General features: G+C 42.8%; 2 protein-coding genes across 3 annotated transcripts; one reads left to right on the top strand and one right to left on the bottom strand.

Moving 5' to 3' along the window:
- Window positions 1-3,286: 3,286 nt before the first annotated feature.
- golph3 (golgi phosphoprotein 3) lies at window positions 3,287-48,920 on the bottom strand. 2 transcript variants are annotated; one of them, XM_034169743.1, is made up of 4 exons: window positions 48,476-48,919; window positions 45,641-45,772; window positions 13,841-13,955; window positions 3,287-4,077 (listed from the first exon to the last, which is right to left on the bottom strand). In XM_034169743.1, the coding sequence occupies exons 1-4, from the start codon at window positions 48,677-48,679 to the stop codon at window positions 3,653-3,655; spliced, it is 876 nt and encodes a 291-aa protein (XP_034025634.1). In that variant the 5' UTR covers window positions 48,680-48,919; the 3' UTR covers window positions 3,287-3,652. The 2 variants fall into 2 exon arrangements, with proteins under 2 accessions (XP_034025634.1, XP_034025635.1); XM_034169744.1 differs by lacking the exon at window positions 45,641-45,772 and having other exon boundaries at window positions 48,476-48,920.
- Window positions 48,921-144,590: 95,670 nt separating this feature from the next.
- pdzd2 (PDZ domain containing 2) lies at window positions 144,591-281,734 on the top strand. The gene is made up of 24 exons (XM_034169533.1): window positions 144,591-144,739; window positions 152,811-153,283; window positions 166,182-166,713; window positions 168,241-168,386; window positions 177,417-177,549; window positions 182,329-182,472; window positions 182,578-182,677; window positions 184,876-185,024; window positions 185,556-185,675; window positions 196,101-196,215; window positions 196,316-196,389; window positions 205,897-206,119; window positions 208,642-208,759; window positions 210,870-211,002; window positions 213,852-213,939; window positions 214,081-214,184; window positions 236,437-236,602; window positions 236,820-237,661; window positions 240,914-241,058; window positions 256,326-256,331; window positions 271,451-273,998; window positions 280,873-280,990; window positions 281,091-281,192; window positions 281,342-281,734. The coding sequence occupies exons 1-24, from the start codon at window positions 144,620-144,622 to the stop codon at window positions 281,669-281,671; spliced, it is 7,029 nt and encodes a 2,342-aa protein (XP_034025424.1). The 5' UTR covers window positions 144,591-144,619; the 3' UTR covers window positions 281,672-281,734.
- Window positions 281,735-282,260: the final 526 nt, after the last annotated feature.

Raw genomic sequence — 282,260 nt, 5'->3', positions numbered from 1 at the left:
GAGGTGCAACACGTATTCAATCCAGACTTAAGGGTCTCTTTCATGTCACCCACGAACCACACATACAACAAATGATCAACGGCACAGATCAAAGTCTGTCGTGCGAGTTTCACTATCCTTTCTTTGTTCACGCAAACAGAGCAGTTCCTGCTTCATTGTGTCCCAACTTGTATAAATGCTGCATATCTGGAAAACAGAGTTCTTTTCTCTCCTAAGCTCACTCAGTGTGTGCACTCATTTTTTTCTCATGCTCGTCTTCAACACTTGAGATATGTAGAGGTCTTCTTGCGCAACAGCACGATAGCTCCTAGTGACGTTATTCTAAGAAAAATCTTCCCTTCAGTTTTCTCTTGGTAAAATGAAAGTTGTCTGCAAAGCACCTTAGGTCTTAAGAGAGCTCCTAAGGTGCCAAACTGATAGGAGGGAGGAGGAGGACTTTTAATAAACCTTCTTAAACAGAGACAGCAGAAAAGACAGGCGAGATATTATTCATATGTAGGATGACAGTGAGTCAGTAGCACACTACCCGCTTGATCTACCTAATGATTTTATGTTTACTGTCTTAATATATTTATAAATTTAGGTTCTTGTTACCATATACAGACTGTTAATATTATCATTTTTACTATCGGTATTATTAATATTTTATTATTACATCTATTTTGTTATTTGATTTTAAATGGACCACAATGGAAATAAGTCAATCAATCAATCAATTTTTTTTATATAGCGCCAAATCACAACAAACAGTTGCCCCAAGGCGCTTTATATTGTAAGGCAAGGCCATACAATAATTATGTAAAACCCCAATGGTCAAAACGAGCAAGCACTTGGCTACAGTGGGAAGGAAAAACTCCCTTTTAACAGGAAGAAACCTCCAGCAGAACCAGGCTCAGGGAGGGGCAGTCTTCTGCTGGGACTGGTTGGGGCTGAGGGAGAGAACCAGGAAAAAGACATGCTGTGGAGGGGAGCAGAGATCGATCACTAATGATTAAATGCAGAGTGGTGCATACAGAGCAAAAAGAGAAAGAAACAGTGCATCATGGGAACCCCCCAGCAGTCTACGTCTATAGCAGCATAACTAAGGGATGGTTCAGGGTCACCTGATCCAGCCCTAACTATAAGCTTTAGCAAAAAGGAAAGTTTTCACTTTCTTGTGTCACACATGTATTTTTAACGTATTTACAATTATATAATGTACTCACAATGAACATACTAAATAAACGTGCATGCATGTACGCACACATGCACGCTTTTAATATATAGATATTCGGCATGTGAATGACGTTCGTTCAAACATTTTCCAAGCTGTGTAACAATTCATTTAATTTTGCTGGGTTTCACCATCATGACATCAAGTTATCCTCACGATTATGTCTTAATGCAGTTCAGGTTATATGATTGGTTGATTTCAATGTCCATTCGTTACTAGGAGGGCAGAGCATATGTTTTTCATTTGTCCTCCCCTTTCCTTGACAACCAATCACAGCTCTTAGAGGACAGTCACACCTAACAAAGGGGTCAACCCCGCCTCCTCACAAAAATAGGAGTTTCTGTCCCTTCTTGCTCAGACATCTGCTGGCTCTCTCTTAGGCTAAGATTTCTTACCAGGAAGTTTTAGGATATGTTAGGAGCTCTTTTAGACTTTGAGTTGCTTTGCGGATATGGGCCCAAGAGCCTAGTTCCAAACTGTCAACCCAAACTCCACACTGGTGACCCACAACTTCCACATCAGTGCTCCACGACCTGAAACGTGAACCTCCACCCCGGCGACGCTCAACCACTACAACCTATCCTCCTGGTAAATCTGGAATTGCGTTAGGAGGAGCCTCCAGTGTAAAACGTCCATAGTGGACCTACTGTGGGCACCCAGCGCAAACGGGAGCATCCAAAACTGTGTAGCTTTTGCAGCTGTCACTGAAAGTACAATGGGCCCCATTCACCAGTATCTTCTTCTAGATTACTTAATGCTACGACAGATTCGTCAGCATGTTTTTAAACTGCAGAATTGTTCGCAGCAGTATTCTTAACTTGATGAATCCCATCTCCTCGTAAACTGAAAGTGCGTGCCTGCTGAGCCTAATTAATATATGATAGTAACGGCCCACCAACGTCCATAACAGGACACGAGACTGCACAGCCGTGAGCAGACACAGATTTCATAAAGAGAAAACAAAATGGGGAAAGCAAAAAGCAAATCAATTTCAGCACAGCAGGCAGAGGGTGGAGGAAAAAAATAACTTTGGCGGTACTTTTGCAGTAAATCAGCCACAGGAAGAAAATTCTCTTCAGTGGGCTCAGTGCAGGTTACACTGTAAAAACTGACATCCACCAGCTGCCTTGCACTGACGATCAGTTAACTCATCTTAAACATAAGATTCATTTCTCACAATTAGTGAAGACAATGGATAGTTTTAAGTTCTGATTTTGAAAATAAACTTGAATCAAATATCGTAAACTTGCCATTACAAGTGGAGTAAATGAAAAGAAAAAATTAACTTAATGGGGTTATCATTTTTTACAGTGTATATTTAATTTATTTTAAAATAAAAAAAATAAACTACCCAACATTAACATATAATAATGGACAGATATCACAGACATATCATTAATGACCTTCACATAAGCAAGCAACGCATCCAATGTGACATGTCAGCACTGAAATGTGTGTAAGAGTACTCCTGAGTGTTTGTCCGATTTCTTACCTAAGAACAAATCCTGGATAGGAAACATTCATGAGTGCCACAATCTTTGTAAAAACTTCGTAAATACGACTTCAGAGCAAACGGTTGGTGAATGAGGCCCAATGATTTTATTGTGAAGCACGTTCAGATAAGAGTTAAGAGCAGATGGAGACTGCTGACCATCCTGCCAAGTTCTACGGAAGAGTGGACAGAAATTAAAAAATGTGCACCCCGACTTGTAAGTTTAAGAACAGTGTACACGCAAAGGAAAAAAAAAAAAACACGACAACAAAGACAAAAAAAAAATTTCATCCAATCCTATTCAGTACTTTAATGTGTTGCTACATGATGGACCAACAGATTGATGTCAACAACCCGCTAAAATAACCAGTTTGTGGATCTTGTGGCAGGGATAGAAATTACTTATCATAGAGAGTAATAAATAGCTGTAAACAAAAACATACTTTGTGTTACGGCTCACCTCTGACGTTGCAGAAAAATAGAAATAGAAAAATCTGTTGAATTTCATTAAACAAAAGGACATCAATTTTGACCAACAATTAAAAACAAAACAAACAAAAAACCAAACAATTAGTTTGGAAAAAAATTGTTTGGGAAGCCCCCCAAATAATTTTTATTTTACCAGGAATGCATTCTGAGCTGCACAAGATACCTACTTTGAGTAAACTATTCATACCTTCAGGAAACAGGGTTTAAAAGAAAAACCACAGAAAGGAAACAGTTATGATTTGTCAGGACTCTGGTTCACTCAAGTACAACTTTCATTCTTTACAGTTAAAAAATAATAATTGGTATATGGAAGAAAAGGAACCACAAAGTATGAAAAACATCACCTACAGGACAAAATAGAGAGGAATTAAAAAGTAGAAGGATATTCCAGGCAGAGCTGAACCATGGTGAGGTCTCGACTCAAATGCCACTCAAATGCAGTTTTGGCTCAGCGAGCCTCATTTGGTGAAAGCAGCAACCACGGCCCACAGCAGCTCGTTGGCGTTGGCCTTCATGCTTTCGCCCTCAGGCTCCAGTTCTAGCAGCTGCCGGACTCGCTTCATGGCCAGGTCGTACTGATCATCTAACAGCGGGGCAAAGGCATTTTCCAGGACATCAGAGGAATGGGCTAAGAAGATGAGTGCAAGTAAACGCTTGTCCATTCGATGAGGGTCATTGACCCACTTATCCAGCACAGCCTCCTGCACTTTCTTGATGAGGCGCTGCTTGATGGTGTTGTTGGTGAGAGGGTGCGTGGTCATGTCAAACAGCAGGAAATTCTGCTTCTCTGTCGTAAGAACGCCTTTCTCCACCAGGTTCTTTGCGAGCCGCTCACGAACGTTGCGAAGTTGATAATGAAGCTTCAACGGGTTCCATGTCTCACCTACAGATGAACATGAGACAGTCACAAAAGGTTGTCTGCTGCCCTTCTGTATCTCTCGCCAAGTGGTTTGGCAATAAACACAAAGGTCACCGTGCAGAATCGTCCTTAAAGAACAACGGAATCGGTAGCGAGGCAGATAATGTGAAATGATTGTGTTTTATGACAAACACACCGGACAGCAGAGGACCGAGCTGAGCCATGTATGCACAACATTTAGGAGAGGGTAACTCAACTGTCCTTGACTAGTATGACCCCAATAAAACTTGGGATATTTGCCAAAATCTCTATCTGGTCTAACAGGATATCTTCCCCCCACCCCTGACAGGCAACATTCCTACAGGGCAGCACTGATTAACCCAAATGTTGATAAGGCCCAATCCGGATGGGGCAAACTTAAACTCTATATTTCATGGATGTTTTATGGTCCCAGATGAAGCAGTTTGATTGATGGTCAATATTGATATTCTTTCTGTATGTATCTATAGCTATCTACAATAGTAATATTTCCTATTCTGAAGTATCTTTAAATCCCCCTTCTAAATATACTCTACAAATATATGGACCTGAGAGACAACATGAAATATGTGATGCGATGGAAAATACTCCAATTTAGTTTTTCATAAAATATCCTACACACACACACACATATATATATATACACACAGTAGTGTTCAGAATAATAGTAGTGCTATGTGACTAAAGAGATTAATCCAGGTTTTGAGTATATTTCTTATTGTTACATGGGAAACAAACTGTTACATCGGGACAAACTGCCCAAAACCATTTTTGTTTTGGGCAGTTACTTATTTTAGCCATTTTCTCTTAAGAGAAAATGGCTAAAATAAGCAGGTCAACTTATTACTGTACATCGAAAGAAAACAAGCATTTGCCAAACATGAGGAAATTTTATTTTCAGTCATACTGTTATCAATGGAATATTGATTTAAAGTGAAAAATACAAAACTTGTTTCTTTAGCAGACAGCAGCATCTAGAGATCTCAAGTGTTTTAAACAGGGAAATTTCCCAACAGCCAATAGCCCAAAAACGTTACTAAATATGTGGCGATTCCAGATTGTATGTAGGTCATCTGACCTAATGTTTTCTCTTAAAATACCAAAATTAAAAATTTTACACTCTATGTCCCTTCTAAACATGTAGTGGTCATTCTGAACATACTGAATACCTTGGGAAATCTGTAGCTGCTGCAGTTTAGAAAACAGAGCCGTATTTGAAGTAACACTTGGGACTAAAAAGGGTGTGGTCATTTTTGGACTGTTCGAGGCTTTGGCACGTATCCCAAGTTCTTCACTGGGGTCATATTAGTTTAGAAGAGCTGAATTTTCCTCTCCTAAATGATGTGCATACATGTCTCAGGTCCTAGACTAAGCTGCTGCAGAGACATTAGGAAAATTTCTGTTACTCTCCAAACTGCACAATTTTAAGTTGTGAATTTAACATGCACTTAATGTAAACAAGGTATTCAGAAAAATGCTCAAGTATGTTTTATGCTGGCATGACGTGGTTTTTCTGGCAATTTGAAAAAGTCTCATTTCAAAACACTGCAATGGAAACATGACATTCTAAAATATATGGCGCCGTACGTGGCAAGGCAGTTAGAGGCAGAGAGCTCGGTGAATGTGAGAGATGTTACAGCCGGCCCACCTAACCAATGTGCTGCTGATACTTTGTAATTACAGTTTTTGCAAGAGCCTCACAAGAACTGACACTTACTGTAAAATGAAAGATTGTGATTGAAATGGACTGTGTGTAAGAAAACAGAAAATGAATTTGTATGACGTGTAAAAGAGGGAACTTTTTGAAGATTTCTGAAACAGCATAGCAGCCAGTGCCGCTGTTTATTATTCGCTAAAGCGCTAAATCCATTACAACCACAATTACACCGATTTCAAAAAGAAAGCTTTTTTTTTAAATTAGAAATTAAATACCATCTGTGCAAAATTTGGTGCTCTTACCATAAGACATATAATTGTTATATTTTACACATATCTACCCAGCTACAATGCTATTATATCTCCAAACTGCAGACACATCGGCACACAGGTCGCTGTTAGAATTTCCATTTTGCCTCCAAACTTTCCATTTTCAGAGGCCCAGATTTACACCACCTCAATAGAGAATCTGACACAAAAATTGACATCTACAGGTTCTACAGAAGACGAGCTCTCAAAACCTGGTATGAACTGTTGTCCCTCAGGGACTGAACCACCAGGGAATCTACTTTGTCCTGCTATATTACACACTTTTGCTAACTAAGAAAGTTGATTTTGAAGTTTAGAAGCTTTATAAGAAGAAAAACACCATGTCCAAGTACCATAATCTGTCTACAGATGAGCATTGTGCCCTTGAACTGATGATAAATGATGATCAATTGGTGCTCAAAAAGCCAGAGAAAGGAGGAACAGTTGTAGGCTGGGGAAAGGAAAAATATATAGAAGCTAATAGACAACTCAACAATCCAGAATATTATGAAGTGCTGACATGTAATCCTACTGAATCATTGAAAATGGAATTGAAAACAATATTACCTGAGGCAAGAGTCAACACCTGGATTTCTGATGAGCGTAAATTTCAAATCCAAAATCACTTCTTTCTGGGTACTCCTCAAGATACACAAAAATCTGGAGACTGAGTGGACCAGTTATTTCAGGAATCGATAGTCTCACAGAACCTGCCCCCAAATACAGACTACTTTCATAAACACATCTTGTCTTCTCATCCACAGTAAGTCAAGGTGCCAACAGGTTATAATAGAAAAAGATGGAATGGCCCAAAGGGTCATGATACCACCAACAGCAGCATGCAGGGAAGGTGCAGAGGGAGCTGCCTAATTTTATAAAATAGTAAGTTCTAGGAGCAAATCTGGGCATATCTGAGACTCAACTACAACCCCTGGCAAAAATTATGGAATTACCGGCCTCGGAAGATGTTCATTCAGTTGTTTAATTTTGTAGAAAAAAAGCAGGTCACAGATATGACACAAAACTAAAGTCATTTCAAATGGCAACTTTCTGGCTTTAAGAAACACTATAAGAAATCAGGAAAAAGGTTACTTTTCTAGACCAAGCAGAGCGAAAAAAATATGGAATCACTCAATTCTGAGGAAAAAATTATGGAATCATGAAAAACAAAAGAACGCTCCAACACATCACTAGTATTTTGTTGCACCACCTCTGGCTTTTATAACAGCTTGCAGTCTCTGAGGCATGAACTTAATGAATGACAAACAGTACTCTTCAATCTGGCTCCAACTTTCTCTGATTGCTGTTGCCAGATCAGCTGAGGTTGGAGCCTTGTCATGGACCATTTTCTTCAACTTCTACCAAAGATTTTCACTTGGATTAAGATCCGGGCTATTTGCAGGCCATGACATTGACCCTATGTGTCTTTTTGCAAGGAATGTTTTCACAGTTTTTGCTCTATGGCAAGATGCATTATCATCTTGAGAAATGATTTCATCATCGCCAAACATCCTTTCAATTGATGGGATAAGAAAAGTGTCCAAAATATTAACGTAAACTAGTGCATTTATTGATGATGTAATGACAGCCATCTCCCCAGTGCCTTTACCTGACATGCAGCCCCATATCATCAATGACTGTGGAAATTTACATGTTCTCTTCAGGCAGTCATCTTCATAAATCTCATTGGAACGGCACCAAACAAAAGTTCCAGCATCATCACCTTGCCCAATGCAGATTCGAGATTCATCACTGAATATGACTTTTCATCCAGTCATCCACAGTCCTTAGCCCACTGTAACCTTGTTTTTTTTTTCTGTTTAGGTGTTAATGATGGCTTTCGCTTAGCTTTTCTGCATGTAAATCCCATTTCCTTTAGGCGGTTTCTTACAGTTCGGTCACAGACTTTGACTCCAGTTTCCTCCCATTCGTTCCTCATTTGTTTGTTGTGCATTTTCGATTTTTTGAGACATATTGCTTTAAGTTTACTGTCTTGATGCTTTGATGCCTTCCTTGGTCTACCAGTATGTTTGCCTTTAACAACATTCCCATGTTTGTATTTGGTTCAGAGTTTAGACACAGCTGACTGTGAACAACCAACCTCTTTTGCAACATTGCGTGATGATTTACCCTATTTTAAGAGTTTGATAATCCTCTCCTTTGTTTCAATTGACATCTCTCGTGTTGGAGCCATGATTCATGTCAGTCCACTTGGTGCAACAGCTCTCCAAGGTGTGATCACTCCTTTTTAGATGCAGACTAATGAGCAATCTGATTTGATGCAGGTGTTAGTTTTGGGGATGAAAATTTACAGGGTGATTCCATAATTTATTCCTCAGAATTGAGTGAGTCCATATTTTTTCCCTCTGCTTGGTCTAAAAAAGTAACCTTTACTGACTGCCACAATTTTTTTTCCTGATTTCTTATAGCCAGAAAGTTGCCATTTGAAATGACTATAGTTTTGTGTCATGTCTGTGATCTGCTTTTTTCCTACAAAATTAAACAACTGAATGAACATCCTCCGAGGCTGGTGATTCCATAATTTTTGCCAGCTCCTATTTTGATGACACACCGGGGCGAATTTTCGCAGCGAAAGTCCACCCAAGCAGAGCAACACACCGGGTGAAGGAGGCACGTCCGTCGCCTGGTGACCCACACAAATTTGTAGCGTCTGATTGCGCCCGGTGTGAACGCGGTGTAAGAGTAACAGCATGTATTATACATCTTTTTCCCAGAATTTAATGCAGATCAGAATGACATCCAGAAAAGAGCAATTACTATCCTAAGATAAGAGAAATTAATTTACTCACACTAATCCCTCACATTTTCAGTGTGTGAAAAAACACATTACATCGTAGTAAAAAAAAAAACCACAACTCCTAATCCTACAATTTTCATGATATATTCACCAAACTCAAACTTGAGCTCATATATGGGTTACAACAAGTTTATATTATTTAGGCATAACATTTGATCACAGAAGAGATGCAGGGTTTTTTTTTTTTTTTTTTTTTACAACAAAATAGTTGCATTTTAACATTTCTGTAAGGCAATGCACGTATCATTCACGTTTAGTTCCTGTCAGCTGAATAAAGCAGCTGAAGCTGGAGGAATAGGTTTTAACTGCATTTCTGGTCAAATTAAAGTGCTAACCACTAAGTCACTGTGCTGCCCTGATAAGGAACATATTTTCTAAATAGAATGTACTTTATTTTTGACTCAAGACACATTCATGAAAGTGCCCATATCACGATGGCTTAAGCCCCGGTCCCACCAAATAATAAACAGTGAATAATGAGCCATGCAACATGTTTTTTTTGGTACGAGACCAGTTAATTTAACAATCGTGGGAGAATAGAGGCTCTTAGAGTCAGAATATTCGGCTAAAGAAACTCATCTCCAAGCGTGGTGCTAATTTCAAGAAGTTCAAAATTTAGCAACAACAACGTGGGGCAGTTTGCGTACGAGGTACCACGAAGACAAATGAGGATTTTAGAGGCATGTGTGTGGCGAGGACGAGGCTGTTAAAAGCCCATTATCCAAGCACTGGCGGCTATGAGGACAGGATGGACGATTTTGGACATGCTATTTTGGCCCAGCCCTCTTGCGCACTACAATTCCACCTGCTTAGTGTAATTATTATAATTATTTTGTAGCAGATTACTCATTTTCTGTCAGAGCTTGGATGTTGAAAACACCTCTAATTGCACAGAGGACTGTTTCATCTGGTCCCTTTTTATCCTCCTCTCCTGCTCCATGAGGAACGTATTTGGAACAGCTTAAAAGGTAAGTATTTATAATGTTTTAATAGCCTGGTAAAACAGTTGCACGTTCATTCATTAGTAGCTGTAAAAGCATGGTTATGATAGATTTAACATCTTGTTATAATGGATCAGATGACCTCCGCTGTGTGCGCGCACGAACGTAATGACTGGCACTTAAGACAAGCATTTACGCAAAACGTCAGCTCGCAAAAGAGTGATTTTGCAGTCAATAACGGATGAACACAAAGTTAAAAGTTGGATCACAGTGTCAAAAGTGCTGTGTGTTTAAAGCCGAGGAAGAAATAAAGCCAACGAAGCCGCAGATGGAAAGGAAGCCAGCAAGGATGAGGCGACTGTCCAGGAATGCAGAAAGAGAGTGCGCAAAAGAGCGATTTTGCAGACATTACCGGACAAACACAAAGTTAAAAGTTGGATCACGGTGACTGTAAAATCACGGAAGAAATAAAGCCAGCGAGAAGAAGCACAGAGGCAACTAACAGCACAGGAACCCTACCATCGACATTAACGCTTGTCCGACTGTCCGGGACAAGTGTAAAATGTGATCGGAAAAGTAATAGCTCTAAATCGTTGTCCGACCGGACAAGTGGCTTTTTTTTTCTTTTTTTTGGTTTAAAACGTTCAAATTCGTTTTTTTCATCGCTCGAAACCAAAATGACTGCCGCCTTTTTCTTATTTACATCACGTCTTGTCTAGCATCTCACGAGAAAGCATCTTCGGTTTTTACCGCCAATCTCCACGCAGCGGACAATCTGAAAATATGCTATCACAGGGCTCTCCCAGACAGTGGAACAACGGCGCCGCGCCACAGTGTTCCGACATCGCCGTCACACTCTGCTCTGCTATCAGGTACTTTTCTAAAATCCAGCCAGGTTGTTTGTGCTGAACTGCCCACTCCCCCCTCCGCCGGCAGAGAGCCGAGCAGTGCTGCAGCTCGGGGACAGAGGGATATATATATATATATATATAGATAGATAGATATATAGATATATATATATAGAGAGAGAGAGAAGGGGGGAAGGAGGAGGAAAAAGTGTTATTAGATGTAAAAAAGCAGCGAAACAATTTTAATAAACAATCATCTTCACCACACACCCTAGGTGAAACAGTAAAGTGTGAAAAACTGATTCAGAAAGTTTTTCATCCAGGATTCATCTTTAAAAAAGCAGATTTACTCCTTACTTCTTCCAGAATTATTTTTTTCATTTTCTTTTTATTATTGTTGTTTAAGCACCAATGACACCAGATCAAATTACTTGTATGTGAGAACTTACTTGGCAATAAATTTGATTCTGATTTGACAATCAAATCAGTCCAGATTTAGCTCTTGTTCAAACAAGACAATTAGGGTTTTTATTGTATACATACACACACATATATACATATATATATATACACACACACATACATACACACACACGAGGTGTATTAGATAAGAAACCGACACTTATTTTTGTTTTTAACTATATGGATTGAATGAGGTGCGATTACACCAATCATGCTTGAACCCTCGTGCGCATGCGTGAGTTTTTTCACGCGTGTCGGTGACGTCATTTCCCTGTGGGCAGGCCTTGAGTGAGATGTGGTCCAGCCCTCTCAGCTGAATTCCTTTGTTTCACACGCTGCTCGAGGCGGCGCGCATTGCTTTATCAAAATTTTTTCTGGACCTGTGAGGAATATCCGAGTGGACACTATTCGAGAAATTTAGCTGGTTTTCGGTGAAAAGTTTAACGGCTGATGAGAGATTATGGGGTGTTTCTGTTGGTGTAAGGACTTCCCACGGAGCGCGACGTCGCGCAGCGCTTCCAGGCGCCGTTGTCGGCCTGTTTCGACCTGAAAACATCCTAATTTAAGGCTTAATTCACCCAGGACGTCGTGAGAGAACAGAGAAGATTCAGAAGAGGCCGGCATGAGGACTTTATGCGGACATTCCACTGTTTAAGGACATTTTTTTAATGAAAGACGTGCGCGCAAATTCGCCGAGTCGTTTCCGTGACAACTCGGCGAATCTGTGTGCGCCGCGACAGGAAAAACACCTCCGTGTTGAAAACCATTTGTAAAATTCCGGCGGCTTTTGATGGCTTTCAACAAGTGAGTAACTGAGAAATTGTTTAACAGTTGGGCATGTTCCAACTTGCTCGTTAAGGTTTCCAACGGAGGTGTTTTTCCTGTCGCGACCCCCCGCGGTTGGGTCCGGCCCGACATGCGACTCTGCCCGCACGTTCTTTCATTACAAGATGTCCGTTAACAATGGAATGTCCGAATAAACTCCTCATTCCGACTTCTTCTGAAAGTTCTCTGACGACTTCCTGGGTCAACAGAGCCTGAAATGTGGAAGTTTTCAACTTGAAACGGCGAGACGCTGCCGCCTCGAAGCGCAGATCGCCGTCAGGCACCGTGCCGTCCTTAAAGCGACACTACCAGACCAAAATCTCTCATAAGTCGTTAAAATTTTTACCGAAAACCAGCTGAATTTATCAAATGGTGTCCACTCAGTTGTACCTTACAGTTTTTAATAAATTTTGATCAAACAAAGCAGCAGTCTCTGAGCCATTCCTAAACAATGAAAAAAATCGACGAGAGGGTGGGCCACTCCTCACTCAAAGACTGCCCACAGGCGAATGTCAAAACTTGACAGTTTCCGTATCACTTCGTAATAACGCGTGACAGTTTGGGTTCCAAGAACCATCACAGGAACCACTACAAATGTTGTCACGTTCTATTAAGGATCACTACTCATCAAGACGGATCAATACGCTCAGTTGCGACTTCCATGACGTGAGACGAAATGAGGGTGGTGTGTGACATTCGTGGAAGATTTGCAAAAACATGTTCCACGAATGTCAAGAATATCACGCACCAACACGCACTATTAAGAAACCTATTCAGATGCGTTAAGTTACGTTAAGAATGTCAGGAATGTGTCATGAATGACAGAAAAATGACATTCATAACGCATCTTGCTCATGTGTAAATGCACCAGAAGACACGTAGGTACTGGATTTGACATTTGGACAGACGAAGGAAGACAAGCAGAGATGGTGGTGGAATGAAGAATTACAAGACGGTAGGATGAGTTAGAAAGATGGCAAAAATAATTAGAATAGTCACAAAGATAAAGTAGGAGCGTAAAGAAACAGCATAAAGTGAAAACAGGTAGAAAACCCTACAGAGGAGTAGTATCATGAGCTGTACACGAAGTTAAACACTAAATAATAATAAAAGGACTTGGTCAACAGGATAACTGTGCTGGAACAAATATCTAGCAGTTATTTGTGTTAAATGATGTATATGTAAACATGTTAGCAAGTGACCCCATTGAGAAGGTGGAGGGGAAAATTTGAGAAGCAAATGAGCAGAAACAAAGAGAGGGAGGTTAGAAGATGTAGAGGAAGTTAATCAAGAAGTATGACATTAGTACAGATGAAGTGAGAACATGACACTTCCTGTGGCACTCAGACTATTCAGTGTTTACAAGTTTATATCAGTTTTTTTGTTTGTGTTTTTTTTTGGGGGGGGGGGGGGGTGCTTTCTTGACCATGTAATTCAGTTATTTTTGGTTGAACCATTTCATATTGACACACCAAGCTTTCTAACAACATCTGGTTTTCTGTCACCAAGGCCATGAGCTAGATTATGGGTTACTAGGTTTAGTCTGCTGCAGCTTTTAACATTCCAGCTTCATTGATGCACAGCAATTTCCTAGTACCTGCTGATGCTAAATTTGGCTAACTTAGTGTCGAAGTATTAGCAGATAAGGTGACTCTGCTACAGAGTCTTGTCCAGAAGGTAGAGGATCTTGTTGCCATAATCACACAGTTACAGGTTACAGGCTGTAGCCTAGCATGCCTGTTAGCATTAGCTTGGTCTTATCAGCAGTAATGGCAATGTGTATTCTTGACGAACAATTTAAAAATGCACATGACAAAGTTGTTGCCGAGTTCACAGTCCCATCTCTCAACCACAAATGGGTTTTCAGGTAATGAATAAATTAAGCTCACCACTGAGAAGCTCAATCCAGCTTTGTACAGTCTCCTGTGGTTGTGTATCTTTGATGTGTTTCAGGGCTTCATCCAAAAGAACATCACCAGTTGGAGCATCAGATTTACAAATCACCTGGAGATTAAATCAGACAGCAGCCGTTTACAATGTATAAATATCAGAGGACACAGTCTTACAAGAAGATACTGCCATGAAGAGGCAGTGTTTCTCCAAGGCCTTAAAGTAGACCCGCATTGAAATAAATGCAGTCAGATCTTTGGACCAAAAAAATGACATATTTACACATAAGATCCTTCTGAATGTAGTAAAGTAAATCTGCAAGCCCAGATCTGTCATTCAACGGAGAAATCTTCATTTAAAAATGACAAGTTTACAGCTAAAATTTAGCCCTCCGCAAAACTGTCATCACATCCGGGACGCTGCCGAGACGTCAGGGAAAAGACCCTATCCCAGCATGCTTTGCGCGTGCCAACTGTAATTTGTGGATTTACGTCAGTTTGCATCTGCACCTTTTTCTTGTCTTATACGGAACGATCTACTTTTTTTAAAACTTCATACTGTCTTGCAGCACATTTGGTGAATACACATTTTTTTTATTTGTGCTTGAAAATTATTTTGGGGGACTTTTTCATACGCCCGTTTGATTGAGTGGTGTCGCATTGAAAATCTACTGCTTTTCGCCTCCGGTGTTACCGTTGCGGGGTACGGAGGAGAGACCCGCAAAGAATCCAAGTCATTAAAAAGATATAAGCCTCTCTCAGTGGCCACGGAGCTCTGCGGCTCCGATTACCAAGACGTGCGGCGCTGCGGAATGTCTGTCCTTGCAGCAACAGGTGTTACCGGCCGCTCCGCATCAAAACAGCGAGGGTAGTCTCTGGACTTTTGCCAAGTTGGCTGCACTTCCATTCAGTAGACAGGAACGTGGTGCCGGCTGCACAGCAGACACGGGGACATGCGAGTGGCCCGCTTCATGCGTTTACCAACCACGCAGACTCAGTAAGCGCAGCGGAGTCAGAGAGCGAGGCGTCGGGGAAGAACGTTGCCCGCTGTCGATGTCGCCGCTGATCTGAGTATGCAGAGCTGTATCTCACATTCATTGCAGCTTACTTTTGGATGCTGAAACCAGGACGTGTATAACAGTAACATTACTAACAGATAAAATTGATTTCAATGCGGGATCGGACTGAAGGCGGGAGCGCTCCGTCTGCTGGACGTCACTGCAATGACCCGGATGTACAAACAGTTTTCGCTGAGGGCCGAATTTTAGCTGCAAATTTGTCATTTTTAAATGAAGATTTCGCCGCTGAATTACAAATTTGGGCTTGCAGATTTACTTTACAGCATTCATAAGGGTCTTACAAATACATATCAGCTATTTCTTTCTGAGATCTGACCACATTTATTTCAATGCAGGTGTACTTTAACAAGAGTCCTCAGGAGATGATATATCCACCCCCGACAAATCAGTAATCCAAAGTGTCAGGGGGAATCACCCAAGTACACCTTTATGCTAAATATGAATGAAATTAGTCAAGTGGTTCTTGAAATATTGCGCCAACAAGTGAAAACTGGTGGACAGACATGCTGATTGCTATACCACCCCATATTTCATATTGGGGATAAGAATGACCATCCTTTCAGAGAGTCATTTAGCAGTGAATATTAAATGATGCACTGTCTTACTTTGTAGCAGGGAATCATTTTGATTCTGAAGTTTGGACATATGAAACTACATGTAATGTGGTATTGCATCAGGAAGGGCGTCCGGTGAAAACTTGTGCCAAATCGACATGCAAATCCACCTCGGATCAGCGACTCAGAATGCAAACAAGGGAGCAGCTGAAGGGACTTACTTACAGTCAAGTCTGAGAGCATGCGCTGGTGCTGGGCTTCGCTGCATCCACAGCACCACCTTGACTCCTGGATAGTAGCCACCCAGGCACACAACCAGTCCATTCCCACATCTTTAACATAACCATCAATCTGCCACAGCAAGGTAAAACGTGGGCATTCCCTTGGCCTTCTCCAGCTACTGGGGTCCTTGACACTTAGGCACTTGCGTGCTGGACCATGCACACAGAACAGGCCACATGGTCAAACTGTTGAAGTTGAGACTCCTCATCTTGGTCTCTCAGACATCCAGTCATCACCTTAGGTCACTGGTTGTTATAGTATAGTGGATGGGGCAAAATGCCACATGCGCTCACATCCACAACTGCGTGATAGTGGCTGGGAATACTCATAGCCATCCATAGTGGAGTCTGTCGGGATGTTCCTGGATAAAAATGCCTATGACTCATTATTAAAACAATGGGCCTTTCCTGCAATATATGGGTCAACAATCCATGCGTGGACAGCCTCGATGCAGGTTGTAAATAACAGTGTTGGGAATCAGACCTGTAGTTTTCACTCGAGTGCTCGGCTGTTTAAGAGCCATAGTCTGTAACTGTGAAATGATTCATAGAAGGGGGTGATACATCATGTTTCAGTAGGCCACTGAAGTTTTTTTTTTTTTTTTTTTAGGGGAAGATATAATTACATTTTTTATCCAAAGATCCCTTCGGGCGGGAAATTACGTCCCTTTTTAGGGTAGGCGTTAAAAGGGGCCAAAACAGTGACATAGTCAAAATGTGGATTTTGACCTTTGAATATCTTTGTGTGCCCTCAGTAAGCCTCACTGATCTTATGGTACATGAATGTATGGATGGAGTTCTCCCATTTAGCGTTATATTTTTCAAGGCTAACTGAGGGCGCCGCCTATAGGAGGCACTTCAAGTCACAACTTTTCGCATTTGGGGCTACATTTGGGACCCTCCCAGGGCCTGCGCCCTGAATAAGCCTTGCTCATTTATGCATATCTGGATACACTGAGACAAGTTCTTTCCAAATTTGCATAAATGGCATTTTGCCTCATTAACCCACAAGGCTAATGAGGCAAAAAGCCTTCCTGATATCTTTATCCTGAATAGCAGAGATACAGAGGAACATAATAAAACAAGTTTCACTGAAATCCATAGGGGGTGCACCGAGATATGGCCAAATGAAAATCGCCAAATATCTTGTTCTTAACATAAAGTGCGCCACCTATGCAAAAGCACCCCAACTAAGCCACCACCGTAGAGCACTAGACACAGAAAGTACGCAGTTTTTAAGCAAGTCTACACAACACTACTGTACACCAAGCCTCCGCAATTCCACACAATCCTACACCAGGGCAAAAAAGGTCCACGTCACCTCCTCACGGACGACTCGCACTCGCCATCACAGCTGCAGCTTTCTTTCACCTCCAAGTTCTCTCAAGATTGTGGCTAAATAAATAAAGTCCATTAACTCCTGCTCACGGACTGATTGCCAGCAAGAGGACATGTCCATGTCCACTTTTCATGGACAGATCACCAGCGAGGGACATGTCCACATCCAGTATAACTCCTCACAAATGGATGACCAGCAAGAGGACATGTCCACTGTCCACTTCTCATGTAAACAACACTCACTCTGCTGGCTGCCACTCACTTTCACCTTCTTAAGTTCTCTCTTGATTGTGGCAAGTTAAGTCCTTTAAGTCCTAGAAATAGTGTATTCTGACTTTTTCCAATGTATCAAATCCATCTGCGTGTCTAGGCAAATCTGTAACGTCATGGAGCCAAGCTTCTCCCCTCTGTGTGCAAGGTTTTTTTTTCTTTCTACGCACAACTACGCAGCTGTGGTGAGGCAGCAGCTTGTATCCCACTGTTTGTCTGGAAACGTGAGTGCCATTTCCTTTCATGTACCATTTTGAGAATGGAGCGCATTTCCACAATGCCAAAAAAAGTTGGCAGCAGTGGACTGTGCGAGGCAGAAAAATAGCAGCGAGGGCTCCATACGTGGCATTAAGCAACCATATACAACTGTAAGCAAGACCAGGAAAGCAACCATGCACCCTAGTACCAGCCTACACAGAGACTATACCAAATCTGCACAATTTTCCAGGGTACTCCATACGCATCACAACGCAACTGTATGCAAGCCTGGTGTGAAACAAGCTTTAGTGACGCTGAAACTGACTGAGCTTGGTCTTTGGGTGTTCTTTAATTTGAAAGATTCTTTAATCAAAGTGAGATTAACGGCCAAATATAACGCATTTTTTGTTGTTGGCATTTAAAAAAAAAAAAATCACATGCGGCTGTGTTGATCCAGTAAGGCAGTCTTACTTCCTGTTAAACTGCTGCAGCAGTCACTTCTGTAGTTCCTAGCACCTCAGTCTTGGAGACAAACAATACAATTCTGAAAGGTGCATTTCACATTAAAGAACTCCCAGGTGGCTCACTTGAATTAAAAGTAGTATGCCCATTGTGTAAAACGGAATTAAAACCTCATTGAAGCACGTCGCGCTTGAGCGACCACCTACGAGCTAAGTACAGAAATGCAGCTAATGAAACTGATACTCACGGGCTCAGGCAAAGCAGTATTTTGGACAGTGACAATCACCAGTGGATGAAGCTACATTTAACAAGCTTCAGGGTCCGTATTCACGAAGCAGCCTAGGGCTAAAAATAGCTCCTAGTGACATTATTCTAAGAAATCTTAGAATTCCTTGAATTCTGAGACATTTCTTAGAATTTTCCCTTGGACAGATGAAAGTTGTCCACAAAGCACCTTAGGCCTTAAGAGAGCTCTTAAGGCACCAAACTGGTAAGAGTCAAGAGGAGAACTTAAGAGTGTCCTAAGCAGAGAATATGGCAGAAAAGACAGAGCAAGCAGAGATATTCTCCATATGTAGGATGACAATTATTTTCTGTTAATTTACTGTCTTAATGTATTTATAAAATGTTTAGGTTCTTGTTATCATATACACACTGAATATTATTATTATAATTATTATCATTATTATTGGTATTATTAATATGTTATTTTATTATTGACTGGTGGTTGGCTCTCACTGCGGTATTGCATCACTTCCTGTTCCGGAGCACAGCGGTGTTTTTCTGTATCTGTTAGCTGTTTAATCTGCGCAGTTAGATTGATCTAGTTATCTAGATTACGATTTGTTTCCCAGTGTAATCTTTACGTGCCTTAACTAAAGCACTCATTCTGCTGAATCACCTCTAAATTATTTACACATTATCACTTTGCGTGTTTTTAGGAATCCGCTAGCTTAGCGTAGCTACTAGCTCTTAGCCGATTTAGCATGGCGGCTTCTCCTGTCTCTCCCGCACTTTTCTGCTCTGGGTGTGAAATGTTTAGTTATTCCTCGGCCTCCTTTAGCAGTAATGGTACTTGTAATAAGTGTAGCTTATTCGTAGCTTTGGAGGCCAGGCTGGGCGAATTGGAGACTCGGCTCCGCACCGTGGAAAATTCTACAGCTAGCCAGGCCCCTGTAGTCGGTGCAGACCAAGGTAGCTTAGCCGCCGTTAGTTCCCCCCTGGCAGATCCCGAGCAGCCGGGAAAGCAGGCTGACTGGGTGACTGTGAGGAGGAAGCGTAGCCCTAAACAGAAGCCCCGTGTACACCGCCAACCCGTTCACATCTCTAACCGTTTTTCCCCACTCGACGACACACCCGCCGAGGATCAAACTCTGGTTATTGGCGACTCTGTTTTGAGAAATGTGAAGTTAGCGACACCAGCAACCATAGTCAATTGTCTTCCGGGGGCCAGAGCAGGCGACATTGAAGGAAATTTGAAACTGCTGGTTAAGGCTAAGCGTAAATTTGGTAAGATTGTAATTCACGTCGGCAGTAATGACACCCGGTTACGCCAATCGGAGGTCACTAAAATTAACATTAAATCGGTGTGTAACTTTGCAAAAACAATGTCGGACTCTGTAGTTTTCTCTGGGCCCCTCCCCAATCAGACCGGGAGTGACATGTTTAGCCGCATGTTCTCCTTGAATTGCTGGCTGTCTGAGTGGTGTCCAAAAAATGAGGTGGGCTTCATAGATAATTGGCAAAGCTTCTGGGGAAAACCTGGTCTTGTTAGGAGAGACGGCATCCATCCCACTTTGGATGGAGCAGCTCTCATTTCTAGAAATCTGGCTAATTTTCTTAAATCCTCCAAACCGTGACTATCCAGGGTTGGGACCAGGAAGCAGAGTTGTAGTCTTACACACCTCTCTGCAGCTTCTCTCCCCCTGCCATCCCCTCATTACCCCATCCCCGTAGAGACGGTGCCTGCTCCCAGACTACCAATAACCAGCAAAAATCTATTTAAGCATAAAAATTCAAAAAGAAAAAATAATATAGCACCTTCAACTGCACCACAGACTAAAACAGTTAAATGTGGTCTATTAAACATTAGGTCTCTCTCTTCTAAGTCCCTGTTGGTAAATGATATAATAATGATCAACATATTGATTTATTCTGCCTAACAGAAACCTGTTACAGCAGGATGAATATGTTAGTTTAAATGAGTCAACACCCCCGAGTCACACTAACTGTCAGAATGCTCGTAGCACGGCCGGGGCGGTGGATTAGCAGCAATCTTCCATTCCAGCTTATTAATTAATCAAAAACCCAGACAGAGCTTTAATTCATTTGAAAGCTTGTCTCTTAGTCTTGTCCATCCAAATTGGAAGTCCCAAAAACCAGTTTTATTTGTTATTATCTATCGTCCACCTGGTCGTTACTGTGAGTTTCTCTGTGAATTTTCAGACCTTTTGTCTGACTTAGTGCTTAGCTCAGATAAGATAATTATAGTGGGCGATTTTAACATCCACACAGATGCTGAGAATGACAGCCTCAACACTGCATTTAATCTATTATTAGACTCTATTGGCTTTGCTCAAAAAGTAAATGAGTCCACCCCCACTTTAATCATATCTTAGATCTTGTTCTGACTTATGGTATGGAAATAGAAGACTTACAGTATTCCCTGAAAACTCCCTTCTGTCTGATCATTTTTTAATAACATTACATTTACTCTGATGGACTACCCAGCAGTAGGGAATAAGTTCATTACACTAGAAGTCTTTCAGAAAGCGCTGTAACTAGGTTTAAGGATATGATTCCTTCTTTATGTTCTCTAATGCCATATAACAACACAGTGCAGAGTAGCTACCTAAACTCTGTAAGGGAGATAGAGTATCTCGTCAATAGTTTTACATCCTCATTGAAGACAACTTTGGATGCTGTAGCTCCTCTGAAAAAGAGAGCTTAAATCAGAAGTGTCTGACTCCATGGTATAACTCTCAAACTCGTAGCTTAAAGCAGATAACCCGTAAGTTGGAGAGGAAATGGCGTCTCACTAATTAGAAGATCTTCACTTAGCTGGAAAAAGAGTCTGTTGCTCTATAAAAAAGCCCTCCGTAAAGCTAGGACATCTTTCTACTCATCACTAATTGAAGAAAATAAGAACAACCCCAGGTTTCTTTTCAGCACTGTAGCCAGGCTGACAAAGAGTCAGAGCTCTATTGAGCTGAGTATTCCATTATCTTTAACTAGTAATGAGTTCATGACTTTCTTTGCTAACAAATTTTAACTATTAGAGAAAAAATTACTCATAACCATCCCAAAGACGTATCGTTATCTTTGGCTGCTTTCAGTGATGCCGGTATTTGGTTAGACTCTTTCTCTCCGATTGTTCTGTCTGAGTTATTTTCATTAGTTACTTCATCCAAACCATCAACATGTTTATTAGACCCCATTCCTACCAGGCTGCTCAAGGAAGCCCTACCATTATTTAATGCTTCGATCTTAAATATGATCAATCTATCTTTGTTAGTTGGCTATGTACCACAGGCTTTTAAGGTGGCAGTAATTAAACCATTACTTAAAAGCCATCACTTGACCCAGCTATCTTAGCTAATTATAGGCCAATCTCCAACCTTCCTTTTTCTCTCAAAAATTCTTGAAAGGGTAGTTGTAAAACAGCTACTGATCATCTGCAGAGGAATGGTCTATTTGAAGAGTTTCAGTCAGGTTTTAGAATTCCATCATAGTACAGAAACAGCATTAGTGAAGGTTACAAATGATCTTCTATGGCCTCGGACAGTGGACTCATCTCTGTGCTTGTTCTGTTAGACCTCAGTGCTGCTTTTGATACTGTTGACCATAAAATTTTATTACAGAGATTAGAGCATGCCATAGGTATTAAAGGCACTGCGCTGCGGTGGTTTGAATCATATTTGTCTAATAGATTACAATTTGTTCATGTAAATGGGGAATCTTCTTCACAGACTAAAGTTAATTATGGAGTTCCACAAGGTTCTGTGCTAGGACCAATTTTATTCACTTTATATATGCTTCCCTTAGGCAGTATTATTAGACGGTATTGCTTAAATTTTCATTGTTACGCAGATGATACCCAGCTTTATCTATCCATGAAGCCAGAGGACACACACCAATTAGCTAAACTGCAGGATTGTCTTACAGACATAAAGACATGGATGACCTCTAATTTCCTGCTTTTAAACTCAGATAAAACTGAAGTTATTGTACTTGGCCCACAATCTTAGAAACATGGTGTCTAACCAGATCCCTTACTCTGGATGGCATTACCCTGACCTCTAGTAATACTGTGAGAAATCTTGGAGTCATTTTGATCAGGATATGTCATTCAATGTGCATATTAAACAATATGTAGGACTGCTTTTTTGCATTTACGCAATATCTCTAAAATCAGAAAGGTCTTGTCTCAGAGTGATGCTGAAAAACTAATTCATGCATTTATTTCCTCTAGGCTGGACTATTGTAATTCATTATTATCAGGTTGTCCTAAAAGTTCCCTAAAAAGCCTTCAGTTAATTCAAAATGCTGCAGCTAGAGTGCTGACGGGGACTAGAAGGAGAGAGCATATCTCACCCATATTGGCCTCTCTTCATTGGCTTCCTGTTAATTCTAGAATAGAATTTAAAATTCTTCTTCTTACTTATAAGGTTTTGAATAATCAGGTCCCATCTTATCTTAGGGACCTCGTAGTACCATATCACCCCAATAGAGCGCTTCGCTCTCAGACTGCAGGCTTACTTGTAGTTCCTAGGGTTTGTAAGAGTAGAATGGGAGGCAGAGCCTTCAGCTTTCAGGCTCCTCTCCTGTGGAACCAGCTCCCAATTCAGATCAGGGAGACAGACACCCTCTCTACTTTTAAGATTAGGCTTAAAACTTTCCTTTTTGCTAAAGCTTATAGTTAGGGCTGGATCAGGTGACCCTGAACCATCCCTTAGTTATGCTGCTATAGACGTAGACTGCTGGGGGGTTCCCATGATGCACTGTTTCTTTCTCTTTTTGCTCTGTATGCACCACTCTGCATTTAATCATTAGTGATCGATCTCTGCTCCCCTCCACAGCATATCTTTTTCCTGGTTCTCTCCCTCAGCCCCAACCAGTCCCAGCAGAAGACTGCCCCTCCCTGAGCCTGGTTCTGCTGGAGGTTTCTTCCTGTTAAAAGGGAGTTTTTCCTTCCCACTGTAGCCAAGTGCTTGCTCACAGGGGGTCGTTTTGACCGTTGGGGTTTTACATCATTATTGTATGGCCTTGCCTTACAATATAAGGCGCCTTGGGGCAACTGTTTGTTGTGATTTGGCGCTATATAAAAAAAAAATTGATTGATTGAATTGATTATTACATCTATTTTCTCATATGATTTTTAAATGTGCCGCAATGGAAATAAGCATTTTTCACTTTCTTCTGTCATGCATGTATTTTTAATGCATGTACAATTATATTATGTACTTACAATGACTTTACTAAAACTCACACATGCACGCACGCTTTTAATATATAGATGTTTGGCATGTGAATGAGGTACGTTCAAACATTTTCAAGCTGTGGAACAATTCATTTAATTTTGCTGAGTTTATCATCATAAAGCTATCCTCACGATTACACGTCTTAATGCAGTTCAGGTTATATGATTGGTTGATTTCACTGTCCATTCATGACTAGGAGTGTGGGGCGCATTTGTTTTTTTTTAAATTCTCACCCCCTTTCACTGACAACCAATCACAGCTCTTAGAGGACTGTGTCATACGTAGCAATGGGGTCAACCACGCCTCCTCACAAAGATAGGAGTTTCTGTCCCCTCCTTGCTGTCAGACACCTGCTGGCTCATTCTTAGGATAAGATTCCTTGTCAGGAAATTTTAGGCCAAGTTAGAAGGTCTGAGAGGGCTTGGGTTGCCTTGCGGACACAGGCCCAGGCATGCACTCAGAGCTAAATCTAATCTCCATCAGCCCAGAAGCACCACAGCCTTTCTGACCCATGCAGAAGCTTCAGACAGCATGTATGTGTAAGTTTTCAACTGAACTCTACAGTTAATGGAGAAATGGTGCATTTCAGTTTCTTATGCACTTTTATAATATGGAGTACATTTTGTGCATGTCCTTCTATTGTAGCATTTCTTTAACTTAAAGGCAAGCTATATTTATCAAGTTGACATTACCTCATACTCACTGCACTTATTTTGATTTACAATAATTAAATCATAAGGAGTTAAGCTCCCTGTGACCCTTAGTTGGAGTAAGCAGTTCAATATGAGTGAGTGAGTTAAGTTCATTAAATAACTTTCTTTGCATTCATTTGATTCCCAGCCAGAATACACTGGTAAGAATTCATTTATCTTCTTAATATGAGCTTTAAGAGTTGTGAAATGCAAAATAATACAAACTGAATTGTGTGATTAAAAACATGCAAATAACTATTAAAATTCAGCAATTAATCTCAATTAAGAATAAATAAATTTTTGCCAGGCCCAGTAGTGAAAAGTAGTTTGTTTTTAAGTATCAATGAGCAAGCTTTGCAGGACTGTAGTAGGATCACATAAACAATAGGCACATCACTTAGCTATAATAATAATAATAATAATAATAATAACAACTAGCATATTGCCGGAGGTAATAAATTATGCAAAGCTTGTAGGCCTATATAGAGTTGGAATGGTGTGTGATTCCAGAATGTTTTTAGGACTGTAGCTTCTTGTTATCATATACCCACTATTATTTTAAATTTTATTTTGTCATTTGATTTTTCAGTAATGAAAGTGGACCATGGAGAAAAAAAAAAAAAAAAAAAAAAAAACTAAAAATTTTAGGGAAAGGTCAAAGGCCTGAAACCCCTGGTGGAGGGTCTGGTGGTTTTTCCCCCAGAAAAAAAAATTAGAGATCTCAGATGCATTCTGGTGCATTTTCAAGTCTATTTACCCACCAAAAAATGTAATTTTTTGTTGAGTCAGTCAATTTTTCCACCCCAGTCTTCTCACACAATTTGTATCATGCTACCAGCCTATAATCCAAAAAAACATACATTGCGGTTCAGAAACGTACACTGTAAAACAAATGACAACTCAAAGAACATAAAAATAATAATTCTCAGTATCAATTCAAAAGGAACAATAGCAGTATTTATGGCACATTAATGCATCAACTTGTTCAATCGTCACTTCTCAGTTTTCCGAGTCTTTGAGCTATTGATACAAATCAGTTTCCAAATTCTTGGCCACCTTAAAATCCTGACAAATGCGTTATTACTTCAAAATGTACAGTAATCAGAAATTAATCTTGCAGTTAAAAAGCTTTTCTTACATTAGAAAACCTGTAATTAAAACAGATTTAATAAAAAAAAAAATCTTTAGACATCTTTGATGTTCATCTGTATATTAAAACCATAACCTATCTGCTGCTGCTGAAATAATTTCTTGATTATTATAAAATACCTTTGGCATTTATTTTTAGACAAATAAAATAGCATGAGAATTAATGTGTACATGTAGTAATGGTAGATTAATTCATTCGTTCAGTAAATGGTTAAATTTTTCTGATGTGGGACAAGAAATATTTTTCTTAAAATAAAGAAATATGAAACAGCACTGTGCTATTTTCTTTGATCACTTGATAGTTAAAAAGATTAAATAAAAAAAATCTTAAGTTCTTTAAACTTGAGACTTTTCTTGTAGTTATGGAAGTAACTTAAAAACCATGTAGCTTTATTTGGTAAAAAAAAAAAAAAAAAAAAAAAAAGTAGGTCGAACACTCAGCTCGACAGTGACTGATTCAATATCCTGCAGCTAAAAGCTAATTTAGCTGATAAACTTCAGCAGCGCACTAATGTCACGTATTATTTTCCACTAACTCACCTCTCACAAAATTTTTGTCCGTTGCTTAAGCTCAATCTTGTGACTCGCAGACTAAGAGTTAAACTCTCATATGAATGCTAACGGTGTCAGCATTTTTAGCAGTTGGGAGATTCACCCGTTAGCGCCACTTAATGTATGATTACTGGAGGAAACACGCAGCTCATAGCTTTTAACATCAACAAGTAAACCGGTTGGGAGAACCACTGCGCAGTTCCCAAAAATATGACTTAATAAACTCCCAAGCCCAAAATAAAATAACCCTTCTTCAATGGAAATTACTGGCAGCTTGCAAACAACACAGTGGATTACCGCCACCAACTGTTTGGGCATGTAACTGAATGAATAGATTCTGACATATGTTGTCAAAAATAACCCAAAAACGTTCACCACGAGTAAAAACCCAGATTTCCAGTAATGTCCGGAAAACTGTCATCACTGACTTAAGTGGACCACAATGGAAATAAGTGTTTTCACTTTGTGTCATCCATGCATTTTTAATGTATTTATTATGTATTATATGCACTTACATTGAACTTAATAAATAAAATCTGTTATAAAAGTTAATGTTGTTAATGCTCTGTCAAATATCTTTACCATTATAATTGTCTTAGTAATTGATTGAACAATGCCATGGAAGAGGAAGTATACAAAGAGCACAGATGAGATTGATGAGGAAATTGATTGATAAGGGTGTAACGATACATGTATCTGTATTGAAATGTTTTGGTACGGGATGTTCGGTTTGGAACAGAGCTGTGCACGAGTGAGTTCGCGTTGCATGTGTTTACATTCAGTGTTGCCAACTTGGCGACTTTCTTGCTAAATCTGGCGACTTTCTAAACCCTCGACTTATTTTCTCAAAAGTGACTAGCGACAAATCTAGCTACTTTTCCTGGCGTTCCTGGAGACTTTTCTGATGTTTGGCGACTGAAAGTGAAAGTCTCTGTTGTCATCAAGTGGCAGCGGGTCTCCCCCTATATCTACAATCCTCCTCACTCGGGCTCTCTCAGCCTACTGACCTCGTTTGCTGCACTGTAATTAAATAGGTCCCAAACTTTGAGAAGCCCTGACCTTGAGAAGTTATTTTATTTTAATAAGTGATGGCCAATTTTAATGGCAAAATAAATAAACAAACCAAGAATCAAGTTTATTTGTGGTTCTAAATATTTTTAAGGTGGTTTACCCACTTTTTTGCCTCTCCCACAATGGTTTTGTTTTCAAAACTTTAAAAAGATATATTAAACATTAAACAAATAGTTAACAGAAAGAGATAGAAAATAAAATAAACTGTACAACAGCAAAGAGATTTTTTTTTAAATACATTTTAAAAACTCCTTACCATTGCTACACTTTACTTGTGGAAAGGTTTTGTTACAAGCCGTTTAGTAGGAATTTATTTTTTTTATAATATTTCATACATTTGTTGTTAATTTGAGAACATTTTATTTAGCTCATTACCAGGCAGCACTATGCAATTATTTGATTTTCCTGTTTGTATAATGTTACAATAAATTGTTGGTTTAAACAACAAGCAAATTTAGGTTTTGCATTTTTTTTCCCCATACTGTACCGAAAATGAACTGAACTGATTTTTGTGTATCATTACACCCTATTGATTGAACAATGCCAGGGAAGAGGAAGAGCACACATAGGAATGATGAGCCGAGACATTGTTTCATCAGTGCAAGATTGAGACTGGGATAGACTCTGAGATTGACTGTCTTATACTATCACATGATTTCACTGAATGGATTTTGGAACACATTTGGACTGTATATAAGGGGCATAAAAACTTAATGTACTTGTATTTGTCTTCAGACCTACACTCTGTATGACATCTACCTTTAACCCGTTTTGTATCACTGTGATTTTCTACTCACAAAAAAAAAAAAAAAAAAAATTTCAAAAGGTACTAATTCAACTTTTTTATAGAGGTGACTTAACGCCCTCTGCTGGAATAGTGGGCGACTCCATAATGCAGTGATTTTCAACCTTTTTGAGCCGCGACACCCTTTTTATATTTACAAAATCCTGCGGCACACCACCAACCAAAATAATATTATAATGCTATTACCTCTGGTTTTGCGCAAAACCCAAATATCATTATTATTATTATTAATAGAAAATCGATACAGAAAACACCGCATTTTGAAAATCCTCAAGCATTTTGCGCTCTGATCTCAAGTAGGGCTGTCACGATTAGGAATTTCTGGAGACGATTAATTATTGTCAGACAAATAACTGCGATTGACGAATATATTGTCTATTTTTTTCTTTTTTTTTCCCCTTCTTTATATTCTACTATTGTAGTATAATTTCACAACTCTGGAAGAACGTTTGGCTTCTATAAGTGGAGAAACTGGGAATGGTGCAACATTTTTATTTTTATCTTCATTTTACATACAGTCCCAACTTTTTCTGATTTGTGGTTGTTTCTGTTGCATTTCTGAAATTGTTTCTCCTCATCAGTCACATTTTGTGCTTAAACACTGCATTAAGCTCAAGATTGAACAAATAAATACCTTTGGAAAGTAACAGCTGTTAAAGTTCAGAGTTTTCTTTTTTTTGTTTGTTTTTTGTGGCTCAGTTCATTCATATATTCTCATTTTTTTAAATATGTTTTTAAAGATATTTGACCGTTTATTTCATCTCATGATCTCATAAATTCAGCATACGAAGCGCACATGGTGTGAACAGGACGGTAACGGCAGAATCACACCTTTAGAGAGAAGTAAAGGCAGCTTCACTTTTCCGTTTTGTTAACGTTCACTCGGGTTACAATCCTCTTTCTGCTCCGCGCTCGCTGCGCACTGAACGTGTCGCGCCTGCATTCAGGAATCTCCCTCACCCACCCCCTCCCTCGCTGTCTGCAGCCTGTTAACTCCACGTGCGCGCACACAGGCACAGACACACACACCGACAGCTCCGCATTTTAGACAGCTTTTGAAGACGGCAATGTTTTAATCGGCCGTCAGCCTCCTTGTTATTGTCCCGCCTTAAGACGAGAGCGAGGCTGCAGCACATTTGACGTCAGATTCTGAGTCGTTTTATGCTTTGTGGATAAAATATTTAATTCACAGTAATCGCGAATATGAAAAATAATCGAATATGAAAAATACCCACGGCACCCCTGACGATCGGTCACGGCACCCCGGTTGAGAATCACTGCCATAATGTAATTAGTAATGTCCATTGTTCAGTGAAGACCCTGCTGTCCTGTGCACCAACAGCATTTCCTGTTCTGTAATTTATGTCTGTAGCATGGCCCAAGCAGAGGGTCGCCCCTTTGAGTCTGGTCTGCTTGAGGTTTCTTCCTCAGAGGGAGTTTTTCCTTACCACTGCTGCTCTGGGGGTTAGGTAAGGTTAGACCTTACTTGTGTGAAGCACCTTGAGGTGATTTGGCGCTATATAAATGAAAATAAATTGAAAATTTGAAAAAAAAAATTCTGTTTTTAGATAATATCCATAGCTTCTCCAGAAATATCAGCCCTATCAACATTACATTTTGGTAGCATTCATCCTTGACTCAAAATACATAAGCATAGCAAATGGCAAATGTCAGCTGTCCAAAGTTTCTCCATGATCAAAGTTACATCTTTTTTTGCAGTCTGCTGCAAGCAGGTGCTTCTAATTTCAGAAAAGCAGAAACAGCGGAAGACCTCAAAAAGACTACAGTTTTCACTCATGGTAGCGGCAACATTTAACTTCACTCACTCATGGTAACGGGAACATGAGAGTTAAACTGACAAAACCAATTCACCTACAAAAACACAATAAATCAATAATATCAACAATGCTGTTAAACTAACATGAACCACAATAACATTTAAAACCCCAAAACCCCCCAATTCCAATGTCCATTGTGCTGCAATGGACATGGCAGCACAATGTCCCTTGTTGTTAAATATTATCCCAAATTTCTCCAGAAATATTAGTCCTAGGGCAGCACGGTGGTTTAGTGGTTAGCACTGTTGCCTCACAGTGAGAAGGTCGTGGGTTCAATTCCCGTGGCCTTTCTGTGTGGAGTTTGCATGTTCTCACCGTGTTTGCATGGGTTTCCTCCGGGTGCTCCGGTTTCCTCCCACATCCAAAGACATGCGGGTTAGGTGGATTGGACTCTTTAAATTGTCCATAGTGTGTGTGTGTGTGTCTGTGTTTGTTTGTCTGTTTGTGGCCCTGTGATGGATGGGCGTCCCGTCCTGGGTGTACCCCGCCTCACGCCCTATGACTGCTGGGATAGGCTCCAGCCCCCCGTGACCCATAACTGGATTAAGCGGTAGAAGATGAATGAATATTAGTCCTATCAACTTTCTGTTTTCGCAGCATTGAGCCTTGATGCAAAATACATAAGCATACAAACAGCAAATGCCAGCTCTTCCCGGTTTTTGCGTGATGAAAGCCATACACATGCACACAGAGGCTACTTAGCTATCATAATATAGATAAAAGAAGAAGAAATGTATTTTTAACAAGTATTTTAGAATTCTCCTTTCAAGTTGGTGCACTCGGAATCACAATAAGGCAAGATACTTTATTTCAGACACCAGGTCCATATTGAGAAAAAGCACTAAATAACTACAACATAAAGAACAAATATTAGATAACAGTCAGAATAATTAGCCTAATCACTACCAATAATGTTTATAGCTATTACTGATTTCAAGTTAAGATGCGATTGTTCAAATATTTCTCAAAGATAAAGGACCATCTGCCATCATGCATGTGACTGAATGTGGAGAATTCCTTTTTGACTGAGCCTAAAGGGCCTTTCACATTGAACACGTAAGGCCAATCCATCAATGCTTCCCAATCCGTCAGATACATTTTCAACGCATTGCGACGTCAGAGACTTCGCTTCGTACGCGGCAAGGAGCCGGAGTTTTCTACGTCACACTCTGGCTGTTACCACAACCTGAAAAAAGTTTAGCAATCGCCATCTTGAATCTGCATCGCCTGAACCACAAAAAAGCTTTAAAAAACAGCAGAAGAACAATTCTCCCATCACCCTGCTGGGAGAAGCTTTTTTTCAGCTACTTTTCGGAGTGACGCCGACCGAGGAAGGACTGACGACTTGGTGGGATATCGAGCGAACTGCGACAGCGGGCCAACCAGCACGGAGAAGCCGGCCTTCAGGCATCATCCACGGCCAGACCGAGGCAGGCAGCCGGGGGGATAGAGCAAACCCACTCAGTCCGAAATCACCCACTTTTTTGATATATGCGAAGTCCCAGTTTGCCCAACGGAGTTTAATTCTGCAGCTTTATCGAGGTGAGAATATTAAAATAAAATGTGACGTTTCTGTACTGCTGTGAAGGTTTAATGATCGGCTAATGTTAGCTTAGCCTTTTAGCACAGTTGATCTGAGTGAATGCTTTAATTTGGAAATGGTTCAGTCTTTTATTTTTACCAAATAAAGCTACAGCTTTGTTCAGAGACTACAAAAGCTCAACTTTAAATAACCTTTTTTTCGGGCTTTTTTTTTCTTTTTTTTTCCATCGGTTTTTTTTTTTCCTTTTTTTTAATAAACTGTTTAGTGTTTCTTTATGTTTAAAGTAGACCTGCATTGAAATAAATGTGGTCAGATTTCAGAAAGAAATAGCTGATATGTATTTATAAGACCCTTGTGAATACAGTAAAGTAAGCAGCTAAAATTTAGCCCTCTGTGAAAACAGTTTGTACAGCCGTATTATTTCCATGACGTCAGGGACAAGACGACACGCTCCCGCCTTCAGGCCGATCCCGCATTGAAATTGATTTTATCTGTTAGTAATGTTACTTATACACGTCCTGGTTTCAACATCCAAAAGTAAGCTGCAATGAATGTGAGATACAGATCTGTGTGCTCAGATCAGCAACGACATCGACAATGGGCGCCGTTCTTCCTCTCCCGCTCTCTGCCTCTGCTGCACTTAAGTCTACGGGCTCGTTAACGAGCTCGTTAACCGCCGAGGCGGGCCACTCACACCGCCCGTGGCTGCTTTGCAGCCAGTGTTGTGCCAGATTCAGCGCACAACACCGGCATCACCTCTCTGTCTACTGAATGGAGCTGCAGCACACTTGGCACAAGTCCTGAGATTACGCTCACTGTTTTAATGCGAAGCGGCCGGTACACCTGTTGCTGTAAGGACAGACTTCTTGCAGCAAAATCCACAGCACCGCACATCTCGGCAATCGGAGCCCCAGAGCTCCGTGGACGCTGAGAGAGGTTTATATATTTTTAATGACTGGGATTCTTTGCGGGTCTCGCCTCCATATCCCGCGATGGTACCGGAGGCGAAAGACAGTAGATTTTCATTGCAACACCACTCAATCAAACGGGCGTATGAAAAAGTCCCCCAAAAAAATTTTCAAGCACAAATAAAAGAAATGTGTACTCAAACATGCCGCAAGACAATATGAAGTTTTAAAAAAAAGTAGATACTTCCGTATAAGACAAGAAAAAGGTGCAGATGCAAACTGATGTAAATCCACAAATTACAATTGACGCAATGCATGCTGGGAGAGAGTCTTGTCCGTGACGTCTCGGCAGCGTCCATGATGAGAGGGACAATTTGCGGAGGGCTAAATGATACAGTAAATTTGTCATTTTCAAATGAAGATTTCTCCATTGAATGACAGATCTGGGCTTGCAGATTTACTTTACTACATTCAGAAGGATCTCATGTGTAAATGTAAGTCATTTTTTGTTCAAAAAATCTGACTGCATTTTTTTCCAATGCAAGTCTCCTTTAAAGAAATATTTTTATTTGTCCCAATCAGGAACATTTGCTGTGTAGACAACCAAACGTCCATTGATGAGCTGAACATCACAAAGTCCAGTCGAAAGAAAACATCTCTGCTCTTCAACACAGGAAAAAAGTGTCTTTTGCAACACCACCAGAGTTCAAAGCTGCAGAAGAGACCTTCATCTGGTCCCGAGAATTCAGCATAACCATCACCTGCTTCTAAATAAAAGGCTCTTTCAACAGCAACTATTTTATAATTTTTTAAAAAGCCGTTTCATTTTATATTTTAACAATAAATGAATGGATCATTAAAAATGTCCACAAATCAAAGTCAAAAGACATTTGCACAAGTAGAAGCTCTCCACTTATTGCGCTCACATTCATATTTTAGAAATGACTCTGTCCTGATAACATTAAACAACATTGGCCTCTACTGGTGGTTGGCTCTCACTGCGGTATTGTATCACTTCCTGTTCCGGAGCACAGCGGTGTTTTTCTGTATCTGTTAGCTGTTTAATCTGCGCAGTTAGATTGATCTAGTTATCTAGATTACGATTTGTTTCCCAGTGTAATATTTACGTGCCTTAACTAAAGCACTCCCTCTGCTGAATCACCTCTAAATTATTTACACATTATTCACTTTGCGTGTTTTTAGGAATCCGCTAGCTTAGCGTAGCTACTAGCTCTTAGCCGATTTAGCATGGCGGCTTCTCCTGTCTCTCCCGCACTTTTCTGCTCTGGGTGTGAAATGTTTAGTTATTCCTCGGCCTCCTTTAGCAGTAACGGTACTTGTAATAAGTGTAGCTTATTCGTAGCTTTGGAGGCCAGGCTGGGCGAATTGGAGACTCGGCTCCGCACCGTGGAAAATTCTACAGGTAGCCAGGCCCCTGTAGTCGGTGCGGACCAAGGTAGCTTAGCCGCCGTTAGTTACCCCCTGGCAGATCCCGAGCAGCCGGGAAAGCAGGCCGACTGGGTGACTGTGAGGAGGAAGCGTAGCCCTAAACAGAAGCCCCGTGTACACCGCCAACCCGTTCACATCTCTAACCGTTTTTTCCCCACTCGACGACACACCCGCCGAGGATCAAACTCTGGTTATTGGCGACTCTGTTTTGCGAAATGTGAAGTTAGCGACACCAGCAACCATAGTCAATTGTCTTCCGGGGGCCAGAGCAGGCGACATTGAAGGAAATTTGAAACTGCTGGCTAAGGCTAAGCGTAAATTTGGTAAGACTGTAATTCACGTCGGCAGTAATGACACCCGGTTACGCCAATCGGAGGTCACTAAAATTAACATTAAATCGGTGTGTAACTTTGCAAAAACAATGTCGGACTCTGTAGTTTTCTCTGGGCCCCTCCCCAATCAGACCGGGAGTGACATGTTAGCCGCATGTTCTCCTTGAATTGCTGGCTGTCTGAGTGGTGTCCAAAAAATGAGGTGGGCTTCATAGATAATTGGCAAAGCTTCTGGGGAAAACCTGGTCTTGTTAGGAGAGACGGCATCCATCCCACTTTGGATGGAGCAGCTCTCATTTCTAGAAATCTGGCCAATTTTCTTAAATCCTCCAAACCGTGACTATCCAGGGTTGGGACCAGGAAGCAGAGTTGCAGTCTTACACACCTCTCTGCAGCTTCTCTCCCCCTGCCATCCACTCATTACCCCATCCCCGTAGAGACGGTGCCTGCTCCCAGACTACCAATAACCAGCAAAAATCTATTTAAGCATAAAAATTCAAAAAGAAAAAATAATATAGCACCTTCAACTGCACCACAGACTAAAACAGTTAAATGTGGTCTATTAAACATTAGGTCTCTCTCTTCTAAGTCCCTGTTGGTAAATGATATAATAATTGATCAACATATTGATTTATTCTGCCTTACAGAAACCTGGTTACAGCAGGATGAATATGTTAGTTTAAATGAGTCAACACCCCCGAGTCACACTAACTGTCAGAATGCTCGTAGCACGGGCCGGCGCGGAGGATTAGCAGCAATCTTCCATTCCAGCTTATTAATTAATCAAAAACCCAGACAGAGCTTTAATTCATTTGAAAGCTTGACTCTTAGTCTTGTCCATCCAAATTGGAAGTCCCAAAAACCAGTTTTATTTGTTATTATCTATCGTCCACCTGGTCATTACTGTGAGTTTCTCTGTGAATTTTCAGACCTTTTGTCTGACTTAGTGCTTAGCTCAGATGAGATAATTATAGTGGGCGATTTTAACATCCACACAGATGCTGAGAATGACAGCCTCAACACTGCATTTAATCTATTATTAGACTCTATTGGCTTTGCTCAAAAAGTAAATGAGTCCACCCACCACTTTAATCATATCTTAGATCTTGTTCTGACTTATGGTATGGAAATAGAAGACTTAACAGTATTCCCTGAAAACTCCCTTCTGTCTGATCATTTCTTAATAACATTTACATTTACTCTGATGGACTACCCAGCAGTGGGGAATACATTTCATTACACTAGAAGTCTTTCAGAAAGCGCTGTAACTAGGTTTAAGGATATGATTCCTTCTTTATGTTCTCTAATGCCATATACCAACACAGTGCAGAGTAGCTACCTAAACTCTGTAAGTGAGATAGAGTATCTCGTCAATAGTTTTACATCCTCATTGAAGACAACTTTGGATGCTGTAGCTCCTCTAAAAAAGAGAGCTTTAAATCAGAAGTGCCTGACTCCGTGGTATAACTCACAAACTCGTAGCTTAAAGCAGATAACCCGTAAGTTGGAGAGGAAATGGCGTCTCACTAATTTAGAAGATCTTCACTTAGCCTGGAAAAAGAGTCTGTTGCTCTATAAAAAAGCCCTCCGTAAAGCTAGGACATCTTTCTACTCATCACTAATTGAAGAAAATAAGAACAACCCCAGGTTTCTTTTCAGCACTGTAGCCAGGCTGACAAAGAGTCAGAGCTCTATTGAGCTGAGTATTCCATTAACTTTAACTAGTAATGACTTCATGACTTTCTTTGCTAACAAAATTTTAACTATTAGAGAAAAAATTACTCATAACCATCCCAAAGACGTATCGTTATCTTTGGCTGCTTTCAGTGATGCCGGTATTTGGTTAGACTCTTTCTCTCCGATTGTTCTGTCTGAGTTATTTTCATTAGTTACTTCATCCAAACCATCAACATGTTTATTAGACCCCATTCCTACCAGACTGCTCAAGGAAGCCCTACCATTATTTAATGCTTCGATCTTAAATATGATCAATCTATCTTTGTTAGTTGGCTATGTACCACAGGCTTTTAAGGTGGCAGTAATTAAACCATTACTTAAAAAGCCATCACTTGACCCAGCTATCTTAGCTAATTATAGGCCAATCTCCAACCTTCCTTTTCTCTCAAAAATTCTTGAAAGGGTAGTTGTAAAACAGCTAACTGATCATCTGCAGAGGAATGGTCTATTTGAAGAGTTTCAGTCAAGTTTTAGAATTCATCATAGTACAGAAACAGCATTAGTGAAGGCTACAAATGATCTTCTTATGGCCTCGGACAGTGGACTCATCTCTGTGCTTGTTCTGTTAGACCTCAGTGCTGCTTTTGATACTGTTGACCATAAAATTTTATTACAGAGATTAGAGCATGCCATAGGTATTAAGGCACTGCGCTGCGGTGGTTTGAATCATATTTGTCTAATAGATTACAATTTGTTCATGTAAATGGGGAATCTTCTTCACAGACTAAAGTTAATTATGGAGTTCCACAAGGTTCTGTGCTAGGACCAATTTTATTCACTTTATACATGCTTCCCTTAGGTAGTATTATTAGACGGTATTGCTTAAATTTTCATTGTTACGCAGATGATACCCAGCTTTATCTATCCATGAAGCCAGAGGACACACACCAATTAGCTAAACTGCAGGATTGTCTTACAGACATAAAGACATGGATGACCTCTAATTTCCTGCTTTTAAACTCAGATAAAACTGAAGTTATTGTACTTGGCCCCACAAATCTTAGAAACATGGTGTCTAACCAGATCCTTACTCTGGATGGCATTACCCTGACCTCTAGTAATACTGTGAGAAATCTTGGAGTCATTTTTGATCAGGATATGTCATTCAAAGCGCATATTAAACAAATATGTAGGACTGCTTTTTTGCATTTACGCAATATCTCTAAAATCAGAAAGGTCTTGTCTCAGAGTGATGCTGAAAAACTAATTCATGCATTTATTTCCTCTAGGCTGGACTATTGTAATTCATTATTATCAGGTTGTCCTAAAAGTTCCCTAAAAAGCCTTCAGTTAATTCAAAATGCTGCAGCTAGAGTACTGACGGGGACTAGAAGGAGAGAGCATATCTCACCCATATTGGCCTCTCTTCATTGGCTTCCTGTTAATTCTAGAATAGAATTTAAAATTCTTCTTCTTACTTATAAGGTTTTGAATAATCAGGTCCCATCTTATCTTAGGGACCTCATAGTACCATATCACCCCAATAGAGCGCTTCGCTCTCAGACTGCAGGCTTACTTGTAGTTCCTAGGGTTTGTAAGAGTAGAATGGGAGGCAGAGCCTTCAGCTTTCAGGCTCCTCTCCTGTGGAACCAGCTCCCAATTCAGATCAGGGAGACAGACACCCTCTCTACTTTTAAGATTAGGCTTAAAACTTTCCTTTTTGCTAAAGCTTATAGTTAGGGCTGGATCAGGTGACCCTGAACCATCCCTTAGTTATGCTGCTATAGACGTAGACTGCTGGGGGGTTCCCATGATGCACTGTTTCCCAGCAGAAGACTGCCCCTCCCTGAGCCTGGTTCTGCTGGAGGTTTCTTCCTGTTGAAAGGGAGTTTTTCCTTCCCACTGTAGTGCTTGCTCACAGGGGGTCGTTTTGACCGTTGGGGTTTTACATAATTATTGTATGGCCTTGCCTTACAATATAAAGCGCCTTGGGGCAACTGTTTGTTGTGATTTGGCGCTATATAAAAAAATTGATTGATTGATTGATTAAAGGCAATTACATATTTTGACGAAATTACAAGTTGAAATGACAATATAAAAAAACTCATGAGGTTTATGTCACAGAAATCCTACTTTACAATCACACTGCAGTCACTGTTAAATTATTTCCTGTTGCATTTATAATAAACATTTGTATTTATTTACAGTGTGTTTTTCTGGTTGAAATGAGAAATAATCTACCAGATTTAAAAAAAATGTACAAATTTCCATGTTATTTTGTCTAAAAATAAATGTCCGAGGTTCCTTATGTTAAACAAGAAATTATCGAATCTGACATAACAGGTGGTTGTAATTTACAGATGAAAGGTTTCTAAAGAACCATTTGTTGATTTATTTAGCTATTTTAATTACAAGTGTTCTAAACTTTTAACAGTAATCAGAAATTTTGAGGTAACAAACAACAACAACAAAAAAAAACATTTCCAAGGATTTTTCTTCAGAAAACTGCTCTATAAATGAGCAGTCCTGTCACAAGTTTCTGTTTTGTACAGATCAGCGGTTTCTGCGCCGTTGTACAGATCAGCGGTTTCTGCACCGATCCGTTTTGTACAAATCAGCGGTTTCTGCCACTAGTCTTCCGTGTTTTGGCCCGACGTGTCGTTCCTATTGGACAGCGCGAAGGTACCTCAGAGCTCACAGCGTCGAAAGTTGGATTGGGTTGAACTTTGACCGCGTCAGCCTGCCGACAAGCGGCAATGCGCGCTCCCGTCAGAAGCATTGGTTTAGCTCGGCTTTTGACGCGACGCTTCTGACGCATCTAAAAAGCAACGCGTCTCATTGAAAATAATGCTTTTTTAGACCGATTTTTGACGCATTTGATGCTTCTGACGTGTTCAGTGTGAAAGGCCCATTACAGTTATTTTTAAAATACCTAGAAAAATGTAATGCACCTAGCAAGGGTACAAGCTTGGCCACTGAGATTCAATTCAATTTATTTCATTTATATAGCACCAAAACACAACAAAGCTGCCTCAAGGTGCTTCACACAAGTAAGGTCTAACCTTACCAACCAACCCCATCACCACCTCAGCCAATGGTGTATACACAGGTAAATCCTATTAACTAGCATATGCCTAACTCGCATTAAGGCTTTACTCAGGGTCAATTTGTGGACCCCAAAAAATTTAGACTACTGTATAAAGACTATTGTCTGTTTTTGGTCAACCTCATTAATAATAGGCCCAAAGAACAGACTTTAGTCTGCAGTGAAAATCCTCCTAAAGTTTAGCATATGACCAACCTCCACCCTTTGTTACAGAAATGAGCTGAGTCCCTGTGTGGTTTGTATAGCCTGCATATGTAATAACATGGAGGCCGACACAGGTTTCAGCAGAGAAAAGCAGCCTATTGTTTCTTTGGAATGTGCCAATTAACACTTGAAGGCAGTTTCAGTTCGACACCAACATCCTCCCTTTGAACTCTCACTGCGCTGAGAGTCCAACCATAAATAGGGGATGCATTTCACACAGATGTCACAACCGATGCAACAGAGTTTGCAAAACACAAAATCACGACTCGCCTTCAAAGCTTCCTGTGTTTGGTGGATATCAGCATGTTCTTGACCATCAGAGACTGCGCAGTCCAGGAGGGCCATAGAACAAATCCCAGCTGGCAGATGAGAGTCTATGAGCTGATTGCATTCCTTACAATCCTTTTCCAAAAGGCTGCCGAGGGCTACGTTGGTGCCATGCAATTCATGTGGGCCAATAGATTTGGCAACCCAGATATCAAAGCCATAATGCCCCGTAACCGCTTTCTTGAAATATAGCGGTACCTTCGTTTCGACAACAAGGACATCCGCAAGGAACACTTACAAAGGGACAAATTTGCAGCAATTTCTGACATCTGGCAGGTGTTTGTTCAGAAGTGTGTGTCGTCCTACAGTCCAGGGCAGCATGTTACCGTGGATCAGCAATTATTTCCATGAAAGGTTCGTTGTCCAATTTCAGCAATACATTGCATCCAAGCCTGACAAGTCTGGAATCAAGTTTTGGATTGCAGCAGATCTGGACACGAAATACACTCAACAAAATTATAAACGCAACACTTTTGGTTTTGATCCCATTTTGTATGAGATCAACTCAAAGATCTAAAACTTTTTCCACATACACAATATCACCATTTCCCTCAAATATTGTTCACAAACCAGTCTAAATCTGTGACAGTGAACACTTCTCCTTTGCTGAGATAATCCATCCCACCTCACAGGTGTGCCATATCAAGATGCTGATTAGACACCATGATTAGTGCACAAGTGCCTTAGACTGCCCACAATAAAAGGCCACTCTGAAAGGTGCAGTTTTATCACACAGCACAATGCCACAGATGTCGCAAGATTTGAGGGAGCATGCAATTGGCATGCTGACAGCGGGAATGTCAACCAGAGCTGTTGCTCGTGTATTGAATGTTCATTTCTCTACCATAAGCCGTCTCCAAAGGCATTTCAGAGAATTTGGCAGTACATCCAACCAGCCTCACAACCGCAGACCACGTGTAACCACACCAGTCCAGAACCTCCACATCCAGCATGTTCACCTCCAAGATTGCCTGAGACCAGCCACTCGGACAGCTGCTAAAACAATCGGTTTGCATAACCAAAGAATTTCTGCACAAACTGTCAGAAACTGTCTCAGGGAAGCTCATCTGCATGCTCGTCGTCCTCATCGGGGTCTCGACCTGACTCCAGTTTGTCGTCGTAACCGACTTGAGTGGGCAAATGCTCACATTCGCTGGCGTTTGGCACATTGGAGAGGTGTTCTCTTCACGGATGAATCCCAGTTCACACTGTTCAGGGCAGATGGCAGACAGCATGTGTGGCGTCGTGTGGGTGAGCGGTTTTCTGATGTCAACGTTGTGGATCGAATAGCCCATGGTGGCGGTGGGGTTATGGTATGGGTAAGCGTCTGTTATGGACGAAGAACACAGGTGCATTTTATTGATGGCATTTTGAATGCACAGAGAGAAGAACATCACCTCATGTTGCAGCAGGATAATGCACGGCCCCATGTTGCAAGGATCTGTACACAATTCTTGGAAGCTGAAAATGTCCCAGTTCTTGCATGGCCGGCATACTCACCAGACATGTCACCCATTGAGCATGTTTGGGATGCTCTGGACCGGCGTATACGACAGCGTGTACCAGTTCCTGCCAATATCCAGCAACTTCGCACAGCCATTGAAGAGGAGTGGACCAACATTCCACAGGCCACAATTGACAACCTGATCAACTCTATGCGAAGGAGATGTGTTGCACTGCATGAGGCAAATGATGGTCACACTAGATACTGACTGGTATCCCCCCCAATAAAACAAAACTGCACCTTTCAGAGTGGCCTTTTATTGTGGACAGTCTAAGGCACACATGTGCACTAATCATGGTGTCTAATCAGCATCTTGATATGGCACACCTGTGAGGTGGGATGGATTATCTCAGCAAAGGAGAAGTGCTCACTATCACAGATTTAGACTGGTTTGTGAACAATATTTGAGGGAAATGGTGATATTGTGTATGTGGAAAAAGTTTTAGCTCTTTGAGTTCATCTCATACAAAATGGGAGCAAAACCAAAAGTGTTGCGTTTATATTTTTGGTGAGTGTACATTTGTAATGCCATCCCTTACTTGGGAAAAGATCCGACTCGTCCGGCGGGAGAGAGGCTGTCAGAGAATGTTGTTTTGAAGTTGATGGACCCATTTATGGACCAGGGAAGGACTGTAACTATGGACAATGTCTTCACCTCTCTGTCTTTGGCTAACAGGCTTCTTCAACGAAAAAACTCTGCTTGGTACCATCAACAAAAATCGTCGGGAGCTACAAGCAACTGCCAAGGAAACCTCAGGCCGCCAGTTGTACTCAACACAGGTGTTCACATCTGGAAGTGCCTTGCTGATGGTGTATATACACATACACATACACACACACACACACACACACACACACACACACACAAACAAAAAGAAATCTGTCTGTCTTCTGAGCACCATGAATGAGAAAGTGGAAACTGTGGACACCCGAAAACAAAAACTGAACACTGTTCATTACAACCATTTCAAATGGGTTGTTTATATCATGACCAGAATGCAACTACTCCATGTGTGCAGGAACATGGAGATGGCCCATGGCTGTGTTTTACAACCTGTTGGACATGGCTGCCACAAATACACGTTTTATACACAGCATGTACAGGATCAAAAGAAAAGACACAGTGCCAGGTGCACATACTCTGCAATAGTAACAGAAGCAGTGAACATTGTGTACACTGCTGAAAATACACCTGTGGCAAATGTAGGAAAGACACACCTTGGGAATGTGGAAACTGCTAGTTATGACAACTGTATGCTACATTTGTGTGCTTTGTATAGTAACAAGCCTTTGCTTTGGGAGAAATTAAATTTTGTTAACTTCCTGATGTTGTGGGGGGGGGGGGGGGTGCTAATCTCAGTTCTATGACAGTGTGATCTTAGTACAGTACATTGTCATTGTAATTGGTGTTTAGCCTACAACCAAATTACCATTCATGAAGGATTTTCATCAGAAATACTTCTGCCCTTCTTAAAATGACATTACAATAAGTGTTTTTATGACAAACACAAAATGTATTGTGGATCAAATGATTAAAAATAAGGTAAAACTGTTGTTTGTTTGCTAAATACGAGGTATCTTATAAAAGTAACAGGCAGTTTTATAAAAAAAAAAAAAAAAAAAACTATATGGATTTGATTGACATGCGATTACACCAATCATGCTTGAACCCTCGTGCGCATGCGTGAGTTTTTTCACGCGTGTCGGTGACGTCATTTCCCTGTGGGCAGGCCTTGAGTGAGATGTGGTCCCGCCCTCTCGGCTGAATTCCTTTGTTTCACACGCTGTTCCAGACAGCGCGCGTTGCTTTATCAAAATTTTTTCTGGATCTGTGAGGAATATCCGAGTGGATAGTATTCGAGAAATTAAGCTGGTTTTCGGTGAATAGTTTAACGGCTGATGAGAGATTATGGGGTGTTTCTGTCGGTGTAAGGACTTCCCACGGACCGGGACGTCCTGCAGCGCTTCCAGGCGCCGTCGTCGGCCTGTTTCGACCTGAAAACATCCTAATTTAAGGCTTAATTCACCCAGGACGTCGTGAGAGAACAGAAGATTCAGAAGAGGCCGGCATGAGGACTTTATGTGGACATTCCACTGTTTAAGGACATTTTTTAATGAAAGACGTGCGCGCAAATTCGCCGAGTCGTTTCCGTGATGACTCGGTGAATCTGTGTGCACCGCGACAGGAAAAACACCTCCGTGTTGAAAACCATTTGTAAAATTCAGGCGGCTTTTGATGGCTTTCAACAAGTGAGTAACTGAGAAATTGTTTAACAGCTTGGGCATGTTCCAACTTGCCCGTTAAGGTTTCCAACGTAGGTGTTTTTCCTGTTGCGACCCCCCGCAGTCGGGTCCAGCCCGACATGCGACTCTGCCTGCACGTTCTTTCATTACAAAATGTCCGTTAACAATGGAATGTCCGAATAAACTCCTCATGCCGACTTCTTCTGAAACTTCTCTGTTCTCTGACGACTTCCTGGGTTAACAGAGCCTGAAATGTGGAAGTTTTTAACTTGAAACGGCGAGACGCTGCCGCCTCGAAGCGCAGATCGCCGTCAGGCGCCGTGGGCCGTCCTTAAAGCGACAGTTACAGACCAAAATCTCTCATCAGCCGTTAAATGTTTTACCGAAAACCAGCTGAATTTATCGAATGGTGTCCACTCAGTTGTGCCTTACAGTTTTGAAAAAAATTTGATCAAACAAAGCAGCAGTCTGAGCCACTGAAAAAAAAAAAATCGACGAGAGGGTGGGTGACTCCTCACTTAAAGACTGCCCACAGGCGAATGACGTAACCGACAGGTGTGAAAAAACTCTCACATGCCCATGAGGGTTCAAGCATGTCTGATGTAATCACACGTGATTCAAATCCATATGGTTTTTGAAAAAAATAAGGTCAGATACTTTTCTAATAGACCTCGTAAAATATAAAATGAAAAATGGTTACTCTTAGTACATGAAATAAGATATGACCTCAATGAAATTGACTGCAAAATGAATAATGGCAGACTCCAGCTGAAATAATACTTTTGCACTCAGGTTCAATCAGACGCAACAGCGGAATGTGGCCTATTGTTTCTTTGGAATGTGCCCAGACAGGTTCACTTGAGCTGCATGTTATTTCCTGTCCAAATGTTAGCATATGGAGAGGAATTAAAATGTTTTGCAAAGAGGAGGGGGCAGGCAGCAGAAACAAAAATCTTGGAGCCTGCCAATGTTAACTCATGGTTTCAGATAATTCACGATTCGATTTTGTGGACCCCAACCTGCGCAAGTTAACGGGATTCACCTGTATACAAGGTCTTTTAGAAAAGTATCGGACTTATTTTATGCAAAAACCTGATGGATTTGAATTGTGTGCTTGCATGAGCAAACCTTGAACCTTTGTGCGCATGCGTGAACTTTTTCACGCCTGTCGATTGCATCATTTTCTGGTAAGCAGCCTTTGTGTGAGGACGTGTAGTGTGCTCGGCGAATTTTCATTTCAAGGAAAAAGACGGAATGACTGGAGCAGTGCCGCATCAAATTTTGCCAGAAACTGGGCGACAGCCAGGTGGAAACCATTCGGAAGATTCAGACGGCTTTCGGTGACGATCCTATGGGCATCACAGATTAAGGAGCAGTACAACCGGTTTAAAGACGTCCGTACAACGGTGGAGAGCGAGCCACACTCTGGTCGGCCATCAACATGCTGAAATGACCAGATCATTCCAAAGTGAACGCTGTGGTGATGCGGGATCGTCGTGTGACTGTCCGAGAAATTGCGGAAGAGGTGGACATCAGCACTTTTTCGGTACATTCCAGTGTGACAGAAGATTTGGCCATGAAAAGAGTGGCGGTGAAATTCACGCTGCTGCTGATGGCGCAGCAAAAGCGCCTCCAAGTTGAAGTCTCACAGGACATGCTGTGACATGCCCACCTCTTCCACAATTTCTCGGCTAGTCACACGACTGAAAAGTCACAGAAAGCCGTCTGAATCATCCGAATGGTTTCCACCTGGCTGTCGCCCAGTTTCTGGCAAAATTTGATGTGGCGCTGCTCCAGTTGTTCCGTCTTTTTCCTTGAAATGAAAATCCGCCGAGCGCACTACACGTCCTCACACAAAGGCTGCTTACCAGAAAATGATGCAATCGACAGGCGTGAAAATGTTCACGCATGTGCACGAAGATTCAAGGTTTGCTCATGCAAGCACACGTGATTCAAATCCATCAGGTTTTTGCAAAAAATAATAAGGTTCGATATTTTTCTAACAGACCTTGTACACAAAAAATGAAGATCAAATACAACTTCTTGTGGTAAAATTAAAGCTGCACCTTTGAAATTTCACAAAACAGACAAATAAATAAACCATCGCTTCAAATGCTTCCCTTCAGGGGGAGAATCCCCGCCACCACCCCACCACCCCCAGACAGTGCAAATTTTGATCATATTGGCAATATATCACAAATCCCTTATTTAAATACTAAGGAATTAAATTATAATGTGCCAAAAAAAAAATCTTTTTATGACTAAATCTTAAACCCAGAGCGGTACACCTTTAATGGTCGAAACTTGTCACAATATTTGGCACTCATTCCATTGTAAATGAAACTGACCCATTACATTTTCACAAAATGGGGACATTGCCTAATTGGCTTCTTTGCCCTTTCCAATCACCGAGTTACATGAGTTTTTTGGTTGTTGTATTTTAAACCCTTTTCCTTTTTCACTTTGCTTGTTAAGAGCAGAAAGAAGCCAGGCTTAATTATTTTCTTTACTGACTGAGCATGCAATAAAAAGAGGATTCCCTGAGCTACTAAACTCTGCATATGTACAGAGAACGCGTACATGTTTGAAAATTATTAATAATTCAATTATTAATAATAAATAAGAAAATTAATATTATCACACACCATTCCAGCAAGGAGGTTGGAAGTCATCTTTATATTAATAATATTATGAACCGTTAAACCACTGATGTTCCTGGACAGCAGACATGTTCTACCTTCCTGGACAGCAGACCTCTTCTCCTCATTCCACAGGTCTCCAGCTGCAGGCGTCCTCGCAGGGCCAGCTCGATCAACATGCACCCTCGCAACCCAGAAGAAATGCAATCATTCCAGAAAGACGTGTAGCCCTACAACATTAGAAAACCAATATCAAAAAAGGGAATATGAGTGAAGACTTACAAGATTTGGGGCAGCTTGGTGGCTTAGTGGTTAGAGCTGTTGCCTCACAGTGAGAAGGTCCCATATAAGCCAGTTTTGAGTTTAAGCACCGCAGGGGCTGCTGGGTAAGTTCAAAGGTCAAGCCATACAAACCGCACATTCCCAAGATCACAAACACAAAGCAAACCCACAAAAAATATCTAAATAAAAAAAAAAAAACCCCAAACACGGTCATCATCTTTGTCAAAAGCAGTAAATCGTCACAGTTTCTCTCTATATTATATTCATAAACCTTAACGGAGCTAACGGCTCACTCACTCACAAACACCAAACAAACGCACAAAAAATTAACAGAAAATACAATTCCAAACACGGTCATCATCTTTATCAAAAGCAGTAAATTGCAGTATTAATAGTCACAGTTTTTCTCTGTATTATATTTATGAACTGTTACAGGAACAGCTCGCTCGTGTTGCATTCGTAAACATTACATAAACCAAAACAAATGCACAAACAATAAATAAACAAAGAATAAAATCCCAAACACGGTCATATATTGTGTTCACAAACAACAAACAAATGCACAAAAAAAATATATTAATAATAATAATAAAAATACTGACTTTTGAACTGTTTACTTACCGTTTTTGCCCACGGTGTAACTTATTTCGGCTCTTTAAGCCATTGTGTTACTTCAAAAACATCGTCTTCTTACCAGTGTCAGCAATTTGACTCTATGCATTGACCTGTGAACCGGAAGTGTTAGCTAGCTATCAGTGCATGCGCACTGATAAACTCGAAACTGGCCTGCTTCCAACATGGTCCTTTGTGTGCGAGTTTGAATGTTCTTCCCCTATTTGCGCGGGTTCCCTCAGGGTGCGCTGGCTTCGTCCCACTTCCAAAGACCTATATAGATGGATTGGTGATGAAAGTGACCATAGGTCTGTGTGCGAATGCGAACGTGTCTGTCTCTCTATAGAGGGTTTTCAATCACGTGACCGATTTTCTCCCGTCTCCATCGTGGATTACTATACGGCTGGCACGTGAAAGAAAATAGAGAGAATGAAAGCTTATTACGTGGGTTTAAACCCTCGAGATAAAGCTGTCTATTGTGATAAAGTTGTAGCAGTTGGTTCAGTGGATCCACATGTTATACCGGATAATGAATTTAATGACAATGTAACAAAGTGGTCGGCAGTTTCACAGTGTAAGCTTAATATGGCCAGAACCAAGCAGACTGCCCGTAAATCCACCTGAGGAAAAGCTCAGAGGAAGCAGCTCGCTACCAAAGCTTCCCGGAGGAGCGCTCCGGCTCCATCGGCGTGAAGAAGCCTCACCGTGGTGCTGATAGAGATCCGCCGCTACCAGAAATCCATCGAGCTGCTGATTCGCAAGTTGCCGACCAGGTCAGCCTCAATGGCCTCCTGCAGAGCATCACAGTGGAGCTCTGAAAGCGGAGGTCAGTCTTGAAGTCCTGAGCAATTTCTCTCACCAGGCGCTGGAAGGGCAGCTAGTGGATCAGCAACTCGGTGGATTTTGGGTATCGGGGGATCTTTCTCAGCGCCACGGGCCTGTAACGGTGAGGCTTCTTCATACTGATGGTAGCCGGAGTGCTCTTCCGGGTGGCTTTGTATTTGGATTTACAAGCGGTCTGCTTGGTTCTGGCCATATTAAAGCTTCCTTCAGATCTGCTCTGCTTCTGCTGAGCCAGGTCTCTCTGTGTCGCTTAGAAAGCTCGTAACATTCCACTGCTTGATGCACAATAACTGCTGGTAGCCTGTAAAATAAGCAACCTGCCTCATTTTTAATCACCGACAACAGCACAGAAGTTAACCATTGTTGACGCTTCTGCAATTTTTCACCAAATGCATGTAGAGGATCACAGCGGCCACCACGCTGTAATTCACAATGGCCACGGGACACAAAATCACGTGACCGATACGACACATGAAAACCCTCTATATGCATTGGTCCCATGATCAAATGGAGGCCTGTCCAGGGTGCATCCTGCCTCTAGCCCAATGGATAGGCTCCAGCGCCCCAAACTTTAACTACAACAAGCAGGTTCAGAAAATAAAAGAATTAATAAATGAATGGAAGTATTGGACTGAAGTACATGTGTGTGGGGGGTGAACCCTCCACTTGATTGGAACATATCTCAATTATATTAAACATTTTGTCTTCAAGTAATAATAAAAGAATACAAGAGCATAAGTGTAATGTTTAAGTTTCGGGACTGAAAACGTCCTTCTGGACCAGATGGTGGGCAAACTGCGGCCCTTTGCATGTCCCTGTCCGGCCCTCATGAGGTCTATGATTATTATTACATATATTAAAACTGTCACGCTTGTGTGTTGCAAATCATTAGAGATTTATTTAGGTATATTTAAATATTTACATATTACAATAATAAAAATTACCTATAAAAGCTATTAAATAGGTAATTTTTTTGTAAAATTTGTAATGGGAGACTGCCGAGTTATCGATGGTGTGGCCCTTGGACATAATTCAGGTTCCCTATGTGGCCCCTTGTAAAAATTAATTGCCCACCCCTGTTCTGGACGAACTTTACCAAACAAGCGTCAAAGAGATTCAGTGTGACGTGCGAACCGCGTCACTACAGATAGGCTCGGTTTGATGTGTGGAGCTGTCGCGGTCTGTCGGTAACTAACCTCCCGGTCCTTCAAACCCAGCAGCAGCACTTCCTCCATCAGGGTGAGGCGCGTCTCCTTGGAGTCTCCGGCCTCCTCCTGCTGCTCTCCTCGCCGGGACTCCTGCTCCTCGCGCGCGCACACACCGTCTTTATCGGCGGCGGTGCGCGAGGCTTCGGTTCTCCTCTGCACGAGGCCCGAGCTCCGCTGAACCAACGAAGTCATGACGACAAAAACAGCCCCAGCGCCTCGGACTGCTCGGCTCGAGCTCCTACAGGGAGGGACCTACCTACACCCGACCATCCAGCAGCAGCACCACGTCTCTGAACTGGTTTTTAATACCTACTTTATCTTTTAGCACCGACGCTGTAACATGGATCTGAACGTGCCCAATGTTGACTTTAGCGACGTTAAACCAATCACAGAGCTTCCTCTTATTCTTCTTCTTCCTTTTCAGGGTTCTTTGTGGCTGTTAGCAGATGACACATTTGTGCAGTACCGCCCCCAAGTGGACTGGAATATAAGGAGTACATTAGCCAAAAAGAAATAAGACAAATGGCCACGTTAAGAGACCCCGAAGTCGTTTGAACAAAGAAGGTTTACTTTTGACCAAATATGGGGAAAGTGGTATAAAGTAAGTCAGTTGTATGCATTAGATTGAAACTGTTGACCCCTCGGAGGGGGGGGGGCAGACAGACATAGATTGAATCAGGAAGTCCAATGTACCATCCCTTACGAAAAGAAAATATATTTACCAATATATTTTTTTAATATATTGAAATCTATTTCAATACATTATTACCTCCAATACATTATATATTGTAAATACATGTTAATCCATGTATTTACAATATATAATGTATATTGTTGATACATATATTACACACCATATTATATATTCACAAAATATATTGCAATATATTGTAAAATATACAAATGATTGCCGCTTTCCATATATTACAATATATTTAGCATGAATATATAATATGTGTTTATATATCCCAAAATATATGTAATTTTATGTTTATAAATATCAGCCATCATGTATTGCAATTTATATGGGCAAATGTATTGGTATTTTATGTAAAAATATATTGTCACATATATGTTCAATATATGGTAAATGTATTATACATGTGTGGAAAATTATATGGAAACATACATTAAATATATGTTAATATATATACACAATATATGGTGGAATATATTGTAAATATATGTAACATTATATGGAAACACATGAAATATATGTACATTTATAATGTTTAATATATGGTACAATACATTTTAAATATATGTTAAATAATATGGAGAACACCCTGCACTTCTTGTATGAATACAAACATGTATACGATAATCAACACAAACTAATGGGTATCCATCAAATTCACCTTTATTTTCTTTTGAGGCACAAATCCTCAGGATGTTGAGGTAGATTTTGCCAGTGCAAACTTTGAACATGTTCAGAGACTCAGTTGAAACAAACTTCCACAGTGCAACATACTGGTATTCAATATTTAAATGAAAGCAACTTAAAACGTTCAGCAACACTTTTATGAAATTGAACAATATATATATATACAACCTTTCACCGTGCAACACATACTGGTATAAAAATAAACTTTCAGCAACAGTTTATATATATACAACCGCTGGCAAAAATTATGGAATCACCGGCCTCAGAGGATGTTCATTCAGTTGTTTAATTTAGTAGAAAAAAAGCAGATCACAGACATGACACAAAACTAAAGTCATTTCAAATGGCAACTTTCTGGCCTTAAGAAACACTATAAGAAATCAAGAAAAAAAGATTGTGGCAGTCAGTAACGGTTACTTTTTTAGACCAAGCAGAGGAAAAAAATATGGAATCACTCAATTCTGAGGAAAAAATTATGGAATCACCCTGTAAATTTTCATCCCCAAAACTAACACCTGCATCATATCAGATCTGCTCGTTAGTCTGCATCTAAAAAGGAGTGAACACACCTTGGAGAGCTGTTGCACCAAGTGGACTGACATGAATCATGGCTCCAACACGAGAGATGTCAATTGAAACAAAGGAGAGGATTATCAAACTCTTAAAAGAGAGTAAATCATCACGCAATGTTGCAAAAGATGTTGGTTGTTCACAGTCAGCTGTGTCTAAACTCTGGACCAAATACAAACAACATGGGAAGGTTGTTAAAGGCAAACATACTGGTAGACCAAGGAAGACATCAAAGCGTCAAGACAGAAAACTTAAAGCAATATGTCTCAAAAATCGAAAAATGTACAACAAAACAAATGAGGAACGAATGGGAGGAAACTGGAGTCAACGTCTGTGACCGAACTGTAAGAAACCACCTAAAGGAAATGGGATTTACATACAGAAAAGCTAAAGGAAAGAAAACAGCAAAAAACAAGGTTACAATGGGCTAAGGAAAAGCAATTGTGGACTGTGGATGACTGGATGAATTCATATTCAGTGATGAATCTCGAATCTGCATTGGGCAAGGTGATGATGCTGGAACTTTTGTTTGGTGCCTTTCCAATGAGATTTATAAAGATGACTGCCTGAAGAGAACATGTAAATTTCCACAGTCATTGATGACATGGGGCTGCATGTCAGGTAAAGGCACTGGGGAGATGGCTGTCATTACATCATCAATAAATGCACAAGTTTATGTTGATATTTTGGACAATTGAAAGGATGTTTGGGGATGATGAAATCATTTTTCAAGATGATAATGCATCTTGCCATAGAGCAAAAACTGCAAAAACATTCCTTGCAAAAAGACACATAGGGTCAATGTCATGGCATAGGGTCAATGTCAATGAGCAGATCTGATTTGATGCAGGTGTTAATTTGGGGGGTGAAAATTTATAGGGTGATTCCATAATTTTTTCCTCAGAATTGAGTGATTCCATATTTTTTTCCTCTGCTTGGTCTAAAACAGTAACCGTTACTGACTGCCACAATCTTTTTTTCTTGATTTCTTATAGTGTTTCTTAAAGCCAGAAAGTTGCCATTTGAAATGCCTTTAGTTTTGTGTCATGTCTGTGATCTGCTTTTTTTTCTACAAAATTAAACAACTGAATGAACATCCTCTGAGGCTGGTGATTCCATAATTTTTGCCAGGGGTTGTATATATATATATATATACGAGGTCTGTCCATAAAGTATGGGTCCTTTTTATTTTTTTCAAAAACTATATGGATTTCATTCATATGTTTTTACATCAGACATGCTTGAACCCTCGTGCGCATGCGTGAGTTTTTCCACGCCTGTCGGTGACATCATTCGCCTGTGAGCACTCCTTGTGGGAGGAGTCGTCCAGCCCCTCGTCGGAATTCCTTTGTCTGAGAAGTTGCTGAGAGACTGGCGCTTTGTTTGATCAAAATTTTTTCTAAACCTGTGAGACACATCGAAGTGGACACGGTTCGAAAAATTAAGCTGGTTTTCGGTGAAAATTTTAACGGCTGATGAGAGATTTTGAGGTTATACTGTCGCTTTAAGGACTTCCCACGGAGCGGGACGTCGCGCAGCGCTCCCAGGCGCCGTCGTCAGCCTGTTTCAAGCTGAAAACCTCAACATTTCAGGCTCTATTGATCCAGGACGTCGTGAGAGAACAGAGAAGTTTCAGAAGAAGTCGGTTTCAGCATTTTATCCGGATATTCCACTGTTAAAGGAGATTTTTTTAATGAAAGACGTGCGGACGGGTTGGGATGCAGCCGGCGTGGTGCGGCGGCACAGGAAAAACACCTCCGTGTTGATAACCATTTGTAAAATCCAGGCGGCTTTTGATGGCTTTCAGTGGAGTGAGTATATGAGAAATTGTTTAACAGCTGGACATGTTCCAACTTGTCCTTAAGGCTTCCCACGGAGGTGTTTTTCCTGTGGCGGAGCGTCGCAGTGGCTGCGAGCCGAGGCTGCAATCCATCCGCACGTCTTGCATTAAAAAATCTCCTTTAACAGTGGAATATCCGGATAAAATGCTGAAACCGACTTCTTCTGAAACTTATATATATATATATATATATGTTGGGAAAGTGTAGGGACACAGACCCACAACAGGGGGTGTAAATGAACCGGACAATGGATGAGCCAAAGAATAACAATTTACTGTTGTAAATGTGCACAACGGAATACAGACAGAAACAGAATTTAGATTACAGTCAATTACACAAAGGTGGCGTGTGGGCAGGCTCGAGGATAGGAGAGCACCGTCCAGAGAAGAGCCGGGCCCCATACGATTTCCACTGCCACTGGATCTGGAAACACACAGGAGACGCCAAGTCCTGATCTCCACAGGTGGCCACCGTCTCCAGCTGTCGGATCTGGTACTGCTGGCAGGAAACAAAACAGAAAAAAGGTGAGTGGAAACACGCAGTAACTCCTCGGAATAGTCCAGTTCATGCAGGTGGGAAACAACACCTCCACCTCCGCAATAATGAACACAGTCTGTCCACTAAACCCGACCAGTTACTTGTCTTACGAGTCGTGAAGGGTGAAATCCGTCACCCAGCCGTCAACGACTGGTTCAGCCTCCAGCTGACACAAGTAATTAGGTTCTTCTGTAATGGATAAACAAACTGTTAAGTGCAATAAGGCACAGTATATAGCTGAGGAATATTACCTCGATTTACAGGCGATATCTCGGCAGTGAGGTGGAGATGCTGCCCGGCTTTTGTGGTGATGGCTGATGAGTGACAGCTGGCAGGGGTGATGAGTGACAGCTGTCACTCCCGGTTGGTTCTGCAATGCGGCAGCGCCCTCTCGTGCCCGAAGCCCGCACTTCGGGCAGGGCGCCCTCTGGAGGTGGTGGGCCAGCAGTACCTCCTCTTCAGCGGCCCACACAACAATATATATATATATATATATACTACGCATATATTGCAATATATTCAAAAATATAAATGCAGAATCTCTGTTGGGAAAGTGTAGTGACACGGACCCACAACAGGGGGCGCAAATGAACGGTCAATAGATGAGCCAAAAAGTAACAATTTAATGTTGTGAATGTGCACAACGAACATACAGACAATCACAGAATATCATTACAGTCAATACACAGAGGTGACGTGTGGGCAGGCTCGAGGATAGAAGACGTCTGTCCTGAGAAGAGCCGGAACCACACGATTTCCGCCGCCCCAGAACCTGGTGAATACTGGAGGCGCCAAGTCCCGAATTCCCAGGTGATCACCGTCCCCGACTGTCGGATCTGGTACTGCTGGCGAAGAACAAAGACAACAACGGTGGGAATGCCACCTCCACCTCTCACTCAATACTTGCAGCGCGTCCTCAGAGGAAAAAGAGTGCCGTATTGCACAGCCTCCACAAAAGGACCGGAACTCCTGCAAACACTCACAATAAACAGATTCTCAATATTTCCACAAAGGCTGAGGATATTACCTCCTATGAAGTATGATATCTCGGCAACGAGGTGGAGATGACGTCTGGTCTTTATGGAGTGAGATGATGTTGAGTAGATGGGTGACAGCTGTCAAGAGGTAATGAGCGACAGCTGTCACCCCCGGCTATGTCCATGGCGGCAGCGCCCTCTCGTTCCTGAAGCCCGCACTTCAGGCAGGGCGCCCTCTGGTGGTGGGCCAGCAGTACCTCCTCTTCTGGCGGCCCACACAACAATCTCATATATGGAAATATATTGATAAATGTATTGCATGATATTCTCTATACTGCAATATATTTTTGTTTCATAAGGGATGATCAGACAACCACAATGTCTTTACCAAATCATAGGAAAAAAAAAATCTTTGTACAAATTTTCATCAATTTTGCCCTTACCAATTTACCAACTTTATGCAGACAGTTTCCCAAGATTATTTGTTGAGAATTTCAGAAGAACTTATACAAACAAATTTTCTGCAATAAACTGAACATGTGGCCTTTTCCTCCCCCCCTTTTTCATTTTGTCCTTAGGGAGGCCCTTACAATGATTCAAGGACAATGATTTTTTTTTTCTGTCTGCAGGCACCTTCTCAAAGAATCTTTATGCAAAATTACAGAAAAGTTATTGAACAGTTTTGTTTTGTTTTTCTTTTGTTTTGGTTGTTTGTTTGTCTGTTTGGTTTTTGTCAATTAAAGTATAAGTAAGGGATTTTTATTTTATTTCATTTATTTATTTATTTGTTTGTTTGTTTTCACTTCTGGGAGGCCCTAGGGGCCATAGGGAGATTCAATTCAAATGTCCCCATAAAATTTCAGGAGGTTTCATTGAACAGTTTTTGAGAAAATGTGCAGATGGTGCACCATGCCCCGCACAAGGCGCACCGGGTATGAATCTTAATGTCATTTGACTGGACTTCTCATCTGGCACACCAAATGTTTTTCCAGTGGGCGAACACACTTTGATGCCGATCTAATGTAACACACATACACTGCAGATGACAATGCCCTCATGACAGATACTTCTGCTGTACTGTCCTGCTGGGCGAGCTACTTCAAACATTTGTATAAGGCTCTCCTGCTGGGCTTTTAGACATTTCCAGTATAAGGGTTCTGATGAACCACCAAATAACAGAGAAAGGCAGTGAAAAACCTGAGGGTACTAGAGCTGGTCACCTTCAAGCAAATAGAGAAGCTGTTCTCCTGGCATTGCAAACATTCCTTGCTTCAATATGGGAGACATGTATCAGAAGAAGCCCCCTTCTTGTCATTTTACATACAACAGAATTTGTCCTCTGCATTAAACCAATCCCAGTTGCAGTTAGACACTCTAACCACTGAGAGTAGTGAGCAGCTACAGTCTGCTGTCTGGGAACCAACCCCAGATGTAGACACAGTGCCTTGGTCAAGGACAGAGAAAGAAACAGACCAAAATGTGGATGTGGTGGGAGAAAACCTACACAGACATGAGGATGAACATGCAAACTCCACACAAATGAACTGAGCATGGGTGGAATCGAACCCCAAGCCCTTCTTACTGTAATGCAAATGTGCGAACAACTGAGCCACCATGGTGCCCTTATCATTCCTACAGACGAGAAAGGACTTGTCACCCCATTCTGGAAAGGAATGAGTGATTACCTGGATTGCAAAAACCAGAAGGGTATTGGAATGCTCTCTGCGCTGGGAAAGTCACTTGTAAAGATTATTTTTAACAGTCCTAGTTACATGTCACTCAGTGAGTGGAGAGGTCTGGCTTCACATTCAAGAAGTCAACCAGTGACCACATGCTAGCTCTGCCAGTACACACTGAACAAGTGTGAAGATTGTCAGAACTTTTTGGGGGTTATGTTGATTTTCACAAAGTGTTTGATTTGCTTTATTGGACTGTTTTCTCGGACATCCTGGTAATTTGCAGGATCACCAAACAAGTTATTGGATATCACAGCCACCCTATACACAGGTACTGTGTGTGGTGTGCTGAGCAGGGACAGAATCTTTGACTTTTTTCCCAGTAAATACTGGCATCAGGGATGTGTTCTTAGTGGAGCAGGTAACTATAACAATCTTCACTTCTGAAAACAAGCACCAAAATTGGCACACATACTCCTCGACATTACTGTTTTGAAAAAAAAAAAGAAACAACTGGCTACTTGAATTTTAACCCCTTAACGCCTGAATTTATATAGCTGTATATAAAAAAATGTTTTGTGTGTGTTTTTGCCTTTAAGTAGATGGTAAATAATGTTGAGATGATTAATTTCACTTTTGCACAAAAACTAAATAGTAATTCTGGTATTTTGGTAATGACTTTATGTTATAATGTTATAATAATAATAATGGCATGTTGCAAATTTGCGACAACAGGCATACTGGTCAATTTGGTTTGTTGTATATTTGAGTCAAATATTGTAGCATATATGCGACGATAGGCGTTAAGGGATTAAATAGGTAACCAGGCTGGGGACAACTGAAGAAAATTACACAGGAGTCAAAATTCAAAAACAATCCAATCATATTGAAAACGATACCACATTATTTGTCTAATCATAAAGATTTTTTGGACTACCTATGACAGAATGTTATGGAGTTATGGGGTAAAAACAGCAAGAATGGTGACAAAGGTCAATTTCTGTTTGTACAGGGGTCAAACATTAAGTTGCTCCAATTTTTATTAAAAGTGGTGCAAATTATTGACTGAGCTAATAAACAAATGGAAAAGTTTTGACTGTGTTGAATGTTTGGTCCAACCCCTATCAAGGAGAGTTCAGTTTGGTCAGTTCAGGGTCTCATCACTGCTTTTTGCAGATGATGTGGTCCTGTTGGTTTAATTGTTCTGTCACCTCCAACACTCACTGGATCGGTTCACAGCCGAGTGTGAAGTGGCTGGGATAAAGATCAGCACCTCTAAATCTGAGGCCATGGTTCTCAGCAGGAAACCGATAGATTGCCTGCTCTGGCTAGGGAATGAGGTCTTGGCCAAAGTGAAGAGTTCAAGTACCTGAGGGTCTTGTTCATGAGTGAAGGGACAATGGTGCATGAGATTGGCTGGAGAATTGGCACAGCAGGGACGGTGTTGCATTTGCTGTACTGTACTGGTGTGGTGAAAAGGGAGCTGAGCCAAAAGGCAAAGCTCTCGATCTACGGGTCAATCTTTGTTCCTACTCTCATCTATGGTCATGAGGGTTGAGTCTTGACCAAAAGAACTAAATCAAGGGTACAAGCAGCTGAAATGGGGTTCCTCAGGAGGGTAGCTGGTGTCTCCTTTAGAGATAAGATAAGCTTGGTCATACATGAGAAACTCAGAGTAGAGCCGCTGCTCCTTCACGTTGAAAGGAGCCAGCTGAGGTGGTTCAACCATCTGCTAAGGATGCCCCCTGGGCGCCTCCCTAGGGAGGTGTTCCAGGCATGTCCAGCTCGGAGGAGACTCCAGGGAAGACCCAGGACGAGGTGGAGAGATTATATCGCCACACTGACCTGGGAACGCCTCGGTATCCCACAGGCAGAGGTGGTTAATGTGGCCCAGGAAAGAGAAGTTTGGGGTCCCCTGCTAGAGCTGTTGCTCCTGTATGGCTTGTATGGACAATGCTAATTTAGCAAAATATGCAGTGATTTCCAGATGAGTGTTTGACGATGAGTGAGTGAGAGTGAATGTTTGGTCTCCAAAGTAAAGGTCAAACAATGTTAGCATCCATTGGATTCTATAACATATGTTACCACATAATGTGATATAAGCATGACACATTGTGCAAACTATGCCTTTTCAACACCCTATTAAGTCAACTAACAATCTGCACCACGTTTTATCAAAATTAGAGCAACTTTAACTTTTAACTCCTGTACAAACAGAAATTGACCTTTGTCACCATTCTTGCTGTTTTTACCCCATAACTCCATAACATTCAGTCATAGATAGACCAAACTATACCATTTTGGAATCTTTATGATCAGACAAATAATGTGGTGTAGTTTTCGATATGATTGGAACTTTTTAAAATTTTGACCCCTGTGCAATTCTTCAATTGAGACCTACCTGGCTGCCTATTGAAAACTCCAGTAGCCAGTTGGTTTTATGGAAAGAGTAATGTCTAAGGAGTATTTGTGGTGAATTTGGTGCTTTGTCACCAATTGAAAGTGTTAAAACTTCCTGGTTCTTACTGTAGTGCTGTCCCCTACAAAAAACAAAATCGATATATTCCTCAGTTTGAATTTATTGAAAGTCATATTGAATAACACATTTTCCCAAACATCAGGCACATGCAGCAGGTGGAACACCTGCAGGAGCGCGCTGAGGAGTACTGAAATTTGACTTTTAGCTGACTTGGTGTCAGCAATCAAACTGAATGCGGTACAGCAGGGTTTAATTGTGCACGCGCTTCTCCCTCCGCCGGACTGGAGGAGGTGCAGAGATGTCTGGCAGCACGTGAGTCTCCTCTCGCTCCTCTGGTTGCTCAGACTCATTCTCCCGCTCATCGGTTACAACAGCAGGTGGAACACCTGCAGGAGCGTCCTGAGGATCTTCAGCAGGAACTGTGGACCGACATTTGGAGCCGAGTTTAATTGTGCGCATGTGACAGAAAACTGATTCGTCGTGGCGCGCAGTGAAATGTGACGCCGCGTTACAAGTCGTGTCAAAACTTGACAGTTTCCGTGTCACTTCGTAATAACGTGTGACAGTTTGGTCTCCAAGAACCATCACAGGAACCACTACGAACGTTGTCACGTTCTGTTACGGATCAATACTCATCAAGACGGATCAATACGCTCAGTTGCGACCTCCACGATGTGAGACGAAATGAGGGTGGTGTGTGACATTCGTGGAAGATTTTTTGACAGGCAAAAACATGCTCCACGAATATCAAGAATATCACGCACCAACACGCACTATTAAGAAACCTATTCAGATGCGTTAAGTCACATTAAGAATGTCAGGAATGTGTCACGAATGACAGAAAAATGACATTCGTAACGTGTCTTGGTTATGTGTAAACGCACCTTAACCTCCGCTAACAACAGAGGACAGTTGCCAGTTATGGCTTCTGAAACAAGGGAGAAACAGCACTGTTCAGCTGAAGCATTAGTGGACGTAAAATATTCTGTCTGTTAAGAGCTTCACCTCTTGTTCCACGTGTGTATTTCCCACCGGTGTCACGTACGTCCACTAATGCTTCAGCTGAACTGTGCTTTCTTTTTTTTTTTTCAGGGTGTATGGTTTTCTTCAGGGTGTATAAAGCCATATTCATTGGTGAACAACTTGATAACTGATAATATTTACAGAACAGCCTCAGAATTGAGATTCAAATCAGTGATTTTGATTATAAAAGTAAGAGAACTATTTGCAGAACAAGTTTTTTTATGAACTCAGAACATGAATATTCTTCAGTGTATGAATGAATATTTACAGAACAGCCTCAGAATTGAGATTCATTGTTTTTGATCACGGTAGTAAAGGAACTATTTTACAGAACAAGTTTTTTTTATAAACTCAGAACATGAATATTCTTAAGTGTATGAGTAACAGAACAGCCTCAGAATTGAAATTCAATGTAGTAGGAAATTATGAACTACTAAGTATGTATGAACTAGAGTTGTCATACTCAACACAACTTTCTTTTTTATTATTATTGTTTTTTTTAAATTTTATGATCAAACTGATATTTTTTCAATTATTTATTTATTTTTACTTCCTAACATTCTTGACATTTTTTTTTCCACACAAAGTTAAACAATGCTGATTACAGTGTCTGTGTGCATGTGTGTGTAACTGAGTGAGAGGGAGAGAGAGAGGTTGTTCTAAGACTATTTTTTAGTGATCTGTGTGAACTTGGTAATTTAGGCAAACATCCAGTGATGGCAAACAGGGAAATAATATGTCAGCCTTGTTCACTGTATTCTTCTCAAAAGCACAGCGTTCAGTACGAGCAAAGTTTTCTAACTGACTTTATATCACCAGCCAAACTAAGAGCAAACAAACGGTTAAAAAAAACCCTGACTGGAGTGGAGGCAGTGACCGACACAACACAACCCATTTTCAGCTCTGTCATGTCAAATACACCGCGTACGTTATGAAACAAGTTCACCAAGTAACTTTAAATATCATACAAACCAAAATAGAGGCGAATTGAAGAAAACCTAAGGAGTACTGAGAGAGTAACATGAGGTAGAGTCAAGCCAAGCACAGAGAGAGAGATCAGTTCCTGTCTGTGTGTGCGAGAGTGAGGTCTGGGTGCAGAGACGTGTCTGTGTAGGGAGGGGCGGGCGCTGTGTGTGACTGGCCAATCACAGAGTGTGAAGACAGTCAATTACCCAATCAGGATTTTCCTTCAGCACAGCACAGATATTGATGAGTTTTACTGGTATCATGCTTGTGCTTGTCAACAATGTTTTAACTGTACCGGATACTCATCTGAAACGAGTATCCAGCTCAACCCTAGTTGACACATTCCTTCAAGACAGGCTCAGGATACTGCAGGTCCCTAATTTCACCACTAGAGGGTGGGCCACTCTCCATACTGCAGGGACTCCCCAGTGCCTGCAGTATGCAGTAGAGCAGTTTTCATTTATTTATTATAAATAAATCTCTTTTCCTTTTGTTCTCCTCTCCGTGTCCAGCTCCCTGCATTTCAGTTCATTGTCTGAAATGGTTCTGTTCCACCAGAACCCCTAACCATAACAGTTTTGCTCTAATAAAGTCCTAAAAGAATGATTTGGACCCCTGCGGGACACTCAGTTAACGATGAACTTTGTTCAACTACAAACTTTGTAACTGCAGCAACTTTAAGATACGCTATTGGAGCTGGAATTGCCGCAAAATACTGATAATCAGAGAGAAATTACTTGGATTTAAATCGCTCTGCTCACACCTGTGTTTCGGTCAGATAACCTCTCACCTCTCCCACAATGCAGTGCATCACCTGAGAGTGTTAGTGTGCGTTAATTGAGAGAGTGGTGACGTGACAAGCTGAAAAAAAATGGTCACATGACTCCTGGTGCCATCTTGGGTTCAAAACAGCATTCGCTGTTAATCTGTCTGCATGGAAATGCAGCTATTTGATTTATTTATTTGCTGAAAATGCTGGATTGTTGTGCATTTGGATGCACAAATAGACACAACAAGGGCTTCAAGATGTACAGATTCCTGTCAGATCAGAAGAAAAATTTAGGAAAATAAAGTCAGCTGTGTCGTCAAAGTTTTGAGAGGTAAATATATTGTTCAGTCCCATGTACAGTAAAACTCACCTAAATCTTCATCGTATAAACCAGATATTCACAGCCATCTGACAAAAAAATTCCCAAATTTCTGTATTGTTTTCCATGTAATAAACACCGTGTATAAGGGATTTTGTACAACGGCTTTTCACTTACATTGGATAAAATATACCGTCTGATGTATTTCCATTAAAAACCCCGAGCAGTCTTGACATGCACAGTAACAGAGGTACAAATTAAAGTTCAGTGCTGACACTTGCCGATTTGAGGAAAGTGGGACCAGAGTCATTTCTGTGAATAAAAGTCCAACCATTTACTTTTTTCATACCGTGCTCAGATCAGACACGCAGCCTGGACGTGCACCTGTTAAATCAGACAAAAAGGGCTGTGATTTGACACTTTTCTGCTTTTACTCCTTCGTCTGCCATCATATTATAATAGTTTTTACAGTGCACGCTGATTACAAATGGATCAGAAAAGTCCGTACATTTACAGCACGAAGTCGGTAAAAAGAGGAAAATGTACAGCTTACCTTTGATTTGGAGGTGATAATTATAGAAGAAAAAGCTTGTTGAGGGTCAGATTAGTCCAGAATAAAGCATATGTTGTCCAGAGATGGACAACTTTAAAACTGTCACACGTCACTGTGCAGCTGCATAAATTAAGCTTTAAATTAATTAAATAAATCATCATAAATTGTAAATCTTTGTAAATTTTACAGATTAACTACTTGTATATTTATTTTGATAGCACCTGTACCTGGATGTGTTGCTGTATGTGGTTAAATGATTAAAAAAAAATGTTGAAAACATTAAAGGTTCATTCAGTAGTTCAGCGCAGTTGGAACCAAAATGGCGCCATGTTGATGCCACTCTCTCAATTAATGGACTTGTGAGAGTGTGAGCCACACTCACACTCTCATGAGCGCCACTAGCTTAGTTTATGGCAAGCTAAAAGCGAACACTCTCGTTATGGCCGAACAACAACTGTCCAGTTTCTGGGTATTCTGTGTTAGCACGTGTGCCCGCGGCCGACGTGCTTGATGAATTCCTGTGCAAAAAGTAGTTCATACCTTCAGAATCATACCTTCAGCATGGTGAATAGATACCCGTGGGTATTTGGACCATCTGAGGTTAAGGTAGGACAGCTTGATGTAGATTTCTGTTGCTTGTATATTGTGTATGGTATTGTGTGGTCCAAAAAAAATTAGAAGGGGTAGTTGTAGTAAATATCTTGATTTCTGAGTTCAGCGTGTCATCTTGACTTGAAGGTGTTGATGTTTTCAGCTGTTACTGTGTGGCAAGATAGCTTGTTCCAGATGGGGATGACTTGGGTGGCAAAGAAGTGCTTTTGTGGACTGGTTGTACCTGTAACTTGTAGGGGTGACCTCGTGTTGTTGTTGCCAGGCTGGTTTCGAAAAGTTCCTGTTACCAGTAATAAAATTATAGAGATAACTTAAGTTTTAAGAGTGGCCGTAATAAATATTTAAGAAATTTAAAGTTCATGAGCACCTTTACCTGTTATTGCTCAAGCACATTGTGAACATTGACATGATGGAGTTTGATGCAGAAGAGTTCAGAAAGATACGAACTGAAAGGTTTGATTACCATTTACAGTTGGCGATGAAAGACTTGGGTGTTAACTTTGTGTTAAAGTCAGAACAAGAAGCTGCACTGAAAGAGATCAATCTGGGAAGATTCAATCTGTGCTGTTGCGCACACTGAGCAGGGTGAGCGTGAGTTGCATAGGGTGAGATGGCTTATTAAAACATAGTCTGAGCTCAAGAGAGACAGGTCCTTGAGTTTACCAAGCATTGACTGCTATCCGTTTGTTAAGTGTGATGTAATGCATCACGTGATTTTCAAGTTCCGGGTGCAAACAAAAAGGCACGCTGTCATTAACACTGAGAACTGCACTGAGACGCTGCACTTTAACTGTTGTACACGGACAACAGCATTAACATCGCAACATAAAACACTTTGTATATTGTGCCTAAAACTCTCCTGGATATATTAACTGGGTTTTTAGACATTGTTATTGCATTTGTTTTAGGTAAAATGCCAGACGCTCAGGTCGTTTCTCTGTTATTTTCAATGGGAGTTGCTGTGAACTGCGATCGCTTCCTGTTCATGTCGTTCGGGGGAAAGTGAAGTTTGCACTTTAACGTCCTGTTTATTGTAATAATTTTTTTTTTTATTAACAAACAGACATGTATATTTTACCTGTGCATAATAAAATATATAAAGTAAAAGAAAAAAGTTTTATTAAGTGTTCTTACTTTAGAAACAGACGAATGCGGTTAACGGAGGTGGAGGCGGAGAAGGGAGGGACGGAGGTTTGCGCACACTGTAAACACAAACTAAACTGTAGATCCTTAAAAGGATCGTACAGACGTAACTTTAATTGTAAACTTGCAGGTCTTTGGACATTATTATATTTTCAAGTTTTGACAACGGTGGCAATAAGCGAAAAGAATGACGTCATGTTTGCGAACCGATATTTTAATATATGCATGACGTCATGTTCGTGCGCCTACCTCTGATTGGACAAGAGTCTACCATGCTAGTGTATAGTTCAGTGGCCTGAAACGATCAGGAAAAATAAATTTGCGGCCCGCTCTCCGCTTCGCTGTTTTCTGCGGAGTGACCTCTCTTGCTCAGCGTTCGTATCTTTGGCTGAGACAGAGACTGTTTTTTTTTTTTTTTTTTGTCGCCACAGTCTGACCGTTTGGATCTGATTTCTGTCTGCAGTGGCTATGCTGAATGAAAAATAACACTTTTCTTTTTTAAACTCGTCTGCACGGATTTAACGTCTGTCAGTGTGCACGAGAGCTGCCAAGTCAGCCCTTTTTTTTTTTTAAGTTTTTTTTTTCTCCCCCAGTCAGTCTGAGGAGTTGCCCGAAGACACGGATTATTCATGTATAACTACTGCAATGTTTTGGACGGGATTTATCCTGAAGGTACGGCGTTTTAAAACTGTTATCCATGCGTTTTGGTTCAGAATGGCCACGGTGTGTGTGTACTTTATATCAGTCGAGACAAAGTTAGCTAAACTGACGTGATAACTGCTTCAACACTTACCACGGATTTGCTTTGGTTAGAACCTTTTATTCAACACTTCGTACAGAAAGTGGATTCATTCAAAACAACAAAAAAGTTGGCACCGTCAGACTTTTTCTTTAAAAAAACAATCCTATTTTTTTTAAGAGTATGTGTGACTACACATACTCACGCGCTCGTAAAATAAACGAGTTCTGTCGAAAGTAAAGGGGATAACGAATACATTGGCGCAAAATCATCTCTGATCCGTCACAAAGTCTGTGTTGCGTTCAGGGTCTCTGTAAAATTAAGCGTCTCTTTGTTTGTAAAAATGGGTTATGTGCACATCTGTCAGTCTGATTCAGTCTTTGTTATCTGATTAAAGAGATGAAGTGGATTTAGTTTGTTTCCTCTTGTTTAGTTTATTTTACACTTTCTCAAACCTTAAGTCACTGTTAAAAAGATTTTCCTATTTTGGCAGCACCATGACTTCAAATGAAAATGACAGCAGCAGTTTTTCCCATTTTATTGTTGCTGATGTCTTTGTCGCTCTTATGATGAAATACAAGTTATTTTTCTTACAACTAGACCAGTGGACCAGTAACCTACAAGATTCACTCGACTTTGACCCCAAAGTCACATGAAAAGTTTGTGCACCTTTGAGCTTTTACACGTTTTTTTTCATGACATAATAAATCAGACTTGTTTAATATTAAAAATTTGAAAATGATGCCCCTTAAACTCAGTCAATCAATCAACTTTTTTCTTATATAGCGCCAAATCACAACAAACAGCTGCCCCAAGGCGCTCCACATTGCAAGGCAAGGCCATACAATAATTATGAAAAACCCCAACGGTCAAAACGACCCCCTATGAGCAAGCACTTGGCCACAGTGGGAAGGAAAAACTCCCTTTTAACAGGAAGAAACCTCCAGCAGAACCAGGCTCAGGGAGGGGCAGTCTTCTGCTGAGACTGGTTGGGGCTGAGGGAAAGAACCAGGAAAAAGAGATCGATCACTAATGATTAAATGCAGAGTGATGCATACGGAGCAAAAAGAGAAAGAAACAGTGCATCATGGGAACCCCCCCACAGTCTACGTCTAAAGCAACATAACCAAGGGATGGTCCAGGGTCACCCGATCCAGCCCTAACTATAAGCCTTAGCGAAAAGGAAAGTTTTAAGCCTAATCTTAAAAGTAGAGAGGGTATCTGTCTCCCTGATCTGAATTGGGAGCTGGTTCCACAGGAGAGGAGCCTGAAAGCTGAAGGCTCTGCCTCCCATTCTACTCTTACAAACCCTAGGAACTACAAGTAAGCCCGCAGTCTGAGAGCGAAGCGCTCTAATGGGGTAATATGGTACTACTGACAGTAAACTGACAGTGAAAACTAATATAATGACAACATAGCATAAATGAAATAAAAACATGAAAGCCAAAACATTGGATTGCATATATTTTCACACATTTAAATATAATGCAACTCAGGCATCACTTTTACCACCATTTTTCTTGAGACACATCGGGAAATGGATACATAAACATTTCCAAGTCACTGACTAGATGTTGGACTTCAATCATTAATAAACTCCATGGTAAAAGAAGTTCTTTCAGCTTCCCTTTTTCGCTCAGGGTCACCAAAGAACAACCAGTGTAGATCTGCTTGTTGATTTCACACAAGTTTTACACTGGATGCCCTTCCTTACACAACTTCACATTCCATGGAGAATAGGTATAGGTGGTCTTAAAACAGGAAGCTTCTGTAGTGGAAGCAAGTACATTGACCATTTTCACACCAGGGCCAACATAGAGTTGCGTATTGCGGAGTACTGTCTATACCGAGTTAAGCATCTCTCTTCGCTGAGTTTTTGCTCGCTGCGCAGCAGAATGCTGAGGGCAATGCGAGGAAGATGCAAGAAATTAAGCAAGTTTAATTTTTTCGGTGTACAGCACTGGACGCAAAAAGTATGCAGTTTTTAAGCAAGTCTACACAACACACTGCTCATGGATGGATCGTGCGTGCGACCGCCAGATGCAGCTCTGCTTTGCATTCACCTCCTCCTCAGTTCTCTCAAGATTGTGACAAATTAAATAAAGTCCATTGACTCCTGCTCATGGACCGATCGCTAGTGGGATGACATTTCCACATCCAGGTTAACTCCTAATCAAACTGGCGTGCATGCGTGTGACTGCATGATCCACACAGCCCATATCGTCTGTGCCTGCTTACAGCAGGTGATCGAACTGGCGAACGTGTGCATGCTCAGAACAGGTAATCTAACATGCGCGCGAGTGTGCGGTGAAATGATCTGTGCCGGCACCGCCTGTGCGTGCTTAAAACAGACGATCGAACTGGCTGAATGAGCCACTGCATGTGCATGAGCCAGTCTACGGCAAGGATGCATCAATTTATGCACTTAAGTAATCTGGTAATCAGAAAACATGGCTACATTCTTTCAGTTCATAAATTGGATTTCTTTCGACTGTTCTTTCCTGAAAAAAGAACAGTCTCTGTCTCTCTGTCTCTTTCGCTCTCTGTTTGTCTTTCTGTCTGTCTCTCTCTTGCTCTCTCACATGCTGAAACAAGAAGTGTGATTTTAAGTATGCGAGTTTAAATGGTAATATTTTCTTTCTTTTTTTTTTGCGGGACACACATCGGGCTCTGAACTTTGTGATCTGATGTTACGAGCCCTGACGAGACAGCATTGTGTCCCACTGTACGTGTGGAAATGTGAGTGCCGATTGCTTTCATGAACCGTTTTGAGAATGGAGCGCACTTCCACAGAGGCAGAAAATAGCAGCGAGGACTACATATGTGACAGTAATCATACAGTAAGCAACCATATGCAACTGTAAGCAAGACTAGAAACACAAACACACGCAATCACACACCAGCCTACACAGGGACTACACCAAATGTGAACAATTTTCCAGCGTACTCCATATGCATCACAACGCAACTGTATGTAGAGCTGCCACAAATGACTATTTTGATAGTCGACTAGTCAATGATTATTTTCGCTATTAGTCGACTAGTCGGATCATACGTAAATTGCAGCTTATTGCATTTTATCAATATTGATGCCATTATCAATTCCTCTTATCAATCCGATTCCTTATCGATTCCCTTATTGATACCTCCTGTTAATTTTCTGTGTGCTGCAAGTAGGCTTTACAGGTTTTCCTTGTAAACAACATTTTATTGAGTCTTAAAGTAAATAAATATGAAATTGGTCACTGGATCCTTGATCTCTGGACATAAATAAACTCTACATGGTGGATCCTTGATCTGTGAACATAAACAGAAAAAAATCTGTAGTTTTTGTCAAAAGCATTTCCTTTAAGACATTAACAGCGTGGATGTCTCTCAATACGTACTGTATGAGCTGAGCTCTGCTGGCTGCTGGAGTCTGCAGGTCTGCAGCCATACAGTCTTGGGCTGCTGCATGTCAGCCAGGACGTCTCATTTTGGGAGTAAAAAAAACAAACATATTAATCGATTGCAGTTTATTTTTTTGTATCACAACATTTGGAAAGAGGTGTCATTTGATTTAAATGACGATTCGCTTTGAAGCTATTAATTCCCAGTGGACTCTATCTTGACTCGGTGGAGCAGCATTTGGAGCAACGGAACGGAGGACGATAAATGTTCCTTTCTCACAACAAGAGAAGCGTCCCAGTTAGTCACTTTAATCTGCACAAAAGTTGATTGACATATTTTAATGGCTTTGAGAGGGGATAAGAAGCAGAGTTGCCGCTTCTGAAGAGGAATGAAGCAAAGATCCAAAGAAGCAGTGGATCGAAGCACTGCTTCATTGAGTCAAGGTTCACATCAAATGACTCGTCAACTACTAAATTAGTTGTCGACTGTTTCAATAGTCAACGCAGTCGTGACTAGTCGACTAGTCGTGGTAACACTAACTGTATGTAAATCTACACAACACTGTGCTACTGTACACCAAGCCTCCACAATTCTACACGCCAGGGCGAAAAATCCTTTTATCAGTACATACCTGGATTGATAGATTTTATTCATCCCGCTGGACTTTGCTGGCAGTGAAGCTTCAAAACCACTGAAGAAGAAGAGACGAACCAAGCTTCCATGTTCAAAGGACATGTCCACGTTCACTGCTCATGAACGGAGCGTGCGCGCCGTCTCTGCCTGCTTACAACAGGTGATCAAACTGGCGGACGTGCATGTGGACTCAGAACAGGTAATCTAACCTGCGCGGGAGTGTGTGGTGAAATGATCCGTGCCTGTGTGCTTAAAACAGAGGATCAAACTGGCTGAATGAGCCATTGTGTGTGCATGAGCCGGTCTATGGCAAGGATGCATCAGTTTATGCACTTAAGTAATACGATTCCAGTGAGATACTACCTTAAGCGTGTCAGAAAGAGATCAGTGAGGGAAGCCACCAAGACACGCAGACAACTCTGAAGGAGTTACAGGCTTTGACTCACCCACCGAGGCTCCCACCTCACAGGTGTGCCATATCAAGATGCTGATTAGACACCATGATTAGTGCACAGGTGTGCCTTAGACTGTCCACAATAAAAGGCCACTCTAAAAGGTGCAGTTTTATTGGGGGGGATACCAGTCAGTATCTGGTGTGACCACCATTTGCCTCATGCAGTGCAACACATCTCCTTCGCATAGGGTTGATCAGGTTGTCAGTTGTGGCCTGTGGAATGTTGGTCCACTCCTCTTCAATGGCTGTGCGAAGTTGCTGGATATTGGCAGGAACTGGTACACGCTGTCGTATACGCTGGTCCAGAGCATCCCAAACATGCTCAATGGGTGACATGTCCGGTGAGTATGCCGGCCATGCAAGAACTAGGACATTTTCAGCTTTCAAGAATTGTGTACAGATCCTTGCAACATGGGGCCGTGCATTATCCTGCTGCAACATGAGGTGATGTTCTTGGATGGCACAACAATGGGCCTCAGGATCTCGTCACGGTATCTCTGTGCATTCAAAATGCCATCAATAAAATGCACCTGTGTTCTTCATCCATAACAGACGCCTGCCCATACCATAACCCCACCGCCACCATGGGCCACTCGATCCACAACATTGACATCAGAAACCGCTCACCCACACGACGCCACACACGCTGTCTGCCATCTGCCCTGAACAGTGTGAACTGGGATTCATCCGTGAAGAGAACACCTCTCCAATGTGCCAAACGCCAGCGAATGTGAGCATTTGTCTACTCAAGTCGGTTACGACGACGAACTGGAGTCAGGTCGAGACCCCGATGAGGACGATGAGCATGCAGATGAGCTTCCCTGAGATGGTTTCTGACAGTTTGTGCAGAAATTCTTTGGTTATGCAAACCGATTGTTTTAGCAGCTGTCCCAGTGGCTGGTCTCAGACGATCTTGGAGGTGAACATGCTGGATGTGGAGGTCCTGGGCTGGTGTGGTTACACGTGGTCTGTGGTTGTGAGGCTGGTTGGATGTACTGCCAAATTCTCTGAAACGCCTTTGGAGACGGCTTATGGTAAAGAAATGAACATTCAATACAAGGAGTAACAGCTCTGGTTGACATTCCTGCTGTCAGCATGCCAATTGCACGCTCCCTCAAATCTTGTGACATCTGTGGCATTGTGCTGTGTAATAAAACTGCACCTTTCAGAGTGGCCTTTTATTGTGGGCAGTCTAAGGCACACCTGTGCACTAATCATGGTGTCTAATCAGCATCTCACCGACACCAGCGACACCAGCAACCATTGTCAATTGTCTTCCGGGGGCCAGAGCAGGCGACATTGAAGGAAATTTGAAATTGCTGGCTAAGGCTAAGCGTAAATTTGGTAAGATTGTAATTCACGTCGGCAGTAATGACACTCGGTTACGCCAATCGGAGGTCACTAAAATTAACATTAAATCGGTGTGTAACTTTGCAAAAACAATGTCGGACTCTGTTGTTTTCTCTGGGCCCCTCCCCAATCAGACCGGGAGTGACATGTTTAGCCGCATGTTCTCCTTGAATTGCTGGCTGTCTGAGTGGTGTCCAAAAAATGAGGTGGGCTTCATTGATAATTGGCAAAGCTTCTGGGGAAAACCTGGTCTTGTTAGGAGAGACGGCATCCATCCCACTTTAGATGGAGCAGCTCTCATTTCTAGAAATCTGGCCAATTTTCTTGGATCCTCCAAACTGTGACTGTCTAGCGTTGGGACCAGGAGGCAGAGCTGTGGTCTTATACACCTCTCTGCAGCTTCTCTCCCCCTGCCATCCCCTCATTACCCCATCCCCGTAGAGACGGTGCCTGCTTCCAGACCACCAATAACCAGCAAAAATCTATTTAAGCAAAAAAATTCAAAAAGAAAAAATAATATAGCACCTTCAACTGCACCACAGACTAAAACAGTTAAATGTGGTCTATTAAACATTAGGTCTCTCTCTTCTAAGTCCCTGTTGGTAAATGATATAATAATTGATCAACGTATTGATTTATTCTGCCTAACAGAAACCTGGTTACAGCAGGATGAATATGTTAGTTTAAATGAGTCAACACCCCCGAGTCACACTAACTGTCAGAATGCTCGTAGTACGGGCCGGGGCGGAGGATTAGCAGCAATCTTCCATTCCAGCTTATTAATTAATCAAAAACCTAGACAGAGCTTTAATTCATTTGAAAGCTTGTCTCTTAGTCTTTTCCATCCAAATTGGAAGTCCCAAAAACCAGTTTTATTTGTTATTATCTATCGTCCACCTGGTCGTTACTGTGAGTTTCTCTGTGAATTTTCAGACCTTCTGTCTGACTTAGTGCTTAGCTCAGATAAGATACTTATAGTGGGCGATTTTAACATCCACACAGATGCTGAGAATGACAGCCTCAACACTGCATTTAATCTATTATTAGACTCTATTGGCTTTGCTCAAAAAGTAAATGAGTCCACCCACCACTTTAATCATATCTTAGATCTTGTTTTGACTTATGGTATGGAAATAGAAGACTTAACAGTATTCCCTGAAAACTCCCTTCTGTCTGATCATTTTTTAATAACATTTACATTTACCCTGATGGACTACCCTGCAGTGGGGAATAAGTTTCATTACACTAGAAGTCTTTCAGAAAGCGCTGTAACTAGGTTTAAGGATATGATTCCTTCTTTATGTTCTCTATTGTCATATACCAACAGAGCAGAGTAGCTACCTAAACTCTGTAAGGGAGTTAGAGTATCTCGTCAATAGTTTTACATCCTCATTGAAGACAACTTTGGATGCTGTAGCTCCTCTGAAAAAGAGAGCTTTAAATCAGAAGTGTCTGACTCCGTGGTATAACTCACAAACTCGTAGCTTAAAGCAGATAACCCGTAAGTTGGAGAGGAAATGGCGTCTCACTAATTTAGAAGATCTTCACTTAGCCTGGAAAAAGAGTTTGTTGCTCTATAAAAAAGCCCTCCGTAAAGCTAGGACATCTTTCTATCAATCAATCAATCAACTTTTTTCTTGTATAGCGCCAAATCACAACAAACAGTTGCCCCAAGGCGCTCCACATTGCAAGGCAAGGCCATACAATAATTATGAAACACAGTCTACGTCTAAAGCAACATAACCAAGGGATGGTCCAGGGTCACCCGATCCAGCCCTAACTATAAGCCTTAGCGAAAAGGAAAGTTTTAAGCCTAATCTTAAAAGTAGAGAGGGTATCTGTCTCCCTGATCTGAATTGGGAGCTGGTTCCACAGGAGAGGAGCCTGAAAGCTGAAGGCTCTGCCTCCCATTCTACTCTTACAAACCCTAGGAACTACAAGTAAGCCCACAGTCTGAGAGCGAAGCGCTCTAATGGGGTAATATGGTACTATGAGGTCCCTAAGATAAGATGGGACCTGATTATTCAAAACCTTATAAGTAAGAAGAAGAATTTTAAATTCTATTCTAGCATTAACAGGAAGCCAATGAAGGGAGGCCAACACGGGTGAGATATGCTCTCTCCTGCTAGTCCCCGTCAGTACTCTAGCTGCAGCATTCTGAACCAACTGAAGGCTTTTTAGGGAACTTTTAGGACAACCTGATAATAATGAATTACAATAGTCCAGCCTAGAGGAAACAAATGCATGAATTAGTTTTTCAGCATCACTCTGAGACAAGACCTTTCTGATTTTAGAGATATTGCGTAAATGCAAAAAGGCAGTCCTACATATTTGTTTAATATGCGCTTTGAATGACATATCCTGATCAAAAATAACTCCAAGATTTCTCACAGTATTACTAGAGATCAGGGAAATGCCATCCAGAGTAACGATCTGGTTAGACACCATGCTTCTAAGATTTGTGGGGCCAAGTACAATAACTTCAGTTTTATCTGAGTTTAAAAGCAGGAAATTAGAGGTCATCCATGTCTTTATGTCTGTAAGACAATCCTGCAGTTTAGCTAATTGGTGCGTATCCTCTGGCTTCATGGATAGATAAAGCTGGGTATCATCTGCGTAACAATGAAAATTTAAGCAATACCGTCTAATAATACTGCCCAAGGGAAGCATGTATAAAGTGAATAAAATTGGTCCTAGCACAGAACCTTGTGGAACTCCATAATTAACTTTAGTCTGTGAAGAAGATTCCCCATTTACATGAACAAACTGTAATCTATTAGACAAATATGATTCAAACCACCGCAGCGCAATGCCTTTAATACCTATGACATGCTCTAATCTCTGTAATAAAATTTTATGGTCAACAGTATCAAAAGCAGCACTGAGGTCCAACAGAACAAGCACAGAGATAAGTCCACTGTCCGAAGCCATAAGAAGATCATTTGTAACCTTCACTAATGCTGTTTCTGTACTATGATGAATTCTAAAACCTGACTGAAACTCTTCAAATAGACCATTCCTCTGCAGGTGATCAGTTAGCTGTTTTACAACTACCCTCTCAAGAATCTTTGAGAGAAAAGGAAGGTTGGAGATTGGCCTATAATTAGCTAAGATAGCTGGGTCAAGTGATGGCTTTTTAAGTAATGGTTTAATTACTGCCACCTTAAAGGCCTGTGGTACATAACCAACTAACAAAGATAGATTGATCATATTTAAGATTGAAGCATTAAATAATGGTAGGACTTCCTTGAGCAGCCTGGCAGGAATGGGGTCTAATAAGCATGTTGATGGTTTGGATGAAGTAACTAATGAAAATAACTCAGACAGAACAATCGGAGAGAAAGAGTCTAACCAAATACCGGCATCACTGAAAGCAGCCAAAGATAACGATACATCTTTGGGATGGTTATGAGTATTTTTTTCTCTAATAGTCAAAATTTTGTTAGCAAAGAAAGTCATGAAGTCATTACTAGTTCTACTCATCACTAATTGAAGAAAATAAGAACAACCCCAGGTTTCTTTTCAGCACTGTAGCCAGGCTGACAAAGAGTCAGAGCTCTATTGAGCTGAGTATTCCATTAACTTTAACTAGTAATGACTTCATGACTTTCTTTGCTAACAAAATTTTGACTATTAGAGAAAAAATTACTCATAACCATCCCAAAGATGTATCGTTATCTTTGGCTGCTTTCAGTGATGCCGGTATTTGGTTAGACTGTTTCTCTCCGATTGGTCTGTCTGAGTTATTTTCATTAGTTACTTCATCCAAACCATCAACATGTTTATTAGACCCCATTCCTGCCAGGCTGCTCAAGGAAGTCCTACCATTATTTAATGCTTCAATCTTAAATATGATCAACTTATCTTTGTTAGTTGGCTATGTACCACAGGCTTTTAAGGTGGCAGTAATTAAACCATTACTTAAAAAGCCATCACTTGACCCAGCTATTTTAGCTAATTATAGGCCAATCTCCAACCTTCCTTTTCTCTCAAAGATTCTTGAGAGGGTAGTTGTAAAACAGCTAACTGATCACCTGCAGAGGAATGGTCTATTTGAAGAGGTTCAGTCAGGTTTTAGAATTCATCATAGTACAGAAACAGCATTAGTGAAGGTTACAAATGATCTTCTTATGGCTTCGGACAGTGGACTTATCTCTGTGCTTGTTCTGTTGGACCTCAGTGCTGCTTTTGATACTGTTGACCATAAAATTTTATTACAGAGATTAGAGCATGTCATAGGTATTAAAGGCACTGCGCTGCGGTGGTTTGAATCATATTTGTCTAATAGATTACAGTTTGTTCATGTAAATGGGGAATCTTCTTCACAGACTAAAGTTAATTATGGAGTTCCACAAGGTTCTGTGCTAGGACCAATTTTATTCACTTTATACATGCTTCCCTTAGGCAGTATTATTAGACGGTATTGCTTAAATTTTCATTGTTACGCAGATGATACCCAGCTTTATCTATCCATGAAGCCAGAGGACACACACCAATTAGCTAAACTGCAGGATTGTCTTACAGACATAAAGACATGGATGACCTCTAATTTCCTGCTTTTAAACTCAGATAAAACTGAAGTTATTGTACTTGGCCCCACAAATCTTAGAAGCATGGTGTCTAACCAGATCTTTACTCTGGATGGCATTTCCCTGACCTCTAGTAATACTGTGAGAAATCTTGGAGTCATTTTTGATCAGGATATGTCATTCAAAGCGCATATTAAACAAATATGTAGGACTGCCTTTTTGCATTTACGCAATATCTCTAAAATCAGAAAGGTCTTGTCTCAGAGTGATGCTGAAAAACTAATTCATGCATTTATTTCCTCTAGGCTGGACTATTGTAATTCTTTATTATCAGGTTGTCCTAAAAGTTCCCTAAAAAGCCTTCAGTTAATTCAAAATGCTGCAGCTAGAGTACTGACGGGGACTAGCAGGAGAGAGCATATCTCACCCGTGTTGGCCTCTCTTCATTGGCTTCCTGTTAATTCTAGAATAGAATTTAAAATTCTTCTTCTTACTTATAAGGTTTTGAATAATCAGGTCCCATCTTATCTCAGGGACCTCGTAGTACCATATCACCCTAATAGAGCGCTTCGCTCTCAGACTGCAGGCTTACTTGTAGTTCCTAGGGTTTGTAAGAGTAGAATGGGAGGCAGAGCCTTCAGCTTTCAGGCTCCTCTCCTGTGGAACCAGCTCCCAATTCAGATCAGGGAGACAGATACCCTCTCTACTTTTAAGATTAGGCTTAAAACTTTCCTTTTCGCTAAGGCTTATAGTTAGGGCTGGATCGGGTGACCCTGGACTATCCCTTGGTTATGCTGCTTTAGACGTAGACTGTGGGGGGGTTCCCATGATGCACTGTTTCTTTCTCTTTTTGCTCTGTATGCATCACTCCGCATTTAATCATTAGTGATCGATCTCTGCCCCCCTCCACAGCATGTCTTTTTCCTGGTTCTTTCCCTCAGCCCCAACCAGTCTCAGCAGAAGACTGCCCCTCCCTGAGCCTGGTTCTGCTGGAGGTTTCTTCCTGTTAAGAGGGAGTTTTTCCTTCCCACTGTTGCCAAGTGCTTGCTCACAGGGGGTCGTTTTGACCGTTGGGGTTTTTCATGATTGTTGTATGGCCTTGCCTTACAATATAAAGCGCCTTGGGGCAACTGTTTGTTGTGATTTGGCGCTATATAAAAAAAAAGTTGATTGATTGAAGTTGATCTCGATATGGCACACCCGTGAGGTGGGATGGATTATCTTAGCAAAGGAGAAGTGCTCACTATCACAGATTTAGACTGGTTTGTGAACAATATTTGAGGGAAATGGTGATATTGTGTATGTTTGAGTTCATCTCAAACATACACAAGTGATCATACACAAGTGAGTGATCTTTGAGTTCATCTCATACAAAATGGGAGCAAAACCAAAAGTGTTGCGTTTATAGTTTTTGTTGAGTGTGTGTGTGTGTGTGTGTGTATATATATATATATGTATATATATATATATATATATATATATATATATATATATATATATATATATATATATATATATATATATATATAAGATACCTAAAATTAGATTTGGGTTTGTGCAGTTCCACTTGAGTTGAAGGTAGCAGACACGGAATATTTGACATTGCAGAAACAGCCAGTGGTGCACTCTCAATTTTACTGTTATACAGTGTAGTAAATGGAACTAAATTTGCAAAACATGTAGGGCTGCAGCTATCAATTATTTTAGTAATTGAGTATTCTATCAATTATTCTGGCGATTAATTGAGTAATCGGATTTGCCCGGGGACACAAAGCCATGTCAAAATGTTTATTCGCCCGGTCGTCGGCTGAATAATGCACAAATAGTCTATTTGCCTGACCATGATTAGGCCAAAGTCTTGACATTTTGCTGAAATGGCGATGGGATGTGGCTTTCTGTCCCCCCCCCCCCCCCCCCCCCAATTCTAAAATTTAATCTTTTTAAAGTTTTTTTGGTTTTGTTTTGTTTTTTAAGGTTGGTGGACTAGGTCCCTGCATGAATTATTATTTTTTTATCCCTCTTTTTCTGTAATTCAGCAGATGCATTTCAGCTGGAGGTTGAACATGCAAGCCTCGAAGTCACTGTTTTTTTTTTTTTTTTTTTTTTAATTTAAGTTACCGTGTTTGTGAAGCATTGTGTGTTGCCCAAAAAAGCGAAAATTTAAAATCAAAACACTCAGTGTGAGTCTGAGCAAAACATAGAAGAAATAGTGGACTTCTGCTGAGAGGATCTTCTTTCAGAAACTCTTTGTTAGTGTGGCCGGGGACGGAGCTGTGACTCACCTGGTGTGAGGGGAGTGCAGAGCCTCTAAAAAAAAATAGACACACACACACACACTGCTTTGCTTTAAACGCACAGTAAGCTATTTCAGACGATCAGCGTGAAACGTCTTTCTCTTAAAAGGCTTTATTTTACTCTGTGTGTCACGTTGGAAAGCTGTAGCTTTTGGTGCTACATTGATTAGCTCTTACACAGCTTATGGGCATGCTCTAGTCTTCTTCTATTTTTTTCTGTGGGCATTACAGCACCACACACACAGGCCTGGCATATGTACTACAACATTAAAGGGAGCTTTGAGGCACAGAATTTGCCTCAAACATTTTTTGTAATCGAATTATTGGACTTAATCGACTAATCGTTTCAGCCCTAAAAGCATGTCCCTCGACGCTCTTTATGGGTACATCTGCAGAAACACGCCATCGTCTCAACTTGACACATAAACTACACTATCACCATAGTGCATTTCCTGCACTAATTTCCCCACTAGCCTAATGGATTCCGCAGCCACATTAATTGTAGACCCTGCAGGTTCTCTAATCACCTGCTCTGTGCCCTGCTGTAGAGTCTTAATGTTACCCTCCCGGTAGAACTCTATCTATGTTTGCAGATAAGATGGCGGCGCTTTCCCCAGCAGGGTGAAGGATGTCCAGCATCACTAAGCCCATGCGACCCCAGAAAGAAGGCCAGTTCATTTGTTTGACCCCAGAAAGAGAGCTGGTTCTCAGTGCTCTCAGGAGGGCAGCACGGCAGGGGGTGGAGCCCGTGGGAGACTGCAGGCAACCCCGGTGACCGTCGCACGTCGACCGCTTAATCCACGACGCGGCGAGTCTTCGCACAGAGGTCTTAGCCGAGTGATATCAAGTGTGTGAAAACAAGCTGTAAAAGTGTAAAAACCATAAAAGCACAATGTTTATTTTAACAGCCCAAATGTAGTACCAATGATAAAGACCAGATTGGGACTTGGGGGGGGGGGGGGCGCTGAGTGACATCACACGTCAAAAAATGTATTTTTGAATTACTCAAACACTTTAACAGCACAAACAAAAATTTTTACGGCACAAACGAACCACAGTGCTATTTTGATATTTTGAATGGGGGTGGGGGGGGGCAGCTTCACACAGGTGAGTGATCCTGGTGGAATATTGTGGTTTCAAGGAGTAATGTTGATCATGGTAGATGAGTTTAAACACTTGAGTTCAACTATTCAAAGTAATGGATATCGTGGTAGAACGGTGAAGAAGAGAGTGCAGGCAGGGTGGAGTGAGTGAAGAAAGGTGGTAGCAGAGTGCTGAGAGCCGCTCACATCGGGTAGAGAGCGACAGCAGCCGTCCGCCGGGTGAGTCACTGCCCACGTAAACCGGACCATGTGTTTTTTTTAAATAGATAAACACACTGCTTCGCTTTAAATGTGCAGTCAGTCTATTACAGATGTTCAGTGTGGACCTTTACACGGTTTATTTTTTGTAATCGAATTATTCGAGTTACTCGACTAATCGTTTCAGCCCTAGATACAAACCCCAGAGGAAAACAAAACAGGAGGACAAGTGACCGGCAGACAAGACTGGAAAGTGAGTGAGAAAGGCAAGACAGACAAGACCAGGAAATACACAAAAACAAAGGGCGAGGTCTAACCAAGACAGGACGACAACACGAAGCGCTCTCTGTGAGGCACAGCCCCGCCCACGAGTGTATATGTGTGCCAGAAATAAACGCAAGGAGACTGCAGTTCAAAGCTACATTAATGGGAAAAGGTGACATACAGAGGAGACAGAGAGACTGAAATGACAGGTAAGTGTTGGAGGAGCACCCGAGAACTGACACACTTTCACACACACCCAGCTCATTCATAATACAGTATGCCCACAAACACACAGACACTCCAGACAGGACAGGTGAGCAGAGACCAAAGACACAAAGAACGAATAACTCAAACCCCAAAAACCACCCGACTGAACCCTAACAAAAAGGGAGCACAGCGCCTCGGTTACCTGACTTAGAAAAAAAAACACGTTTGCCACTGTGGCAATTCACAAAACAAACCAGACTAACCACATAGTGTATTTATGCACCATGTGCAACAAGGTGAAGGCCAGAAAGCTCCATGGGGTGCAGTGGGGGGTTGGGGGCTATGGATTACCACCAAACACTGAGAAGGCTTAGACAAAAAGGGTCAGACCAGGAGCAAAGTCTGGGCAAAGTCTGCTCCTGAGATACTAACATGCACCTTTAAAACACCACAAGAAGAAGCACGGTTTATGAGTTTTCATCACAACGGGGCCCCAAAAACAACAAGAGCATCATGTTCTCAACATGATGCCATTTGGAGCATAAAGGACAAACAAGACCGAATGGATTGTGCATCTACAAACACGACGCTGTGTGGACAGCGGTGATGACGAAGAGGAACCCGTCCCCAAATCTGCAGCAGTGTTTTGTTTCTAACTCGCATCCCTGAGTGCTGAAGCAAAGTCCACCTTCAGTGAAGCTCACACAATCAGCCAGCTCCAAAACAAGCAACTTGAACCGCCACATAATCCATTATCAAACTGCCACTGCAAGCTTTAATACTCATAACCCCAAATGTGACGACCCTCATAATGACCGAAATCCTTCTGAGGGCTGCAGACCTCCCACTTCAGCAGATAATCTGTGTTAGTGGAGCAGTGGCAACAAAGCAACAATACACATCCTAAATAATTGGGATTAATCAGCATTTATTGTCCAGGCTCGTTTCAGAGGATTCTCTCAGCTTATTGTTATCTGACTGACAACGGTGTCACTGTTTCTATATTCGTTTGTTGCAGAAAAAAAGAGGAAATATTTTATTTCTCAGCTTTAGTCTGTGCACTCAGAACCACAAATTATGTTCTGTGCTGCAAACTGCAATAGTAGATTTCTGTTTTGTGAGATTTGTTGACATTTGTTCCATCATGTACCTTCATCTTCTTCTTCCTCCAGCTGCTCCTGTTAGGGGTCACTGTCCTCTGCATCTTCCTGTCACCTGCATGTCCAAACTAGGGCCAAAACGATTCGTCGAGCAACTCGAATAATTCAATTATAAAAAATGTTTGAGGCAATTTCTGTGCCTCGAAGCTTTGTTTAACGTTGTAGTACATATGCCAGGCCTATGTGTGGCGCTGTAACATCCCCAGAAAAAAAAAACAGAAGAAGACTAGAGCATGCATTTAAGCTGTGTAAACACTAATCAATTTAGCACAAAAGCTACCGCTTTCCAGTGTGGCACACAGTAAAATAAAGCCTTTTAGGAAAGAGACGGTCCACGCTGATCATCTGAAATAGCTTACTGCTCATTTAAAGTGAAGCAGTGTTTTTTTTTAAAAAACACTGTTTTGTCTGCTGCCTGCTCTTCGCTCTACATGGGGAGTGACTATTCACCCGGCGGTTGGCTGCTGTCTCTCTCTGCCCGGTGTGAGCGGCTCTCAGCACTCCGCTCACACCGGGCGAGTCACAGCTCCATCCCCGACCACACTGACAAACCGTTTCTGAAAGAAGATCCTCTCAGCAAAAGTCCACTCTTTTTTCTGTGTTTTGCTCAGACTCGCACTGAGTGTTTCATTTTTTAATTTAGCTTTTATTGGGCAACATACAACGCAACACAAACACGGCAACTTAAATAAAATAATAATAATAAACAGTGACTGCGAGGCTTGCATGTTCAACCTCCAGCTGAAATGCATCCACTGAATCGCAAAGAAAGAGGGATAAAAAATTCACACAGGGACCCAGTCCACCAACCTTAAACAAACAAACAAAAAAAAACTTAAAAATGGTTAAACTTTACAAGTTGGGGAAAATAAAAAATCAGAAAGCCACATCCCATCACCATTTCAGCAAAATTTCAAGACTTTGACCCGACTTTGCCTGAGCTCCTGACACCGGGAAAGATCCAAAACTTGTAAAGATGTGAATGAATGAATGAATGAATGAATGAATGAATTTATTTGGTAAACAGACTTAACAATAACAAAAAACTGATACACAAGACAATTCCACAGTGATATGTGTGACCAAAAAGGGGTGAACAGAAGCAAAGCTTATAAATGCCCACCCCTTATATACATACATACATACACTCGACAAAAATATAAACGCAACACTTTTGGTTTTGCTCCCATTTTGTATGAGATGAACTCAAAGATCTAAAACTTTTTCCACATACACAATATCACCATTTCCCTCAAATATTGTTCACAAACCAGTCTAAATCTGTGATAGTGAGCACTTCTCCTTTGCTGAGATAATCCATCCCACCTCACAGGTGTGCCATATCAAGATGCTGATTAGACACCATGATTAGTGCACAGATGTGCCTTAGACTGCCCACAATAAAAGGCCACTCAGAAAGGTGCAGTTTTGTTTTATTGGGGGGGGATACCAGTCAGTATCTGGTGTGACCACCATTTGCCTCATGCAGTGCAACACATCTTCTTCGCATAGAGTTGATCAAGTTGTCAATTGTGGCCTGTGGAATGTTGGTCCACTCCTCTTCAGTGGCTGTGCGAAGTTGCTGGATATTGGCAGGAACTGGTACACGCTGTCGTATACGCCGGTCCAGAGCATCCCAAACATGCTCAATGGGTGACATGTCCGGTGAGTATGCTGGCCATGCAAGAACTGGGACATTTTCAGCTTCCAAGAATTGTGTACAGATCCTTGCAACATAGGGCCGTGCATTATCCTGCTGCAACATGAGGTGATGTTCTTGGATTGGCACAACAATGGGCCTCAGGATCTCGTCACGGTATCTCTGTGCATTCAAAATGCCATCAATAAAATGCACCTGTGTTCTTCGTCCATAACAGACGTCTGCCCATACCATAACCCCACCGCCACCATGGGCTACTCGATCCACAACATTGACATCAGAAAACCGCTCACTCACACGACGCCACACACGCTGTCTGCCATCTGCCCTGGACAGTGTGAACCGGGATTCATCCGTGAAGAGAACACCTCTCCAACGTGCCAAACACCAGCGAATGTGAGCATTTGCCCACTCAAGTCGGTTACGACGACGAACTGGAGTCAGGTCGAGACCCCGATGAGGACGACGAGCATGCAGATGAGCTTCCCTGAGACGGTTTCTGACAGTTTGTGCAGAAATTCTTTGGTTATGCAAACCGATTGTTTCAGCAGCTGTCCCAGTGGCTGGTCTCAGACGATGTTGGAGGTGAACATGCTGGATGTGGAGGTCCTGGGCTGATGTGGTTACACGTGGTCTGCGGTTGTGAGGCTGGTTGGATGTACTGCCAAATTCTCTGAAACGCCTTTGGAGACGGCTTATGGTAGAGAAATGAACATTCAATACACGAGCAACAGCTTTGGTTGACATTCCTGCTGTCAGCATGGCAACTGCACGCTCCCTCAAATCTTGCGACATCTGTGGCATTGTGCTGTGTGATAAAACTGCACCTTTCAGAGTGGCCTTTTATTGTGGGCAGTCTACGGCACACCTGTGCCCTAATCATGGTGTCTAATCAGCATCTTGATATGGCACACCTGTGAGGTGGGATGGATTATCTCAGCAAAGAAGTGCTCACTATCACAGATTTAGACTGGTTTGTGAACAATATTTGAGGGAAATGGTGAAATTGTGTATGTGGAAAAAGTTTTAGATCTTTGAGTTCATCTCATACAAAATGGGAGCAAAACCAAAAGTGTTGCGTTTATATTTTTGTTGAGTGTATATAGTCATTACCAACCCCCAGAGCAAGCACACAGGCGACAGTGGTAAGGAAAAACTCCCTATTGAGGAAGAAACCTCAAGCAGACCAGACTCCAAGGGGTGACATTCTGCTTGGGCCATGCTACAAACACATATAACATGACACAAACTCAAATCCCATCATCATAAACATATCTTGTGAACACCATATCTTTATATAAATATTTAAATTGTATATAACTGTATAATTGTATATAAATATTTACTGTTTATTTTGAACATGTGACACAAGGTTAGTGAAGAGTGAAAAAGACACGACATACCCAATATAATTAGACAAATAAAAACAGAAGACAAATAAATAAATAATTAACACTATGTGAAAAAATAAATAATTACCCAGGAAAACAGAAAGGGATACACTAAATTTGACAATCTGTGTGATGGTGCAGCGACATTGTGCCATTGCTTAGGAACAGCCCTGGATGGCTGATGTTGTTTACAAATGCAAAAGTACTTTTTATTCGATTACTTGATTAATCACCAGAATAATCGATAGAATACTCTATTACTAAAATAATCAATAGCTGCAGCCCTATTTGTATCTGGGTCCTATTTCTATATCCTAAGTTTATTACGAGGTCTATTATCCGACCTTATTATTTTTTTCAAAAACCCATATGGATTTGAATCACGTGTGATTACATCAGACATGCTTGAACCCTCGTGGGCATGCGAGAGTTTTTTCACGCCTGTCGGTTACGTCTTTCGCCTGTGGGCAGTCTTTGAGTGAGGAGTCGCCCACCCTCTCGTCGATTTTTTTCATTGTTTAGGAATGGCTCAGAGACTGCTGCTTTGTTTGATCAAATTTTTTTCAAAACTGTAAGGCACAACTGAGTGGACACCATTCGATAAATTCAGCTGGTTTTCGGTAAAAATTTTAACGGCTGATGAGAGATTTTGGTCTGGTAGTGTCGCCGTAAGGATGGCCCACGGCGCCTGACAGTGATCTGCGCTTCGAGGCGGCAGCGTCTCGCCATTTCAAGTTGAAAACTTCCACATTTCAGGCTCTGTTGACCCAGGAAGAGAACTTTCAGAAGAAGTCGGAATGAGGAGTTTATTCGGACATTCCATTGTTAACGGACATTTTGTAATGAAAGAACGTGCGGGCAGAGTCGCATGTCGGGCCAGACCCGACCGCGGGGGGTCGCGACAGGAAAAACACCTCCGTTGGAAACCTTAACGGGCAAGTTGGAACATGCCCAAGCTGTTAAACAATTTCTCAGTTACTCACTTGTTGAAAGCCATCAAAAGCCGCCTGAATTTTACAAATGGTTTTCAACACGGAGGTGTTTTTCCTGTCGCGGCGCACACAGATTTGAGGAGTTGTCACGGAAACGACTCGGCGAATTTGCGCGCACGTCTTTCATTACAAAATGTCCTTAAACAGTGGAATGTCCGCATAAAGTCCTCATGCCGGCCTCTTCTGAATCTTCTCTGTTCTCTCACGACGTCCTGGGTGAATTAAGCCTTAAATTAGGATGTTTTCAGGTCGAAACAGGCCGACGACGGCGCCTGGAAGCGCTGCACAACGTCCCGCTGCGTGGGAAGTCCTTACACCGACAGAAACACCCCATAATCTCTCATCAGCCGTTAAACTTTTCACCGAAAACCATCTTAATTTCTCAAATAGTGTCCACTCGGATGTTCCTCACAGGTCCAGAAAAATTTTTGTTAAAGCAACGCGCGCCGTCTCGAGCAGCGTGTGAAACAAAGGAATTCAGCCGAGAGGGCGGGACCACATCTCACTCAAGGCCTGCCCACAGGGAAATGACGTCACCGACACGCGTGAAAAAACTCACGCATGCTCACGAGGGTTAAAGCATGATTGGTGTAATCGCATGTCATTCAAATCCATATAGTTAAAAAAAAAATAAAAGGGTCGGTTTATTATCTAATAGACCTCGTAGTGTCGCATTCGTGTCACGTTAATGTATGTTCTGTTTCTCTGATGCCCCCTGGTGTTACAGGTTAATCATCGCATCCCTGTGTCAATCCTCCACGTCCATGTACCGTAATTTTTGGACTGTAAGCCGCTACTTTTTTCACACACTTTAACACTGCAACTTTTACAATGATGTGGCTAATTTATGGATTTTTACAGGCCTTTTCATAAGTCAAAATACGTCAATTGATGCTGTCAATTGATTTCCTGAAAGGTGTGCACCTCATGCAGTGTAAACTCATACACAGTGTAAAGATAAGGTCTTACCTGTTCGTTTTAGTCAAGAAAAGTCCCTCTCTGGCACTTGGCACCACAGTTGCACCGTCAGGTCAGCAGAGCGGAGCCTTCTCTCCCCACCCTTCCACACCAGTTCTCTGTCTTGGTGCAACAAGTCGAAAGTCACAGCACCTCATTAACATCTCGTTTACCACAAACTCCATCCGATCCTGGCTGCACATGATGAAATCTCAAGAAAAACGCCTTGTGGCAAAAAACAGAACTACAGGCAGATGGATTCTGCTCTAAAGCGGTTCTCTTTGTGAAACTTATCATCTTCTAGAGCAAAAACAAGCAGCATTTTCTTAATTATCGCCATTTTGTTGTCATTCCAACAGGCTTCTGTTCAGGTAAAATACTTGTGAAGTTTGTCTGGTTTCCTCATTTGCGGTGCTTTTGTTGCATAATGTCGCTGAGTCTGTAGAATTGAGATATTCTTCTAGATGGTTATGATGATGACGACAACTTAAACAAAAAATAAAATAAATTGCATATTGTGTGGTTAAAGCAGCAGCAGGCGGGCAGACGTCACTGTGATCTCCATTCGGTCCGTCGCAGCCCTGACGTGGACTGAGTGGACAGCTCACAAACTCAGCTCACAGCTCTGTGCCTCCTAATGGTGGTGTGATCTTCTCCATGAAGGAGTTTCTCACTGCAAACCCCACACCGTGTTGATGAGGCTGATCTGTGGGTCTGCCTTTCCAAAGGAAAGTGTGGTTCTCTTCCCTTATAGACCCAAATGAGGTGGGCTTCATAGATAATTGGCAAAGCTTCTGGGGAAAACCTAGTCTTGTTAGGAGAGACGGCATCCATCCCACTTTGGATGGAGCAGCTCTCATTTCTAGAAATCTGGCCAATTTTCTTAAATCCTCCAAACTGTGACTATCCAGGGTTGGGACCAGGAAGCAGAGTTGTAGTCTTACACACCTCTCTGCAGCTTCTCTCCCCCTGCCATCCCCTCATTACCCCATCCCTGTAGAGACGGTGCCTGCTCCCAGACCACCAATAACCAGCAAAAATCTATTTAAGCATAAAAATTCAAAAAGAAAAAATAATATAGCACCTTCAACTGCACCACAGACTAAAACAGTTAAATGTGGTCTATTAAACATTAGGTCTCTCTCTTCTAAGTCCCTGTTGGTAAATGATATAATAATTGATCAACATATTGATTTATTCTGCCTAACAGAAACCTGGTTACAGCAGGATGAATATGTTAGTTTAAATGAGTCAACACCCCCGAGTCACACTAACTGTCAGAATGCTCGTAGCACGGGCCGGGGCGGAGGATTAGCAGCAATCTTCCATTCCAGCTTATTAATTCATCAAAAACCCAGACAGAGCTTTAATTCATTTGAAACCTTGTCTCTTAGTCTTGTCCATCCAAATTGGAAGTCCCAAAAACCAGTTTTATTTGTTATTATCTATCGTCCACCTGGTCGTTACTGTGAGTTTCTCTGTGAATTTTCAGACCTTTTGTCTGACTTGGTGCTTAGCTCAGATAAGATAATTATAGTGGGCGATTTTAACATCCACACAGATGCTGAGAATGACAGCCTCAACACTGCATTTAATCTATTATTAGACTCTATTGGCTTTGCTCAAAAAGTAAATGAGTCCACCCACCACTTTAATCATATCTTAGATCTTGTTCTGACTTATGGTATGGAAATAGAAGACTTAACAGTATTCCCTGAAAACTCCCTTCTGTCTGATCATTTCTTAATAACATTTACATTTACTCTGATGGACTACCCAGCAGTGGGGAATAAGTTTCATTACACTAGAAGTCTTTCAGAAAGCGCTGTAACTAGGTTTAAGGATATGATTCCTTCTTTATGTTCTCTAATGCCATATACCAACACAGTGCAGAGTAGCTACCTAAACTCTGTAAGGGAGATAGAGTATCTCGTCAATAGTTTTACATCCTCATTGAAGACAACTTTGGATGCTGTAGCTCCTCTGAAAAAGAGAGCTTTAAATCAGAAGTGTCTGACTCCGTGGTATAACTCACAAACTCGTAGCTTAAAGCAGATAACCCGTAAGTTGGAGAGGAAATGGCGTCTCACTAATTTAGAAGATCTTCACTTAGCCTGGAAAAGAGTCTGTTGCTCTATAAAAAAAGCCCTCCGTAAAGCTAGGACATCTTTCTACTCATCACTAATTGAAGAAAATAAGAACAACCCCAGGTTTCTTTTCAGCACTGTAGCCAGGCTGACAAAGAGTCAGAGCTCTATTGAGCTGAGTATTCCATTAACTTTAACTAGTAATGACTTCATGACTTTCTTTGCTAACAAAATTTTAACTATTAGAGAAAAAATTACTCATAACCATCCCAAAGACGTATCGTTATCTTTGGCTGCTTTCAGTGATGCCGGTATTTGGTTAGACTCTTTCTCTCCGATTGTTCTGTCTGAGTTATTTTCATTAGTTACTTCATCCAAACCATCAACATGTTTATTAGACCCCATTCCTACCAGGCTGCTCAAGAAAGCCCTACCATTATTTAATGCTTCGATCTTAAATGTGATCAATCTGTCTTTGTTGGTTGGCTATGTACCGCAGGCTTTTAGGGTGGCAGTAATTAAACCATTACTTAAAAAGCCATCACTTGACCCAGCTATCTTAGCTAATTATAGGCCAATCTCCAACCTTCCTTTTCTCTCAAAAATTCTTGAAAGGGTAGTTGTAAAACAGCTAACTGATCATCTGCAGAGGAATGGTCTATTTGAAGAGTTTCAGTCAGGTTTTAGAATTCATCATAGTACAGAAACAGCATTAGTGAAGGTTACAAATGATCTTCTTATGGCCTCGGACAGTGGACTCATCTCTGTGCTTGTTCTGTTAGACCTCAGTGCTGCTTTTGATACTGTTGACCATAAAATTTTATTACAGAGATTAGAGCATGCCATAGGTATTAAAGGCACTGCGCTGCGGTGGTTTGAATCATATTTGTCTAATAGATTACAATTTGTTCATGTAAATGGGGAATCTTCTTCACAGACTAAGGTTAATTATGGAGTTCCACAAGGTTCTGTGCTAGGACCAATTTTATTCACTTTATACATGCTTCCCTTAGGCAGTATTATTAGACGGTATTGCTTAAATTTTCATTGTTACGCAGATGATACCCAGCTTTATCTATCCATGAAGCCAGAGGACACACACCAATTAGCTAAACTGCAGGATTGTCTTACAGACATAAAGACATGGATGACCTCTAATTTCCTGCTTTTAAACTCAGATAAAACTGAAGTTATTGTACTTGGCCCCACAAATCTTAGAAACATGGTGTCTAACCAGATCCTTACTCTGGATGGCATTACCCTGAGCTCTAGTAATACTGTGAGAAATCTTGGAGTCATTTTTGATCTGGATATGTCATTCAAAGCGCATATTAAACAAATATGTAGGACTGCTTTTTTGCATTTACGCAATATCTCTAAAATCAGAAAGGTCTTGTCTCAGAGTGATGCTGAAAAACTAATTCATGCATTTATTTCCTCTAGGCTGGACTATTGTAATTCATTATTATCAGGTTGTCCTAAAAGTTCCCTAAAAAGCCTTCAGTTAATTGAAAATGCTGCAGCTGGAGTACTGACGGGGACTAGAAGGAGAGAGCATATCTCACCCATATTGGCCTCTCTTCATTGGCTTCCTGTTAATTCTAGAATAGAATTTAAAATTCTTCTTCTTACTTATAAGGTTTTGAATAATCAGGTCCCATCTTATCTTAGGGACCTCGTAGTACCATATCACCCCAATAGAGTGCTTCGCTCTCAGACTGCAGGCTTACTTGTAGTTCCTAGGGTTTGTAAGAGTAGAATGGGAGGCAGAGCCTTCAGCTTTCAGGCTCCTCTCCTGTGGAACCAGCTCCCAATTCAGATCAGGGAGACAGACACCCTCTCTACTTTTAAGATTAGGCTTAAAACTTTCCTTTTTGCTAAAGCTTATAGTTAGGGCTGGATCAGGTGACCCTAAACCATCCCTTAGTTATGCTGCTATAGATGTAGACTGCTGGGGGGCTCCCATGATGCACTGTTTCTTTCTCCTTTTGCTCTGTATGCACCACTCTGCATTTAATCATTAGTGATCGATCTCTGCTCCCCTCCACAGCATGTCTTTTTCCTGGTTCTCTCCCTCAGCCCCAACCAGTCCCAGCAGAAGACTGCCCCTCCCTGAGCCTGGTTCTGCTGGAGGTTTCTTCCTGTTAAAAGGGAGTTTTTCCTTCCCACTGTAGCCAAGTGCTTGCTCACAGGGGGTCGTTTTGACCGTTGGGGTTTTACATAATTATTGTATGGCCTTGCCTTACAATATAAAGCGCCTTGGGGCAACTGTTTGTTGTGATTTGGCGCTATATAAAAAAAATTGATTGATTGATTGATTGATAAGCAGACGAGTCTCCTGTAGGGCAGCTATATTTATGCCTAGTCTGTTTAGCTCTCTGTCCACAACTGCAGTTTTTTCTGGCATCATCCAATCTCTCCAAATCTTGAGATCGGCCTGGTTGCAGGGTTCTCACATTCCAGCTTGCTAATCGAAGAGCTGGTGTCTTCTTCAGTTTCTTCTTTTGTGCAGGTGCTGGGTTTAATGGCCAGCTTGTTGAGGTGTTAACCTCCTAAGCTGCATATACCCATGGGAGCAGGCTGGCCATGGCGGGACATCACCTTACTGGCTGAAGGCTGACCAGTTTTAGGCAGGCGATACCTGTCCAGTGGGTCTAGTTAGACCCTCCTACCTTTAGAGACGGCCCCTGGTGCTCTACTCTACGCCAATCAAGTTTGAGCTTATAACGGGTGACTGTCGTCTCCTGTGTTGTACCCACATACTAGAAAGAATATGGCTGGAGTGTCCTCTCCAGTGCACAGCCCGGGCAGTGTGTATGGAAATCCTGGGTTGCCCATTTTCCAGGATCCCCTCTCTGCAGTGTTGGTGTGATCCAATGGAGAGGAATAACGAATACATATTGGGCACTAGATATGCTGCAGAAGTTGCCGGGGGAAGTTTAGGTACATCTGCCGCCTGCGGGGTTCCACTCTGGATTTTCTGTCGGCGTTTTCTCGAATAGCCTTTACTCTAAGAGTGCCCACAAGGCAGTGAGGCTATTTGACCCATAGCTGGGGGTCTGGTTAATGGACATCAGGGCATATCCACATGTTTGGGAGCTAGACCCCCTCCGAGTCCTCTGCAGTTTACCCTGGGGCCGTAAGGTGCCCAGTTACCATGTCGCCACGACGAGGCACTGCATGAGGCTTGTTGGTGGAAAGGCTATGTACTGGCACAGGAAGACTTACGTACTCTGCTTCCTGGTTTGCAGGAGCTGCTAGCCAGCGGTAATAGCTGAAAGCAAGAGAAGTAAGCAAGCTACTTTACAGGCTTCGCTAACACACTTGGCGCATCACAACCATGAGACACACAAATAATAATAAAACAATGATGTTATGTAAAACAGGTGATGTTAACACGTGATTGTAATCATGATTTGGTACCAAGTCAGTATCTACAAAAACCTGAGTTGTTTTTGTTTTGTTTTGTTTTTTTTGCAATTATTCTTATTGATGTTATCACATTTTTATAACAAGCGGCTCAGTAAAACACCTGGTCTATATCAAACAAAAAACAAAAGGATATAGTCTTGTCCAAAATTGACCAAACAGTACACAGCAAGACAGGATAAATGAGGGAGGTAGGAGGCAGGGTGTCAACCTTAAAGTTTGTTAAATCTCAGCCACATGGGGTTTGCAGCCAGTACACTCTTGAGTGCCGGACCCAAGCCCGGATAAATAAGGAGAGTTGCATCAGGAAGGGCATCTAGTGTAAAAAAAAAAAAAAAAAAAAAAAAAAAGTAAAATAAAGATGCAGAGTACAAATTGAATTTCCATACCGGATCGTCAAGGCTGATTCACAACAACCAGCACCAGTGCCGTTGCCCAACAGGGTGCCCACAAAATTGGGCTATTGCTGAAGGAAAAAGAAGAGGAGGAGAACGTGTCCACAGACAGCAGGAGAAGAGGAAAACTAGAAGGGTGGAAGTGAGAGTCGGAATGTTGGCAGTATGGCTGGTAAAGAGAGAGAACTGGCTGATATAGTGGAGAGGAGAAAGGTAGACATATTGTGTGTGTGTGTGTGTGTGTGTGTGTGTGTGCGCAGGAGTAGGGATGGGTATTGAGAACCGGTTCCTTTTGGATATCGTTAAGAAATGATTCGATCCACCGACTTCAATAAGCTTTTTGCTTAACGATTCCCTTATCGGTCCTTCAGAGTGGCTGTTGTTTTGGGGGGTGTTTGTCAGTAAAATGATCATTTCTCTACATCGATTACAGACCCTGCGGCGGGTCTGTAATCAACTTTTCTGTAGCGCGGCTGTGCTTTGAACCTTGAACCAATCGAAGCAATGATTTGCAGATTGAAACAGTGCTTTGATCTACTGCTTCGTTGATTCATTGTTTTATTTTGCTTTATCTTAATTTTCCCCCGCTAAAACCCTAAAGAGCATATGTCTGTGAGTAAAATTTACGTTTTTTTATGTTAAACCGACTGGTTATGGTCTTCTGAAACAGTTGATAGATGTATTTTATAACTTAAAAAGGGGACCGAAGCTAACGCCTTAGCATGTCTATGGCATTTTCAATGTTACAGTTAGCATTAAGCTGTTCGCATTTCACCACGTTTGTTTGCATTTGTTTTCTGTATAATAATTAATGGCTCAGAGGTCGTTATCGTAAAAGAGTCACATTGTAATTTTTACCGATTTATTTTGTTAATATATTATTAATAATAATAGCAACAGCAACAATAATAGTAATAATAACTCATAATAACTAATAATTCGACAACACAGTTTTAGAGAAAGAGACAAAAAGAACCTGATGAAACAAAACAGAAAAGATAGTGACTCTTACACCTCCATTTCATCCCTGTTTTATTTAAGTTTAATGACAATTTGTTTTGGTCAAACCATATTTTCAATTTGTTAATTTCTTCAGTGATTTCCTCCAGAACTATCTGCCAAGCTAGAAAACTGCTGCATCCTAGTAAGACCAGAATAATACTGGAATGAATTTGAATAAGGAAAGTTTTTTTTTTTTTTTTTTTTTCCTCTCACCAAAATGGATGCTGCACTCACACCAGTTTATTGTCTGGAATAGTCCCAGATTGCATTTCAGAGCTTCTAGAGTACAAAATTTTTTGTGCGGATGGTGTGTGTGGGTGTGTGTGTTGGGGGGGGGTAACTTGGGTTAAAGCTTTTTTTGTTTTCACCACTTTCATCCCTGAATATGTCAATCGTGAGTCACTTTTGTGCAGATTAAAGTCACTAACTGGGACTCCTGTCTTGTTACGAGAAAAAAAATGAGAATGGTCCCCGGTTCTGTTTACACAGCTCCACACGCTGTGCAGCTCTCTGCCAAGTCAAGTTAGAATGATAGAGTCTAGTCGGAATGAATGAATTCAAAGCGAAACGGCGTTTAAATCAAATGACACCGCTTTCCAAACGTTGTAATACAAATTGCAGTTGAACAAAACGTTTTTTCCTCCCAAAATGAGACGTCCTGCGCTGACATGCAGCAGCCGGCTGAGCTCAGCTCAGAGGTAATGGAGAGGCATTCATGCCAGAATGTCTGAAAGGAAATCCTTTTGACAAAAACTACAGATTTTATTTATTTTTATTTATGTCCAGAGATCAAGGATACAGTGACCAATTTAAAAAGTTGTTGACATAGAAAACCTGTAAAGCCTCCTTTTAGTACACAGAAAATTCATAAGCGGTATCGATAAAGGAATCGATAAGGAATTGGATCGATAAGCGGAATCGATAATGGCATCGATATCTATAAAATCTTATTAACACCCATTCCTATGCAGGGGACCAAGTGGAAGGGAAGTAAGAGCGGGAGCATAGGCAGGGGGTTCAAGTTGTTGTCTCATAAATGGACTGTATTTATATAGCGCTTTTCCATCTGCATCAGACGCTCAAAGCGCTTTACATATAATGCCTCACATTCACCCCGATGTGAGGGTGCTGCCATACAAGGTACTCGCTACACACTGGGAGCAATAGGGGATTAAAGACCTTGCCCAAGGGCCCTTAGTGATTTTTCCAGTCAGGCTGGGATTTGAACTGAGGATCTTCTGGTGTCAAGTCCAACAACTTAACCACTAGACCATCACCAGGGTGAGGGTAGTGGAGAGACATGGGGGAGAGTAATAGGGATGGAGGGAGGGAGACATGCGTCGTGTGCAGATGAGGTCAGTTTCTGTCCGTGTGTGTGTAAAGTCTGAGTCATTTGTTGACAGACTGGAGATCCTCTGCCCGTTTATTTGCCTGCTTGCTTCATTCCTCAAAGTTATATGAATTTGGATTCCATATCATCGTTTTACGAAGTCTTTAGTCACTTCATACTTATATTTCATCATTGAATGAAAATCTTTGCTGCTTGTTCACAAAAAGGTCACTGCTGGTTTCACCTTCTGCTCCTTCTTTTGGCTGCTCCTGTTAGGGGTCACCACAGTAGATCAATCATTTCAGTCTCACCCTGTCCTCTGTAACTTCCTCTGTCACACTGATATTTGAGAAGTGAAATGAAGTTTATAGTATTTACAGAAAGTGTGCAATAATTATTTAAACAAAATTAGGCAGGTACATAAATTTGGGCACACTTATCATTGTAATGGTTTGAATACATTTAGCACTGATTATTGGAACACAAAATTGGTTTGGTAAGCTCATTGACCTTTGACCTCCTTACACAGGTGAATCCAATCATGAAAAAGGGCATTTAAGGTGGCCATTTGCAAATGTTTTCCCTCTTTGCATCTCTTCTAATGAGTGGCAACATGGAGCCTCTAAACAACTCTCAAATGATCTGAAAACAGATTGTTCAACATCATGGTTTAGGGGAAGGATACAAAAAGCTATCTCAGAGATTTCAGCTGTCAGTTTCCACTGTGAGGAACATAGTGAGGAAATGGAAGACCACAAGCACAGTACTAGTTTAATGCCCAAAGCTGCAGGTCAAGAAAAATCTCAGATAAGCTGAAGCGAAGGATGGTGAGAACAGTCATAGTCAACCCACAGACCTGCTCCAAAGACCTACAACATGATCTTGCTGCAGATAGTGTCTCTGTGCATTATTCAACTATACAGCACACTTTGCACAAAGAGATGGCTGTATGATGCTGTAATGCAGAGGAAGCCTTTTCTGAGTACACGCCACAGAGTCGCTTGATGTATGCTAAAGCACATTTGGACAAGCCAGCTTCATTTTGGAATAAGGTGCTATGGACTGATGAAACTAAAATTGAGTAATTTGGACATAACAAGGGGCGGTATGCACAGCATTCCAAGATAAACACTTGCTACCTATAATAAAATTTGGAGGTGGTTCCATCATGCTGTGTGGCCAGTGCAGGTACTGGGAATCTTGTTAAAGTTGAGGGTCACATGGATTCCAGTCAGTATCAGCAGATTTTTGAGAACAATGTTCATGAATCTGTGACAAAGTTAAAGTTGCGCTGGGGCTGGATCTTTCAACAAGACAATGATCCTAAACACTGCTCAAAATCTATTAAGGCATTCATGCAGAGGAACAAGTACAATGTTATGGAATGGCCATCTAATTCCCCAGACCTGAATATTATTGAAAATCTGTGGTGTGATTTTAAGTGGGCTGTCCATGCTCGGAAACCAACAAACCTTAGATTTTTTGTAAAGAAGACTAGTCTAAAACACCTTCAACCAAAATCCAGACTCTCATTGGAAGCTATAGGAAGTGTTTAGAGGCTAAAGCAGGATCTACCAAATACTGATATATTTTCTTTCTGTTGGAGTGCTCAAATTTATGCACCTGCCTAATTTTGTTTAAATAATTATTGCACACTTTCTGTAAATCCTATAAACCTCATTTCACTTCTCAAATATCGCTGTTTGTCTGCTATATTATATATTTAACTGAAACTGCTGATCCAAACAACCAATGATTTATAAAGGAAAATCATGGAAATCATCGGGTGCCCAGAGTTTTACATACAACTGTAAATGAACTTGTTTCTTTCTTTAAAGAAGCGGCTGCCAATGCACTTATGCCACCAAAGTCTGACAGTAAAAATGTTAATTTTAAGAGGAGTTGAATTGGTTGTTCATTAAACTCTGTCAGATATTACTGTTAAATCAAGCTTAAGTAATTTTTGATCCGATTATTCGATTAATCACCAGAATAATTGATAGAATACTCGATTATTGAAATATTTGATAGCTGCAACCCTAACTTAAATATGGAACTAATCCTTTTGCTCTGTCCGTCAGTGTGACTCTGCCCATTGTGTTTTGTGCTGGCGTGGGGATCCCAATTCTCCCCTTTCCTTCCATCTGTTTGCTGGGGCCCTGGTCATCACAGCTGGATGGACAGGGTGTTCTTTGTTACACCTGTGTTGGAAACCCAGGGGTCATGGGCTGGTGACATAGGTGTGAACTGTACAGATATCAGTGACTCCTGTTTTCAGGCAGCCTGATTGTCTGGCAGGAGGACAAGTAAGTTTTCAAGATAGATCAATCACTGGTGAGATATTTGGCATGGGGGGCTTCTTTTGTGCTGTGGGTGAGCATACTGTGTCTGAGTGATTAAAGTTAGACTTGTTCTGTGGCAGGTGCACATGCCCCATGTCCTGGTTGGGTACTGCCTCTAGTTGCATTTGGTCTGGTTGCTCTTGCTTCTTGGTGGGAAATGGATGTGTGATTGATGCCCACCCCCCCTACCAGTTGGCTTATCTAGAATGATGTTTGTTTACATAGGGCGTGACTGGTGCCTCATGTCTGGACATGTGTTTTCTTCCCATTCTGTGTCCTGTGGCTGCTTGTGCCTCGTCTGTCTTTGCATGGTTTGGCAGTGGCAGGGTAGGGACGTTGGTATGTGCCGTGGGTCATATACTTGCCATGTGGTCACAGGTGGGTGGTCTGTGGGTGCATATGGATGTTACTATTTGGATCTGGGGCTTTGTCTGTTGGACCTTCATTCATCTTTTGCCCTTTGGCTGTTTGCTTGGGTGTGGTGATCCCAGGGGGTTGCGGGGCCCCTCACACCTCTTGGATGTATTTTGTCATTATGAGCTCAGTGGCACAAACTACAACACTCACATTGGTAACCCGGTTATTGGTCAACACACTGCATGTGACTTTTCACTTTCTCATATATTTTCAGAATCTTAACTGTGTCCTTTTTTTTTTTTGCTTATTCTATTGTCTTTCTGTGTGTCAGTATAGTTTCAGTGTTTTTGTGCTTCATCCCCCAGTCAGGCAGTGATTATATCACTGCTAAATCCAGCACTGTAGTCTTAGCCTACCCCCCCCCCCCCCCTTCCATGGACAGGCAGTGATTATCACTGTTAAATCCAACATTGTGGCCTAAAGCCCCTTTCACACCGGGGCTGCTCCTGGTTGCTCCCAGTTGCGCCGTGCGTCATTATGACGACGCAGCGTGGAAGCAACTCAGTGCCGAAACGATGCAGCTCAGTGCCACAACAGCCCGAGGGCGCAAAGGAGGATGCAAGTCGGGCGCCGAAAAATTAAACCTGTTTAATTTTTTTGGCGTCCTGTGTTCGGCGCAGAAAGGAAGTGGTTCCAGCGCAAGTCGGGGCAAAGAGGCGTAACTCGGGGCAAAGAGGCGTTACCTAGCGTGACTCGGAGCCAATTTATTATTCCTGCTGTGTTCTGTTGTTCCCGCAGTATAAATCACGCAGGATTGTTGTTATACCATGTACTCAATGCAGTAAAAACTACACGCTGAAGAAAAAAAATGCAGACTGATTGCCAGAAATATCCAGTAAAAGGTCCGGACATCTCCAGTCCACTCATGGACGTTCGTTCACGCGCGCACATGTGAACAATTAAAAGAAAAAAAAAAAGTCTGGCTGCAGGCATTAGTTCCTTGTTCACAGCTCAAACTCTCATATCACAGTTAAAAAAGGACATAAGTCCTGAGACAGGACATGTCAACATCAAGTAGAACTCCAGACATCGCATTTTTGCTTGACGGTTCGCGTGCGCGCATCTCGCGGTCAAAGGAGGAAAAAAGAAAAAACATTTGTCTGCAGGCAGGTAGTCTCTTTCTCTCCTCAAACTCTCTCATCACAGTTAAAAAAGGACATAAGTCCATGACATGTCAACATCAAGTAGAACTCCAGACATCACATTTGCTTAAACAACAGTTCGTGCGCGCGCGCATCTCGCGATCAAGGGCGGAATGATAAACTATAACAGAACTCAGAGCGCAGCCCTGCAGCTCAGCACAAGAACAAATAGAAGAGAAGTCAGAGTGCACAGTCTGTCTGCAGCCAAACTGTGCACTCTGACTTCTCTGTGCAGAGAACCTGCAGGCTGCGTTCTCACCTCCTCTCTGCCCCCTGCTGCACGCACCTGACGCAGAAATTCCTGTGTCGTCATGACGCCACAGGGAGCAACTGGGAGCAGCCCCGGTGTGAAAGGGGCTGAAGATCTCTTTTTTTTTTTTTTTTTTTCCCCACTCTCTCTGTAGGAGTCACTTTTATATAGAAGAGTGGCTCACTTTATGAATGGGGACGGAGGAACGTTGATTGAATCAGCAGATTTATTATTGTCTCTGGAGAACGGTGCTGTGCTGAGAGGTGGTCCACTGCATGGCAGCATCCTTACCTAAGGGCCCCTTCACACATAATGCAATTGAAACAGACTGGTGCACGAAGGAGGAATTGCATGCCACTCGTGAAAAATCGGGTCTGCCTCAAAAGCATTGTACATCTGTCGCAACCACCATTCGCGCACACAAGCAGCCGAAAGACAGTGAATGCCTTGCGAGTGCCCGTTCAATCCTCTCTCGGCAGGTGTCGGCCAAATTCCAGGTGCCACACATGTAACATCTAACACAGCTCGCCGGGCGCTTAGAAAAGGCGGGGCTATTCATGCTCCTGGCATGATAGTAGAAAGCAGGCGACCACATTCGACCTGTCTGTGAATAGCATGCTATGCTGAGAATCACCGCGGATTTCCCCACATTGTAATAATTAAAACAAATATCACATTTGCAGGGTTCTAGCTAGCACAAACTTGCGTTATGACCCGTTACGCTATAATTTTGGATTGTTAGGCTTATCTTCAATACAGCGTCTGCAATGCTTCAATTCAGTGGTTCGTGGCTCTGATTCGCTGCTCTTCATAAGCGGTAAGTCCACTTCTTAACCCCTCTGAAAGCCATTAAAATATCATGAGTCACTTTTGTGTGGATTAACGTCACTAACTGGAACTCTTGTCTTGTTGCAGTTGAGAAACGAGAATCGTCCTCCGTTCCGTTGGCACAGCTTCAAACGCTGCGCGGCTCTGTGCTGAGACAGAGTCCGCTCGGAATGAATAACTTCAAAATGAATTGCCGCTTTAAATAAAATGACACCTCTTACAAACGTTGCAATACAGACAATAAACTACAATCGATTAAAATGTTTTTTCCTCCCAAAATGAGACGTCCTGCATTCTTTATAAACCTGACCTGCAGCACAGCTGCAAGAGCTCAGCTCATAGGTATGGAAAGACATTCATGCCAATAATAATGTCTGAAAGGAAATGCTTTTGACAAAAACTAACATTTTATTTCTGTTTATGTCCAGAGATCAAGGATCCACCATGTAGAGTTTATTATGTCCAGAGTTTAAGGACCCAGTAACCAATTTCATATTTATTTACTTTAAGACTCAATAAAATGTTGTTCAATTTCAATTTAATCAGCTTATAAAGCGTCAAATTACAACAAAAGCCGTCTCAAGGTGCCTCACACAGAACAGTTGAACATAAAAACAACAGAACAGTAATCCACATTTCATTACTTTCTGGTGTATGTCTAGGCGGAGGCTAACTCCGCTGCTTAACAGGAATTAAGTATTGTGATGTTTTATTAATTTTTTGCTCCACTGCTGTGTGCGCAACTTTCCAGGTGCTCACACTGTGTTTGTGCGCATGAACAAGAGCATGCACGAAACCATTGCCACAGTATTGTTCACACCCTTCTGACCGTGTGTCCCTCCCGACAGCATATGGAATGTTTCATGTTTCTCATTTCGTTTCTTCCTTTTGTGTGAAGGGGCCCTAACCTGGGCACTTGGTACATCCTGTATCTCAGCAATGATAATCATCTTGCACTGCTGTCTAGGCCGCGTAGAATGCAGTGGCAACACTCTCTGATCTCCACACACTTGTAAACATCGCTAACATAACATGAACACGTGTATAATCACACTTGCCTTCGTAACACTATGTGTATTATACGGGCGAAGCATTGCGCAGCGTCGCGAAGCTCGCTCATGGGACAGGGAGTCCTAAACAGGAAGTGCCAAATTTTGAATCCACAGGAAATGTTCAAATATCAAACACTTCCTGGATTGACAGACTAGACCCCCTGGAATCTCGCAGGAACTCGGTGGCAAGCTCACACTCAAACAAGAAGTGCCAAATTTTCAGTCACAGTGAAACAGGAAATGTCAAATGTTGAACACTTCCTGGCATGGGTGGAGCTAGAGCAGAGGCCGGGGTTTCACTGGACTCCCCTGACATCTGATTGGACACAGATGATTGACACGTCACAGCACCACACGTCTGGTTGAAAGAGCTGCATTTTCAAATTAGCGAGTCACATGACTGCTAGGTTCCTCATGTCCAGTAGTTGGTGCTGTCTACCACAAAAGTTATAATCCAACTTAATAGAAGAACAAAAATGTTTGCCTCAGATTTGAACTGAACACATCGTTTGAACTATGGACTTCTAATCACACCAACCTTATACTGGTGAGTAAACAACCATATTTATGCCAGAAATGAGGTCCAGGTTGTTAAAAGCAGCATTTCTCCTTTAATTCGGGTTGCCTTATATGTACATGTTTAAGCTAACGGACAGCAGCTGGTTCATGCTCTGTTGGCTTATTAGTGCAGCAGATAACTGAAGCAATCCTTCAAATGGTGACACAAGCATCAAATTACAGCTTAGACACTATACTACGACTGGCCACTTGAATTTTCAATAGGTGACCAGATAGGGGTGAATTGAAGAATTACACAGGGGTCAAAATTTAAAAATGCTACAGTCAAATTGAAAACTACATCACGTTACTTGTCTGATTATAAAGATTTCAAAAAAGGTATAGTTTGGGCTATCTGTGGCTAAATATTATGGAGTTTTGGGGTAAAAATGACAGTGGTGACAAAGGTCAATTTCAGTTTGTACAGGTGTCAAAAGGTAAAGAGTTGTTCTAATTTTGGTAAAAAAGTGATGCAAATTATTGGTTAAGTTAATAGGATTAATACATGGAATAATTTTGACAGTGCTGAATGCTTGGTCTCCAAAGAAATGGTCAATGTCCATTGGATTCTATGACATGTGAAATATGTTGCCCTGTAACATGAACTAAGCATGACACATGATGTAAACTGTTAAAACCTGATTAACTCAACAAATAATTTGCATCATTTTTACCAAAATTGGAGCAACTTTAACTTTTGACCCTGTACAACCTGAAACTGACCTTTGTCACCATTCCTACTGCTTTTACCTCATAACTCCATAACATTCAGTCACAGATAGTCCAAACTATACCTTTTTGGAATCTTTATGATCAGGCTAATAATAATACAATAACATGCTATTGTAGGGTGGTAAGCATTTTCAGAGGCCCGACGTTCACGCCCAGTCGCCCAAAATGACAGCTATTCGCCTGAGTTAGACGAGGGCAAATAGCTGTCATTTTGGGTGACTGGCAGTGAACGGAGGGACACAGAAAATGCATGCCGCACGACAAAAGCATGTTATTTGCATTATTATCACTTTTTACTGAGATACACAACACGTAATGCGTACATAAAAAGTTGGCTCACTTAACTTCTGCCGCCTGGCACGCGCGCTGCTGTTGAAATTCAGCAGTGCATCCTCATCAAGCTGACTGCTGCTGTTCATTGTCAACCTATCCATGAGAAAATCATCCGGAATATCCATATTGGGACCAAAACACACTTCTCGCCTTTTAATCTTTTCCTCTGCGGACAGTTTTTTTTTTTTTTTTTTTTTCCTCCCCCTCTGCGGACAGTTCTTGGGCTGTGCGCGCTGTGCGCGCGTTATGACGTCATTTGTTTATGCACAGCGGGCGGATATAGCCAGATACCGTTGATGTAAATCTACGATACCGGCCTAGCAATGCCCCGGTAAAGTGATATTAATGTGGTGTAGTTTTCTATATGATTGGAGCATCTTTCATCTTCAATTGACCCCTACCTGGCTGCCTATTGAAAGTTCAAGTGGCCAATCAGGTTTTTTTAAAGCGTTAACGTCTATGGATAATTTGTGCCGAATTTGATGCTTGTATCACCATTTGCAGGATTCCACTCTAAATATTCTCATCTCCTGCACTATAAATGAGATGTAAGATGCTGCTCCTCAGTGTTTCCCAGTTGCCCTCAAAAGTATTGGAACACTTGGTATTTCACGCATTTTAATTTGTTTATTCCATTTCAAATACATTTTTTTTCTAAAATTACCTTTCTTGGGGAGGTGATGGTCTAGTGGTTAAGGTGTTGGGCTTGAGACCAGAAGATCCTCAGTTCAACTCCCCGCCTGACTGGAAAATCACTTGAGCAAGGTCCTTAATCCCCTAGTTGCTCCCGGTGTGTAGTGAGCGCCTTGTATGGCAGCATCCTGACATCGGGGTGAATGTTAGGCATTATTGTAAAGCGCTTTGAGCATCTGATGCAGATGGACAAGCGCTATATAAATGTAGTCCATTTACCATTTTACCATTCTTAACTCAAACTGAAAGCAAATCTCTACAACTTGATATAAATTAATAAAAAATATAAAATCCAGCTTCCTGATGAAGTGGTGCAGAGGAGGATTTTCTTAAAAAGACGACCTGAAAGTTCAGCTACAATTTGACAGAAAGTACATTTGAGATGAAAACCTAGATTTGATGTTTTGGTGAAATAATCTTTTGTATTTCTTCATAATTGATGTAAATAAAGTCCAAGACATATTCAGTGACTTGGAAATGTTCATGTTTCCATCCCCTGACTTGTCTGAAGAAAACTTGCAGTAAAACTGATGATTATTTACAGGTTTTATCAAGTTTTAGAGATTTGCTTTCAGTTTGAGTTTGAATAAAGATAATTTTAGAAATTGAAATTTTTATTTTTCATTTTTTGTTTTTCTTGTATTTAAAATGACATAAACAAATTAAAATGTGTGAAATTCCAAGTGTTCCAATACTTCTGGAGGGCACAGTATCCTAACCTTATGATGAGTGTAAAATGAGTGTGGTATTATTACTGTTTTGTTTAAGAATGTTTAATTTTAACTGTTGCTGCACTTTGTGTCAAAATCATAGTCATATCATATTGATATGACAATATTGAGATTCAATAATTTGGCCATATTGTACAGCCCTACTGTCAACTACCTGAAAACTTTGAATATTAATTTACATCTACATTAAAAAAAATGCCTAAAGGCACCACAGAAAAACACCTCCGTGTTGATAACCATTTGTAAGATTCAGGCGGTTTTCGATGGCTTTCAGTCGAGTGAGTATCCGAGAAATTGTTTAACAGCTGGGCATGTTCAAACTTGTCCTGTGAGACTTCCAACGGAGGTGTTTTGCTGTGGCGCCGTGCCATGAGCAGCTGGGTGCCGATGCGCGAATCCATCCGCACGTCTTTCATTACAAAATCTCCTTTAACAGTGGAATGTCCGGATAAACTGCTGATCCCGACCTCTTCTGAAACTTCTCTGCTCTCTCACGACGTCCTGGGTCAACAGAGGATTAAATTTGGAAGTTTTCAGCTCGAAACAGGCTGACGACGGCGGCTCGGGCGCGGCGCGCCGTCCGGCGCCGTGGGCTGTCCTTAAAGTGATAGTAACACTCCTTAATCTCTCATCAGCCGTTAAAATTTTCACCGAAAACCATCTGAATTTCTCGAACGGTGTCCACTTGGATGTGCCTTACAGTTTCTGAAAAAAGTTTGATCAAGCAACGTGCCAGTCTCTCAGGAAGTTCTCAGACAAAGGAATTTCGACGGGAGGGGTGGACCAGTGCTCACTCAAAGCCTGCCCACAGGCGAATGACGCAACCGACAGGCGTGAAAAAACTCACGCATGCGCACGAGGGTTCAAGCTTGTCTGCTGTAATTACACGTGATTCAAATCCATATAGTTTTTGAAAAAAATAAAAAGGTCAGTTTCTTTTCTAATAGACCTCGTGTGTATATATATATATGTATATATATATATATGTATATATATATATATATGTATATATATATGTATATATATATATGTATATATATATATATGTATATATATATATATGTATATATATTTTTTTTTTTTTTTAAATAAAGAAAAAGCTTTACACAGCAGTGGTGGCTGTGTTCATGACTACTGTGAAATATCATGACTTATCCTATCACCCACTAAGCAGGGGTGGTGGCCAAGTGGTTAATGTGCTTGGTTTCAGTGCCACATTTCTCTATGTAATGTGGAGTTGCATCAGGAAGGGCATCCGGTGTAAAACCTGTGCCAATTCAACATGCAGATCCACCTTGGATTTGCTGTGGCGACCCAGAGTGCAAAACAAGGGAGGATCCAAAGGGACTTACTATCCTATCACCCAATACCGTTTGGCTGACATTTTAAACTGCTCACTGTGATACAGCTTTGAGGTCTCTGTCAGATCACCACACGTGGTCAAAATGCTATAGCTGATGTTTCCTCACAATGCAAGTGAGACTCCTCATAGTCTTGGACCTAGCTTAGTCATGTATGCACATCATTTAGGAGAAGAAAACTAAGCTGTTCGAGACTAATATGACCTTATAGAACAACTTGGGATATGTGCAAAAATCTCTATCTGGGATGAACAGCTCAAAAATGACCACGTCCTTTTTGTCCCAAGTGTTACTATTTGGTTAAGTGTCACATAATGCATCATGTAATTTTCAACTTCCGGGTCCAAACAAAAAAAAAAAGTGCGCTTTATCAGCTGTTTGAGGTCGTTGGTCATCTGCATCAGCTGAGCGTCTTTCAGAGTAAAACATCGTAAATATGCCACAGTGTTGTGTGCCAGAATGTGTCAGTTGACTTGATCGCAGCCACGTTACTGCCAGTTTACTTCCGCGCTGGTGTGAAACTCAGCGGCTGTCGGCGCATTTTACCGTAGAGATGCATTGTGTATGTGGGAGTGGTATTTAGTCTTCAGTTCCAGATTTAAGTAATTATTTGTTTGAATTTCTTATATTTCTGTTGTTGAGACAGTGTGGCCTTCAACTATTCAGAGGGTTTGGATAATTTTACCGGGGAGCGATATAAAAACCAAGCAGCAGCAGGACTGGCATCTCGTTGGTACCAAAAAAACAAAATGATGCCACACAATGGCCAGATGTTCATTGAATATCCTGAAATTTATTCCTACCTCATAGACACACCAGGTATTTTTGTGTTTTATATCATTTATGTCATGTATGTATTGTGAATTGCTGGTCTGCGCCAGTAGGGGAGCCAGGTGCTGATTATTTCCCTCAAAGAAATGCATGATTGATGTGACACAAAATCCTCTTGGTGTTTCATGACAGATTTTAATATTCTTTCTCGCTTTGTTGGTAAAACCCACTGCCTTGCATTGCTGAGGCATTAAAAAAAACAAAAAAACAAAACGGTGGTGAAGATGAAAAAACTCGCATCAATTTACATTGTCCACTGTGGATCATTTACACACCAGCCGGGGTTGTTTTTTTTTGTTGCCTGGGACCCAGGCTTAAGACCTCACAGGTAGAGTTCCCGGATGTGTGACCGAGTCAGTAGGCCGGAAACATCACCGGAGCTGTCGTTTTATAGATTCCCAGTTGATGACAAACAGAAACATAAGTGGCAACAACTGATCAGGTAGGCCCCCGACCCTGTCCTTTTTGCTTTGATTGCTGACGCTGTAGTGGCTGTACCGACCATTTATGAAATGAATCTTGTCACTTTACATAACCATAAGTGTTTTGTTTGGACCCGGAAACATATTTATCACGTGATGCATTAATTACATCAGAGCTTAACAAGCGGATACACCTGTATTTTGTAAACTGCAGCAGCTACAGATTTTCCAGGGTACGCAAAATGTTTAGAAGGGTCATAGAAGAGTGTAGGGCTGAAACGATTAATCGAGTAATTCCAATAATTCGATTACAAAAAGTGTTCGCCCCGAGGCTTCGTTTAATGCTGTAGTACATACACCAAGCCTGTATGGGGCGCTGTAACTCTCCCACAAAAAATGGAGAGGACTATATAGCACACGCATAAATAATGTAAGAGCTAATCAATGTAGCAAGCAATGCTACAAGTTTACAAAGCCACACGCTGAGTAAAATAAAGCTTTTTAAGAGAGAGGGTCTGCGCTGATCGTCTGAAACAGACTTAAGCCCTGTTTACACATAGACGGTAAGAGCTCCCGGAAGCGTCCTGGAAGAGTTTTTGGCTCCTCCGGGCTGTCTTAGGGATCAAACGCCGTTGTTAACGCCGGCGCTAGGGGGCGTGGCTTAGTTCCGGCTTCACCGGGAATCGTCGGAAAAATTATTCAACATGTCGAATAATTCCGGGAGTGCTCCCGGAGAATTCGCGTGACGACAGAGACAACGCGAACAACGGCGTTTGATACTTTTTAATCGCCGTTTCATCCTGTCCCTTCCTGTAGTACCGCAGTTTACACCGCCGTTATTCGGCGGCCGGCGTTGTATCCCTAATCAATGGCGTGTAAAACGGCAATAGAGCCCTCAACGGCGTTTTAACCGGCGACAGAGGCAGACAAAACGGCCGCGCTAGCAGACAGTACGCCGTTCTAAATGCCACCTCCCGGTTAAAATGGCATTCCAAACGGCCGATAGGCGGCGGTCAGTATAAAAATGCTAACACGCTGCATGCAGGCCTCTCACTCGCAGCCAGCTCCAGATATTTTTGCAGAGAAGCTCCAGTATGCCTCCTAAAAGAAAGTTGGCAGCAGCAAGGACTTAAAGAAGAAGGAAACCAAGAGGTCTGGTTCAGAAGCAGAGGGGAGGCCTGTGGTGGAGACGGAGCAACACATTGAGGAGGGGGAAAGGACGGAGAAGAAAAGGCTGAGGATGATCTCCCTCCCCCTGCAGTGACAGAGGCATGTATTCTTGCTGCTTCAGCCTATTATACTCTGGGGGCGGTGCCTATATGCAAATGATCCTGGAGTAATGCAGGATTTGCCTGCATACGAGGTCTGTTAGAAAAGTATCCGACCTTATTATTTTTTTTTAAAAACCATATGGATTTGAATCACGTGTGATTGCGTCATTCGCCTGTGAGCAGGCTTTGAGTGAGGTGTGGTCCACCCCTCTCGTTTATTTTTATTGCAAATAAATGTCTGAATGATTTGGAGCTTTGCTGCATCAATTTTTTTCCAGAAACTGTGAGAGACCTCCAGGTGGACACTGTTCGAAAAATTAATATGGCTTTCAGGGATGATTTTATGGGGATTAAACAGATTACGGGGTGTTACTGCCGCTTTAAGGACGGCCCACAACTGCTAAGAGCGCGGCGCGCTCCCAGCCCCCATCGACAGGCTGACACCCCGCTGGAACAACCAGATCATTTCCAACGTGAAAGCTTTATTGATCCGGGACCTCGTCTGACTTTCACAAAAAGATGTGGACATCAGCACTTTTTCCGGCACATTACACCGTTACAGGAGTTTTTTTCATAGAAAGAAGAGCGGAGGGACGCGCCACGGCTCCGTTCATTACGCGGGACAAAACCACCTCAGTGTTGGTCTCTCAGGAAAGCTTTCAGGTGGATTTCAGACAGATTCCGGTTGCTTTCCAGTTGTGTGAATATCCGATTGTGATTGTGCATGAGCTGGACATGCCAGAACATGTCCCGTGAGGCTTCATCACGCCGTTGGTTTGCGCCGAGCGGCTGCACCGCGACGCGCGGTGGGGCAGCTTCTCTTTCCATGACAAAAACTCCTGTAACAGTGAAATGTGCCGTTCATTTTTAAACTGGACGCTGTCTTGATCCGGTATGTCATCTGACTAGCACAGGAATTGTGAAAAGACGTGGACATCAGCACTTTTTCCGGCACATTCCACCGTTACAGGAGTTTTTTTCATGGAAAGAAAAGCGGAGGGACGCGCCATGGAGCCGTTCATTACGCGGGACAAAACCACATCGGTGTTGGTCTCTCAGGACAGCTTTCAGGTGGATTTCAGACGGATTCCGGTTGCTTTCCAGTCGTGTGAATATCCGATTGTGATTGTGCATGAGCTGGACATGCCAGAATATGTCCCGTGAGGCTTCATCATGGCGTTGCTTTGCGCCGAGCGGCTGCACCGCGACGCGCGGATCTCCTCCGCACGTCTGTCTTAATGTGCCGGAAAAGTGTTGATGTCCACGTCTTTTCACTATTCCTGTGCTAGTCAGATGACATACCGGATCAAGACAGCGTCCAGTTTAAAAATGAACGGCACATTTCACTGTTACAGGAGTTTTTGTCATGGAAAGAGAAGCTGCTCCACCGCGATCCTGAGCAATTTCTCTCACCAGGCGCTGGAAGGGCAGCCTCTGGATCATTAACTCGTGGATTTCTGGTAGCGGCGGATCTCTGTCAGCGCCGGGCCTGTAACGGTGAGGCTTCTTCACACCGACGGTAGCCGGAGCGCTCTTCCAGGCGGCTTTGGATTTGGATTTACCGGCGGTCTGCTTGGTTCTGGCCATATTAAAACTTCGTTCAGATCTACTCTGCCTGTTTTGCTGAGCCAGGTCTCTGTGCCGCTTAGAAAGCTCGTAACACTCCACTGTTGATGCACAATAACTGCTGGTAGCCTGTAAAATGAGTGACTGACTCATTTTTATCACCTGTTTGAACAACCGACGACAGCACAAAAGTTGACTATTGTTGAAGCTTCTGCAGTTGTTCGCCAAATACACGTAGTGTATCACAGTGACCACCGCATTGTAATCAACAATGGCCGCGGGGCGCAAAATGACATGACCGATACATCACATGAAAACCCTCTATTGCGCATTTAAAGTGAAGCAGTTTGTTTGTATGTTTTTTTTTTTTTTTTTTTTAAACATCGTTTGGTCCACTGGCTGCTCTCCACCTCCACAGATGAAGCGAAAGGATACTCACTTTAAGTGAATCATGTTTAACTATTTAAAAAAATAATTCCTTTATTCAGATTTGATAAGTTTTTTCAACAGGCTGTACAATGGATTTATCAGTGCAGCTTTTGTGGTTACGCTGCACTCCACAGCTGTTTTTCAAAGGCTTTGTTTCTCGCCAAGTATCCACAGAAAACAAGGAATTTGATTTCGGTTTGAGCTTCACTCTGTAGGCCATGTATACACTCAACACTGAATAAATCACATTAATAAAAAGTGCAAATGATATGTGCAATAAGAAGAAAAAAATGTCCTGTCTGCAGACTGAAGATTTCACAGACCTCTTGGGCTTATGGTTTGGCAAAGCTCCAAAACTCTTAATGTGAAAAAATAAATAATTACAGAGAAAAACAGAGAAAAAGAGGGAATGCCCTGAACTTAAAAATCTGCATGATGGCACAGCAACATCATGCCATTGCTTAGGGAGACCCTGCCACTACTGATATTGTTTAAAAACACAAAAGTACTTTTTATCTCATTAATCAATAGAATACTCCATTCCAAACTACAACCACAATTCCAATGAAGTTGGGACGTTGTGTGAAATGTAAATAAAAACAGAATACAATGACTTGCAAATCATCTTCAACCTATATTCAATTGAATGCACCACAAAGACAAGATATTTAATGTTCAAACTGATAAACTTTGTTTTTGTGCAAATATTTGCTCATTTTGAAATGGATGCCTGCAACACGTTTCAAAAAAGCTGGGACAGTGGTATGTTTACCACTGTGTTACATCACCTTTCCTTCTAACAACACTCAATAAGTATTTGGGAACTGAGGACACCAATTGTGAGTGTCAAGATTGGGTATAAAAGGAACATCCCCAAAAGGCTCAGCCGTTCACAAGCAAAGATGGGGCGAGGATCACCACTTTATGAACAACTGCGTGAAAAAATAGTCCAACAGTTTAAGAACAATGTTTCTCAACGTTCAATTGCAAGGAATTTAGGGATTCCATCATCTACAGTCCATAATATAATCAGAAGAGTCAGAGAATCTGGAGAACTTTCTGCACGTAAGCGGCAAGGCCGAAAACCAAATGCCCATGACCTTCGATCCCTCAGGCGGCACTGCATAAAAAAACGACATCATTGTGTAAAGGATCTTACCGCATGGGCTCAGGAACACCTCGAAAACCATTGTCAGTTTATACAGTTCATTGCTACAAGTGCAAGTTAAAACTCTGCCATGCAAAGCGAAAGCCATACATCAACAACATGCAGAAATGCCGCCGCCTTCTTTGGGCACGAGTTCATTTGAAATGGACAGACGCAAAGTAGAAAAGTGTGCTGTGGTCTGAGGCCACATTTCAAATCATGGACGTCGTGTCCTCCAGACAAAAGAGGAAAAAGACCATCCAGATTGTTACCAGTGCAAAGTTCAAAAGCCAGCATCTGTGATGGTATGGGGGTGTGTTAGTGCCCATGGCATGGACAACTTACACATCTGTGATGGCACCATCAATGCTGAAAGGTACATCCAGGTTTTGGAGCAACACGTGCTTCCATACAAGCAACGTCAAGCCACATTCTGCACGTGTTACAACAGCGTGGCTTCGTAGTTAAAGAGTGCGTGTACTAGACTGGCCTGCCTGCAGTCCAGACCTGTCGCCCATTGAAAATGAGTGGCACATTATGAAGCATAAAATAAGACAGCGGAGACCCCGGACTGTTGAACATCTGAAGTCGTACATTAACCAAGAATGGGAAAGAATTCCATCTGCAAAGCTTCAACAATTAGTGTCCTCAGTTCCCAAATGCTTATTGAGTGTTGTTAGAAGGAAAGGTGATGTAACACAGTGGTAAACATAACACTATCCCAGCTTTTTTGAAACATGTTGCAGGCATCCATTTCAAAATGAGCAAATATTTGCACAAAAGCAATAAAGTTTATCAATTTGAACATTTAATATCTTATCATTTAATATCTTGTCTTTGTGGTGTATTCACTTGAATATAGGTTAAAGAGGATTTGCAAATCATTGTATTCTGTTTTTATTTACATTTTACACAACGTCCCAAAATAATTGGAATTAGGATTGTATTCGATAGCTGCAGCCTTTTGGAGACTGGCCCCCCAAGACCCTTGACCTCGTCCGCCAGTCACTGCGCATCCGTTGATCCCAGGGAAGTTGGAAACGAAGTCATGAGACAAAAGAGTCTGTTGAGATTGCACTCTGCCTGATTTACTGTTCAGAACAGAGTTTTATTTAAAACAGTGAGTAGTAAAATCAGTCAGCATGTAAAACATAAGTGTTACACAGAGCTCTCTGGATCCGGCTCTTACCCCTGACATATCTCCTGCTGAGAGCTAAAGCTAAGAGTGCAAAATGCTATCTGTGATCCACCTAAATAGCCTGATCTAACAATGATTCATCTGTGCTTAGGTGTTGTCTCGTTCCCTCCTCTCATTGGTCCAAAAAGTTGGTGAGAATTGTCTGCTTCTGGGAATTCTCCTCCCCTTGCGTTGTGTGGCCGGACGACTAATGTGGAAGGAGAGGTTGCTAGCACATCACTTCCCTCGAGTGTCTTTACCACACTCGTCCCTGACTTGCCGTGACCACATTCTTCAGGTGTCCTTCCTTGTTCCCATGAGAATCTACAAAAACAACTCTATATATGGGCATCAGTACACTGCACGAGATTATCTTTAGCCATAGCATATGTTAGCCATAACATATGTCTTACATGTCAGCAGGCTGGCGTGCACACACATGCCTGCGGTCCATCACTTAGTTTCCACTGATACTAAAAAGGCCGCATAAGCAGTTTCAGTACTCCCACGATTCGTCAAAAACAGAATAAGAACAAAAATGACACGAACATTATCTTCAGTACGTAATGTGTTCCTACAAAGAAGTCCTAACTCTAATGCAGTGAATGTTTTAGTAATATGAGTCTAAACATGTTCAACTAGACAGCGCAAGCAGACATGTACACGGTACAATCAGGAAACAGTAGTTTTAAGATTATGGAAACATCACGCCATTACTCAAACATCAACTTAACAGAATCGGGTTGAAAACATGCATTCTAATCACACAGACCAGATGATTGACTCTGGTTATTTCTGAAATTTCTGAAAGATAAGAACAAAAATTAGTAGGAGAAAGTACCATTTTATTCTTCAAGCCCTAGAAGAGTGTAAAATTTGTCATTTTTATATTTTAAGAGAAAACCACTTGGAAACATTAGGTCAAGCGATCTCAATTTTGTTGTGTTTATGTGTTTGAAAAAGAAACAGTAATGTGGTGTTTTAAGTTGTATTTGTAGTATTATGTGGCTGCGATGCTAGATAATCTTTAAAACATTTAAGATCTCTAGATGCTGCTGTCTGCTAAAGAAACAAGTTTTGTTTTGTATTTTTCGCTTTAAATCAATATTCCATTGACAACAGTATGACTGAAAATAAAATTTCATTATATTCATTGACCTACTTATTTTAGCCATTTTCTCTTAAAATATCAAAATAGAAATTTAACATGTTTCTTTGACCCTTCCAAACATGTATTAGTCATTCTGAACGTTTTGAATACCTTGGAAAATCTGTAGCTGCTGCAGTTTAGAAAATACAGCTGTATTTGAAGTAACACTCTGGCATGGTCATTTTCCATTTGTTTGTCCCAGATAGAGATTTTGGCAGTTGAAATGATGTTGTGCATACACGTCTCAGCTAGGTCCTCTACTATCATGTGAGCCTCTCTAAGTAAGCATTTGTTTGACACGGAGTAGTTCCAGTGGTACCCAGGGATACTCTGTAATTTCTTCACTGGAATCAATCAGCCTGTCCATCTGTGTGTCTTTCCATTGGTTTTGCAAGTGCAACTTCTCCAAAACCATTTGGTCAATTTCAGTGAAACTTCACACAATAGTAGCACACCATGTTGAGATGTGCATGTCTGAAAATAATTCTGGGCTGTCTGTGTCTTCCGTAGGAGTTAATTGCATATGTAGCCAAATGTTTTGGGATATTCAGCCCTCAGTCTCGCTCCTAGTCTCACCGAGTGACTGCAACATTGCATTTTCAGTGTTTACACAATCTCTGGCTACAGCCCCTTGAAATGTTCATACTATCTCAAGTCCACAATTTTGTTGTAACCTTACACTTCCCATTCTTAACCATGGTTCAGTTTGGGTAACTCCAAGGCGGAGCCTGTTTTCCCTTAAGTTAAAATGTACAGAAATAATAGATGCAGATGTCACCACAAAGCTCAGCAGTTATTTCTAGTCCAAGCTTTGCAGTGTAATTAAAGTTTGGGTTTATGGCAGCGTGGTTTTTCTTCTTTATCCACTTCAGTTTGAGCTGCAGTGAGCTGATTCAGTCTGTAGGTGCTGATCTGTCTAGATTCTTCATTTCAGATCAAAAACAAGCCAATGCATCACAGTCTGTGTATTGTTGTCAGGCATGAAGAACAGATGTCTCCAGGCATTAAGGGTTTGTGCCCTTGGGGGAGGGAGAACTTTGAATCGAGATTAGAAGGCCTTCATGTTGAAATTCTGAATCAGAATCAAATTTATTTCCAAGTATGTTCTCACATACGGGGAATTTGATCTGGTGGTGTTGGTGCATAAACATCAATAAAAAAGAAAGAAAGGGAAAAAACACTTTTGTAAGAAGTAAACAAGTCAAATATTCCAAACTGTGTTCACTGTACAGGGTTCTCAACAGCATTTTTTTCTCATCATAATGGGATGGAAAAATCACCTTAATTAGCCAGGGATTCAAGGACTGCTTAGCCTTCGACCCCGCTGAAGCTTTTGCTTTCTGGGCTTATAAAGGGCCTTCTTTTGTTTTTGTTTTTTTTGTTTGTTTGTTTGTTTTTACTTCAAAATGTATAGCACAGTGGTCCCTTGTTTATCGCGGGATTTACGATCTAAAATAGCCCGCAATAGGCGAAATCCGTGAAGTAGTCAAAGTTATTTTTTACAATTATTATAGACGTTTTAAGGCTGTAAAACCCTTCACTACACACTTTATACACTTTTCTCAAACAGGCATTAACATTTTCTCACTTTTCTCTCGTGTGTAAACACTCTCAAAGTTCAAACCTTAGTAGAAAAATAAGACCAACCTGTTTTCAGGCCCAAACTGATGGCTTTTAGAACTAACGAATTTAATTTTAACGATCAACCTACAAGGTTGGACACATAAGAAATTATTAATAGTGACTGACCAGTATTTCACAGTTCCTTTGATCGCACCTCTTCGTCATGGTGCCGCTCCGCTGTCACGTCTTTTTCCACTGAGTCACACCTCGGTGCAGGTGTCTTTTTCCGAGTGAAGAACACAGTTATGGGTAGTTGTTGGCGCTCTTTTTTCTTCTGGGCGAGAAGATTCTTATAAACAGACACGCATAACACAATGCGCGTGCTGTCCCTTCGCGGTGCCGCGACCGGCCTGCTTGATGAGGACGCAGAACACAATGCGCTGTAAAAAAAAAAAAAAAAAAAAAGCACGTAAAATTGGACTAAAAAATCTGCAAAACTGCGAGGCTGCGAAAGGTGAACCGCATTATAGTGAGGGACCACTGTGTTCAGAAATTAATATTGAAGCTGTCTGCTGGGGAATGACAAAAAGTTTTTGTCCTGGGTGAAAGGGATTGGCCACAATCTTCCTTACACGCCCAGAGCCCTGGATGTGTTTAGGTCCTGTAGGGATGGCAGACTGCAGTCAATCACCTTCTCTGCTGTGTGGATGATACACTGCAATTTACTCCTGTCCTTAGTGGCAGCAGCATAGCAGACGGTGATAGAGGAGGAGATGATGGACTCAATGATGGCAGTGTACATTTTGTATATTTATTTGTTTTGTGTGAAGCACCTTGAGGCGACTGGTGTGATTTGGTGCTATATAAAATGAATAAATTGATTTGAATAAATTGAAGCAAAGCATGTATGGAATGAAATGGTGTATGAGTTCAGAATGTTTTTAGGACCTTACACCTCAACAACTTGAACTCATCCCTGTTATTTCCTGTTAATAATGGAATTTTTTAATGTTAATTTACTGTCTTAATGTATTTATAAATTGTTTAGGCTCTTGTTATCATATCCACTGTTATTAATGTTGTTATTATTATTTTAATTTTACTTCTATTTTGTCATTTGATTTTTAAATAGACCGCAATGGGGGAAAAAAAGCATTTTCACTTTCTTGTCATCCATGTATTTTTAACATATTTACAATTATATTATGTACTTACATTGAACGTACTGAATAAAATTACTCACCGCACTCGTGCTTTTAATATTAAAGGATTATATTTGGTATCTCCCGAATATGCTGCAGATGGTGTAGGGCTTGTTTGCTTTCTTCACCTCCACTAGCTTAAAGGCCCCTTCACACATAACACAAAAGACGCGGAAACCGGAAGAAAATCTGCAAAGCAAAAACGAAATGGGGAACCGCGAAACATTCCACCTGCTGTCGGGAGAGACACACGGTTGGACAGGCGTGCACAATACCATGGCGACGGTTTTGTGCACGCTCATGTTTGCGTGCACAGACAGTGAGACCACATGGAAAGTCCTGTACACAGTAGCGGAGGAAAAAATTAAACACAATTCTTAATACTTAATTCCTGTTATACAGAACGGATTTAGCCTCCGCCTAGACATACACCAGGAACTAATGAAGTGACATGGTTTATTGTCCTCCCTTTTATGTTTTACATGAATTACCTGGTGCGCTCATCTCATGAAGAGCCTGGCACTTGCGTTGTGAACACATCAGCCGGCATGATGTGTCCAGCGCGCAGTGATCCACTTCAAATGTGATATGTGTTTTAATTATTACAATATGGGGAAATCCCGCAGTGATACGAGCCTCACGGGGGCGTCCCGTGGGGTGATTGCCTGCATTTTATGATATTCACCAGTGTGGCACTGCGGCCAGCTGAAGCAATAGGTGTTCTAATTTATTTCCACACAAGGACAGCATGCTGATGTGCACGCTTCACGTTGTAGTTATGCGATTTCATATCCTACAACCCAGTACAGGTGTTCCCCAGCTGGGACTTGCAAGCACAGATATCTGAGCAGCTGCACGTCACAGGGGGGCACGCCTGTATCAGTGGGAATTGTTGTCCACACTGACTGTTTTGTGTGTTGCACCAGTGACTGAGCCAGAGAAGTCATGCGTCTTATAGCTCCAGTTATGAATTAAATAAAACTATAGCCCTGTTGGGCTAGAAAGATATATTCTGTAGTCCGTTTTAGTTAATAAGAGGCAGAAAATAACATGGTGGCAGCCGTGGGATTCGAACCCACGCCAGCCCATAGCTTTTGCAAGCAGAGCACTCACACAGACAGAAAGGGGCTATGCCCAAATAGAGAAAGAATTCTTAGCGATGATTTTTAGTTTAGAGAAGTTCCACCAGTACACTTATGGCCGTAAAGTTACTGTACAGAGTGATCACAAACCCTTAGAAAACACTGTGAGGAAGCCTTTACTAAGTGCTCCCAAACGACTGCAGCGAATGATGATGCACATTCAGAAGTATGATGTGGATGTAGTGTACTTACCAGGAAGAGATATGGTGTTGGCAGACACCTTGAGCCGAGCTTACCTTCCACAATGTTCGTCCTATAGCTCAGTGGAAGCTAAAATAGAGACTATAAATATGTTACAGCATGTGCCCATATCTGCAGACAACCTTAGTTCAATTCATTCTGCCACAAAGGAGGATGCAACACTACAGATTCTCATTGAAACCATACAGAAAGGCTGGCCAAATGACAAAGCAAAGACAGCTAGTGACATTTGGCCATACTTCTCTTTTCAAGATGAATTGAGCCATCAAGATGGAATAGTGTTCAGAGGCGAACATGTCGTCATCCCCTATGCACTGAGGAGAGACATTACGTGCCGTTTACACTCCTCTCATCTGGGCGTAGAAGGATGCCTACAGAGGGCCAGAGAGTGCGTATACTGGCCAGGGATTAATGACCAAATCAAAACATATGTAAGCAAGTGTGACATCTGCAGGTCAGTGGATTACAAGCAGCAAAAAGAAACACTGATCTCACATGAAATGCCAAACCGTCCATGGGCTAAAGTGGGCACTGATCTGTTTACTTTTGACAACAAGGACTATCTAGTCACAGCCCACTTTGCCAGACAAGGAATCCCTGATGTTGTCATTTCAGATAATGGACCACAATACTCCTCGCAAGAATTCAAAAGATTCAGCGAACGATGGGAATTCCTGCACAAGACTCATCGCCTGGGCACCCTCAAAGCAGTGGCAAAGCTGAATCGGCGGTCAAAACAGCCAAGAGACTGTTGCTCAAAGCGAAAATGGCTGGACAAGATCCTTATCTCGTGCTGTTGGATCACCGCAACACACCATTACAAGGCCTAGACAGCAGTCCAGCACAAAGACTTCTCAGCCGCCGCACCAGAACACTGCTGCCCACTAAAGCGAGCCTTCTGCAGCCAAAAGTGCAACAAGTGGAGCAGAGCCTGAAAAGGAAACAAGAACGCCAGTGTGCCTACTACAATCGATCAGCCAGAGATCTGGACACACTGAAACCAGGTGACTGTGTGCGAGTACAACCATTCAAGCCGCACACATTGTGGAGACTAGGCAAGGTACTGAGGATCGTGGATGCAAGATCATACGACATCCAACTGCAGTCTGGTGGTGTTCTTAGGAGGAACTGCAAACACCTCCGGTGTGCCGACGCTTAGGCTTTCAGTGAGCCTTTGGACATGGACACTGATGTACCATCACCAGCTGTTCCTGACACACACACCACAATGTCTGACCAGGACAGTGCTGGTCAGAGTGACCTACCTGTGACCACTAGATCTGGTCGCATAGTGGTGAAACCACAAAGATTCAAAGACTTTGTGAGTCACTAGTGGTGAACCACTTATGGCCTTTGGGGGAGAAGGGAATAGAAAGAAAAAAAGAAAAATGTGTTGTAAATGTGAAAAAAGAAAAAAAAATCCATTGTTATTACAAACATGTCTGTGTACGGAATGTGTTAAGCTGGTAATGAATTGATAAGGACAATCATCTATAACTTGAATTTATTTAAAGTAAGAATATTAGAATGGATTTCAGTCTGAACCATCATTTAATTTTAATGATAACTACAACTATTTTTAAGTTCATCTTGCCTAGGATGTGATTAATATCTGAACAGTTGTGATTTATACTTTACAGATTAGATTTCCAGTAACAGTTATGAGTTATACCTTGTGGACAAGATTTTCAGTAACACTTGACCTCTTGACGGAATTTTGAATGTGTACATTGTTTACAAGTTAAGAGTGTAATCAGAAAAAAAAAAAAAAAGAGAAAGGATGTATCAGTGGGAATTGTTGTCCACACGGACTGTTTTGTGTGTTGCACCATTGACTGAGCCAGAGAAGTCACGCTTCTTATAGCTCCAGTTATGAGTTAAATAAAACTATAGCCCCGTTGGGCTAGAAAGATATACGAGGTCTATTAGAAAAGTATCCGACCTTTTTATGTTTTTCAAAAACTATATGGATTTGAACCACATGAGATTACATCAGCCAACCTTGAACCCTCGTGCACATGCGTGAGTTTTTTCATGCCTGTCGGTTGCCTCATTCGCCTGTGGGCAGGCTTTGAGTGAGGAGTGGTCCACCCCTCTCGGCGGATTTCTTTTGTCTGGGAACTTCCTGAGAGACTGGCGCTTTGCTTGATCAAAATTTTTTCAGAACCTGTGAGGCACTTCGAAGTGGACACCATTTGAGAAATTCAGCTGGTTTTCGGTGAAAATTTTAATGGCTGATGAGAGATTATGGAGTGTTACTGTCGCTTTAAGGAGGGGGGGGGGCGGAGGCTCTGTCGCGACTTGAAACAAACATTCGGCACAGTCACACCCGTGTGTGTTGCTTGGTTATGCCACACACAGCAATTTTCACAGACAGGTCGAATGTGGTCATTGCTGTCTACTCTCGTGCTGGGAGCGCAAATGGCCCTGCCTTTTCGAAGTGTCCAGCGAGCAGCGTTAGATGTTCATGTGCAACACCTGGTATTTGGCTGACACCTGCCGAGAGAGGAGTCGAGTGGGCACTCGCTGTCTTTTGGTCGCTGGAGTGTGCGAATGGTTGTCGTGACAGCTGTACAAGGCTTTTGAGGCAGCTCTGTTTTTTTGCGAGTGGCTTTTGACTCCTCCTTCATGCGCCATTCTGCCTCAATCGTGTTGTGTGAAGGGGCGTAACAGATGGTCCCGTTGTTAGCTGATAAGCTTTCAATCTGTTTTTTTTTTTTTTCTCCCGATGCCATTTAGAGATTTATGTTGTACGTTCATGTCCAACTTGGTTTTTCGATTTGTGTTTCTGGTTTGTAATGAAAATTGTCACGGTAACCGGTCTGATATGGGAAAATATCCGACCAGTAAGCATCGCAGCCATATAATAAATGACTTACTGCACCCTGCTGGAATGGTGTGTTAGTCCATAATATAATTAGCAACATCCATAGCTCAGTGTTGTTAGCTAATATCTGTAGCTTCTTAAAAAAATACTTGTACTTTCAAAATTTCATTTTAGCAGTGTTCATCCTTGACTCAAAATACATAAGTATACCAAACGGCATGTCAGCTCTCCACAGTTTCTCTGTGATTGGTTACATGCACGCATGCACACAGCAGGTGCTTTTAATTTGACAAAAAAGATAGTGGCTGAAGACATTAAAATCTCTACAACAACAACATAACACTTAGCTAAACTGACTAAACCAATAGAACTATAAAAACACAATAAATCTACAACACTGTTAAACTAACATGAACCACAATAACATTTAAAACCTCAAAATCCCAAACTCCCATGGTGCATTACAGCACAATGTCCATTGTTTACTGGTTAGCTAAAATTTCTAATTTTTCCAAAAATATTTCTCCTGTCAGCTTTCTGTTTTTGCAGTATTCCTCCTTGACCCAAAATACATAAGCATACCAAACGGCAAATATCAGCTCTCCCAGCTTTTTTGCGTGATCGAAGCCATACACATATGCCACTTGGCTATTTTATATATATAATACACACACACCTGTCTGTCTGTCTGTCTATCTATATCCAGCAAGTATTCATAGCACTTCACTTTTTCCACATTTTTTTTTATGTTACAACCTTATTCAAAAATAATTTCAATTTTCTTTCCTCAACATTGTACACATAATACCCCATAATGACCATGTGAAAAATGTTTTGAGAGTTTTTGCTAATTAAAAATTTAAAAAACTAAGAAATCACATGCACATAAGTATTCACAGCCTTTGCCATGATGCTCAAAATTGAGCTCAGGTGCATCCTGTTATCACTGATCATCCTTGAGATGTTTCTACAGCTTAGTTGGAGTCCACCTGGGGTAGGTTCAGTTGATTGGACATGATTTGGAAAGGCACACACCTGTCTACATAAAAGGTGTCACAGTTGACAGTGCATGTCAGAGCACAAACCAAGCATGAAGTCAAAGGAATTATCTGTAGACCTCTGGAGAAGGGTACAGAAACATTTCTGGTGCTTTGAAGTTCCCAATGAGCACAGTGGCCTCCGTCATCACTAAATGGAAGACGTTTGGATCCACTAGGACTCTTCCTCGAGCTGGCTACCCATCTAAACTGAGCAGTCAGTGGTGAAGGACCTTAGTCAGGGCGGTGACCAAGAATCTGATGGTTACTCTGACAGACCTCCAGAATTCTTCTGTGGTGAGAGGAGAAACTTCCAGAAGGAGAACTATCTCTGTAGCAATTCATCAATCAGGCCTTGCACATGGCAGCCCTCGTGGAGTTTGCCAAAAGGCAGCTGAAAAACTCTCAGACCATGAGAAACAAAATTCTCTGGTCTGATGAGACAAAGATTGAACTTGGTGGGATTGCCAGCCATCATGTTTGGAGGAAACCAGGCAGCATCCCTACAGTGAAGCATGGTAGTGGCAGCATCATGCTGTGGAGATGTTTTTTAGCAGCAGGAACTGGGAGACTAGTCAGGATTGAGGGAAAGGTGAATGTAGCAATGTACAGAGACATCCTGGATGAAAACCTGCTCCAGAGCCAAGATATCAAAGGAGTGGCTTCAGGACAACTCTGTGAATGTCCTTGAGTGGCCCAGCCAGAGCCTAGACCTGAATCTCATTGCACATCTCTGGAGAGATGTGACAATGGCTGTGCAACGACGCTCGTACTTACTTTTGGGTATTCGTCGATACCGAGTACTGATATGTATACTAAATGATACCATTACAGTTTTATGATGGCTTTGGAAATGTTTTATTCATCAGTTCCTAACTTTTTTACTATAACTCCTACCAATATCATTAGCTTTGTTTTTATTTACAGTTGTTTCATTTAAATCATGTAACTTCTCTTTTTGACTACAACAAATTGCCCTTTAACATTAACCGTGTCTTTTTTAACAAACATGACACGGCCAGACATGTCACCTAAATGTAACCTGTTGACCTCAGCACTACAAAATCTGCCACACCAATAACTGAACTGAAACTGTCCATCAGTAACTTTACTTATGTCTGTGAGCACGTGTTGCCACAAGTTACTTTGAAAAAGTAATCCAATTACTGATTACTCCTTGAAAAAGTAACTTAGTTACTTTTAAAATTGAGTAATCAGTAAAGTAACTAAGTTAATTATAAGTTACTTTATTGGTTACTTTCAGCAACTGCTGACAACACCCCCCCCCCCCCCCCCCCCCCACCTCAACATGAAAATAACCTGTTTTGCCATTACTCACTTTATAGTCACCCTTTCTTGACTTCAATGAACATAAATATTTGTTTTATAAAAATAAGACATCTTTCTTGACCTCATATTTAAATGTTGACAGCACTGTAACAGTAAAACTTACAATTTATAATGTACGAGGTCTGTTAGAAAAGTAGCCGATCTTTTTAATTTTTTCAAAAACTATATGGATTTGAATCATGTGCACTTGCATCAGACAAGCTTGAACCTTCGTGCGCTGCGTGAGTTTTTTCACGCCTGTCGGTTGCGTCATTTGCCTGTGGGCAGGCTTTGAGTGAGCACTGGTCCACCCCCCTCGTCGGATTTTTATTGTTTAGGAATGGCGGAGCGACTGCCACTTTGTTCCATGAAAATTTTTCAGAAACTCTGCCAGACAGCCAGATGGAAACCATTTGGAAGATTCAGATGGCTTTCGGTGAAGATTCTATCGGTATCACATGGATTAAGGACCATTAAAACTGCATTAAAAACGGCCCATGGCAGCAGAGGGCGCACCGCGCCCCGAGCGGCCATCGACAGGCTGGAACGAGCAGATCACTTCCAGATTTAAGGCTCTGTTGATGCAGGACGTCGTGTGACTAGCAGAGACGTTTCAGAAGAGGTCGGGATCAGCACTTTATCGGCACATTCCACTGTTAAAGGAGATTTTGTAATGAAAGACGTGAGGACAGGATTTGCGCGTCGCGACGCAGCCGCTCATGGCAGGGGACAAACAACACCTCCGTGTTGGAAGTCTCACAGGACAAGTTGGAACATGCCCAGCTGTTAAACAATTTCTCGGATACTCACTCAACTGAAAAGCCACCGAAAGCTGTCTGAATCTTATGAATGGTTTCCAACAAAAAAATAAAAAGGTTGGATAGTTTTCTCACAGACCTCGTACATTGTTTATACGAGGTCTGTCTAAAAAGTAATGGACCTTTTTATTTTTTCAAAAACTATATGGATTTGAATCACGTGTGATTTCATCAGCCAAGCTTGAACCTTCGTGCGCATGCATGAGTTTTTTCACGCCTGTCGGTTGCGTCATTCGCCTGTGAGCAGGCTTTGTGTGAGCAGTGGTCCAGCCCTCTCGTCAGATTTTTATTGCGAATAAAATGTCTGAACGATTTGGAGCTTTGCTGCATCAAATTTTTCCAGAAACTGTGAGAGACCTCCAGGTGGACACCATTCGGAAAATTCAGATGGCTTTCAGGGACGATTTTATGGGGATTACACAGATTAAGGAGTGCTCCAGCCGGTTTAAAGACCGCCCACAGCGTCTGAGAGCGCGGCGCACTCCGAGCGGCGATCGACAGGCTGAAACCCCGCTGAAACAACCAGATAATTTCCAAACTGAAGGCTTTGTTGATCCGGGACGTCGTCTGACTACCACAGAACTAGGAAGAAGACGTGGACATCAGCACTTTTTCGGCACATTCCACTGTTACAGGAGTTTTTGTCATGGAAAGAGAAGCAGAGGAATGCGCCACAGAGCCGCGAATGGCGCGGACAAAAGCACCTCCGTGTTGGTCTCACAGGATGGCTTTCAGACGGCTTTCGGTGGCTTTTCAGTCAGGTGACTATCTGAGAAATTGTGGATGAGCTGGATATGCCAGAACATGTCCTGTGAGGCTTCATCACGGCGTTGCTTTGCACCATGCGGCTCCGTGCCGATGCGCGAATCCCTCCGCTGCTCTTTCCATGACAAAAACTCCTGTAACAGTGGAATGTGCCGAAAAAGTGCTGATGTCCACATCTTCTTCCTAGTTCTGTGGTAGTCAGACGACGTCCCGGATCAACAAAGCCTTCACTTTGGAAATGATGTGGTTGTTTCAGCGGGGTTTCAGCCTGTCGATCACCGCTTGTAATGTGCCGCGCTCTCAGACGCTGTGGGCGGTCTTTAAACCGGCTGGAGCACTCCTTAATCTGTGTAATCCCCATAAAATCATCCCTGAAAGCCATCTGAATTTTCCAAATGGTGTCCACCTGGAGGTCTCTCACAGTTTCTGGAAAAATTTGATGCAGCAAAGCTCCAAATCGTTCAGACATTTTATTTGCAATAAAAATCAGACGAGAGGGGTGGACCACTGCTCACTCAAAGCCTGCGCACAGGTGAATGACGCAACCGACAGGCGTGAAAAAACTCACGCATGCGCACAAAGGTTCAAGCTTGGCTGATGCAATCACACGTGATTCAAATCCATATAGTTTTTGAAAAAATAAAAAGGTCCGTTACTTTTTGGACAGACCTCGTAAATGTAACTATTAAATTCTTTCTAACATTTAAATTCTTTGTAACATTTTAATTGTTAAAATTATTATTATAGTATTAGTAGTATGAAAAATTGTCGTCAAAAGTGGACCTTTAATCTAAGGGTGTGGAGGGGAAGCATGCCCCCCACCCCCACTCGATTCGGCGCTGGATGGCCGTCTGTGCAGGACGAATTCACAAAGTATTTATGGAAAGAGCACAACCAGATTGAGAGGTAGGGATTTTTTTTTTACATTTTTCATCATTTTTTTTTTTTTTTTTACTTCGTGTCATCCTCAGAAAGAGATTTTAGACGGATTTGGGTGGAAAAAATAAGCGTTAGCATTTGGTAATGCTGTTTTTAACGAAGACCCACACGGAGCAGCACAGAGCTTTAAAAGAAAAAAGCGTAAACAAGTTTTTGTAAAGCTCAGTGCAGGTGTGCTGCCATCACCGTGCTTTCAGAGACAACTGTTCTCAACTCTGAGCTGCGCTGCAGAAAACAGATGAAAAGTTCTCAGCATCAAACGCTTCGTGGGCGAAGTGGGCAGTTCCGTCGAACCGCAGCCCCCGCCTGCCCACGGGCTGCCGCGATCGACCCACAATACAAACAATTGAGTGGTTGACATCACACTGCTGTAAAGGGGTATCAGGTGTCTCATATCAGAGCAGTTTTATGATCACAAGTAAATGCATACGGGATTGGGCCGATACACGATACTGGTATCGGCATCAGTGCATCTCTAGTGCAAAGAATATATTTGGGTATAAGCAAAATTTAATGGGCATAAGTATTATCACTTTACCGAGGCGTTGCTAGGCCGGTATCGTAGATTTACGTCGACGCTACTTGGCTATACTCGCCCGCTGTGCGTAAACAAATGACGTCATAGCGCGCACAGCCCAAGAACTGTCCGCAGAGGGAGAAGAAAAAAATGTCCGCAGAGGAAAAGATAAAAGGCAAGAAGTGTGTGTTGGTCCCAATATGGATATTCCAGATGATTTTCTCAGGATAGTACAACAATGAACAGCAGCTAAAGCAGCCAGCTTGATGAGGACGCACTGCCGAATTTAGAGAGCAGCGCGTGCCAGCCAACACGACAAAAGTTAAGTGAGCCGGCTTTTTATGTACGCTTTACATGTTGCAGACATGGAGCCAAATACAAAAGTATTTGTATTTGAAAATACTTAAATACATTTTTTGGAGTATTTGTATGTGTATTTTCTGATTTTGAATTCAAAGTATTTGTATTTGTATTTCAAATACATCGCCGATCCCAAGTATTTCCAAATACTTTTACAAATACTTTTTCAAATACTTTTCAAACTTGGGAATCTCTGTGACACTGTGTTGAATATAGATTGTGATAGTTTGATTATTGCCTGTGATATTATAATGGTGAATTTGTGATAAAACATTCAATCCTTTACTTATCAATAGTATTTGGTCATGCTATTTTCACAATAAATTGTCACCGGTTTATCAGTTTGTGTTGATTTTTTGTTTATAGTTCATAGTAAGTATTTGTATTTGAAATACTCAAAATAGAAAGTATTTGTATTTGAAAAAGTACAAAGTATTTGTATTTGGAATTCGAAAATCTAAAGTATTTGTATTTTAATACAAAAAAGCATGTTATTGTATTATTATTGTCAGAATCCCACCATTTATCACTGATGGATTTCACATACACAGTGTAGTGACATGTGCAAGTCCAACGCGTTGGTCGTGATGGGCACCCACCTTTTAACTTCAGACATGCTAGTAAAGCATGCCCACACAAAGGAGACTGAGGCTCAAACCCCAGTCACACAGCACTAATGAAGGACACCGAAGCCAAAACAAGAAATCTGGACTTTCGTTGACTTTCGGAGACATCGTTTAACCGTCGTCCAGCTTTGTTCCTGTAGTTGGTGTGTCGTCAGAATTTTCAAACTGTTGAAAAATGTGAATGAATCCTGACAACAACCTCAATTCGTCTGTAATCTGTTTTGCTTTCTGTCTTAACGTTTCTTAATCATTTGCATAGTTCCCGTACCGTCAGCGTTCCATTTGATTGTCCAACTTCATCAAACTTCCCAAGTCTGATGTCTTGCACTAACATTGACGATATCTGAACGGATCAATAACTAAAGATCCCACAAGCTGAACATGACTCCTCCATGTGTGGGATGAAAAGCAAGATTTACATACAGAAACAGCAGCAAGAACATTTGATCAACTACTTTTTATGCACGTTGCAGCATGTGCACGCACATGAAAGGCAGACTTTCTGTCACTCTGACCATCAAACTTTTTTTGATGACGTTGGCTTTATGAGTGCTGATTCCGGTTTGAAAGGAATTACTGGGAGTTTTTAACAGTGCAAATGATGATGGTGTTTCATGGGGAAAAGTGCCATACACACGCAGAGATGGAGGTAAAGTCCTCTGAGTATGTCCAGCTTTTATTATTATTGTTGTTGTTGTTATTCATTCATTCATTTTCAATACCTGCTTACTCCAGTCAAGGGTCATGGGGGTGCTGGGTCCTGTGCTGGCAGTTATAGGGTGAGAGGTAGGGCACACCCTGGAGACAACTCCAGTCTCTCTTAGGGCCACATATAGACAGACAAAAACATTCACACTCACACCTACAGCCAATTCAAAGTTTCCAATTCACCACATGTTTTGGAAGTAGTAGGAAGCTGGAGCAGCCACGTGAGGGAACCCCTGTGAACCCAGAGAGAAAATGCAAACACTATACAGAAAGGTCCAGGAGAGAAGCGACCCCAGGACCTTCTTGCTGTAAAGCAGCAGTGCTTACCACAAATCCACCATGCTGCCCTCTTAGTAATTATTTTTTTCCTTTTCTTCTTCTTATTTACAAGTCCAAATTTGTGTTGTCAGTCTCAGAATCTAATGTCCAGGACATTCCACGCAGCTGTTTAACCCAGTGCAGTGCCTCACTAATTTTCTCTTTTTATCCCTTTAGCAGCTCTGTGGTCTTTATGTTGACTTATAATTTTTAACAATACCTACAGTTTTCACAGATGAAGCCCATGGCTAAAACCAAGAGTAGCGAGCTATTTCATAAAATAAATGTATTAATAATAATTTTTACAGGTCAAACCTGGACCACAAGACCTACAGTTTTCACAGATGAAGCCCAAGGCTAAAACCAAGAGTAGCGAGCTATTTCATAAAATAAATGTATTAATAATAATTTTTACAGGTCAAACCTGGGCCACAAGAAGCAGCCATAACTGTTCCAATATATTTGCTCGCCTATTAAGTGGACAGTCTGATACAAAAGGCGCTTTGTTCTTTGTCATGTAAAATCATGTTTTCAGATTTACACACCAGGACCTATCTTGATGATCTATAGTGCACGATCTATTGGGCATAGCATAGATGCATTTGGGGTGTGTCCCCAACACCACATTATAATTTGTTTGTGTAATTTGAGTGTAGAATAAATTGCACAGTGGAAAGGGGTTGGATGTATCCTCTTAATTTGTCATGGGTGTGTTTGGGCATAAGAAGAGCAGCCTGCTGGTTTGAATGGAGACTTAAGTGAGAGGTTAATGGATGTTCACCAACACATTAAAGATCAGAAATTATGCAAGGTGCATGTGAATTTCATGTACACTCAACAAAAATATAAACGCAACACTTTTGGTTTTGCTCCCATTTTGTATGAGATGAACTCAAAGATCTAAAAACTTTTTCCACATACACAATATCACCATTTCCCTCAAATATTGTTCACAAACCAGTCTAAATCTGTGATAGTGAGCACTTCTCCTTTGCTGAGATAATCCATCCCACCTCACAGGTGTGCCATATCAAGATGCTGATTAGACACCATGATTAGTGCACAGGTGTGCCTTAGACTGCCCACAATAAAAGGCCACTCTGAAAGGTGCAGTTTTATCACACAGCACAATGCCACAGATGTCGCAAGATTTGAGGGAGCGTGCAATTGGCATGCTGACAGCAGGAAAGTCAACCAGAGCTGTTGCGCGTGTATTGAATTGTTCATTTCTCTACCATAAGCCGTCTCCAAAGGCGTTTCAGAGAATTTGGCAGTACATCCAACCAGCCTCACAACCGCAGACCACGTGTAACCACACCAGCCCAGGACCTCCACATCCAGCACGTTCACCTCCAAGATCGTCTGAGACCAGCCACTCCGACAGCTGCCGAAACAATTGGTTTGCATAACCAAAGAATTTCTGTACAAACTGTCAGAAACCGTCTCAGGGAAGCTCATCTGCATGCTTGTCGTCCTAATCGGGGTCTCGACCTGACTCCAGTTCATTGTCGTAACCGACTTGAGTGGGCAAATGCTCACATTCGCTGGCGTTTGGCACGTTGGAGAGGTGTTCTCTTCATGGATGAATCCCGGTTCACACTGTTCAGGGCAGATGGCAGACAGCGTGTGGCGTCGTGTGGGTGAGCGGTTTTCTGATGTCAATGTTGTGGATCGAGTGGCCCATGGTGGCGGTGGGGTTATGGTATGGGCAGGCGTCTGTTATGGACGAAGAACACAGGTGCATTTTATTGATGGCATTTTGAATGCACAGAGATACCGTGACAAGATCCTGAGGCCCATTGTTGTGCCAATCCAAGAACATCACCTCATGTTGCGCAGGATAATGCACGGCCCCATGTTGCAAGGATCTGTACACAATTCTGGGAATCTGAAAATGTCCCAGTTCTTGCATGGGCCGCATACTCACCGGACATGTCACCCATTGAGCATGTTGGGATGCTCTGGGACCGGGCGTATACGACAGGCGTGGTACCAGTTCCTGCCAAAATCCAGCAACTTTGCACAGCCATTGAAGAGGAGGGAGTGGACCAAACATTCACAGGCCACAATTGACAACCTGATCAACTCTATGCGAAGGAGATGTGTTACACTGCATGAGGCAATATAGTCACACCAGATACTGACTGGTATCCCCCCCCAATAAAACTAAACTGCACCTTTCAAGAGTGGCCTTTAAAACCAAAAGTGTTGCGTTATATTTTTGTTGAGTGTAGTGTGTTTAGTTTTGTTTCACCTTATATTTTTTAGTGATTTATTTTTGCTGGTCTGTGGGACAGTCATTTTCTGCCTTCTCCGCCTGCACTGGACATGACCACACTTAATTTTTATGCCAACAAACAAATGTATCTTTCAGTGAGCACAATTGTACACGATGTGGGCGGTGGCGTTGGTTGTACACTAGTAAGGGCTCTTTAGCGGTGCCGAGTGCTGCTTTACGCCGGGTGAATGATGGGGCTCCAACTTGGATTTAAGATGTGCTCAAACCCAAAAGCATTCAACAAACTGGTCTTGTTCCAATACTCTTGGAGGGGTCTATAGATGTAGAGTTTAAAATTGTATTTGCATTTTAAAATGCACTTGCATTATCACTATAACATATTTTATTAAAATTGTTCAGCCATATATGGAGTAAAAAATAGACTGATTTTCCTAATTTTGTAAGAATGCTTGTTAAATTCACAATGTATAATCTGTATATAGTGTACAACCCCAATTCCAATTAAGTTGGGACGTTGTGTGAAATGTAAATAAAAACAGAATACAATGATTTGCAAATCCTTTTCAACCTAAATTCAATTGAATACACCACAAAGACAAGATATTTAATGTTAAAACTGATGGACGTTTTTGTTTTTATGCAAAGATTTGCTCATTTTGAAATGGATGTGTTGGGAAGGTGTCGTAGCACGGACCCACAACAGGGGGCGCAAAAGAACGGACAATGAATAAGCCAAGAAGTAACAATTTAATGTTGTGACAACACACAACTAAACACACAAAATTTGTAAAGTCAAATTAACACCAGTGACGTGTGGGCAGGCTCGAAGATAGAAGACCCCCGACGAGAGAGGAGCCGCGTCCCACACGGCTTCCACCACCAACGGTCTGAAGAACACCGGAGCCGCCAAGTCCCGAGTCCCCAGGTGGCCTCTGTCTTCGGCTGTCGACCCTGGTACTGCTGGCAGAAAGCAGAGACAAGATGAATGAGTGTGAATCCGCACACTCAGTAATCCACAGTCTGCACTCAGTTAGGAGGGAGCACCTCCACCTCCAATCACACACTCGTGCAGCTCCTGTTTAAACCACTTATCTGGTTTGGGGTGTGAGGCGAAGCCGTCGCTGTCACACCAAACACCAATCCCACAGATAAGGACAAACACCACAGGATAACGGCTGCAAAAGAAGTTCAGATTATCACTCAACGGTTTGAGTCAGCAGAGAAATTACTTCTTCGGTAGTTGATTTCTCGGCGAGGAGGTGGAGTTGCAGTCCAGCCTTTATGGTGATGGTGATGATGAAGAATGAGTGACAGCTGGAGCTGAGGATGTGTGACAGCTGTCACTTCTTCTGGGTCTGGCGCCCTCTCGTGCTTGGAGCCCACACTCCAAGCAGGGCACCCTCTGGTGGTGGTGGGCCAGCAGTACCTCCTCTTCAGCGGCCCACATAACAGGATGCCTGCAACACATTTAAAAAAAGCTGGGACAGTGGCAAAAAAAAGACTGGGAAAGTTGATGAATGCTCAAAGAACACCTGTTTGGAACATTCCCCAGGTGAACAGGTTAATTGGAAACAGGTTAATGTCATGATTGGGTATAAAAGGAGCATCCCCAAAAGGCTCAGCCATTCATAAGCAAAGATGGAGGAGGATCACCACTTTGTGAACAACTGCATGGAAAAATAGTCCAACAGTTTAAGAAAAAATGTTTCTCAAGGTTCAATTGAAAGGAATTTAGGGATTCCATCTACTTTTCATAATATAATCAGAAGATTCAGAGATCCATAGAACTTTCTACACATAAGCGGCAAGGCGGAAAACCAACATTGAATGCCCGTGACCTTAGGTGGCACTGCATTAAAAACCACCATCATTGTGTAAAGGATCTTAACCGTGTGGGCTCAGGAACACTTCAGAAAACTATTGTCAGTTAACACAGTTCGTCGCTACATTTACAAGTGCAAGTTAAAATTCTACCATGCAGAGCGAAAGCCATACATCAACAACATCCAGAAACGCTGCTGCCTTCTCTGGGCCCGAGCTCATTTGAAATGGACAGATGCAAAGTGGAAAAGTGTGCTGTGGTCTGAGTCCACATTTCAAATTTTTTTGGAAATCATGGACATCGTGTCCTCTGGACAAAAGAGGAAAAGTCAGCAGAGCAATTACTACTTCGGTAGTTGATTTCTCGGCGAGGAGGTGGAGTTGCAGTCCGGCCTTTATGGTGATGGTGATGATGAGGAATGAGTGACAGCTGGAGCTGAGGATGAGTGACAGCTGTCACTTCTTCTGGGTCTGGCGCCCTCTCGTGCTTGGAGCCCCGCACTCCAAGCAGGGCGCCACTCTGGTGGTGGTGGGCCAGCAGTACCCTCCTCTCAGCGGCCCCACATAACCAGGACCCCCCCCCCATCAACGGGCGCCTCCTGGCGTCCCGACCAGGCTTGTCCGGGTGTCTCTTGTAAAACTCGGCCAGGAGGGCCGGGTCCCAGGATGAAGCTCCTCTTCACCCAGGAGCGTTCTTCAGGTCCATTTACCCCTCCCAGTCCACCAGATATTGGAACCCCAGGCCCCTTAACGACGGACGTCCAGGAGCCTACGGACCTGTCCAAGCAGGCTCCCCATCAATGAGCCGGGAAGGAGGCGGCGTAGGTCCCGGAGCACAGAGGGGCGAGGTGTGGTGTGGTTTGAGGCGGGACACGTGGAACACAGGGTGATCCGCAGTGAAGCTGGGAGTTGGAACTTCACTGCGGCCGGGTTGATTGATTTTGAGGATCTTGAAGGGTCCAATGAATCGGTCCTTTAATTTTGGGGAGTCCACACAGAGAGGGATGTCCTTCGTCGAGAGCCACACCTCCTGCCCGGGCTGGTATGTGGGGGCCGGGGAACGCCGGCGGTCCGCATGGGTCTTGGCCCTCGTCCGGGCCTTTAACAGGGCAGAGCGGGCGGTCCGCCACACCCTGCGGCACCTCCTGAGGTGGGCCTGGACCGAGGGCACACCGACCTCTCCCTCCACCAGCGGGGAACAATGGGGGCTGGTACCCCAAACATGCCTCAAAAGGGGAGAGGCCGGTAGCAGACGAGACTTGGCTGTTATGGGCATACTCGATCCAGGCCCGATGGTGACTCCCAGGCCGCCGGGTGCGCGGACGGTGACGCAGCGAAGGGCCTGTTCCAACTCCTGGTTAGCCCGCTCTGCCTGGCCGTTTGTCTGGGGGTGGTACCCGGACGAGCGACTCACGGTGGCCCCCAGCTCCTTACAGAAACTCTTCCAAACCTGCGGAAGAGAACTGGGACCACAATCTGATACAATGTCCGATGGTAATCCCATGCAGCCGCCTGACGTTGTGGCCAGGAGGTCTGCCGTCTCCTGGGCCGTGGGAGCTTCGGGAGGGCCACGAAGTGGGCCGCCCTTGGAGAACCGGTCCACTATCGTGAGAATGATGGTGTTGCCCTGGGACGGCGGGAGGCCCGTGTGATGAAGTCCAGGCCGATGTGAGACCAGGGGCGGTGAGGCACCGGCAGGGGTTGGAGGAGTCCCGAGGTCCTCCGATGGTCTGCCTTGCCCCTGGCGCAGATGGTACAGGCCTGGGACGTAGTCCCAAACGTCGGTTTTCCAGGGACGCCCACCAGAAGCGCTGCTGGACCACTGCCACGGTCCTACACACTCCGGGATGACAGGAGAGCTTGGATCAGTGACAGAAGTCCAGTACGGCAGCTCTGGCCTCTGGTGCGGACGTACAGTCTGTTCTTGGGGCCGGGTCCCCGGGTCCGGGATCCTTGCCAGGGCCTCCCGGACGGTCTTCTCTACGTCCCAGGTAAGGGAGGCCACGACAGTGGACTCGGGGATGATGGTCTCGGTGGGGTCGACAGCCCCACCTTGGCTTCCTCTTCGTGCACCCGGGACAACGCATCCGATTTTTGGTTCTTGGTCCCGGGGCGGTACGTGATCGGAAGTTAAAGTGCCCGAAGAACAGAGACCAGCGGGCTTGCCTGGGGTTCAGCCGCTTTGGCGGTCCGGATGTACTCCAGGTTCCGATGGTCCGTGGAAAACCGTGAAAGGCAACGACGCCCCCTCCAGTAGGTGTCTCCACTCTTCAAGAGCCTCCTTCACCGCGAGGAGCTCCCGATTGCCGACGTCATAGTTCCGTTCAGCTGGGGTCAACCTGCGGGAAAATAGGCACAAGGATGGAGAACCTTATCAGCCTCCACGCTCTGGGACAGCACGGCTCCTATCCCTGAGTCAGAGGCGTCCACTTCCACTATGTACTGGCGATCAGGATCAGGCTGCACCAAAACTGGTGCAGTCGAGAACCGGCGTTTCAACTCCTTGAACGCGACTTCGCACCGCTCCGACCAGGTGAAGGGGACCTTGGTGGAGGTCAGGGCAGTCAGGGGGCTAACTACCTGACTGTAGCCTTTAATGAACCTCCTGTAGAAATTTGCAAAGCCGAGGAACTGCTGCAGTTTCCTGCGGCTTGTTGGTTGGGGCCAATCTCTCACCGCCGCAACCTTGGCCGGATCAGGGGCGACGGAGTTGGAGGAGATGATGAACCCCAAGAAGGACAAAGAAGTGCGGTGGAACTCGCACTTCTCGCCCTTCACAAACAGCCGGTTCTCCAACAACCGCTGTCGGACTGACGTACATGCTGGACATGGGTCTCAGGGTCCGGGGGGAAAAAGATGAGTATATCGTCCAGATATACGAAGACGAACCGATTGCAGGAAGTCCCGCAAGACGTCATTTACCAAAGCTTGGAAAGCCTTGGAACGTCGCGGGGGCGTAGTGAGGCCGAACGGCATGACCAGGTACTCAAAGTGACCTAGCGGGGTGTTAATGCCGTCTTCCATTTGTCTCCCTTCCGGATCCGAACCAGGTGGTACGCGTTTCTAAGATCCAATTTCGTAAAGATTTGGGCTCCATGCAGGGGCGTGAACACTGAATCCAACAGAGGTAACGGGTATCGGTTGCGAACCGTGATCTCGTTCAGCCCTCTGTAATCAATGCATGGACGGAGTCCGCCGTCCTTTTTGCCCACAAAAACGAAATAGCACCATCGGGGAGGTGGAGTTCCGGATCAGCCCGGCAGCTAAAGAGTCCCGGATGTAGGTCTCCATTGATTCGCGTTCCGGACGTGAGAGGTTGTACAACCTACTGGACGGGTACTCAGCGCCCAGGACCAAATCGATGGCACAATCGTACGGTCGGTGTGGGGAAGAGTGAGCGCCAGATCTTTGCTGAAGACGTCAGCAAGATCGTGGTACTCCTTTGGCACCGCCGATAGATTGGGGGGGACTTTAACCTCCTCATTAGCCGTCGTTCCGGGAGGAACCGAGGATCCTAAACACTCCCGGTGGCAGGTTTCGCTCCACTGCGTCACAACCCTGGACGGCCAATCTATCCGGGGATTGTGCTTCACCATCCATGGAAATCCCAGAATCACTCGGGAGGTAGAAGGTGTTACATGGAACACTATCTCCTCCCTGTGATTTCCAGACACAACCAAGGTCACTGGCTGTGTCTGATGTGTGATTAATGGAAGCAGGGTGCTATCTAGTGCTCGCACCTGCAATGGTGCCGGCAGAGCCACCAGGGGGAGCCCTACTTCCCTTGCCCATCTGCTATCCAGCAGATTCCCTTCCGACCCCGTGTCTACCAGTGCTGGGACGTGAAGGGTTAGATCCCCACAAAGGATCATTACTGGGATTCGTGCAGATTTGCGGGATTTCCCCGCGTGCGTGTTATGGCCCACCCTTAGCCCAGTCTCTAAGGACGGGCGTTGTAGTTTGACCGTTTTGGGGCAGTCCTTCTGCATATGCTCACAAGAGCCGCAGACAAAACACTCCCCGCGGGCCAGCCTCCTTTGTCTGACGTTTGTTTTTACTTTGGCCCTGCTCGTGTCCATAGCCTCCTCAGCAGGGGGAGCTGTAGCCACACGGAGCTCTCTGGCAGTGAAGCGTGGAGACGATGTCACCTTTTCGGAACCAGAAGGGGGAGGGACGGTTCGTGCCCGGTCACACCCCCCGGCCTGCTCCCGACGATGCTCATTTAAACGTCTAAGCGTATAACCAAATCGACAAGCCCGTCAAAATCCCGCGGTTCCTCCTTAGCCAGCAGGTGCTCCTTCAGGACCGGAGACAGTCCATTACGAAGGCGGCGCGGAGCGCAGCGTTATTCCAGCCGGACCTCGCTGCCGCGATGCGGAAGTCAACTGCATACTCGGCTGCGCTGCGAACGCCCCGTCTCATTGACCAGCAGCACGCTCGAAGCGGTTCTCGCCTCTGTTGGGATGGTCAAAAAACTTGTTTGAACTCCCGTACAAACTCAGCAATAAGACGTTCGGAGCCGTGAATTCTGCTCCCAAATCGCCGTAGCCCAGGCGCGTGCCTCTCCTCAAACCAGATTAATAACATAAGCCACCCGGCTGGCGTCTGACGCGTACATGACAGGACGCTGTGAAAAGAGGAGCGAACACTGCATGAGGAAGTCTGCGCACGTCTCAACACAGCCTCCGTACGGTTCCGGAGGGCTTATGTATGCTTCAGGGGACGGTGGGGGGGGTCGTTGAACGACCAGTGGAACGTCTGTTACGGGCCCAGGACCAGCAAGAGGAGTGGCTGCAGCAGCGCGCTGATCGCGCGCTTCCACCCTGGCGGTGAGAGCCTCCACCCTCCGGTTAAGGAGAACATTCTGCTCGGTCACTAAATCCAGCCGAGCCGTGAAGGCGGTTAAGATCTGCTGCAGCTCACTCAACATGCCTCCCGCTGACGCCTGCGCTCCTGGCTCTTCCATTGGCCGTTCAAGCTCGGGTTGACGCCCCTCGGAATCCATGACGAATGGCCGAGAAATCCTGTTGGGAAGGTGTCGTAGCACGGACCCACAACAGGGGGCGCAAAAGAACGGACAATGAATAAGCCAAGAAGTAACAATTTAATGTTGTGACAACACACAACTAAACACACAAAATTTGTAAAGTCAATTAACACCAGGTGACGTGTGGGCAGGCTCGAAGATAGAAGACCCCCGACGAGAGAGGAGCCGCGTCCCACACGGCTTCCACCACCAACGGTCTGAAGAACACCGGAGCCGCCAAGTCCCGAGTCCCCAGGTGGCCTCTGTCTTCGGCTGTCGACCCTGGTACTGCTGGCAGAAAGCAGAGACAAGATGAATGAGTGTGAATCCGCACACTCAGTTAGGAGGGAGCACCTCCACCTCCAATCACACACTCGTGCAGCTCCTGTTTAAACCACTTATCTGGTTTGGGGTGTGATGTAACACAGTGATGTAATACAGTGGTAACCATACCACTGTTCCAGCTTTTTTGAAACGTGTTGCAGGCATCCATTTCACAATGAGCAAATATTTGAACAAAAACAATAAAGTTTATCAGTTTGAATGTCCATGATTTTCCAAAAATAATCTGAAATGTGGACTCATCAGACCACAACACACTTTTCCACTTTGCGTCTGTCCATTTCAAATGCGCTTGGGCCCAGAGAAGGCGGCAGCGTTTCTGGATGTTGTTGATGTATGGCTCTCGCTTTGCATGGTAGAATTTTAACTTGCACTTGTAGATGTAGCAATGAACTGTGTTAACTGACAGTGGTTTTCTGAAATGTTCCTGAGCCCACACGGTAAGATCCTTTACACAATGATGTTGGTTTTTAATGCAGTGCCGCCTGAGTGATCAAAGGTCACGGGCATTCAATGTTGGTTTTCGGCCTTGCCGATTACGTGTAGAAAGTTCTCCAGATTCTTTGAATCTTCTGATTATATTATGGACTGTAGATGATGGAATCCCTAAATTCCTTGCAACTGAACATTGAGAAAGGAAGGAAAGGTGATGTAACACAGTGGTAAACATACCACTGTCCCAGGTTTTTTGAAATCTGTTGCAGTCATCCATTTAAAAAAGCAAATATTTGCACAAAAACAATAAAGTTTATCAGTTTGAACATCAAATGTCTTGTCTTTATGGTGTATTCAATTGAATATAGGTTGAAGATTTGCAAATCACTGCATTCTATTTTTATTTACATTTCACACCATGTTCCAACTTCATTGGAATTGTGGTTGTAGTATGAGGAGGAGAGAGAGGGGGAGATGAAGGGAGAGACAACACTGTTTTTCTCTTTATGCTTTTCTTTTCAAGAGCTGCCCTTTCTCTTTTCTGCACTTCCAATTTATGAAATGAAATAATGTAAACCAGGACCCGCATCCGCGAAGCAGTCTAAGGCTAAAAATGGCTCCAAGTGACGCTATTCTAAGAAAAATCTTAGAATTTCTTGAATTCTTAGGCATGTCTTAGAATTTTCCTTTGGTAAAGCCTGGGTCCCACTGAATAATAAGCCATGAATAATGAGCCATGCATGGGTGTGTCAGCGATTATTCGAAGAATGACCCACGTTTTCATCTGTCACGTATCTGCTATGAAGGTGCCTCTATGTGCCTCTCTGTACCCCGCATGTGCCACATGGTAGCCTTTAGTGAGCCACGACCGACCTCTCATTAGAGCCTCGAATGGCTCGCATCAACCACACTAAGCCACTTAGTGCCGTGATGGCGCCATTATAATGCGATGTTGGCACACATTTAGGCATGAGTTTGGTCCAAACTTCCAGCCCTCCCACACTTGGTCTCTTTAAAGTGTTGGTTTTCAATTCACAGCAGCATTTTAAGTTGTCACATATTTTAAATGCAGTCCAAAAATAGACGCTCCAGTACAAACCTGCGGTTGTGCGCTGTGCGCCAGGCTGCTGTCCACCTGTAATGCACCAGACCAGCTAGAACTGAACCAAGGGTTCTTGGACAGCCGCCTCTGTGCTCCTCACTGGCTCCGCGGCTTGCTGGCTTTATTTTTTCTGTGGCTTTAAACACACACACCATGATCCCACTTTTAACTTTAAGTTTGTCCATTTATTTCTGCAAAATTGCTGTTTTGTGCGCGCTGCTGTTCTCTATTCATGGAGAGCCGCCTCTGTGCTCCTTCTCACTGGCTTCCTTTCTATCCGTGGTTTGCTGGCTTTATTTTTTCCCTGGCTTTAAACACAGTCATTTTCACACCGTGATCCCACTTTTAACTTTGTGTTCATCCGTTTATTTCTGCAAAATCGCACTTTTGTGCGCGATGCCGTTCTGCATACAGAATGAGGTGGCCGCTTTAATTATATACACCTGTGGATCACTTTCAAAAATATTCGAGGTCTGTTAGAAAAGTATCGCCCGAAAGCCGCCTGAATAATCTGAATGGTTTCCACCTGGCTGTCGCCCAGTTTCTGGCAAAATTTGATGCAGTCACGCTGCTCCAGTTGTTCCGCCATTTTCCTCGCAAAGAAAATCCGATGAGAGACTACACCTGTCCTCACACAAAGGCTGCTTACAAGCAAATGACGCAATCGACAGGCGTGAAAAAATTCACGCATGCGCACGAAGGTTCAAGGTTGGCTCATGCAAGCACACGTGATTCAAATCCATCAGGTTTTTGCAAAAAATAAAAAGGTTGGATACTTTTCTAACAGACCTTGTGTATATATATATGTATATTTCTTCCGCAGCTTACAAGTCACCATGATATAACTTTTAACTTTTTGTTATGTCTACAAAATTGGTCTTTTGTGCGCTTTCCTTTTGTGTTGCTGCACAGCTCTGTGCTGCTTTTAGCAGCTTCACTGGAGTTATTTCTTCCGTGGCTTTAAGCACACATCCACTTTCACGCAGTCATCCAAATTTTAACTTTGTGTTCGTCCAATCAATCAATCAATCAATTTTTTTATATAGCGCCAAATCACAACAAACAGTTGCCCCAAGGCGCTTTATATTGTAAGGCAAGGCCATACAATAATTATGTAAAACCCCAACGGTCAAAACGACCCCCTGTGAGCAAGCACTTGGCTACAGTGGGAAGGAAAAACTCCCTTTTAACAGGAAGAAACCTCCAGCAGACCAGGCTCAGGGAGGGGCAGTCTTCTGCTGGGACTGGTTGGGGCTGAGGGAGAGAACCAGGAAAAAGACATGCTGTGGAGGGGAGCAGAGATCGATCACTAATGATTAAATGCAGAGTGGTGCATACAGAGCAAAAAGAGAAAGAAACAGTGCATCATGGGAACCCCCCAGCAGTCTACGTCTATAGCAGCATAACTAAGGGATGGTTCAGGGTCACCTGATCCAGCCCTAACTATAAGCTTTAGCAAAAAGGAAAGTTTTAAGCCTAATCTTAAAAGTAGTAAATATTGACTGAAAAAACATTCTTTTGCAAGCTGGAGTTCTGCCTAAATGCTCCTTTGGAGTGTGATGAGTCAACACACAGCGGAGCTCATGTGATCCATTAAATCAACTATAGACATACTTTTACAGCTAGGAACTGTTTAATCAAGCTATAAAAACATAAAAAATAGTTACCTTAAGCTGTTCAAAATACATTCCACATGGAGCAAGAGAGAGGAAAAAAGCATTCAGATGAAACAGTCCTCTGTGATTCCAGAAGTGATTAGAGGTGTTTTCAGCATCCAAGGTTTGGCAGAAAATTATTATTCCGCTACAAAATAAATATTTTATATACAGCGCACAGAGCAGGTGGAATTGTGTGTACAAGAGGGCAGCTGCTCCAAAAATAGGCTCTCAGGTCCTGCGTCGCTGCCAGGCGCACGGAAAATGGGCTTTTAGCAGCCTTGTAAGCACCACGCAAATGCCTCTAAGCTGTCGCAGTAACTCGTACACAAACTGCCCCACGCTGTTGTTGCTAAATTTTGAACATCTTGAAATTAGCGCCATGCTCAGAGAGGAGCCTCGTTAACTGAAGATAATGCCTCTCAGCCACTATTCTCCCACGATAGTTGATGAAACCCCCTCATAGCAAAGAAAACATGCTGCGTGGCTCATTATTCATCCTTCATTATTTGGTGGGACCCAGGCTTAAGATGAAAGTTGTGCACAAAGCACCTTCGGCCTTAAGAGAGCTCCTAAGGTGCTAAACTAGTAAGAGTAGGGAGGAGGAATTTTAAGAAACCTAAGAGTGTCTTAAAAAGAGAAGATGGCAGAAAAGATAGAGGAAAGAGAGATATTCTCCATATGTAGGATAACAGTGAGTCAGTTAACACACTACCGGTTTGATCTAAGTAATTATGTTGTTAATTTACTGCCTTAATGTATTTATAAATTGTTTAGGTTCTTGTTATTATATACACACTGTTAATATATCATTATTTTTATTATCTGTATAATATGGTTTTCTTTTTATTATTACATCTATTTTGTCATTTGATTTTTAAATGGACCGCAATGGAAATAAGTGTTTTCACTTTCTTGTGTCATGCATGTATTTTTTTTTTACATATTTACAATTACATTATGTACTCACAATGAACATACTAAATTAACTCACACATGCACGCTTTTAATATATAGATATTCGGCATGTGAATGAGTTACTTTCAAACATTTTCAAGCTGTGTAACAATTCATTTAATTTTGCTCAGTTTCATCATGACAAAGTTATCCTCACAATTACAACCACTGGTAATAATTATGGAATCACCGACCTCGGAGGATGTTCATTCAGTTGTTTAATTTTGTAGAAAAAAGCAGATCACAGACATGATACAAAACTAAAGTCATTTCAAATGGCAACTTTCTGGCTTTAAGCAACACTATAAGAAATCAGGAAAAATAATTGTGGCAGTCAGTAACAGTTACTTTTTTAGACCAAGCAGAGGGAAAAAAATGTGGACTCACTCAACTCTGAGGAATAAATTATGGAATCACCCTGTAAATTTTCATCCCCAAAACTAACACCTGCATCATATCAGATCTGCTCGTTAGTCTGCATCTAAAAAGGAGTGATCACACCTTGGAGAGCTGTTGCACCAAGTGGACTGACATGAATCATGGTTCCAACACGAGAGATGTCAATTGAAACAAAGTAGAGGATTATCAGACTCTTAAAAGAGGGTAAATCATCACGCAATGTTGCAAAAGATGTTGGTTGTTCACAGTCAGCTGTGTCTAAACTCTGGACCAAATACAAACAACATGGGAAGGTTGTTAAAGGCAAACATACTGGTAGACCAAGGAAGACATCAAAGCGTCAAGACAGAAAACTTAAAGCAATATGTTGAGGAGGTAGGTTGAGGAGCGGACCTGCGTCTGACGGAACCCAGGGCTAAAACAACCAGAAAGCGGTTCCAATAACAAAACAATTTTATTTTTCCCCCTTCTGTGCAATACAAAGTGTACAAACGTAAACTGCGTCAGTCTGGCGGAGTGAAGGACGGCACACTCTCCTGCGCCCAAAAGGATCGAAGCCCGGCGCTTCTGGACCCACGTTCACCGCCAAACACCCCCCAGGTGGACACGACAAACCGACTCTGCGAAGGATAGTAAAGGTGAGGTAAGTCAGCAGCTACAACTAATATCCTTCAACGGCACACACTATCAGCAACACATTCAGGTCTGAATTTAAGCTTTATGTCAATGAGCAGCTTCTCACAACAGGTGGAGGATCATCAGTCCGCACGCCACGGCAGTGAGAAGCGAGCTGCACAATTCTCATCAATGTTCAAATATACTGCGTAACAAAATACCAAGTTACTGTTAACGATTATTCAGACAATCAATCACCTCTGATGTGTGCTGACAGCATGTGTCCCTCACCCGTCCTCCTTCACAGGCACGATGTGTCAAACCCAGGCGCGGTCCTCAGCGTCTCACAAACGAACGTCACAAGGTCGAGTTCCCGGCAATTCTGCTTGAATCACACATGGCTTAAATGCAGTATGCCATCTCATTATCTGCTTCAGCTGAAAGTCTTTAAGGTTGCACGTGAGCACCATCCACAGGTGCTGCACATTACGTTGATAAGGGTGAAGGACTCTTCTGCCAGCACCTTCTCCACAGACAATAAATCAGTTTGCATACCACCTGGAGAGCAAAGAAAAGAAAAGAACACCAAAACGTCCAGCCACACCCCCCCCAACACACAACAGCAATATGTCTCAAAAATCGAAAATGCACAACAAAACATGAGGAACGAATGGGAGGAACCTGGAGTCAACGTCTGTGACCAAACTGTAAGAAACCGCCTAAAGGAAATGGGATTTACATACAGAAAAGCTAAACGAAAGCCATCATTAACACCTAAACAGAAAAAAACAAGGTTACAGTGGGCTAAGGAAAAGCAATCATGGACTGTGGATGACTGGATGAAAGTCATATTCAGTGATGAATCTCGAATCTGCATTGGGCAAGGTGATAATGCTGGAACTTTTGTTTGGTGCCGTTTCAATGAGATTTATAAAGATGACTGCCTGAAGAGAACATGTACATTTCCACAGTCATTGATGATATGGGGCTGCATGTCAGGTAAAGGCACTGGGGAGATGGCTGTCATTACATCATCATTAAATGCACAAGTTTACGTTGATATTTTGGACACTTTTCTTATCCCGTCAATTGAAAGGATGTTTGCGGATGATGAAATCATTTTTCAAGATGATAATGCATCTTGCCATAGAGCAAAAACTGTGAAAACATTCCTTGCAAAAAGACACATAGGGTCAATGTCATGGCCTGCAAATAGTGCAGATCTCAATCCAATTGAAAATCTTTGATGGAAGTTGAAGAAAATGGTCCATGACAAGGCTCCAACCTGCAAAGCTGATCTGGCAACAGCAATCAGAGAAAGTTGGAGCCAGATTGATGAGGAGTACTGTTTGTCACTCATTAAGTCCATGCCTCAGAGACTGCAAGCTGTTATAAAAGCCAGAGGTGGTGCAACAAAATACTAGTGATGTGTTGGAGCGTTCTTTTGTTTTTCATGATTCCATAATTTTTTCCTCAGAATTGAGTGATTCCATATTTTTTTTTTTCCCTCTGCTTGGTCTAAAAAAGTAACCGTTACTGACTGCCACAATTATTTTTCCTGATTTCTTAGTGTTTCTTAAAGCCAGAAAGTTGCCATTTGAAATGACTTTAGTTTTGTGTCATGTCTGTGATCTGCTTTTTTTCTACAAAATTAAACAACTGAATGAACATCCTCCGAGGCCGGTGATTCCATAATTTTTGCCAGGGGCTGTACACATCTTAATGCAGTTCAGGTTATATAATTGGTTGATTTCACTGTCCATTCGTGACTAGGAGGGTGGAGCACATTTTTTTTTTAATTTCTCCTCCCCTTTCCATGACAACAAATCACAGCTCTGAGAAGACTGAGTCATATCAAGCAACGGAGTCAACCCCACCTCCTCACAGATAGGAGTTTCTGTCTCCTCCTTGCTCAGACTTGCTCTCAAACATCTGCTGGTTTACTCTTAGGCTAAGATTACTTGCCAGGAAATTTCAGGCTACGTTACGAGCTCTTTGAGAGGATTTTGAGTTGCTTTGCAGATATGGGCCCTGGTTTTTCTGATTATTGTATTACTGAAGTGCATATAAAGGCGATGGATCAGATTCTTACAGTTATCAATCAATCAATCAACTTTTTTCTTGTATAGCGCCAAATCACAACAAACAGTTGCCCCAAGGCGCTCCACATTGCAAGGCAAGGCCATACAATAATTATGAAACACAGTCTACGTCTAAAGCAACATAACCATGGGATGGTCCAGGGTCACCCGATCCAGCCCTAACTATAAGCCTTAGCGAAAAGGAAAGTTTTAAGCCTAATCTTAAAAGTAGAGAGGGTATCTGTCTCCCTGATCTGAATTGGGAGCTGGTTCCACAGGAGAGGAGCCTGAAAGCTGAAGGCTCTGCCTCCCATTCTACTCTTACAAACCCTAGGAACTACAAGTAAGCCCGCAGTCTGAGAGCGAAGCGCTCTAATGGGGTAATATGGTACTACGAGGTCCCTAAGATAAGATGGGACCTGATTATTCAAACCTTATAAGTAAGAAGAAGAATTTTAAATTCTATTCTAGCATTAACAGGAAGCCAATGAAGGGAGGCCAACACGGGTGAGATATGCTCTCTCCTGCTAGTCCCCGTCAGTACTCTAGCTGCAGCATTCTGAACCAACTGAAGGCTTTTTAGGGAACTTTTAGGACAACCTGATAATAATGAATTACAATAGTCCAGCCTAGAGGAAATAAATGCATGAATTAGTTTTTCAGCATCACTCTGAGACAAGACCTTTCTGATTTTAGAGATATTGCGTAAATGCAAAAAGGCAGTCCTACATATTTGTTTAATATGCGCTTTGAATGACATATCCTGATCAAAAATAACTCCAAGATTTCTCACAGTATTACTAGAGATCAGGTAAATGCCATCCAGAGTAACGATCTGGTTAGACACCATGCTTCTAAGATTTGTGGGGCCAAGTACAATAACTTCAGTTTTATCTGAGTTTAAAAGCAGGAAATTAGAGGTCATCCATGTCTTTATGTCTGTAAGACAATCCTGCAGTTTAGCTAATTGGTGCGTATCCTCTGGCTTCATGGATAGATAAAGCTGGGTATCATCTGCGTAACAATGAAAATTTAAGCAATACCGTCTAATAATACTGCCCAAGGGAAGCATGTATAGTGAATAAAATTGGTCCTAGCACAGAACCTTGTGGAACTCCATAATTAACTTTAGTCTGTGAAGAAGATTCCCCATTTACATGAACAAACTGTAATCTATTAGACAAATATGATTCAAACCACCGCAGCGCAATGCCTTTAATACCTATGACATGCTCTAATCTCTGTAATAAAATTTTATGGTCAACAGTATCAAAAGCAGCACTGAGGTCCAACAGAACAAGCACAGAGATAAGTCCACTGTCCGAAGCCATAAGAAGATCATTTGTAACCTTCACTAATGCTGTTTCTGTACTATGATGAATTCTAAAACCTGACTGAAACTCTTCAAATAGACCATTCCTCTGCAGGTGATCAGTTAGCTGTTTTACAACTACCCTCTCAAGAATCTTTGAGAGAAAAGGAAGGTTGGAGATTGGCCTATAATTAGCTAAGATAGCTGGGTCAAGTGATGGCTTTTTAAGTAATGGTTTAATTACTGCCACCTTAAAGGCCTGTGGTACATAACCAACTAACAAAGATAGATTGATCATATTTAAGATTGAAGCATTAAATAATGGTAGGACTTCCTTGAGCAGCCTGGCAGGAATGGGGTCTAATAAGCATGTTGATGGTTTGGATGAAGTAACTAATGAAAATAACTCAGACAGAACAATCGGAGAGAAAGAGTCTAACCAAATACCGGCATCACTGAAAGCAGCCAAAGATAACGATACATCTTTGGGATGGTTATGAGTAATTTTTTCTCTAATAGTCAAAATTTTGTTAGCAAAGAAAGTCAAACAGTTATCAGATTATTATGGTCATGTAAACGTGTTCACTGATGTTCTGTTTTGAATTTTTCATGTCTTTAATTTCATACAACACAAATGAAATTCCCAACAAACGTATATTATCTGGAAATGGTGAGATGTATTCATGGATTCTTATTTTCCTTATCATAGTCACTGTCTTGCAGTTGTTTCATTGATTGATTTTATGTTAATTGTTTTACTTGCCATCTCTTTTTGTTTCCCTTTAGGTAGAGTCCTGATACTGGATTGGCATGTAGAATTTATTTTCTTTGCCTTGGCCTCCTGTGGGAATCTGACCAGTGAGTCCAGTGTGTGCACAGTTTACACACAGACACACTGGTTGTAACATTTGGCAGCGTTGGTGGGACGTCCCTCGGGTCCAGGATGCCAGAATGCCCATCACTCAGGACAATGCCCGTAGCCTCCTCACACTGTTGGAGGACTGGCTCAGGGCTCATGCCACACCACTACACCAAGACCACACCCACGGTCCTGACACTTGTGCCTGCAAGGTAATTCTGACCTCTTAATCAAATAATTCAGACTTACTCGTATACGACAGCACAATTGGCAGTTTTTGTGCAGGTTTATGGTGATCAGCTGATGTTACTGACGTGCACTGTAGTACAGCAGCAAAACTCAAACACTGTCAAACTAACACAAACCACAATAACTAGGGATGTCCTGATCAGGTTTTTTTTGGCCCCGATCCGATTCTGAGTCATCTGATTTTGAGTATCTGCCGATACCGAGTCCCGATCCAATACTTTAAAAGACTGAATGAACAATGAACAAATGCTAAATATATAATAAATTCATTTTAATCGCCTTATTTTATTATTTATAACTAAAACAGTGCACTTCTCCTTGAGGTAGCTTGAACAATCAAGTAATAATCTACCAGACTTAAAAAATGTACAAATTTCCATGTTATTTTATTTGTCTAAAAATAAATGTCCAAGGTTCCTTATGTTAAACAAGAAATGATCTAATCTGAAATAACAGTTGGTTTTAATTTATAGATGAAAGGGTTCTAAAGAACCATTTATTGATTTAGCTATTTTAATTACAAGTGTTTAAAACTTTTTTAAACAGTAATCAGAAATTTTGAGGTAAACAACAACAACAAAAAACATTTCCAAGGATTTTTCTTCGGACACGTGGTTTCTGCACTGATCTGTGGTTCAAATCCCTGCCTGACTGGAAAATCACTAAGGGCCCTTGGGCAAGGTCTTTAATCCCCTATTGCTCCCGGTGTGTAGTGAGTGCCTTGTATGGCAGCACCCTGACATCGAGGTGAATGTGAGGCATAATTGTAAAGTGCTTGAGTGTCTGATGCAGATGGAAAAGCACTATATAAATGCAGTCCATTTACCATTTGTTCAGATCAGTGGTTTCTGCCACTAGGCTTCCGTGTTTTGGCCCCACGCGTCCTTCCTATTGGACAGCGCGAAGCTACGTCACAGCTCAGAGCATCCAAAGTTCAAAAGTCAACTTGAAAAGTAAAAGGAAAAAAAAAAAACATTTGTGTCCTGACAGTCCTCAGTGTACCCCTCTGATGCTTTATCAATGTTCAACAAGTTCAGAGCAAAGCAGCGCAGTGAACGTGAATGAAGACGGAAGCTCTTTAAGACATGCTCCTAAATGTGATGAGTGTGCACGTCGCTCGTGTGCACACCATCTCTCACTCCGTTTTGCAGACAAACGATCACAGGACAGTTTGTTTTTTTTTCTTTTTGTTAATCAGATGACAGATCGTCGTCCTGAGGACTTGGTCAGCACCAGGTCCTGCTGCGCACGGAAGGATGACTGAGCAAGAGTTTTGGTGGGAAAGTGTCCATCATCCTCTTGTCATTCCATCGAGGCATCAGGCTGAGCGCGTAAACACACAAACAGCAGTTCTGCGAAAGAAACTTTGCGCGCATACAGGGCTTGATAATAAGGCAATTTATGCACTGGCCCACAGGGCCACAGGGAAATATGAACTTCACTGGCCCGTGGTGGCCCGGAATGTGTAAAAAAGGCTGCCGGGCCATCGGACCAGTGCTATTGTCGAGCCCAGGCGTAACTCCCCCCACCCCTGTCCGGGTTGCAATTCCATCTCTTCGTCCCAAATTCACTGCGCAACTCTTGTTCCCTTTTCTCCTCTGGAATCGGTTTCAGCCGCACGCGTGTGTGAGAATGTCCAGTTGAACTTATGTTTTTTTCTTTTGTTCAATTTAAAAAGAAAATTGGGTTGAACTTTGACCGCGTCAGCCTGCCAACAAGCGGCAATGCGCGCTCCCGTCAGAAGTGTCACGTCCGACGCTTCTGACGTGTGAAAGTCCCATTAATCTGCAATAATGAGCTTGAAATAGCGCTGATCAAAATAATGAGGATAAAATCTATATCGGATTCCTGATCGGGATGCAACGTCCAATTTCGATCAAGTCTGAAACCACGTGTTCGGGCCCGATTTCCGATCACGTGATTGGATCGGGACATCCCTAACAGTAACATTTAAAACCTCAAACCCCAAACTCCCATGGTGCATTGCAGCACTGCCTCCATTGTGTAGAGGTTAGCTAAAAAATGAAGAGAACACCTCTCCACGTGCCAAACACCAGCGAATGTGAGCATTTGCCCACTCAAGTCAGTTACGACGACGAACTGGAGTCAGGTCGAGACCCCGATGAGGACGACGAGCATGCAGATGAGCTTCCCTGAGACGGTTTCTGACAGTTTGTGCAGAAATTCTTTGGTTATGCAAGCCAATTGTTTCAGCAGCTGTCCGAGTGGCTGGTCTCAGACGATCTTGGAGGTGAACATGCTGGATGTGGAGGTCCTGGGCTGGTGTGGTTACACGTGGTCTGCAGTTGTGAGGCTGGTTGGATGTACTGCCAAATTCTCTGAAACGCCTTTGGAGACGGCTTATGGTAGAGAAATTAACATTCAATACACGAGCAACAGCTCTGGTTGACATTCCTGCTGTCAGCATGCCAATTGCACGCTCCCTCAAATCTTGCGACATCTGTGGCATTGTGCTGTGTGATAAAACTGCACCTTTCAGAGTGGCCTTTTATTGTGGGCAGTCTAAGGCACACCTGTGCACTAATCATGGTGTCTAATCAGCATCTTGATATAGCACACCTGTGAGGTGGGATGGATTATCTCAGCAAAGGAGAAGTGCTCACTATCACAGATTTAGACTGGTTTGTGAACAATATTTGAGGGAAATGGTGATATTGTGTATGTGGAAAAAGTTTTAGATCTTTGAGTTCATCTCATACAAAATGGGAGCAAAACCAAAAGTGTTGTGTTTATTATAATATAGATAATACAAATATTAAATAATCAATTGCAGAACATTACACTGCAGCAAATTATTAACTTTATTGATTACTCCAATGATTTCTGAATGTCACCCTAAATCATGCTGCCATTGAGAACTATGCTGGAGGCAAAGCTACTACTTGTCAATAAAAAAAGGAAGACTGAGGTCCACTGTAAGGGTGTTTTCACATTTGGTCCCATTCGGCATTTATGAGATCTCAATCAAATTGGTCAGCAGTTTTGCACATATCTGCAAAAGCCCCTTTCACATTGGCGTATTCGTAGAGCTGCTCATTGTGGCATATTGTCTACGCCGAGTTGAGCAGCTCTACGCCCACTTTTAGCAGCTCTGCGTTAAGTTTTTTTCCTGGAGCAGCAGTATGTTGAGGGCTACGCGCGTAGGACGGAAGAAATTAAACATGTTTCATTTTCTTCGGCCTAGAGCGCTGGACACAGTTTTAAGCAGGTCTGCGCAGCACAGTGTTACTGCATGCAAGTCTGTGCAACACTTCGCTCCCGTAGACAACCAAAAACTGAGTGCGTGCATCCAGCTGGAGAACATGATCACACAGCCCACAGCGCCTGTGTGCTCAGAACAGGGAATCGAACCTCAACTAAGAAATCCAGAAACACAACAGAAACAGCAGGTCGGTCGGTCGCTCTCTCGCATGCGCGCTCTACCTCACTCTCACTCTGTCTCTCTCTCTCCCTCTGTCACTGTCTCTCTCTCTCTCTCTGTGTGTCTGCTCCAACCTGTGACTTTAAAATAAAAGCGCACTCGCTGCATGTCGGTGTGCTCATCAAACGCTCTGATCGAACCTGTGACTTTAAAATAAAAGCGCACTCGCTGCATGTCGGTGTGCTCATCAAACTCTCTGATTGAACCTGTGACTTTAAAATAAAAGCGCACTCGCTGCATGTCGGTGTGCTCATCAAACGCTCTGATCGAACCTGTGACTTTAAAATAAAAGCGCACTCGCTGCATGTTGGTGCGCTCATCAAACACCCTGATCGTGGCAGTAATGCAACTCTAAAAACTTCATGATACAGTCCACTGTTTTCCAAGTGCAGTGATGTGTTCTGCACAGCCCGCAGGAGTGAACTGGGTTTAATAGTGGCAACACGCGACTGACTGTGTGCACACATTAAAAAAGCAAACACACGCAGCTGCAAGTATGAAACGAACACGGAAAAAGGCTGAGTACATGCGCATTTTGGGCGTATTTAAATGAAACACAATGCTGCAATACGCAGTTCTACGAATACGCCAATGTGAAAGGGGCATAACTCCAAAACTTTTCAGTCCCCGACCAAAGACCAAGTGTGAAAGTAAACTAAAGCCCATTTCACACCGGGATTGCATACAGCTGCGTTGTGATGCGCATGGAGTACACTGGAAAATTGCACACATTTGGTGTAGTCCCTGTGTGTAATGAGGCGTAGTTGTGTTCCTTTTCTTGCTTACAGTTGCATATGGTTGCTTATTTTATGCTTACTGTCATGTTTGTAGTTCTCACCGCTATTTTTCTTCCTCTCACAGTCCACTCCTGCCTACAATTTTTATTTTTTTTTTTTGTATTGTGGAAAAACCGGGACGGCAATAACTCAGTTGGTAGAGCGAGCCCTCTTGTGACCGAAGGGCCAGCGGTTCAAATCCAGCTCCCAACCAGTTAAAAATCTGCATGTTGCGTTGTGTCCTTGGGCAAGACACTTAATCCATCTTGCTTGTGTATGAATGAGGTGGTGGTCGGAGGCAGTCACGCTTCCGTCAGGGCAGCTGTGGCTAGACTAGTAGCTTACCACCACCAATGTGTGAATGTGTGAGTGAATGAATAATGAATCTTGTAAAGCGCTTTGGGTGTCTTGAAAAGCGCTCTATAAATCTAAGCCATTATAAAACGGTACATGAAAAGCAAACGGCACTCACGTTTCCACACGTACCGTGGGACACACTGCTGTCTTGTCAGGGCTCGTAACATCAGATCACAAAAGAGAGCGAGCTGTCTCCAGACAGCGGCGTCTCTGTTCTTTTTTTCCTGCTGCTTCTGTTCTCTGGATATTGAAAGAAATCCAGTTTATGAATTGAAAGAATGTAACCATGTTTTCTGATTATCGGATTACTGAAGCGCATAAACGGATACATCCCTGCCGTGGACCGGCTCATGCACACTCAATGGCTCGTTCAACCAGTTCGAGCAGCTGTTTTAAACACGCACAGGTGCTGTCGGCTGAGTTTCATCGCACACTCGGACACCCGTTCGATCGTGTGTTTTTAGCATGCACAGGCTGAGTGGATAAAGTTAGTTTACATTTTCTGAGCACGCACACATCCACCAGTTCAGTCACCAGTTGTAAGCAGGCACAGGCGATGTGGGCTGTGTGGATCATGCAGTCGCACGTGCGCTGGTTCGATTACCTGTTCTGAGCACACACATCCACCAGTTTGATCACCTGTTGCAAACACACATATGAGCTACACTTGTTCGCCTCCAGCTGATTCACTCTGGATGCACGCACCCAGTTTTTGGATGTGTACAGTAGCACAGTGTTGCACAGACTTGCTTAAAAACTGCTTTCTGCGTCCAGTGTGCTCGACTCAGAAAAAATTAAACCTGTTTAATTTCTTGCGTCTGCCTCATGTAGCCCTTATCATACTGCCGCATAGGGGAGCAAAAACTCAATGTAGAGCTGCATAACTTGGTGCAGTCGGTACGCTGCAATACGCAACTCTACGTTGGCCCCACTGTGGAAGGGGCTTAACAGATGGTAGGGATGTGAATTGTACAACAACTCACGATTCAATTCGATTCCGATTCTTGGGGTGATGATTCAATTCAGAATCGATTTTCGATTCAAAGAGCTCTGAGAAATAGTTATATTACTTAAAAAATGTTTATGTTTAAGAAAATGCTGCTTTACAAGGTTAATCAAGTGATTCTAGATGTAAATTTACTTATCTGCTTTGCTCGTTCGGAGTTGGCTCGCAGTTTAGCGAAACGCTGGTCAGTAGTCGGCAGAGACCGCTGCTCCCCTCTTTTAGCTCCGGTTGATGACGTAGCATGTGGGCTTGCAGATTTGAAGTGTTTCCGAAGTACTTGACTTTCATTTTGCAGATTTTGCACACTGCATAAGTCATGTCAAGCTCCTTCTTACGCAGCAAATAATAAAATCCAAAATGCGCCCAAACATTTGCCTTCAGCAAAGACGGTGCTGGCTGAATTAGCTCTTCATCCACCAGGCTAAGCTACAGCCACTGAACTCTGCAGCTCACGAGTGTTTGATGCAGGCCGGACCCCCCCCCCCTCGCAGGGACGCTGTAGTACGGAAGCTGTTGCACGACAAACAGTACACGCAGCGAGTAATCAAGAAAATGTTTTAAAAAATGCTTTTTAAAACTCGATTCTTGGACATTTTGGATCGATTCAGAATCGTAATAAATAAGAATCGTGATTGGGACGTGAATCGATTTTTTTTTTTTTTTTTTTTTCCGACACCCCTAACAGATCGTTTGTATTTCATGTGGATGTTGAAAACACCTGAATGAGTTTATTATCTGGGACTGGAGCAAGTCACTGTGGAAATATGCACATGAGGCCTGACTAGGGATGGGTATCGAGAACCGGTTCCTTTCGGGTATCGTTAAGAAATGATTCGATCCGCCGACATCAATAAGCTGTGTGCTTAACGATTCTGTTATCGGTCCTTTAGAGTGGCTGTTGTTTTGGCGGGTGTTTGTTAGGAAAATGATAATTTCTCTACATTGATTACAGACCCTGCAGCGGCTCCTTAATCAACTTTTCTGCGGCGTGGCTTTGCTTTGAATCTTGAACCAATCAAAGCAGTGGTTCGCAGATTGAAGCAGTGCTTCAATCGATTGCTTCGTTTATTTATTTCTTTCGCTTAATTTTCCCCCGCTAAAACCCTAAAGAGCATACGTCTGTGAGTATTATTTACCTTTTCTATGTTAAACCGACCTGTTATGGTCTTCTGAAACAGTTGATAGATGTATTTTATAACTTAAAAACGGGAGCGATGCTAATGCGTTAGCATGTCTATGGCATTTTCAATGTTAAAAGTTAGCATTTAGCAATTGCAGCCGTCATCACGTTCTGGTGCATTTGTTTTCAAATTGTAATATTCCTTAAATTTATTTTTGCTTATATATTAATAATCTAATGATTATTATATACAATTTTAGAGAAAGAGACAAAAAGAACCTGAATAGAAACACAACAGAAAATATATAATAGCAACTAACAATGAACATAAATAAATACATACATAAATGTTTCCTGTGAACACCTAGTGACTCTCACACCTCCATTTCATCCCTGTCTTATTTAAGTTTAATGACAGTTTGTTTCGGTCAAACCATATTTTCAATGTGTTAATTTCTACAGTGATTTCCTCCAGAACTATCTGCCAAACTAGAAAACTTCTGCATCCTAGTAAGAGCAGAATACTACTGGAATGAATCTGAACAAGGAAAGTTTTATTTATTTATTTATTTTTTCTCACCTAAATGGATGCTGCACTCATTGCAGTTTATTGTCTAGAATAGTCCCAGATTGCATTTCAGAGCTTCTAGAATTGAAACATTTTCGTGCAGGTGGTGTTGGGGGGGGTAATTTTGGGTTTCAGCTTTTTTTGTTTTTCACCACTTTCATCCCTGAATATGAGTTGTGATTCACTTTTGTGTGGATTAAAGTTACTAACTGGGACTCCTGTCTCACACAGCTCCAAACGTTGCGTGGCTCTCTGACAAGTCAAGTTAGAACGATAGAATCCAGTCTGAATTAATAACTTCAAAGCGAAACACCGTTTTGTTTATTTTTATTTATGTCCAGAGATCAAGGATACAGTGACTAATTTCATATTTATTTACTTTAAGACTCAAGGAAATACATAGAAAACCTGTAAAGCCTACTTTTAGTACAAAATTCACGAGGTATCGATAAGGGAATCGATAAGGAATCGGATCGATAAGCAGAATCGATAATGGCATCGATATCAATAATATATCCCTAGGCCTGACACACAAGAGCACTGGAAAATGATGTGAGTCATGTGGTGGAGTCTTTTTACCGATCTGGTGAAATATTTTAAGGTACTTTTTGTTGAAAAACCATTTAGTATTTGGAAATGTTACATCATATGATCAGCATAAGAACAGTGATTGACATCAGAGATTGATTACTGACTGCATGATAGTTTGTGCCAGTTAGTTATCATCCACCTCCTTACACTGATTGTTTCCTCTCCTTCTTTCAGCCTGTGGACTCCGACCAGAACCAGGAAAGTAACAGCGTCATTAAAAGTAACCGTGATCATGATGTCAACATGGATAATATGTCACTGTGTATGGCTTCTATCCATAAACTGGTACAGTATATTAAATTCAATTTCTTTGAGAGTGACACTGCCCCACTAGCCAGCCCTACGTTCTCCATGGAGGTGCTAGACTTGGAGATCCACGCTGTTTGCCTCAGTAAAAGTGTGGGGGATGCCACAGAGTTTGGACTCAGCTTTGGAAATATCCCTATTTTTGGGGATCCTGGGAGAAAGAAGAAAAGAGGCCCAAGGAGGAGAAGAGATCAAAGTCCCATCATGGATGTTGGTTGTATCTGGGTGACAGAAGTGAGGAAAAATAGTCCAGCCGCCTACTGTGGGAGAATCAAACTCCGAGATGAGCTTCTGTCACTCAACGGGCAGCTGATGGTTGGAGTGGATGTCAGTGGTGCAAGGTAGGACTGGTTTCTAAACTGTCTGGGTTCAGAGTAAGAACTGTTAATAGACATACAGTATCTCTCTCTCACTCACAGTGTATTTTCTAGCCTATACATTGCAGGGTTGGTTGTTGTTTTTTTACTAGTTTGGGAGGTCCAATGACTTGTACTCCAGTGGGAATTGTGTATTGAAAAATTGTTTTTTATTATTATTATTATTTATATAGTCCTTTCCCGGGAATCAATAGACTAAACAAAAGAAACTCCAATAATACAACCCTGGCAATAATTATGGAATCACCGTCCATGGAGGATGTTCATTCAATTGTTTAATTTTGTAGAAAAAAAGCAGATCACAGACATGACACAAAACTAAAGTCATTTCAAAACGCAACTTTCTGGCTTTAAGAAACACTATAAGAAATCAGGAAAAATAATTGTGGCAGTCAGTAACGGTTACTTTTTTAGACCAAGCAGAGGGAAAAAAAAATATGGACTCACTCAATTCTGAGGAATAAATTATGGAATCACCCTGTAAAGTTTCATCCCCAAAACTAACACCTGCATCAAATCAGATCTGCTCGTTAGTCTGCATCTAAAAAGGAGTGATCACACCTTGGAGAGCTGTTGCACCAAGTGGACTGACATGAATCATGGCTCCAACACGAGAGATGTCAGTTGAAACAAAGGAGAGGATTATCAAACTCTTAAAAGAGGGTAAATCATCACGCAATGTTGCAAAAGATGTTGGTTGTTCACAGTCAGCTGTGTCTAAACTCTGGACCAAATACAAACAACATGGGAAGGTTGTTAAAGGCAAACATACTGGCAGACCAAGGAAGACATCAAAGCGTCAAGACAGAAAACTTAAAGCAATATGTCTCAATAATCGAAAATGCACAACAAAACAAATGAGGAACGAATGGGAGGAAACTGGAGTCAACGTCTGTGACCGAACTGTAAGAAACCGCCTAAAGGAAATGGGATTTACATACAGAAAAGCTAAACGAAAGCCATCATTAACACCTAAAGAGAAAAAAAACAAAGTTATAGTGGGCTAAGGAAAAGCAATTGTGGACTGTGGGTGACTGGATGAAAGTCATATTCAGTGATGAATCTCGAATCTGCATTGGGCAAGGTGATGATGCTGGAACTTTTGTTTGGTGCTGTTCCAATGAGATTTATAAAGATGACTGCCTGAAGAGAACATGTAAATTTCCCCAGTCATTGATGATATGGGGCTGCATGTCAGGTAAAGGCACTGGGGAGATGGCTGTCATTACATCATCAATAAATGCACAAGTTTGCATTGATATTTTGGACACTTTTCTTATCCCATCAATTGAAAGGATGTTTGCGGATGATGAAATCATTTTTCAAGATGATAATGCATCTTGCCGTAGAGCAAAAACTGTGAAAACATTCCTTGTAAAAAGACACATAGGGTCAATGTCATGGCCTGCAAATAGTCCGGATCTTAATCCAATTGAAAATCTTTGGTGGAAGTTGAAGAAAATGGTCCATGACAAGGCTGCAACCTGCAAAGCTGATCTGGCAACAGCAATCAGAGAAAGTTGGAGCCAGATTGATGAAGAGTACTGTTTGTCATAAGTCCATGCCTCAGAGACTGCAAGCTGTTATAAAAGCCAGAGGTGGTGCAACAAAATACTAGTGATGTGTTGGAGCGTTCTTTTGTTTTTCATGATTCCATAATTTTTTCCTCAGAATTGAGTGATTCCACATTTTTTTTCCCTCTGCTTGGTCTAAAAAAGTAACCGTTACTGACGCCACAATTTTTTTTTCCTGATTTCTTATAGTGTTTCTTAAAGGCAGAAAGTTGCCATTTGAAATGACTTTAGTTTTGTGTCATGTCTGTGATCTGCTTTTTTTCTACAAAATTAAACAACTGAATGAACATCCTCCGAGGCCAGTGATTCCATAATTTTTGCCAGGGGTTGTAAAAGGACACTACAACAATGCATAAAAATCCCCAGTTAAAGAGCCGATGAGAAAATGAAATGGACTCACATTGTAGTGTTTCCAACACTGTGGGTCAGCAATCCATGTTCATAGACATCAAAAAATGTTCTAAACTGTTTTTATGTATTTTATTTTTTAAACTTGTATATTTATTTTGTATGTGTAAAGTGACATGATTGTGCAACTGGAACTATAGGTGGTCCTCCAGTCCACAGTTAATCCTTTTGGATTAGGGTTAGGTTGGTGCTTGGTGGTGGGATTAACACTGCAGCTACCATTTAAAAAAAAAAAAAAAAAAAAATCTTGTGCAGCTTCAAGACAAAAAAGGACTCTTGTTTCCACTCTCCATGGGAGTAACTCTGCCACTGCCTTCCAACGGGGATGGGGAACAGCCAGAGCCGGCCCAAGGCATTCGCCAACTACGCGGTCGCTTAGGGCCTCCACGCCACCAGGGGGCCCCGAGAGCACTGAGACGTTGTGATAAAAAAGTAAATATATACATGAAATTAAAATAATATTGAATAATTTAAACGAAATTGTATTACCCCCGAAAAAAATAAATGAATTTTGACAAAATACCAATACTGGGTTGATTGATGCCTCCTGTTGGCTGCTGCCACCGTTGGGCAAATTTAGATGCACCGCTTGGGTCAGGTGGTCAATGACTAATCGTGAGGAATGAAGTGAGTGCAAGTCGTGTCTCAGAAATTATCCCTCTGGAGCGGAGAAAAGAAAAAAGTTGGAAGATGAGAAAAAACAACAAGACAAAGGTAGGTTTGCTGTCCAATATTACAATTTTTGTCATTATTTGCGAAATGCCCCGTTCGTTTAGTGTAAAGTGCTTAGGTGTCTGCAGACTGCAAGTGATCAAAAAATAAGTGATCAAATATATACTGTTGTGTGTACATATCATTGACTAAATATGCGCTACAACGCACTCAACTTTTGTTCAGAATCAGCTTCTTATCACTGGTAACGACGCGGCTTTCCTCTCACTCAAACCCGCAGCTTCACAGACGCTGTGCGTCCACGCTGAGCGTCCAAGCATGCAGCAAAACGAGACGAGTCATTGGATAAATGCTGGGCTTTGTCCCGCCCATCGGACACTCAGCGTCTCTGGGGGCCTATGGGGCAGTGGGCTGGCCTCGGTTGACAATGTCAATGACAATGATTTATTCTCTAGAAAGGCACCCCTGGTGGGGTATGAGAGAACTACTTAAGGTACACAATGCTGTACATACATATAAAATAACAAATAGAAGCATGCAATCACAGACAGTACAGGCGATTCAGACACACAATAATAAAATAAAATAGAAAAGAAAAAAGAAAAGTAAAAGGAATGAAAAAAAAAAAAGAAATAGTAATAATAAAAAAATAGTAATAAAAAGTATAAATAAAATAAATATAAATAGTAAATAAAATAATAATAATAATAGTAGTAGTAGTAAATAATAATAATAATAATATTCAGTTTATAATAGGTCAGAGAATTAGTGTTTTTATGGGCTTTAGCCACATAATCAGGGTTCAAGAGATGGCACGACCAGAAATAACTAGCAACACTCTAGCCAAAGTATTTACAGAGAGCTAAGCATATATATTAACAGAAACAAAAACTATGTACAGAAAAAAAAAGGAGTCATTTGCTTGACTAGTGTCATATTTGGTTGTGGGATTATACAAAACCAACAACTGAGATTACTGCCTCTAGAGAGGTGATAGGACTAGTTTAGGGCAACATTAAATTTGTTAATAATAATAATGGAACAGAACTTAGCAAGGCTTGAACGCTCTGAGGTGCGATTTGAGTTAAATAATTCTTCCATTTTCAAGGTATTGGGTCTCTTAAGGAAATATCAAGAAATTTTTTACGTTCCGTTTCGAAGAAAGGACATTCAAAAATATAATGGAATTCATCACCAATTTGACGCCTGACACAAAGTGGACACATCCTTTCATGTCTAGGAATACTGGTGTAATATTGTAATATATATATTTCCTGGTTCTCTCCCTCAGCCCCAACCAGTCTCAGCAGAAGATTGCCCCTCCCTGAGCCTGGTTCTGCTGGAGGTTTCTTCCTGTTAAAGGGGAGTTTTTCCTTCCCACTGTAGCCAAGTGCTTGCTCACAGGGGGTCGTTTTGACCGTTGGGGTTTTTCATAATTATTGTATGGCCTTGCCTTACAATATAGAGCGCCTTGGGGCAACTGTCTGTTGTGATCTGGCGCTATATAAAAAAAAGTTGATTGATTGATTGATTGATTGATTGGTGCTGGCCTGGACGCTCAGCTTCTGCATGATGATTGGATGATCTGTCTGATGCTGAATCCCTTTTTGATTGACAGCGAAATGAGCAAATCAGCGATCTTTTGGTGTAAACATCCATGGGAGCATTTTCTTTCTGTTCTGAGTTGAACCTGAGACTTTCCTAATTCTCTTAGCGGCATTTTCTTTGTTAAAAATGACTAGTGACAAATCGAGCTTCTATTTCTGGTGTTTTTTTTATTTATTTATTTTTTTTGTAGCTGCTTGTGTTTGGAGACTGACTTCTATCGCAGTTTCTGTCCCTACTGAGCAGCGGGTGCTGCTGAGCTCCTCCACCGTCACAAAGCACTCACAGGCGGACACACTTCACACTAGCCTCGCGCCAGTCCCAGCTAGTGAGCTAGCTAGGTAGCAAGCTGCACATAATGGCAGACAATTTGAATGATGTGGACTGGATTTTGGTGAAGCCATTTGATAGTCTTCCTTACGAAGAAAAACTTAGAGTTAAACAGCAGGACAGATCAACTCCTCAGATTAATTTGGTGCAAAAGGTGGTGAAAAGTAGCTCAGCTGTCAATGGTTTGCAGGCCAAAGTTAAAGCAATAGCCCCCAGTGCAATGTTTATGCATTGCTATGCACACACATTGCTGTTATGGAGGGGATTTCTATGTTCATTTTGGAGATTATTTAAGTATTGTATTTATTACTTAAGTATTTAATTTTGATTACAACTTTATTTTTCTGTAAGATAATGTGAATGTCATTTGATTCTATTTTGTATTTGGATATTGAACATTTTGCACACCATTGCACATCTGAAAGAAATTAAACTATTTAACATGTTTACTATAGAGGGTTTTCAATCACGTGACCAATTTGCTGCAGGAAGGGTGCCGACTCCATTTTAGATTACAAGGAGGCTGGCGCGTGATAGAAAAATGGAGAGAATGTATGGTTATTACGAGGCTTTAAATCCTCAAGATAAAGCTATTTATCATGATAGATGTGTAGCAGTTGGTTCAGTGGACCCGTATCTTATACCAGATAGTGAATTTAGTGGTGATGTAACGAACTGGCCGACAGTGTCACACTACGATATTGTGAACTAGGAAGCTGCCGACCAGGTCAGCCTCGCCGGCCTCCTGCAGAGCATCACGGCGGAGCTCTGAAAGCGGAGGTCGGTCTTGAAGTCCTGAGCGATTTCTCTCACCAGGCGCTGAAAGGGCAGCTTGCGGATCAGCAGCTCGGTGCTGGAGGACCACAATGTAAATAAGCATCCATATTGGAAGCATTCTTGTGTTATCCTCGGCAGTATTTTTATGTATTCTTATATCATTCTATTGCCGAATAAAATAAAATAAAATTCTGGTAGCAGTGGATTTCTATTAGCGGCGGATGTCTCTCAGCGCCAAGGTGCCGTGAGGCTTCTTCACACCGACGTTGAAGCTTCTGCAATTGTTCGCCAAATGCACGTAGCATATCACAGCGGCCACCGCGTCATAATCCAGAATGGCTGCGGGACACAAAATGACGTGACCGATACGTCACATGAAAACCCTCTATAAATGCAGTCTCCTGCCTGCTGATGTTACTTTCAAATAGATAAATTAATGAGCCATACTTACACATCACTCTGTATGTAGAAGTTAATTAAAACATATTTATGAGTTTGCTACCCCTTTAAGGTTAAAAACAAGAATGACACCTGTATGATGTAAGATAATTACAAATAATGCTAATGATTGTGGGTACATTACACACATAACAGTGTAGCCTATGGAATAATGAGGCATCTGGTGCTGAGGTGATGGTAGGGGGGCCCCCAAATGAAATTCTGCTTAAGGCCCCATAAAGGCTTGGGCCGGCCCTGGGAACAGCCACCTGGAGCCTCATCTCTTGATTAGAAGAAGCCATAGGAGCATGTGATGAGTCGTCCACTGCACGGTTGCATCCAGGTCCAAACCTAAGACTGCTCATGTGAGTCGACACCTGGAACATCTGTTCACTCAACAAGGATGACCATATTTCATGAGGTGAAAGATGGAATGTTCCATTTTTCACTGAATTAAATACAACCCCTGGCAAAAATTATGGAATCACTTTTTAGACCAAGCAGAGGAAAAAAATATGGAATCACTCAATTCTGAGGAAAAAATTATGGAATCACCCTGTAAATTTTCATCCCCAAAACTAACACCTGCATCATATCAGATCTGCTCGTTAGTCTGCATCTAAAAAGGAGTGATCACACCTTGGAGAGCTGTTGCACCAAGTGGACTGACATGAATCATGGCTCCAACACGAGAGATGTCAATTGAAACAAAGGAGAGGATTATCAAACTCTTAAAAGAGAGTAAATCATCACGCAATGTTGCAAAAGATGTTGGTTGTTCACAGTCAGCTGTGTCTAAACTCTGGACCAAATACAAACAACACGGGAAGGTTGTTAAAGGCAAACATACTGGTAGACCAAGGAAGACATCAAAGCGTCAAGACAGAAAACTTAAAGCAATATGTCTCAAAAATCGAAAAATGTACAACAAAACAAATGAGGAACGAATGGGAGGAAACTGGAGTCAACGTCTGTGACCGAACTGTAAGAAACCGCCTAAAGGAAATGGGATTTACATACAGAAAAGCTAAACGAAAGGCATCATTAACACCTAAACAGAAAAAAACAAGGTTACAATGGGCTAAGGAAAAGCAATTGTGAACTGTGGGTGACTGGATGAAAGTCATATTCAGTGATGAATCTCGAATCTGCATTGGGCAAGGTGATGATGCTGGAACTTTTGTTTGGTGCCTTTCCAATGAGATTTATAAAGATGACTGCCTGAAGAGAACATGTAAATTTCCACAGTCATTGATGATATGGGGCTGCATGTCAGGTAAAGGCACTGGGGAGATGGCTGTCATTACATCATCAATAAATGCACAAGTTTATGTTGATATTTTGGACAATTGAAAGGATGTTTGGGGATGATGAAATCATTTTTCAAGATGATAATGCATCTTGCCATAGAGCAAAAACTGCAAAAACATTCCTTGCAAAAAGACACATAGGGTCAATGTCATGGCATAGGGTCAATGTCATGGCATAGGGTCAATGTCATGGCATAGGGTCAATGTCATGGCATAGGGTCAATGTCAATGAGCAGATCTGATTTGATGCAGGTGTTAATTTGGGGGATGAAAATTTACAGGGTGATTCCATAATTTTTTCCTCAGAATTGACTGATTCCATATTTTTTTCCTCTGCTTGGTCTAAAAAAGTAACCATTACTGACTGCCACAATCTTTTTTTCTTGATTTATTATAGTGTTTCTTAAAGCCAGAAAGTTGCCATTTGAAATGACTTTAGTTTTGTGTCATGTCTGTGATCTGCTTTTTTTCTAAAAATTAAACAACTGAACATCCTCTGAGGCCGGTGATTCCATCATTTTTGCCAGGTGTTGTATTTGTACCATTGAAAGAATGTTGAAACATTCATTATTTGTTTTATATAACAGCTAAAATACTCATAGACTCTTGTCAACTGATATTATATTAATTTAGAAACAACATAAAAGGGACTTACATTTTGGTGTTTCTCACTGGTCTTTTGGCATCAACAGTCCAACACAAACTTTAAATAGAAGTCCAAAATTATTCTCAGTCAACTTGGGAAAACAGTCAGGTAGTTAAAAATAATTGTGACTGTGCAGTCCATGATACTTCCAAAAAGAAAAAAAAACCCTACTTCGTGTACTTCCTCAGTCCAAAGAAAAATCATGTTAGAAATTTCTCAAGGTTTTCATCCTAACAGCTCTTCATGCCTCAAGATGGTTTACAGCGTACTGGATTTTTGTGTGTGTGTTAGAAGAATTACCACCGTCCATTAGCTCATTCAAATCGTCATCCATCAGCAACAAACTCTGCCATGTTTCGCTAAACACCATCCCCACTAGTGTGTGCATGGGCGGGGTTCGAAGCGTGTAATAGTACAAAATGTATGGAACCAAATTTGCACAGTAAGTGGAACGAATAATCCATGTCATGTGACATACAAAGCACCAATCAAATGACAAGGATCCACTCAACCGTTATATAAAAAGCACTTAGTCGACTCATCTATTGACATTAGTCATTGCACAAAATGCTTAGTTAGTTAAAGTTTCGCGTTATCCGGCAAAAGCTTTTAGCCTGGTACAGAGGTCGTCGTAGTCTTATTTTTAGTCACAAAACTTCAGTGTCTTACCTCCAAAACGGTGGCTATCATGTACCACCACTTGATGGGGGATGGAGGAAGGAGAGACTTGCGGTGGGAGCAGGTGTTCTGGGACCGTAATAATCAGTTGGAGATGTTTACGGATGCCAAAGTCAGGAACGCTTTTCTTCTGCTGTGACGGACTCTAGTGTTTGTAGCAGATGAACCAACCCAGAAGTAAACAAAACTGTTGCACATTGGAAACGTTTCTTGACAACGGCACTTGCGAGGCTGTTATGACTGTGAAAATTGTTGATTAACGTAAAATGGCTAATCTACAATCTTAGCTGTCGATGTGAAACGAATATTAGATGGATAATGTTGGCCGACTAACTTTAGTCGACTAAGGAAGTTTAGTAGATAAGAGGCTCGACCGCTTTATGAAACTGGGCCCTGGTAAATGACACAGTGCTCCTTGACTTTGTTAAAAGCCCGGGACTGTGAGTTGAGGGATCCCCTTTTTAGTGTCCAGATGTACACTAGAAAACGAAGCCCAATGTTTGCTATCTACAGTATAAACATACAGTGCCACGCTCCCTCCAGATTTAAATCAACATTTATATACTGCAGCTGGTTCTGACCTCTGATGACAACTACAGAGAGGAAGCAGCTTTATTTAGCTTCATTGTTTAATGTGGGAAATGACAGTTCTTATTTAATCAGTGGACTTGCTCCAGGATCCAACTAGTTCTTGTGCTTTTCAGCCAATGAATTTGCTGCGTTTTATCACAGATGTGACACAAGCTGTTTTAGAGGATGCCATGATTCAGAACAACACTCCATCAAAACGTGCCAGTGACGTTTGAGACTGCTTACCCTGCTGTCATTACACCAATCACTGCAATCCACACATGGTGGTCTGACTGTGCAGCTGTCACTGCTTTGGTGTTAAAGTAGACCTGCATTGAAATAAATGTGGTCAGATTTCAGAAAGAAATAGCTGATATGTATTTATAAGACCCTTGTGAATGCAGTAAAGTAAATCTGTAAGCTCAAATTTGTAATTCAGCAGAGAAATCTTCGTTTAAAAATGACAAATTTGCAGCTAAAATTTAGCCCTCTGTGAAAACAGTTTGTACAGCCGTATCATTTCCATGATGTCAGGGACAAGACGACGCGCTCCCACCTTCAGTCCGATCCCGCATTGAAATTGATTTTATCTGTTAGTAATGTTACTTATACATGTCCTGGTTTCAACATCCAAAAGTAAGCTGCAATGAATGTGAGATACAGATCTGTGTGCTCAGATCAGCAACGACATCGACAGCGGGCGCCGTTCTTCCTCTCCCGCTCTCTGCCTCCACTACGCTCGCTGTTTTAATGCGAAGCGGCCGGTACACCTGTTGCTGTAAGGACAGACTTCTTGCAGCAAAATCCACAGCACCGCACGTCTCGGCAATTGGAGCCCCAGAGCTCCGTGGACGCTGAGAGAGGTTTATATATTTTTAATGACTGGGATTCTTTGCGGGTCTCGCCTCCATATCCCGCGATGGTACCGGAGGCGAAAGACAGTAGATTTTCATTGCGACACCACTCAATCAAACAGGCGTATGAAAAAGTCCCCCAAAATAATTTTCAAGCACAAATAAAATAAATGTGTACTCACCAAACGTGCCGCAAGACAATATGAAGTTTTAAAAAAGTAGATCCTTCCGTATAAGACAAGAAAAAGGTGCAGATGCAAACTGACGTAAATCCACAAATTACAATTGGCGCAATGCATGCTGGGAGAGGGTCTTGTCCGTGACATCTCGGCAGCGTCCATGATGAGAGGGACAGTTTGCGGAGGGCTAAATGTTCGCTGTAAATTTGTCATTTTCAAATGAAGATTTCTCCGTTGAATGACAGATCTGGGCTTGCAGATTTACTTTACTACATTCAGAACGATCTCATGTGTAAATGTAAGTCATTTTTTGTTCAAAAAAATCTGACTGCATTTTTTTCAATGCAGGTCTCCTTTAAATGCTTTTGAGTGTGAAACACCATCAGGAAAATACTTTATGAGTGGTAGCTTTGCACAGCTGGCTGCAGCAGGAAAACAGGAAGTGACAGAGCTGTTCACAGCACCTCTCTTTGCACCACGTTCACAGCATTTGTCAGTTTGGATGCAACTGCTTTTTGTACTTGCGGTGTCAAATCTACACATATACATGAAATATGTGGTAGCTGTATTTTTATTTGATTTATTTAACCAGGTTAGTCCCATTGAGATTGAGACCTCTTTTGCAAGGGAGACCTGCACAGTTATAAAGTTTCCAATTCACCTAACCTGCATGTCATTAAATATGGTTAGGAAACCGGAACACCCTGAGGAAACCCACGCAAACACAGGGACAACATGCAAACTCCTCATAGAAAGGCCACAGGTGGGACTCGAAATCATGACCTTCTTGCTGCGAGGTAACAGTGCTAACCACTAATCCACCATGCTGCACAAATAGCTGTAATATTATAAACAAATCAAACTGTTGTAACAGTACTCCCAAAATAAAATAAAACTTTCACAGATATGCAGCCCGTGCATGGTTGTCCACACCTCCGTAAACTTGGAGGGTATCTGTGTTGACTTGGGATATTCCAACCTGATCTCACTCCAAGTTCATGATGGTGTCACAAAAAGTGATGTAATCTATTAGTTTGTGATGGTATCACAAAAGTTCTGGTGGGGGTAGGGGTATATGGTTAGTTTTAGGATTAGGGTTACGATCAAAATAGTGAACTAAACTTGACTGTCACACATTTCATGAAGGTATCACAGAAAAACCCCATGAGACTGGGCTGGATATGTGTTCTTGTTTTAACTGTGCCTAGATTTTGAAGATATTTTATCTGTCACAAACGTGGGTAATAAATCATGTTTCTTTGCTATATTACTGGGAGGTTTTCTGGAAGCTCCAAAGTGGTACTAAAGTTAAACCGCTGGCGTGCTGTGGCTCGTTTCGCACAATATGGTACAAGAACCAGTGCTTTACGTCATCAAACCACACACTTGATCAAATTTGTGGGTGATCGTGATCTTCACACACCACTTTGTCACAGTGCCTATGACCCTCTGGGATGCATGTCCATGTGAGAACTGGGCTTTACATTGCATTGCTTCAATAAGTACCTCAATGTGGAATTCCTTTAAAGTAAAAATAAATAGGAAATGTTTCACCTTTATCTTCTTATATAGGACTCTGGCAGTAGTGGATTCAACCACATTGCTCGGTCCAGTCAATCTCCAGTTGGACTGTCCACCTCATACATTTACATATTTGGGTGATTCTTAGACTACGGGCAATTTGATCATATTGTATGAAAAACGGAAAAACTGGGAAATTTCACACTTTTATAGTCATCTTTACAATGAAAGTGTGTTAAGAAATTTGTTCTAGTAGTCTATAATGACTTTTTCACCTTTTTTCAGCATCATTATATGCAAATAGTGCCGTTTTGTGCTTGTCCCACACCCAGACTTTTGATCTTCAATGATAAAAATGAATGGTAAAGAAACGTTTTTTCTAATGTTTTAAAATATCTCTGAATGAAATATCAGTAAAATAATCAAAACATAATTGGGGTATTCAATGTCATACAACTGTTGTAATTTTTTTAAACAAAATGTAGTTGTCCCACACTATTGCCGTAATTTCCACCACAACACTAATGTCCCTTTAAACAGTTTGTATGAAAGATTGTTTGGGTAGTTTCTATGGAGATAAACAGTGACATCAGAGCACATGTATATAGCGCCAAATCACAACAAACAGTTGCCCCAAGGCGCTTTATATTGTAAGGCAATGGTGTGGTGGAAACTACATTTACAAGGCCAGTAGTGCCCATAGTTCAAGAATCACCCATTTATCCAATTATTCATCTTTTGGGAGATCAAATATGAATTAAGACTAAATAAAAGATTAAATGTATAAATACATGTATAAAACTCTGAATAAATGGATAGAAGTTTAAATACGAGTAAAAAGTATAACTAAATGTCTGAAGGTATAAATACATGTAATAAAGTATAAATAAAATAAAAAATAAATAATTTATGCATGTTTCTGTTTATTTAATCTTAATTTATGTTTGGTCATCCATAATTGTCAATAGCACATATGACTGGCATATTTAAAGAGTTAACGGTTTACATTGTACTTGTTTCAGTAGGAATGAAAGTCATCAGTTGTCTATCATACGCCACCGTGTACACACCACAGTATAAACGTATGAGTAAATACACATCCTGTTAACATTAATAAAATCATTAAACACAATTAAAACATACAAAAAGAAACTAACTATGCTGACTACTCACGCATAGTAAAAACACAAAATCCACAGAAAAATGAGGGTCAAACTGCATCATGGAGTGTGATTAATCATCTTTTGGACTTAATTTTGTAAGCGTTTGAAGTAACAGTATTCTTTTTGTATTTTTATAGTTACCTGGCAGACCAGTGTTGGAACGGAGGATGCATCTACCTAATAATGTTGCGCCGTGTCAAACGAAAGGCTCCCCTCCCTCCGTGTAATGCTAATGGAAATGTGAGTCTTTGGCACAGTGAGTCTGATGGCTACCAGGGACAGTTCCACGTCCGTGCTGCTTCACGGGCTCCTGCCAACTCGGACAGTGCCAAACTGATACGCAAGTTTGGCATCATATCCCGGTCATCCTTCACTAAAGGCAAGAAGTGCAGGACTAGAAGTGGAGACTCTGAACCTCAGAGCTGTTCCAGTGAGTCTGAGGAATGCATGTCTCCTGACGGAGGATGTATTTGTCCAGACGAGGACATGAGCTGCACATTTTCCAGGGGAGTGTCTGCAGAGGAAAGAACAGCAGGAGACACATTTCATCACAAGGCAAATGTTTCCCATCATCAGCACAGTGGAAGCACGGCCACTTTGCCTGAAAGGTGTCGCAGTCAGCTGTCAGAAGACCAGGTGGATTCTCTCAGCACAGAATCCTGGTGCCAGGTAAGACACAGTACTGACATTCGGAGACAAATCAGCACACATGATAAATGAGGTTCTCTCAAACTTTAAATAGCAGTTTTTAAGCAGCCGTAAGTCTTCTCACAGACAAGCTAACATGGGTCAGCTGACATTTAGTGCTCTTCTAAACATCTTTGGTGAAAATGAGGCATTCTGGAGTCCGTGAGGTTTTAACATGAGCGCAAACTTGCCCAGTAGGCGTATTTCACAGATTAGGCAGTGTTATGTATGACACAAAAGTCTCAAAGGGACATTGTTTTTATGCCTAATCATTTCTAGCAGTCCAGTTTCTGTACAGTCAGAATTGTAGGATTTGGAGGATGTTTAACATAAAACATTGATTTTAAAAGGTGATTATAGACATCTGTAATATTAACGACTAGCAGTGTGAGATGATGGAGATATTTGTGATAGATCATCAATGGATCTTTGTGGTACATCATGCCCCAGCCTCTGTCTGTCAAATATTAAGCCCACCCAGAAATGGAAAAGTTGCAGTTCCTTGACTGGCCGCTTGAGGCTCGCTCCAAAAGTGAGCATGTTGCCATCGAAGCTGCAAAAAATTGTTTTTGGGCTCTATGACTAGTTTCCCCTTCCATGACAACTGTACAGACTGATTTTTTTTAAAAATAACTCTTAAGTTGAAGACTTTTTAAGCCATAAAGTTATGCATAATTAGGCGCATGGTCACTTTAACAGGTATCATGGGCCATCATCTGACTCCAAACTGCTCTGCTTGCAGAGACCACTAGGAGTGGCTGTGGACTGATCATGTCTGTCTTTTCTAAGCATTTCATTCCAACTATCTGCAATATTATGAGTGGCTGAGCAGTTAATTCCACTAATGGATCATCTAAGAAGTATGTGCTCCAGGATTTCTGTCAAGGAAAATTTTTGTGTTCTTTAATTTGTTGGAAGAAGAAATGTGAATATTCTGTTAAATGTGCAATAAAACATATTTTAGATATGCCTGTATTGAACCCAGCAACCCAAGCCAACAGCACACCAAATTTAGTGTAGATAGGATCAAAACTCGCTTTTTATAAGCATTTCACGCACGCATTCATGCACACACACACATTCGTCTTTATATATAGAGAGATTCTCATTTTCAGACCAGCTCCATGAAAGATAAAACCTGGCAGAAAAGCTCATTTAATAGTTTCAGTCAAAACTTTTAAATCATTTGTCACATATTTGAAATAGGTAACAATCAAAATGAATTTTGTGTTAATAGTAATAATTTTCATTATTATTACTATTATTATTTCTATTTTTTTGGTATATAAGTAAAGTCGTGAAACCTCCCAAACTAGGGCCTAATATTTGTGTGTGTGTGTGTGTGTGTGTGTGTGTGTGTGTGTGTGTGTGTGTGTGTGTGTGTGTGTGTGTGTGTGTGTGTGTGTGTGTGTGTGTGTGTGTGTGTGTGTGTGTGTGTGTGTGTGTGTGTGTGTGTGTGTGTGTGTGTGTGTGTGTGTGTGTGTGTGTGTTGTATCCAATCATTTGCAGTGTCGAGAAGGCAGCCATATCTGGAAAATGCACATGGTGAAGGGTGAAGACGGTCTTGGCATACAGATAACAGGAGGCCGCGGCTCCAAACGCTCTCCTCATGGCATCATCATTTCCCATATTGAAGATGGTGGTGCAATTCAGAGGTATGGGTAGTTGATTTTGACCTTTCTATTGTCAAACTAAAAAGGCAGACTGGTAGCAGCTCTCAACATTGCAGTCTGCACACCAGTAAAACTCTTTATTTACCAGCCAAGTACGTGACCTCTAAACAAATGGATCAAGGTACGATTTAATTTAGATTTTAAAAAAATTGACACGTTATTGGTGCTGTGATTAATTAATTTAAATTAACGCATTATTTTGACAGCCATCATATACCATATAAAGTATCTGGTGATACAAAGTCTCAGATACTCCTAATTTCCTAGATATTGTACAGAACACATTGCAAACACATTAAAATCAATCCTCTGTGACAAGTTAACAGCTCGGCTATACATTAAGAAAAAAAAAACATCTTCAGTAAAAGCTGCCTCTTTGTGTTTTATTTATTTTTTTAAGTAAACAGATATTTTATATTGCGCTTCAATTCCACTTATTGATATATATATATATATAATATATATATATATATAATATATATATACTCGCACACTCATCTTCAACTGTTTAGTCCAACTAAGGGTCGCAGGGGGCTGGAGCCTATCCCAGCAGTCACAGGGCATGAGGCGGGGTACACCCTGGACAGGACGTCAGTGTGTCGCACGGCCACATATAGACAAACAAACACATTCACACCCGCACGCACATCTATGGACAATTTAAAGTTTCCAGTCCACCTAACCTGCCTGTTTTTTGGATGTGGGAGGAAGCCGGAGCACCCGGAAAGAACCCACGCACACACGGGGGAGAACATGCAAACTCCACACAGAAAGGCCACAGGTGGGAATCGAACCCATCACCTTCTCGCTGTGAGGCAACAGTGCTAACCACTAAGCACCGTGCTGCCCATTGAAGTACATTATTAGTCATACATTTTCCATACTCGCTTCTTACAATTCAGGGTCACGGGGGAGATCGACCCTATCCCAGTCAAATTTTGTATAATTATGTCCTCCCTGTGGCTTGATTTCTGTCGTTATTGGAATGAAAATGAGTACATTTTTTTTCCCCTGCTGCCACAACCCTCAGTCTGTGTAAATGTATAAAATGCAAAAAATTTTGTGAGCAAATAGGGACTTTCTTTATTCTATTCATCCAAAAATTGTGCTTAATTGCACCATTTGCTACCTCATTTTCAAAAAAATATCACGGGGAAACTCCTCCTGTACCCTCCCTTGTTGGCATTCGCGGTCCAACAGTTTCAGAGTTTTTGATCTCACGCGACTTGCGTGTATGTGATGTTGCCTTAGAAAAGAGAAGTAATGGTAAGTGAAATATAATCTTGTTCAGCAGGAAAACAGTTAGCTGTTTTCTTACGTCTCCACCTTGTTTTACCTTAAATCCTAGGACGCAATTGCGAAAGGGTTTCTATAAAAACGTAGATGGTGAACAGCTTGTGATTTGGCTGTTAAAAAAAATTTCAATCAGAAGATTTTTATTTTTGCTTTAATCTCTGTTGTTAGTAAGTAGTACATAGTAGTATGAGTAGTATGTGCAAAAATGTCTTTAAAATGTGGATCATTCAGTTGGGGGGGGGGGGGGGGGGCATTGCCATCTCTCGCCCTGCTGCCTGTCTCCATGTCACGAAGAAAACCCACACACAAACGTGTCTTCATATGTGTAAAGTGCTCCGGTGGGACGTTTCTATCACTTGTACCTAGTGGTGGGCACAGTTCCAATAATCCGATAACTGATAATTATCGAAGATAAAGTTTTCATTATCAGATTATCTTTTTAGATAACTTTGAAAACCATTATTGGACTAATTATCTTCCCATAAGTTTTTTTTGTCCAATTTTTAACCCCATACTGATACATGGCCAATATCACCCAAGTCATCCAGAGGCATACATTTTTAACTTATGGTTCAAATTTTAACCAAATTTATTTCGGACTAGTTATTTAAATTAACGTCACTTCTGAAGTTTTAGAAAGTGAAAATATCAGGTTTATGTTTTAGTTTTAAAGTAATGCACAAATTTTGAAGGTTTTAGTGTGGGGCATGCTGTGTCCTGGTGCATTATGGGATAGGGTAATCTCAGTACATTCACGACAGAAATGTATTTCAGACACTCTGATCAGGACAACAGCATTAAACTCTAGTGCCTAAAACGCACGTGAATATATTCTCTGGGTTTATAGACATTGTTATTGTGTTTGTTTGCTTTTATTAAATTCCACGTATCTTAAACATAGTAAGTAGCAACACAGATTATCTGGAATTTTGTGTTTACAAGTTTTCAAGGTCGCTACTGCCATCTACTGCCCAGTAGTGTTCATGGCAGTATTCAAACTGAAGATGGTCTGATATTTTTAAACCACATGTCGGACTTGTGTTTCCAGAAGCAAAACGTAAACAAAAACTTTTTTTTTCAAAACTTAATTTACAAAAACTGCACTTTAACTGCTGCACATGGACAACACCATTAACATCTCAACATAAAACTATTTTTATATTGTGCCTAAAACTCTCATGAATATATTCTCTGGGTTTATAGACATTGTTATTGTGTTTGTTTGCTTTTATTAAATTCCACGCATCTTAAACATAGCAAGTAGCAACATAGATTATCTGGAATTTTGTGTTTACAAGTTTTCAAGGTCGCTACTGCCATCTACTGTCCAGTAGTGTTCATGGCAGTATTCAAACTGAAGATGGTCTGATATTTTTAAACCACATGTTGGACTTGTGTTTCCAGAAGCAAAACGTAAACAAAATCTTTTTTTCCAAAGCTGCACTTTAAGCGCTGCACATGGACAACACCATTAACATTGCATCATAAAACTATTTTTATATTGTGCCTAAAACTCTCATGAATATATTCTCTGGGTTTATAGACATTGTTATTGCGTTTGTTTTATGTAAACATGCGAGAATCACAGGCTGTCTCTCCGTTATTTTCAATGGGAGCTGCTGTGAGCTACACTCGCTTCCTGATCATGTCGTTCTGGGGGAACGACATCATCACGTCTTGATTATTGTTCTTTACAACACTGTTTGTCCTCTTTGTTCCAGACTAATATACGAGGTCTGTCTAAAAAGTATCAGACCTTTTTATTTTTTTCAAAAACCTTATGGATTTGAATCACTTGTGCTTACATGAGCTAACTTTGAACCTTCGTGTGCATGCGTGAGATTTTTCACGCCTGTCGGTTGCGTCATTCCCCTGTGAGTAGGCTTTGAGTGAACACTGGTCCTCCCCCCTTGTTGGATTTTCATTGCGAGGAAAATGTCTGAACGATTGGAGCAGCGCTGAATCAAATTTTTCCAGAAACTGTGAGAGACAGCCAGGTGGAAACCATTCGGAAGATTCAAACGGCTTTCGGTGGCTTTTCAGTCGAGTGAGTATCCGAGGAATTGTGTAAGAGCTGGACATGTCACAACATGTCCTGTGAGACTTCCAACTTCCGCACATCTTTCATTACAAAATCTCCTGTAACAGTGCAATGTGCCGAAAAAGTGCTGATGTCCACCTCTTCTGCAATTTCTCTGGTAGTCAGACGACGTCCCGGATCAACACAGCGTTCACTTTGGAAATGATCTGGTCGTTTCAGCCTGTCGATGGCCGCTCGGAGCGCGGCGCACCCTCCGCCATTGTGCGCCGTCTTTAAACCAGTTGTAACACTCCTTAATCTGTGTGATGCCCATAGGATCGTCACCGAAAGCCGTCTGAATCTTCCGAATGGTTTCCACCTGGCTGTCTCTCACAGTTTCTGGAAAAATTTGCTGCAGCAAAGCTTCAAATCGTTCCACCTCACAATGAAAATCCAACGAGAGGGGAGGACCAGTGCTCACACAAAGCCTGCTCACAGGCGAATGATCAATCAATCAATCAATCAATTTTTTTATATAGCGCCAAATCACAACAAACAGTTGCCCCAAGGCGCTTTATATTGTAAGGCAAGGCCATACAATAATTATGTAAAACCCCAACGGTCAAAACGACCCCCTGTGAGCAAGCACTTGGCTACAGTGGGAAGGAAAAACTCCCTTTTAACAGGAAGAAACCTCCAGCAGAACCAGGCTCAGGGAGGGGCAGTCTTCTGCTGGGACTGGTTGGGGCTGAGGGAGAGAACCAGGAAAAAGACATGCTGTGGAGGGGAGCAGAGATCGATCACTAATGATTAAATGCAGAGTGGTGCATACAGAGCAAAAAGAGAAAGAAACAGTGCATCATGGGAACCCCCCAGCAGTCTACGTCTATAGCAGCATAACTAAGGGATGGTTCAGGGTCACCTGATCCAGCCCTAACTATAAGCTTTAGCAAAAAGGAAAGTTTTAAGCCTAATCTTAAAAGTAGAGAGGGTGTCTGTCTCAACCGACGGGCATGAAAAAAATCACGCATGCGCATGAAGGTTCAAGGTTGACTCATGCAAGCACACATGATTCAAATCCACATGGTTTTTGAAAAAAATAAAAAGGTCTGATACTTTTTGGACAGACCTCGTATATAAGATGTCTGAAATTTGATTTGCGTTTATTAAATTCCACGCAGATTAAATGTAACAGACACAGATTATTTGTTATAATTGTTTTAGCAAGTTTTCAGGGTATCATGCATGCAGTTTCTTATTAACGTGATGAAAACCATAAAAAATACATTTTTTTAGTATAATATTAATTTACAATTGTCATTATGTGGATTCTCTATATGTTGTTTGACTGCAGCGACTCTGTGGCGCACAAGGGATTATGGGATACGTCAATAGGGCGAATGGCAGTGTTCTATTTAACACTGGTTATATCAGACGGTTATCTAATTACAACTTTTTTTTTTTGAAAATGTCTCTTTTTTTTTTTACAAATAAAAATGTCTTATTTTACAGAAGCACATTTATCTGTAAACACCACCATACGACACACCTCACATTAATGTGTTGGTTTATATAGAATGAATCATCCAATCAGTGTGAGCAGAGGCACATTTTACCCAGAATGCCATCTGTTTGTGTTTGTTACAGAACTTCAGAATTAGTGCATTATTCAACATTAAAAGATATACCGGTATGTTAATTCTTATATAAAGCATTCAGTGTCTGTGAGCTATCTGTTAATTTTGCATCTGCACCTTGCTGTCAGACAGTGAGTGCACTGTTGATAATGTGTGTGATTAAAATAGAGGTGTTGTGTATTTAATGTGAATCAGTCTGTTCATGTACTTTAAAAAAAATTCAGTGTGGCTTATAGGACCTTTGAGCACGTATTACGGTGCTTTGGGATTACTTTTCATTGCTATGCTGATGACACCCAGTTGTATATGCGATAACTGCTGGTAATCTCATACACGTAAAGTCTTTAGAGGATTGTCTTGTGTCAGTGAAAAGCTGAATGTCCAGCAATTTCTTACTTTTAAACTCGGACAAGACCGAAATGATGGTCCAGTAAGAACACTGAGACATCGGCATCAGTTTGACCAGCTAACGCTTAACGTAGGCTTGTGTACATCACACTGACAAAGTGAGGAACCTTGGAGTGAATTTTGATCCCATGCTGTCCTTTGACCTACACATTAGAGATATTATGAGGACTGCTTTCTTCCACCTTTGAAACATAACGAAGATTCATCCCTTCCTGTCTGTGGCTGATGCAAAGATCCCGATTCATGCATTTGTCTCTTCTAGACTGGACTACTGCAATGTTCTATTTTCTTGTTTATTGCAGTCCAGCATCTGCAATTGGTTCAAAATGCTGCTGCCAGACTTATGACGGGAAGCAGAAATTTCAAACAAATTACACCCAGTTTGGCATCCCTTCACTGGCTTCCTGTCTCTGAGGATTTTAAGGTTCTGCTATTAACTTGTAAAATTCTTCACAGACTAGCACCTCCCTACTTAGGTGACCTAATTAAACCCTACGTACTGGCCCGGGCTCTGCGTTCCCATGGTGTAGGACTATTTTGTGTCCCTAAGGTGAATAAACAAAAAAGTCTGCAGGTCATAGAGCCTTCCCTTATCATGTCCCTGTTTTGTGGAATGATCTCCCTATGGAGAAAAACAGCCAGATTCTGTAGAGACATTCAAGTCCAGATTTGAGACGCATCTGTTCTCCCGTTCCTATGGCTAGCATACTGGCATAGTATGGAACTATGGTTCTTATCCTTTTAATTCATCTTATTAGCAACGGAACAGGTGTTGGCCTTAACGTCATCTATATTGTGGGTCTGTTAGTGAAACTCATGGCTAACGGCCGGCGATCACCTTAGTACTTCCTCTGTTTCCTTGTGATTAACTGGTAGTGAACAAATACCTCAGGTGTAGTTTGTCCAGCCAACTGATTCTTGTTATGGATAAGATGCGGATTGAGGAGCGGTCCAGTATCTGACTGAACCCAGCATGAAATAATCAGAAGCAGTTCCAAAAAGAAAACATTTATTTTTCTCCCTTTGTGCTATACATGAAATACTAAATAATTAAGTTCTGGTGAGGTGAAAAGGCGGCGCGCTCTCTCAGCGTCTCAACAGTCGGAGTCCGAACGTTCAGGACTCAGGAGTTCCGCCAACACCCCCCCCCCCCCAGGTGACTTTCCCAGACTGTACTCTGCGAAGGAGGAACAGAGATGAGATTATTCAACACTTATTACTACGAAATATTGTTTAGAGGCAAACTTATCAGCTACACGTTTAGGTCTGGTTTCAAACTTAGTTCAAAGAGGTTGCTGCTCACAGCTAGTGGAGGATCATTAATCCGCACGCCACTGCTGTGAAGAGCACGCCAAACAATTTCCACCAATAATTACTTATAGCTGCGTATAAACGCCAATTTACATTCACGAATAAACTTTTCAGAATATTCACCTCTGTCGTGTGCCTCTCACCCTCGTCCTCCTTCACAGGCACGATGTCAGACTCTGAAACGGCCCTCAGCGTCCCCACACGGTCGTCACAAGGTCGTATTCTCCGGCAATCTTATCCAACTCACTGCTGGTTTAAATGTAGTTCTTCATCACTACATTGGTACCAGCTGGAAGTCCTCAGATCTGCACGTGAACATCACAGGTGTCGTGGATTGTCCTGATAGAGAGCCGCACGAGAATGCAACAGGTGCAGCCAATCATCGTAACAGAGGAGAGAGACTCTTCTGCAACACATTTTCTTCAGAGAACAGCCCCAAATCACCTGGGAAGGAAAATAAACACAAAACAACCCAACCTTGTCCAGCCAAACACCCCCCCCCAACACACAACAGTACCCCAACCCCCCCCACCCCCCGTCAACGGGAAGCCTCCCGGCGACCGCACAAACCAGACCCAAACCAGACAACCCCACACATCAAAGGCCAAAGCAGAAGGAGGGCAGAGATCACAGCAGGCAGCAGAGCCGGGAGATGCGGTAGAAAGGCTGGCCGGCATCAAAACAAAAAAAACATCCCGAAACAACCCCAAACACAAAAACAAAACAAAAAAAAGGCCCCCAGCATCCCCCCCAGAGAGTACCACAAACATACCCCAGGGAAGCACACCGGGGTAAACACAAAAGAAAAACACAATACCCAACCCAACACCCCCCCCAGAGGACCGTCCCATCAAACCCTGGGGAGGAACAAAAAACACACAAACCCAAAAACCCCAACAAAAACCCCCCAACACACTAGAACACAGGTCAAAGGAACAGCCCCAAATCACCTGGGAAGGAAAATAAACACAAAACAACCCAACCTTGTCCAGCCAAACCCCCCCCAACACACAACAATTCTGCTCTTTTTTTCCTCTGAGTACTAATGATGTTGCACAAGACTGCCAGCTGCACACCACAGGGCCCTGGACTGACCACAAGATGCCTGAAGCTGACGTAGCACACTGCAGTCTGCGTTCAGAATCATGTTTGCCACAGTGACAGACCCACTGACGGCGTGACGGAGGAATGCATGCCCTGCACCTCAGAGTGCAGGGCATGCACTTTGTTTTTGGTGTTGCTTTGATTTCCTGTTTCTTCAGCTTTGTAAAAACCCTGTAACTGTTAGAATGGCCTAAGCAGAGGGTCACCCCTCTGAGTCTAGTCTGCTTGAGGTTTCTTCCTTAGTGTCATCAGAGGGAGTTTTTCTCACCACTGTCACCTGTGTGCTTGTTCTAGGGGTTGGTGAGGTTAGACCTTACTGGTGTGTCGTGATTTGGCGTTATATAAAAGAAATAAGTTGAAACTGACTTTATCAGTATTCAAGAACTCTAATAATAAAAGAATAAATGCGCAACTTATGTACAGTATGGGTTTTGTCCTCTTATAGAAGCATTTTTAAACAAGTGTGACTTATACTACGGACTTTGTGGTGCTTTTATCTGCTTAAATATTTCCAATCTTTATAGTGGTCTGCTTGTGCACCTAGAATCTGTTAAAATGTCTGCTCATCAAAGTAAGTCATTTTAATTAGTTATTTGGTAATTGTACTTAAGGCTTTACCTTTTAATGTCACTCCTTCCTTCATAGGTTACTTTAAACCCTTCAACCCACAGGCAGGTTTGAAATGGATATTTTCAAAACAAAACAAAAAAACCTGCTAAGTCGCCACAGCCACACATTTTTAAAGAAATTATCTTCGGATTTTCAAAATTCACAGTGGTCATTGAGCTAATAATTTGCCCTAAAAGCTTTCATCTGTGTAAAAAACCAAATTGAAGTTGGAAAATACTGTATTTCATCAACTTCACTTTTTCTTGCAGACTTGGACAAGAAGAAAACCTCATGAAACAGAAAACCTATGTAGGAATGGCATAGTGAATCCAGTCAATTTTCAAGATGAGTGGAGCCTATGGATCATATTTCACTTAATTAATATAATAATAATAATAATAATAATAATATCAATGGTAAACAAGATTAAAACATCAAAAGAAAAAATATTTTAAACACACAATCTATTTACCCATGTTAGAAGCACAAAATCCACAGAAAAATGTCTAATTCATTTTGTCTTTCTGCATCAGTCACAGCTCCATGCTTGTGTGGATCACGTCACGTGAGTGAGTCTTTTGTGCATGACAGGTAGTTTTGAATGACTTCTGTACACGTGTGTTTTAGGGATGGTCGTTTACGTGCTGGTGATGAGTTGCTGATGATTAATGGACAGTCTCTAGTGGGTCTGACTCACCAGGAGGCCGTTGCCATCTTCCGCTCTACGACAGGTCTGATTCAGCTGGTGGTGGCGAGCAGGGTAGGTGTGCCAACACTGAGCTCATATACTTTACTTGAATCCACAAACATTTAATATTCACAAATTTTACATCTGGATTTGTACATTTCTCTTTTGGGCATCATATGCTCAAAGAGGCCTTCCCAAAGGATTGAGATGGGAGAAATAAAGCTCTGTTGTCTTACCTAAGCTTGTTCAAGAACATTTCAGGTGTCCTCTGTCCTCTAACATCAACATAAACATGACTCAAGTTTACAGCTGAACAACGGGGAAACACCAAGCCTTTTTTAATCTTGAGCTTGTATTAATGGCTTCCTCTATATCATGAACACCTCTGTCCAGTAACCTCATGATTCCATAAGCCCTTCCCAAGCATTTATTTTTTTCCACAAGTGATGGACCCAGAAACATGAATGTCACTGCTGAGATATGTGAAGGTTGCTACGGGTTTAACACGTTCACTTCATACAGATACATTTCTGATAGGTGAGTAAATGAAGCTATTGAAATCCTGGATCATAAGGTGCCTTGAGACTTTGCATGCATTGCATGCATCTGTATTGACACCCAATTCGTCATGCCAATGCCACCCGCTGTGTTCCCCGCTGGACGCTGCGCTTTGTGCTCCTGGATGCTGCATTATATACAATAATTATTTCATAGTGGATTATTCATTTGCTCTGAGTTTGGCTGCTGAAAACATCTCTAATCGCTTCCGGAATCAGATTTGGCTGCTGAAAACATCTTTAATCGCTTCCGGAATCAGATTTTCTACAGCTGCACCTGCTGCACCTCTCTCTCTCTCTCTCTCTCTCTCTCTCTCTCTCTCTCTCTCTCTCTCTCTCTCTCTCTCTCTCTCTCTCTCTCTCTCATGTGCTTCATGACATGGAGAACACATTTGAAATAGTCTCAAAGGTAATTATTTGTAATATTTATATTGTAATGGCTTGGTAAAACAGTTGTATTTTCATTTGTTCTTTTGAGTGTCTGTAAAATTATGTTTATGATAGATTTAAGATTCTCTGGCGAGGGCAGTCGCATCTCCTCCTCTCTCCTCTATCTCTGCTCCAGTCCGTACTTTACCGGACTGTGAATTCTTCAAACTATATTTGGATTAACCATGGAATTGATCAGCTGGTCTCTGAACGCTATTGACACCATTTTTTTCAACAAGAAAATCAGGGCTGGGGACCCTGTGTGCCCAGATGGAACCTACCTTGCGGGCTATGTTCTCACTGCCTGGGAGAAGTGGCTCGTTGTGTGCTTGGTACCACTCTCTGTGGAGGATGTCAAACACTTATTTATATTTGGTTTTATTGTGGGAGGGCTGGTGCTTATTGGTTTTTGTGTTGCCCTGACCTAACTGAGAATTGGCAAGATGGCTGCTACCAGAACCACGACCCCTCACCTGTCCGAAGTAATTGAGTTGGGCAAGGCGATACAGTCTCAGACTGCGTTAACCTTTGAACTCGGATGTAAGTTGGAAAACATCTTGGAGCAAATGTACGCCTTGCAAAGGAAGATGTCTGAGACCAGGGAATACTCATAAATTGGATTTGGTCGGTCAGAGGAGCTGTAAATGTGTTTCTCTACTTAACCCTGAACATGGCTGTTTATCAGCCTCCGAAGGTCAGAACACCCCGCTGTTTTCCTCCAGAAGAATGTCTACGGCCTTGGTTAACCATTCGGCTGCCCCTCTTTACCTTTCTGCCCTCCCCTTCAGTCTGATGTTGTCAAGGCAACTCCAGACATTATGCACACACTGACAGAAACTGATAAGAACTCATCTCATCTGCACACATGACTCACGCCCCTGCCCCGCCCAGCCACTCCTTCCCCCATCCGGCTTCAGCTGCAGCGGCCTTCACCTCCCCCATGCTGGCGGCGCGGCACGCTGCTGCGGCCACCTATACCCTCATTGCTTCAATTCGGACGACGGACTGTTTCAAAGTTTAGCGTACATAAACAATCAAATATATATGTGTGGTTGTTTTAATTTTGATGTGTGCCATTATTACATTCAACTAGTAATAATTGTGGATTAAGTGCTGTATTTTTGTCTGAGGTAATCGGGTGTGAAGAATGAATTGCCCTTTTAGGGATCAATAAAGTTGTTTGAATGTTAAGATCTCATTATAATCGTTCAGATGAGCTGCACTATGATGCACTGACGCAATGACTCGCACTCACACTTAGTGTTTTTTAATTGTTTGTGCAATGTTCACGTGAAGTTCACGTAATTAATGCGTGACAGAGATTTTGAACATTTCAAAATTTTCTTTGCACACTTGCACAAAGCCACGCACAGTTTACAACCGTTTACAACAAGTTTATTGTCTGGCACGGCTTACCAGTGCACGGATCTAATTTGTGCAAGTGTCAAGGCACCTTTAGGCTACCCATTGATTATGCAAAGATTGCAGCACTGTCTACAAGGTCAAGATCAAAAAGTTAAAAAGTCTCAACAGAGACTCTTCTTACTCAGAAAGTTGAGGAATGCCCAGCTATCCCAAGGACTGATGCTCAACTTCTATCAGAGTACCATCAAGAGCATCCTCACAAACTGCATTGCGGTGTGGTTCGTGAGCTGTACTGCTGCTGAGAGGAGGACCCTGCATGTTGTGGTGAAGGCAGCCCAACGCATCATTGGGATGGAGCTTCCTCACCTTGACACGCTCTATGCTAGCAAATTGAGGAAGAAGGCCAGAGACACTGCAATAGACACAGCACACCCTGGGAACTTCCTGTTTGAACCGCAACCATCTGGGAAGCAGTTCAGGACAATAAAGTCCAGTACAAACTGTCAGAGACACAGTTCTTACCACAGAACTGTGGCCTCCATCACACCCCATCCCCCTGCTCAGATACATAACACACACAGCCTACACACTGCGGGTGGAACCACACAGGCTAAAGACTAAACTAAACACTACACCTACCGACCTCACCTGCAACTTTGCACTGTGAACTGTTGCACAACTGCACTAGATATTTACATTTAGCATTGTGCACACCTTTTTTATTGCATATTATATTTTATATTTCTATAAGGAGGAATCTAGCGCAATTTTATTCTACATTGTATGACAATAAAGTGATTCTGATTCTGAAGGTCAGTAAACCTTTCCTTGCCAATAAATGTGCGTAAAGCACTGCTTGCCATAACCACACCCAAAATCTCGTCCATGCAAGTATTGAACAGCGTAGGACTCAGATGCGATCACTGATGGACACCAGTACTCACTGGAAAAATTTTGAGATTCTGTCGCGGCCCACACAGTACTCGCAGTACCTGTTTCAGGTGGCTATGATGTCCAGCAGTGTCTTTGGGTTCCCAGATATTGTCAGCCCAGTCAGACAAATCAAATGCTCTGGAAAAAATTGACACAGACGGCCAGAGTGAAGCCGTGAATAAAGTTTCCCTCATCGAGACATCAGTCACTGTGGTTGGAACATCAGCTGAGTCAACAGACAAAATATCCAGTGAATGCTTATGTCTGAGCCTCAAGGTGCACTTAAACGAGCATGCCTGAGACTCACGCAATAGCACGAACGTTGTGATGATCCCGCCCGCTGTGTTCACAACTGGACGCTGTTCTTTGTTCTACCGGCTGACACGTGCTGTGCACTGGATGCTGCGTATATAAAATAATTTCATGGCAGATTAATTCACTTTTTTTTTTTTTTTTTGCAAATTGGCTGTTGAAAACTGCTCTAATCACTTCCTGAATCACAGAGGAGGCTGCAGCCAGAGCAGTTCACACATGCGCATGTGCCTAACTACCTGCAGAAAGCATTTTGAGCCGTCAAAAAGGTAATTATTTGTCTTGTTTACATTGTCATGGCTTGGTAAAACAGTTGTGTGTTCTTTCCTTCTTGTCTGCAGCTGTTAAAGTATGTTTATAACAAATTTGACTTCTTGTTATAATCCTTCAGACGAGCTGTGCGCTGATGCGATCCGCTGACGTCACCACTTTACTCCACTTGATGAGCTGCACGTGGGTTGGAGATTAGATCGCGTCACATAGCACGCACTGGCGCCCCTCTCGCATCCTGTCTGCACTATTTAAAGACAAGTTTACTCTCCAGCACGACACATCAAGACACAGGTCGTGCTATTGCGTGAATCAAAGGCATGCTTGTGTCAGTGGGCCTTCATACTGCCTTCACTGACAGGTGTAACACCTGACACCACTGGAAGGAGACGGTTTGTTACAGCAGCTGCCACTCCCCAGTACACCAGCCATTGGTGTGAACAGACTAAAAGTAGGTGTGTCCTCCTACTTAGGTCTGGTCACTTCCAGATCTTCACACATCAGACAGTACAGCCACTGCAATGTGGAGTTTCCCAAGCTCCCTGATGCGCAGAGGAGGATGGTCGTCTTTTCTCAGTGAAAAGGTGATCATCATTTCCCACCAACTTGAGTTGCCTCAGGTTTGGACCTGGGTGCTGTCGTGCAGTGGATGATCCATCTGCACTGGACCTGCCACCACCCTCCAAACACAAGACCCAATGGAAGACAGCTCCCACACAGTCACACTTTCTCTACAAAGAATTGTTTACTCTTTTAGAGTAATGATGCATAGACAGAATGTGAACAGACCTTTAGGAGATGGAATTGATCCCCAGCTGGCTCTGGCCCAGTACATAATGTGGGCATATGCACATGTTGTAGCGCACGTCAGTGGTACATTTACTGTCGAGATAGACACATGAGGTTGTAACTGGTTTGGCAGGGTAAGTAACTTTGCACACATTGCATTATCTCATTGCTACCAACTGTTTTTCCATCTGTCCAGGAAGAGTCAGAGGTGGGTTTCCAGGGCTTCCTGTCTACCAGTATGCCAGACCTGGTCAGTACTGGCAGCTCGTCTTCATCTCTCTGTGAGACCTGTCGCTCAGTGCACCTTGCCAACAGCAGCACCATGGCTGACCACTGCCTGGTACATACACACACACACACATACACACTGACCAGGAAACATTGACATTTTCTATTTCTTCCGTGTTCTTTGGGCCCTAAAAGTCACTCATTTCCTTCCTGCTAGATGACTAAACTGGAGAAACTAGAAGACCAAAGTAAAGATGTGCCAGTTAAAATATTGACTCATAGCTCCACACCTGTGAGGATTGGCAGCCAATCTCAAGGTATCAAATGTAAATGTTTGAACCAAATGGCTTGTAAAATGTGAATTTAGTGATGCATCAAAGTGTTGGTTAGAGCCGTACTGCTGATCTGGGTAGCTGGTTCGAGTCCTTAAAGTAGACCTGCATTGAAATAAATGCAGTCAGATCTTTGGACCAAAAAATGACATATTTACACATAAGATCCTTTTGAATATAGTAAAGTAAATCTGCAAGCCCAGATCTGTCATTCAACAGAGAAATCTTCATTTAAAAATGATAAATTTACAGCTAAAATTTAGCCCTCCGCAAAACTGTCCTCTCATCTGGGACATTGCCGAGACGTCAAAGACAAGACCCTATCCCAGCATGCATTGCGTGCGCCAACTGTAATTTGTGGATTTCCGTCAGTTTGCATCTCTTACAAATGCACCTTTTTATTGTCTTATACAGAAGGATCTACTTTTTTTAAAACTTCATATTGTCTTATTTTTTATTATTGTGTTATTTGTCTTTATTTTTGCTTGAAAATTATTTTTGGGGACTTTTTCATACGCCCATTTGATTGAGTGGTGTCACACTGAAAATCTACTGTCTTAAGGGCCCTGTCCCACTGGAGTTTAGGAGCATTTGCGTATGGATTGCGCACAGAATTGGCCCATATTCGCCAAACATCCGCAGTATCCGTGTAACATGCCTGTATGAGTCGGCCATCATCCGAACACGCCCGTGATCATCCGCAGAGGCACGCATGTCCGCAGCCAGGATTTTTGAGCTGTTCAAAAATCTGAAAGCGGATAACATCCGCCTCACATACTCCAAATATACTCAAGTCATACACAATACATACTTACTCTGTGCGCTGTATATCTGCCGTTAACCGCTGATATCCGCAACTGACGGGGATTTGCGGCTTGGCAGCGGACCGGGACAGTGTGTAAAACAGATATACATCGTGCCCATCATGTCCACATCACAAACTAAAATATGTTGTAGCGACTGCATACAGATTGGCCACGAATAAAGCGTTTTTATTACATCTGCTTTGCAGCTGATTTGCGGACATTCTGTGAATGCATAACAAAGACGTCACGTAAACCCAAAGTACTATATTTGGCAGAAAGCGACATCCCTGCCAGTCAGTGCCGGTCCAGCTGTGTAAATCCACAAAGACGTAATAGCTGCTGCAATCCAGGACTTTTATTTAACACCAACAAAAGGAAGAGTTGCTGTTTAGCCACAACTTACGCTGAAGTCTGTTTTCTGTGAGGCTTTCAAAAAAAACAACAAAAAAAATACCGTCTCACCCCTCCCTGAGCGTCTTCCCCCCTCCGGCTCACCAATCTCATGAACAGTTAACCCTCGCATGACAACAAGAACATTAACTCTGTGATCAACTTGTCCAAGTCCAGCAAATGCTCCAGAGGCTGTATTGTTGGTGTGAATAGTGATGCTGACAGCCCAAGTGTGCTTCTTTTATGACTGCATTGCAGATGCCGTGCACGCGCAACACGTGTGCGATGCATTCATAATACACCCGTAACGCTGCCGTGATAATCTCAGTGTGTTGGATCAGTTTCCTCACTACATGCGTTATATAACCATGATTGTTCATCATATATTCGCTATATATTATTAATATCTCCGTGATTCATACTGGGACATTTGTCATTTTTGGCCATTTTTGTTGCGGACGACAACGAACACCCGCAATTTGTATACTCAATTCATGCGCAATTGATCCTCTCCCCAGTGGGACAGGGCCCTTAGCCTCCAGATGCGGGACCTGCAAAGAATTCAAGTCATTAAAAACATACAAACCTCTCTCAGTGGCCACGGAGCTCTGCGGCTGCGATTACCGAGACCATGCGGCGCTGCGGATTTTTCCGCAAGAAGTCTATCCTTGCGGGCTGCCGGAGCGCATCGCATCAAAACAGCGAGCGTAGTCTCTGGACTTGTTGCCAAGTTGGCCGCCCCTCCATTCAGTAGACAGGGAGATGGTGCAAACAGTTTTCGCGGAGGGCCAAATTTTAGCTGCAAATTTTTCATTTTTAAACGAAGATTTCTCCACTGAATTACAAATTTGGGCTTGCAGATTTACTTTACTGCATTCATAAAGGTCTTATAAATAGATATCAGCTATTTCTTTCTGAGATCTGACCACATTTATTTCAATGCAGGTCTACTTTAAACCTTGATCAAGTGTCTCCCTTGTGGTTTAGGGGGTCTGAGCCGCCTCGCGTCAGTTGGTGAGGATGACGAGCTGTTTGTGGACAGTTACATGACTGATAGTGACGTGGTAGAGAAGCTGCCACCTGGACAACGTAAGCACTCCTTACCACAACAACTAGATGGCGCTGCAGTGCAACAGGTCAGAGAAACTCATGAATCCTTATTGAGTTGAAATTGAAAATTCACAAATGTTTGATTTTACTCATCATGTTGTCAAAGAACCTCAATTACCAAGAGATAACTGACTTTGTCTTTTCATACTTTCATGTATTTTTATCCTGACTGCTGGCGAAGCAGCAGCGTATTTGTAATCTTTCATGTGTGTCTGTGTACTAACTGGTCAGCGAGTAAGCACATCTTCACCAAGCTTCAAAGCAATTTTCCCTGAAGAGTGTCTACAGATGATGACTTTTTCTGAGCAAATGAGTTAAAGATTAAGCTCAACAAAAATATAATCTGAAAAACATTTTTTTCCAGTGAAAGTTGCTAAAAACACAACCTTGCCTGAGAAGAATTTTGATTTTACGCTCTACGGTCCCTGTGAATTGGGTTTTTATCAAGTACCACTGGGCCTGAAAAAAAAAAAAATCTTGGAAAAATGCTGCAGACCTTTGTGTTTCTGTTGCAAGATGAATGCAGCTGACACTTCCCCTTGCTCTCGTTTTTTTAGGAGCATCACTCAATTAAGAAATCGGCGCGGTCCCTCAGTACCACTCAAGTGGAGTCTCCATGGCGACTGGCACATCCATCCATTATCTCCAGTATCGTGCTGATGAAAGGCCAGGGCAAGGTGAGTGCACTTCACTGACATGTCAGCCTGAATCTGCTTTGTTTTCCTTCAGGTGTTTGTTGAAATAACAGAAATATTTCTCATTTACTCTGGAAGTGTGTCAGTAGTGTGTTTGTCATGCTTTGCTTAGAGAATTATGCTGCTGCATCCTCATAGTCAAAGTCAACTTTAAAATGTCCACAGGACGCAGACGTGATGACTGACTGTTGTCTCTCAGAGACAAATCCAGAGACCAGGTACATAGAGAGGTATTCAGGCCCAGCAGGTTGAGTTTCTCTATCAGCTGTGGAGGGGTGGTCGTGTTAAATGCTGAACTCTAATTATGAACAGCATTTTCACCTGTGAGTCCAGAGTCCAGCCCAAAATGCAGGCTGAAGAGGGTTCAGGGTGAGAGGAAGAATGATTTTAAGTCTTCCGTGACTACCTTGTCAGAGCTAGTCATGATCATGGGGGTCATTATTAACTAGTTTGTTGTCATTTTGTTTTTCTGATGGTACTAGACAAATTGTCTCTGGCTGCTCTCAGTTAAGATGTGTCACTTGGGTCTGAAGACAGCTCCCACGTCTTTAGCAATCTGTGAACCTCTCGCAGAAAATTCCATCAGCAGGTCAGTTGGCTCGTACTTGATGATAATAATAAACTCCATCAGAAGTTTGTGGAGACCATCAGCTCTGAGACACGCATGCATGCACACACAGTCTCTGCTGATCTTACTTGTTGTACCCCAGGCTCTGTCAGCCCTGTAGCATATTAGCCATGTTTCTGTGACAATGAGAATACAACAGTCATGTCATAGTGAGTGCCTCTGACAAGGTGTATATTGTCCATATTGTTGTCCACAGAACAAATTTTGGTGAGTAAGGCAGATGGCATTGTTATCTGAGTGGGTTAGCTGCTATCCTAGCAGATATACCTCAGTGATGACCTTTCTTCTGCTTCCTTTCGCAACATCTGCGGTGCCTCCTCTCCTGGTAGGAAAAGTCAATCGGGGTTGGCAATATGTGCGATCCAGTGGAACAGTCTGAGGCTTTGAAGTTGCTGCTCTTGTGTTGTTGGCAACTTTGTTTTCTGTTGTTCTGTCAATGTTCAACAGAAACTGGTGACTGTACTTGTCCTGGTCATTTTACCATGCCTTCAGTAATTTCTCTTTTAAGGTATTTGTATATTGGTTAATGACCACGTGTTCCACATCAGAATGTTCAGAACAATGTCAACTTTTCAAATGTGAGACATATATTTGTATAGAACATTGTGTAAAGATTTGTCTCTAAAGCTGAGAATATGAAATATAAAATCTTAAAAAAAAATGCATCTTTGTTTATGTTGATGAACTATTTTGGTTTCAGAGATGGGTTTGCCAAAATCTTTAGGTCACAAAAGTAGTGTAATATACGAAAAACATTTCCAAACACTGTATATTTTCACTGAAGTGGAAATATGTGTTGTGCAATGCATCAGCACCACCCACTGGGAGCTGCGTAGCTGGGAGCTGGTACATTGCCAAAAAACATATTTGTAAAATAAAATCACTTAGCAGTGTCAGATAGATGTCTTCTCTTTTCAGATAAATCCATATTGCACAAATAAAATGTCTGTCACTAAAACGCTGACGTTCACGTTGCTGAAATCCGTAATTGCTTTCGAGTTGAAAAAGGACACATTCCTCCATGCATGTTCTTCCACCATAATTTTCTTTGTATGAAGGAATAAATAAAAATTGAAGTGTTTTTGGAGCATTTTTTCCTTTTTTCTGTGTGTTTCACTGACAATCCCAGACACAGTACCATGTGAATCTCTCCGGCTTCTTGGATTGGCTATGAGGGACTGATCATCTTGAGGGAAGATGGAAACTTCTTCTAAGAAGTTGTAGTTTCTGGAAGTAGTCCAACAAAGTCTTTGTGACATTCTGTTGTTGATTTATTAACAGAAATATAGTGAAAACTTGATGTTGACAGTCTGCCTAGTGATGCATTTAAGTTTTGTAATTGAGAAAATAGCTTTCCAACACAGATTTTTATTGGAAATGAATATAATAAGACATCTGCACGAAAGTATGATTTTCATGGACTTCAAGTTAAACAACTGTTTTGGGTCAGTCCATCTCAAGTCACCCGGCAGCTCCCAGGTCACCCTCTCAGATTCTTATGAAAAAATTCACAGGTGGTCCTATACCAGAGATATGTAAAACCCCAAAATATTAGGTCTGTATCTCAAATAGTGTTGAAGGCACAGCCCCTGGAAATTTTAGTTAATTATTTGAATTTTACCAAACGAGGCTCTCTGTGCACTTTCCAACATGAGTATCTCCAATTAAATGGCATGCACAACTTTGAAAGTAAGTGTCTAGTGCTAACTTTTCCTGTAGAATTCAAAAATCTTGTCAGATTTTGTATATCTTGTATCCCTTTTCCTTCACAAGGCTCTGACAATGGTTGAAAATCAAAAATGCAAAACATTCTACTACCTTTAAGTGCTTATTACTCAAAAAGTATGCTAGATAAAGCAATTTTTTTTCTCCTATTAGTTTGATATATTAGACTACATCCATAAGAAAACCAAAGTTATTGCTAGTTCAGGAATGACAGAACAATTTTTATTAATATGCTCGTTTTTTTTTTTTATTGCCTGTTTTCACATCCTCATTTGGCCATGTGGCCATTTGAATAACAGTTTCATCTTTTCACAATGAGTTCTTACATATCTGAATATGGTATAATCCAAAATTTGTGTTGTTGCTGGCCTTCCTGTTGGAGTTATGATTTTTTCCATATAAGGTACTCGTAAATGTTAATGCAAGTGAAATTATTAAGTAAAATTATTTTTTAAAGTTAAATGCAAGTTTCACAACTACCAAATAGACTTTTCACAGCAATTTCCAAGTTTTATCTTAGATGCAAGCAATGAAAAAGCAACAACCTTTTTACCATGACATTGACCCTATGTGTCTTTTTGCAAGGAATGTTTTCACAGTTTTTGCTCTATGGCATTCCACGTCCTAACAGCCAGGGGCTGTAAGCATGGACCGGGCCGCCGGGCCACCCGCCCTCAACCGCCACCCAATCCTCTCTGCACCTGACCCCCATGGCCCCCTCTGCATGTGGTGAACCCACAGGAGGGCGGGCCCACATCACTCTTTCGGGCTGAGCCCGGCCGGGCCCCATGGGCTAAGGCCCGACCACCAGGTGCTCGCGCGCGAGCCCCAACCCCAGGCCTAGCTCCAGGGTGGGACCCGGCTCCGCCATACCGTGCGACGTCTCGGTCCTTGATCTTTTACTGGTCTTGTTCACGAGTGAGGGACGGATGGAGCGTGAGATCAATAAACGGATCGGTGCAGCATCTGCAGTGATGCGGTCGCTGTATCGGACCGTCGTGGTGAAGAGAGAGCTGAGTAGGGGGGCATAGCTCTCGATTTACCGATCGATCTACGTTCCGATCCTCACCTATGGTCATGAGATTTGGCTCATGACCAAAAGAACGAGATCGCGAGTACAAGCGGCCGAGATGAGTTTCCTCCGCAGGGTGGCTGGACGCTCCCTTAGAGATAGGGTGAGGAGCTCGGAGTCGAGCCACTGCTCCTCCACGTTGAAAGGGGGCATCCTTTCCGGATGCCCCCTAGACGCCTCGTTGGAGAGGTGTTCCGGGCACGTCCCACTGGGAGGAGGCCCCGGGGAAGACCCAGGACACACTGGAGGGACTACATCTCTCGGCTGGCTTGGGAACGCCTTGGGGTTCCCCCGGAGGAGCTGGGGGAGGTGTGTGTGGATCGGGAGGTCTGGGCGGCTTTGCTTGAGCTGCTGCCCCCGCGACCCGACTCCGGATAAAGCGGAAGAAAATGAATGGATGGATGGATGCTCAATGGCAAGATGCATTATCATCTTGAAAAATGATTTCATCATCCCCAAACATCCTTTCAATTGATGGGATAAGAAAAGTGTCCCAAATATCAACGTAAACTTGTGCATTTATTGATGATGTAATGACAGCCATCTCCCCAGTGCCTTTACCTGACATGCAGCCCCATATCATCAATGACTGTGGAAATTTACATGTTCTCTTCAGGCAGTCATCTTTATAAATCTCATTGGAACGGCACCAAAGAAAAGTTCCAGCATCATCACCTTGCCCAATGCAGATTTGAGATTCATCACTGAATATGACTTTCATCCAGTCATCCACAGTCCACGATTGCTTTTTCTTAGCCCATTGTAACCTTGTTTTCTTCTGTTTAGGTGTTAATGATGGCTTTCGTTTAGCTTTTCTGTATGTAAATCCCATTTCCTTTAGGAGGTTTCTTACAGTTCAGTCACAGACGTTGACTCCAGTTTCCTCCCATTCGTTCCTCATTTGTTTTGTTGTGCATTTTCGATTTTTGAGACATATTGCTTTAAGTTTTCTGTCTTGACGCTTTGATGTCTTCCTTGGTCTACCAGTATGTTTGCCTTTAAAAACCTTCTCATGTTGTTTGTATTTGGTCCAGAGTTTAGACACAGCTGACTGTGAACAACCAGCATCTTTTGCAACATTGCGTGATGATTTACTCTCTTTTAAGAGTTTGATAATCCTCTCCTTTGCTTCAATTGACATCTCTCGTGTTGGAGCCATGATTCATGTCAGTCCACTTGGTGCAACAGCTCTCCAAGGTGTGAGCACTCCTTTTTAGATGCAGACTAACAAGCAGATCTGATTTGATGCAGGTTTTAGTTTTGGGGATGAAAATTTACAGGGTGATTCCATAATTTATTCCTCAGAATTAAGTGAGTCCATATTTTTTTCCTCTGTTTGGTCTAAAAAAGTAACCGTTACTGACTGCCACAATCTTTTTTCTTGATTTCTTATAGTGTTTCTTAAAGCCAGAAAGTTGCCATTTGAAATGACTTTAGTTTTGTGTCATGTCTGTGATCTGCTTTTTTTCTACAAAATTAAACAACTGAATGAACATTCAGTTGTTTAACTGAACAACTGCTCCTCCACGTCGAAAGGAGTCAGTTGAGGTGGCTCGGGCATCTTTTCCGGATGCCCCCTGGACGCCTCGCTGGAAAGGTGTTCCGGGCACGTCCCACTGGGAGGAGGCCCCGGGGAAGACCCAGGACACGCTGGAGGGACTACATCTCTCGGCTGGCTTGGGAATACCTTGGGGTTCCCCCGGAGGAGCTGGAGGAGGTGTGTGTGGATCGGGAGGTCTGGGCTTTCCTTGAGCTGCTGCCCCCGCGACCCGACTCCGGATAAAGCGGAAGAAAATGGATGGATGGATGGATGGATGAACATCCTCAGAGGCCGGTGATTCCATAATTATTGCCAGTGGTTGTAGTCGGAGTGATTATGATCATACCAGATTAGCTGGTTTATATAGGGGGCACAACTTATGCAATACTTTGGACATGTACAGACACGAGTGGATTACTTCATTAATTATGGTTTCATACATACTTAAGATCACAAAATTGGTGCTACTTCCTTCCTGACCAGACAAGACAAGATGGCGCCTGTGTGTGTTCCGGCTGCTGCTTGCCTGTTACCATGTCGTTTTTCTGTTATTTTCCTGATTGTGTGTGCTGTCATATCAACTTTGACGGATAGCGATTGCGTGAGTGCAAAACAGATTTATGATCGCGACTCTCTTTTTAAAATTAAAGAGACAATGGAATGCCTCTTTCATGACTGGGATAGTTACAAGCAAACTTTCCCGCCTCCGTTTGTGTGTTCCCCCTCCTCCCGGGAATACCTGATGTGGCGACGTCCAGGTAGTCCGAAAAAGAGGAGAAGAGGCTGCAGAGCGGGTGTCCAGGTTTGGATCAGACGAGGAGTGTGGCATGCAGCTCGTGGATACCGAAGCTACAGGTGGCTTCGTCCAGTTCCACTCTTGCAGGGCCATACGGCTGGCGGTGCGGCCCTGTTCATGCATCCCACCACTCCTCTGTGTTGCAGGACTCAGCCTGGACATCACTGGGTCCCCGATGGACGAGTCGCTTGGGTCTCGGGTCCGTCCCTGTTTTCCATGTTTACATCTCGGGAGCAGCGTGGGTTTTGCCAGTACAGTGGTGCCTCACGTGATTGTGGGAGATGTCTGCAGCCTATCCCGCTGTGTTCAGCGGACTCGACTACCGCCTCATTGTTGAGTCGGATTGGATTATTGAATGCGCGCTCTATTTCAAATAAAGCGTTCTCCATTAATGAGCTTTTTGTCAGGAAAAACTTGACTTTCTTTTCCTCACAGAAACGTGGCAGAGGGAAAATGAATGCATCCATTTAAATGAGCTCTATCCTGCGGGTTGCTTAGCAGTGGGTAAGCCCCGCCCCTGTCGTGCGGGGGGAGGACTGGCTGCTGTGCACCGGGACCGGTACACATGCAGACTGTCGGATACGAGCCATGCCCCCTCTTTTGAGGCGCTCATGATGGAAGTTGGTTCCTCACATAAATTTTATAGTATTTTGATCTATCGACCTCCTGGCCCTGCTGGGACTTTTCTTAAGGCTTTTACTGACTTTTTATCGTCTATAATTAGATTGAAAAAGGTCTTAATTTTGGGTCATTTTAATTTCCAGATTGATGTTGATTCTTCTACTTCAGCAAGAGAGCTTATAACTATGACAGAGGCTTTTAATTTTAAACAGTATGTGTCAGGTCCCACTCACAACAAGGGTCACACGTTGGATCTGGTTTTTGCACTGGGCCTGGAAATTACCAATGTATGTGTGGAGGATGTTCTTCTGAGTGATCATTGTTGTGTTTTCTTTGATTTGATGGTGCCATCTGAGCCTCGACCTGTTTCTACTAAGGCAGAAAGGAGAATTATCACAGAGACAACAGCTACGCTTTTCTGTGATAAATTCAACCCTTTACTTTTTAGTAATCTCACTGAAACTCATTGTTTTATGAATAGCTTTAATAGCCACTGTGCCACTATCTGGCACCACTTAAGGCTAATAAAGCTCCTCGTGAAAGTTTCTGTCCTTGGATAAATGATGGGATTATGACTCTAAGGAGAACATGTCACCAGATTGAACGCCTATGGAAGTCAACAAAACTGGAGGTTCACAGGCTACATTTAAGAGACTTAATATCTTCCTTAAATAAGACGATAGAGGAGGCCAGGACGAGTTATTTTAATCGCCTGATTGCCTCCAATAAAAGAAATCCTAAAGTGCTTTTTGACACAATCAGCTCTCTTGTGTCACCTGCTGCCGTCACTCCTGTTATCTCTAAAACTAGTTGAGGAGTTCCTGGATTTCTTTATTGATAAGGTTAGAGTTATAAAGTACAACCTGCCTCCATGCCATGGTCCCCAGCACTGGGAACCTCCCACTCAGTGCTGGGCCTCATTTGAGCCTGTTACTGTAGAAGACATCTCAACCATCATGAATAAAGTGAAGCCATCCTCTGGTATTTTGGATGTTCTTCCGTTTAAACTGTTTATGAATGTATTTGACTCCATCGGGCCCTACATTGCTAAAATGTTTAATATATCTTTGTCGAGTGGTGTGTTTCCCTGTTATTTTAAACATGCCATTGTGGAACCACAGTTAAAGAAAGATGGATTGGATTCTACAGAGCTCAAGAACTTTAGGCCAATATCTAAAACCCCTTTCTTGGCCAAAGTCTTGGAAAAGGTAGTCTGTGCTCAATTGAGATCGTTCTTGCAGGCTAACAACATCCATGACACTTTTCAATCTGGGTACCGTGAGTTTCATTCTACTGAAACAGCCCTGTTGAAGGTGTCTAGTGACATGATGACGGCAGCTGACACTGGCAAATGTTCTGTGCTGGTTCTGTTTGATCTGTCTTCGGCGTTTGATACCGTTGACCATGGCATTCTGATAAACAGATTGCGGGATTTGGTTGGAATGTCAGGTTGTGTTTTAGAGTGGTTTACCTCTTACCTGACTGGTAGAACTTTTAGTGTGATGGTGGGCAATGCAGTGTCGGAATCTGCAGATCTTCTGTGGGGTGTGCCACAGGGATCGGTCTTGGGACCTGTTTTGTTCTCGTTGTATCTCCTTCCTCTCAGCAAGCTGATCCAGCAGTTCAGTGATGTGTCCTATCATTTGTATGCCGATGATCTGCAGCTGTACTGCTCTTTTAAGACAACTGAGCCACAGAAACTCTGCTCTCTCACAAATTGTTTGGCCAAAATTAAGGAATGGCTCACTGAGAATAGTCTGCAGTTAAATTCCAATAAGACTGAGACTCTGATTGTAGCACCAGAGAGTGCTGTACCTGGAATTAAGCAGCATCTCGGTAGCCTAAGCTGTACGGTCAAAAGCAGTCTGCGTAACCTGGGTGTCATTTTGGATGGAGGAATGTCTTTGGAGCAGCACACAAATTACCTGGTTAAGAACTGTTTTTTCCAAATTCGGAACATCTCTAAGCTCCGTAAGATGGTGACTTTAAAAGAGCTTGAGATGATTGTTCATGCGTTCGTCTCATCGCGTTTGGATTATTGTAACAGTCTCTTCACCTGTCTGAATAAGAAGGAGTTGGCCCGCCTGCAGGTTGTGCAAAATTCTGCTGCGCGCCTGCTTACCCGCACCCACAGGAGGGACCATATTACTCCTATTCTTAATACTTTGCATTGGCTGCCTGTCTCCTACAGGATTCATTACAAAATCCTGGTATTGACTTTTAGAGCTCTACATGGACAGGCACCGGAGTACATCAGGGACCTGATCCAGCCTTATGCTTCCTCCAGGAGCCTCAGGTCGTCCAATCAAAACCTGTTGATGGTTCCTCGGACCCGTTTTAAAACTCACGGGGACAGATCTTTTAAAGCGGTGGCGCCTATCCTCTGGAATGAGCTTCCCTGTGCCCTTCATTCTCTGAATTGTATAGATACTTTTAGAAGGCAACTAAAGACGCATTTCTTTGTTAGCTTTTTAGCCTAATATTGTATTTTATTGTTTTCGTATGTTATTTTTAGATTATTTTTGTATGCCATGTGCAGCGCTTTGTGACCCTGGTCTGTGAAAGGCGCTTTATAAATAAAGCTTACTTACTTACTTACTTACTTACTAGGCTCAAAAAATATTTCTCTAAACCTGCAGTGGATCACAGGAAATCTGTGATGTTATTGTAAACAGTCAGTTGAGACTGTGTGTGAAAGAGGTCCTACAGAAAGCCCAGAGAGAAGCGAATTCTGGGCTTTCAGTCCAAAGTAAAGACGTCATTGTAAAGAACTGAAGATGGATTTGAGTAGATGGTTGTGTTTTGCTATTCGGCCTTATAGTCAACCATCTCTTCAATAGTGGTGCAACTAGGCTCCTTGAAATATGGCAGACATATGTAGCCTTCTTTTCCTCCAGAAATGAAGAATAATACAGGCGTATTCTTTGCATCCCAAATCATCCCAGGATTCATTGTGCGATTTTTATTTTCAAGACAAAATGGTTTGTAAATATGAAACCACCAAAAAACAATTTTGGCCTCTACATGTACAGTAAGTCCCTTCGGCTGCTCCCTTGTTTGCACTCGGGGTCGCCACAGCAAATCCAAGTTGGATCTGCATGTTGAATTGGCACAGGTTTTACGCCGGATGCCCTTCCTGACACAACTCCACATTACATGGAGAAATGTGGCAGGGGTGGGATTTGAACCCAGAGCCTTCTGAACTGAAACCAAGCGCATTAACCATTTGGCCACCACCCCTGTCCAGTTATTAATAAGTAATGTTTTTATAAGTAAAGTATAAATAAGTATTGAAAAATGATGACTAAACTATGAATTATGTCTACTACACTAGATTGCCAAATGCAAGTGTCAAGGTTGCTTGGCGACAGGCGTTAGGACCTGGATAAGCTAATAACACAATTGCAAATGCTCAGTGGGCTAGACCGTCTCATTTCAGAAGTTGGTTCTGCCTGTGCAGTCTCAGAAGGCCAGATCTAGGATTTATCCAGTTCTGAACAATTTCTTCTTTGTCATTAAAAAATGTCCCTTAGCTATTGTTTGTTTCAGATGGCTTGGGTGGTGTTGCAGTAGAGGGGAGTATGGGTTTCCTATGAAGTATGGGTGCTGCTGCCTGAAACACCAGGGCAAAAGTATCCATACTACAAAAGGATTCATAGCTGCCACACTAAAAGGCTTTTGTGGACGTGGAGTCAAAATGCTAAGTGAGATAAACATTGGATTAAAATGAAAGTTGTTTTATGGCATCAAACATGAGTTTGTTTCTTCACTGCGTAGACGGACACACAATAGGAAACATCTACCAAGGTTTAGAAAAGTGACAAGAATTCCTAGAGCTGCCTGTGGCTCCAGATGTACAGAAATATGCACTGTGTTCATATGTGGCATTTGCCCAACCCCCTCCCATGTTTGAAAACTGGTTGATGTAGTATTTTTTTAGAAAAGAACCACTACATGTGGTTATAACGTGACCTCCTTGTCAGAGTTGGTGTGACGTCTACATATTCATGGCATTCTGTTTTTAGGGCCTTGGATTCAGTATAGTTGGCGGGCAGGATTCAGTGCGTGGCCAAATGGGGATTTTTGTCAAAACCATTTTTCCTCACGGAGCTGCAGCTGCTGATGGACGACTGAAGGAGGGTAACTGATACTTTTCATTCAGTCGTACTGACTGACTGACTACATGGAGAAATATTCATCAAAACAGAGTCAGTTAATGTTTGCCTTTGTCCCTGTGTAGGTGATGAGATCCTGGAGGTGAATGGAGAGTCTCTGCAAGGTCTCACACACCAACAGGCCATTCAGACGTTCAAGGTGAAACATATTTTAAGAAGGCTTTCACATCAGGCTTTTGTTGATGTTGTTGTTTTCTTTTGTTTTCTACATAAACAAATATGTAGGACTGCTTTTTTGCATTTACGCAATATCTCTAAAATCAGAAAGGTCTTGTCTCAGAGTGATGCTGAAAAACTAATTCATGCATTTATTTCCTCTAGGCTGGACTATTGTAATTCATTATTATCAGGTTGTCCTAAAAGTTCCCTAAAAAGCCTTCAGTTAATTCAAAATGCTGCAGCTAGAGTACTAACGGGGACTAGAAGGAGAGAGCATATCTCACCCATATTGGCCTCTCTTCATTGGCTTCCTGTTAATTCTAGAATAGAATTTAAAATTCTTCTTCTTACTTATAAGGTTTTGAATAATCAGGTCCCATCTTGTCTTAGGGACCTTGTAGTACCATATCACCCCAATAGAGTGCTTCGCTCTCAGACTGCAGGCTTACTTGTAGTTCCTAGGGTTTGTAAGAGTAGAATGGGAGGCAGAGCCTTCAGCTTTCAGGCTCCTCTCCTGTGGAACCAGCTCCCAATTCAGATCAGGGAGACAGACACCCTCTCTACTTTTAAGATTAGGCTTAAAACTTTCCTTTTTGCTAAAGCTTATAGTTAGGGCTGGATCAGGTGACCCTGAACCATCCCTTAGTTATGCTGCTATAGACGTAGACTGCTGGGGGTTCCCATGATGCACTGTTTCTTTCTCTTTTTGCTCTGTATGCACCACTCTGCATTTAATCATTAGTGATCGATCTCTGCTCCCCTCCACAGCATGTCTTTTTCCTGGTTCTCTCCCTCAGCCCCAACCAGTCCCAGCAGAAGACTGCCCTCCCTGAGCCTGGTTCTGCTGGAGGTTTCTTCCTGTTAAAAGGGAGTTTTTCCTTCCCACTGTACCCAAGTGCTTGCTCACAGGGGGTCGTTTTGACCGTTGGGGTTTTACATAATTATTGTATGGCCTTGCCTTACAATATAAAGCGCCTTGGGGCAACTGTTTGTTGTGATTTGGCGCTATATAAAAAAAATTGATTGATTGAATTGATTGATTGTATCCCTAATGTGTTTTTCTTCAGAGTGAAACAAGCTTTTACCCTATGGTCGCATTAACTACAAGCGACAAGCTGCCATTAATTTTCAGAGTTGGCGTTGGCAGCGACAGGAGACAACGGTCGCTATGCTGCCAGCTAGGTGGGGCCAAAATAGACAAGAATTATATTTTATGTGACACGACATGGTGACTGCTACACTGAGTCTCTTCTCCTGGTTGACATAGGTTGACCACGTCTCACTCCTATTAGAGCAGTGTGCTGAGAACACATGCCTTGTACACTACCATCTTGGTCTTGATGTTCTCTTACATCATTTTGAACATGCTAGCAAATGCTATGTCTATCCAATATTGTGTTTTTTTTAACCTCTTAAATGTTATTTATTACATATACATGACATGCAATGTATCATCCATCCACCCATTTTCTGTACCTGCTTACTCTAATTAAGGGTCACAGATGGGCTCGACCCTATCCCAGCAGTCATAGGGCGTGAGGCTGGGTGCATCCTGGACAGGACGAAATGTAACATATGAAAAGGAAATATGAAATTTGCATCATTTAACTTTGTCTTAAATTGGTTCAAGTTTTGGATTTTCCAAATGAAAAAAACACGAAGAAACTTGACTGGTTTATTTTAATCTGCTTTGCATTGGCCCACTGATGCCTGAGAAGAATCCATCATATGCAGGGCCATTAATTCAAGCACGGGGGGGGGGGGGGGGGGGGATTAGGTCATATCACCCTTTTGAAATATGAATCACTGATTTAAGATATATTTTTTTCACTTTTCATTTCCAGTGTTGACTATTATTTAGAATTAAAATTTCATTGCTCTTTAAAAGGATATACTTGCATTTTTATGCCAATTACCATTATATAAAATCATTTTAAAACAATGACAATAATAATATTTATCATCATGTTTTCTGAGGTAAAATATTGTCCACCAAAATTTATTATTGAGACATGCCCATACACAGACACAGTATAAAACCTAACGCCAGTCTTTGGTAATGTAACTGAAATGAGGGTGGGTCTTGGAACCTCTCACACAGTCTGTGTCCATATGCCTGAATGCTTTACTCTGGCTCAGAGCTCATGCCATTGAAGTAAGAACCCATTCTTCTGTGAAAAGTATTTTAAGCAGTTGGTCCAGATGACATTCCAGTGGAGGCATGGAAATGTCTAGGAGAGATGGCATTGGAGTTTCTAACCAGGTTGTTTAATAAAACCTTGGAAAGTGAGAAGATACCTGAGGAGTGGAGACGAAGTGTGCTGGTTCCTATTTCATTGGTTAAAGTTCTCCATCACCATGACTGATTTCCGTCATTTGGAAAATGTAACCACACATGCGCTTGCACACGTTGTGTCTTGCATGTTTTGGAGCCAAAGTATGATACTCTCACTGTCAAAGCAACATCCCATTCTGCGCTAATCAAAGTAGCAGCAATGTCAGCGAGGATGGCGCCACACCGCGGAGGAAGGGACTGTGTGAATTTTCACTCCCCTCTGCTCTGTTTACTGCTTGCCATGAGCCACGGTCCTTCTCCTCCCTGTCTTCATGGGAACATTGGCAGACCTTCCCCAAGTAAAGCAGGTGACCCTTTTTACTTTTGTGTTTTGGAGATGGTCAATCTGATTAAAACTAATCCACTAAGTCGGCGTGATGTCAATGTTTTCTAATTGCCATGGCACGGACATTCGGAACCGAGCCGAAAGAACAGCAGGAGCGAGTCCATCGGGGAGAGAGAGGTTTTTATCAGTCGGATCTGCGGCCCGGAGTACTGATGCCCAGACGGTGGCAGCAACAGAGAACGAGTCACTTGGAAGAAAAGGGCTTAATCAGTGAAGTTCCTCAAAAACCATAAATGAAGGACATTTTTTTCTTTCCTTTTTACATGAGGGGCCATAACTTCAGTTTGTCGGTGAGCCCACGTGACACCGGTAACACCGTGCGCATTTGAAGGAACAAGTCACGTCTTGCATAACGGAGGACATTATTTTTAACTTCAGTTGATGAGCTGGCACAGTGGCAGATATTAATGATCCAGTCCAGGTCTGAGAGTTGGCTGCCCATCGGAAAAGCCACATTCATGAGGAATGAATAAAAACTCCGGTGGGACATGGCGGGCCTGGTTAGTGACTTTAATCCACAAAAAGTGTTGTGTGTTGGGGGGCGTGGCTGGTTGTGTTGGTGTTCTTTTCTTTTCTTTGCTCTCCAGGTGGCATGAGGGCTGATTTGTCTGTGGAGAAAGTGCTGGCTGAAGAGTCCTCACCCTTATTAGTGTCATGTGGAACACCTGTGGCAGGGGCTCACGTGCGGCCTTGAAGACTTGCAGCTGGAGCAGATAATTGGATGGCGTTCTGCATATAAGTCATGTGTGATTTGAGCAGAACTGCCGGGAACTCGACCTTGTGACGTTCGTTTGTGAGACGCTGAGGACCGTGCCTGGTTTGACATATCGAGCCCGTGAAGCAGGGAAGGGTGAGGACACATGCTGTCAGCACACGCTAAAGATATTTAAGTGATTAAGTAATTGTTGATAGTATCTTGGTGTTTTGTTACACAGTAAACTGAGACTGTGAAGAGAATTGTGCAGCTTGCTTCTCACTGCGGTGGCGTGCAGGATAAGTGATCCTCCACTGGTTGTGAGAGGCTGCTCACGTGCATAAAGTTAAAAAGAAACATTGACCTAAGTGTGTTGCTGATAGCGTGTGTTATGCGAAAGATAGAGTTGTATCTGCTGACTCACCTCACCTTCTCTTTACTCCACAGAGAATCGGTTCGTCGTGTCCACCTGGGGGGTGTTTGGCGGTGGTAGTGAGTCCAGGAGCGTCGGGTTTTATCCTTACGGGCACTGGAGAACGTGCCACTTATCACTCCACCAGAGGGACGTTTTTTTATGTTTTACATTTGTAAGCACAGGTGAAAAATAAATTGTTTCTGTTGGGAACCGCCTTCTGGTTATTTGTAGCGCTGGGTTCTGTCAGACGCAGGTCCGCTCCTCAACCCGCGTCGACGCATAACAGTAGTTCCCGGCCATTTCATAATGGACCCAGCGGCAGAGGCGGGTCCTTTTGCCGAAAAGGTGCAAGAACACTTGGAGAAAATATGGGTGCAATTACAGCATCTCGCAAATCGACTTGAACAAACAGACGCCCGTGTTACGGAGCTTGCAGCGCAAGCCGTTCCGCTTCCTGCAGCTCCAGCTGTGGCATCATCGATACCGGGGCAGATAACTCCGTCACCCAGGGATACGGTGTTTGAACCGGTTATTTGTCACCCGGAGCCTTATGCGGGAGACGCCGAAGCTTGTGCATCGTTTCTGATGCAATGTTCTTTGGTTTTTACTCAGCGACCGGCTTCCTTCTCTTCCGATGGAAGTCGTGTTTCCTATGTAATAAATCTGCTCCGAGGCGACGCCTTAGCTTGGGTCACTGCGTTGTGGAGTAACAACTCGCCATTGTTAGGGTCCTTTAAGGATTTTTCCCGGGAGTTCCGATTGGTTTTTGACCATCCGGTGAAAACGAATACCGGTGCTCAACGGTTGCTGAATCTCAGGCAGGGGAGGCGGAGTGCGGCGGAGTATTCCGTGGACTTTCGGATTTTTTCTGCTCAATCCGGTTGGAATGCCGTAGCTTTACGGGGCATGTTTGTAGACGGGTTAAATGAGGCACTAAAAGACGAGCTGGCGGTCCGTGATGAGCCAAACGATTTAGATGAGCTAATATCGTTGGTGATTCGTTTGGATGATCGGATGAGGGAGCGTGGACGCGAGAGAGGACGCCCATCAGAGCGGTTTTTTTTGTCTCGGGGCTTTCCCCGACACAGGTCTGTGCCGCCTCTTCTTCGCCCCACTGAGGCTCCTCCGACGGGACCTCCAGCTCCTCCTGTTGACGAGCCCATGCAGCTCGGACGAGTAGAGATGTCTGTATTGCCCCGACACGTAAACGTCAAGAGAAATAACGGCGACGTAACTCCAAGTGTTCTGGGACAGGAAATATAACACAATAAAAAAAAATAAATAAATAAATAAAAAATTTCCAGCACAAGTAAATGTTTTGGTTTCTTTAATTAGGGGTTATGAGTGTTTGGGGAGTTAGGGGCGTATCTGGTGGAGTGATCGACGGGCAAACTTAATTGTCAAGTTTGTATGTGGTTTAGGTATTTTTTGTTTTGGGTTGTTGGGTCGTTTTATTTTGTTGTTTTTATTTCTCTACATCCCTAACCCCGACCTCACTTGCCCCAAGACTGTTCGTCTTGTGGGTTGTGGGGTGGTGCAGGTTGGTCGCTGAGCATTCTCAGACCTCTGCACCTAGGGGGGGGGTGTTGGAGGCATTGTTTTGGTTTGGTTAGGGCCCGGTTCCACTCCAGCCTCGGTGAGCCTTTGTACCGTTCGTCATTGGTGTTGCCGGGGTGTGGTGCAGCGGAGACTTACCTCAGTCGGAGGGGTGGGCCGATCTGTTGCCGTTCGCCATTTCGGTGGTTCCACCCCTCCCGTGCGGCTGGGGTATGGTCGAGTTGTGGCACTGGACGCATTTCCAGTTCTCTGCTGCGCCCTGGGGTTGAGCTGGGTTAGTTTTTTCCTTGTTCCCTTCTCCGGCTTACTATTTTGGGCCGTTTGCCAAAAGTGTGCCGCCGGGGGGCTCTGGAAGTGACCTAGGGTCTTTCGGGGTGCTGGGGAGGGTAACGGGATTTATGGTCGTTTCTATCTCCCCGGGGTTGTTTTTGGTTGTCCTCCGGGGGTTGGTTTTTGATTTTGTTTTGTTTTCCTTCCGGGTTCCACCTCCGGGGTTGATGGGACGGTCCCCTGGGGGGGAGTTGGCTTGGGACCGATCAGCCATGTGTGACCAAGTCTGGGGTTCCGGGGTTGTGGGGTGGGTACCTCCTGGGGTTGATGGTACGGTCCCCTGGGGGGGGCGCCGTGTTGCTCCATGTGCACCTGGGGACCTTTGTTGGGCTTATGGTTTTGGCTGTTCCTCCTGGAACTGGCAATGAAGGCCTTCTGGGGGGGGTTGGGCTCTGCAGGTCATTCTGGGGGGGTTGTTTGTTATTTTTCTTTTATGCATTTACGTTTGTATTGTGTTTGTGGGACTGTGTTGGGGGTTTTGACGTTTGGGAGTTTTTCTTTTCTTCCCGGGGTTGATGGGACGGTCCCCTGGGGAGGTTGTTGGGTGGGTTTTTGTGTTTTTTTTTCCTGTGTGTTGGGGGACTGTTTTGGGGGTTTTTGTTGATTCCAGCCGGCCTTCCTGCTGCGGTGCCTGTCCTGCTTCCTGACGTGGACCCTGGAGGGGGATGCTGTTCTCGGGCCTGGTTGCTTCGGTCGCCGGGAGGCTTCCCGTTGATGGGGGGGTACTGTTGTGTGTTGGGGGGGCGTGGCTGGTTGTGTTGGTGTTCTTTTCTTTTCTTTGCTCTCCAGGTGGCATGAGGGCTGATTTGTCTGTGGAGAAAGTGCTGGCTGAAGAGTCCTCACCCTTATTAGTGTCATGTGGAACACCTGTGGCAGGGGCTCACGTGCGGCCTTGAAGACTTGCAGCTGGAGCAGATAATTGGATGGTGTTCTGCATATAAGTCATGTGTGATTTGAGCAGAACTGCCGGGAACTCAACCTTGTGACGTTCGTTTGTGAGACGCTGAGGACCGTGCCTGGTTTGACATATCGAGCCCGTGAAGCAGGGAAGGGTGAGGACACATGCTGTCAGCACACGCTAAAGGTAATTAAGTGATTAAGTAATTGTTGATAGTATCTTGGTGTTTTGTTACACAGTAAACTGAGACTGTGAAGAGAATTGTGCAGCTTGCTTCTCACTGCGGTGGCGTGCAGGATAAGTGATCCTCCACTGGTTGTGAGAGGCTGCTCACGTGCATAAAGTTAAAAAGAAACATTGACCTAAGTGTGTTGCTGATAGCGTGTGTTATGCGAAAGATAGAGTTGTATCTGCTGACTCACCTCACCTTCTCTTTACTCCACAGAGAATCGGTTCGTCGTGTCCACCTGGGGGGTGTTTGGCGGTGGTAGTGAGTCCAGGAGCGCCGGGTTTTTATCCTTACGGGCACTGGAGAACGTGCCACTTATCACTCCACCAGAGGGACGTTTTTTTATGTTTTACATTTGTAAGCACAGGTGAAAAATAAATTGTTTCTGTTGGGAACCGCCTTCTGGTTATTTGTACCGCTGGGTTCTGTCAGACGCAGGTCCGCTCCTCAACCCGCGTCGACGCATAACAAAAAGGTCAGTTTTCAAGTTTAACTTGCGGTACGCTACGTTTGTTTTGCAAGTGAGAGCATTTTACCGATTAAATGTGAATAAGTTTCGAGTTTCTCAGTGCACATGCAAAATCTGACTTGCTCTTTTAAAGAACACCCCCAGACCCCCATAATAAATACTGTTTTTACCTCAGTTTGAAGTGAGTTTTCTTTGTTTCAGAGGGCTTCATACCCATTAAAATTCACCAGAATATACAAAATTTGACTTGTTCTTTTAAAAAAATTACTAGGGGAGCACCCTCAGAACCCCCCAGAATCAAGACAGCTACTCTGCCCCCACCACCCTTTTATGTACCTTTATGTTCAGGTTTTGCATTCTTTTTATGCTTTGTCTCTCTCTCTCTCTTTCTCTTCCTTAGAGGCTATTTAGAATAGATTTGTATACTGTATTTATTGAGGAAAAGAGTGTGTGTGCCCCCACTACGCCGCATTTTAGGGAATTGCTGGCATTGATTTTTGCCAGGAAAAATTTCAGTCAGATGAAAATTCATTGCTTTTTAACCCATGTCCTATTTTTAAGAACAAGGGTGATGTGCAGAGCTGCAGTAACTACAGAGGCATAAAGTTGATCAGCCAGAGCATAAAGTTATGGGAAAGAGTAGTAGAAGCTAGGCTTATGAAACAGGTGAAGATCTGTGACCAGCAATATGGTTTCATGCCGAGAAAGAGCACTACAGATGCAATGTTTGCTCTGAGAATACTGATGGAGAAGTACAGAGAAGGCCAGAAAGAGTTACATTGTGTGTTTGTGGACTTAGAGAAAGCTTATGACAGGGTGCCAAGAGCAGAGTTGTGGTATTGTATGAGGAGGTCCAGAGGGGCAGAGAAGTATGTGAGGGGAGTAGAGGACATGTACCAGGATAGTACTTTTTCCTTCCCACTGTAGCCAAGTGCTTACTCACAGGGGGTCGTTTTGACCGTTGGGGTTTTACATTATTGTATGGTCTTGCCTTACAATATAAAGCGCCTTGGGGCAACTGTTTGTTGTGATTTGGCGCTATATAAAAAAATTGATTGATTGATTGATAGTGTGACAGCGGAGAGATGCACAGTAGGTATGACAGATTCATTCAAGGTGGAGGTGGAATTACACCAAGGATCAGCTCTGAGTCCTTTCTTGTTTGCAGTGGTGATGGACAGGTTGACAGATGAGATCAGATAGGAGTCTCCATGGACTATGAAGCTTTTGCTTCTGCCTACACCCTTTCGGCCACACAAAACTGGGAAACCGTTTACAAGTTTTTTTGTTGTTTTACGAGATTTTTTGTTAAGTATGTGTGTGTGCCAAATAAATAAAGAAATTCATTCATTCATTCCTTCATTCATTCTGTGATGTTGCAGAAGATATTGTGATCTGTAGTGAGTAGAGAACAGGTTGGGCCTAGTCTGGAGAGGTGGAGATATGCTTTGGAGAGAAATGAAAGTCAGTAGTAGCAAGACTGAGTACTTGTGTGTGAATGAGAGGGAGCCCGGTGGAATAGTGCAGTTACAAGGAGCAGAAGAGGTGAAAGTAAATGATTTTAAATATTTGGGGACAACTGTCCAAAGTAATGGAGAGTGTGGTAGAGAGGTGAAGAAGAGTGCAGGCAGGGTGGAGTGTGTGAAGAAAGGTGGCAGGAGTGATTTGTGACCGAAGAATATCGGCAAGAGTGAAGGGGAAAGTCTACAAGACAGTAGTGAGGCCAGCTATGTTGTACGGTTTAGAGACGGTGGCACTGACAAAAAGGCAGGAGGCAGAGTTCGAGGTGGCAGAGCTGAAGATGTTGATATTCTCTTTGGGAGTGACGAGGATAGACAGGATTAGGAATTAACATATCAGAAGGACAGCTCAGGTGGGACAGTTTGGAGACAAAGTCAGAGAGGCGAGATTGAGATGGTTGGGACATGTGGAGGAGGGACCCAGAGTATATAGGGAGAAGGATGCTGAGGATGGAGCCACCAGACAGGAGGAGAAGAGGGAGGCCAAAGAGGTTTATGGATGTGGTGAGGGAGGACATGCAGGTGGTTGGTGTGACAGAGAAAGTTACAGAGGACAGGGTGAGATGGAAACAATTGATCTGCTGCGGCGACCCCTAACGGGAACAGCCGAAAGAAGAAGTTGGCAATAACTTTTGTGTTTAGGAAAGATGTATTTTTGTCTTTGCTGCTAATAATGCTGATATTTGTCTCTCAGCAACTAAAAAAAGGTGTAGTGATGCTGACTATTCGCACCCGTCTCCGGAGACCCAGTCTAATGCCCTGCCCAACCCCGACTCTACTAAGCCGATCCAGCTCACCCAGCTCCAACACAAGTGGAGGAGTGCTTGCTGCTTCAGGATTTGAAGATCTGGATAACTACAGGAGTCCTGGCCCTGGTCCCAAAGACTGCATCATTATGGAGGTCTCCCTTAAAAAAGGTTAGTTTGCTTGGTGACAAGCCTGAACTTTACAAAAAAATGTAAGGTATGGCAGGATGGTATTCACAAACCATGTCGTAACCAAATACTAGAGTCATTAGTGTTGGCTGTTCACTGATGTCAATGGGGCTGAGAAGATGAGGACCAAAAGACCATTTAGCTGGTCATCTTTTATTTCCTCATATGTACATCTCGGTATGTTTTACAACACAGAGCACTGTTATGGTAGGAACCACTTAAGCACGGGGATTGGACCCCATGATGCAGGTAGCTGGACACTGGAGGAAGAGTGCAAAAACCAAAATACTTAATTTCCGCAAGTGACAGTGTTCAACAGTGAAGAGCAAGACAGTCCAAAGTGACAACCAAACTCCAATCCACAATAAGATGATGTAAGAGGCAACCGAGTGACTAAACAAAAGACAACTGGCAGATAACACTGTGGGGTGCAAAACTCACAAATTAGATCTTGAGGTGACGAATGACAAGGCGCATGACAGATGACGGGACAAACGTATAGAAACAGACAAACCACACATGGGGAACTTGACACAATACATACACCAGGCCAGGAGACAGATGATCCCACACTCGAGCACAGACTCACACACACGGGACTGGGGCACATAGATGGGAGCTGCATGCTCGTGCACTCACTAACGCACCGCAGACAGGTGACACAAACTCGGACACAAGACGGGGGACACATGACACACTCTTGCCACACATACACCCACAGAACACGGAGAGATAGGCCATGATGGGACAGGTGAGCAGGACTCACATTAAGGGCACAATGACACACAAAACCTCGGCCCCAGACTAAACCACAACACAACACAATACCTTTTATGTCACTCACAATGTCTAATTATTACTCTGGTAAAACCATGTGACCAGCTGAGTCTCAGTATAGATCTCTTGCTCACAATAAATGCATCAGGATCTGTACATCAAGGAAGTGGTGTCCGAGGTCAAGCCAGATGATCCTCAGTTCAGTTCCTTGTCAGACAGGAGTGTTACTGAGGCGTCTGTTGCGTTTGCAGTTTCTGAATGAACCCAGGAATGCAGGCAGTAACCATGAGAGGAGTAAGGTGATTACAAAGGTGATTTATTGTCCAAAGCATACGCGAATAAAGTCCAAAACAAGCAGTGAGAGTTCAAAAAGGTTCAAACAGGAGTCCATATCAAACACAAAACCAAAAACACAGGCAGAGGGTGATGACGAACAAACTGAATTTACTGAAGGGCACAACATGGATGAACTAAAGAGGAGAATCAGGCAATAAATAATGGAAGACAAAAATGAACAAATGAGTGACAGGTGCATGAGAATAGGGAGACTTGAACACAAGATACACTTACAGAAACTAACATACAAAGTAACACAAGCTTCAAAAGAATCACAGGGTTGAGTGGAAACTAAACCATCACATAATAATACTCAAACTGAACAGAGAACCACAAAATAACCAAGTACCAAAACTAAGAAAACAAAAGCAGAAAACAAACATGGAACTCAAAGATGCAATAGAGTGCAGACAGAGAGGCACAGCATGTCAGACAGACAGACAGACAGGGGACAGAACACAAAGAAAATACACAAAAAGGGCATGGACAGAACACAATGATAATCAACACAACGGCACAGACAGGGAAAACCACAAGTGTCCTACAGCACAGTCCATAATCCTCAAGATACTCCTAATGTACACTGGATTGCCTTGTATGGCAGTATGCTGGCATTTGTTTTGTGTGTGTGTGTGTGTGTGTGTGTGTGTGTGTGTGTGTGTGTGTGTGTGTGTGTGTGTGTGTGTGTGTGTGTGTGTGTGTGTGTGTGTGTGTGTGTGTGTGTGAGAGAGAGAGAGAGAGAATAGGCAAATATGAGGTATCATTGTAAAGTGCTTTGAGTATCTGCATCAAACTAAAAAGTGCTACAGAAATTTTCAGTGACCTTTTGACTTGACTTTCCAGCCATCTCTTGATGTTAAAGGTCAAGATTTCAGGTCACGTCTTAGATAAGTGAATAGCAACAAGTTTGACATGGGTTCTGATTGAATCAAATGTCTATATTGTTGTGATTAATATGTACTTCTTACATTATAATGCAATTGACACTCCCAAATACATTTTATGCAGTTTCTTTCTATAGGATCATAGAAAGCATATACGAGGGATGATTGAGAGGTTTTGAGCCTGACCCAGAAAATTTAGGGTGTGGTTCTCCATATTTTACATTCTGAGAAACCCATATTCCACAAGCATGTGTGGAATTTTGACTCACTGGGTGCAATTTTGAGAGATGTTTGTTTCTTAAAGTGCAAAAGATGGAGAGCCACATGTCAGGCTCAAAACCCTTTGTATATCTGTCCACCCTTGATCTTTAAACAATTGTAAATTTAAATTCTTGTTGCCATCAGTACAGTGCATCTTCCTCACTTACATTGTACTCGAAGGCCTGGTGTTGTTTTTGCTGTAACTGATATGGGGAAACAAATCTTTGCCATTTGGTTACTTTACAGAGCCTGGTGTTGGTCTGGGGATTGGACTTTGCTGTTTGTCCCTGGAGAACTCTGCACCTGGCATCTATATCCACAGCCTGGCACTGGGATCTGTAGCCAAGATGGATGGCAGACTCAGGTAAAAATGCATAAGTTGCAAGCGGCATTGAACACAACATCAGCGTGCATACTGCATGTACTAATTTCTGTGGTATAACATGTTACAAAGCTAAAATGTATTTAAGATCTGAAAATTTGTTCTGCTAAAGAGTGTGGCATGTCTTTTATGGGATTATGGAAGTATATTATGTTTCCAGAGGAGATTTAAAGAGGTCAGTGAACAGTGAGTCTTTGAAGTGCACACACACTGACTGCTGTGATCACTTCACAAATAACACAATCTGGATTGTTTTTTAATTTTAGTTTACATTGTAGTTGGTTATCAAGATAACTGAGCTGCCCAATCCATCTATGTTGTGTGCGGTCCAGTATCGGTATGGAGCAAATACGGCGTACAGCCCATGCGCAACCCTTACTTTTGCAATGACCAGAGATGGGCACCTTGGCATGTAGTTGTGCATCGACTGGGCCTCCATGTGTGTTTCCCAGTGCACATTTACTGCACAACCGTGCACGATCAGGTCACTGAAATTGCTCTGCCCCAAAACAGAAAGCAACCTGCATTATATTTTAATTTCAGGCTGTAATTTTAACTTGGCATTCCCATTCAAGCAGAAATTATTCAATTCAAGGTACAATAATGAAATAACATCCCAAGCCATCTGTAAAATTAAAGTAAAAGACTCTTATTACCCCTTATCTACACAAATTACAGTCTGATTATTCACTTTGGTAGATCACAATGGGTTGTAGTGTCAAGATATTCTTGAACATGTTCAAAATTTTCGCAGTTGGTTGCAGCATTCTACAACCCCATGATGAACACGGGTTGTACACTATGACATGCTCTGATTGGGTATCCTTTTTTTTTGTCACTACAGTAATCAATTAGGTACCAAAAATGGAATGGGAAACAGTAAGTCAGAATGGATACATTCCAAATCACTGAAAATTTGTTGGCCTTCATTTACATCAATCATTAAGAAATGCATAGTACAGGAGTAGGCAGTTCTCAAACACAGAGTGACTGTGCAAGAAGGACACAAGTGACAGAAGCCACCAAGACACCCTGACAACTCTGAAGGAGCTATAGGCTTCTGTAGCTGTGATTAAAGAAACTGTGCACAGAACTTTTGTCTGTCGCATCACCAGTTTACAGTAGTTTCATGGTGGAGTGGAACAGTCAGTGTTTCTTTTTGCGAACCCAGTTATTCCAATTGTGGTTCACAGAGGTGGGGGTGGGAGGACTATCCCATCAGTCATTGGATGAGACCCTGGACAGGCCGCCGTTCTATTGAAGGGCTGACACATATAGACAGACAGTGCATTCACAATCTGCATGTCTTTGGAAGTGGAGGGAAAACTGGAGCACTCAGAGGGAAGCCCACGCAAACTCCACACAGAAAGGACCAGGTCGGATTCAAGTCTGGGGCCTTCTTGCTCTGAGGCAACAGTGCTAACCATTAGGCCACTGTGCTTCCCTCGAAGTGTAACGGAGAAAGAGAGTTAAAAAGTTGTGATATTTCAGCTACGGTTTGTCAGAAGATATATGGGAGATTCCAGCCTATATTGGATCCTTGTTGTGTTTCAATCTTTACAGTAAATTAATCACATTAACTGTGAAACCTTTTTATTCCCTGCTGGCTGAAGGCCCAAAGGTGCATTATGTCGTGCCGATTTCCATCCGTCTGTCCATCTGTCTGTTCCAAAAAGGGTATAAGCGTTCTGAAATTAACTCCGCTCACACTTTTAGGAGGAATTTTGTGAAACTTAATACAAGTCGTTGTTACTGGTTGGTAATAAGCATATTTTCATATTGTTACAGTTGAGTTCATTTTACCAGAGTTATGGTTCTTGATTAACAAACCGAGACTGTTAGTTTCATGAGTTGGTGGCTGCATTCTGAAATCAACTTCTCTCACATTTTTAGGAGGAATTTGGGGTAACTTGGTACAATTCCCTGAAATGTTATCAGAATGTAGCAGGAACTTGTTGAGTAACATGACTGATGTTTCTGATTTTCATGGTGCATGTTGTGTTACTGACGTGGCATCAGCCATGTAGAGGTACAGCAGTATTTTGTGTTTTAGGTCTCTATCATGCTCTGACGCGTGTGTTTGTCTATTCAGTCGTGGTGATCAGCTGTTGGAGGTGGACTCAGTGAGTGTTCGCCATGCTGCGCTGAGTGATGCTTACGCCATCCTCAGCGAATGTGGTCCTGGACCAGTCAGCATCATCATAAGTAGACACCCTAGTCCCAAGGTAAGTGTGTCTCTCTTTACGATGAATCAAAACTCTCAGCTTATTCCTGGTATCTAAACAGAATTTTTTTTCTACAAGTTTGTCAGAGTCTAGGACAGTATAACAATCACGTTCTCCTCCAGGCATCAAAAAGTTCAAAATATTCAGTTAAAAAAACATTTTGTTTGTGCGTGTGTGTCCGCACAAGCATTATTCCCTTTGATCGCAGACCGAACGGTTTCCCCCCCTAAAAATTTGTCTGCCCTTCCTTCACTGCGCACGCTTCATTTGGGACCACAGCGGCACATCTGAGTCTGATTCTCTACACCCAAAGCGATCAAAGGAAATAATGTGATTATTAACCATCAGATAAAGTAAAACCTCTTAAATCATTCTAAAGTCAGTTTTAAGCAGAAACGAGGTGATAATCGCTGAGTTGAATCTGATGTTCTGAAATGACGAAGGCGCAGCAGCACGTCAGACTCAGACATGCTGCTGTGGTGCTCTGATTGGTCCCCAGTCTTTTATTATGAAATAATGCTGAACGTATGTGGAAATGATTGTTGTACAATAGCTTCAGATATCTGTCGCTGAGGTAGATGATGACTGGATGGGATGGGTATTGATAAGATGACGTGCTGCTGTGGCACTCTGTTGCGCCCTCGTCTTTTATGATGAAATAATGCTGAATTTATGTGGAAATGATTGTTGCACAATAGCTTCAGATATCTGTCATTGAGATACAGTAGATGATGATGACTGGAGTGCAGTTTTAAGCAGAAACGAGGTGATGATCTGTGAATCGCTGGTGACACTCAGAAATGATGGTACTGAGCTCTGAAATGACGCATGGGCAGTGAAGGCAGGGACGATCGGTTTTTAGGGGGGGTCATTCGGTCAGCGACACCGGGGCTAAATTATATTTACAACAGGAGAATGTCTGTAAAAACTCATGAAAATTCAGTAAGATATGTCTTCTAGAATATATTCCATTTCTAAGGTAGAACTTTACTAGTGTATACTAAGGTATATCTAAAAAAAGGATGTAAACATGTAATTGTTTGAATTTGGACATATTCAACAGTAAACCTCAAACAGATGAAAATGCAAAATGTAGATAAAATCTGTTTTTGCACAATATGTCCCTTTAATAATTACTTAAGCAAGAGTTTAATGTAGATTGTTTTCATTTGTTAATCTGCTCCTTCAACGTTAAAATGCAGATGAAAATCTTCACAAATCAAAGATTTTTACAGTTGCAAATGTTAAGCAAATCCATGGCTGTGTTAACAATTAACAATAATTAAGGCTTTAGGAGCATTTATTTAGTGCTGACGTTTGTTTTAACAGTGCTGTAGAGCTCGGAACAGGAAAAAAAAAAAGAATAATGGCAGCATAGGACACCTCTGTCTCCAAATGTGATCACAGCCTCAGTCAACACTGCAGTGCAACTAAGTGATTATTGATTTACAAATGAAAGGATGTTTGGTGTTATTTTTCATTGTTTTGCTAGTTTTACTCCTATGTTTTGTTGGTGTCAAACATTTATTTCTGGCCTTGGGAGGTTCTCATTGGCCTGATTTATCACAGTTTTGCAGTATTGTACAATCCATATCATGGCTCACTCTCACCTTGAGGAGGGGATTAGTGTTTGTTCTGGGACACTGAGGGTAGACACTAGCAAAGGACATCATGGGACAAGATGCGACTCACTTTGAGCTGTCAGAGATACACAGTTAGAGCCGCCTTTATGGGTGTGTAAGATTATCATTACAATTTATTAGCATATTCATTATGGACTTGCATGATAACAGCAGACTGTGCAAATAGTATAATTTTATGGGCAAGGTTAATAATAACAAAAAATAAAAACATTAGAAACATCTAATGTTTGAAATACATGCTGCCACATGTTGAGGCGCAACACTGCAGAAAAAGTGCCAAAAGCACTGTCAGTTAGTGCTAATAACTGATATAACTGAATTCATGCCAAATGGCAAATCCATAAGGCCAGCAGATATACTGTCTGGGTGTGTGGTACGTGGGCTCCACAGCCAAAAACAGGAAGGCAGGGCACAGGGTCATAAACACTGCCTAAAAGATCATCGGCTGCCCTCTGTCCAGCCTGGCAACCATCGCCACATCCTGCTGCCTGAGGAAAACCAAGGCCAGACCCCACACACACCCCCCCATACCTACCCCTGTTTGACTTGTTGCTCCCACGGAGATGCTACAGGTCAACAAAGTCCCACACCAGCAGGCTGACACACAGCTTCATCTCCTGGGCCATACGTACTCCACAGACCCACCCCAATAAACACCCCTCCCCCGACAACAAACAACCCAGCATATTTCCTCCCGCCTTTAGCACCTTAACAGCACTGGCGTCTGTGCACGTGTTCACAATCACTGCCCTAAATATGACCTCAGTGTTTCACAGTCACTGCTTTAAATGTTTACAGCCACTTTTTAAACTGTACTTTATTCATATGTTTACATTTATATACCTCCATCTTTTTGCACTACTCCATACAGTGTGTGTGTGTGTGTGTGTGTGTGTGTGTGTGTATCAGTATACAGTAAATATTTCATATTTAAACCATTTTTTGTGGTGTATACGATGTCAGTAGCTCTGTGGGTGCACCCCAATATCATTGTACCCCCCCCCATACTCTGATAATATATACTATTCTATTCTTCTGTTCTACACTACAAAAGCCTTTTTGTCATGCAGTTCTTTGCAGCAGAGATCAGAATGTTTTAAAATTGAAAACAGCTTGCAACACTTTGTTGTGGGTTGTGATGAGTGAAAGCCAAAGCTCCGATTCCACATGACAGTTTAGATGAAACTCTTGGCTGTCTTTTCTCAGGTATCAGAGCAGGAGATGGATTGCATCATAGCTCGAACCACACAAAGGAACAAAACTGGCAAGAATAGACACTCGTCTCACAGCCAAGGTTTGAAGGATCTGGTTTTGCTTCAGCTAACTGTTAAAGAAAGTTAAGAGCATGGCTTTGATACTTCAGTATGACTCACTGTGGACTGCTCCCGGGCATCTGATCTCTTCAGCTGTTCTCTGATGTGATCTGGTTGCGCAGGTATTCCTGATACAAGTCCTTCCCTAACAATGAAGACCAGGCAAACAGATGGCTCCCCAACTCTCAGCTGGACCATGAAGAGATTTCTTGAACCTGCAAGTCAAGTAGGTGTTCATTCTGTACGCAGTTTGCACAGTCAGTCCGGATTGTCTGCCTTTTTTGCATTTTTTTTACCTTCCATTGTGCAGTATGGAGAAGATGGATGGATGGATGAGATTTGTCATTGTCATTACAAGTGCAATAACAACGAGATTACATCCACACTCAAATTGCCACAGACAAGATACAGCAATTAATCCACAATTATTACTTGTTTACCGCAATAATGGCACACATCAGAATTAAGACAACACATACATTTGACATTGTTTATGTGCACTAAACTTTAAACAGTCTGTTTTCCGAATTGAGGCGATGTGAGTGTGTGGTAGCCGCAGCAACATGAGTTGCGCCGCCTCCAGCTTGGGGGGAACGGAGACCTGCTGCAGCTAAAACTGCGCAGCCCTCAGAGGGGAAAAGGGGTGGCGCGAGCAGTGGCTGGGATGGGGTGTGTGATGTGGGCAGGAGGGGAGGTGGAGCATGCTTTCAGTCTTTGTCCATGTGTGAGTCAGTTTCTGTCCTTGTGTACTGGAGTTAGAGAAGATGAGGAGGCAGCCGAATGTTCACCAAGGCCGTAGAGATTCTTCTGGAGGAAAACAATGGGGCATTTTGTCCATCAGAGGCTGATAAGCCTGCCATGTTTGTGGCTGAGCAGTGAAAAACACTTTTACAGTCTCACATGAACAATCCAGATCCCAGTTATGAACATTGCCCGGTCTCTGAAGTCTTCCACTGCAAGCTGTGCTTTTGCACCGAGATGTTATCTGATTTGCGTTTGAGTTCAAGGATTAATGCAGTCTGAGAATGCATCGCCATGCCCAACTCAGTAATCATGACGGACAAGTGAGGCTGTCGTGGTCTTGGCGGCAGCCGTCTTGCCAATTTTCCGGTAGGTCAGGGCAGCACATAAACCACTAAGTACCAGCCCTCCTACTATGAAACCAAATATAAATAAATCCTCGACGTCCTCCACAGAGAATGGCACAAAGCATGCGACTCGCCACATCTCCCAGGCTTCGAGAACATAGCCCGCAGGGTAGATTCCATCTGGGCACACAGGGTCCCCTGCCCCTGATCTTCTTGTAGAAAAAATGGTGTCAATAGCGTTCAGAGACCAGCTGATCAATTCCATGCTTAATCCAATATAGTTTGAAGAATTCACAGTCTGGTGAAGTAGGGACTTTGAAGATTGGAGCAGAGAGAGGGGAGGAGATGCGACCGCCCTCGCCGGAGTCCCATTACAATGTATCACAAAACGTACAGATTACTGTTTTTAGGCACAGATCAAATAATTTTTTGGATCAGCAAAAAAAAAAAAAAGCGAATGAGAAATGAACTGCATTTTATGGAGCACTTTCATAGTTCTGGCGCTTTACAATGTTGCCTCACATTTACACCCCTTACACACCAGTGTTAGGGTACTGCCATTCAAGATGCTCAACTGCACAACATGAAGAATCTGAGGATTAAGGACCTCAGGCACGATCGCTTAGTAATTTTTTGGGATGATAGTTTTGTTTTGTTTTTTCTTTTCTTTTAATAAAATTAGAGTAGCAGCAATTCCAGTCTTTGGGATAAAAAATAGTTAAGTTCGAAATCTTGCCTCACAGCAAGAAGAATTAAAGTTGAGCACAAACCAGTGAGACCTGGGACCTGATTAGATGCCAAAATGTGTGGGAATCCAAACTTGTAGGATGAGGTAGAGACGGTTTTGTGAGTGATGCACAGAGTAAATGTGTAATTGATAGAGGGCTGTATTGTGACACAGACAGCGGTATGTAAATGGGGATTTTGTGTGTGGTCATGGCCGTAAGCACAAAATTAAATATCTGGCTACTTAAATTACTGGATGCAGGTGCAAAGCACCTCTTTATGCAAATCTAATGTACATGAAAGACAACTTCGTAATCGAATAGCAGTATATTTTATTGATTTTATTATTGATGTGTACTGTGCTGTCCTCACTCTGAAGTATCTGGTTTTCACCAGCTAGATAGTGAGTTAACAATGTTTCAAATAATACAACTTTATATCCTCTTGTGCTATTTTATTTTTGTAGAATGGCCTCTGACCACTGCCTTCTTCTGGCCATCATAAAACTGAAGAAATACAAAACATACAAAAGGTATTAGCTATTCAACATGGCAAACTAGCTTGTTGCATGCTAATTGTAGGCTAGCACAATAGCCTGCTCACAACTTGATGTAAATGTGCAGATTTGTATATATTTTACACAAAACAAAAAAAAATTTATTATTCCATCCTATTCCAGTGCTTTTAGACAAATCTTGTCCAAGGCAACAACGTTACGAAGTTCAACATCAGTTCAATGCCAGTGATGCCGGTTACTCTAATCTGACCACTTTTTTTAGTAACGAGTAATCTAACGCGTTAATCTTTCCAAATCAGTAATCAGATTAAAGTTACTTCTCCATGTCACTGTGCGTTACTATTATTTTTCATTGTGGGTCGATAGCAGCATTAAACTTGGTCCGTGGGCAGGGGGTCGGGGTTCGACTGAACTGCCCACTTTAAGTGAGCTGTGAGCTTTTCATCCGCGTTTTTTTGCAGCTGCTCGTCTTGTCCTCACCTCTTAAAGCGCGGTGATCAGCATACCTGCACTGAGCTTTACAAAGACATTTTTATACTTTTTTCCTCCTTTATTTAGAATTCTGAGCTGAGCCGCTCTGTATCTGGTCGTTAAAAACAGCTGATCCTCCGCGACGTGTCAACAACTAACACTATTTTCCACTCAAATGCACCTAAACTCTCTTTCTGAGGACCACATGATGTGAAAACGCAATAAAACTTTCTTACCTGTAAATCTGGTCATGTTTTCTGCATAAATAAATGTTATCCATTCTTTGTGCTCAAACGCCAAAGCAGGGGCGAATCCAGAAGGAATGGGGGCGTGGGGCAAGGATGTGCCCCCCTCACAACACCCCTAGATTAAAGGTCCAGTTTTGAAGCCGTTTTTTACTACAACTACTAATATTGCTTAAAATAATAATAATTTCGACAAGTAAAATGTTTAGAGAGAATTTAAATGTTAGAAAAATGTTAGAATTTAATAGTTACATTTATAAAAAATGTAGGTTTGAAATTGCAAGTTTTACTGTTACAGTGCTGTCAACAGTTAAATATGAGGTCAAGAAAGAGGTCTTTATTTTACTTTTTATAAAACAAGTATTTATTTTCATTGAAGTCAAGAAAGGGTGACTATAAAGTGAATTTTGGCAAAACAGGTATCATTGTCATGTTGAGGTGGCAGAGGGTTGTTGTCGACAGCTGGGAAAAGTAACTAAAAAAGTAACTAGTAATCTAACTTAGTTACTTTTACAATTGAGTAATCAGTAAAGTAACTAAGTTACTTTTTCAAGGAGTAATCAGTAATTGGATTACTTTTTCAAAGTAACTGTGGCAACACTGTTCAATGCATGAACAGCTTGGCGTTGTATACCGCCATCTTGGATTTTCACTTCTCCCAACATCAACAAAACACTATCACTAAGTAACCACAAGAGGGAGCTCTAGGCAGCGTGTAAAAACTACATTATTCAGTTGAACTTAAGGGCAGAATATGTACAGTAATGGACACAGCAAGACACACAGCTAGTGCATACAGACATGCGCCTCATCACACATAGATCTGTGCACACTGGCATATAGCTTGGAATCTGAGGGATGAGGCACAGCTGTCTCGTAGCGTCTCACAGTGTGCCGGCAGAACGCACGGATGTCTGCACTCTGTCCGTACAGTTGATGTGTTTCACCAGCAGAATGCACACATATCCCACAAAGACCCCAAGATGTGCTTGTGTTTGTTTATTTGTGTGACACAGAGTGACACATCAATAATTGTAATTATGATGGAGTCATTTATTGTTAAAGAAAAACTGTTAAAATCTTTAAATATGCCCAACGTTTAAAGTAAATGATTTTGCCTTAGGGTAGTATCTCATTGGGACACCGCTGGTGGAGAGTAGGCGGAGACACAAAAGCACGCCAAAACAGGCGAGTAGGCGGCAACTTTTTTGTGTTGAATCACACTGAATTGATCCTTCCAACACATTCGTGCATGATGGCCGACTGTCTGCTGAATGGTGTCTGGAGTGGCATCAAAAATACGGTCACAAATCTTGAACAATCCCCACACCTATCGCGTGAGAACCACTGACATGTCTTACGGCACACATGCAAAAGTCAAGCAGCACTGGCACGGCTTTTGCAGGTGTAATGATTTTAGGCATGTGGAGATTCAAAGTCAAGTCAAAAAGTCAAAGTCAGCTTTATTGTCAAATATGCTACACATGCTCGACATACAGCACAGATGAAATTTCAGTCCTCTCAGACCCACGGTGCAGAGTATAGATAAAAACTACTACTAAGCTAAGTAAAAAAAATTTACCTTAAATATTACTGATTTACAAACTAAAAATAATACAAAACAGTTTAAACAGTGTAGGTCATATAAGTATAACAGTATGATGCTGTTATGCAAATGGCAAAAGTGTACTATTGTAAACAGTATGACATTAAATACAATAATGCAATGGATAACAGTGTAATACAGTGGTGCAAGTGGCAGTATGCTGATGATAGTGCAAAGACTGTATACTAATGTACCAGTATCATTACAGGCGGTCCTGATGTGGATGCAATAGTGCAATGGGGGAGGATAAAGTGAGGTGTGCGTGGACATGCAGGGTTGGGGGGGGTTGAGCATCCTGATTGCCTGGTGGAAGAAACTGTCTTTGAGCCTGCTGGTCTTGGCCCAGAGACTCTGCAGTCTCCTCCCCGACGGCAGAAGGGTAAAAAGACTTGAGTTGGGTGGGTGGGGTCACCTGCGATCCTGGTGGCTTTGCAGGTGAGGCGGGTGTGGTAGATGTCCAGCAGAGAGGGGAGAGGAACACCGATGATCTTCCCAGCTGCTGTCACAGTGCACTGCAGAGTCTTGCAGCAGAATACGGTGCAGGAACCGTACCACACAGTGATGCCACTGGTCAGGATGCTCTCGATGGTACCCCTGTAGAAGGAGGACATGATGGGGGTCGGGGCTCTTGCTTTCCTCAGTTTTCGCAGAAAGTAGAGTCGCTGTTGGGCTTTTTTGGCCAGAGATGTGGTGTTGATATTCCAGGACAGGTCTTGGGAGATGTGTACACCCAGGAACTTTGTGCTGCTCACCCACTCCACTTCAGCGCCATTGATGGTTAGTGGAGCACGCTGAGCGGGCTCTCTCCTGAAGTCCATGACAATCTCCTTCATCTTCTCCACGTTCAGGTGGAGATTGTTGCCCGTGCACCACGTAGCCAGGTGGCTCATCTCACTCCTGTACCTTGTCTCATCGTTGTTTTTGATGAGACCTACCACAGTCGTGTCGTCTGCGAACTTGATGAAGAGGTTGGAACTGGATGTATGTGTGCAGTCGTGGGTCAGCAGAGTGAAGAGGAGGGGGCTCAGCACACATCCTTGGGGGGCTCCTGTGTTCAGCGTGATGGTGCTGGAGGTGTTGCTGCCAACCCGAACGGCCTGTCGTCTCCCCGTCAGAAGTCCAGCAGCCAGTTGCACAGGGATGTGTTGAGTCCCAGCTGGACTAGTTTGTGAATGAGATGCTGGGGGATGATTGTATTGAATGCTGAGCTGAAGTTGATGAACAGCATTCTGACGTGCAAGAGCCTGTGGGCTTCCCCTGTCAGCCAAGGTTTCTGATTGGCCCAAATGGTGATGGTTCTGGAGACCGTGAAGTCATCCATGCACTTCCTCATGTAGGCAGTGACGGTCTCTGTGTACTCCTGGAGGTCTGTGCTGTTGTTGTAGGTGGCTGCCTGTCTGAACATGCTCCAGTCAGTAGTGGAAAAACAGTCTTGGAGTGCTTCTGATGCCCCCTCTGGCCGCACCCAGATCACCTTTTTGGCTGGTCTTGTGACTTTAACCAGCGGTATGTATGCAGGCATTAGCATAACAGTGGAGTGGTAGGAAGTCCCAAGGTGGGTGAGGGAGGAAGTGTTGTAGGCTTCCTTGTGTGTGGTGTAAACATTGTCCATATTGGTGCCTCTAGTGGGAAAGTTGACATGTCCATGGAGTTGTGGAAACACACTCTTGGGGTTAGCATGGTTGAAATCCCCAGCCAGGATGAGGAAGGCATCAGGGTGGGCTGTCAGCTGTTCACTGATGTGCTGGTGGAGTTCGTTCAGTACCTCACTCCTCTTGTTGTTGGAGCTGGGAGGGATGTATATAGCTGCCAGCAGAATAGCAGTATATTCCCTCGGCAGGTAGAATGGCCAGCACTTCAATCATCAGCTCCCCCAGTGGTGAGCAGTGCTTGCAAACAACAACAGCATTGCGGCACCAGGCATCTGTGTAAACATAGAGTCCTCCGCCGCGGGACCCCTCAACGAGCCCTCTGTCCGCCTGGTAGCATATTAGCTGTGCTAGCTGGATAGCATGGTCCAGGACACTGTCGTTGAGCGATGTTTCCACAAAAACAAAGACACAGCACTCACCCACAGTCTTGGAAGATGTCCGGAGTAAACGAATATGGTCCAGTTTATTGTCCAGCGAGCGTACGTTGGCCAGGGTGATGGAAGGGATAGCCGGCCGGTAAGGTCTGGCGGCTAACCTAGCCTGGATACCTCTGTGCTTACCCCTCTTCTGCTTCCTCAGGTTCCATCCATGGCGCCTCCACTGTGGGCTGGATGCAGGAGTGGGGGTCGGGGATTGAACAGGCCTCCGGAGTAAACCATCCTCACGTAACTTTTCCACGACTGCTGTAGTTAGGTCCATGATTCTGGCCGTATTTCTGTAGATGTCGAGCAGAAACCTCCGGGAATAAGTACGCCTTGAGATGTGAGGGCGCGACAAGTACGATGACGAACAGGGACACGCTGTTTGTAGACACAGAAAACACGAAAGCACCATTGTGTTGGGAGCAAGAGGAGCCGCTGCGTGTCCATGCTCTGCCAGGTCAGATTAATTAAAACAAATTGGTATCTAGTTCCAAATGTGCGCGATGTGAGTGCATCGATTCATTCAGTGTGCATTGATTCAACTGACGGGTGAAATTGTAATGCATCGCTCGCTGCCTGCTTGCATTGATTTTTTTATTTTTTTATTTTTTTCCTGAGGCACATTGAATGGACCACGGACAGAAGCCAAAAACCACATTTCTACCACAACAAACATGCAGGCCCGCGAGAACCCCAGCAAGCAGTTGGCAGGGATTTTTAATGCACCTAAAACATTTAAATCAGGCATTTGGAAATACTTTGGCTTTTTTTTTTAAAAAAGATGGGAAACTTGACAGCTCGGATATTCATCTGAGGCAGATTGTAAACTGAGCTCCAGCAAAACTAGTAAGAAGGTATCTCAAAATGCTTGCCATGGCGGTACTATGTCCGACTTATTTTAAGTCACTCACTGAGAGTGATGTTGTCTTACTGTTTACTGTATTGTTTACGGTCTTAAGTGTGATGAAACTGGCTTCACATATGAGGGAATCGATTCCTTAAGCCTCACTTACAAACCTCATTTAATGTTGAATCTGGTAAATTTTCTGCTTATTAAAGAGTAAAACAAATCCTCTGCCTCTCGTAGAATCAGAAGAAGAAGAAGAATACCATCGTACCATACTGAATTGCAGCTTCTTATTTTCTATTTGAATTTTTCATATAATTTCTTTGCATCATGTTGAATCACATCGTATCGCACCAAATCGCATCGTATTACAATTTTGTTAAATTGTGAGGAATTGAATCACCATCAAATAGATCAAATTTCATTGAATCGGTAATGGGTGAATCGCATCATATCGTCATATATTGCTATATGTATCATATCGCTGATAGTATATCAAGATGCATATCGAATTGTTATCCGTGATGAGATTCACATGCCTAATTTTTGTGTGCTGATGCTGTGCAGCACTCTCACAGATATTAAACGCCACTGCGTGGCTGAAAGGATGACATATTTCGGTGCACAGTGCTCAGGGTGGATGTGGACTGTTACATTGTTATTATGTGAAAGAGGTTTTGAAAATTCCAGCGACTTTAGGCAGAAAAAGCACTGTAAATACTCACACATACACACACTCATCTTCAACTGCTTACTCCAATTAAGGGTTGCAGGGAGCTGGAGCCTATCCCAGCAGTCATTGAGCAGGTGAGGTACACCCAGGACAGGACGCCAGTCTGTCACAGGCACTGTAAATAATAATAAGATAAGATAAATGTTAAAATAACAATGTAGTGCCCTCCAAAAGTATTGGAACACTTGGTATTTCAGATATTTTAATTTGTTTATGCCATTTTACATACAAAACAATACAGAAAATCTAAATTTCTAAAATTATCTTCCTTAAACTCAAACTGAAAGCAAATGTCTACAACATAATCTACATTTATTAATAATATAAAAGTGTAGATGATGGGTTGCATAAGTAATGGAACACTTAGATATAATACCTGTAAATAGTTTTATTGCTAGTTTTCTTCAAAGAAGTCAGGGCTTATAAGGACACATGAACATTTCTAAATCACTGAATGTGTTGGACTTTATTTACATAAGTTATGAAGAAATACAAACAGTATGACACTCTATGGTAAATCAGAATAACCTTTATTTGCCAAGTATTCAAGGAATTTGACTTTGGTTTGAGCTGCACTCTCTCTGTACAATCATGTATAAATATACACTAAACACTAAATAATTCACAGTTAAAATGTGCAATAAAAAATGTGTGCAAAGCAGAAACAGAAAAACAGATTGAAGTTGTACAAACATGAGGTAGATGAGTTTTTTTGGCAGGTTACATTGTTCATCAGTGTGATGGTTTGTGGAAAGAAACTGTTCCTGTGTCTCGTTGTTTTGAGGGGTCTGCAGAGATGTTACCAGCTCACTTCCTGGTCCTGGACTGTTGTAAGTCCTGGATGGAGGGCAGGCTGGCTCAGATGTTTTTTGTTTTTTTTTCTGCAGACATAACAGTTCGTTCAAGTCTGTGCCTGTCATGTTTGGAGGCAGAGGGAAACCAAACAGAGATGGAGATGCACAGGACAGAGTGGATGATGGATGTGTAAAAGATGAAGAGCAGTTCCTGAGCTGTCTGAGAAAGTACATCCTCTGCTGTGCCTTTTTCCTGATGTAGTCTATGTGGCAGATTCCAGAAAGTGTCCACAGTAAGACACAGTGTTCTTGAGGATGGAGAGGGGGGAGTGATAGTGGGTTTCTCCTGAAGTCCACTATCATCTCCACTGTCTTGAGCGGGTTGAGCTCCAATTTTTTTCTGACCACACCAGAGGACCAACTATTCCACCTCCTGTCTGTATGCAGCCTCATCACCATCCTGGATAAGTCCAGTGATGGTGGTACTGTCTGCAAACATTAGGAGTTTAACAGAGGGGTTCCCTGAGGTACAGTCATTTGTATAGAGGGAGAAGAACAGTGGGGAGAGCGCACACCCCTGAGGGGCGCCAGTGTTGATTGTCCGTGTGCTGGATGTGATGCTCACCAACCTCACCTGCTGTTTCCTGTCATTCAGGAAGTTGGAGATCCACTGACAGGTGGGAGCTAGCACAGAGAGGTTGGAACTTTTTTTTATTTTTTTGTGGAGAATGTCAGAGATGATGGTGTTGAAGTCCACAAACAGGATACTCGTGTACGTCCCTGCAGAGTCTCGGTGATACAGCATGTAATGCAGTCCCATGTTGCCTGCATCTTCAACTGACGTGTTTGCCCGGTAGACAAAGTGCGGCAGGCGACGGGCCTGTAGTCATTTAATCCTGTTCTGGAGTGTTTCTTTGGGAGTGGGATAATAGTGGAGTCTTCCATTTTCAGGCATTAGAATGAGGGGGGTGCCAGCAGTTCCTGGGTTTTTGGCAAAATTAGACTAATTTTAAGGCGTATTTTGTCATGTTTTGACCTCAAAAAATACACACACATTCACACCATTTTCACCTATCAGAGAGCCCAGGGCCAAGCATTAACCTACACCTTTTTTTGAAGAAAATTGGTTAAGCACCCACCTGAAATTAAATTAAAGTCACAAAGAACACAATGAATGAGACATGGAAATAAATGGACACAAACAGGTGAGTTATTTTTTTTTTATTTGTGATTAGATCAGATATTTTACTGAAATGGGTATTCTGACAAACATAATATTGGCCATGAGCACGCATCGGCCCACCCCCTCTTCGGCCGTGGGGACTCTGATTGTAAATTACGGTAATAATAAATAAGTACTGAACACATCACCATTTTTCTCAGTAAATCTATTTCTAAAGGTGTCATTGACATGGAATTTTCACCAGATGTTGGTAACAACCCAGGTAATTCGCACATACAGTAAATCAAAACAAATAAGTACAAGAATTAAGTTAAGTGTAATAAAATGGAATGACACTGGGAAATCACGCATAGTGAAATTTATGTCATACTGCGTACAAAAGCCTTTGTTGGTAATGACAGCTTCAAGATGCCTCCTGTATGGAGAAACTAGCTGCATTTGTCCCATTCTTCCACACAAACGGTCTTTGAATTTTGAAGGTTCCATGGACCTCTTCTTATCATTGTCTTGCTGAAATGTCCTCCCTCGTTTCATTTTCATCATCCTGGTAGATTTTTATCTAGAATGTCTATGTACATTTTTCCATTCATCCTTCCTTCAGTTACAGTTTGCCAGTGCTGGATGTTGAAAAACATATTATAAATTTATTCGTATATGTCTTAATATTATAGCTACTTAAAATCAAGGAATCACTATTTCCACATTTTCTTATGTAACAGCCTTTCTTCCAAAATGGAGGAAATTCTTTTTTTCCCTTCAACATCATTCTACACACAATACCTCATAATGACAATTTTTTTTAGATTTTTGCAAATTTGCAAAAAAAAAAAAAAAAAAGTCACATGTATATAAATGTTCACAGTCTTTGCCATGAAGCTCAAAATTGAGCTCAGATACATCCTGTTTCCACTGATCATCCTTGAGATGTTTCCACAGCTTAATTAGAGTCTACCTGGGGTAAATTCAGTTGATTGGACATAATTTGGAAAGGCACACACCTGTCTACGTATAAGGTCCCACAAACCAAGCATGAAAATAAAGGAAATGTCTGTAGACCTCGAAGACAGGATTATTTTGAGGCACAAATCTGGGGAAGTGTACAGAAACATTTCTACTGCCTTGAAGGTCTCAACGACAACAGTGGCCTCCATCATTCATAAATGGAAGAAATTCGAATCCACCAGGACTCTTCCTAGAGTTGGCCGCTCATCTAAACTGAGCATTCAGGGGAGAAGGGCTGTTGGATGGAATGTTCCATGACCCCTGTCCTCAGACCACTAAACGTTGCAGACTAGATTTGACCTGATTGCTTGCGTGCCCTCTAATGCATGCCCAAAAATGTAATTTACTTATAGCCTAAACTGATAGAACCAAGGTCTTCATATCTCTGTCTGGGACAGCGGGTGCCATGAAATGTTCTTTTCTTTACCTATATAAGTATATGATACACATCGCTGGACCATTCACTCACCCATTTATAATGTCAAATGCAACCCTCTCCAAACAATCACATAGGTCCACTGATCCACACGATAGCGCAGGGCCAGCCCACCTTGTGGTTGGCCGAGTGTAGGCTTGAAACGCAGGCTAACCTTAATGTCGCGGCTCTTGTTCACAACGGTGTCTGTAACATTTTGTTCCAAGATCCCAGCGTTGTCTTAGCTGACTTTGTTCAGTGTAGGCATCTTCTCAATACAACATCTGGTTTTTGAAGTCTGTGTCCTGTCAGTCTTTTGAGTCTTTGAGTTCACTCACCACATAAAATTACCAGGAGGGGATCAACAGGCAGAAAATCCCCTACATGGCCTTAGTCTGGAAGGTGACCAAGAACCCGATGGTCACTCTGTCACAGCCCTAGCATTCTTCTTTGGAGAGAGGAGAACCTTCCAGAAGGACAGCCATCTCTGCAGCAATCCACCAGTCAGGCCTGCATAGTGGAGTGGCCAGACAAAAACCACTCCTTAGTAAAAGTCACATGGCAGCCCGCCTGGAGTTTGCCAAAAGGTACGTGAAGGACTCTCAGACCATGAGAAACAAAATTCTTGGGTCTGAGACAAAGATTGAACTCTTTGACATCAATGCCAGGTGTCATGTTTGGAGGAAACCAGACACTATCCCTACAGTGAACCATGGTGGTGGCAGCATCATCCTGTGGGGATGTTTTTTAGTGGGAGGAACTGAGATACTAGTCAGGATGGTAGGAAAAAACAAATGCAGCAATGTACAGAGACTTCCTGGATGAAAACCTGCTCCAGAGTGCTCTTGACATCAGACTGGGGTGATAGTTCATCTTACAACAGGACAATGACCCTAAGCACACAGCCAAGATATCAAAGGAGTGACTTCAGGACAACTCTGAATGTCCTTGAGTGGCCCAGCCAGAGCCCAGACCTGAATCTGATTGAACATCTCTGGAGAGATCTGAAAATGGCTGTGCACCAACGCTCCCCATTCAGCCTCATGGAGCTTGAGAGTTGCTGTAAAGAGGAATGGGCAAAACTGCCAAAAGATAGATGTGCCAAGCTTGTGGTATCATATTCAAGAAGATCTAAGGCTGTAATTGCTCAACAAAGTATTGAGCAAAGGGTGTGAATTCTTATGTTCATGTGATTTCTTAGTTTTTATTTTTAATAAATTAAAAAAAATAAATTAAAGAATCATGTTGGCATTATGGGGTGTTGTGAGTAGAATCTTTAGGGGAAAACGGAATTTTAAAAAAGTGAAGTGCTGTAAATACTTTCTGGATGCACTGTGAAATGACCCTCTTTTTCAAGGCTTTTTTGTTTTTCAAAAAAGATCATCTGAAACAACTTTTTAAAAAATTATTTTAATTTAAAAATAATGTTCAGAAAAGCTCATTTTTTTCAACCTTGTACTGACACATGGTGTTGGGAAAGTGTCAGTACACGGACCCACAACAGGGGGCGCAAATGAACGGACAATGGAGAAAGTCAAATAACAAGGCTTTACTGTTGTGAACGTGCACAACGAATACAACCAATCACGAAATGGACAACAGTCAATTCACAAAAGTGTCGTGTGGGCAGGCTCGAAGATAGGAGACGCCTCTCCAAGGTAAGACCCGAACCACACGGCTTCCTCCGCCACAGGACCCCGGAAATACTGGAGCCGCCAAGTCCCGAACTCCCAGGTGGCCACTGCCTCCGCGTGTCGGACCTGGTACTGCTGGCGAGGAACAAAGAACAGTTAGATGGGGGCGCGTTTGCACCCAAGACTCCGAACAGCAGGGAAGTTACCTCCACCTCTCGTTGGAACAGTAATCCACAAGCTGTACACTAATCCAAAAGGATACACTCCGTCAGCTTTGATACGTTACCTCGTAGGTAGAAACGATATCTCGGCAATGAGGTGGAGGTGCCGTCCTGCTGATATACCCCACAGACGATTGCCGTCAGCTGTCTCAGGTGATGGGTGACAGCTGTCACCGTAGCTGCTCACGTGAGGCGGCGGCGCCCTCTGGTGCCTGGAGCCCGCACTCCAGGCAGGGCGCCCTCTGGTGGTGGTGGGCCAGCAGTACCTCCTCTTCAGCGGCCCACACAACAGGACCCCCCCCTCAACGGGCGCCTCCTGGCGCCTGACCGGGCTTGTCCGGGTGGAGACGGTAGAAGTCGGCCAGGAGGGCCGGGTCCAGGATGAAGCTCCTCTTCACCCAGGAGCGTTCTTCGGGACCGTACCCCTCCCAGTCCACCAGATATTGAAAGCCCCGGCCCATCCGTCGGACGTCCAACAACCGGCGCACTGTCCAAGCCGGCTCGCCATCGATGATCCGGGCAGGAGGTGGTGCCGGACCGGGTGTACAGAGGGGCGAGGTGTGATGGGGCTTGAGCTTTGACACATGAAATACTGGATGGATCCGCAGTGAGGCTGGAAGCCGAAGCCTCACTGCGGCGGGATTGATGACCTTGAGAATTTTAAACGGTCCTATGTATCTGTCCTGCAGTTTTGGGGAGGCCACCTTTAGCGGGATGTCCTTCGTGGACAACCACAGTTCCTGCCCGGGGCGATACGTAGGGGCCAGGGTCCGCCGCCGGTCTGCATGGGTCTTCGCCCTCATCCGGGCCTTCAACAAAGCAGAATGGGCGGCACGCCACACCCGACGGCACTTCCGCAGGTGGGCCTGGGACGGCGGGAGGCCCGTGACAAAATCCAGGCCGATGTGGGACCAGGGGCGATGAGGCACGGGCAGCGGCTGTAGCAGTCCCGGAGCCTTGCAATGGTCGGCCTTGCCCCTGGCGCAGGTGGTACAGGCCTGGACATAGTCCCGGACGTCGGCCTCCAGGGACGCCCACCAGAAGCGCTGCCGGACAACTGCCACGGTTCTTCGCACCCCTGGATGACAGGAGAGCTTAGAGCCGTGACAGAAGTCCAGGACTGCAGCTCTTGCCTCTGGTGGGACGTAAAGTCTGTTCTTTGGTCCAGTCCCGGGGTCCGGGCTTCGTGCCAGGGCCTCCCGGATGATTCTCTCTACGTCCCAGGTGAGGGTGGCCACGATAGTGGACTCCGGGATGATAGGTTCTGGTGGATCCGACGACTCCGCTTTGACCTCGTCTTCGTGTACCCGGGACAAGGCATCCGATTTCTGGTTCTTGGTCCCGGGCCGGTAGGTGATGCGGAAGTCAAAACGGCCGAAGAACAGTGACCAGCGGGCTTGCCTGGGATTCAGCCGCTTGGCGGTCCTGATATACTCCAGGTTCCGGTGGTCAGTGAAAACCGTGAATGGCACGGACGTCCCCTCCAACAGGTGTCTCCATTCTTCAAGAGCTTCTTTCACCGCAAGGAGTTCTCGGTTGCCGACGTCATAGTTCCGTTCAGCCGGGGTCAACCTGCGAGAAAAATAGGCACACGGATGAAGGACCTTATCGGTCTTCCCACTCTGGGACAGCACAGCTCCTATCCCTGAGTCCGAGGCGTCCACTTCAACCACTAACTGGCGACTAGGATCGGGCTGCACCAGAACGGGTGCAGACGAGAAGCGCTGTTTCAACTCCTTGAACGCGGCCTCGCAACGATCCGACCAGGTGAAGGGGACTTTTGGTGAGGTCAGGGCTGTCAGGGGGCTAACAACCTGACTGTAGCCCTTAATGAACCTCCTGTAGAAATTAGCAAAGCCTAGGAACTGTTGCAACTTCCTACGGCTTGTTGGTTGGGGCCAGTCTCTCACCGCCGCAACCTTGGCCGGATCAGGAGCGACGGAGTTGGAGGAGATGATGAACCCCAGGAAGGACAAAGAAGTGCGGTGGAACTCACACTTCTCGCCCTTCACAAACAGCCGGTTCTCTAACAACCGCTGCAGGACCTGACGTACATGCCGGACATGAGTCTCAGGATCCGGAGAAAAGATGAGTATATCGTCTAGATATACGAAGACGAACCGGTGCAGGAAGTCCCGCAATACGTCGTTAACCAAGGCTTGGAACGTCGCGGGGGCGTTTGTGAGGCCGAACGGCATGACCAGGTACTCAAAGTGACCTAAGGGGGTGTTGAATGCCGTCTTCCACTCGTCTCCCTTCCGGATCCGAACCAGATGATACGCGTTTCTAAGATCAAGCTTGGTAAAAATCTTGGCTCCATGCAGGGGCGTGAACACCGAATCCAACAGGGGTAACGGGTATCGGTTGCGAACCGTGATTTCGTTCAGCCCCCTATAATCGATGCATGGACGAAGTCCGCATCTTTTTTACCCACGAAAAAGAAACCTGCGCCCATCGGGGAGGTGGAATTTCGGATCAACCCGGCAGCTAACGAGTCCCGGATGTAGGTCTCCATTGATTCGCGCTCAGGCCGTGAGAGGTTGTACAGTCTACTGGACGGGAACCCACTGCCTGGAACCAAATCGATGGCACAATTGTACGGACGGTGGGGGGGGAGTGTGAGCGCCAGATCCTTGCTGAACACGTCGACAAGGTCGTGGTACTCCACCGGCACCGTCCCCAGATTGGGCGGGACTCTGACCTCCTCCTTAACTTGGGAGCCGGGAGGAACCGAGGAACCTAGACACACCCGATGGCAGGTCTCGCTCCACTGAACCACTACCTCGGACGGCCAATCAATTCGGGGATTGTGCTTCAACATCCAGGGAAAGCCTAAAACCACACGGGAAGTGGCCTGAGTCACAAAAAACTCGATCACCTCCCGGTGGTTTCCTGACACCACCAGCGTTACAGGTGGTGTCTTATGTGTGATCGGAAGGAGCAGGGAGCCATCTAGCGCTCGAACCTGCACAGGCGAGGTAAGCGCCACCAGAGGGAGCCCTATCTCCCTGGCCCATCTGCAGTCCAACAGATTCCCCTCAGAGCCCGTGTCCACCAGTGCTGGGGCCTTCAGGGTTAAATCCTCATACAGGATCGTGACTGGGAGTCGTGTAGCAATGTGGGTGTGTCCCACGTGAATGTCTCGGCCCACCCCTAGCCCAGTCTCTAGGGGCGGGCGTTGGTGTTGTAACCGCTCGGGGCAGTCTCTCACATGGTGCTCTAGTGCACCACAAACAAAACAAGCGCCATGGGCCCGTCTCCTCTGTGCAGCTGGTGCCCTAAATGTTGCCCTACTCGTGTCCATAGCTTCGTCAGTAGGGGGAGCTGTGGCCCCACGGAGCGCAGGGGCCGTGGAGCGTGGGGAAGGCGGAGCGCGGTCGGAACCGGAAGGGAGAGGGACGGCTCGTGCCCGGCCACGCCCTTCGTCTCGTTCCTGCCGACGTTCTTCTAACCGGTTGTCCAACCGTATGACAAGATCGATAAGCCCGTTTAAATCCCGCGGTTCGTCCTTAGCCACCAGGTGCTCCTTGAGAACCAAAGACAGTCCGTTTACAAAGGCGGCGCAGAGGGCAGCGTTATTCCAGCCGGATCTCGCAGCCGCGATGCGGAAGTCGACTGCATAAACAGCTGCGCTCCGGTGCCCCTGTCTCATTGACAGTAGCACGGTTGAAGCGGTCTCGCCCCTATTAGGGTGATCGAACACGGTTCTGAGCCCCCTCACAAACCCATCGTATGTCAGAAGGAGCCGTGAATTCTGCTCCCAGAGCGCTGTAGCCCAAGCGCGTGCCTCACCGCGAAGCAGGTTTATGACATAAGCTACTTTACTAGCATCGGTCGCGTACATAACGGGACGCTGTGCGAAGACGAGCGAACACTGCATCAGAAAATCCGCGCACGTCTCCACACAGCCTCCGTACGGCTCTGGAGGGCTTATGTATGCTTCCGGGGAAGGAGGGAGAGGTCGTTGAACAACCAGTGGAACGTCAACGTTACGCACAGGATCTATGGGAGGGAGAGAAGCAGCGGCGCCCGGAGGGCGCGCTTCCACCTGCGCGGCGAGAGCCTCCACCCTGCGGTTCAGGAGGACGTTCTGCTCGGTCATGAAATCCAACCGAGTCGTGAAAGCGGTGAGGATCCGCTGCAACTCACCGATTACCCCTCCCGCGGACGCCTGCGCGTCCTGTTCTTCCATTGGCCGTTCAACAGCCGGTTGACGCCCCTCGGGATCCATGACGTTGGCCGAGATATCCTGTTGGGAAAGTGTCAGTACACGGACCCACAACAGGGGGCGCAAATGAACGGACAATGGAGAAAGTCAAATAACAAGGCTTTACTGTTGTGAACGTGCACAACGAATACAACCAATCACGAAATGGACAACAGTCAATTCACAAAAGTGTCGTGTGGGCAGGCTTGAAGATAGGAGACGCCTCTCCAAGGTAAGACCCGAACCACACGGCTTCCTCCACCACAGGACCCCGGAAATACTGGAGCCGCCAAGTCCCGAACTCCCAGGTGGCCACTGCCTCCGCGTGTCGGACCTGGTACTGCTGGCGAGGAACAAAGAACAGTTAGATGGGGGTGCGTTTGCACCCAAGACTCCGAACAGCAGGGAAGTTACCTCCACCTCTCGTTGGAACAGTAATCCACAAGCTGTACACTAATCCAAAAGGATACACTCCGTCAGCTTTGCTACGTTACCTCGTAGGTAGAAACGATATCTCGGCAATGAGGTGGAGGTGCCGTCCTGCTGATATACCCCACAGACGATTGCCGTCAGCTGTCTCAGGTGATGGGTGACAGCTGTCACCGTAGCTGCTCACGTGAGGCGGCGGCGCCCTCTGGTGCCTGGAGCCCACACTCCAGGCAGGGCGCCCTCTGGTGGTGGTGGGCCAGCAGTACCTCCCCTTCAGCGGCCCACACAACACATGGGTGCTGAATAGAAGTGTGCTAATTCCTGATGTCTTTTTAATAATGCCATGTTCTAAAATTACACTCACATGTTCTAAAATTACACTCACACTGTATTTGTTGGATGCTTTTAAGAGTTGTTTGACTGCTGCATTTATCACCATGAGCACTTTACCTCAGTTGATGGCTAACTTGCCCAATTTTTGTGGCGTACTGTTTTTAGATTGACTACTGTGCCTTACCATGCAGGAGAGTAAGCTAGTTAGATGGTGGGTCACTTCAGTCCTGAGAAGCACACTTGTTTCAAGGGTGTTTTGTGCCACCTGCTGTTGCAGATGTATGTGACATGTAAAAGTGTAGACCCTGAGTGTTATGGTTAGTGGTCTGGACAGAACTGGACCATTACAAGGAGATGGACTCAAACGCATGGGAGCAAGAACCAGAACAGGTTGTGAACGAAGAGCTTTAATTGCAAAAATAAATAACTGAGGTGCTGGAGGAAACCTGCTGAGCTGAGACTGGGACCACATGTAGTGGTGGAAGTTCGAGAACTGCATTGCACACCGGGACAGACTTGGGAGTCTGAGAACAGCTGGAGTCCTGGAGTATAAGGAGCTTGACTTTAGAAATGACTTGGAAAGTTCTTAGCTGTTCCGCATCAGAGCTCATACAGTTCCTGGAATTAGTTCTTGGAAACACTTCTTGGGCGTACAACCCCATTTTCAATGAAGTTGGGACGTTGTGTAAAATGTAAATAAAAACAGAATACAATGATTTGCAAATCCTCTTCAACCTATATTCAATTGAATACACCACAAAGACAAGATATTTAATGTTCAAACTGATAAACTTTATTGTTTTTGTGTAAATATTTGCTCATTTTCAAATGCATGCCTGCAACACGTTTCAAAAAAGCTGGGACAGTGGTATGTTTACCACTGTGTTACATCACCTTTCCTTCCAGCAACACTCAATAAGCGTTTTGGAACTGAGGACACTAATTGTTGAAGCTTTGTAGGTGGATTTCTTTCCCATTTTTGCTTGATGTAAGACTTCAGTTGTTCAACAGTCCGGGGTCTCCGTTGTCATATTTTGCGCTTCATAATGCACCACACATTTTCAATGGGTGTCAGGTTTGGACTGCAGGCAGGCCAGTCCAGTACACGCACTCTTTTACTACGCAGCCACGTTGTTGTAACACGTGCAGAATGTGGCTTGGCATTGTCTTGCTGAAATAAGCAGGGACGTCCCTGAAAAAGACATTGCTTGAATGACAGCATGTGTTGCTCCAAAAACTGGATGGACCTTTCAGCATTGATGGTGTCATCACAGATGTGTAAGTTGCCTATGCCATGGGCACTAACACACCCCCATACCATCACAGATGCTGACTTTTGTACTTTGCACTGGTAACAATCTGGATAGTCTTTTTCGTCTTTTGTCTGGAGGACACGACGTCCATGATTTCCAAAAACAATTTGAAATGTGGACTTATCAGACCACAGCACACTTTTCCACAGTCACATCTTCCTCAGAGTCCTGACTCTGAGGAAGATGTGACTCTCACATCGAAACGTCAGTCCCTTTGAACATTTTTTTTCCTTTCAGCACCTTATTAAAGACTTTTTGCACTTATTTCTGTGCTGCACCAGTTATTTCTTCTTTTTTACAAATTGGTCCTGCCTGGTTGCACCAGATTTGTTTGTGCTGTGCAGAAGCGCGGTGAACTCTGTCTTTGCATTAAATATCTTGTCTTTGTGGTGTATTCAATTGAATATTGGTTGAAGAGGATTTGCAAATCATTACATTCTGTTTTTATTTACATTTTACACAGTGTCCCAACTTCATTGGAATTGGGGTTGTAGTTCTTGGAAACAGTTCTTATTCATGCACATTCATAATCAGGAGCAGCATGGAGAACAGGATGTCACAGATATGCAGGAACTTAACTGAAGTGTGGCAGAGCTACGCGCTCTGCAGCTGAGAGCTGTGGTGCAGATCGTCTTGGAGCCAGGAGCACATGCGATGTGGAAGCCGCGCAGCAGAGTGTCTGGAAACACCAGAGGAAACAATGAGCTGTAATACGGAAATTACAGTCAACCAGGTTACCTTGGAATGAGCTGCGGAAAGCCAAGACGTCAAAGCGCATGGAAGCGGCAAGAATGACGACGTGTAGAATCTGGCATGGTCAGGGTCACGGAGTCACGAAAGACTCGCGGGTCAGGATTACAAAGACTCTAGCAAAGACTGAGCTCAGTCTGGATTTAAGTAGCCAGCTCATAATCAGGAGCTCATGAAAGTCAGGTGAGAGGAGATGATGAGCAGCGATGAGCTGCAGGTGTTCCTCAATTCTAAAGTGTGCCACCTGGAGGGAAAACAGACAAACTACACACAGGGTTATAAAAGTGCAAAGGACAAGGGCAGACCATGACACTGAGTATAAGAGATGTAGGGCTGAAACGCTTAGTCGAATAACTTGAATAATTCAATTACAAAACGTATTCGAGGCAAATTCTGTGCCTTGAAGCTCCATTTAACATTGTAGTACATATGCCAGGCCTGTGTGTGTTGCTGTAACGTCCCCAGAAAAAACAAAACAAAAGAAGACTAAAGCATGCGCACAAGCTATGTAAGAGCTAATCTGTAGCACCAGAAGCTACAGTTTTCCAACACGACACAAAAGAGTAAAATAAAACCTTTTAAGAGAAAGAGGGTCCACAGTTATTGTCTGAAATAGACTTACTGTGCATTTAAAGCGAAACTGACTCCAAATATGACGAAATGAAGTACTTTTATTTATTTTTGGAAATGCGCTCCGTTCTCAAAATGGTACATGAAAAGCAAACTGTGCTCGCCTTTGCATACATACAGCGGGACGCACTGCTGCCTCGTCAGGGCTCGTAACACCAAATGTTAAAGTTCAGAGTTGTTGTATGTGTCCCCACAAAAATTGCCAGTACTCACAAATGTACTTAAACATCCCTTGTTTATTGTTTCAGCAGTATAAAGAGACAGCGAGACGGAGTGAGAGAGAGCACTTCATGTCCTGTTTTGAGAACAGAGCGCATTTCCGAAAATAAATAAAAGTACTTCATTTAGTCATTTGGATTCAGTTTTGGTCAATTGTCGCATCCCTCCCAGAGCCCAGTTTTTCCACAGGCTGTACTCACATTCAGGTGCAGCCTGACAGACTGAGGATTACACCGACCGCCTGCTCTTACGGTCTGGTGTTGGGAGGGGTGAGCTCCTGACACCGGGAAATATCCAAAACTTGTAAAGACGTGAAAAAATAATTACAAAGGAAAACAGAAAGGGATGCATTAAATTTGACAATTTACATGGTGGTGCAGCAACATTGTGCCGTTGGCTTAGGGAGAACCCTGGACTATTGATGTTTGAAAACGCAAAAGTACTTTTTATCTGATTAATCACCAGAATAATTGATAGACTACTCGATTACTAAAATAATCAGTAGCTGCAGCCCTAAAGAGATGTATTTCCAAGAAAAAAAAACAGTTTTATATTTGGAAAAATATGGTTCTTCTGTTTCAAATGATTAGATTATTGATGATACAACAGGCTATAACAATTATACCCCAAAACCCCAAAATCCGGAACTCCCATGGTGCATTGCAACACAACATCCACTGTTCACTGTTGTTAGCTAATATTGCTAATTTCTCTAAAAATATTACACCTATCAACTTTCCATTTTCACAGCATTCATCCTTGACCCAAAATACATAAACATACCAAACGACAAATGTCAGCTCTCCCCAGTTTGTCCGTAATTGAAGCCATACACAGGCACATACGCACACAGAGGCCACTTGGCAATACACACTATTTTGTGCCTTTGACAGACGCAATCCTCCTTACACAGTTTAGTTAACACACCTGGTGTGTATTTATAATAGATATACATACATACACACACACACACACTCCAATTTCAAAGGTGTAACTTCTTTTGTTTGTATGTTTTTCTTTGTCACTGTTTACCATTTGTAGGAAGGGTCCCTGAACTCTGAGACAGACTTATCACAGTATTTCTCTCCGGAAGAGTCCGGCCACTCCTTCCAGTCTGAGTCTATGCTGCTGGTTCCAAACAGTTTTGAGGTGCTGCATCAGAGGAGCTGCACCACCCCTGAGGTCAACAGGTCCACACATGCACATGGTACAGTGGCACTCAACTCCCATGAAAAGATAAATAATAAAGCCATGTTCCATATTAAATTACATTTTCATCAAATTTAACTCTAATTTCTTTCTCAAACATGGATTGAAATGGTTTAGGATTTTGTTTAACATTGAATTAACAGAACTTTCTACTGAAGTAATAGCCTGGACCATATGTTTTCACATGTATTCAACTGTCACCTTCTGTTTTGTAGAATTGGAGTTTGACGTTGTGTGTCACCCCTCAGAAGTCCCTCTTGAGCAACATGTGGAGACAACATGCCAGCTAACTCCTGCCACCATAGTCCAAAGCCCTCTTCTTCATCAGCAAAAGATTACATGTTTTGACAGTGAAGTCAGTCATGATGATGATCCTGACAGTACTGGAAATACTGCTTTCCAAAGGCCATCAAATTCTAAGAACGCAAATTGCAGTAATGTTTCACCATCGCACTTCCCAGTAAATGGCCAGGCAGTTGTCACTGGTACATCATTCTTGGAGGTGGAGGTACAGAATGAATACTATGAGAATTTACAGAAGTGTGAAAATCATGACATGCCTACACCCGTCTCTGACAAAGACATTACAGATAAGCTAATGTCAGACTTGATGTCTATCTGCTGCTCTTTGGAGGTGTCAGGCAGCATCCACTCTGGGTCCAGTCACTTGACCGTCAGTAATTGTAACCACGTCAATCAAAGTGATGAACACTTGGAGCCAAAACATTCCCCCGACTTTGAACATAAAGCATTTGCGCATGTTAAAAGTGGGATCACCACAGAAGCACCAAACCTGCCACAGCCAAAAACCACAGCTGATGTGATTTCTTCACAGTTGGCACTGTTGGAACCACCATCCCAAGCTTCAGACTGCAGCACAAATCCCAGGACTTTGGATGGTCTGACACATCAGCAGCACTGTAAGGACGGAGGTGATACTGACACTGTGATCCTGAAGAGAAGTGAGGAGGAATCATTTGGACTTGATCTTGAGATTACCTCCTCCCCTCTGAAAGTTGTCATCACTGGGTTGAAGCCTGGAGATGCTGCACACAGGGTATTAATAACTACTTTCATCTTTATTTTGGAGATACCCCAAGCCAGATTTTTTTTTTTTTATTTGGATACTGATACACAAAATCAAGGTATTGACGAATATTTGATACACATCTGAAACCACAGTTTTAATAATTCACTTAAAATCACAATATTTCAGTGAGTGGAAGTGATTAGTAATTTTTAAACACCTACTGAAGCATGATAGGTCAACTGCAATTCTGAGTTTTGTTTTTGGAGGTGCAGACTGTATTCCTATAAAGTTTATAACTAAATTAAAAATTCACTACATTTTCACAATATTCTCAATATCACCTTCACTTATGAAGTATTTTATGCGTTTGTGGTTGGTTGTCAGTGATGCGGGTAACAGGTTACTCTAATCTGACCGCTTTTTTCAGTAATGAGTAATCTAACACATTAGTCTTTCCAAATCAGTAATCAGATTAAATTTACTTCTCCAAGACACTGTGCGTTACTATTATTTTTGTATTGTGGGTGAGTCACAGCTTTAAAACAGGTGCCCCAATGAGATGCAGATGGAGGTCTGAACTGCCCACTTCGCCCACTTTCAGTGTGAGGAACAGGGGCGTGTAGGTTAGAAATTGTAAGTTTTACCCTGACTGTGCTGTTAGCAGTTAAATATGAGGTCAAGAAAGATGTCTTTATTTTATTTTTTTAGAAAACAAGTATTGATGTTCACTGAAGTCAAGAAAGGGTGTCTATTAAGTGAATATTCGCAAAAGGGGTTATAACTTTCATGTTGAAGTGGCGGGGCGATGTCGGCAGCTGCTGCAAGTAACTAATAAAGTAAGTAGTAATCTAACTTAATTACTTTTAAAACTGAGTAATCAGTAAAGTAATGAAGTTACTTTTTCAAGGAGTAATCAGTAATTGGATTACTTTTTCAAAGTAACTGTGGCAACACTGTTGGTTATTATGTAGCTAGTATGGTGTCCAAATACAGACAGATTACCCACAGGACTGAAGTTTCTTCCATTTTCTTTAAAAAAATGTCATGTACAGTGCATTCAGAAAGTATTCACAGCATGGCACTTTTTCACATTTACAGCCTTATTCCAAAATGGAGGAATTTTTTTTTTCCCCTCACAATTCTACTCACAACACCCCATAATGACAACATGAAAAAAATTTTTTTTGAAATTGTATTAAAAATAAAAAAAAAACTAAGAAATTGCATGTATGTAAGTATTCACACCCTTTGCTCAGTACTCTGTTGGTGCACCTTTGGCAGCAATTACAGCCTCAAGTCTTGAATATGATGCCACAAGCTTGGTGCATCTGTCTTTGGACAGTTTGCCCATTCTTCTTAGCAGAACCTCTCAAGCTCCATCAGGTTGGATGGGGAGTGTTGGTGCACAGCCATTTTCAGATTAATTTCAGTGGGATTCAGGTCTGGGCCACTCAAGGACATTCACAGAGTTGTCCTGAAGCCACTCCTTTGATATCTTGGCTGTGTGTTAGGGTCATTCTCCTGCTGAAAGATGAACCGCCGCCCCAGTCTGAGATCAAGTGCGCTCTGGAGCAGGTTTTCATCCAGGATGTCTCTGTACATTGCTGCATTCATCTTTCCCTCAATCCTGACTAGTCTCCCAGTTCCTGTTGCTGAAAAACATCCCCACAGCATGATGCTGCCACCACCATGCTTCACTGTAGGGATGGTGCCTGGTTTCCTCCAAACATGATGCCTGGCATTCACACCAAAGAGTTCAAAGTTTGTCTCATCAGACCAGAGAATTTTGTGTCTCATGGTGTAAGAGTCCTTCAGGTGCCTTTTGGCAAACTCCAGGTGGGCTGCCATGTGCCTTTTACTAAAGAGTAGCTTCTGTCTGGCTACTCTATTATACAGGCCTGATTGGTGGATTGCTGCAGAGATGGTTGTCCTTCTAGAAGGTTCTCCTCACTTCACAGAGGAATGCTGGACCTCTGACAGCGTGAAAGTTACTTGGTTCTTGATCATCTCTCTAACTAAGGCCCTTCTCCCCAGTTGCTCAGTTTAGAAGTGCAACCAGCTCTAGGAAGTCCTGATTGATCCAAACTTCTTCCATTTACAGATGATGGAGGCCACTGTGCTCATTGGGACCTTCAAAGCAGCAGAAATGTTTCTGTACCTTTCCCTAGATTTGTGCCTCAAGACAATCCTATCTCAGAGGTCTATGGACTAATCCTTTGACTTCATGCTTGGTTTGTGCTCTGACATGCTCTGTCAACTGTGGAACCTTATACGTAGACAGGTGTGTGTCTTTTCAAATCATGTCCAATCAACTGAATTTACTCCAGGTGGAGTCCAATTAAGCTGTAGAAACATCTCAAGGATGATCAGTGGAAACAGAGACTCAAAAACACTCAAAAGCACATTTCTGCATTCATTCCTCAATCCTGACTAGTCTCCCAGTTCCTGCTGCTGAAAAACATCCCCACAGCATGATACTGCCACAACCATGCTACACTGTGGGGATGGTGCTGGGTTTTCTCCAAACGAGATGCCTGGCATTCACACCAAAGAGTTCAGTCTGTCTCATCAGACAAACTCCAGGTGGGCTGCCATGTGTATTTTACTAAGGACTGGTTTCCGTCTGGCCACTCTACCATACAGACCTGACTGGTGGATTGATGCAGAGATGGTTGTCCTGCTGGAAGGTTCTCCTCTTTCCACAGAGGAATGCTGGAGCTCTGATAGAGTGACCATTGGGTTCTTGGTCACCTCCCTGATTAAGTCCTTTCTTTCCTGATCACTCAGTTTAGATGTGTGGCCAGCTATAGGAACTTCCATTTACAGTGATGGAGTCCAATGTGCTCATTGGGACCTTCAAAGCAGCAGAAATGTTTCTGTATCCTTCCCCAGATTTGTGCCTCGAGACAATCCTGTCTCGGAGGTCTACAGGCAATTCATTTGACTTCATACTTGGTTTGTGCTCTGACATGCAGTCAACTGTGGGACCTTATATGTAGACAGGTGTGTGTCTTTCCAAATCATGTCCAATCAACTGAATTTACTCCAGGTGGACTCTACTTAAGCTGTAGAAACATCTCAAGGATGATCAGTGGGAACAGGAGACACCTGAGCTCAATTTTGAGCATCATGGCAAAGACTGTGAATACTTGGTATGTTTTTTTTCTCAGCTGAGAAAAAAAACATTTGATGCATTTTGTTAACATTTCATTTTTCTTAAGCGCTTTTGCTTATGTTGCTCTAAAACTCTGTTATTCTTCTTTTTTCACTGCATTTTAGGAGTCCATGGGTAGGCTCAGTGCTGGAGATGTGATTGTAGCAATTGGAGATAAACTGGTTATCAACTTTAGTTATCAGGAAATCTGTGAGCTCATGCACAACCCTCCCATAACACTGTCATTGCAGATAAAGAAACCACCATCGGGTAAGAATTTAACATCACATTACACTGATGTACAATGAATTAGGTTATGAGATGTGTCAGGTTATCAGTATTAACCTTTAAGTGTACATTTGCTTTTTTTATATGTACCAAATGTATAATAAATAAAATTGACATGTTGCCTCGACCATGTGTAGTGAGGCAACAGGACACTTACGCATGTCTATCCACAGGTCATTCAGCATAAGCTTGATGGCCAAGAGTATCAGTCAAAGACGCTAACAAATAAAGTTTTACTTTTCAGGTCAAAAAATGGCCATATACTAACTAATTTATGCAACCAATGAATTTTAATATTTTCAGAGCTGAACATAAAAAGCTCACCCCATATTTGTTTTCAATCTCACATTCCTAAATAATAGTTCAAATTATATTGCAAATTATTTATGTACTTGTACTTAAATCACATTGAGCTTATTGTGAAATGTATTTTCTTAACCGCAAACATGCCTGTTCACTTATGCTCATTACACATATAAACTCTTCCACACAACGTTTTTGAAAACTTCAAGATAAACTTTGTTTGATAATCACATATGTAATTTATAATTTCAGTTTTAGTACGTAGCTACAGGCCAATGTTATTATATCGGTGTGTTCCTAAACGAAAAGTCACTCATCTTTCTCACCTGCTGCCTTTGTCATCCCTGGGCAAGTGTCAAGGTACCTTAAGTTTTAGTGTTGATTAGTTGATGGAGAACCACCGTAATTCCATGTATTCAAAAAACTAGATGAGTAGGAAGAACAACATATACAGAATATATACAAGGTCTGTTAGAAAAGTATCCGACCTTATTTTTTTCAAAAACCATATGGATTTGAATCACGTGTGATTGCGTCAGCCAAGCTTGAACCCTCGTGCTCATGCGTGAGTTTTTTCATGCCTGTCGGTTGCTTCATTCGCCTGTGAGCAGGCTTTGAATGAGGTGTGGTCCACCCCTCTCATCTATTTTTTATTGTGAATAAATGTCTGAACGATTTGGATCTTTGCTGCATCAATTTTTTTTCCAGAAACTGTAAGAGACCTCCAGGTGGACACCGTTCAAAAAATTAATATTGCTTTCAGGGACGATTTTATGGGGATTAAACAGATTACGGGGTGTTACTGCCCCTTTAAGGACGGCCCATAACTGCTGAGAGCGCAGTGCGCTCCCAGCGCCGATGGACAGGATGACACCCCACACAAACAACCAGATCATTTCCAACGCGTCGCGGCGGAGCTGCATGGCGAAAAGAAACGCCGTGATGAAGCCTCACAGGACATGTTCTGGCATGTTCAGCTCATGCACAATCACAATCGGATATTCACATGACTGGAAAGCAACCGGAATCCGTCTGAAATCCACCTTTAAGCCGTCCTGTGAGACCAACACCGAGGTGGTTTTGTCCCGCGTAATGAACGGCTCCGTAGCACATCCCTCGACTTCTTTTTCCATGAAAAAAAAACTCCTGTAACGGTGGAATGTGCCGGAAAAAGTGCTGATGTCCACATCTTCAGCCTTTTTGTGAAAGTCAGACGAGGTCCCGGATCAACAAAGCTTTCATGTTGGAAATGATCTGGTTGTTTGTGCGGGGTGTCAGCCTGTCAGTTGTGGGCCGTCCTTAAAGGGGCAGTAACACTCCGTAATCTGTTTAATCCCCATAAAATCGTCCATGAAAGCCATATTAATTTTTCGAACGGTGTCCACCTGGAGGTCTCTTACAGTTTCTGGAAAAAAAATTGATGCAGCAAAGATCCAAATCGTTCAGACATTTATTCGCAATAAAAAATAGACGAGGGGTGTAGACCACACCTCACTCAAAGCCTGCTCACAGGCGAATGAAGCAACCGACAGGCATGAAAAAACTCACGCATGCACACGAGGGTTCAAGCTTGGCTGACGCAATCACACGTGATTCAAATCCATATGGTTTTTGAAAAAAATAATAAGGTTGGATACTTTTCTAACAGACCTCGTACAGTTTCAAATTCAAATACAACTGCCACATTTTCTCTGTCAGTGTTCAAAGTGTGTCTCTCACACAAGCTGTCATACAAAATAACGATTTCCTCTGAGCTGCTTGTAGTTTAGCAGATACCTGAAACAATTCTTCAAATGGTGATGGAAGCACCTAATTCATCCCAAATACTCCTTAGACATTACTCTTTAGAAAACAGAATAGCCACTTGAATTTTCAATAGGCGGCCAGGGAGGGGTCAATTTAAGAATTATGCAGCAGTCAAAATTTTAAAATGCTCCAATCATATTGTAAACTATACCACATTATTTGTCTGATCATTAAGATTCCAAAAAGATATATTTTGGACTATCTATGAATGAGTGTTATGGGGTAAAAACAGAAAGAAAGGTGACAAAGGTCAATTTCAGTTTGTACAGGGGTCAGAAGTTAAAGTTACTCCAATTTTGGTTTAAAAAAAAAAAGTGGTGCAAATTATTGGTTGAGCTTATATGATTAATAAATGAAATTGTTTTGACTGTGTTGAATGCTTTGTCTCCAAAATAAAAGTCAAACTAGAAGCACTCGGAGAACGCAAACCTCCGCCAAGGCCATAGGGTCACTGACGTCACATGGAATACCCTTTGGGAAAGAGACTTATTCCACGTTGTTTCACGCATCTGCCGTCATGTTTCAGATTCAGTGGTTAACCCTCTGGAGTCCGAGGGCATTTTTTGGAGAGTTCATTCACCTGGCATAAATGTTTTATTATTGCTGTTAACAGCTCTCCCTGCATCCCACAATCAAGTTTTATGTCTGTTTTTTCAGGACAACCTGTACTTTCAAAATATATATGCTATAGTTGTGTTTTATAAGTGTAATAAAGGTTTACAATCGGAAATAAGAAAGGAAAAAGTAAAGCGGAAAATCATTTTCCACACACATTTATTCAAAACACACAGCAAACTATAATAAACTAGTAACACATCACTACTAAAAACAATCTTTGGTGTGTCATGTGAGGTGAATCTGCCCTATGATTGGATTTTGGAAAACCATGTGATGGTGAACCAATTCCAATTGGACACTCACATTGCTCATCACAAAGCTTCTATGAGGAGTACAAAGATTGTGGATGGTGGCTTGAAAGTCCGCAGAGTTAACTTTTCAGCAAAAAAAAAGTAAGTTTCTATCTCATATCATTAAAAAGTTATTTATAATTTAGTAAAGCTTGGTCTCAGCCGTCGTATCCGACGGTGTCTGCCCCAGAGGGTTAAACCCTTAGATCTTCAGCAAATGTATTTAGAAAGAGAAACTGCATGAACTACACAAGTTTTTTATTTTGTAATAACAAGTTTATTCAATGAGGAGAAACAAATGCTAAATTTTTGTTGTGTCGTGACTTAATTTTTGTTCAGCCGTTGTGACCCGTCTTCATGAAGTTAGATGCAAAAATGTTGAAATTTGCTCTATCCTGCAATGATAAAGAATCCATAAAAAAAATTACTGGATCCGGATCATGTTCCGGATCATTACCAAAATGTAATGACTTCTAAGTTAGGCCAAGATACGAGGGCTGTCAATAAAGTAACGGTCCTTTTTATTTTTTTCAAAAACTATATGGATTTCATTCATATGTTTTTACGTCAGACATGCTTGAACCCTTGTGCGCATGCGTGAGTTTTTCCACGCCTGTCGGTGACGTCATTCGCCTGTGAGCACTCCTTGTGGGAGGAGTCGTCCAGCCCCTCGTCGGAATTCCTTTGTCTGAGAAGTTGCTGAGAGACTGGCGCTTTGTTTGATCAAAATTTTTTCTAAACCTGTGAGACACATCGAAGTGGACATGGTTCGAAAAATTAAGCTGGTTTTCAGTGAAAATTTTAACAGCTGATGAGAGATTTTGAGGTGATTCTGTCACTTTAAGGACTTCCCACGGTGCGAGACGTCGTGCGGCGCTCTCAGGCAGCGTCGTCAGCCTGTTTCAAGCTTAAAACCTCCACATTTCAAGCTCTATTGATCCAGGACGTCGTGAGAGAACAGAGAAGTTTCAGAAGAAGTCGGTTTCAGCATTTTATCCGGATATTCCACTGTTAAAGGAGATTTTTTTTAATGAAAGACGTGCGGACGGGTCCGCGCGTCGGGACGCAGCCTCCGCGACGCTCCGCCACAGGAAAAACACCTCTGTTGAAAGCCTTAAGGACAAGTTGGAACATGTCCTGCCTGTTAAACAATTTCTCATATACTCACTCCACTGAAAGCCATCAAAGGCCGCCTGGATTTTACAAATGGTTATCAACACGGAGGTGTTTTTCCTGTGCCGCCGCCCCGCGTCGGCTGCGTCCCGACGCGCGGATCCGTCCGCACGTCTTTCATTAAAAAAATCTCCTTTAACAGTGGAATATCCGGATAAAATGCTGAAACCGACTTCTTCTGAAACTTCTCTGTTCTCTCACGACGTCCTGGATCAATAGAGCCTGAATGTGGAGGTTTTCAGCTTGAACAGGCTGATGACGCCGCCTGAGAGCGCTGCGCGACGTCTCGCACCGTGAAAAGTCCTTAAAGTGACAGAATCACCTCAAAATCTCTCATCAGTCGTTAAAATTTTCACTGAAAACCAGCTTAATTTTTCGAACCGTGTCCACTTCGATGTGTCTCACAGGTTTAGAAAAAATTTTGATCAAACAACGCGCCAGTCTCTCAGCAACTTCTCAGACAAAGGAATTCCGACGAGGGGCTGGATGACTCCTCCCACAAGGAGTGCTCACAGGCGACTGACGTCACCGACAGGCGTGGAAAAACTCACGCATGCGCACGAGGGTTCAAGCATGTCTGACGTAAAAACATATGAATGAAATCCATATAGTTTTTGAAAAAAATTAAAAGGACCGTTACTTTATTGACAGCCCTCGTACACCCCTGGTAAACATTTCATTGAAATCCGTTAAGGATTTTTTGAGTATAATGCTAACAAAACAACCAACCAACCAACAAACAAACGGACGCGACCGAAAACATAACCTCCTTGGCGGAGGTAACAATGTCGACGTCCATTGGATTCTATGATATGTGGCATATGTTATCCCATAACATAATAACTAAGGATGACACATGGTGCACACTATTCCTTTTTGAAACCGTATTAACTCAACCAATAATTTGCATCACTTTTTACCATAATTGTAGCAACTTTAACTTTTCACTTCTGTACAAACTGAAATTGCTGTTTTTACCCCATAACTCCAGAACATTTACTCATAGATAGTTGAAACAATATCTTTACGTTCAGACAAATAATGTAGTATAGTTTTCAATATGATTGGAGCATTTTTAAATTTGTCCCCTGTGTAATTCTTCAATTGACTCCCCTCTTGCCGCCTATTGAAAATTTAAGTGGCTACTCTGTTTTTTCAAAAGAGTAACATCTAAGGAGTATTTGTGCTGAATTTGGTGCTTGCATCACCATTTGAAGGTTTTCTATGTAAATATTCTGCTGTCTGCTGCACTATTGTGGCTACCTGCTGAAGTCCCTCTCTGACATCACTAAGATTGACACCTGTTAGCTGCTTTTTGCCTCGTAAGGCTGTGTTGTATGGGTAATATTTTTTTGCTTAAATAATGTCTGTTAGGATCAAAATTCAGTCATTCTTTGCATTAAAAAACACATGCTTTTGTTGTGTGGGCCGCAGAAGAGGAGGTACTGCTGGCCCACCATTCAGAGGGTGCCCTGTCTGGAGTGCGGGCTTCAGGCACGAGAGGGCGCTGCCGCCTCACAGGACAGCTGAGAGTGACAGCTGTCACTCATTAACTCCTGACAGCTGTCACCAATCATCAACTCATCAACCACTCCATATAAGCTGGAAGACATCTCCACCCCGCTGCCGAGATATCGTTTGCCTTTGGAGGTATATTCTCAGCCGTATTCAGTAGGTGCTACTGTTACTCGTTATTGTGTTCCTGTTTTGGAGGTGGAGGTGTCTTACCCACCATTAAGGAACTGTCGCTACTTGTATTTGCTGGGTGTACACACACCCACACATAACTGTTTCTGCTTCCTGCCAGCAGTACCAGATCCGACAGCCGGAGACGGTGGCCACCTGGGGACTCGGAACTTGGCGGCTCCAGTATTCTCCAGGTTCGGTGGCAGTGGAAATCGTGTGGGATCCGGCTCTTCTCTGGACGTCTTCTATCCTCGAGCCTGCCCACACGTCACCTTAGTACATTTGACTCTGTCCAAATTCTGTATTTGTCTGTATTTCGTTGTGCACGCTTCACAACAGTAAAGTGTTGTATTTTTGACTCATCTATTGTCCGTTCATTTACGCCCCCTGTTGTGGGTCCGTGTCATTACACTTTCACAACAGGATATCTAGGCCAACGTCATGGATCCCGAGGGGTGTCAACCATCTGTTGGACAGCCAATGGAAGAGCAGGATGCACAGGCATCTGCAGGGGGCGTGATCGGTGAGGTGCAGCAAATCCTCTCCGCCTTTACTGCTCGGTTGGATTTAATGACCGAGCAAAATGTCATCCTCAACCGTAGGATGGTGGCTCTCAGGTGGAAGCGCGCGCTCAGGGCGCGGCTGCAGCTTCTCCTCCTGTTGACTCGGTGCCGAATATAGACGTTCCACTGGTCGTCTAACGAACCCCCCCACCATCCCCTGAAGCTTACATAAGTCCCCCGGAGCCGTACGGAGGTTGTGTGGAGGCGTGCGCTGACTTCTTAATGCAGTGTTCGCTCGTCTTTGCACAGTGTCCCGTAATGTACGCGTCAGACGCCAGTAGGGTGGCTTATGTCATTAATTTGCTTCGAGGTGAGGCACGCGCTTGGGCTACAGCGCTTTGGGAGCAGAATTCACGGCTCCTTACCACTTACACTGGGTTTGTGAGGGAGTTCAGAACGGTTTTTGATCACCCTAACAGAGGCGAAACCGCTTTGACAGTGCTGCTGTCTATGAGACAGGGACGTCGGAGCGCAGCCGAGTATGCAGTCGACGTCCGCATTGCGGCTGCGAGGTCCGGCTGGAATACGGCTGCGCTCCGTGCCACCTTCATAAATGGACTGTCGTCGGTCCTGAAGGAGCACCTGGTGGCTAAGGATGAGCCGCGGGATTGATAGTCTAATCGATCTAGTTATACGTTTGGACAATCGATTAGCGGAACGCCGTCGGTAGCGAGACGAAGTACATGGCCGGGCGCGCGCCGTCCCTCTCCCTTCCGGTTCCGACAAGGTTCCGCCCTCCCCACGCTCCACAGCCTCTGCGCTCCGTGTGGCAACAGCTCCCCCTGCTGACGATGCTATGGACACGAGCAGGGCCAGATTAAGATCATCTTACAGACAGAGGAGAATGGCCCGCGGGGAGTGCTTTTTCTGCGGCTCAAATGAGCATCAGCAGAGAGACTGCCCCGAACGGTTAAACACAAACGCCCGCCCTTAGAGACTGGGTTAAGGGTGGGTCCAGACATTCACGTGGGACGTACACGTATTTCCACACGTCTCCCAGTCACAATCCTGAGTGGGGATTTAACCCTTCAAGCCCCAGCACTGGTGGACACGGGGTCAGAAGGGAATCTGCTGGACAGCAGATGGGCAAGGGAGGTAGGGCTCCCTCTGGTGGCGCTTCCTTCACCTTTGAAGGTACAGGCACTAGATGGCACCCTTCTCCCTTTAATCACACACAAGACACAACCAGTAGTTCTGGTGGTGTCTGGGAATCATCGGGAAGAGATAGAGTTTTATGTAACTCCTTCTACTTCCCGCATGATTTTGGGCTTCCCGTGGATGGTAAAACACAATCCCCGGATTGATTGGCCATCTGGGGTTGTGGCTCAGTGGAGCGAAACCTGCCACCGGGAGTGTTTAGGATCCTCGGTTCCTCCCGGTTTAAGTGCTAGTGAGGAGGGTATAGTTCCCCCCAATCTGACGGCGGTGCCAATGAGTACCACGATCTTGCTGACGTCTTCAGCAAAGATCTGGCTCTCACCCTTCCCTCCCACCGTCCATACGATTGTGCCATTGATTTGATACCGGGCGTTGAGTACCCGTCCAGCAGGCTGTACAACCTCTCACATCCGGAGCGCGAATCAATGGAGACCTACATCCGGGACTCATTAGCTGCCGGGCTGATCCGGAACTCCACCTCCCCGATGGGTGCTGGTTTCTTTTCTGTGGGTAAGAAAGACGGCGGACTCCGTCCATGCATTGATTACAGAGGGCTGAACGAGATCACGGTTCGCAACCGATACCCGTTACCTCTGTTGGATTCAGTGTTCACGCCCTTGCATGGAGCCCAAATTTTCACAAAACTTGATCTTAGGAATGCGTACCACCTGGTTCGGATCCGGAAGGGAGACGAATGGAAGACGGCATTTAACACCCCGTTAGGTCACTTTGAGTACCTGGTCATGCCGTTCGGCCTCACTTGCGCCCCCGCGACGTTCCAAGCTTTGGTAAATGACGTCTTGCGGGATTTCCTGCATCGATTTGTCTTCGTATATCTGGACGATATACTCATCTTCTCCACGGACCCTGAGACTCATGTCCAGCATGTATGTCAGGTCCTGCAGCGGTTGTTGGAGAACCGGCTGTTTGTGAAGGGCGAGAAGTGCGAGTTCCACCGTACTTCTTTGTCCTTCCTGGGGTTTATTATCTCCTCCAACTCCGTCGCCCCTGATCCGGCCAAGGTTGCGGCAGTGAGAGACTGGCCCCAACCGACAAGCCGTAGGAAACTACAACAGTTCCTCGGTTTTGCAAATTTTTACCGGAGGTTCATTAAGGGCTACAGTCAGGTAGTTAGCCCCCTGACAGCCCTGACCTCCCCAAAAGTCCCCTTCGCCTGGTCGGATCGGTGCAAAGCCGCATTTAGGGAGTTGGATCCTTGCCGCCAGTTTGTGGTTGAAGTGGACGCCTCTGACTCAGGGATAGGAGCCGTGCTGTCCCAGAGCGGGGAGTCCGACAAGGTGCTCCACCCTTGTGCCTATTTTTCTCGCAGGTTGACCCCGGCAGAGCGGAACTATGATGTGGGCAATCGGGAACTTCTTGCGGTGAAGGAGGCTCTTGAGGAGTGGAGACATCTGTTGGAGGGAGCTTCGGAGCCGTTCACGGTTTTCACAGACCATCGGAACCTGGAGTATATCAGGACCGCCAAGCACCTGAACCCCAGGCAAGCCCGCTGGTCACTGTTCTTCAGGCATTTTGACTTCCGGATCACCTATCGCCCCGGGACCAAGAATCAGAGGTCGGACGCCTTGTCCCGGGTACACGAAGACGAAGTCAAAACAGAGCTGTCGGATCCACCGGAACCCATCATACCTGAGTCCACTATCGTGGCCACCCTCACCTGGGACGTGGAGAAGACCGTCCGGGAGGCCCTGGCACGAAGCCCGGACCCAGGCACAGGTCTGAAGAACCGCTTATACGTCCCACCAGAGGCCAGAGCTGCAGTTCTGGACTTCTGTCATGGTTCCAAGCTCTCCTGTCACCCAGGGGTGCGAAGAACCGTGGCAGTGGTCCGGCAGCGCTTCTGGTGGGCGTCCATGGAAGCCGACGTCCGGGAGTATATCCAGGCCTGCATCACCTACGCCAGGGGCAAGGCCGACCACTCAAAGGCCCAAGGTCTGTTGCAGCCGCTCCCGGTGCCTCATCGCCCCTGGTCCCACATCGGCCTCGATTTTGTCACGGGCCTCCCGCCGTCCCAGGGCATGATGACCACCTTAACGGTAGTGGACCGTTTCTCCAAGGCGACCCACTTCGTGGCCCTCCCGAAGCTCCCAACGGCCCAGGAGATTGCGAACCTCCTGGTTCACCACGTCGTGCGTCTGCATGGGATACCAACAGACATGGTCTCGGATCGTGGTCCTCAGTTCTCCTCCCAGGTCTGGAGATGCTTCTGCAGAGAACTGGGGGCCACCGTGAGCCTCTCGTTCGGGTATCACCCACAGACGAACGGACAGGCAGAGCGGGCCAACCAGGAACTGGAACAGGTCCTCCGCTGTGTTACATCTGCGCACCCGACGGCCTGGAGCAACCACCTGGCCTGGATCGAGTACGCACATAACAGCCAGGTGACCTCTGCCACCGGCCTCTCCCCGTTTGAGGTGTGTTTGGGGTACCAGCCCCCATTGTTTCCCGTGGTGGAGAGAGAGGTTGGTGTGCCCTCGGTCCAGGCCCACCTACGCAGATGCCGTCGGGTGTGGCGTTCCACCCGTTCTGCCTTGTTGAAGGCCCGGACGAGGGCTAAGGCCCATGCAGACCGCCGGCGTTCCCTGGCCCCTGCATACCAGCCTGGGCAGGAGGTGTGGTTATCCACGAGGGACACTCCTCTCCAAGTGGACTCCCCGAAACTGAAGGACAGGTACATAGGCCCCTTCACAATCCTCTAAGTCCTCAGTCCGGCTGCAGTGAAGCTCCGGCTCCCAGCTTCACTGCGGATCCACCCCGTGTTTCATGTTTCCAGGATCAAACCGCACCACACCTCACCCCTCTGTGCTCCCGGACCGGCGCCGCCTCCTGCCCGGATCATTGAAGAGGAGCCCGCGTGGACAGTCCGCCGGCTCCTGGACGTCCGTCGTATGGGCCGGGGGTTCCAGTATTTGGTGGACTGGGAGGGGTACGGACCCGAAGAACGCTCCTGGGTGAAGAGGAGCTTCATCCTGGACCCGGCCCTCCTGGCCGACATCTACAACCGACACCCCGACAAGCCTGGTCGGGCGCCAGGAGGCGCCCGTTGAGGGGGGTCCTGTTGTGTGGGCCGCTGAAGAGGAGGTACTGCTGGCCCACCATTCAGAGGGCGCCCTGCCTGGAGTGCGGGCTTCAGGCATGAGAGGGCACTGCCACCTCACAGGACAGCCGAGAGTGACAGCTGTCACTCATTAACTCCTGACAGCTGTCACCAATCATCAACTCATCAACCACTCCATATAAGCTGGAAGACATCTCCACCCCGCTGCCGAGATATCATTTGCCTTTGGAGGTATATTCTCAGCCGTATTCAGTAGGTGCTACTGTTACTTGTTATTGTGTTCCTGTTTTGGAGGTGGAGGTGTCTTACCCACCATTAAGGAACTGTCGCTACTTGTATTTGCTGGGTGTACACACACCCACACATAACTATTTCTGCTTCCTGCCAGCAGTACCAGATCCCACAGCCGGAGACGGTGGCCACCTGGGGACTTGGAACTTGGCGGCTCCAGTATTCTTCAGGTTCGGTGGCAGTGGAAATCGTGTGGGATCCGGCTCTTCTCTGGACGGACGTCTTCTATCCTCGAGCCTGCCCACACGTCACCTTAGTACATTTGACTCTGTCCAAATTCTGTATTTGTCTGTATTTCGTTGTGCACGCTTCACAACAGTAAAGTGTTGTATTTTTGGCTCATCTATTGTCCGTTCATTTACGCCCCCTGTTGTGGGTCCATGTCATTACACTTTCACAACAGCTTTCACAAAATAATGTGAATCGGCAACAAAAAATAAACAAATAAATCATCGGTTGCACTTTAATTATGCTGGAAAATGTGTTTTCACTGAGTTTAAAGGACATATCGGTAATTTTAGAAATGTTACATCTGTGGTGGAGGTAATTAGAAGGCAGCAGTTCAGTGGAATCAGCTGGTAGAGTGTGACAACATGCACACAGCTGGAGAGCAGCATGATGGATGAAGGTTTTTTATAGTATCCATCATCATGTCACTGTCAGCTGAACACGTCCCATTTGGTTGTACGTCTCTGCATGATCGCCACGACTAATGCTGGCAGCTTAGTTCTTGGTTGTGTGTTTGTGTATTTCTAAGCTAATGCTAATCAGCATCTTTTTTTAAACAGCGGATGTTGTTTTCCCCTCTTATGATGTAGGATCTATTCTTCCACACGTCCCCTCTCAAAGTGACCTGCAGGCATCTGGCTTTCTGTCCATGGTGACTATCTTATACAGACTCTCTTAGCAGCTACCTTCAGGCTGTGGTATCTCAAAGACAAAGTGAAGTACACGCTGGAACTTGTATAAGGTTCACACTGATGTTGATATGAATGAAGTATATAACCAATTCATCCAGTTATTAAAGGGGTCATATTTATTCACCGTTTCAGCAGGTTAATGCGGATCACCAGATGTCGTAAACACAAATAATAAAGTTTGGAACCAAAAATGTTGACATTGAAGTTTCTGTGTAGGCTCTCAGTTGTCCAGGTGGTTTCCATAGTAGAGAAGCTTGAATCTTTGACTGGACTGGGTTGCTTGACGCGAGGACGTTTCGCTTCAAATCGTAGAAGCTTCCTCAGCTACAATTCTTGCTCTGGTGGTCTGACTTCTGTCTTGACTCTTGTACAGAAGAATAATCAAGAAGTCACAAAAGCTGGAGTTTTAAACCTAACCAGACCCCTCCTACCGAGAGGCAGACTGCTATAGACTGGCGACTAAACAATAGCTCTAATTAGCACCTATTGTGCTCTAGTTAGCACCCTCCTAATGACAGGGCAGCTGTCCCTCTCCTGATGCTCCCTTGACGACTCTGCTGATGACGTGAATGACTCATTACCATGAACAAAAGACTGAAACTGCTGTGACCTGAGTACCCCATTGTAAACAGGGGATAAAGCGTGTCTCAGACCCCCTCCCCAGTTAAGGCTGGGTTTCAAACGTTTCACAAAGAATGCCTCCTTGACCCCTCTCTCAAACGATTTCTTCTCTCTGGCTAATATTTTAACTTCCCTGTCCTCAAACGTGTGGTTAGTGTCTTTAAGGTTGAGATGAACTGCAGACTGAGGTCCACTGGCGCCCTCTCTGCGGTGCTGGTATAGCCTTTTGTGTAAAGGTTGCTTAGTCTCACCTATGTAGTGTTCGTTACAGTTTTCCTGACATCTGATAGAATACACTACATTGCTCTGTTTGTAACTAGGGATCCTGTCCTTAGGGTGAACTAATTTCTGTCTCAAGGTGTTAACCGGTTTAAAGTAAACTGGGATTTTGTGCTGTCTGAAGATCCTCTGTAGTTTTTCCCCTACTCCTGCTAAATAAGGGAGAGACACTTCTCTTCTTCTTGTCTCCGTCTCCTGTCTATCTGGTCTCTTTGTTCTCTGGGACTTCTGCACTTTGTCCAGGGACCATCGCGGGTACCCACATACTGTGAGGGCTTTCCGGACAAGTTGTTGTTCTTTAGCCCTTCCCTCTGCAGTTGTGGGCACCTGTACAGCTCTGTGTTGAAGCGTCCTGATCAACAAAAGGACCAAAGCATCCTTATCCTGCCAGCGGATAAAGGCAGATGCACGATGGTCCTGAACACATCTGACTACGAGGCCAAGATCAACAACTTGCTCAGTGACTCCAATACATACGAACGTCTGAAGAGAGACCCCACGAGCGGCTATAAGAAGAAAAACATTAGCTACCTCCAAAACCTGGAGAAAGAGGGACTCATCGACAGGCAGACATACTACAGACTGTACCCTGGGGACACCACTCCGTGCATCTATGGACTGCCCAAAATCCAGAAACAGGACATGCCACTCAGGCCTATTGTATGTAGCACAGATTCCATCATGTACAATGTGGCCAAGCACCTTAAGTGGATTTTGGCTCCTCTAGTGGGTAACTCAGAACACCATGTGGAGAACACACAAGATTTTGTGAACAAGATCAAGGACCTGCAGATGGAGGCAGATGAAACAATCGTGTCTTTTGATGTGACTTCGTTGTTCACCTGCATCCCCACCGCTGAGGCTGTCTCAGCTATGAGGCAGAGACTGCTGGAGGATGTGTCTCTACTTGAAAGGACCAAACTCACATCAGACCACATCTGCCAGCTCTTGGAGATCTGTCTTAACACCACATATTTCCTGTTTAGGGGGAATTACTACAGGCAGATTCATGGCTGTGCGATGGGGTCTCCGGTATCCCCCATTGTGGCCAATCTGTACATGGAGCGAGTGGAGAAGACAGCCTTGATGTCTTTTACGGGCATCTCTCCCAGTCACTGGTTCAGATATGTTGATGACACATGGGTTAAAATCAAGCAACAGGAAGTTGAGGACTTTACAGAACACATCAACTCGGTGGACGCCAATATCAAGTTCACACATGCCGATGCCAGAAACAACCATTTAGCCTTCTTGGACTGTGATGTTATGATTGGAGAGTACAGGCAGCTCCAGACAGGGGTTTACAGAAAACCAATTCACACTGACCAATATCTGCTCTTTGGCTCAAACCACCCCCTTGAACACAAGCTCGGGGTGATCAGGACGCTTCAACACAGAGCCCTACAGGTGCCCACAACTGCAGAGGGAAGGGCTAAAGAACAACAACTTGTCCGGAAAGCCCTCATAGTATGTGGGTACCCACGATGGTCCCTGGACAAAGTGCAGAGGTCCCAGAGAACAAAGCGACCAGATAGACAGGAGACGGAGACAAGAAGAAGAGTGTCTCTCCCTTATTTAGCAGGAGTAGGGGAAAAACTACAGAGGATCTTCAGACAGCACAAAATCCCAGTTTACTTTAAACCGGTTAACACCTTGAGACAGAAATTAGTTCACCCTAAGGACAGGATCCCTAGTTACAAACAGAGCAATGTAGTGTATTCTATCAGATGTCAGGAAAACTGTAACGAACACTACATAGGTGAGACTAAGCAACCTTTACACAAAAGGCTATACCAGCACAGCAGAGAGGGCGCCAGTGGACCTCAGTCTGCAGTTCATCTCAACCTTAAAGACACTAACCACACGTTTGAGGACAAGGAAGTTAAAATATTAGCCAGAGAGAAGAAATCGTTTGAGAGAGGGGTCAAGGAGGCATTCTTTGTGAAATGTTTGAAACCCAGCCTTAACCGGGGAGGGGGTCTGAGACACGCTTTATCCCCTGTTTACAATGGGGTACTCAGGTCAAAGGAGTTTCAGTCTTTTGTTCATGTAATGAGTCATTCACGTCATCAGCAGAGTCGTCAAGGGAGCCATCAGGAGAGGGACAGCTGCCCTGTCATTAGGAGGGTGCTAACTAGAGCACAATAGGTGCTAATTAGAGCTATTGTTTAGTCACCAGCCTATAGCAGTCTGCCTCTCGGTAGGAGGGGTCTGGTTAGGTTTAAAACTCCAGCTTTTGTGACTTCTTGATTATTCTTCTCTACAAGAGTCAAGACAGAAGTCAGACCACCAGAGCAAGAATTTTAGCTGAGGAAGCTTCTGCGATTTGAAGCGAAGCGTCCTCGCGTCAAGCAACCCAGTCCAGTCGAAGATTCAAGCTTCTCTACTATGTTGACATTGAAGCTGAAATTTTGTATCCTATAAATATCACATTTTCAGATTTTATGAAGATACTCTCACAGCTGTAGGTCTTTTTTTTTTTCTTTTTTTTTTTTGGTTCTGGACCAAGAAGCAAAATGTCCTTGGTTTAGTCCAACTTCCTTTCACAATATTTCAAAGTGGACCAAAATATGTTGAGTGAACAAAGGCAGTGACTGTTTTTGGAACAAAGCTTTTGGGGGAAAATCCTCGAATATCTTTGGAACGACTTTGAATCAAACATTGGTTAGTTTGGGAGACTCAGAGGTGGAGCAACACTTGCAGTCTGAGGTCATCTCAGCTACGATTTAGGGTGAATGAGCATGTCCCAGCATGCAAGTGCCTCAGCAACTGGAAAAGCCAAAGAGGTTGTCCATGTGTCAGCTGGCTGCAGGAGATAGATGACTAGGCTCAGGAAGTGGGAATGGGCCCGTTGTTTGCATGAGTGGCTACCAATCAAGATCCAAGGCGGTTCTGTAGTGTGGTGGACGTGGCGACGTGGCACCAACAGTTCCTCTCAGTCCTGACTTGATCTGACCTTCAAAAAGTCATACTCTCCCCTTGTTGGTAAGAATTCTTTATGTTTCCAGGTAAATTTCATAGTGGCACTTAACAGGACTGTGGTAAATGGTAAAGAAAGAAAACTCTACCCATTTTATATTCAAATCCTTTGGAGTTACTCATTATACGCATTTAGATTTTACAACTTCTTTGACTTGAGTTAGTGTTACCAAGAACACAAATTCTTCTGGTAAAACATGACTCAGTGTGTGTGCGTGAAGGGTTTCTGGTGTAAAATTTGTGCCAAATCCTGATGGGGATCTTTACTGGATCCGCTGTGGAGAAATGTGAAATGTGCAGAAATGTGAAAAATGGGAACATGCCCTTCCCAAGGTCCTAGAGGCCTGGGAATCAAACTCATTCTGACCCACGCTTATAGGAATATGTCCATCTGTTGAGTTTTTTGCTAAGACTATATTTTGGTCAAACCTGATTTTTATGCTACATATGAGGACACTATTTGACTTACGAGTACAATACCATCACACTAAAAGTGTTTGAAAAGTGTGTGCGTGTCTATTCCAAAACAGGCCACTAGACGGTGAAACAAAAAAACGATAAACACACGTGCCCTTTTTTCCAAAAGTTGGTAAAATTTTTGGTCAGGGAGCATGATGGGGGGTCTAGAATACTTTAGAGTGCTCAGAAAAGTGAGGATGTGGAAAATGCCCTCGTTTTTCTTAGTGTCCTGATGTTGAAGTCGTGTTATAAAAATATCCGCAATTGTCATGAAAACAATGAGCGCACACACATAAATGAGCTATACTGGAAAAGTTTTGTTTTTTTTACTAAGTTAGTCTTTAATAAGTATTTCTCTGACAATTGACGGAACGAAGTCATTAAATCTGTAGTTTGTTTTGTGTACTGTGTGAATCTGACATTCACACTGGTCCATTGCATAACTTTTTTGGTGGGTTTCAACAACCCTACATGTTGCACAATTTTAAGTAGTGAATTGAAAATAAGCTTAATGTAAACATGTTTAAAAAAAACAACAACAAATATCACAAAACTCACATGAGGTCACTGACTGTAAGGAGCACAAACCTAATAAGCATGTTTTTTTGTTTAATAGTGGGAGGAAACTAGAAAAAAGATGAGATGCTGAGAAAATTGGACACAAACACTTTTTAAACTAAATGGTTTGTGTGATATGACCCCTTTAATTAACTTTTACTTCTTCCATTGCAGTCAGGAAAATTTGGTTCATTAACTAGTGATCTGCATCTTCCAATTTAAAATGTCACTCGTGTTTTACAGTCAGGGCCATAAGTATTTGGACGGTGACACTGTGTATTTTTGCCTCTCAGCATCACCACAGTGGAGATGAAATGAAACAACCAAGATCCGCTTGTAGACTTTCAACTTTAATTCAAGGGATTTAAGAAAAATATCACATTAACCATTTAGAAATAAAACAGCCCAGATCATAAGTAACTGGACAAACTTAAAACAAGGATTATTGTGAATACAACTCATCACTTTTGCAGACATTTTTCTTGAGCTAAATAGGGGATGAATACATGAATATTTCCAAGTCACTGAATATGTCTTGGATTTCATTTATAGCAATTATTACAAGACATAGCAGAGTGTACAATGTGGTAAAAGTGAGTGACTATGCCAGAAAGAGACAAGTGAGGGAAGAACAATGACTTCTGCAGCTGTGACTGGAAAAATTGCGCACAGTCCAACTTTTGTGTTTTGCGTCACCACTTATACATCTTCACAGTGGAGTGGAACAGAGAGGGACCTTGATACATGATAACAAATCAGATCTAGGCCCGAGCCTGCCATGTGCCTTCTGACAAACCTTTGAGAAACTCCTCTGACCCACTGTGTGAAGCTGTATGATACATCAATCAATCAATTTTTTATATAGCGCCAAATCACAACAAACAGTTGCCCCAAGGCGCTTTATATTGTAAGGCAAGGCCATACAATAATTATGTAAAACCCCAACGGTCAAAACGTGACCGTTGGGGTCTATCCAGGGTTGGGACCAGGAAGCAGAGTTGTAGTCTTACACACCTCTCTGCAGCTTCTCTCCCCCTGCCATCCCCTCATTACCCCATCCCCGTAGAGACGGTGCCTGCTCCCAGACCACCAATAACCAGTAAAAATCTATTTAAGCATAAAAATTCAAAAAGAAAAAATAATATAGCACCTTCAACTGCACCACAGACTAAAACAGTTAAATGTGGTCTATTAAACATTAGGTCTCTCTCTTCTAAGTCCCTGTTGGTAAATGATATAATAATTGATCAACATATTGATTTATTCTGCCTTACAGAAACCTGGTTACAGCAGGATGAATATGTTAGTTTAAATGAGTCAACACCCCCGAGTCACACTAACTGTCAGAATGCTCGTAGCATGGGCCGAGGCGGAGGATTAGCAGCAATCTTCCATTCCAGCTTATTAATTAATCAAAAACCCAGACAGAGCTTTAATTCATTTGAAAGCTTGACTCTTAGTCTTGTCCATCCAAATTGGAAGTCCCAAAAACCAGTTTTATTTGTTATTATCTATCGTCCACCTGGTCGTTACTGTGAGTTTCTCTGAATTTTCAGACCTTTTGTCTGACTTAGTGCTTAGCTCAGATAAGATAATTATAGTGGGCGATTTTAACATCCACACAGATGCTGAGAATGACAGCCTCAACACTGCATTTAATCTATTATTAGACTCTATTGGCTTTGCTCAAAAAGTAAACGAGTCCACCCACCACTTTAATCATATCTTAGATCTTGTTCTGACTTATGGTATGGAAATAGAAGACTTAACAGTATTCCCTGAAAACTCCCTTCTGTCTGATCATTTCTTAATAACATTTACATTTACTCTGATGGACTACCCAGCAGTGGGGAATAAGTTTCATTACACTAGAAGTCTTTCAGAAAGCGCTGTAACTAGGTTTAAGGATATGATTCCTTCTTTATGTTCTCTAATGCCATATACCAACACAGTGCAGAGTAGCTACCTAAACTCTGTAAGTGAGATAGAGTATCTCATCAATAGTTTTACATCCTCATTGAAGACAACTTTGGATGCTGTAGCTCCTCTAAAAAAGAGAGCTTTAAATCAGAAGTGCCTGACTCCGTGGTATAACTCACAAACGCGTAGCTTAAAGCAGATAACCCGTAAGTTGGAGAGGAAATGGCGTCTCACTAATTTAGAAGGTCTTCACTTAGCCTGGAAAAAGAGTCTGTTGCTCTATAAAAAAGCCCTCCGTAAAGCTAGGACATCTTTCTACTCATCACTAATTGAAGAAAATAAGAACAACCCCAGGTTTCTTTTCAGCACTGTAGCCAGGCTGACAAAGAGTCAGAGCTCTATTGAGCTCAGTATTCCATTAACTTTAACTAGTAATGACTTCATGACTTTCTTTGCTAACAAAATTTTAACTATTAGAGAAAAAATTACTCATAACCATCCCAAAGACGTATCGTTATCTTTGGCTGCTTTCAGTGATGCCGGTATTTGGTTAGACTCTTTCTCTCCGATTGTTCTGTCTGAGTTATTTTCATTAGTTACTTCATCCAAACCATCAACATGTTTATTAGACCCCATTCCTACCAGGCTGCTCAAGGAAGCCCTACCATTATTTAATGCTTCGATCTTAAATATGATCAATCTATCTTTGTTAGTTGGCTATGTACCACGGGCTTTTAAGGTGGCAGTAATTAAACCATTACTTAAAAAGCCATCACTTGACCCAGCTATCTTAGCTAATTATAGGCCAATCTCCAACCTTCCTTTTCTCTCAAAAATTCTTGAAAGGGTAGTTGTAAAACAGCTAACTGATCATCTGCAGAGGAATGGTCTATTTGAAGAGTTTCAGTCAGGTTTTAGAATTCATCATAGTACAGAAACAGCATTAGTGAAGGTTACAAATGATCTTCTTATGGCCTCGGACAGTGGACTCATCTCTGTGCTTGTTCTGTTAGACCTCAGTGCTGCTTTTGATACTGTTGACCATAAAATTTTATTACAGCGATTAGAGCATGCCATAGGTATTAAAGGCACTGCGCTGCGGTGGTTTGAATCATATTTGTCTAATAGATTACAATTTGTTCATGTAAATGGGGAATCTTCTTCACAGACTAAAGTTAATTATGGAGTTCCACAAGGTTCTGTGCTAGGACCAATTTTATTCACTTTATACATGCTTCCCTTAGGCAGTATTATTAGACGGTATTGCTTAAATTTTCATTGTTACGCAGATGATACCCAGCTTTATCTATCCATGAAGCCAGAGGACACACACCAATTAGCTAAACTGCAGGATTGTCTTACAGACATAAAGACATGGATGACCTCTAATTTCCTGCTTTTAAACTCAGATAAAACTGAAGTTATTGTACTTGGCCCCACAAATCTTAGAAACATGGTGTCTAACCAGATCCTTACTCTGGATGGCATTACCCTGACCTCTAGTAATACTGTGAGAAATCTTGGAGTCATTTTTGATCAGGATATGTCATTCAAAGCGCATATTAAACAAATATGTAGGACTGCTTTTTTGCATTTACGCAATATCTCTAAAATCAGAAAGGTCTTGTCTCAGAGTGATGCTGAAAAACTAATTCATGCATTTATTTCCTCTAGGCTGGACTATTGTAATTCATTATTATCAGGTTGTCCTAAAAGTTCCCTAAAAAGCCTTCAGTTAATTCAAAATGCTGCAGCTAGAGTACTGACAGGGACTAGAAGGAGAGAGCATATCTCACCCATATTGGCCTCTCTTCATTGGCTGCCTGTTAATTCTAGAATAGAATTTAAAATTCTTCTTCTTACTTATAAGGTTTTGAATAATCAGGTCCCATCTTATCTTAGGGACCTCGTAGTACCATATCACCCCAATAGAGCGCTTCGCTCTCAGACTGCAGGCTTACTTGTAGTTCCTAGGGTTTGTAAGAGCAGAATGGGAGGCAGAGCCTTCAGCTTTCAGGCTCCTCTCCTGTGGAACCAGCTCCCAATTCAGATCAGGGAGACAGACATCCTCTCTACTTTTAAGATTAGGCTTAAAACTTTCCTTTTTGCTAAAGCTTATAGTTAGGGCTGGATCAGGTGACCCTGAACCATCCCTTAGTTATGCTGCTATAGACGTAGACTGCTGGGGGGTTCCCATGATGCACTGTTTCTTTCTCTTTTGCTCTATATGCACCACTCTGCATTTAATCATTAGTGATCGATCTCTGCTCCCCTCCACAGCATGTCTTTTTCCTGGTTCTCTCCCTCAACGGTACATGTAGCCAATGCTACAAATGTAAGTTGCACAATGCACAGTTTCTCCAATCACATCCACAGAAGTCTGTAACTCCTTCAGAGATGTCTTGCAGGTTGGTTGGTCTTTTCTTGTTTGTTTGTTTTTTCACAATCTGTTTCTTTTTTTTGTTTGTTTGTTTTTTGAGAGCTGCCTACTCCAGACAGATTTACCATATAGTTGCGTACTGGCTGTCTTTGTAATTGATACAGATAAAGTCCAAGATGTGTTTATTGATATGGAAATGTTGATGCATCATGCCTCTGACTTGTCTCAAGACAACTGGCTGTAAAGCTAGGTTTACACAGACAGTTTTGTCGGCGTTGTAGTACGTAGACCGAAGTTTACGGTAGTTCCGGCTGTTTTCGCGGTGGAAAGGGGCGGAGCTCGCCGGCTCCGGTTGTCAATCAAATGATGGACCTTGATCACACGGAGCGAGTTGCTGTGGAAAGCTCCCAATACAGAGAGTATCTTTTTCTCCAGGAGCTGTGTCTGGGTGACGGCCGCTTTCAGCGGTCCTTCCGCCTCTGCAGGACCCAGTTTGAGGATCAACTGTCCCATTCACACACGCACATGTAAACAATTTAAAAATAAATAAATAAATAAACTCTGTTGCTTTCTGCAGCTCGCTCTTTCCCCCAAAAAACTCTGTCGTAATTGTATTTAGAAACCAGTCACCATTTGTTTTATTATACATCTGTGTAGTTAATTAATAAAATATTCTCTACAGACGATTCGCTCGCGCGCGCAAGTAAAAAAAAAGAAAGGAAAAAAAGAAACTCGATCCGCTCCCCGCTACTGTTTGCTGCGGGCTGCTCCTCATTCTTTCCCCCAAAAAACTGTCATAATTGTGTTTAGAAGCCAGTCACCATTTGCTTTATTATACAGCTGTGTAGCTAATAAGTAAAATAATCTCCAGGACGATTTGCGCGCGCATGCACGTAAAATAAAATTAAAAAGAACCTCCGCTCCAAGCTGCTGTGGTGCTGCTGCTCGCTCCAAAAACTTTGTCATGATTGTAAAATAAAGGACAAAAGAGACATAAGTCCTGCTCACAGGCTGCTACCAGATACAGGACATGTTCACATCTTCAAACTCCAGACATCTCCATGTCACTACATATTCGGTCCCTGATTGGTTATCGCGGCGCGACGAGAACTGCGGCACTACAGGAAGCGTCAGGATGAAACGGCGATTAAAAAGTATCAAACGGCGTTGTTCATCGTCACGGGAGGTCTCCGGGAGCGCTCCTGGAATTATTCGACATGTTGAATAATTTTTTCGATGATTCCCGGTAAAGCAGGAACTAAGCCACGCCCCTTAGTGCCGGCGTTAACAACGGCGTGTGATCCTTAAGACGGCCAAAATCTCTTCCGGGACGCTTCCGGGAGCTCTTACCGTCTGTGTGTAAACGGGGCTTAAGTGATGATGTGTATTTAAAATGTTCCTAATGTTTTTCAATTATTTATGGGCTCAGTAAATGGAGGGACGGTGTTTAAATAAATGGCCATAATCCAAAATGGTTAATTGGATATTTTTATTCAACACTTTGGATTCAAGATAAAACTCCATTGTGGTGGTTTCCAAAGGCAAAATCACTGTCCAAAATCCTTATGCACGTGACTATCCCTCTGGTCTTCCTCTACTAAAGAAATGGCATAACTTTGAACAAGTCAACTGCATTTCATTGTGTCTTTGGGTCCTTTTTTGTAGTTCCATGATATCAGATAATGTAATAATACCTGTAGGGTAGTGCATCTCTTGTTTTGCCCTAGTGTAGCTATAGCTGTAGATTGCTGTTTGTTTGTCACCAACCAGCCTGAGATTTTATGCCCCTCATCTTCGGAACCGTAAAGTTTTTTTTCTTCCCTCTTAGGTACAAATGATTAGATATGTATTTGTGTGTACTCCTGCAATCAAATAACATTCACTTTTCTACCACTAAAGACATGTTTTAGCCTGTTTTAACCCAAACTATGAGTGAATTTTAAGTCTGCATTAGTTAATGGATAGACTTTCTCAGTTAGATGACAGCAGAATAAATATTTAACATCTTGGTGCATTCACAAAATTAAATTCACAGAACTCAGTCCTCAGTATGCCTATAAATTAGCATTTTTTTCTATTAATCATAATTTATTTGCCATTACATGGTTTCATACAAACAGTTTCAATGTTTACTCTCTGTTGACATAATCCATCCTATTATTCAATGTTCTACAAGTATGTCCTACAAGATTGATATTTTTGGTGCTTCACTGTAAATGTATACCTCAAAATATTTCAGGTTTACTTCAAACTGCTGTTTTAATTGTGTTTGATGACTTTTATAATCCACTTTGAGGTTACATTTTTTTTGAAGCATCGTACCAGACTGAAATGTATTGATGCAAGTTATTTCTTTTGTTCAGTTATGTAACATGGAGCATAATATCTTTATCCTGTCATTAAAGTGTGGGGTAAGAAACAAGGACTAAACTTAAATTTTTCAACTTTATCTAGAGGTAACTTAGAGAGTACATAAATAATGGTTCAACAGTCCTGTGTTCATCTGACATTAACTGAATTAAAGTGTTAAGTTTGGACATTATTACTCCAAAATTCACATACCATGGAATTAAAGAAAAACACGAGACAAAATCTTAATTCAAAATAACTCTGAATCTAAATGTGGTGTAAAACACTGACCTCTCCAGATGGGGCCAAAAAAGTCTCAGTGGAGGCAAAAACGTTACAAAATAATTTAATATAGGAACACAGCAACAGTAAAATCACCATCTGTTGTATGACATCGATCAAATTATTCATTTTATAACTGTAGAATTTGACATATTAACACTAAAATATGACTCACTGAGTAAAATGGTAAATGGACTGCATTTATATAGCGCTTTTCCATCTGCATCAGATGCTCAAAGCGCTTTAAAATTATGCCTCACATTCACCCCGATGTTAGGGTGCTGCCATACAAGGCGCTCACTACACACCGGGAGCAATAGGGAATTAAAGACCTTGCCCAAGGGCCCTTAGTGATTTTCCAGTCAGGCAGGGATTTGAACCGAAGATCTTCTGGTCTCAAGCCCAACGCCTTAACCACTAGACCACCTGGGGAGGTGATGGTCTGTAGACTGAGTACAGTCTACAGTTAATAATATGAATACCGTACATTTGGAATTATTTAGCACAAGCATATACAATTCTTTGACAGCATTTGAGTATTTATTTATGAATGGCATTCTCAAGGATATGATCATTCTTAAATTTAAATGTTGATTCATCAGTGTCAACAGAAAATCAAGGAGAAATATCTACACATTCTTTTTCCAACAGACATTCAAATAAACTACTCCATAATCAGGTTTGTTCCATATTTTTATTAAAAAATAAACACCTGACAACAGTTTCTATATTGTCTACTAGGCAATATATCTACAAAGAAATCAATAAGCATCCAATAATAAAATGATTGTACCATTAACTACAAATTGCAGGAACCCCCCCCCCCCCCCCCCACCTTAACCATCGACTGCATTTTAGGTTTGCAAGTACTCACTGAAAATAAGCTTGAATATCAGCAGTGCTTTTTTATAGCCTATGTTGCTTTTTGCACACTATTTGCTTAATTTGACATTTTTTACCTCTCCAACGCATGGCTGGACATTATACCCGGCCTGTGCACAGATAGATAGATTCTAGATTCTAGTCTGTTGCTCTATAAAAAAGCCCTCCGTAAAGCTAGGACATCTTTCTACTCATCACTAATTGAAGGAAATAAGAACAACCCCAGGTTTCTTTTCAGCACTGTAGCCAGGCTGACAAAGAGTCAGAGCTCTACTGAGCTGAGTATTCCATTAACTTTAACTAGTAATGACTTCATGACTTTCTTTGCTAACAAAATTTTAACTATTAGAGAAAAAATTACTCATAACCATCCCAAAGACGTATCGTTATCTTTGGCTGCTTTCAGTGATGCCGGTATTTGGTTAGACTCTTTCTCTCCGATTGTTCTGTCTGAGTTATTTTCATTAGTTACTTCATCCAAACCATCAACATGTTTATTAGACCCCATTCCTACCAGGCTGCTCAAGGAAGCCCTACCATTATTTAATGCTTCGATCTTAAATATGATCAATCTATCTTTGTTAGTTGGCTATGTACCACAGGCTTTTAAGGTGGCAGTAATTAAACCATTACTTAAAAAGCCATCACTTGACCCAGCTATCTTAGCTAATTATAGGCCAATCTCCAACCTTCCTTTTCTCTCAAAAATTCTTGAAAGGGTAGTTGTAAAACAGCTAACTGATCATCTGCAGAGGAATGGTCTATTTGAAGAGTTTCAGTCAGGTTTTAGAATTCATCATAGTACAGAAACAGCATTAGTGAAGGTTACAAATGATCTTCTTATGGCCTCGGACAGTGGACTCATCTCTGTGCTTGTTCTGTTAGACCTCAGTGCTGCTTTTGATACTGTTGACCATAAAATTTTATTACAGAGATTAGAGCATGCCATAGGTATTAAAGGCACTGCGCTGCGGTGGTTTGAATCATATTTGTCTAATAGATTACAATTTGTTCATGTAAATGGGGAACCTTCTTCACAGACTAAAGTTAATTATGGAGTTCCACAAGGTTCTGTGCTAGGACCAATTTTATTCACTTTATACATGCTTCCCTTAGGCAGTATTATTAGACGGTATTGCTTAAATTTTCATTGTTACGCAGATGATACCCAGCTTTATCTATCCATGAAGCCAGAGGACACACACCAATTAGCTAAACTGCAGGATTGTCTTACAGACATAAAGACATGGATGACCTCTAATTTCCTGCTTTTAAACTCAGATAAAACTGAAGTTATTGTACTTGGCCCCACAAATCTTAGAAACATGGTGTCTAACCAGATCCTTACTCTGGATAGCATTACCCTGACCTCTAGTAATACTGTGAGAAATCTTGGAGTCATTTTTGATCAGGATATGTCATTCAAAGCGCATATTAAACAAATATGTAGGACTGCTTTTTTTGCATTTACGTAATATCTCTAAAATCAGAAAGGTCTTGTCTCAGAGTGATGCTGAAAAACTAATTCATGCATTTATTTCCTCTAGGCTGGACTATTGTAATTCATTATTATCAGGTTGTCCTAAAAGTTCCCTAAAAAGCCTTCAGTTAATTCAAAATGCTGCAGCTAGAGTACTGACGGGGACTAGAAGGAGAGAGCATATCTCACCCATATTGGCCTCTCTTCATTGGCTTCCTGTTAATTCTAGAATAGAATTTAAAATTCTTCTTCTTACTTATAAGGTTTTGAATAATCAGGTCCCATCTTATCTTAGGGACCTCATAGTACCATATCACCCCAATAGAGCGCTTCGCTCTCAGACTGCAGGCTTACTTGTAGTTCCTAGGGTTTGTAAGAGTAGAATGGGAGGCAGAGCCTTCAGCTTTCAGGCTCCTCTCCTGTGGAACCAGCTCCCAATTCAGATCAGGGAGACAGACACCCTCTCTACTTTTAAGATTAGGCTTAAAACTTTCCTTTTTGCTAAAGCTTATAGTTAGGGCTGGATCAGGTGACCCTGAACCATCCCTTAGTTATGCTGCTATAGACATAGACTGCTGGGGGGTTCCCATGATGCACTGTTTCTTTCTCTTTTTGCTCTGTATGCACCACTCTGCATTTAATCATTAGTGATCGATCTCTGCTCCCCTCCACAGCATGTCTTTTTCCTGGTTCTCTCCCTCAGCCCCAACCAGTCCCAGTAGAAGACTGCCCCTCCCTGAGCCTGGTTCTGCTGGAGGATTCTTCCTGTTAAAAGGGAGTTTTTCCTTCCCACTGTAGCCAAGTGCTTGCTCACAGGGGGTCGTTTTGACCGTTGGGGTTTTACATAATTATTGTATGGCCTTGCCTTACAATATAAAGCGCCTTGGGGCAACTGTTTGTTGTGATTTGGCGCTATATAAAAAAAATTGATTGATTGATTGATTGATAGTCTCTGACTTCTGCTTGCTGAATTCTAGAGTTCGTCAGGGATGTATAATCCATGCAGGGAGTGAGTGTTGGCCAAAGGTTGTGGAGTCCAACAACTTGGGTCGCTTTGTTGGTGAGAAAAGGTTCACTGACCTTGACTATCCAGATAAAGCTGTGATCTTTGTGGAAAAAAATGGATGCTCTGATTGCAGAATTTGAGAAGCTGTGATCTTTGTGGAAAAAAAATGGATGCTCTGATTGCAGAATTTGAGAAGCTGCATGAGGAGTTGGAGTGTCTTGGTTTTGCAAATTTGTCCTGGATCAAAACCAATATCCAGGCTTTCAAAGACATCCTGGATTCAGTCATCATAAGTGTATTTATATGTGGTCAAACTGTTGAAAGTGGTTAGAGATGGACTTATATCAGCAGTGACATTTATGTGTCTGAGATTTTGGCCTTTGAGATCAAGAGATGACTGGGAAGAGCTCATGGAGACATGAGTTCACTGGACAGGTGTTTGGCGATCTGTTGTCCAAATGGTCTGAAACCATTGAGTCCTGGTACTTCCAGTCTTACCACATGGTTGCGAGACCTGGACAATAACCATTGACCTCAGGCAATGATGGGATAGCTTTGGTAAAAAGTTTTTCTGGAGCATACTCAGTTGTGGTGGGATGTTTACATACACTCATCATGGGCATGAATGTCATGGTAATTTTGGGCTTTTAATGATGTGTTTGATCTGTTCTTTTGCCAGGGTGTATTGATTGTACAGCATACATCATCAATGACTTCAAAAAACAAGAATTAGGTGCACAAATTTGAATTTATTTTGGATCTTCTCTAATCTCTAAAATGATACATACAGGCTCAAATATATACATACACCCTCCTAATATTTCATAAATGTCCCTTAGCAAGTGCCACCTCAACCAAACACTTTTGGGAGCCTTCAACAAGTGTTTGGAGGAATTCTGGCTAGATATTTCACTATTTATGGCAGAATTGGTAGAGTTCATTTAAATGGGTTAGTTTCCTGTTATGGACAGCAACTAGTCTGCTCTTTGTAAGCCTGATCCTGCCTAATCTCAGAAGCTAACACCTCTATTCCACAGGACACTGTTCTATTATGATCCCCCACAATCCAGGAAAAGTGCAAAAATGGGATGAAATGGGTTACTTTGGCATGCCTCCTATCAGGCTGGCTTATAAAGCGCATACCTGGCGTTTTCAGCCAGAACCGCAACCAGCACTGCTTTTGTTTCAAATTTTTACCCCGATGGAGCCCAGTCAAACAAGTGTCAATCTGTACCCAATAGGACTACCCCATTTAAAATTGTTTGAACATGATTGAAGCTGTTAAGACTACGAACACCCTGAAGTGACCACGTTATGATGCCAATTTGGCGTATCGGGATGAAATTTTTGAACAGCTCGAAAATTTTGACCAAAACTCAAAACTGGTGCTGATGATGGCCATAACTGCTGCGTATACCAAGTTTGTTCAAGATTGGCAAAAGATGGATCAAGGAGTTACTGTGATGCTTCAAAACATTAACAGATTAACAAGTAGTCATCAAAACCCTCCAGAATGCATCCCTGAACATCAAAACCCCCAAATTTTCTGGAGGGTGTCCTGCAGCCCCAGACCCCCTGCTGACTAAGCAGTAATGGTTATTGAGTGAAATATAATCTTGTTCCACAGGAGAACAATTTACTGTTTTCTTAGCTTTCTCCACCTTATTTTACCTTAAACTCTAGGATGCAATCACAAAAGCATTTCTGTAAAAAAGGTAGCAGGTGAACAGATTATGATTTGGCTGTGGAAAAAAAAAATCAGTCAGAAGACTTTTTTTTCTTGAATCCCTGTGATCATTAACAATGAGTTAATACGCCTTGTCATGCTAAAAGATATTGTAGAACCTTCAGCACCACTTAAAATGTTATTAAAAGATTTAAGTGAATGTATGCATATGTATATAGTTGAGTCTACATGTATAATTTTGACCCTGTGTGAAATAAAGATCCAAAATTTAAAGTTGTGCACTCAATTCTTATCTTTTTATTTATTTATTGTCAGCGCGCCCCCCCCCCCCCCCCCCCCCCCCCCCCCACACACACACACAAAAAAGTGTTTAATGGTGTATGCTGTACAATAAATCTTTCATGGCAAAAGAACAGTTCAAGAACATCATTAAAAGCCCAAAATTCCTGTGGCATTCATGTCCATGAGTGTATGTAAATATCTGACCATGACTGTAGATACAGCTGGAATTCCTCTGCGTCCATTGATTGGTTACTTAGGAAGACTCAGACAAGGATTATGTTTTGCAGTGTGAGAGAACATCAGCTATGATAATATGGCACTGGCATGGTTCCTGGGGGGACAGCCAGTGGAAAAGGCCAATGAACCACCCATGTATCACTTGGCTTTTGCAGATAGACTGCTCCTTTCAGGAGGTGGAGATGGATCACCTAGGGATTGTTCTGTCAATCTTGTGACACGCCTTCTCTTTTCTCTTGATTGAGTGGCCATAGCAGATGGCCCCGATTGTCGGTGTGCTTGTTTGTGGGCTGGGTAAAGTCTAGGGTTTACTTGTTTTTAGCACTTTGAAAAGACTTGTGGTTTGTCACTGTACGACCTGAGTTGAACTTAAGTTGTGTATTTTTAAAGGTGAAGAATGTTGACACATTTTACTAACTTATATTAATTTATGAATTTTATATAAAACATATTTATTACTTTTTCATTATTTTCCTGGGTCAATTGGAATTGTTAACTGTTGTGCTGTTTAAAAATCATCTCGTTGAACATTTGGACGAGTAACATAATTTGAAAACCTTTTTTTCATCCTGGAACATTCAGCATTAATTTAACTATAACATGGCATAAATTCTAATCAGCGAGGTAGAAATAGTCATTTTTAAAGGTAACAGAATATGTAGTTTTTCAAAGTTGTTGGAAAAGCATTATATCTTTTGATATCATTAGATGTTTCTCGAGATGTTTTATGTCTTTATGCATTGTAACACTTTTAAATCATTTATTAGATGTAAAGTGCATTGCAAATAAAATCTATTATCAGGGGTGCACATAACTGGTACTCAGTCATGCTCGTGTGCTAAAAATCACTGATCCACAGCAGACAGCACACAGAGGGAAACACTTTTCCTACAGTCTGTCATTGCTTTCCTCCTATGAAGTGCTTCCCTTGTGTTTTCTGCTGTGCATCATTTATTTTTAGCACGCACAAGCACCATTTGTACCAGTTATGTGCATCCCTGATTATTATTATATCTACAGTACAGCTGTGTTTTTCTGAGTCCCTGAATCAAAATGTTAACTTCTTATTTCTCATCACAACTGTAGATCAGTTATCCAGTTTGGACATATCATCACAAAACCAGGGTGGAGCTTCCAGACTGTCACCAGACACGTGTGTTCAGGGAGCAAACAAGGAAGGACAAAGAACAAGAATAAATCCACACAAGGCTCTGGAGCAAACCAATTCAAAGCCTGCAAACCAAACAAACTATAATGTCGATATACTTGAAACCACTATCAATAATATTATAACAAAAGGGAGTGATGATGATTTCTGCTCCATTTCCCCTGTCAATGCAGCAACCAGTGAGTCTGTATCCTGCTGCTCAGACCCCCATTCTGGAAGCCAATCCACTCCGCTGGACTTCAGTGTGCCAGACCAAATAAAGAACAAAAGTGATATCCTGCATCAGGACAAAGCCGTTTTAGATACATTCTTTATTAATGCAAACCAACTTACAGAATACAACTCATGGTTTTCAAATCACTCGAGCATGGACAGGCTCAGTGCCAAACATATGCACCCTGTGGCTGAGGACACGGACTACAAGAAAGGTTCCACCAGTGATGTTAATATGATGGACGGCTGCGCTGCTGCTCTTGAAAAACTGTCTTCTGATGAAGTGGAACAGTCATTCCTTCATGATAAGCCATCAACTGCTGTTATTCACTTTATAGAGCCACAAAAGGAGAATTTGTCTTCACAGCATGGCCACAGTCATACGGTGAAGCTGCGTCACACAGTAGAAGTGGCACCGGTCCCGCCTGTTCTCCCACTTGCAAACAAAGAAAACTCTCTTCCGACAAACCAGTGCTCACAGTTTTCTCACTCATCTGGGATACCTTCTACTCATGAGCCATGCCAGCCTCCCAACAACACAATACCTTTGACGTCTATGGATATTCCCATCAGGCAATGCAACAAAGACGATGCACACATGGGATCAAGTCCCCAGTGTCTTGACATCTACAGCTGCCCTCCCCGAACAGATACTGATGGCGTCAGTCAGGATACTTCTGCAAAGTTGCATGCTCACACATTGAGCAGCTCAGACTTATTGAAGCATTTGAAAACACAAACACTACAACTGATTAAAGTGGAGTCAGAGACCTCTAATTCGCTGAACAGTACATCAGCCTCTTTAAGAACCAAAGGGAAAGTCTTAGAGTCCAGACCTAATTCAAGCATCTTTGCTACCTCTTCAGTGAAGACCTCAGTTTGTCACAGGTGGAGTAGTAACTTGAAACTTAAGGATGAAATTACACCAAAATGTAGTTCTTCAAAACGGCGGAACTTGAGCGTTAAGAGAGAAAATACAGAAGGTCCGTCCAAATTCCATGCTTCCATGATGTGGTCAACCCCACCGCCAATGAAGATGGCAGCCATGCTGTGTTTTCTAAATACTAATAATCAGCTTGATATGAACAGTAACATTGTTGCACACAAAGTAAGTAACAGAGATCAGTGTACAGTCACGTCTGCTTTTTCAGCAAGGCCAGTACAGTCCTCGAACAAAAGAGAAGCCATCCATTCAGGTGAAGATGGACACAGCTCCAAAGCAACAGCCAAACATCCAAACAAACCACTCCAGCATGACACAAAGAGAACATTCTTAGAAGCCAAACTGTCTCTACCTGTAACATCATCATCAGGTACAGTCTGTAAGGAGGCAATGAATTCAAATCACTCGAAACACAATCAAACAAATACATGCAACAGATCAACACGTACCATCGGCAACATAGTAGAAAAAACAAATGGTATAGTCAGTGAAATGATTAACTTGCAGTCTTCCACTGAAGACACTAGTTCAGCTTCGAGCCGTGATAAAAAACCAGTGGCTGCAATAGAGACGAGCACAACCCCAAAGTCCAACATTTCTAGACTATATATAAAACCTGTGGGCAGGCGATGTGTTTCTACAGACACTGCATCGTCTGTAGATTACAGCCCCTTCTCTGTACAGCATAAGATTAAGTCCTTTGAAAATCTGGCTACTTTAGACAGGGTCATGCCTAAAAACAGTGACACTCCCTCTTATGCTGTGATACATAGGGCCTCACTTAGCCAAAGGATTTCGGGTTATATGGGATTAGTAAATTCTATGGACTCCCAGCAACAACAGAGGAGATTCAGTTCCTATATAAAGTCCACAGTTCCAACCACTACTTCCTCAACCTTTCTTTCCAAATCATTTTCTAGCGTTACACTACTAAATGTTGGACTTGCACCGATGAACTGTACCATGGCCTCTCTGACAGGAGGTGGGGGGACTCATGTTGAGAAAGACTTGGGTGGGGTTGTACCACAAACCCCTTCAGTGCTGCAGAGGAAATGGAGGAATAGCAGCCTTGCAAACAACAGATTGCGGCAGCTGAGGGCTCTCAGTATGCCTGAGCTAGAAAAACTTTTCACAGAGAACATCATCAGTGGAGCAAGTACACGCACAGCTAAAACTGATTCTAGCAGCAATTCCAGTACATTTATTGATGTCCCAGTACCTGGTGTCATTCCGCCATCTGCATCTCCATCAATATTGGATAAAACTTCTCAGAGACATCCAAGAACCAGTGGATCTAGCTGGTCCATCAGGTGGGCACATATAATTAAACCATTTTAAATTGTTCACTTTGTGAAACTTTGTAGCTCAGAAGTGTATGGTCATAGTTACACTCAGTGATTACTGATGTGGCTCTGAGGTAGATTGTTTCTAAACAGTAAAAGAGGCAGATATATGCAGGTCATGAAAAAGGTGTGTGCAGTTTTTGTGTTTGTGGAAAGAAACTGATTAAAGAATAGAGTTGTTTCTATATGTTGTTTTATTAAATGATGATCAGAGAGAGTGAAAAGCATTTTTCTGAACATCTGCATAAACTTTGCTGTCTCATATTGCTTGGAGATCACTCACTCTCTCACTCATCTTCAATTGCCTATCCGGGACCAGAGCTCCAGCAGGGCAGCCCAAACGTCCTTTTCCCAGGTCACATTAACCATTTCTGACTGGGGGATACTGAGGCATTTCCAGGCCAGTGTGGCGATATAATCTCTCCATGTAGTCCTCTGTCTTTCCCAGGTCTCCTCCCAGATGGATATGCCTGCAAGACCTCCCTAGAGAGGTGCCCAGGGGGCATCCTTACCAGATCCTGGAACCACCTCAGCTGGCTTATTTAAACATAGAGGAGCAGCGGCTCTACTCTGAGCTCCTCCCGGATGAATGAACTTCTCACCCTATCTCTAAGGGCCTGGTCCCAGTGGGGAGAGGATTAATTGCGCATGAATTGAGTACACAAATTAAGGGCATTCGTTGTCGTCCGCAACAAAAATGGCCAAAAATGAGAAATATCCCAGTATGAATTATGGATATACACTCAACAAAAATATAAACGCAACACTTTTGGTTTTGCTCCCATTTTGTATGAGATGAACTCAAAGATCTAAAACTTTTTCCACATGCACAATATCACCATTTCCCTCAAATATTGTTCAAAAACCAGTCTAAATCTGTGATAGTGAGCACTTCTTTGCTGAGATAATCCATCCCACCTCACAGGTGTGCCATATCAAGATGCTGATTAGACACCATGATTAGTGCACAGGTGTGCCTTAGACTGTCCACAATAAAAGGCCACTCTGAAAGGTGCAGTTTTATCACACAGCACAATGCCACAGATGTTGCAAGATTTGAGGGAGCGTGCAATTGGCATGCTGACAGCAGGAATGTCAACCAGAGCTGTTGCTCGTGTATTGAATGTTCATTTCTCTACCATAAGCTGTCTCCAAAGGCGTTTCAGAGAATTTGGCAGTACATCCAACCAGCCTCACAACCGCAGACCACATGTAACCACACCAGCCCAGGTCCTCCACATCCAGCATGTTCACCTCCAAGATCGTCTGAGACCAGCCACTCGGACAGCTGCTGAAACAATCGGTTTGCACAACCAAAGAATTTCTGCACAAACTGTCAGAAACCGTCTCAGGGAAGCTCATCTGCATGCTCGTCGTCCTCATCGGGGTCTCGACCTGACTCCAGTTCGTCATCATAACCAACTTGAGTGGGCAAACGCTCACATTCGCTGGTGTTTGGCACGTTGGAGAGGTGTTCTCTTCACGGATGAATCCCGGTTCACACTGTCCAGGGTAGATGACAGACAGTGTGTGTGGCATCGTGTGGGTGAGCGGTTTTCTGATGTCAATGTTGTGGATCGAGTGGCCAATGGTGGCGGTGGGGTTATGGTATGGGCAGGCGTCTGTTATGGACGAAGAACACAGGTGCATTTTATTGATGGCATTTTGAATGCACAGAGATACCGTGACGAGATCCTGAGGCCCATTGTTGTGCCATACATCCAAGAACATCACCTCATGTTGCAGCAGGATAATGCACGGCCCCATGTTGCAAGGATCTGTACACAATTCTTGGAAGCTGAAAATGTCCCAGTTCTTGCATGGCCGGCATAGTCACCGGACATGTCACCCATTGAGCATGTTTGGGATGCTCTGGACCAGCGTATACGACAGCGTGTACCAGTTCCTGCCAATATCCAGCAACTTCGCACAGCCATTGAAGAGGAGTGGACCAACATTCCACAGGCCACAATTGACAACCTGATCAACTCTAAGAAGGAGATGTGTTGCACTGCATGAGGCAAATGGTGGTCACACCAGATACTGACTGGTATCCCCCCCCAATAAAACAAAACTGCACCTTTCAGAGTGGCCTTTTATTGTGGGCAGTCTAAGGCACACCTGTGCACTAATCATGGTGTCTAATCAGCATCTTGGTATGGCACACCTGTGAGGTGGAATGGATTATCTCAGCAAAGGAGACGTTTGTGGTTTGTGAACAATATTTGAGGGAAATGGTGATATTGTGTATGTGGAAAAAGTTTTAGATCTTTGAGTTCATCTCATACAAAATGGGAGCAAAACAAAAAGTGTTGCGTTTATATTTTTGTTGCATGTATTAATGTATAGCGAATATATGATGAACAATCACAGTTGTATAACGCATGTAGTGAGGAAACTGATCCGACGCATTGCGATTATCACGGCAGTATTACGGGTGTATTATGAATGCATCGCGCACGTGTTGCGCGTGCACGGCATCTGCATTGCGATCATAAAAGAAGCGCACTCGGGCTGTCGGCATCACTATTCACACCAACAATACAGCCTCTGGAGCATTTGCTGGACTTGGACAAGTTGATTGGAGTAAACAAGCAGTGAACAGGACGAGTGGGAACGTCAGTGGATCACATCAGAGCGCAGCTCGACTGAACAGTTATAACAAGAAGTTAAATCTGTTATAAACATAGAAATAAATACTGTAACAGCTGCAGACGAGAAGGAAAAAACCCGCAACTTTTATCAAGCCTTGACAACGTAAACAAGTCAAATAATTACCTTTTAAGACGGCTCAAAATGCTTTCTGCAGCTTGTTAGCTGTTCGCGCGTGTGCAGGTTCCTCTGTGATTCAGGAGGTGATTAGAGCCATTTTCAACAGCCAATTTGCAGAATAAAATGATTCATCCGCCACGAAATAATTATTTTATATACGCAGCATCCAGTGCAGAGCGCGTGGCAGCCGGTAGAACAAAATGGTGTCCAGCTGTGAACACAGCGCATCTGATTTGCATCCGCTGCAAAGCAGACGTAATAACGCTTTATTTGTGGCCAATCTGTATGCAGTCGCTACAACTTATTTTAGTTTGTGATGTGGACATGATGGACACGCAAAATATCCATTTTACACGCTGTCCCAGTCCACTGCCAAGCCGCAAATCCCTGTCAGTTGCGGATATCAGCAGATGACGGCGAATATACAGTGCATAGATTGAGTATGTATTGTGTATGTATGGCAGATGTCATCCACAGCCAAAATTTTGTGCAGCTCAAAAATCCTGGTAACGGGAAAACGTGCCTCTGCGGATAACTGCGGACGTGTGCGGGTGTCGGCCGACTCATACAAGCATGTTTCACGCATATTGCGGATGTTAAGCGAATATAAGCCAATTTTGTGTGCAATCCATATGCAAATCCTCCTAAACGCCAGTGGGACCGGGCCCTAAGGGAGACACCAGCCACCCTCCTAACGAAACCCATTTTTGGCTGCTTGTACCCACAATGTAGTTCTTTCTGTCATGACCCAAGCCTCATCACCATAGGTGAGAGTAGGAATGAAAACTGACCAGTAGATCAGTAGATCGAGAGCTTCGCCTTTTGGCTCAGCTCCCTTTTCATTGCTACAGTACAGTGAATGCAACACTGTCCCTTCTCCACCAATTCTCTGGACAAGCTCATTGCTTGAAGATGAAAAACAGTAATATTCTACTTCATATTTTGGCCATCTGTCGCCATTGTTTGTGGTGCTTACATGAACCAACAGGCTCCAGTCATCAACCATGATATGGCCAAAGAAACCCAAAGACATGTATGCTTTGAATTCATGAATAATGTCATCTGATTTATGATTCAGTGACCTCTTAAAGAATGATGAATTTAACTGAATGCAAAGATCCAACATTTCCTTGCCAAAGATTTGTTAGAGTGCTGTCAACTGGGAGGAGAAAGTCAAAATGAAGGATGAAGTGCATGAACTCAACTGAGAACTGATTGAAGGATTCTAAAGATCTGGCCTAGCAAAGTGGGTTTTTTTTTATCATTGGTTTCTTTTGAATTAGGAATCCAATATGTTATTTATTTATTTATTTTTACTTATTTTCCTTGGAATTTGCCATAATTTGCATTATTATTAACTTGAACTGCAAAACCTTTTAGCCTAATTAAATGGCTAACATTAATACAGTGATCTAACAAGTTAATTGCAGTTTATCAAGGGAAATTTCACTCAATGAAAAGCAAACGTTTAACGCGCTAATACTGGAATCTGCCATCACGCATTCATATTTATGTTTCCTGTTGTGTAACTGGAACCACATAAAGGTGGCTGGCTTGCCTGTACAGAATCACTGCAAACTATAACTGAAAGAGTTTTTTACAAACTGACTTTACCACTGTAACAGCCTAATGTTAACCAAAATAAAGCAGAGGTCAGTCACAGTTAGATCCTGAAATAATAGTTAAATTACCAATGGAGGCAAAGAATTTGCCTCTTTGTAACCATGTGCTTTCCAGCACTGGGTGGTGTTGAACCACTCAGTTCTGCTCTCACCTCTGTTCTGGATTTTACATGGCATGACACTTGACTCAGCAAGGTTAGTTTTAGTCCTAAAGCTATTAAAAACTCAGAAATTATAGCTTGAACACAGTTAACACAGAGGGATACACATAAAATTTTATATACATATTAATGGTGGCGTTCCTCATGGTTCCATTGTGGGGTCTATTTTGTTTTCTAGTTACATAAATGACTTTGGTAAGGACATTCAAGCAGAACCTGTAGCTGACAACCAGTATTATCACTTATATGCTGATGACAATTATATATACTCTCTCGTGTGGTGCAGGAGTGTCAGACTGCATTTGAATCATTACAAACTACTACTGCTGAATTAGTTTTACTCACTCTGTCATTACTCACTGATGAAATGTGTTGTGGGCCTGTCGGGGCCTGGGAGAATGCCCATCTAGTTTAAATGTGTTTTGCGGACTTGGAGAAGGCGTATGATGGGGTACAGGAGATGCTGTGGGAGGTGGTACAGGAGTATAGAGTGAGGGGATTCCTTTTCAAGGACAGCCAATCTCTGTACTTGCAAAGTGAGAGCTGTATTTGGGTCCTCGCCAGTAAGTCACACTAGTTTGTGGTAGGGGTTGGCCTCCGCCAGGGCTGCGCCTTGTCACAATACTGTTTGTGATATTCATGGACAAGATATCGAGGCGTAGTCGGGGGGGTGGGGGGGGGTCTTCAGTTTGATGGGCTCAGGGTCTCATCACTGTTTTTTTTTTTTACAGATGATGTGGTCCTGTTGGCCTCAACCTGTGACCTCCAGCACTCACTGGATCAGTTTGCAGCCGAGTATGAAGCGGCTGGGATGAGGATCAGCACCTCTAAATCTGAGGCCATGGTTCTCAGCAGGAAACCGATGGATTGCCTACCTTTGGTAGGGAATGCGGTCTTGCCCCAAGTGAAGGTGTTCAAGTACCTCAGTGGCTTGCTCACAAATGAGAGGACAATGGAGCATGAGATTGACCGGTGAATCGGCCCAGCAGGGATGGTGTTGCATTCGCTCTACCATACCGTTGTGACAAAAAGGGAGCTGAGCCAAAAGGTGAAGCTTTAGATCTACTAGTCAGATTCTACTCTCACCTATGGTCATGAGGGTTGGGTCATGACCAAAAAGAACTAGATCGCGGGTGCAAATGGCCAAAATGGGTTTCCTCAGGAGGGTGACTGGTGTCTCCCTTAGAGATAACACGAGAAACTTGGTCATCCGAAGGGGGCTCGGAATACAGCTGCTGCTGCTCCTTTGAATTGAAAGGAGACCTGAGGAAGACCCAGGACGAGGTGGAGAGATTATATCTCCACGCTGGCTGTGGAATGCCTCCGGATCCTACAGTCAGAGGTGGTTAATGTGGCCTGGGAAAGGGAAGTTTGGGGTCCCCTACTGGAATGTTGCCCCTGCGACCCCAGATAAGCAATTGAAGGTGTGTGTATGAGTGAGTGGGAAAAAAAAGAAATACATAAGTTCCATATAGGCCATGAGGTCTGTTGGAGCCAGTGCTTATCTCTAGATTCCATAGCGTGAAGTGTGCAAGAGTCTGTGAGGACCCTTACATGGCATGCCAGTCCAACTCAGGTTACCTCCCCAGTCTAGGCTGGTACCCATTTTAAGATGGGTGTGGTGGGACAATGCAGATTAAAGGCCTGACTTATTAAAGTTTGAGTGTGTCACAATGTGTACAAACACCATCACGCACAGAAAGTGCATGCTGATTTATTGACAGAGTGCACAAAAGACACCATGATTGAAATGTGCAAAATAGTAAATTGTCAATTTAGTACATGTGCCTTCATCTATATGCAATTTGGAGTTTGCCCACCTGACTGTGCTAAAATTGTGGGAGGGAACATGCAAATTGGGGTTTGCCCACAAGAGTGCGCTAAAATTACGGGAAGAAACATGCAAATACGTAGGTGAGATTTGCACAAGCATCATGATTTCTAAATGTTAGGAGGAACGTTCATGGGTGCTGATGGCGTCTATATTTTTGCACATTTGAAACTTTCATGTTAACTTATTTCACTTGACAGACTGCTGTTCCAGCAGCACACAGGCTGCCACCTCCTCGTACACCGAATAAAAAAGTCATCCATTGTAAATCTTGAGCATATTACAGAGTTACTTCATGCTTATTTCTTTAAGTACAAATGTCTCCATGCATAGTAAGTGGATGATAGTACATTTTGGTGCATCTCATAATCTTTGCTGTCATTGATGAGTGGGCCAGCTTCTAAATGGCTTCTAGTTCCACTGTATTGTGTCTTATCTAACCAATTTGTGTGCAGTTTGAAGGATTTGGCTGCTTCTCCTGTGAACCAGAATAAGCTGAATGCAATGTTGCCCTCCATGACTCTTCAGTCATATGTTCTGGCACTGCTTCAAGAAGCCACTCCCACCACTGAGGTAACCTAAGATGCTGTTCAGTACAGATTAAATGGTACTGTTCTTTAATATCATGTGGACTTGGAATGTACTGATGTGACTCCACATGTGATCTTTGCAGGGTAGCAGTAATACTCACCTTGTTGTCCTGGTTAAGGAGGGAGGCTCAGGACTTGGTTTCAGTATTGCTGGTGGAGTCGACCTCGAACAGAAGACAATAACTGTAAGTGGGTGTTATGGGAAATATTTTACACATGAACTATGTTTAATGCAAAAGTCACATTTTTATATGAAACAGCCCAACAAGTTCTTAAATAACAGTAGAAAGATAAGCTTATTTACAAAATGACTGACTATAAATCTTGTGTCCAGGTTCATCAGGTCTTCCCCAAAGGTGCAGCCAGTCTTGAAGGCACAATCCAGAGAGGTGACAGGATTTTGTCTATCAATGGCACACAATTGGATGGTAAAACCCATGGAGAAGCTGTGTCTTGCCTTGATCAAGCGCGACTGTCCTGTCAAGTTTTAGTAATTATTTGGCAACACAAGGAGAGCGCGGTGAGCATTTCTGACAGACAAAACACAGTCAATCTGCCAAGGACCACCTGCTCTGTCAAATCTTCAGAGGGTGCCTTAGGTAAGCCAGAGGCCAAACCAGGCAAATTCACATTAGTACAGAGTTTAATATCAATTTGTTCATAAATGGTGATTTAAGTTCCACTGCAATTGTTGTTAGTTTTGCTTTTCTGTCAAGAACAACACATTTTAATCATTTGAGGTCTAAGGATATTTGCTCAATTTTTCCATACTTTCAGTTGTTACCCTTTTAAAGTACTGTTTTTTAAAATGTCCATGTGTTGCATATCAAAATGTTCAGAATAATTTCGGCTGTCAGAATGTCACATAATTGCCTATACCACATTTTGATCAGTATTTACACTTTATAAATGTGTGATTGATTGTTTGATTTGTGTATTACAGCATAAACATTTATCTGAAGGATATCCTGAAACAAAAGTATTTGTGCAGATAATAATAGGTATATGTAAGACCAGTGGTGTTCACAGCAAACCAATAATTTAGCTTTGATAACCGCTAATCCGCTAACTGAAAAGTTAAGTTTTATAGTGCTAAACCGATAAACTACTAAAAGAAATTTACGGATGCTACAGCTAACTGCTAACTGCAAACTTTTGGTATTGACTCCGGTACACTATCAGTTACTGACAAGCCACTTTTGAGTTTAACCCTCTGGGGCTGATGCCATCATATACGATGGCTAAGACCAAGC

Source organism: Thalassophryne amazonica, chromosome 5 (genome assembly GCF_902500255.1).
Source record: "Thalassophryne amazonica chromosome 5, fThaAma1.1, whole genome shotgun sequence".
In the NCBI taxonomy this organism is placed as follows: domain Eukaryota; kingdom Metazoa; phylum Chordata; class Actinopteri; order Batrachoidiformes; family Batrachoididae; genus Thalassophryne; species Thalassophryne amazonica.
The sequence above is the reverse complement of the archived record's forward strand: the minus strand, read 5'-3'. Positions and strand labels throughout refer to the sequence as shown.

Excerpts from the sequence above, each read along its gene's own strand:
- pdzd2 (XM_034169533.1), top strand. The coding sequence starts at position 144,620 with ATGCCCATCACTCAGGACAATGCCCGTAGCCTCCTCACACTGTTGGAG. Across the intron at positions 196,390-205,896 it reads AGGCCATTCAGACGTTCAAG|CAACTAAAAAAAGGTGTAGT; the intron begins GTGAAACATATT and ends TTTGTCTCTCAG. Across the intron at positions 237,662-240,913 it reads CTGGAGATGCTGCACACAGG|GAGTCCATGGGTAGGCTCAG; the intron begins GTATTAATAACT and ends ACTGCATTTTAG.
- golph3 (XM_034169743.1), bottom strand. The coding sequence starts at position 48,679 with ATGACTTCGTTGGTTCAGCGGAGCTCGGGCCTCGTGCAGAGGAGAACC. Across the intron at positions 13,956-45,640 it reads GAGGTCTGCTGTCCAGGAAG|GTGATTTGTAAATCTGATGC; the intron begins GTAGAACATGTC and ends TTTAATCTCCAG. Across the intron at positions 4,078-13,840 it reads CTGGATTGAGCTTCTCAGTG|GTGAGACATGGAACCCGTTG; the intron begins GTGAGCTTAATT and ends GTTCATCTGTAG.